Source organism: Myotis daubentonii, chromosome 3 (assembly GCF_963259705.1).
Source record: "Myotis daubentonii chromosome 3, mMyoDau2.1, whole genome shotgun sequence".
Classification (NCBI taxonomy): Eukaryota; Metazoa; Chordata; class Mammalia; order Chiroptera; family Vespertilionidae; genus Myotis; species Myotis daubentonii.
In genome coordinates this window covers 219,588,260-219,850,727 of record NC_081842.1, presented here as the reverse complement: position 1 = coordinate 219,850,727, position 262,468 = coordinate 219,588,260, and the positions used below count along the sequence as shown (strand labels likewise).

At 65.8% G+C, this 262,468-nt stretch overlaps 22 protein-coding genes across 44 annotated transcripts; 8 read left to right on the top strand and 14 right to left on the bottom strand.

The window, feature by feature from the left end:
- Positions 1-3,237: 3,237 nt before the first annotated feature.
- On the bottom strand, positions 3,238-12,593 carry C3H1orf159 (chromosome 3 C1orf159 homolog). Of its 5 annotated transcripts, XM_059691621.1 has the most exons (9): positions 12,341-12,517; positions 8,721-8,959; positions 8,497-8,572; positions 6,260-6,346; positions 5,969-6,034; positions 4,881-5,015; positions 4,655-4,680; positions 4,542-4,572; positions 3,966-4,178 (listed from the first exon to the last, which is right to left on the bottom strand). In XM_059691621.1, the coding sequence occupies exons 2-9, from the start codon at positions 8,790-8,792 to the stop codon at positions 4,081-4,083; spliced, it is 591 nt and encodes a 196-aa protein (XP_059547604.1). In that variant the 5' UTR covers positions 8,793-8,959; positions 12,341-12,517; the 3' UTR covers positions 3,966-4,080. The 5 variants fall into 5 exon arrangements, with proteins under 5 accessions (XP_059547600.1, XP_059547601.1, XP_059547602.1 ...); XM_059691617.1 differs by lacking the exon at positions 4,542-4,572 and having other exon boundaries at positions 3,238-4,178; positions 12,341-12,545; XM_059691618.1 differs by lacking the exons at positions 4,542-4,572; positions 12,341-12,517 and adding an exon at positions 11,969-12,330 and having other exon boundaries at positions 3,238-4,178.
- Positions 12,594-25,382: 12,789 nt separating this feature from the next.
- TTLL10 (tubulin tyrosine ligase like 10) lies at positions 25,383-69,775 on the top strand. Its single transcript, XM_059686262.1, has 16 exons — positions 25,383-25,395; positions 51,888-51,984; positions 57,258-57,352; positions 58,592-59,022; positions 59,570-59,650; positions 59,726-59,861; positions 60,014-60,132; positions 60,265-60,394; positions 61,181-61,252; positions 61,673-61,758; positions 62,112-62,283; positions 63,078-63,249; positions 63,738-63,878; positions 68,491-68,607; positions 68,944-69,037; positions 69,354-69,775. Exons 5-16 carry the CDS (start codon positions 59,590-59,592, stop codon positions 69,773-69,775), a joined length of 1,722 nt encoding a protein of 573 aa, XP_059542245.1. The 5' UTR covers positions 25,383-25,395; positions 51,888-51,984; positions 57,258-57,352; positions 58,592-59,022; positions 59,570-59,589.
- Positions 69,776-75,589: 5,814 nt separating this feature from the next.
- Positions 75,590-78,366, bottom strand: TNFRSF18 (TNF receptor superfamily member 18). The gene is made up of 5 exons (XM_059691616.1): positions 78,154-78,366; positions 77,314-77,433; positions 76,439-76,526; positions 76,122-76,324; positions 75,590-76,051 (listed from the first exon to the last, which is right to left on the bottom strand). The coding sequence occupies exons 1-5, from the start codon at positions 78,308-78,310 to the stop codon at positions 75,930-75,932; spliced, it is 690 nt and encodes a 229-aa protein (XP_059547599.1). The 5' UTR covers positions 78,311-78,366; the 3' UTR covers positions 75,590-75,929.
- Positions 78,367-86,534: 8,168 nt separating this feature from the next.
- On the bottom strand, positions 86,535-90,309 carry TNFRSF4 (TNF receptor superfamily member 4). Its single transcript, XM_059691615.1, has 7 exons — positions 88,743-90,309; positions 88,384-88,506; positions 87,972-88,073; positions 87,688-87,754; positions 87,072-87,268; positions 86,807-86,932; positions 86,535-86,732 (listed from the first exon to the last, which is right to left on the bottom strand). The coding sequence occupies exons 1-7, from the start codon at positions 88,882-88,884 to the stop codon at positions 86,662-86,664; spliced, it is 828 nt and encodes a 275-aa protein (XP_059547598.1). The 5' UTR covers positions 88,885-90,309; the 3' UTR covers positions 86,535-86,661.
- Positions 90,310-91,246: 937 nt separating this feature from the next.
- On the bottom strand, positions 91,247-101,716 carry SDF4 (stromal cell derived factor 4). The gene is made up of 7 exons (XM_059691613.1): positions 101,592-101,716; positions 99,004-99,354; positions 97,405-97,541; positions 96,649-96,762; positions 92,891-93,049; positions 92,420-92,595; positions 91,247-91,712 (listed from the first exon to the last, which is right to left on the bottom strand). Exons 2-7 carry the CDS (start codon positions 99,306-99,308, stop codon positions 91,536-91,538), a joined length of 1,068 nt encoding a protein of 355 aa, XP_059547596.1. The 5' UTR covers positions 99,309-99,354; positions 101,592-101,716; the 3' UTR covers positions 91,247-91,535.
- Positions 101,717-101,881: 165 nt separating this feature from the next.
- Positions 101,882-103,904, top strand: B3GALT6 (beta-1,3-galactosyltransferase 6). Its single transcript, XM_059691614.1, has one exon. The coding sequence runs from the start codon at positions 101,894-101,896 to the stop codon at positions 102,887-102,889; it is 996 nt and encodes a 331-aa protein (XP_059547597.1). The 5' UTR covers positions 101,882-101,893; the 3' UTR covers positions 102,890-103,904.
- A 7,325-nt stretch (positions 103,905-111,229) lies between these two features.
- C1QTNF12 (C1q and TNF related 12) lies at positions 111,230-115,942 on the bottom strand. 2 transcript variants are annotated; one of them, XM_059691610.1, is made up of 8 exons: positions 115,374-115,942; positions 113,166-113,282; positions 112,979-113,090; positions 112,747-112,898; positions 112,299-112,407; positions 111,903-112,002; positions 111,655-111,733; positions 111,230-111,475 (listed from the first exon to the last, which is right to left on the bottom strand). In XM_059691610.1, exons 1-8 carry the CDS (start codon positions 115,539-115,541, stop codon positions 111,377-111,379), a joined length of 936 nt encoding a protein of 311 aa, XP_059547593.1. In that variant the 5' UTR covers positions 115,542-115,942; the 3' UTR covers positions 111,230-111,376. The 2 variants fall into 2 exon arrangements, with proteins under 2 accessions (XP_059547593.1, XP_059547595.1); XM_059691612.1 differs by having other exon boundaries at positions 111,903-111,987; positions 115,374-115,938.
- Positions 115,943-119,090: 3,148 nt separating this feature from the next.
- UBE2J2 (ubiquitin conjugating enzyme E2 J2) lies at positions 119,091-131,563 on the bottom strand. The gene is made up of 7 exons (XM_059691609.1): positions 131,424-131,563; positions 127,588-127,718; positions 124,551-124,591; positions 121,152-121,254; positions 120,932-121,070; positions 120,266-120,346; positions 119,091-119,718 (listed from the first exon to the last, which is right to left on the bottom strand). The coding sequence occupies exons 2-7, from the start codon at positions 127,716-127,718 to the stop codon at positions 119,434-119,436; spliced, it is 780 nt and encodes a 259-aa protein (XP_059547592.1). The 5' UTR covers positions 131,424-131,563; the 3' UTR covers positions 119,091-119,433.
- A 2,968-nt stretch (positions 131,564-134,531) lies between these two features.
- Positions 134,532-140,919, top strand: SCNN1D (sodium channel epithelial 1 subunit delta). 2 transcript variants are annotated; one of them, XM_059691600.1, is made up of 13 exons: positions 134,532-134,669; positions 136,311-136,684; positions 137,521-137,728; positions 137,817-138,007; positions 138,187-138,275; positions 138,356-138,519; positions 138,627-138,725; positions 138,879-138,996; positions 139,282-139,360; positions 139,440-139,497; positions 139,639-139,715; positions 139,828-139,903; positions 140,033-140,919. In XM_059691600.1, the coding sequence occupies exons 1-13, from the start codon at positions 134,652-134,654 to the stop codon at positions 140,345-140,347; spliced, it is 1,866 nt and encodes a 621-aa protein (XP_059547583.1). In that variant the 5' UTR covers positions 134,532-134,651; the 3' UTR covers positions 140,348-140,919. The 2 variants fall into 2 exon arrangements, with proteins under 2 accessions (XP_059547583.1, XP_059547584.1); XM_059691601.1 differs by lacking the exon at positions 136,311-136,684 and having other exon boundaries at positions 134,539-134,669.
- Positions 140,920-141,346: 427 nt separating this feature from the next.
- Positions 141,347-156,812, bottom strand: ACAP3 (ArfGAP with coiled-coil, ankyrin repeat and PH domains 3). 2 transcript variants are annotated; one of them, XM_059691607.1, is made up of 24 exons: positions 156,180-156,812; positions 152,786-152,843; positions 151,842-151,961; positions 151,654-151,707; positions 150,310-150,368; positions 149,433-149,616; positions 148,927-148,971; positions 148,722-148,817; positions 148,562-148,636; positions 148,121-148,132; positions 147,472-147,584; positions 147,334-147,385; positions 147,057-147,157; positions 146,872-146,983; positions 146,209-146,417; positions 146,064-146,133; positions 145,296-145,390; positions 145,020-145,222; positions 144,776-144,880; positions 143,788-143,895; positions 143,479-143,699; positions 143,160-143,269; positions 142,926-143,036; positions 141,347-142,702 (listed from the first exon to the last, which is right to left on the bottom strand). In XM_059691607.1, the coding sequence occupies exons 1-24, from the start codon at positions 156,224-156,226 to the stop codon at positions 142,555-142,557; spliced, it is 2,508 nt and encodes an 835-aa protein (XP_059547590.1). In that variant the 5' UTR covers positions 156,227-156,812; the 3' UTR covers positions 141,347-142,554. The 2 variants fall into 2 exon arrangements, with proteins under 2 accessions (XP_059547590.1, XP_059547591.1); XM_059691608.1 differs by having other exon boundaries at positions 143,788-143,886; positions 156,180-156,810.
- A 158-nt stretch (positions 156,813-156,970) lies between these two features.
- On the top strand, positions 156,971-159,897 carry PUSL1 (pseudouridine synthase like 1). 2 transcript variants are annotated; one of them, XM_059691598.1, is made up of 9 exons: positions 156,971-157,134; positions 157,320-157,377; positions 157,483-157,670; positions 157,853-158,002; positions 158,094-158,264; positions 158,889-158,943; positions 159,021-159,183; positions 159,295-159,417; positions 159,527-159,897. In XM_059691598.1, exons 1-8 carry the CDS (start codon positions 157,058-157,060, stop codon positions 159,414-159,416), a joined length of 984 nt encoding a protein of 327 aa, XP_059547581.1. In that variant the 5' UTR covers positions 156,971-157,057; the 3' UTR covers position 159,417; positions 159,527-159,897. The 2 variants fall into 2 exon arrangements, with proteins under 2 accessions (XP_059547581.1, XP_059547582.1); XM_059691599.1 differs by lacking the exons at positions 158,889-158,943; positions 159,021-159,183 and having other exon boundaries at positions 156,972-157,134.
- Positions 159,892-171,844, bottom strand: INTS11 (integrator complex subunit 11). Its single transcript, XM_059691597.1, has 17 exons — positions 171,687-171,844; positions 168,325-168,422; positions 167,735-167,808; positions 165,129-165,357; positions 163,260-163,358; positions 163,148-163,182; positions 162,805-162,943; positions 162,303-162,367; positions 161,891-162,080; positions 161,557-161,640; positions 161,335-161,424; positions 161,098-161,260; positions 160,885-160,992; positions 160,728-160,789; positions 160,467-160,609; positions 160,252-160,381; positions 159,892-160,131 (listed from the first exon to the last, which is right to left on the bottom strand). Exons 1-17 carry the CDS (start codon positions 171,712-171,714, stop codon positions 160,057-160,059), a joined length of 1,812 nt encoding a protein of 603 aa, XP_059547580.1. The 5' UTR covers positions 171,715-171,844; the 3' UTR covers positions 159,892-160,056.
- Positions 171,845-171,877: 33 nt separating this feature from the next.
- On the top strand, positions 171,878-175,436 carry CPTP (ceramide-1-phosphate transfer protein). 2 transcript variants are annotated; one of them, XM_059691606.1, is made up of 3 exons: positions 171,878-171,974; positions 173,704-173,878; positions 173,962-175,436. In XM_059691606.1, exons 2-3 carry the CDS (start codon positions 173,706-173,708, stop codon positions 174,482-174,484), a joined length of 696 nt encoding a protein of 231 aa, XP_059547589.1. In that variant the 5' UTR covers positions 171,878-171,974; positions 173,704-173,705; the 3' UTR covers positions 174,485-175,436. The 2 variants fall into 2 exon arrangements, with proteins under 2 accessions (XP_059547589.1, XP_059547588.1); XM_059691605.1 differs by lacking the exon at positions 171,878-171,974 and adding an exon at positions 173,395-173,594.
- Positions 175,437-175,577: 141 nt separating this feature from the next.
- Positions 175,578-180,863, top strand: TAS1R3 (taste 1 receptor member 3). Of its 4 annotated transcripts, none has more exons than XM_059691591.1 (6): positions 175,578-177,230; positions 177,313-177,613; positions 177,699-178,013; positions 178,224-178,481; positions 178,608-179,079; positions 179,284-180,863. In XM_059691591.1, exons 1-6 carry the CDS (start codon positions 177,046-177,048, stop codon positions 180,261-180,263), a joined length of 2,511 nt encoding a protein of 836 aa, XP_059547574.1. In that variant the 5' UTR covers positions 175,578-177,045; the 3' UTR covers positions 180,264-180,863. The 4 variants fall into 4 exon arrangements, with proteins under 4 accessions (XP_059547574.1, XP_059547573.1, XP_059547575.1 ...); XM_059691590.1 differs by having other exon boundaries at positions 177,699-178,481; positions 178,608-178,811; positions 178,959-179,079; XM_059691592.1 differs by having other exon boundaries at positions 177,699-178,481; positions 179,646-180,863.
- On the bottom strand, positions 180,825-193,097 carry DVL1 (dishevelled segment polarity protein 1). 3 transcript variants are annotated; one of them, XM_059691596.1, is made up of 16 exons: positions 192,609-193,097; positions 187,371-187,440; positions 187,129-187,250; positions 186,907-187,010; positions 186,552-186,690; positions 185,784-185,877; positions 185,644-185,713; positions 185,412-185,551; positions 185,189-185,265; positions 184,840-184,907; positions 184,547-184,699; positions 183,829-183,960; positions 183,529-183,696; positions 183,251-183,454; positions 182,670-182,708; positions 182,040-182,178 (listed from the first exon to the last, which is right to left on the bottom strand). In XM_059691596.1, exons 1-15 carry the CDS (start codon positions 192,776-192,778, stop codon positions 182,698-182,700), a joined length of 1,722 nt encoding a protein of 573 aa, XP_059547579.1. In that variant the 5' UTR covers positions 192,779-193,097; the 3' UTR covers positions 182,040-182,178; positions 182,670-182,697. The 3 variants fall into 3 exon arrangements, with proteins under 3 accessions (XP_059547577.1, XP_059547578.1, XP_059547579.1); XM_059691594.1 differs by lacking the exon at positions 182,670-182,708 and having other exon boundaries at positions 180,825-182,178; XM_059691595.1 differs by lacking the exon at positions 182,670-182,708 and having other exon boundaries at positions 180,825-182,178; positions 184,622-184,699.
- A 3,240-nt stretch (positions 193,098-196,337) lies between these two features.
- MXRA8 (matrix remodeling associated 8) lies at positions 196,338-200,814 on the bottom strand. Of its 2 annotated transcripts, XM_059691603.1 has the most exons (10): positions 200,678-200,814; positions 199,405-199,425; positions 198,993-199,292; positions 198,769-198,870; positions 198,187-198,657; positions 197,787-197,945; positions 197,578-197,617; positions 197,406-197,482; positions 197,198-197,278; positions 196,338-197,115 (listed from the first exon to the last, which is right to left on the bottom strand). In XM_059691603.1, exons 1-10 carry the CDS (start codon positions 200,724-200,726, stop codon positions 197,090-197,092), a joined length of 1,326 nt encoding a protein of 441 aa, XP_059547586.1. In that variant the 5' UTR covers positions 200,727-200,814; the 3' UTR covers positions 196,338-197,089. The 2 variants fall into 2 exon arrangements, with proteins under 2 accessions (XP_059547586.1, XP_059547587.1); XM_059691604.1 differs by lacking the exon at positions 199,405-199,425 and having other exon boundaries at positions 198,993-199,309; positions 200,674-200,805.
- An 8,688-nt stretch (positions 200,815-209,502) lies between these two features.
- Positions 209,503-211,205, bottom strand: AURKAIP1 (aurora kinase A interacting protein 1). 3 transcript variants are annotated; one of them, XM_059691586.1, is made up of 4 exons: positions 211,014-211,205; positions 210,524-210,609; positions 209,773-210,218; positions 209,503-209,681 (listed from the first exon to the last, which is right to left on the bottom strand). In XM_059691586.1, exons 2-4 carry the CDS (start codon positions 210,573-210,575, stop codon positions 209,580-209,582), a joined length of 600 nt encoding a protein of 199 aa, XP_059547569.1. In that variant the 5' UTR covers positions 210,576-210,609; positions 211,014-211,205; the 3' UTR covers positions 209,503-209,579. The 3 variants fall into 3 exon arrangements, with proteins under 3 accessions (XP_059547569.1, XP_059547571.1, XP_059547570.1); XM_059691588.1 differs by lacking the exon at positions 211,014-211,205 and adding an exon at positions 210,797-210,995; XM_059691587.1 differs by lacking the exon at positions 211,014-211,205 and adding an exon at positions 210,801-210,995.
- A 1,301-nt stretch (positions 211,206-212,506) lies between these two features.
- CCNL2 (cyclin L2) lies at positions 212,507-222,061 on the bottom strand. 5 transcript variants are annotated; one of them, XM_059691571.1, is made up of 11 exons: positions 220,863-221,538; positions 220,494-220,568; positions 220,170-220,279; positions 219,080-219,200; positions 217,336-217,400; positions 214,859-214,958; positions 214,599-214,703; positions 214,365-214,506; positions 213,786-213,897; positions 213,618-213,710; positions 212,507-213,510 (listed from the first exon to the last, which is right to left on the bottom strand). In XM_059691571.1, the coding sequence occupies exons 1-11, from the start codon at positions 221,172-221,174 to the stop codon at positions 213,156-213,158; spliced, it is 1,590 nt and encodes a 529-aa protein (XP_059547554.1). In that variant the 5' UTR covers positions 221,175-221,538; the 3' UTR covers positions 212,507-213,155. The 5 variants fall into 5 exon arrangements, with proteins under 5 accessions (XP_059547554.1, XP_059547555.1, XP_059547556.1 ...); XM_059691572.1 differs by lacking the exon at positions 220,863-221,538 and adding an exon at positions 220,834-220,852; XM_059691573.1 differs by lacking the exons at positions 217,336-217,400; positions 219,080-219,200; positions 220,170-220,279; positions 220,494-220,568; positions 220,863-221,538 and adding exons at positions 215,295-215,593; positions 216,359-217,315.
- Positions 222,062-224,418: 2,357 nt separating this feature from the next.
- Positions 224,419-228,518, bottom strand: MRPL20 (mitochondrial ribosomal protein L20). 2 transcript variants are annotated; one of them, XM_059691561.1, is made up of 4 exons: positions 228,364-228,518; positions 228,163-228,273; positions 226,636-226,713; positions 224,419-224,817 (listed from the first exon to the last, which is right to left on the bottom strand). In XM_059691561.1, exons 1-4 carry the CDS (start codon positions 228,448-228,450, stop codon positions 224,644-224,646), a joined length of 450 nt encoding a protein of 149 aa, XP_059547544.1. In that variant the 5' UTR covers positions 228,451-228,518; the 3' UTR covers positions 224,419-224,643. The 2 variants fall into 2 exon arrangements, with proteins under 2 accessions (XP_059547544.1, XP_059547545.1); XM_059691562.1 differs by lacking the exon at positions 226,636-226,713.
- A 3,541-nt stretch (positions 228,519-232,059) lies between these two features.
- On the bottom strand, positions 232,060-235,021 carry ANKRD65 (ankyrin repeat domain 65). Its single transcript, XM_059691560.1, has 4 exons — positions 234,864-235,021; positions 234,506-234,726; positions 233,798-234,329; positions 232,060-232,885 (listed from the first exon to the last, which is right to left on the bottom strand). The coding sequence occupies exons 1-4, from the start codon at positions 234,903-234,905 to the stop codon at positions 232,451-232,453; spliced, it is 1,230 nt and encodes a 409-aa protein (XP_059547543.1). The 5' UTR covers positions 234,906-235,021; the 3' UTR covers positions 232,060-232,450.
- A 3,153-nt stretch (positions 235,022-238,174) lies between these two features.
- TMEM88B (transmembrane protein 88B) lies at positions 238,175-242,437 on the top strand. The gene is made up of 2 exons (XM_059686145.1): positions 238,175-239,337; positions 240,922-242,437. The coding sequence occupies exons 1-2, from the start codon at positions 239,104-239,106 to the stop codon at positions 241,180-241,182; spliced, it is 495 nt and encodes a 164-aa protein (XP_059542128.1). The 5' UTR covers positions 238,175-239,103; the 3' UTR covers positions 241,183-242,437.
- Positions 242,438-250,587: 8,150 nt separating this feature from the next.
- VWA1 (von Willebrand factor A domain containing 1) lies at positions 250,588-255,892 on the top strand. Its single transcript, XM_059691559.1, has 4 exons — positions 250,588-250,772; positions 251,892-252,449; positions 254,271-254,552; positions 254,661-255,892. The coding sequence occupies exons 1-4, from the start codon at positions 250,700-250,702 to the stop codon at positions 254,987-254,989; spliced, it is 1,242 nt and encodes a 413-aa protein (XP_059547542.1). The 5' UTR covers positions 250,588-250,699; the 3' UTR covers positions 254,990-255,892.
- Positions 255,893-262,468: the final 6,576 nt, after the last annotated feature.

Genomic DNA, 262,468 nt, shown 5'->3' with positions numbered 1-262,468 from the left:
GGCGAGGAGGGGGGGCTCTGAGAGGGGGTGGGGGCCCTGAGAGGGGGTGGGAATTCCGCCAGAGGTGGGGGCTCCCGGCCTGGCCCGTGCGTGCGAGGCCCGGGTTCCCATGGGGACTGATTCCAGGAAGTGCCGGTCCCTCTGCTCCGAGAACCTGAGGCTCCTGGGAGCATCCCAGCTCTGAGGTCATCGGGCTCCTGGGGACAGTCAGTGGCCAGAGGCGAGGGGCGAGGACGGCGAGGAATGTGCTGTGGGCAGGGCCAGGCCTGGGCGCTGTGGCTGCAGGTGTGCCAGCCCGAGGCCCGCGTGTGTCCTGTGGGGACGGGGTGGGCACAGACCGCCTGTCAGCCTGGCTGAGTGACAGGGCGTTCCTGCGTGGGCAGCTGCGTGGGCGTCGGCGAGGGGAGCGCGGCTGCCGGTGTGTGAGGCCTCATGACCCCGTCCTGTCGTCCTGTCGTCCTGTCGGGGCCTGGGCTGCGGGGCCTGAGCCCTCAGGACGCCTGGAAACGCTGGCCCCACGCGTCCTCGCCGGCGAGCAGATGCAGGACGGTGCTTCCTGCCCCTCCCCCGGACCCCCTGACCCGCCCCAGCTCCCTGGCGCTGCCTGGCATGGGGACCCGCATGGAGACCGGCATGGGGACCGGCCAGCAGCTCACCTGGGGCCGGGCCCAGGGCCAGCGACTTGCGAAGCTCTGCCCCCAGGGACACGGACAGGGAGGCTGGGGACACCGCGGCTGCCTTCCTCCGGGACCAGGTGGGAGGCCGGCCTCCTGATTTGGGCAGAAACTGCCCCAGGCCAGTGCCCGCAGGGGCGGCTGGGCTGTGCACCAGGTCCAGCCTCCGCCCCGGCCCTGGCGCTGGGCCCCCAAGGTGGCTCTGCAGGCAGGCCAGGCGGGCTGTGCGGCCGGTCCCCCCTGCACCCGGCCGGTCCCCCCTGCGCCCGGCCGGTCCCCCCTGCACCCGTCCGGTCCCCCCTGCACCCGGCCGGTCCCCCCTGCGCCCAGCAGGTCCCCCCCGCGCCCGGCCGGTCCCCCCTGCGCCCGGCCGGTCCCCCCCCCCCCCCCCCCGCGCCCGGCAGGTCCCTGGGGGCCAGCCCGGCGCCCCTCCCCCGGCTTGCTGTGGCGGCTCTTTCTGGGGCCCACGCCCAGGCCCCTGGCTGGGCCCTCTGCCTTCACACCTCCTCCTCAGGCCCCACCGGGTCATGCCCTGAGCCCCGCCGCCCAGCCCTGCTGTAGGTTGGTGCTCCTGCTGACCTCTGACCTCTGTTGGCTCTCAGGGAGTCTCCTAGTTCTGAGTGGATGAAGGAACGAATGAGCTGCAGCTGTGACTCCGGGGTGCACCCCCAACCATCTCACCTCCTGGGGCGTCGGGGGGGACACAGCCCCTCAGACCCCCACTATGTGGACATGGTGCCCCCCTGCCTGCTCTGGCCTGAGCTGTGACCCAGAAATCGCCCTCACTGTGGCCAATGCGAGGGCCGGGGAGGGACTGTGCAGGCCCCACTGGACCACCTGCCCTGCCAGCCGCCCACCTCCCCGCTGGCGCCCGACCCCCGCTGTCTGGCCTGCGGGCCCAGGGTCAAGGGCTGGCACAGCACGTCCAGCAATCCCACCCCTGCTATCTGGGGGCCAGGGGGCCCAGCAGCAGAGGCCGGTGTGGCTAATGCCCAAGGGGCCAGGGCACCCCGCCCCCCTCCCTGACCCCCCCCCCCCCCCCCGGCCTCACAGGTCAGGGGAAAGGCGTCCCAGTGTGGGGCTGGGGCTGGAGACAAATTCCGAGTTGGCAGACCCGCGAGGTGGGCTGGGGAGGGTGTGGAGGGCTGAGGTGGCCCTGGGTTGTGGGCGGGAAGAGATGGGGGGGGGCACTCAGGGATGAGCGGCTGGGAGGGCCTCCCTCTTCCTGGCCTGGGCTCCAGGGCCTGACTGGCCAGACCTGCTGTCCTTGTTGAACAGGGTGGTTTCGTTTTGCCCCGTTACCAGCCTGGCCTGGTGCCAACATGGGAGCAGAGGGCGAGCTCTGTCCTGATCTGTGCCCCCACCCCACCCCGGGAGGGCGGGCGGGCTCCTCCTCCTCCCTAGGCTCCCCGAGCTGCTGGGAACCCTGCCCTGTCTCCCCACCCGTCCCCCAGCCCAGCCCCTGTGAGGTGGAGAAGCCTCGGGGCTGCTGTGGGGCAGGGGGTGACCCCACCTCCACGCGGCACCCCAGGACGCGGCTATGCCCACCTTCCCTTCCCCACGAGGACTTCTGCTGGGCCCCACCCGCCACTGGTTCGGTCTGGCCAGGCTCCCTCCCTCCCGGCAGTGGGCAGAGCGCAGCTCAGGGACCGGGGGTGGGAGGGGGGTGGGGGGCCTGGCCCTGGGAGGCTGCTGGCCACGGGCAGGGCAGGCGGTTCCTGGGCACCATCCCCAGCACGAAGGATAGAGCCTGGGGAGCCCCCTGCGGCCCCGGGTTGTGCACACCCCTCGCCCTCCCGGCCCAGCCGACGTCGTGTCCCCCCAACCCCCAGAGCCGTAAACCTCAGGCGGGTGTCCCAGGCACAGGTGAGCAGGTGCCCGCCATCCGGGTGACAGTGGACATGGGCTGGGCAGGGCTGTCGGGCCAGCTCTGGGGTGAAGCCCTGGCCCTCCGTGGGTAGCCACCTGCTGCCAACTGACAGTGGCCCCTGCTCCAGCCCCTCCAGCTGGCACTGCCCACTGGTCACGCCTCCGGGCCCATGGGTGTCCTGTGCAGGGCCCCTGCTCCGGCCCCTGCAGCTGGCACTGCCCACTGGTCACGCCTCCGGGCCCCTGGGTGTCCTGTGCAGGGCCCCTGCTCTGGCCCCTCCAGCTGGCACTGCCCACTGGTCACACCTCCTGGGCCCATGGGTGTTCTGTGCAGGGCCCCTGGTCACCAGCCCCTCCAGCTGGCACTGCCCACTGGTCACGCCTCCGGGCCCCTGGTCGCCCCTGGCTCCACGTTGCCCACCAGCAGCTCCTGTCACAGAAAAGCCCTCCGAGCAGCAGCCCCGACGGGTGGGCACTGGGCGTCCTGCCGGCCTGAGGCAGCTGGGAGCAGGCCCCTCGCCCAGAACGCCTGATGGGGGGCTGTGCAGGAACTCGCCCGCCGGCCGGGGCGCAGGCTTTGGGGCCGGGGCCCTGGTCCTTGTGGAGGGCTCTCCCCCACCCCCCCTCTCGGCCCCTCCGTCCCCGCGAGCGGCAGCAGCCGGACGGGCCTCCGCCTGCTCAGGACAGAGGCCTGTGGTAAGGACGGGGCGTTTATTGGTGCAGGTGCTAAGTGGCTCCCTGCTCTCGGCTGCCGGACGGGCATCGCCACGCAGAGGGCTCTGGGGGCTGACCACGAGGCCTCCCCTGGCCCCCGACGTGGGACGGACACCGAAGGGGGAACTGTGGCTGCGGCCGGCGCCACACTCCTTTCTCCGCAGGCCACAAGGCCAGACGCCCAGGCAGCGTCCAGGCGCAGGGGCCTTGGGGGACACATCCCTGGGGCCGGCCCGGAGCCCAGCGCTGGGGCCCGTGTGTCCTGGGGGGTGGAGCCCGAAGGCGTGGGCCCTGGTGTGGGGAGCAGATGTTGCTACAAAATGAGTTTCTGCTTAAAAAGAGACCAAATTCGGCAGGAAACCAGGAAACACCTGCGGCTCCTGGAAGCCAGGGCTCGTGGGCTGGGGGTCGGCCCAGGACGGCCCTGCAGGTGCCGCGGCCTCAGGGCCGGTCCAAGGCCCTGTCCCCGAAGGTGCCTTCGAAGGTGCTGACCCCTGGGCTCCGAGGGCAGAGCGTCCGGCCGGCACGGTAGCAGGGAGCAGCCTGGCGATCTCTCGTCTCTCCTGAGGCCCAGGCCCTCCCAGCGGGCTCCCGGCCAGTCCCGGGCGCCTGCTGTGGTCCGTGGGGCTGAGCGGCTGCGGGCAGGACGCAGCAGCGCAGGAGGCTGGCTGGAGGCCAATCGCGCCGGCCGCTGGGGCTGAGAGCCGAGTCCGGGCGAGTCCAGGCCTCAGGGGCACCGCCTGCCCGGGGCGGCCCCTCCATGGCGGTCGGTCGGGTGGGTGGTCGGTCGGTCGGGCGGGCGGGCGCAGTGACGGCGAGCCTGTCAGACGTTGCTAACCCGGGCCTCCACCAAGGAGGCGGCAGGGGGGCCGGCGTCCCTGTCCGAGGGCCGCTCCCGCCTGACGTAGCGCGGCTTCCGCACTGAAAGGTGGAGACAGGTGGGGTCAGCGGGGCCTGGGGCGGGCGGGTATGAGCAGACCCACTGGCACCCCTGGGGCCGGCAGAGGCCAGGCACGCCCGACCCAGCAGTGACAGCCCCTGGCCTCAGGGGCAGAGCAGGGACTTGGTGAAGGGCCAGCCCAGGGAGGGGGTGACCCCAGGCCCCATGCGGGGTTCCTCCTCCTCCCCACCCCCCCGAGTCCGTGTCTCAGAAACGAAGGGGAAAGGGCACGGAAGCCCTGGCTGATTAGGGGGACCTGGGTGTCCCGGGGCCAGGGGTGGAGGCCACTGAGCCAGTCCCCGGCCTCCCTGCTGTGGCCCCAGAGGCAGCGAGAGCCGACGCACCTGAGGACTGCGGCGGGGAGATCATCGCGGCCTTGAAAGGAGAGGACAGTGAGACTGGGGGTGCCCGCGGAGGGACAGACACGGGGACAGACACGGGCACAGGCGTGACTTACGGCTTCGCTGGGCTGCAGGGCGGGGGCTGTGGGAAGAGCACAGGTGTCACCTGGGGGTCCCTCAGCCTGGGGGGCTGTGGACCCTGCAGAGGTTCCCCCACGCCTGCCAGCAGTGCCCTCACCGGGGCTCAGGCCACATTCCCACCTGCACTCAGGGGGGGCCCCAGGCGAGCCCCACCTTCCCGCCTTCAGCAGCCAACGCGCCATCCTGGGGGCGAGGACGCACCTCTGTTCCTCCCGTAGCAGAGCCGGGGCAGTTTACTGCTGCGCTTGAGGTAGAAGAGCCCGGCCACGGCGAGGATGAGGCCGGAGCTCACCAGGAAGGTCCCCAGGAAGAGCGAGGCTGCCACTCGAGGGCCCCCTGCAGGCAAGGACCCCTCAGCCCTTCCTTCCACGCCCGGGCCCGAGGGGGCACCACGGGCAGGGGGAGGGGCACGGGCTGGGGGAGGGGCACGGGCTGGGGGAGGGGCACGGGCTGGGGGAGGGGCACGGGCTGGGGGAGGGGCACGGGCTGGGGGAGGGGCACGGGCTGGGGGAGGGGGGCATGGGCTGGGGGAGGGGCACAGGCAGGGGGAGGGGCACGGGCTGGGGGAGGGGCACGGGCTGGGGGAGGGGCACGGGCAGGGCCATGACCCCCCAGTGGCGGTGACTCAGACCCTGAGGCAGGAACGAGGAGGCAGGGCCACAGAGGAGCTGGGAGGAGGGTGGGATCCCAGCTAAGGCGGCACCTGCCGCCCCTTGGACAACCTTCGCGCCTGCTGCCGGCCCAGCCTGGGGACAGGCGGGCACCTAAGTGGGCTGCCCGGGGCCGCCAGCCTCGAGGCCAGGGCAGCACACGCCACTTCTGGTCCTGAGATGCTCCGGGCAGCCGCGCCCTCCGTCCAGGGGCCACGCCCTCCTGTCCCGGCCCTGCCTGACTGCAGTGGCCCAGGGGGCATCAGGGAAGGGGGTCCTGTGCCCGCCCGGGGCCCCGGAGCTGAGGCGCTCTTGTCTGGATGCCGTGTCTGCACCCTCCGAGCCCCCCGTCCTAGCAGAGCCGGGGGACAGCGCGGGACCTGGGTGGCCTCCGGCCGCTGAGAACACACATCCGGTCACATGGACAAGGGGCCTGGCGGGCTGGGAGGGAGGCAGAGGGTGGACGCGTGGCTCGAAGGGCTCCCCCCGCCGGGACCGCTCTCCATGCACAGAGCCCAGGGCGGGGGTGGTCGGCCCCAACGCGGACGTGGCCAGCACCGTGGTCGGGTCGGCACTGGGACTGGGTCCGACGATGCCCCTCCCCCCGCCCTGCTCGGGCCTGGGAGCCAGCACACTCACCGGGACTCGGCCGCCCAGGCGTCCCTGTGCTCCTGTTTTCGGGGGACGGTGTGCCCTGGCCAGCCACTGTGGGGGCACACCTGTCAGTGCGGGGTCAGGCACAGTCCACAGGGGTCGCGAGTGTGACCGGGGAGGCAGACAGCTCTCAGCCACAGCTGTCGGACAGGAGGGACGAGGAGAGGGGCCGGGCGAGGGGGCCCCACTGCCCTGGGACAGGCAAGGCCCGGAGCTGAGGCCTCGGGGAGAGGGGGCAGGGGGCGTGGGGGGCGGGGACAGGGACCGGCGACCTACGGCCTCTGCACTCGGAGCTGCTGTGGGTCCCGTTCCTGCACCGCACGCAGCTGGCGCTCCCGTCCGCGTTCCAGCGCCTGAAGCAGCCTGTGCGACAGAGGCAGTGAGGACGGCCCGGCCGGGCGAAACCGTGGCAGCTCGCGCCTGCTGGTGTCTGCCAGCTCATTACCCGTCTGGACGTCAAGGCGGCACCAGAGGCTGGAGCGCCATGTCCCAGAGCCGTGTCACCAAAGCAGGTGGTGCTGTGGCCTCACGCTGGACGGGCCTCCGCCAGCACAGCCCTGACCGCCAGGCCCAGGCCACCCCTCCAGGCCTGGACGGCTGCCCTCCTCTCGGCCAGTGTGGCCTCCGCTGCCCCTGCACCTCCACTGGGTCCCACATACTCCAACCCCCCACACCTGCCAGCCGCCACCAGCAGCCGGCTCTGCTGGCCAGTGGCCGGTGGACAGCCCGTCCTGCCAGCTGCACCCTTCAGGGCAGGGACTGGGTCCTTCACTGTGATTATTTCTTAACATCCTCAGCACTTAGCACGGAGGCTGAGCAAACACATGCCGACCGGCCCCGAGTGCAGTGCTGGCCACGGCCGAGCTGGGGACAGCCACAGGCTAGGCCCCTCTCAATGACCTTCCAGACGTTTCACCCACGGAGGGGTCAGCGAGGGAGGCCTTGCTGCTGTGGCTCCCAGTGAGGGCAGGGCCCCAACGGGCACATGGGCGCAGCCGTGACCAGCGCCAGCCCCCACGCGCCGTGCTGGGCCCGCTTCTGCGACCATGGTGAGCTCCGTGCCTTCCCCTGGCGTTTTGGGGGGAGGGCCGTGGGGAGGCCGCGGTATTCGCTCCAGGGTCGGCTGCAGGAGGCCCGGGAGGGGCCTGGCGCCACCACGACGCCCCCAAGCAGCCCGCTGTGCGGTGGGTGCAGGGCAGCCCCGAGGGAGCCAGGAGCGCGACCACACGCTGAAGGGGTGAGGCCGACTCAGGGGCCAACAGGCCCTCTGATCACACCTGGCCCTGCCTCGCGGGGGAGAGGGCGGCCGGTCCCAGCAGGGCCCGAGGACAGAGGGTTCACCCAGGTCTACAGACACCACGGCGCAGTCGATGGCGAGTCCTCAGCTTTCAAAGTCCAACCTGAGACTCTGCAAAAGGGTCCCGCCACACAGCCTGGAAGACGCTGCCGTGGCATCGCAGCCTCGTGAGCGCACGTGAGCAGCCAGCCAGCGGGGAGCGAGCCGCGACCTCAGGCAGCTGGGGTGACGCAGACGTCGTCTTCGGGAGAACTAACCATTGCGGCTGCGGGTTCCGCCTGCTCACGGCGGAGGTGCACGTGCCTGGAACTAGGCGCCATCGCGATCTTCTCGTCCACCCGCACCTGCCTACAGCTTCCACGCGGGCGTTTCCAGTTCTCTCCCACCCTGACGAGGGGCCACTAAGAACGAGAACTGCCCTGGCCGGAGCCCCGGGAACAGAGCCGGACGCCCTGAAGTCCTGGACGGTCACGCGTGGACAGCCTTCCCGCCTGCTGCCGGGCGAGGCGCTCAGAAAGGCCACAGCCCCCAGCGCCGTCAGGCATTCAGGCAGCGGCCAGGAAACCCATCGACGCGGCTCTGTCCTCCCTCCGTCCGAGGGGCTTGGAGCTCAGTCTCTGGACGTTCTCGGCTGCCTGCTCTCTGGACACAAAACTGGGCTTGCGTTGCTCCATCGGCCTCCTTGTTCTGTCTCCACAGCAGTGCTTCCTACTCCCCCACCCCTGCAGAGGCCTCACCGGGGGAGCCACCCCCCACGCTGCCCCCCACACAGAGACCCCGGGCGCTGACCGAGGCGGCTCCTGTCTGCTCGAGTCTACAGCGACCGTGAGCCCCTGAAGGTACAATGTCAAATGAGGGACGGAGGAAGCCAGACTGTGTCGCCTACAACATGCCTCTTTGACATAAAAATTCTTTTCAGCTCAAGACACTTAAAGACACAGCAGGTGCCCTCCTCTTCCTCTCAGGGCTCCGTGCCGAGCCCATGGCCTCCCTCCCTCGGCCGGGCCTCCCTGGGCGCAGAGCCGGCCTCTCGCCTCCCCACTCCTCCCGCTGCTCAGCACCCGTCTCCCATGGGCCCTGCCCACCAGCCAGGAGGAGGCGGCCAGGCCAGGAGGGAGGCTGGCGTGGGGCCACCCCTCCGATCTCCCCGAGGTCTGCGCGCCCCCTGCCCTCCCGGCCGTGGTGAGAGCCGCACGGGCTCAGGCCGGATGCTCACCTGGGCCACACAGGCTCGCGCCGGGGCAGGTGGTGTTGGCGTCCACCACGTCCACACAGCACCTGGACTGCTGGCCCTGGAAGGGAACGGCCGGTCAGTTGTCAGTTCCCAGACCCCGTAGCCGAGGGCGCGTGAGGGGCCTCGAGGGGGAAGGGCCAGAGCCCCGGGGGCCGCAGGCACCAACCTTACTTCCCGGCACCCAGGCCACAGGGCAGGGCACCTACCACGCTGTCCGAGGACTTGCTGGCAACTTCCGCCAGGAGGCCGGCCAGGAGGACGGCGCGCGGGAGCGCCATGTCCCAGCGCGCAGGGTCTGCAGCAGAGAGGGCCCGGGCTGCCGGCGGGCGCGGGGGACCTGGCCTGGCCCCACAGAACGCGAGCTGCAGGCATCCAACTCCTGGCAGCCTCACGCTCTGCGGTCAGGGTGCTGAGCTGCCCGGAGTCTCACGGCCAGGTCTGGGGCCTGCAAATCAAGGTGCCGGGTGAGGCCCCGGGCGGTCACGGCACAGCCAAACCAGGCCGGCCCCGGCCTCCGGTGCTCCGGGTCCCAGGAGGCTGGGCTCGGACGGCTCCCCCTGCCCCCGCCACAGCCTCCCGCAGGGAGGAGGGCTGGGCAGAAAGGGGTGCGGGGCCGTCCTTGCACAGGAGTTCGGGCCGGGCTTGGCCGCCCATCACCTCGCTGGGTCCTGGTAAAACCGAATCCGTCTTGAGCCTCTCCACCGACCGGACCTGCCGGGTGGGAGGGTGCCTCGGGGGCGTGTCACAGGGACCTTGGTTTCACCCACTTTCTTCACAGCCGAGGGAAGGGCATCACAGGGTGACACAGGTCGGACCCAGGCCCGGGCGCCCCCAGAAAGCCTTCCGGGGGTGGAACACAGAGCAAGACGGACAGGAGGGAGCCACCCACACCAAGCAAAGCTCCGGGCTCGACACCGACCTGTGCCCGGGACTCAGGGCCGAGCGGTCGCCTCCCTCCTGCGGCCGGGCCCACACCAGACCAGCTTTGGCCACTTCCCGCCGGCTTCCGGGGCCACCAGCCCTGGCGGCGCGGCGGCGAGTGTCTCCTCGTGGGAAAGTCCCGCTAGGGACACCGTGCACTTGGCGGAAAAGCGGACGAGGTGCTGGGGCAGCGACTGCAAACACGTGCAAGTGGCCTGCTCTCACCCTCGTGTCCGAGCGGGAAACGGGGGCGTGACGTGGGAAACGGGGGCGTGTCACGGGAAACGGGGGCGTGTCACAGGGAAACGGGGCGTGTCACATGGAAACGGGGGCGTGTCATGGGAAACGGGGGCGTGTCACGGGAAACGGGGGCGTGTCACGGGGAAACGGGGGCGTGTCACGGGGAAACGGGGGCGTGTCACAGGGAAACGGGGCGTGTCACGGGAAACGGGGGCGTGTCACGGGGAAACGGGGGCGTGTCACGGGGAAACGGGGGCGTGTCGCAGGGAAGCGGGGGCGTGTGCAGAAAGCCGATAGAGAACGTGCACACCCTCAGTCACAGGGCAACGCGGAGAAGCGCCCTGCACCCCATCCCACCAGAGGCCGGGCGGCACCATCCGCTCGTCCCCAGGAGGAGTGAGCGGCGACGCAGGAACCTGAGCCGGACGGAGGCAGCGCCATCGGCTCCGTTAAAATGAGGTTTCTCACGGGAACTACGGCGCGGCTGCAGAAACCGTCCCGGCAGGTGGGCGCTCGGGACAGGGATTCGCCGCTGCGGCTCCCGCTCCCGCCCCAGCAGCCACACGCCGGCTGCTCCTCGGCCAGGAGGCCCGAGGCCAGCGCCTGGAGGAGGCCGTGCCCCTCTGACTCCCAGGCGGTCCCCGCCGCGCGCTCAGGCCTCTCCGGTGGGTGAGCCAGGGCAGGGCCTCCCCTCCCAGGCACTGAGCCCCCCCGCACCCCCCCCTCCCAGGGCTCGCCTTAGGGACTCGGGGCGCAAACATTCAGCCCGCCCAGGAGCCCCCGGGACCGCAGGGTGTTTCCTGGCACCACGGCGCACAGTGCCACAGCCGGACGCATGGGTCAGAGCCGGTCGGACCTGCCTGTGCCGGCCACTGGGGGGGAACCACACCTCAAAACCACTGAATAAATGCAAGTCATTTTCTATTTTGGACCCAAGAAGCCACATAGCTGGTAAAAGGACATCTACAAGGTCAAGAGAAACTCGGTGAGAATTTAAGTGGAACTATTGTTCTTCCCAATTCTTTCCTTAGGGAAACTGGCCTCAACTCAGAACCGCCGTCAGGACACGGGCACGAGGAAGGGGAACCGACTGGGACGGTTTTGGTCAGTTGGTCAGGGGCTGGGTCCCGGCCCGACGACCCTGTGCACAGGCTCCCCCACAGGAAGGCTTTCCTGGGCGACCGCCGGGGGCCGGGGGACCCCACCTACACGCCCCGCCTTCCGGACGCTGCGGCTGGAGGGGGCGTGGGGGACGCGCGGCCCAGCGCCCGTTTCTCCCACTGCTGGGCACACACGAAGGCCCGCGGGACGTCACCGTCCGTGTGGGTTCGGCTGGTCGGCTAAGCTGCAAAGGGAGCCAGTGTGAAAAGCCACTCGCAAAGCAACCCTAACACCTGCTTCTCCACCTAAAACCCCGACTTGCAGAGAGAGAACACAGTGCTGGCTGGATGAGGGGGAAGGTGCGGCCCGGGCCGGGGAGCTCAGCTGGTCAGAGCGTCATCCCGCACACCACGGTTGCGGGTTCGATTCCAGGTCAGGGAACATACAAGAGGCAACCCATGAACGCGTAAGTGGAGCAAATGGATGTTTCTCTTTCCGTTCCTCTCTCTCTCTAAAGCCAATCAATAGTGCTTTTAATGTATTTGTTATTGATTTCAGAGAGGAAGAGAGAGATCGATCCCCAGTAGGGGTGGTGCAGGAGGCAGCAGGTGCCCCGATTGAAAATCGAACCCGGACCCTCAGTCCGGCCGATGCTCTATCCGCTGGGCCAAACCGGCCAGGGCAGCACACGGTTTTTTGAAGTTTTGGCCTGTGACTGCGGAGCTCGCGCTGCGCAGCGCTCTGGTGTCCACCCCCAGGGATCTGCGTGCTGACCACCATCAAAGGCACCTGTGCGCGGAGACCACGTGTCCTCAGATGACCCTGAGCGAGGGGCTGTGGGCCGGCCACTGGGGACCACCTGCCGGGCAGCCCTTGGCTCTGCTTTCGGGAGGGACTCGTGGGGGAGGGGGCGGAGGTGGGGTGCGCCCGCCAGGAAAGGGCTTCTGCGCAATCCCGGCTCTGGCTCCTCCTACGGCTTCTGAGCACAGCGAGGCCGGCGGGACCCGCTGGACCCGCGGCGACACCCCAAGGACAGGCCAAGGCTGCCGTCCCGGCGGCGGCGACCCTGAGAACCACGCGGAGCAAAAGCGAATTCGATGGGACGAGGCGGCTACAGGTTCGGTCACAAACGGCTTCGGGCAGAAGCTGCATTTGCCAGACGCTGTTGCCTGAAATGCTGTAAAAACCGTACCCGAACCACCTGGTCTCCATCACGTCGGAGCTAAAGCATCTACTCCGTCCTCAGGCGACGACGCTCGGCTGCGACGGCGAAACCTACGTTTCGGCCAAGCCCGGGCGGTCGGGCGATGAACGCGGAAACCCCAGGGAAGAGGCCGCAGGTCCCGACGGTCCGGCGCAGCGGGCGCCGTGGGAGGCCCGGGGGGCTCGGGACGGGGCCCCAAGTCTGGTTACGGGGGCTCCCTCGGGCCCTTTGTCCGGTCCCCGGCCTCCGCCCGCCCCGAGACTGCCCCGACCTCGGGGCTGCGCCTCCAGGCCGCCCAGGCTCCCGCCCCGCACCTGCCCAACGGGCCCGCCGCCCGCCCACCCCCAGCCTTTCACTCACCCCGGCGCCCCTTGGGTTCCTCTTTCGTACCCCCCGCCCTCCAGGTGGTCGCGCCGAGCACCTTGGAACTTGTAGTCTCACCGCTGCCACAGCCCGGGTGCCAGGGCGCGAGACTACCAGCCCCGAACTACACTTCCCAGCGGTCTTCGCAAGAGCCCACTCTCGCCAGGTGGGTTCCGCTACAGGATTCTCGCGAGGCCGTGTGAGGCGCGCGCGGAGCGACCTGGGAAGTGTAGTCTAGGGCGCCGCGGTCCTAGCCTCCGGGCCCTGTACTGGGCTAGGGAGGGAGGAGGTGGAGGGGAGAACTACACTGCCCAGGATTCCTCGCGCGCTGACGGTCTTTGGCGTTGCTAGGAGACCGGAAAGCCCGGCGGCGGCTGGACAGCAGCGGGCCGCGAAGTGCTGACAGCAGATCTGACCCGGTTTCGGGCGCGGATAGAAGGCTCCCGCCTGCGGCCGAAGCGACGCTGGCGCCGGCCGCCCCTCGTCTCCACTAGAGAAAGTAACAGCACAGGCCCATGTGGCCGATGTGCGGAGGCCGTTGTCTGAGTGGATGGGAGAGCGCGCGGACTAACCCATTTCGCTGCTGAGCGCCTCGGAGACGCTCACTGTCTCCGAGTGGCGCCTGCAAAAACCGAGGCTTCCGAGCCCAGACCCTTCGGACGCTTGGCTGCGAGCCCCGCGCGGGTCCCGGCCAAGCTGGGCAGGGACGTTCACTCCGCGTGGGGCTCCTGATGTGAAGCCCAAGACGGGATTGGGGGTGATGTGGAGCCTCTGTGGGGTCAGGTGAAACAGGATATCGCGGTGCCTGGTCAAACCTCCCTTGGGCATGCAGAGCGCCCCGGGGGAAGGGGGGGTGCCAAGGAGCTTCTGGGAGAAAAGACAGTGAGATTGACCACTGCCCTTCTCGTGTCCGGCCTGGTTATACCTTCCCTGGGGGTGGGGCTGGCCCCCAGAGCAAGCAGGCAGGCAGGGGCACTGCGTGTGCCCGGGGGGGTGTCATCCTAGGAGAGGCGCTGCTCTCTGGGTCCCGGGCGGAGCCAGCTTTCCTCAAGGGCCGCTTGGAGAGCAGTGTCTGGGCCGGCGACTGAACAGAGACCTGTGGCTTGGCCTGGACCAGGGAGGGGCCACCACCGTGCACGACTGTTACACAGGCTCTGCAGGTCTCGCCGCACGTCCACGTCCACGGGACTATGAGCAGTCGGGTGACTGGGTTCCTCTGAGCTAGTGAAGCTGGTTGGACTCGTTCGTCTTCCCGCCCAAGCTCCACCCCATGGACTCCCGGGAGGGAGGGGGCTGGGAGTGCGCCCCAATCAGTCCCAAGACCATGGGTCAAGGTGACAGAACTGGCCCCCTGGGCTGGCTTTGTCCCAACAGGGCACCAAAGTGGGTGAATTTCCACATGTGTGGGCTCACGCTCATCCTCTGAGCCACCGTGGACAAAAGTGACAGCCTCTCCGTGAGTCACATGTGTGCTCATGAAAGGGCTGCCCCTCAGGCCTTGGCAGGCCTTGGTGTTGTCTCCAGATCCGGCTTAGAGTAACACCACGTTTCCACCAGCATCCCTGAGGTCCTGCAGGTGTGCTAGACCATGGGGGCCACAGGACAGCTGGCACCTGCCCACACCCCCTGCCCCAGGCTCCTTGGCTCTGGGATGCCCATCGGCCGAGTCCTGGGGGTTCTCCTCCCCTCTTGCTGCCGTCTCAGGACATCGTCCCCAGCTGGAATGTCCAGTTTTCAGCAGCCACAGAGCACCCGTCTTTCCGCACGAGGGGTTCCCGGAGCACAGGGATGGGGTCAGGAGGGAGAGTGGGTGTGGCTGCTCAGCGGGCGTTCAGCGTCTGCTGGGTTTCTCTCCTTGGCAGCGGGAGGTTGGGGTCCAGGATGCCCCTCAGGCCTCTGGCCTCGGAATGACACCACGCTTCCGTCCACCAGAAACGGGCGTGCGCGACCAGGACGGGCTGGTCTCTGACGGCAGCAGGTTTTCAGAATGATGTGGCCGACGGCGGCGATACACACGCCTGAGAGCGAAGTCACGCCTGGGAAGGTGAAGCTCACGTGAGCAGGAGGAACCTGGGCCGTGGCCTGGGCCGCCTGAGCCCTCGGATCCCGTCTGCGTCCCGGCTCTCGCTGTGCTGGCCGCTAAGGCGCCCCCTGCGCCTGCCAGGCGTCGCAGAACGACTTTCCGGGTCCAGGAGCCGAGCCGCGTCCACCTCCGGGGCCGCTTCCCGAGACCCGGGGACGCAGTGGGCCCGGCCTCCTGTGATTTGTTTCTGAGGCTGTGCTTCCCCCGGAACCTCCCCAGCGCCATCTGCCCAGTCACCACAAAGCGGTCACTCAGGGCTTCTCAGCACGGTCGAGCCCAGGCTCCCTGAAACGCCACCAGAGAAGCCTGGGGGCGGGAGGCTGCTGAGTGCAGGCGGACTGAGTCTGCAGAGGCCGGCCGGCCCGGTTGTGGTGGTCAGGGAGGAGCGGGCTTGGTTAGGCCTGGACGCGGTCCCGGCGGTAGCTCAGGGTTGGTGGACGCAGGAAGGCGTCTTTGTGGGATCGGTTGAAAGCCTGGTGTTTAAGTTTTGGGTTGTTTTTTTTTTTTTTGCCATAAAGCTCCTGAAATGAACAGTAAAGTTCTTTTATCTTTCTGTGCAGGAGTTTCTTTCTTTTTTGTTTTTTTTTTTTGTTAATCGTCACCCAAGGATATTTTCCCCATTGATTTTAGAGAGAGTGGAAGGGAGGGAGGGGAGAGAGAGAGGGAGAAACATTGATGTGAGAGAGGCACATAGATTGGTTGCCTCCTCCCCCTCCCGACAGGGCTGGGGATCAAACTTGCAACCCAGTAGGTGCCTTTGGGAATCCAACCCGGGACCTGGGACTCCTCAGGGCAAGGACAGGTGCTCTAACCACTGATCCACCAGCCAGGGCTGCGCAGGGGGTTCTTGAAGCCGCGCCCACGCCTCTGTCTGAGGCCGTGGGATCCTCGCCTTCTGCGCTGAGCAGGGCCCCTCCCCTCCTACAGGGCTGAGAGGGCTCTTGTTTGTTTCTGCTTTTAATCAGGAACAGACGTTGACTCTCAGATACTTTTTAAAAACATCCACCGAGGGCCCTGGCTGGTGTGGCTCAGTGGAAAGAGCCTCAGCCTGAGGACTAAAGCCCCGGGTCGGGTTCGGGTCCAGGCACAGGCCCGGGCTGGGGGCTCGGTCCCCAGTAGGGAGCCTGCAGGAGCAGCCGATCCGTGATTCTCTCTCATCACTGATGTTTCTATCTTTCATTCCCTCTCCCTTCCTCTTTGAAATGAATAAAAAGATTTTTAAAAGCCTCTCGAGGTGATGCTATGGTTTCTCTTTCTTAGTTCGTGCTTGTGTGGAATTACACTGATTTTCTACTGTTAAGCCAACCTCCCGTTCCTGGGGAGCCCCATCTGGTCGTGATACGGAATCCTGCTCCCGTGTTGCTGCCCACAGTTTGCCAACACCGTCCAAGCTGAGGGTCAATTAGCTCAGAACTTCCTGTCTGTGTGAGAGGGACTCGCCGCAGGGCTGCAGTTCACCGCGGACCCGGGCTTTTCCGTGAGAAGATTCTTAACCGTATACTCAGTTTCTTCTCTTTTAGGAAAAAAAAACCGTTTTATTTATTTATTTATTTATTTATTTATTTATCTTTAAATAAATTTTATTGATGTCAGCGAGGGTCTGGTTCTGTGCTCCTGTAACATGGCTGTTGGAGCAAAGGGGTTGCAGCCCCCGCAGCTTCAGGAAGCGGGGAAGCCACAGCGGCTCAGGGCAGAGCCGGGACCAGCTGCACCCACGGGCCAGGATGGGCCCCAGGAGCCTGAGCCTCGGAAAACAGCCCCCCCCCGCCCCCGGCTCCTGGGGCTCCGTTGCATCACCCCAGGAAGGCGGGGGGTGGGGTGGGGGGGCGGGGGGCGTGCCTGGGCCAGGGCTCCAGGCTCCCTGCTCCTCCATGACCTGTGCTGTTCCCGGCCGCTCGTCTGCTCCTAGTTACTAGAAGGTGCTCGCTGTCCACGCGGCTCCCGCCCGTGGGACGTGGCGTGAGCAGGCTCAGGGCCCTGGCTCCCCTCTGGGCGCAGAGAGCTGGGCTCTGTAACCCGACCCGGAGCCCCCCACCCCCACCCGCCACCTGCCCAGGGAGGAGCAGGTGAAGGTGGCTAGTGCTTCCCACTGGCAGATGCTGGGGGAGGCTCAATTATCAGCGAGTTCATTGCCAGATTCACGGCCCTAATTGCTGTGTTTACCCCACTCCCCACCGTTCTCCCCACCAGGCCGGTTTCCAGGGCAGCACGGCCAGCTCAGGCCTCAGGAGGGCACGCAGGTAGGCTGGAGACGCCGCTGGCTGCCCCCGGCTGGTACCCCGTCCTTGCCTCTAGAGTGGGGGGGATGGGATTGGGGTACTCACCCGGGGCGCCAGCAGGACCCCGGTGCACAGCCGAGAAGCCGGGGGTCACCTGGAGAGCTGGGAGGAGAGGCCTCTAGGCAGCCGCAGGGCTGGTGGGACAGGGCCTGGGGGTGCCTGCCAGGCCGGGCTCCTGGGCCCCAAGTGCACATCGGCCCGGCCAGAACCTCCCAGAACCCACCTTTCCGGGAAGCCAGGCTCCTGCCTGTGGTCCCCGGACAGCGCTGCCTCGTGCTGGGCGGAGTGGCCAGGTCACGGCTGTGTCTGGGGCTCGGCCGGTGCCTGGCTGGGGCCCGGTGACCTCGACCCTCAGTCGGCCCGGCTGGTGTCAGGGACAGAGCGCGGACATGGGACCCCACCATCCCCACAGTCCTGGGAGGATTGGGACCCCATGCTCCCCAAGTTCCCCAGAGGGTTGGGACCCCACGCTCCCCACCCTCCCCACAGAGCTGGGGGTATTGGGACCCCCTCCCCCACAGTTCTGGGGGGGATGGATCAGCCCCTTGTAATTCTCCAGCCGGCCTGCAGGTGGCGCCCCCGCCCAGCGGGCAGCTGACCTGGACCTTGGGTGCTGCCCCCACCCCCCTCCGGCCATTCCGACCTGGGGAGGAAGGTGGGCCTGGACCCTTCCTCGGGGAGGCGCTGAAATGGGGGCCCCTCCCCGTAGAGGAGTGTGGGGTGCTCCTGGGGTTGGCGCAGAGGCAGCCCCTTCCCTGGGAGGAAAAGGGACCCCGCCTTCGACCTGTGCCTCCACCTTCCGGGCACCTGAAAGCCCAAATCACAGCGCCCTGGGGTCCCCCACACCCTCACCAGCACCTCAGAGGGGACGTCAACCAGGTCATCGCACCTCCCGGCCAGGGAGCAGCTGGGCCTGCGGTTCTGGGGTCAGCATCCTCCTGTCTCGGGGACCCTCTGACTCCACGGCGCCCCCAGCCCCAGGACAGTCCCGTCTCTGGTGGGCTTCTGGGTCCACGAGGCTGACCAGCTCCTCTGACCCTGGGGATCCCCACCCCCATGGCCTCGGACTCACCACATCCCCTCTGCTCCACTAGGAGGCGCCAGACGCACCCAGTCATTCACTCAAAACCGCAGTCAGGGTTCCCCAAAGACACAGGACAGATGGGGCTGCTCCCTGGTAGGGGCCTGGTGGGGTCGGCCAGCAAGCCGGCGACCAGCAGGGCCAGTGGGGTCCCTCCTGTCTGAGTCCAAGGACCACGACGAGCGCCCCAGTTTGAGGGCCACCCCACAGGAGGGACCCGCCAGCTTCAGCGTTAATCTCATCCAAAACACCCACAAACGCCGGAATAACGTCTGACCACGTATCGGGCGCCTGGGCCCAGCCAACGGGCACAAAATCAGCCCAGACTCTTGCTGTGGGGACGCGGGGACGTGGGGACGCGGGGACGTGGGGACACGGGGGACACGGGGACACGGGGGACACGGGGACACGGGGACGTGGGGACGCGGGGACGTGGGCCGAGGGGACGTGGGGACGCGGGGACGCGGGGGCCGAGGGGGTGCGGCTGGGGGAGTGAGTTCATGACACAGACGTGAGCGGACAGAGTGAGCACAAACAGGGAGCTCTTCCCATGAAAACCCCAATTCCTGTAGCACAGGGGTTCTCAGCCTTCCTCACGCCGCGACCCTTGAATACAGCTCCTCATGTTGTGGGGACCCCCAACCATAACATTGTTTCCGTGGCTACTTCATCACTGTCACGTTGCTGCTGGGATGAATCATGTCAATATCTGAGATGCAGGATGGTCTTGGGCGACCCCTGTGACGGGTCGTTCGACCCCCAGGGGCCGCGACCCACAGGCTGAGAACCGCTGCCACGTGCGGAATGGGGAGAGGCCGCCCTGTGGGAGACACTGTGGGCCGTCGGCCTCGGCTCCAGGGCCCTGCCTTGTCTCACAAGTTAAACCGTTGAGTAAAAACAGAACGTGCAGCCCTGGCCAGTTTGGCTGCGGATGGGGCGTCGGCCTGTGGACCGAAGGGTCCCGCGTTGGATTCGGCTCAAGGGCACGCGCCTGGGTGGCGGGCCCGCTCCCACCTGGCCCAGGTGTGTGGGGAGGCAACCGATCGCTGTGTCTCTCCCCCTCCCACTCCCTGGAAAATCGACAGGAAATACCCTCCAGTGAGGACGAAATGTGGGGTTTTTCCTCTTTATTCTCTCAACCAGCCCCGCGCCTCCGTCAGCACAAACGAACAAACCCATAGACCAGCCGAGCGGCTCCCAAGACCCAAACCAAACCAAACCGAGGGGCCTTGGCCTGCGGCCACCGTAACCCAGGCACCAGGAGGGCCCCCGCTCCGGGACCCCGTGCGCCCCTCCCCTCTGAAGGGACCCACGTGACAAAAGGGATGGGATGGCACTTTCTTTTTTAAAAAATGTTGTTTTTATTGATTTGAGAGAGAAACACGGAGGCGAGAGAGACCCACACACACACCCGCTGGGGATCGAGCCCGCAGCCTGGGCCTGGGCCCTGACCAGGGATGGAGCCCGAGGCCAGTGCCCGGGCGTGCCCCCCGACCTGGGCCCCGCGGGCCGGGGTGGGAAGGCGCTGCCGGGGTTGGCTCTACGAGGGTCACGGCTGATTTGAGGTTGAACGTGGAGGTTGTGATGTTGGATGTTTCATCCACCTTCCTGCTCTGGAGCTCAGCTTCGCTGACAGTAGACAGACCTTCAGGGGCAGCGTGCGCTCCGGCACGTCACCACCTTCTGACTCCGCGGGAGCCGCTGTGGCAGCTGCCGGGCCTTCCGTCCGAGGGGCCCTGGAGAGGCGAGGCCTGGCCGTGTCTCCATCGCTGGCCCGGGGCGGACGAGTTAACCTGTTCAATACGCGTGTGCATATGGGGCAAAGCTAGATTTTTTTTCTTGGTTTCTTGACATTTACAGGTGTCTTGGGTGGCGAGTTTTTTCTAATTAGACATTAAAGTAGTAAATGGTCAATTTCATATTAAAAAATAAACAAAAGGGTGACAGCCTGTCTCGCCCTGGGGGACGCAGCTCGGCCACAGGAGCTGGGACCCGCCCGCTGCCCTCAGGCTTGACCCCGGGGTCATTTCTCACGCAGCAGCGGCAGCGGATACCGCGTGGGGAGGGCTGGGTGTCCCTGTGCTGGCCTCTGCCCATGCCAGCGTGCCCGAGGGTCAGCCCGGCACGCAGCGGGACCCCAGGTCCAGCGCCCCCCACGCCCCACGGCTGCCCGGGCCCCTGCAGGGCTGCCAGGGGATCCTCTGACTTTAGGCCCATTTAATACTGAATCCAGGCCACCAAGCCCTGCCCTGGGCAAATATGTATTCAGTCACGAAGGGCTCACCGGGACGAAGGCCACGAAAGGCTCGTCCCAGCCCAGGCGTCGAGGAGCGCCCCACGGGGCCGACTGGCCAGGCAGGGGGGCGGCGTGGGGCGAGGAGGGGGCGCTGGAGGACTTCAGGTTTCCTGGGGACTCAGCAAAGACGGCCCACCTGGCAGGAGACGGTGGAGAGGTCCTGTGGGCACCTGCCCCCGTGCAGAGGGCGTGGCGAGCCCGAGCCGGGCGCTGGGCCAGAGGCGGGGATGTGTCCTGCGCGGGTCTCTGTGTGCCGATGGTGCGATAGGAGAGACGGCGACTGCAGGGGAGAGAGCCTGGGCGCCTCCAGCCACAGGGCTGTGGTCTGGAAAGACACCGGGGGCAGCTCGGTGAGGCCCAGACAGGTGGGCGGCCTCGGCCAGGGGGGCAGGCCTCCCAGCCCGCCAACGGCCTCGGGCGCCGTGTGGGTGCCCTGCCCCAGAGCAGTGCAGGGACGGGGTGGGCTGTGTCCCCCTGGGGGCCCTGCAGGCCTCTCCTGGTGGCACCAGCCCCAGGCCTTGCTCACCTTGGAGGGGCCGTGGGCACTGAGAGATGTCCCGTGAGGACCCCAGGCTACGGGCTGTGCTGGGAGGGCCCCGGAGGTGGCCCAGGTGGTCAGTGTGTATCCAGGACTCAGGCCCCAGGTGAGGACACCTCCTGCCCTGCCCTCTGGGCATCTCCTGGGCGGGTGCCGATCCTGAGAGGCGGGGCCGCCCACCCGGTCAAGACTGAATTCCTCTGCCCTTTGGGGGCTGGGCCTGGGGCAAGGTGCTGGGTGGGCGGCATGGAGCCAGGCCCACACTCCTCCGAAGGGCTGGCCCTCCAGGGAGCCGCAAGCCTGGTCCCAGCACCGGGCACCCGCCTGCGAAAGACAGCCCTCCCGTCCGGTGCAAACGTGAAGTGCACGCCACCCGCGAGTCAGCAGGAGCCCTCGCAGCCCCTGGAGCTGCTCCCAGGCCCAGGGGGCTCCCGCCAGGTGTGGTCGGTTCGAGAAGGAGACAGGTGTGTGTGTGTGTGTGTGTGTGTGTGTGTGTGTGTGTGGACAGCGCCCAGGAGGGCCACGGGAGCCGCAGCTCTGAGCAGGGTCCCCTCACCACCTGGGGCAGCCCCACGGGGCCAGGGCCGGTGGGCAGTGAGCTGCCAGCCTCCCTGGGCCCTCCGTGGCGTCAGTGTAGGCAGGGGACACGGGTGTGGTGCTCACCTGCCCGGTGCTGGCTCTCCCACCTCGTCCCTGGAATTCTAACCGGAAACAGGACAGGAGACGAGGCGGCCACCTGGCGCCCGCGGACAGACACCGTCCCGAACGCGGCCACAGGGCCAGTCGGCATCGAGCGCAGCGCCGGCCGGTCCGAGAAGTAATGACGACGGTGGGAACGTACAGCCTCGTCTCCAGTGAAAGGCCTCCTTGGTTTTTAACCAACATTTGTTTACGTTGCATTTGCTGTAGTGACGGGTCGCGGAGACGGAAATAACCCACCAGCTGTCAGCTGTGGCGACGTGAGAGGAGGGTCAGGGCTGGGGTCGTCCTTCTCACCCACCCGACAGTGGGCGACCCGTGGCTGACCTGTGGTGACCTCTGGGTGACCCCTGGGTGACCAGTGGTCTGCCTCCCACCACCAGCTTATGGCCCGGTGGCCCTTCCGAGAGCTGTGCCTCCCTGGCTGCCCGGGGGGCGGCTCTGAGAGCCGACACTGGACATTCGTGCTGCTTGTCGTGTCTGGAGGCGGACAAGGAGGGGGCAGCGTGTTCCCTTCCCGCTCCCACCAGCTGCCCCGCAGCCAGACCAGGCCCTTCCTGTCGTCAGACGGGCTGGGACGTCACAGGTTCCCGCCCGCGGGCTCCCTGCAGCCACACTTCATTTCGGAAGGAAAAGCCCCTGTCAGCTCCTGGCTGACCCGACGCCGCACCGGGCGCTCCCCCCCCCCCCCCCGGGGAGAAAGGACGCGGTCAGCTGTGCATGCAGCTTCCGGGGCTAAAGGAGCTCAGGGCCCTGAGTGTGTGGTGGCATCTCTCATCTCCAGACCCGCTCTGGGGGGACCTCCTGGCCCCCAGGCCTGGGCCCGGGACTTCAGCGGGGCTGGCGCCTGGTGAAGGGCACCGCCTGGCTGGTGTGGGCCTGTGGCTCCCGGGCTCCCTGAACGGCGATGGCCTGGGCCCTGCGTGGGGTTCTCCAGGCACTGCCCTCACGGCCAAGGGCCACTGTGTCCGCAGCAGCCCAGGGCCCAGGGCACACGCTCACACACAGGCATGCCCACAGGTGCACATGCTCACACACAGGCATGCTCACAGGTGCACACGCTCACACACAGGCATGCTCACAGGTGCACACGCTCACACACAGGCATGCTCACAGGTGCACACGCTCACACACAGGCATGCTCACAGGTGCACACGCTCACACACAGGCATGCCCACAGGTGCACACGCTCACACACAGGCATGCACACAGGTGCACACGCTCACACACAGGCATGCCCACAGGTGCACACGCTCACACACAGGCATGCCCACAGGTGCACACGCTCACACACGGGCATGCCCACAGGTGCACACGCTCACACACAGGCATGCCCACAGGTGCACACGCTCACATACAGGCATGCTCACAGGTGCACACGCTCACACACAGGCATGCCCACAGGTGCACACACACACACAGGCATGCCCACAGGTGCACACGCTCACACACAGGCATGCCCACAGGTGCACACGCTCACACACAGGCATGCCCACAGGTGCACACGCTCACACACAGGCATGCTCACAGGTGCACACGCTCACACACAGGCATGCTCACAGGTGCACACACACACACAGGCATGCTCACAGGTGCACACGCTCACACACAGGCATGCTCACAGGTGCACACGCTCACACACAGGCATGCCCACAGGTGCACACACTCACACACAGCACAGGTGCACACACTCACACACAGGCATGCACACGTGCACATGCTCACACACAGGCATGCTCACAGGTGCACACGCTCACACACAGGCATGCCCACAGGTGCACATGCTCACACACAGGCATGCTCACAGGTGCACACTCTCACACACAGGCATGCACACAGGTGCACACGCTCACACACGGGCATGCTCACAGGTGCACATGCTCTCACACAAGCATGCTCACAGATGCACATCCACACGTATGCACACACATGCGCACATGCTCTCACACACTTGCACATGCAGGTACACATCTGCACACAGAGATTTATATGCTCACACACATGCATGTGTGCACACATGTGTGCCCTCCACCACACCTGCCCCTCTGCACTCACCCTGCTCTCACCCCTGTCCACTCTGACTGCTCCCCCATGGCTGTTGACCTTGCTGGGGACACTTCCCTGGGACCCCCACCTTTTTTTCCTGGTCCGCGTGTTGCCCCAGACTACACCCCCCGTCTCCCACTGCCCTTGGCTGTGGCAGCCTCAGTGCCGGTCCCAGCGGCTCCTGGTCCCAGCTCACGAACATGACCCCGGGGGGAGGTGTCTCTGCTCCCCTCCCTCGGGCGGTGGCGGCAGCGTCCCCTGAAAAGGCTGTGGTTAGTGCCGGCAGGAAGCCTGCACCCTGGGGTGCACCCGTCTGGTCTGTGCGGCTCCCCTGTTGCTATCGGTGGGCGCGGCTCCCAGAGCCGGGCGCGCATCTGCATGGACGGGACCTCGCTCTGCCCTGGCTCGTGAGTCTCTGCTTTGGTGTCAGACACTTTCCCGGCCGAGGGCCTCCCTCCCGTGTGACAAGTTTCCGAGGGAACCTGGGGTTGGCCACGCGGGGCAGCGGCTTTCCCGCCATGTGTTCCCGCCCCCTGTTCCTGCACATCACCCCCCCCCCGCGGGGACGGAGCCCGCAAACCGGGCGTGTGCCCCGACGGGAATCGAACCGTGACCTCCGGGTTCACAGGTCGACGCTCAGCCCCTGAGCCCCGCGGGCCGGGCGGGCGTCAGCTCTCTCCCACCGCGTCCCGCTCCCTTTTCTGAATCGCGGTCTGTGTTCCCTCCCCCTGAGCCTCCGTCCTGAGAACAGTGTGAGCGTTCAGGATGTTAGAGCCCCCATCTCGCAGCTGACGGGACCCCTCCCCATGGTCCCAGGGGGACCCGATGCCCCGGGTGCCGGGAAGGGCTGTGTCCAGCGCGTGGGGCCCACCTCCGTGGGTGAGGACGGGAGCAAAGGCTGTGAGCGGAATGTCCCGGAGGCGAGGCCCGGGCCTTGCGGGGGCGCATCCGAGCCCGTTAGCGTCACAGGGAGGGCCTCTCACGCCAGAGCCCTGGCGCGCGGGGGCTGTGGGACCGGAGTGGCCGGCCGGTGTGGCCGGGCTGGGACCCTGCAGAGCTGTGTGTGGAGCTGCAGGCGCCCCTCGGCCCTCAGGGCTCCCTGTGGCCTCGCCGGAGTTCGGCCGTTTCCTCTTTTCTGTGACACCCTGCGGGACGCCGGCCCAAGAGGACCCCTGCGCCCACAGATGTCCCCAGGTTTGTCCCGGGGGGCCTGGGGGAGAGCCTCCGGGCTCAGCTTCTGCAGTCCATGGGGCTCCCTCCACGGCGCTGAGGCCACGTGCGGGGAGAGCCGGCTGGAGCGGCCGGGCGAGCTGCGTGGCTGCCTGGACCCGTGGGTTGACGCCACGTCCCCTGGGGGCCCAGTGCCCTCCCACGAGGATATGGGGGTCTCCCCGGGGGCACCGTGAGGGGCTCAGGCCGTCCTAGAGCCGGAGAAACTCGAGGTCAAAGGGGAACTGGTCTCGGGCTTTGCCTCTCCAGCGCCGTGTGCCGGTCACTCGGGCAGGGGCGCCAGGCTGTCCGTCCGCCGTCGTGGCCACGGGGCCCACAGGAGCTCCGTGTGGCCTCTGCACGTCCAGCGCGGGGTCACGGCCGGAGCCCAGGATGAGGACAGGACTGGGCCGGGATGTGGGCCAGGCACGCAGGGCGTGGGGGCTGGGATGGAGGAGCCAGTGCCCCCCCTCAATGCTGCTGGCTCCCTCCAGCCAGGGGGGCAGCCCGGCCTCGCCCTCCGACCACTTTCCTTTTCTGTTTTTCCTCCTCTTTTCTCTCTTTTCCCCACGGCAGCCTCCCTGTTGTCCTGACGTATTTACTTTGAACGGAAAGCCCTTGGCATTCCTGCGCAGACAGACGCGATACACAAACCTGGTTTTCCCTCGGAGCAGAAGTTAAAAATTATTCAACGCGGAATTCCTGGGCTGAGCTGCGGAGCCGCTGTACCAGGCAAAGGTTTCCACCGCCTGCCCCGCCGGCCAGGCCGCTGACGCCGCCCGGGAGCCTCGTCGCCGCGGCCGCCCGTCCTCCCGGACCAGGTAGGACTGAGGCTGGCAGGGGGCCTCGGGGGGCAGTGTGTCTTGTGGGGTCGGCGGTCACCCCCACCCCCCGATGCTGAAGCATTTCTGCCTGAGCTGCCGTCCAGCTGTGGTCGTCTCTGGGACACCCTGGAGCTGCCGGTGGCATCAGGGACTCGGACGTCCCCGCGGGGAGCCGGGGGCTGGGGCCTCGGCGCACACTGGGGGCTTCTGGAACGGCTGGGACGCTGAGGCTGGCCAAGGGGCCGCGCGGGCAGCCGCCACCCGAGGCCCCACGGCCCCACGGCCCTCGGACATTCAGTTCACGTGTCTGCACGAAAGGCCTGAGGGGCTCCCAGCTCCCGGGGAAGTTGGGGTTCGGCCCTCTGTGCCATTTGTGGGTGTGACTGAGCTTCCGGTAGCAGCAGATGACTGCCAGGAACCCAACTGCCCGTGGGACCTAATTATGACCCGGCCGCTCGCGGACAGAGCACCCTGGGCCCCGCAGGGAGGAGCGGCCGGTCCCTGGTTCACATGTCCCGACGGGGCAAGGTCGGAAGCTCTGGCCAGGAAACCGAATTCGTTCCGTGAAACAAGACGCGTGTGCCCCGTGCACACCTGGGGGAGGGATTCCTGGTCGGCCGGACCAGCCTCCTTCCCGAGCTGGAGCCAGTCCCGCCCAGGCTCTGAGCCCAGGGGCAGGGGCCATGGGGGCGCCAACGAAGCAAGATGGGGCCTAAGACGCGGACGGCTCCACGGGCAGCTGGTCACGTGGCAAAATGGGAGCGTTGTCATGGAGACCTGCCTGACCAGGGAGGTGGGCATGGGTGGGGGTGTGGTCGCATGATGGAAATCCCAGAGGAATGTTGTCAGAGCAGGAAGGGCGGTGATGGGAGACCTCTCCGTGAGACAATAGCCAGCTCACGGCCGCGTCCCGATACCTGTGAGGCCAGGCCTGGGACGGCGGGGACTGCATCCGCTGAATTTTTATTTATCTGAGATTTTTAAATTGATTTTTTAATATTTTATTATTGATTTCAGAGAGGAAGGGAGAGGGAGAGAGAGAGAGAGAGAAACATCCATGATGAGAGAGAATCATGGATCGGCTGCCTCCTGCACGCCCACCACTGGGGATCGAGCCCGCAACCCGGGCCTGTGCCCTGATGGGGAATCGAACCGTGACTGCCTGGTTCATAGGTCAATGCTCAACCACTGAGCCACACAGGCCGAGCTTAAATTGATTTTTTTGAGAGAGGAAGGGAGAGGGAGAGAGAGAGACATCAATGTGAGAGTAAAACATCGATTAGCTGCCTCCTGCACGGCCCCTCCTGGGGATGCAGCCGAAACCCAGGCATGTGCCCTGACAGGGAACAGAACCGGACCTCTCCGTGCACAGGACAAGGCCCAACCCACTGAGCCACACCGGCCAGGGCTGCGCCAACTGAAATTGTAATTTCCTGCTGAGTCGGTTATACCTGCGTGTAGTTCCAGGCAGACATTTGTAGGCGGCTGGACAGACAGCCTCCCACCCACGCGGCCCTGCCCGCCGGGGCCCACGTCCGCCCTGCAGACAGCTCTGTGCTGTTCACCGAGTTCGTGGGACCACATGGTGGGGGCGGCTTCCCAGAGCTCCTGTGTGAGGCGTCACCTATCGGGGTCACCGGAGGCAGCTGCTGGCATTCCCTTCCTCACGCTCCCCGCCGTCCACCCCTGGGTCCCGCGTTTCCAGTCGAGGTTAACTGTCGCTGCTCTGCACGCGTTCACCCGGGCGGCTCGCATGGCACCGCCAGCCGGCACACAGGGGTCTCCCTGCTGGACGATGGCCTCTCCGTCCCTGTGCCCGCTGAGCTTTCTCCTGGCTCGCGACCAAGACACCCTCAGACTCTCCCCGAGGCTCAGAGTGGAACACAGGGGTGTCCGCGGGCCCTGCGGGCGCCCGGGCTCTCCCTGGCCCTGGTGGACCCCCGTGTGCGCAGGCTGGACCCAGGCCGCCCTGGCCTTCGTCCTGAGGACTCCCTCTGCCTCTCCCCTGGGTGGACCTCCCCGGACCCGTCTTGTTTTTGTGGGGGCTTCCTCGTTTGTGTGGGGGGCGAGCTCCCCGGCTTCCTGAGAAAGGGCCGTGGCCGACACATGGTGTTCAAATGCCTCCCTCCTCCTCCCTCAGGGGACAGTGTGGGGGTGCAGATGCCAGCACAGCCACCAGGCTCCCTGAGTCGTGACCCTCGTCCCGCATCTCCCAGAGCCCGATGCTGCGGGTAAATGGGGTGTCCTGACCCCTGACCTCTGGCATGCTCGAATACCATCACCTTCTGAGGCACCGGGTCAGGGCTGCCCTTATGGTCCCTGGGGACACGGTTTAGCCATAACAGGGTGTTGGGTGCAGCTCCCATGGAGGGAAGGGGTCCAGGTGACTCGAGGGGACCAGGCGTCGGTGAGAAGTGACGAGCTCACCTGACAATTCTTGCAAAACCACAGCTGAGCTGCAGGTCCACTTGTACACCATTTTCTTCAATAAACACAGCCGCCCCGGATTCCCCCAGGTGTCACCTCTGGGGGGCGGCCCGCCGCGCCTCCAGCGTAGAATTCCGGGCCTGTCGTGGGGCTCCGGCTCGGGAGTCTCACACTCTGATCTTTATCCTCAATTGGCTGAATCTCGGAGGGAGCTGCCCTGGTGCCTGGGACTCAGACGCAGGGACGCTGCCCCGGAGCAGAGAGCACGGCTTCGCGGGGTGGCCAGCTGCGGTCACTCAGAATGACCTCTTGGAGGAAAGCACCCAGGGTGACCGAGGGGGGGCCCTGCTGGGCAGCCTGGCCTGCTGTCCTCAGTCTCCACTGTGTCCTTCCCCCGAAAGCCCCGTGCGGGCGGTGCTGTCCTGACCGTGTTGTCTGCTCCCGCACTGCGCCTGCGAGGGAGGCTGGGCGTCGGGCCCACGAGGCCTCCCCACCTGCCAGGCCAGGGCCACCCCAGGCCCCAGGGCCGGGCAGGCCCCCTCCCAGGGCTCCAGGAGGCTGGGCGTCTGGTCCCAGGCAGTGGTGGGCGGCCAGCGGGACAACGTCCCGGTTTAATGTTTCACTTCCTCCCGTATGATTAACCCTGGCAGCCCTCCCTCCGGTGCCTGGGACGCGGGTGACCTTTCCCTCTCGCCCACTCGGTCTGTGTCGGGTCAGGGACTTGGGGGACACCCACGGTGTCTGTCTGTCTGTCTGTCCGCTGGCTCGGGTCAGACCTGGGTTCCCAGGTCCTGCTTCCTGGAGCTTCACCCGGTGGCTGGTCTGGGAGGGGACGTGTCCTGGAATGTGGGCCCTCAGTTTTGCTTTCCTGAAAACAAAACAAAAGGTTTGATTCATGGGCACGTCCCTGCTGTGCGTGCGAGGCCAGTGGTCAGGGAGGCGGGAGGTCTCTTCCTGCTAACACAGGCCAGACGGGACTAGCACAGTGGACGTCACCGCCCTGCGAAATCCAGGGCCACCACCCCCTCTTCCAGGGCCCCAGTCCGTCTCTACTCCCACAGGACCCCAGGCCTTTGGTCCCCCAGGAATCCCAGGCCTCCCACCCCGACACAGGACCCCCCAGACATGCCCTTCCCCCCACAGGACCCCATCCCACTGCAAACAGAACAGAGGGCGCCTTCTCCCCAGGAAACCATTCCTCACACTCTGTCAACACCAGTGCCGCCCAGGAGGTCCCCGTTGTCCCCACACACGCCTGCTCACAGGGTGGCCCTCAGGCGAGGAGCCCAGAGCTTCCCACGCCCTCCCAGGTCCTGTGTGGACCCTGCACCATCCTCGGAAGCAGGTGTGTCTCTGCTCAGAAAGTGGGGGTCTTGGCACATGCATGTCGCTGTGGCCCGTGGCCCGGGGGTGAGGGTGCACCCCAAGCCTGGGTGAGGTGCTGCCGTGCCCCCTGAGCGTGGGCAGAATGGGGTGGGAGCCACGGGGGGGGGGTGCGCACATCTGCAGCCTCGTGTCCACACCACCCTCCCCTGCCACCGGGGTGCCCTGGAGAGGCGAAGCTGGGGTGGGGGGCAGCTGAGGGGCAGGCAGAGCTCTGAGAAACCGGGGTGAGGGCTGGGAATGGAGGAGGTGGCCCTGAGGGCTCTGGGCTGAGCAGAGGCCTGGAAAACATGAGGATCTGGGGGCTGAGAGTGGAGACCGGGGGCCCTGGCCGTGGCCCCCGGGGAGGAGGGTCTGGGGTCCGCCCCAGGTGGGTGGGCTGGGCCGGGAGGTGGAGGGCAGCTGGGCCCACTTGCAGGGGAAGCAGTGAGGTCAGAGGTGTCCCTGCAGGAGGCAGCCTGGAGGGGGGCTGCCGGCTGGGCCCGGCTGGCCTGGGCAGCCTGGGGGGGGGGGGGGGGGGGACGGGGGATGGGCACAGAGCAGAGGCCAGAGGCTGGGCGCTCGCTCCCTGGGCAAACACCCTAAAACCCGCCCTCAGGCAGAATCCAAATACAGGACTTTCAGCTCCTCTGCTGGGAGCAGACCTGCCTTTTGCTGCAGGGGGTGGGGGTGGGGTGGGGTGGGGATCTGGCCCCTGGGGGGCCCCTGTGGTACTGAGCCCCCAGGGCAGACAGGAGGGCGCCCGCCCGCCCGGTGGGACCCAGCAGCCTGCCCGCATGGCCGGGTTAATTGGGGCGCAGGTGCAGATATGCTAACAAAGGTGGGGCGCCCGCCGCGTAACCCTTTCTGTGCCGGAGCCCGGGAAGGGGCGGACCGTGGGGGCAGGAGGCTGGAACGGGGCTAGGGGTCCGTGTGCCCGGGGCGCTTGGCCGCAGGCCTCGGTGGGGCAGGCGGGACCGCTGGGTGGGGCCGGACCGGACCGGGACCAGGACCGGACCGGAGGGACGGAGGCCGCCCCTGCGCGCTCCTCCCGGCTCACACCTGGGCCCAGCGCCCGCCCGCCCGCGCACCTGCCCGGCCCCCGGCCCCACCCCTTCCTGGGCTCCGGCTGACAATGCGGCGGGGCTTTGTGGTGGCCTTTGGGGGGGGCTCAGCGGGCAGGGAGGGGTGCGGCGGGGGAGCCCAGCTTTGCCTACGAAACCCGAGCCCCGCCAGGTGCGCGGGAGACAAAGGCGCTGCGCGGTTGGAGGGCGGGGCCTCCGTCCGGCGTGGGGGGGAGGGGGAGGAGAAAGGGGGGGAGGGGGGCCCTCAGGGGGGTCAGGTTCCGCCTGCCCCGCCCCCCCACCCCCCTGCCCACCGTCCCTGGCACCCGGGCTGATGGGGCTGCTCCTGGGGCCACATCCGCCCGGCGGCGCGGTTTCCCCGGAAAAGGCGGCGGCTTCCAATGAGGGCTCGGCCGCCCCCCTCCCCCTGCACATCCCGGCCCCGCTCTGGGCTCCCCGGTGTCCAGGGTCTGGGGCCTCCGGTACCTGCGTGTCCGGGTGCACATGGGCACCCCTGGGGCGGCTGGGGGTGCGCAGAGGGCGGGGCTCCCTGCAGAGAGAGCCCTCCCCCCACCTGGCCCACCTCCGGGCGTGGGGCAGCCTGGGGCCTGGGTTCCTGTCCCTGTGACCCGGGAGCGGGATTCTGGTCCCTGTGACCCGGGATTGGGGTTCCGGTCCCTGTGACCCGGGATTGGGGTTCTGGTTCCTGTGACCCGGGATTGGGGTTCTGGTCCCTGTGACCCGGGATTGGGGTTCTGGTTCCTGTCCCAGGAGCCGACAGCCTTTGGGACAGGCAGCCATGAGCACTTGGGGGATGGGGCTGGGGGTCTCCTGAGGCCCCCCCGACCGCCTGGGGCACACCCCACTGAGGGGGTCAGGGGCAGGACCCCCCATCCCCGCCCTCCCGGCCCTCCGCCAGCCCCTCCCTGTGGCTCTTCCTCCTCACACTCGGGCAGGCTCGCACATGCTCGCACACGCTCGCACACGCTGGTCACACACCCTCACTCACACACGGTCCCACACGCCCCCAGCACAGCCTCGTGCTCACACTGGGGGGGGGGGTGCCCTGAGCTGGCAGCCAGGTGACAGCCTGCAGAGCTCTGCCCCCACCCTGGGTCCCACTCCGGCTGCTGCCCGTCCCAGCTGTGGGCGCTCTGGCCTCCCTGCCTCCCTGCCTCCCGCTTGTCCGGCCCTGGGACGGGGAGCAGCCCGGCCTCCTTCCCTGGGGCTCACGGGGCTGGGGCTGCCCTGACCTGCCGTCCACCTCAGCTCCCTTGGCTGCGAGCCCAGCTCCTTCCTGCCTCCACCTTCTCCAGGAACGGGCGTGGCGCGCTCTCCCCACGGGCGACTCCTGCAGGAAGCCCTCCGTGACTGCTTCCCCAGCTTCCCCCCCACTCTGGACTCACAGGCGGGGAGAGGGAAGGGGGGCGGGGAAGGGGGCTGTGGGCCCCCCAGGTTTGCAGGCGCCCTGGCCCCAGGTGAGTGCGTGGAGGCCCCTCTCCGGAAGACAGCTCCCTCCCCACCTGCCGGGCCAGAGCGTCCTGTCTGGGATGAGGGGAACTTCTCGAAGCCGGGTTTGGACTTGGAGGGTTTAAAGGAAGCATCCTTCCCCCGGGGCTCGGTCCCCCCACTGACCGGAGCTGAGCCGCCGCTTTGAGTGACGGCTGGCGGGTGGCGTTTGAGAGACAAACACGTGCGAGTCCCCAAGGCTGAGTCAGTGGGGCTGCATCTGCGTGGTTTTTAAAAATATATTTTTATTGATTTCAGAGAGGAAGGGAGAGGGAGAGAGAGAAACATCAGTGATGAGAATCATGGATCGGCTGCCCCCTGCACGCCCCACACTGGGGGTCGAGCCCGCAACCCGGGCCTGTGCCCTGACCGGGAATCGAACCCTGACCTCCTGGTTCCTAGGTCGACGCTCAGCCACGGGGCGCGCTGGCCGGGCTGCGTCTGCGTTTTGAAGGGACGAGGAGAACAGTGGCCTAAAGCAGGGCTCCTGGGCCTCTGGACACCTGGTGTTCGAGGGACGGCCCTGCAGGTGGGAAGCCCACGCTGCCCCCCGTCTCACACGTGTCTCTGGCCTTCCATCGGTGCTGCCCGGAATGTGGTGGCCGTCGGGGAGGGGGGCCACGGAGAGGCGCCGGACACCCAGGAGCTGGCTCTGCCGCCCCATCTCCAGGCCCCGGGCATGAGCTGCGTTAGGACCGGAGCTCGGTGTCTGGAGAGGTGCCCTCGTGCCGTCCACCAGACGGGGCAGCCACGCTCAGGGGCGGCTCGGAAGTGTGTGCCCCCCCCCACACACACACACGTACACACACCTGTTCCCTTGTTACAGAAAAGACAAAGGGCAGAGGAAGGGGCAGGAGTGGAGCCAGGTTGGCAGGTGGGGAAACTGAGGCTCAGCGAGGAGGGTCAGGCTGAGCAGGGGGCCTCAGCACTTCCGGGTCCTGCAGTAAACTGCAGCCCATCTGCCGGGTCCCTGGAGCCCGTAGGGGGGTATGTGAGGGCGAGGCCTCCCCCCGCGCCGTGTGCTGCGCGACCTGTGAACTCACCGGCTCACCTCTCGGGCGGGCCCGCAGGTGGGCTGGGGCAGGGACCCCACTTCAGGCAGGTGTGGTCCAGCCAGTGTGGCTCAGTGGTTGAGCGCCAAGCGATGAACCAGGAGGTCACGGTTCGATTCCCCGTCAGGGCACATGCCCGGGTTGCGGGCTCTATCCCTGGTGCAGGAGGCAGCCGATCAATGATTCTCTCCTCATTGATGTTTCTCTCTCCCTCTCCCTTCCTCTCTGAAATCAATAAAAAAATATTTAAAAAAGACAGGGATGCCCTAGCCGGCTTGGCTCAGTGGGTAGAGCGTCGGTCTGTGGACTGAAGGGTCGTGGGTTTGATTCCGGTCAAGGGCATGTACCTTGGTTGCGGGCACATCCCCAGTGGGGGGCATGCAGGAGGCAGCTGATCAATGATTCTCGCTCATCATTGATGTTTCTCTCTCTCTCTCTCCCTTCCTCTCTGAAATCAATTAAAAAAAAAAAGACAGGGGTGTTGCCCAGGACCCCACCCCGGGCACAGAGCGATCTGCGTCCCCCTGCTCCCCAGGGGCGCTGGGTTTGGGGGAGCTTCCAGGGAGGCGACCAGGCGAGCTTGTGGGTGTTCGAGTGAACACGGCGGGTCCCCGTGAGCCAGGTCCAGAGCCACCTTCGTGGGGCAGGTCTGCTCCTCGGCCAGAGGCTCAGGCCCAGCAAGCCCATGGGGTGCCCCCGACACACGTCCCCGCCTCTCACAGCGGCTCAGGGTTCAGACCGGAATGCGCGCGAGCCCCTGGTGGGCATTTGGGTACAGGGGTCCCCTGCCCCCAGCACCTGCTGTCCTGCCCACCCTCCCAGGTGCTCCCAGGGCTGGGCCTGGTTGCCACAGGCGCCTCTGGCCTCCTGGGGCGGCCGCGGCGGGACCGGGAGTGGACAATCCCCGGCAGACTTTTCCCTTGAAAGACCCAAAGCCCGATGTCAGCTGAACGTCAAATGCGGTGTTTTCGGTGGTTCTCCTCGATGATGGGGTGGGAGACGCGCGTCTGTAGGAACCACACTGGGAACTTCACCCTTTCCCAGGCTGGCGGCGGCGAGGACTCTGGCTCCTGTCAGTCACACGATCCCCAGGGTCCACATTGAGGGGCTGCGGCTGTGCACCCAGCGTTTGGGGTACCTGGTTTGTGTTCTCGCATCTCCTCGCGTCTGCAAAGCGCCTGCCTGTGTCTCCTGCGTCTGGTGAGGAGAGGAGGCGGGGGCGGCTGAAACAGGAGGTCCCACCCCGGCCGACCGCAGTGCCCAGCACAGGGCAGGGGCCTGGCTCAGCGGTGCCTCCTGGTTTAGGTGCATTAAATGCGTTTTCGATTTAACCGTGTTTTCAACTCCGATGGGTTTAGGAGGACGTACGGCGAGAGGGTCCTTGACGGTTCCCCCCGTGTGACGTCGCGGGGCCAACGGTGGGCGACTGGGACCGTGGTGGCCTCTGTCATTCTGTCATCGTTTGGACTTTATAGGCTGTTACCTGCCCACAAGCAGCTGCAGGTGACCCCGCCCGCCCTGGCGGACCCTCCTAACTGAGGTCTGCACCCAGGGTCACAGCTCTGGGCTGTCACTCTTTGTGGGGTTTTAAATTTTATTTTTCCGAGAGGAGGGGAGAGGGAGAGAGAGATAGAAACTTCAGTGATGAGAGAGAATCATGGATCAGCTGCCTCCTACACACACTCTACCGGGGACCAAGCCCACAAGCCAGGCCTGTGCCCTGACCGGGAATCGAACCCAGGACCCTTCAGTCTGAGCTGACGCTCTATCCACGGAGCCACGCTGGCCGGCGGGGCGGTCATTCTCGCACAGCATTTGCCTGGCCAGCAGGAAGGCAGCCTGTGCTTTGCTCGGAGAGTTCCGGAGGCACCGCCCTGCTTTGTTCCCTGCGGCTCCAGGCCCCTGAGGAGGCTAGTCTGGCATCCAGCCTCCAGCCCAGGCAGGAGCCCAGGCTCAGCGGTGGCCCAGCAGCCGGCTGCCCCTTGATGGTGCCAGTCCAGGATCAAATGGGGGGAAGTCTCCCAGCCGCTCCCTCGTGCCTGGGGCCCTGGCCCCGCCCAACTCTGGGGCGCTGGGGGTGCTGGGGGTGCTGGCAGAATTGGGGGGTGAGGCCACAGAGGACATAAGGAGCCTCTAGTTTGGGCCGTGAAGGCTCCTGCACCCCAATAGGAGGCAGGGGCCCCGAGGTGCTGCTGGGGTCACCTTCTGAGCTGCAGTCAGCGCAGAGGCCCACCTGGAGGGGGAGGAGCGCAGCCCCAGGCACCTGCTCCCTCTGGCTGGAGAGGACACGCACCCCACGGTCACCCAAGCAGCCCTGGGACTCGCCCTCCGACCGTCCCCACACCCCTCCCTGAAGGCCCCGGGGTTCCAGACTCCAGGGCCAGAGCTGTGCACTGGTTCCCTCGAAGGGACCTGCCCCTCCCAGGACCCACGAATGTCCCCCTCCCTGCCCCCCAACCCCCATCCTCAAAATCCTGCTTCCCAACAGCTCTCCCAGCCCACGGCCCCGGCCCTCCCACACCCTCACCCTCACCCTCACTGCACCCACAGTCTGTGCAGGCCCCTGGCTGCCCCTTGGACAGGTCCCAGGGAGACACTCCCTCCGTGTCGGGGTTGCCCCTGGTCCCCAGGGTGCCCGCCCTCCTCCACTTCCTCAGCTCCCACTCGGGGCTGCAGGAATTGCCCAGCCGGCGCCTCCTCCCAAACTGTGGCCAGGCCCGTGCCATCGCTGGGGCGGACGCCATGTTCCGGCAGAGGGGCCTCCTGGGGGTCTTCGCGCCCTGTGCTAGCCCTGCAGTACCCGGGCCGCCCCATCTCCGCACAGAACCCTCCCCGACCCCAGGACCCTCCAGCCACGGCCCCTCTCTGCCTCCCTCCCCGCCTTCCCCCTCTAGACCCACAGGCTGGCTCCTCCCTGCTCTGCTAGCCTGGTCAAGGTCGCAGTGACCTCCATGTTGCCTCCTGGCCTCCTACTGGCTGGTTTCTGTGTGCGCCTCCCCCCGTCCTGTTCCCCACTCCCCTCTGCCCAGGCCTCTCTGCCCCTCGCAGATGTTGCAGGACGCGGCCTGCCTTCCCCAGGGCGCTCCCTGCCACACCTACTGCCGGCGATGCCAGGTCCCGGGTGGACGCCTGCAGCCAGGAGCAGGCAGGTGCCTGGTCAGCACCGAGCCAGCCCTGCCTGGCCACAGGCCCTGCGCCCGTCCCCTGCCCCTCCAGCCGCAGCCTCAGTCGTAACAGTCTCGTCACCAGGGAAGGAGGTTCAGCACGGCACACCTCTCAGCCTCTTTTCACAAACACCACCCAGATCTTTGTCTCCGACTCTTGTCCCCTCGTTTGGGGACCCGGCCTTGGTGCCCAGCGACGTGACCGGGCACACGCGTCGAGGGGCTCAGGCTCTCTCATCAGCTCTGACTGGGTGACTCTCATGGGGCTGGTCCTCTGGTCAGGCGGTCAGGTTGGAGGCCTTGCTGAGCCACTGGCCCTGCCCCCCAGACTCCTCTCCCCCAGGCCCCTGACCCCCAGGCCCCTGCTCCTATCCCAGCCCTGGCTGAAAGGTCTGGCCAGCAGATCACACATTTTTGCCCAAAGCTTTGACCCCAGGTTTTCTTCCCAAACCCACCCGTCTCAGCGTCCCTCCACACCCCAACCCAGCCCACTCCGCTGGCCTGCGGTGTCATTCCCTCCCGGGCACCCCAGCCCCTGCCCTCTGCCCTCACTGGCTTCTCGCTCCCTTCCCCTCGCTCAGCCCTCTGCTGCCCACTGCAGGTGTCCGGCCTGGACGAGCCTGTCTTCTGACCCAAAAGGCAGGCAGGCCAGCAGCATGGGAGGGGGGAGCCGGGGTCTCTGGACAGGAAGTGTCTGGGGAGACAGCGCAGGTGGGTGGTGCCTGGGCAGGGGTGGGGGTCTGGGGTCCCTTGGGCGCAGGTGCCTGCTGTACAGACTGTGAATGCACTGGATGCCCTGAGTGGTCCCCTTTAAACGCTAACTTGGTGTTCTGTAAATTTCACCTCAATCAAAACATCTCCCTGCAAAATAAGCCCCTAAACTCCTCCCAATCCGGCCCACGGGATCCAGGTGCGGGGTGCCCTCCCTGCGTCCCTCCCCTCCTCCCTCGTGTGGGTCTGAAAAACAAGCGCTCAGGGCAGGCGGGCGGCCCCACAGCACAATTACGCTCCCCGAGTGGAAAAAGGGGGTGGTGATTTCTCAGCCCGTCCCTGGCGGCCCCAGCACCTCAGTGACTCCCGTATTTGAGACCAATTACCCAGCAGCGGCGGGGGGGACAGGCCGGGCCCAGCAGCCTCATTAAAGCGCTGCCTGCTGCCTCCGGGAGCCCGGAGGAGGCTCAGGGAGGGGGAGGGCGGAGGGAGGCCGGTCCAGGGTCCCTCCCTGGCGAGGCCGCCCGCACATGGGGCCGCGGTTCCCTCCCTGCCGTGGCGACAGGTGCCTGGGTTGCATCAGCCCAGTGGCCCCACGGGGTTCCTGCAGCACCTGAGGCCCCGGTGTGCCCGCCCCACACCCCGCTCCCAGCTCCAGGCCCCAGCTGCCTCCCGCAGGTCCCCACAGCGGCCCCTCCTCCTCTACCTGATAAAGGTGGGTTTCTGGAAGGTTCCACCTCCATCCTCTGTAAGTGTGCTCAGACTGGATGGGGGAGGAGGCCCGACGAGAGGCTGCTGGTAGAACAATTTAAAAAAATATATATATAGTTTTTATCGATTTCAGAGAGAGGAAGGGAGAGGGAGAGAGAGATAGAAACATCAGTGATGAGAGAGAATCATTGATCAGCCGACTGCCTTCTGCACACCCCGCACTGGGGGTCCGGGCATGTGCCCTGACCGGGAATTGAACCGAGACCTCCTGGTTCATAGGTGGATGCTCAACCCCTGAGCACGCCAGCCGGGCCAGTTGTAGAACAGTTTCTTAAATGGACCACTGACCCCCTCGAGGTCTCTCCACGTTCCCTGGCCCGAGCCGGGTCTGTGGCCCTCCCTGCGCCCGTGCCCACCCTTCCAGAAGCGGGGAGCCCAGAGCCCCTGCCCTCCCTCCCCTGACCCCGGGCTCCAACGGCACAGGAGCTGCCTCTGTCCCCGTCCAGGCAGGAAAGTCAAGGCCACCGTGTCCTGCTCCACCCAGGACACAGGACCCTCCCAGCTCACAGCAGCTGCTCCCCAAAGGGCACCCAGAAAGTAGGAAGGGCCTTGCCCCCAGCACCCCTAAGCTCCCCTAGCTCCCTGCCCTCCCTCCTGGCGGTCACCATGCAACCTGCACCTTCCTCGACTGGCCCCGGACCCCCCTACAGTCACACTGGAACCCAACGCCGCCCAGTTTCTCCCCCAGAAAAAGAAGCTACACACAGAAACAGCCCCGGGGACCCCAGGACCTGAGGGGGTGTCCCCAGGTGGGACCCAGAGGGACCTCCTCCGTCTCCCCCTGCAACGAGGCTTCCTGACCCCTCACTTCTGCCATCATCGAGGACACTGGGGGGCTCCTGGGGCTGTAGCCTGATGGGGTGGGGGCCCCACGAGGTCAAGGGTTAACCAGGGAGGAGCCTTCCGGAAAGGGGGGCCGTGTGTCCACCTGCCAGGGGAGCCCCAGAAGGTATGGCTGGGACAGGGCAAGGCCAGGGGTAAGGTCAGGTGGAGCCAGACAGTGGCCAGTGTGACCTCTGCCCTCTGCCGCCAGCCCTGGGAGCACCCAGGATGTAGGGCACAGGTGGGGCCAGGTGGGTCCTATTGGGCGTATGGAGGTGGGAGCCCCCGGGCCTGTGCTGGGCTGCCCCTGCCCGAGTCGCCGCTGGGGCTCAGGGAGGGGTCTCAGGCTGCAGACATTGGGTCCCCCCATTCACGACTGTGGCTGTGGCTGTGGCTGGAGAGGGTGGGTCTGGGGTCAGAGGGGAGAGTCCACCAGGTCGTGGGACGTGGAGGAGGGTGCAGGGCTGGGAGGGCGGAGGCGGCGGGGCCCTGGGATCCCTGCCAGCACCTGCCCCACCTGGGGCTCCAGCTTCCACTCAGAGCAGGGAGGGGGGCGAGGGAGGCAGGACGTCCCAGGAGCCACCCGCCCCCCCCGGGCTGTCTGGGGCTGGGGAACATGTTCCTTCCCTGGAAGCCCATCCCCCCAGCCCCCAATCTGAGAATTTCCACTCAAATCAGATGCTGATTTGGGAGGCAAATTGGAGCGGCTGCTGGGCCGTCAGGGGGGGGTCTGTGGGCTCAGGTTTCCTGGGAGCCAGAGTCACCCCGTGGGCGGTGCCCCTGGAGGGAGGCGCCGTGTGCGGACCATTCGCCCAGTGTGGGGGGGGGGGCAGAGATGCCAGAGCCGGGCAGCCCCCACAGGACAGCGTTGGCTCGAGGCCGCGTCTGTTATATCAGAGCAGCCTGGTCAAAGTCACCTCCGGCATCTTCACCCCCATTTCACCTCCACGTGGCAGACTGCAAGGCGGCCTCAGCGGCACCAGCGCTCAGGCTGTGGGTCCCAAACCCCTGACCCTGGTCCCCGCCCCTGGAGCTGCAGCCCTGGTGGGGACGATGCTGCTGGGAGAGGGGCCGGAGGGGGAGGCGGGGGTGGGGGGAGGGGGGGAGGGGGGCAGGAGGCCGTCCCCACAGGCCGAGCGAGATGTACCGAGGGGCCTGAGACACGAGGGGAGGGCGCGCAGGCGACAGCAGCACGTCCAGCCGCGTTTCTCCAGCTGCGCTTCCTGGAACGTGCCCGGAGCCGAGCCTCCCCTGCGGCCGGAATCCACCGGGAGCCGGGGAGCCAGGCCCTTCGGCTGCTGCGGTCTGAGGGCCTAGAGCAGGGACGGCGAACCTGTGACACGCGGGTCAGAGGTGACACGCGAGCTCATTTTTTTGGTTGATTTTTCTTTGTTAAATGGCATTTAAATATATAAAGTAAATATCAAAAATAGAAGTCTTTGTTTTACTGTGGTTGCAAATATCAAAAAATTTCTCTATGTGACACGGCACCAGAGCGAAGTTAGGGTTTTTCAAAATGCTGACACGCCGAGCTCAAAAGGTTCGCCATCCCTGGCCTAGAGCGTAGGACCCTTTTAAGAAAAATAGAACAAAGTAAGAAATGCAAAACTGGGGTGAAGTGTGATTTTTGTTTAGTATCTGAAAAGAACTAAAAACAAATGGCTAATTTTTGAAAGCTGCAGACATCCTGCAATCCAGACAGAAAACAACCCATATTCTTCATTAACTAAAAGCATGTCCCGGCGCCCTGGCTGGTGTGGCTCAGTGGACAGAGGGTCGGCCTGAAGACTGAAGGGGTCCTGGGTTCGATTTCCAGTCAAGTTCACAGGCCTGGGTTGCGGGTTCGATCCTCAGTGGGGGGCGTGCAGGAAGCCGCCGATCCATGATTCTCTCCCATCATTCATGTTTCTCTCTCCCTCTCCCACTTCCTTCCTCTCTGAAATCAATAAAAATATATTTAAAAATAAATAAAATAAAATAAAAGCACGTCCTGACAGGTTGACCGCCCCGCCCCCCGCCAGGGACGGGCAGTGACCGGGCCCCCAGGGCCCATGAGGGTGTTGAGATCCTGGGAGCCAGCTGCGCCCTGTGAAGATGGAAATGCCCTGCACAGGGGATGGGGTGCCCGTGGGGCAGGTGAGGAGCCCCTTATCCGCAGGGAGAGACGCGGTGGTGCAGGCGTGGAGCTCCGCCCACCAGCGACACCCTGGACGTGAGCACACCCAGCACCCAGACAGTGGCTTCTAAATCCACCCGCCCCTGAAGGAGGCAGGGCGTGGAGAAAGGGGTGGGGGGCCTGCAGGGTGCGCCGGGGCATCTCGCGTCCAGAGAGTGTGGCGGGCCCCTGGCTGCACCCTCTGTGTGGGGCAGGGAGACGCCCAGGCTGCCGTCCCAGCATCTGCCGGAGGCCTGCCCGCTGCCTCCCACCCGCCCCACCCCCGGCTTCTCGCTTCTTCCCGAGTCACCGGGACTGGGCCCACCTGAGAGGGCCAGACCCTCGGCCGGGCTGGGCAGGTGTGAGCCCTGCGGCTCGGGAGGGGATCGGACTCCCAGCAGGCAAAGCCTGGAGGCCTGGCGTCCACCTGGAGCGGCTCAGCGACGGCCAACAGGGCTCAGGGCTGGGACTCAGGGCCTGACCCGTCCCCAGGACCTGGGGAGCCCAGCTTTCCCCCACTGCCCACTGCACCCCACCCCGCCTCACCCCTGTGAGGCCCCCGGCTGGGGGCTGAATTCCCGTCTGTCCAGCTGAGCCAGCGGGCAGTTAAAAACAAAGGCCAAACGCCGAGCCAGCCTGGGAGAGGCTGGCAGTCAAGGGGCCAGGGTCACCAGGGCGCAGAGCAGCTCAGCTGAGGCAGAGCGTGGGCAGGGCGTGGCGGGCTCCCCACCCAGGGCTCGAAGCCCACCTTCCCGGCCTCCCAAGCCGAGGTCTGCCCACCTGCTAATGTGCTAAGCGTCCGACCGTCCAGGTAATGACGTCACATAGCAACGCCCGGCTTCCTCTCCCTAGCGACCAGCCTCCTTGCAGTTTCTTCAGCCCAGGAACACGGCTTGCTTTATAGCCAGGTGCAAACATTTTACACTTTAACCAAATGCCTGTGAAGCGTTTTCCCGTGCCTCATCTCATTTGATCCTCACAGAAGTCCTGGAGTAGGCAGATAGGAGACTCGGTGGAATCCTATTTTCTTTGCATTAGCCAGAAAACGGAGATTTAGAAAGCTTAGAAACTTGACCCGACTGAAAAGAAGTAAGAAATGGTGGACCTTGAAAATGACTTCAGGTTTTCTCACTGCGCAGAATATAGTCAGACACGGCTGCAGTTAGATATTTTACCCTTGGTTCTCCCTGCGTGATCTGCAATAGTAATCTGCTTCGTGTTGATAATTACTGCTGTGCTGCTGACAATTACCTGGAAGAGAAGTTGGGGTGCTTCACTGGGCTGGGAAAGTTTCGCTAATCAGAAAGCAGGTGTAACTAAGCAAGTTTGTTCTATGTCTATAAAAGGCTAAGTTGACTCGCACACGTGAGATACATATAAAGCTCGCACTGGCGCCAATCGCACGCGTGTGTTTCCATCTGTCATTGTCGATTGTGAATTTGGTTAACACTTCTATTATAGAGAAAGGGCGAAGAGCGATATTAAAATATTTCTTCTAATTAATTTCCTTTCCATGTGCACGAATTCGTGCACCGGGCCACTAGTCCTATATAACATGTCAGGGACTGGAAGAGGAGAGAAGGGGAGAAATTAATGTTTGAAATAATACTGTGTGAGGATTTCCCAGAACAGCCGAAAGACATCAAAATACACATCAAGAATGGGGCCACCTTGACTTGAGGCTCCATGGGAGAGCGAGATGGAGGGGGCTCAGGCGGGAAAGCCTGCAGGGGTGGTCCTCACTGTGGGTGGAACCCTGGGGGCCCCTGGCTTCCTGTGGGGAGGATGTCTGGTTAGACGCACACCCTCACTTAGGGGGACCCCCAGCTTCCACTCATGTCACAGCCCCTCAGAGCAAGGGTGCACCTCTCACCCCTGGGACAGTAGCTTTTGTGCTCATTCGCTCTGAGGCCATGTGTTCCCTTTGGTTTCAGCCTGACTGGTCCTGGCCATTCCTTGTCTCGACTGGCGTCTGCTTGTCTTGGTGAGCAGGTTGGCCCACCGCGGCTGCCGAGGGCCGGCCCAGTGAGGGCACGTCCTCCCCGGAGCACTCTCTGCCTTCGACTCGCCTGTCTCCACGGGGAACCCATCGCCCGTGGCCACCCAGGAATCCTGGGACCACCCCCCGCCCCCCAGCACAGCAGACCCTGACTGCACTCCGTTCCCACCATCAGCAGGAGTCACCAGCTGGTGCCGCGCCCAGGTGTCTGCTTGGGAACCCCCAGACAAAGGCCACAGGGGGTCTGAGCTGAGACCGCTGGACACCAGGGAGGAATGTTCTGGGTTTCCCCCAGCCTCTAGATGTCGGGGTCCCCAGGGGCCTGTCTACACCCGCCCCCTCCAGCCCAGGATGGAGCCAGGGGGCCTTGGGCTCTGGTGGACACAGTGAACAGCTGCAGACAGGCCAGGCCCAGGAGGCCTGAGGGCTGCCCCCTGGATCTGCCCCCTGGAGGCAGCTGGAGACATCAGCCGGTAGCTGTGTGTGTAGGGGGGTGGGGGTGGGGGGTCTGGTGAGCTCTCAGGAAGAAAGAAATGGACAGCCTGAGGGTAGGAGCCCAGACGCCTCGCAGACGACCTTGTCCAAGAATGACGTGTGCAGGTTTCAGGCATCCGGCTCAGCGTTTTCTGGGTTCAGGTACCAGGTGTGGCCCCCAGGGAGACAGCCCAGGGAGAAACAGGTGCTTCCGGGTCTCAGGGAGACGGGGTCAAGGTCAAGACCAGCTGCAGGAGCATCTGAGGGGCTGGGAGGACCTCGGCATCGCCGATGGGACACTGGGGCCTGGGGGTGTGGTCCAGGCAGGAGAGTGGGGAAGGGGGGCTGGCATTTGTCCAGGAGGCCTGGGAGGGGCCCCCAGTGCTGGTCTAATCTTAAGCCTGCCTAGCCCTGGCAGTATGGCTCAGTGGATAGAGCGTCAGCCCGTGGACTGAGGGTCCCAGGTTCGATTCATATCCTCAGTTGCAGGCTTGATCCCCGGCCCTCGTCCGGGTACATGCAGGAGGCAACCAATCCGTGTGTGTGTCTCTGTCTCTCCCTCTCCCTTCCACTCTCTCTAAAAATGAATGGAAAAATGTCCTCGGGTGCGGATCAACAAAACAAACAAACAAAACACGCACACACGAATCTTACCCGTGTCTGTGGGCCCATCCAAGGCCTCATGGGATGGCCAGGCCTCCAGGCCACTCGGAGGGCGTGGGGTGGGAGTGCGGGTGAGAACCCTCCTGCCCTGAGCCTGGAGCAGCCAGCAGTCCCTGGGCCCTCGGGTCAGTTTGGGGGAGCAGGGCCGGAAGGGGCGGGAAGATAGATCACAAGGCGGTTGCCGCCAAGCCCCCTCTCCGCGCCGCCAGCCTTTCATTACAGCGGGGCCCCCTCCTGCTCAGGTCGCTCACCTGTCAGCACCTGGGCAGGGCAGCACCTGGCCCTGAGGATCAAGGGCAGGAAGGGAGGCTGGCAGGCGTGCCAGCCCCACCCCCACCCCCAGCACCCCCCCTGCACAGCCTCCCTGCAGGTGGGCAGGGGTCTCCGCTGCATTCTGCGACTCGACTCAGAGGGGACGTGGTGGCAGGGGCCCAGACAGACACCCCAGGGAGGCCCCAAGCAGACAGAGCTGGTGCCCCATGGGGGCGCCCCTGTCCAGACTGGAACCTCCAAGTCTGAACCCCGAACGCTAGGGTCTGGCTCGGCTGGGCCTGTGACCAGATCTGCCTCCCGTTTTGCTGAGCGAAGGCTGTGTGCTAGGAAGTGCTGATTGGCCGGCGGCAAACTTAGTGGGACCAGGTCACAGGCCCCTTCCCGACCCGCCCGACTCGAGGGTGAGCGACAGCGTCTGCCACCCCCGTGGACAGCTGCCCCCGTGAGTCCGCATGGGGCTGGGTGGTGGCCCCAGGATCCACCCACACCTGCCCCGGTGTTTGCTCTGCTGAGGCCAGCGGTGAGTCAGAGGAGAGTCAGGAGCCCGGGGCTACAGGAAGACACCGACTAGAAGCAGAGAAACCGGGCGGGCGGGCGTCTCTGAGCCGGGTCCCCTCAGAGCGAGGGCTGGTTGGTAGGCCAGGAGAGGGCCCAGCCCTGAGCCCCAGCCCCAAAGGCTCCAGGGCTGTCCCCCGGCCCCCAGACTGTCCTAGCAGAAGGCGAACCCCCATCGGCCTGGCCTCCGGGTCAGGGCTGGGCCCGGAGGGTGTGGGCCCCGTGGCGGTCGGTGGCCGGCCGCCATGCAGGAAGCAGCCTCAGGCGCAGCACAATGGCCCTTTGTCCCGTCCGCCCCGCCCAGGGAGGCTCAGCCCTGCCAGCTCTCCCACCAGCCACTGTGTCCCCAAGTGTGGAGCTGGCTCCTGTCACCCCGCCCCCCCGTCAGCCTCCTCCTCTCCCCACCCCACCCCCACAGCCTATTTTGCCTGCTGCACCCCCTCCTGCTCTCATGGGAACACTCACACCCACCAGGTCACCAGCCAGAACCTTTGTCTGGCACTGGTTTCTCCCTCAATCCGGCACCCGGTCCAGCTGCCACCCACCAGGCAGGATGACGTGGGCCTGGCGTGCTGTGGGGTGGCCCACGCTGACCATTCAGGACGTGGTGCTCATCATGGCTCTGTCCCCCCCCCCTTCCGCACACCCGTGAGGGGAGGGAGTGCTGCCCCCAGACCTGTGCCGGCAGCGGTCCAGCCACCTTCCGTGCCTGCTGCTGGTGACAGCCCAGGCCTCGCGCTCAGGGGTGACCGCACCGAGGCAGGGCCTGGGAGCTGGCCCTCAGTCGAGCGCAGGCCCCTGAGGGTGCAGGGCCAGCTGGGCTGCCTGTGAGGACCAAGGGCAAAGGGCACGGTCTCAACCGGCCACTGGCTGAAGCCCAGTGATGAGTCCTGCCCGCAGCCCCGGCCCCGGCTCGACCACCTCACCCACAACGGGCAAACATCAGGCTCCACAGACGACTTTGGGTCATTTTTACTTTTCTTGGACTCAGACAAACAGTGCAAGGACTGTGCAGGGGTCACTGCAAGGTCAGGGAGCAGGCGACCAGCCAGACCAGAATCTTCCTCATCAAAGTGACCAGCCAGGGCATTCACACCCAGACCACCCAGCCACGCAAGGCAGAGCCTCAACCCCTCCCACAGTATCTCAACCCTCACCTGCAGCACCTCGTCCTCCACCTGCAGGACCTCCGCCTCCACCTGCAGCACCTCACCCTCCCCCTGCAGCACCTCCGCCTCCACCTGCAGCACCTCAACCTCCACCTGCAGCATCTCCACCTCCACCTGCAGCACCTCCACCTCCACCTGCAGCATCTCCACCTCCACCTGCAGCACCTCCACCTCCACCTGCAGCATCTCCACCTCCACCTGCAGCACCTCAACCTCCACCTGCAGCATCTCCACCTCCACCTGCAGCACCTCCACCTCCACCTGCAGCATCTCCACCTCCACCTGCAGCACCTCAACCTCCACCTGCAGCACCTCCACCTGCAGCACCTCGTCCTCCACCTGCAGCACCTCAACCTCCACCTGCAGCACCTCCACCTCCACCTGCAGCACCTCCACCTCCACCTGCAGCACCTCCACCTCCACCTGCACCACCTCGTCCTCCACCTGCAGCACCTCAACCTCCACCTGCAGCACCTCGACCTCCACCTGCAGCACCTCCACCTCCACCTGCAGCACCTCGTCCTCCACCTGCAGCACCTCGACCTCCACCTGCACCACCTCGACCTCCACCTGCAGCACCTCGACCTCCACCTGCAGTATCTCCACCTCCACCTGCAGCACCTCATCCTCCACCTGCAGCACCTCCACCTCCACCTGCAGCACCTCGACCTCCACCTGCAGCACCTCCACCTCCACCTGCAGCACCTCCACCTCCACCTGCAGCACCTCCACCTCCACCTGCAGCACCTCCACCTCGACCTGCAGCACCTCGACCTGCAGCACCTCCACCTCCACCTGCAGCACCTCCACCTGCAGCACCTCAACCTCCACCTGCAGCACCTCGACCTGCAGCACCTCCACCTCCACCTGCAGCACCTCCACCTGCAGCACCTCCACCTCCACCTGCAGCACCTCGACCTCCACCTGCAGCACCTCCACCTCCACCTGCAGCACCTCCACCTCCACCTGCAGCACCTCCACCTGCAGCACCTCCACCTCCACCTGCAGCACCTCGACCTCCACCTGCAGCACCTCCGCCTCCACCTGCAGCACCTCCGCCTCCACCTGCAGCACCTCATCCTCCACCTGCAGCACCTCGACCTCCACCAGCAGGACCTCAGCCTCCACCTGCAGCACCTTGGCCTCCCCCTGCAGCTCGGGTTGAGGGGCTGGCCTCCACTCAGCCGAAGCTCAGGTGCTCCCTGGCCTCTCGTGCCTCGGCTAAGAACATGCCTCCAAGACCCAGCTTTGGCCAGCGTGGTCGCCTCGTATGGGACAGCGAGTTTGAGAGAAAGGCCCAGAGTGGGCGAGGAGCATGTGGTGGGTCTCTGCGCCCCAGGGCCCGTCAGAGCCCCATCCTGCCTCCTGGCAGCTCCCAGTGCGGCCGCGTTATTAAACCGGCAGAGCACGGCCTGGCCTTCATCTCTGAGCCAGACAGACGGACTGGGACCAGCGCTCTGAGTCTGCAGTGGAGCCTAGAACTGGCGGGGTGTCCTGACCAGGCTGGCAAGAGGACCAGAGTAGTCAGACCCAGCCAGGCGCTGCCGTGGTAACGAGAGAGTCGCAGGGACCCCCGCCTGGTCCCCACCCGCCGGGGGACGGACTGCGGCTCTTCCTCCTTGTGGGTCAGGGTGAAGGGCCACCGCTTTCCACATGACCGTCCCCCCGTCAGTCCCCCCACGTCCCAGCACTCAGGGGCTCTGTGGACACTGGATGTGGCTCCCTCTGGCCACCCCTGGGAGCTTCTGAACTGGCAAGGCCATGCCCATCAGCCCCGACCCCACCCACGTGTCTGAGCCAGGAGGTCCTGACCAGCCGCACCCGGTGCTTGGTGACCGAGTGAACAAGATGGGGGTAGAGGTCAGGGCAGGAGCCTGAGAAGGGTCAGTGCCCAGGAGCCCTCCTCCCGCTCCCACCCAACTGCAAATGCCTCCAGGTTGGGGTTAGTGAGCAATGCCTCGGTTTCCCCAAAGCACGGTGCCCATCAGCCAGGGGTGTCCCAGCCTCACCCCCACATAAACATAGACACCCAGAGAGGGTATCGGGTGGGTGGGTGTCTTGACAAAGTGCTAGGGCCTGGAGGTCAGAGGGCTGGAGGGTCAGAGGTCACTGATGCCTCCAGAAGCTCTTCCCTGGGGCCAGGGGCACCCCCCTCTCTGTGGCACTCCCACCCCAGCACAGCCTTGAGGCCTGAGGACAGGCTGAGCTCAGCGGGGAGTGGGCCAGCCTGGGGACGTCTGGGGGGGGCAGTGGACTCGGGGCCCTGCTCTGAGGGGGGAGAGGGAGGTTTCGTGTCCCCCGGGGCCCTGCGATCCAGGCCCGTGGGCGCTGTGGAGGAGCTGTGCCTTCCTCTGGGTCCCCTGGAGTAGGTACAATCGGGGGGCAGCCCCCCGAGCTGTGTGGCCCTCAGGAGCCCGTGTGCCGGTGACCCCCCACTCTGGCCAGGTCTGTCCCCGGACAGAGAGGCAAGGCCCCACGAAGCCCTGATCGGGGTGAGCAAACCAGAGAGCCAGCAGGCGGGGCCGGGCGGGGGAGGGGGTTCGTTACGGAAAGTGGCCGCCGGGGACTGCTCTGTGCTGCGGCTCATTACGGGCTGCTTGTTGTTTCAATACGGCGCTCCTCCCCACCTGGACGGCCCTCGCCTCCCCATCCTGCAGCCACAGGCTCCAGCCCTCTTCCCGGGGTCCTAAACCGGGGTGTTTCCCGGCCTGCCTCAGCCTCGGCCACAGGCTGGGCCCCCAGCCTGGAGACCTGTGCGCGACACCCCCTAGAAGGGCGACAGCTCTGCACTTGGCTCCTGGGGGGCCGGGGGCCTTGGCGGCTGCCCTGGGAGAGAGAGGGTGCAGGCTGTGACCCCTCTCTGCCCCCTTCCTTGTCCAGCCGGGCTGTGCTCGGCCCGGCCAGGAGCGCCCCGCCTCCCCCCTTGCACGCCCCACTGCAGCGCCTGCAGCAGCTCCCTGCCCTGGTTTTTGTTCAACCTGGGCCGGGCGGGCGGGCGAGGCGGGGGCAGGAATGTGTGCGGGGCCTGCCGCCCGCCCTGCCGCCAGCGCGTCACGTAGCTGCCTCCCGCTGGCCTATGGGAGCCCGGGGGACACACCTGTCGGCGGCCAGCAGCAGAGATTGGTCGGCGGGGAGCAGGCACCTGCATGGGGCGGGGTGAGGCCCTACATGTAAGGCGAGCCCGGGGCCACGCCGTCTCTTCCCGGCCGGCCCTGCCCTTCGCTGCAGAGGGACGGCCGGCACCTCCATTGTTCCCGGCCCCTCACCACCCCGGCCGGGAGCACCCACCTGCCCACCGCCCACCTGCGGGTGGACTCCCCTTCTCCTCCCTGCGGAGCCGCAGCCCGGGAGGCAGGGACCTGGTCTTCCCGCCGCTGCCCTCCGGGTCCCCCTGCAACGAGGCTGGTGGGGCAGCGTGGGCCGAAGCCAAGCCTGTGTCCTGGGCGACAGGTACTTGGGGTTACGGGAGCCAAGGCCTCTCCAGTGTCCACGCCGAGGCCTGCTGGGTCCGGGCCCGAGGACGGAGCTGGACACGCAGCCTCGCCGCCCGGCCGGGGGCTGGGAGTGGCCGCCGCCTTCTCCTCCCAGGGCAGAGCCTGTCGGGGCAGGTCGGCAGGAGGCGGAGGAGCCCGGGGAGGCCGGAGAGCCTCCAGGTGGGCACCGTCCCCTGCTCGGCCGACCCGGCCGGGACGCAGCCGCCGTGGCGAGGTGCCCGTTCGGCTCACAGTCAGGACCGAGGGAGGGTGGTCCCTCTTCTCAGAGGGGAAGGGGAGCCCCCGGGTGGGGCCCGCGGGGTGTCGGGTGCGGAGCCATCTTGGGCCCAGCCGTTTGGGGTCCCTGGGCCGAGTCTGCGGGGCCCGGCGAGCGTGGGCCTGGGTGGCGGGTGTCCTCCCCACCCGGAGGGCCGCCGGGGCCGAGCACCCTGTGGGTCCAGCCTTCCGCCTGACACAGCACTTTCTGGAAAGCTCTTTCCCCAACCAGCCCCTGCTGAGCCGGCCCCAGGGGCCCCGTGTTCCCTGGGAGCGGGTCAGGGAGGACGCGGGCTGGCAGTTGGCTCGGGGGACAGGCTTGGCTCTGCCCGCGGCCACACCGGGACGGTTGGAGCTCGGGGCAGAGCCGGTCTGGCCCGGATCGTGGCCCTTTCTCCCCCGCCTGAGGCAGAGGCGCCCACAAAGGCGGAACCGACTGGGAGAAGGAGCGGGCTGGCCCTCGGCCGACACGGTTCCTCAGGGTCAGGACCAAAGTCTGGTCCACAGAGTCTTAACCGAGATGCACACGGCCCGACAGCACCACGGGCACCGTCCGGGTCAGGCCTGCGTCTCAGAGGCAGGTATGAAGTGCAGGAGGGTCCTGCCCATGGGCCACGGATGGTGTTCTCGGAGGAATCGTGCAGGGCTCATTGTTCTTGCACAAAACCTGTAGGGATACGTCTGTGATGTTTCAGTTCACCCACTGGGAGCATTTCGGCCCTTTTTCGGCTGAGCCTCTGGAAGAATAGGTTGGTTTTGTTTTGCTTTTGCCTAGTCACCCAGGTGAAACGCTTAAAAGTGAAAGCGATCGGCCGGGTGCTGAATTCGCCAAATACGCTTTGCATGTATGAAAAGGCGCAGCCCGCGGAGATCATGGACGCAGCCTGCTGTCCACTGCAGACATGCTGGTGATTTGCAAATCCCTTATTTGCAAAATCAGTTTGTGGGAATGTTGCTGGGGGTGAATGTAGGAGATCCCCGGAGCCAGCCGCCCGAGGAGCCGGTCCGCCGGCCCGTGGGGGAGCGAGGGGCGCCCCGGGAGGGCCGAGAAGCGGCGCCGGGAGGGGAAATGGCGGCTCCTCGCGGACGCACAGGCCCGGCAGGACGCCCCCGCCTCTCCCGCACGCACCGCGGGGTTGGGTTTCAGCGCTTTGTTCTCTGCGGCCTCACCGTTGATTAAGGCCGCAGAGAGTGAGCTTTTCACGCGGGTCGGGTTCCGCCTGCCCAGGGCCCCGCGGGCCACAGGCCGGTGCCCGAGGGGTGTTTGCTGTTTGCTGGGCCAGGACTCCTTCCTCGAGTCTCCCAGGCTGAGCCCGGTGGCCAGGGCGCTGATTAACCAGACCCGCACACAGCGCACAGAGGGTGGCTTGGCTCCCTGCCGGCCACGGGGCCGGGGCGGCGTCTGGGGCACGGGGACCTTCCTTTTCACGTTGCATTTCTGCCAGTCGGCCTCCCACGGCCGCAGTGCCCGCAGGCTGAGCTGGGCTGAGGCCGGTGTCTGGCGACGGTCTTGGCTGTGGGTTCACAGGAGCTGAGCTCAGGAAGAGAGAGGGGCTCATCCTGGAAGTGGCAGGAAGCGTCCCTCTGTCTGTCTGTCCTGCACCCGCCGCCTCCTGAGTGAGGACACAACGGCGGAGGCGCTGGGGGGAGGCAGCAGCGGGCGCCGTCCGGCTGGCAGGGCCGCCGTGGGCCGCGGTTCTCTCCGGCCGCCGGTGCCCCTGAGGAGCCGGCCTGCGTGGCCAAGGGCTCTGGGGACACAAGGTGGAGGCCGGCCTGAGCGCGAGGGCTGGCTGCAAGGAGGCGCCTGGGCACCGGCCGCATCCCTCCCTCTGCCCCACTGCCTCCCCGGGCCTGGCAGGCGGGCGGGCGTGAAGCTGAAACTTAACTCAGCTCGGAAAGCGAAGCCTCGTGAGTTTCACTTGCTCAGGACGCAGGCCCGGCCTTCCTGGAGCGCACCAGTTTGCCGGGGTCTGCGGGACAGACCTGACCAGCCAGGTGTCCGGCCAGGAGGGGCCAGCAAAGGGGCACAGGGCAGCGGCCTCCACCAGGGTCAGGGTCAGGTCCTCAGAAATCTCGGCCGCTCCCGAGGACGGAGTGGGAGAACCAGGTGGACCTGGCTGAGGCCGGGGTGGGCTGGACGCGGGCTTTGCTGTGGTCAGCCCGGCCGGCTGGGGGGAATCGGTACAGGGCCACCTCCCCCCGGCAGCCTCTGTGGGTGGAAGGTGCCGGAAAACTTGAGAAGCCGCTCTGACCGGCTCTCCAGGCCCGGGTACCCCCTGTGCAGGGGGCAGAGAAGGGACAGGAGGGAGGACGGGCAGAGTGCCAGGGTCTCAGCCCAGGCCGGGCCCCAGGAGCGGGACTGGAGCAGGGGCACTGCAGCTACGCCTACTTCCTTGACCCCCACTCTGAGCCCCGTGTCCTGGGGCGACCACTACAGACCGGCTCGTGCCTGGGGATGGACGCCCTGCGTGCCGTGTTTAGGCATTCCTGTCCCATTGGCTCGGGTCCAAACCAAAGTGACCGCCAGGCCTAGGCTGAGCAGAGCTCCCCTCTACCCCCACCCCCTGCAGGGCCAGCACATCTCGCCCTTGGACTCCACAGCCAGCGGTGGCCAGAACCCAGGGCCCGGAGCCGGGGGCAGGCAGACGTCAACCTGTAACCTCATCGGTGAGAACCAGCACTGCCTGCTCAGTGGGGGGCGGGGGGAGGCCCCCGGAGCCACGGCCACCCTCCATCCTCACCCTGGACAAGAGCAGGAGGGGGCTGGGCTACTGGGCAGCGTCTGGGGACAGAGGCCCATTGTCCCGCCCTGGCCGCCCCTCACCTGGGACTCAGGGGCTGAGCCTGCTGTCCGTGTCTTTCCCTGGGACGCCCACCGGGAGGGCACCGCTCTGCCCCTGATGCCGGGGCTGCCAGCCTCCCGTGGGCAGGACACCCGGCCCCTCCTCAAGTGTCCACCTCATGCCCAGAGCAGGCGGCCTGCTGGGCGGGCGGGGAGGTCACCTGAGGCCCTGACCCCAGGGGCTCCCAGCTGCAGCCGCCCAGCCTCCCCCGGGCTGAGCCCCCGCACACAGGGCCTGGGGACCCCCTCCGGAGCCCCATCTCTCCCAGCTCCTCGGGTCAGTGTCCTCAGAGAATGTGGGTCCCCTCAGGCTGCTGAAGGCCCCCCACCGAGTCCCCTCTCCCCGGGCGGCCCCGGACCCACCTGGGGGCGGCCATCGCCATCTTACTGGGCAGGATTGGATGGTGTCAGGTCTCTAATACTGCCTGGTAATGATGACGGCGGGGCCCTGCGCGCAGCGAGGGGCCGTCCCCGAGCCCCCCAACCCTCTCCCCGCACAGCCCCCGCCCCGCCCCCCCCCCCCGCCCGGTGCCCTCCAGGTGAAATTGCTGGCAGCCCCCCCAGGCCCTGGCGGGTCCAAGAGCCCCTCTCAGCCCCACCAGTGGGAGCCTCCGCAGCTGCTCCGAGCCCCTCCCCAGGCAGTCCCGGGGGTAGGACGCTCAGGTGCCCAGGCCCTGCCCCTCCCGCCCCAGCAGGTGAGGGCGAAGCAGAACCCAGGCAAAGGCTCTGAGGGCGGAGGGCAGCGTGGAGGTCGGCCGGCCAGAGCCCAGGTGGGGGCCGCCTGGTAGGCCAGCTGCACCTCCAGCCTCAGCCTCAGCCTCACTCTGGAGAAGACAGGAGCTGCAGGCCCCCCACCGGTCCTCCCGCCGGGGGCCGGCACACTGGGCCTCTGTGGGCATCTTACCGGACAGTGCTGGATTTCTCGGCTCGACTCTAACACTGTCTGGTAACGATGTTCAAAGGTGACCCGCCGCGCTGCCGGGGGCGGCCCCAGGACGTGCTGTCCCGAGTCCCTGGCCCTGAGCCGGGCTGAGACCCAGGGCGGGTGGGGCACAGGGGACAACCTGTCCCAGCCAGGCCCGCGGCGACCTGACCCCCAGGAGAGACCACGACGGCCGGACGCGGGGGCGGAGAAGGGCCCGGCCCCGCCCGCACACCAGCCTCGTCTGGGGCCGTGCCCGGCGCTGTGGTGGCCGCTGGGGCTCGGAGGACTCGCGCGGCATCGGCGGCCGGCCAGTCGCAGCCACTGGGCCCAGAGCTGGTGGCAGGCAGCCTTCCCGTCCACCACGCGGGTCCACGTCCACGTGGCTTCCACACGCGTCCGCGGGAGCGGGCCCCCCCGATCCCCCGCCTGCTGGGTCCGCAGCGGGCACTGGCCTCTCTCAGCTCTGACCCTGTCAGGGCCACGTGCTCCGGGGCCACCTGGGACGCAGGGAGGGCAGGTGCGTCCAGGTGCCCCGCCCCGGCCCACAGGCTGAGGGTGGTGCCCCCCGTGGATTCCTCGATGAGGACGGTCTCCCCGCCCCCCAGTCCTCCACCAGCCCCACAGCGTCACCGGCACGAAAGGGAACCTGGTCTGAAATCGAGGTCAGAAGGCCCTAGGTTTTATCTTTTTTATCGGAAGCCAGGACTGGGGCTCGCAGACCTGCCGACACGCACAGGGGCGGCCCTTCTGGCCCGGAACCCCGCCAGCCCAGGGCCCCAGCTGGTCTCTCCGGGGAGGAGGGTCTGCCCAGGCCTCCTGTTACTCATTAACGAGCCTGGCTCAGGGTCAAGTGCAGGGCAACCAGATGCCCCAGCTGCTCGCTCTCTCTCTCTCTCTCTCTCTCTCTCTCTCACACACACACCGGGGGGCTGCAGGCTGGGGTGGGTTCTGAGGGAGGCCCTCCTCCAAGCAGCGCAGGGGCCGGGGGGCGCGGGAGGCTCCAGCCAGACCTCAGGCCGCGGGCGTGTGGGCTCGGAGGGGCCGCTCTGCAGACTCAGGAGGCCCAGGTCTCGCCCCCAGCTGGACGCCACGGACGGCAGCCGGTGACGGGCGTCTTACCAGACACGGTTAGACCTGGTCCTTCTGTCTAATACTGTCTGGTAATGCCGCCCATCCCCGGCCCGGTCGCCGGAGGGGCCCTCGCCGACGCCGGTGGAAGTCGAGGTCCTCTGTCCATCGGGCCAGGTGGGGCGCGGCTCCGACCAGGTGGGGCGCCTGCCGGGCCCGGGGCCCTCAGGTCCTCCCAGGGCACAGGCCGCACTGGGCGTCGCCAGCCCACGACGCTGGCGGGGGGAGTCCCCTGACCCCGGTGGGCTTTCTGTCACAGCCATCTGTTCCTCCTGGGGCACAGCCTCCCCCACAGCCCAGAGGGCCTCCCACTAGGGTCTTTGTGTCCCCACACGCTGCGGGCCCTGCCACGAGGCCAGAGAGACGGGCGTGTGGTCAGCCCCACCCCTGCAGCCCAGCCTGGAACCCTCCCCAGGGAGGTGGCCTCATCTGTTACCCCCGACACCTGTACCAGGCAGGGGTGCCTCAGGAGGGCAAGACAGAAGCAGCCCAGCCCCCCAACTCCCACCCACGGTGGAGAAGACGACCCTGGCAGGCAGTGCCCCAGAAACCCGCTGCCCTGCCACCCCCTGTAGTGCCAGGTGGCTGGAGGGCACTGGGGGTGAGACCCCACCCTCGGCCCAGAGCAAGAAGCTGGGGAAAGGTAGGGGTCAGGCAGGGGCAGCCACCTTCTCCCTTCCTCAGGTCTCAGGGGCCCCCACCACGTCCCCACCACCTGTCTCTGGGGCCTGGCAGCTGGGGGACATGCTCTCCTGGTGCCCCACAGCCCCCCTCACCTCCACCCCGCCCCAGACTTTGGCTCGCCCCACCCTGCTCCCTCTGCTCGCCAGCCTGTGGCTCATGGAGAGGTCCTGTCTAAAGCTGTCCCCCAGACCAAACTCTGATGCTGACCCCACCCCAGCATCTGCCTGTTCCCCCAAAGCCCCTCCCTTCCCCTGAGAGCTCTCGGCGGGTCCCAGGGCCCAGACCTGCTTCAGCCAAGGCTCTGCCACCGGAGTCGGTGGGAGGAGGGGTCCCCAGGCTCCTCGGGGAGGCCCCTGCCTCTCCCCCTCGTTCCCCGCTCTCCCTGAGTCTCCCTGAACTCGATCTGCATAGCCAAGTGCTAGAGCAGAAAGAGGGGGTGAGGGGACCCCAGAAGGCCTCTCTGAGCAAGTGGCCAAGGGGGGACCAGACAGACTCTGCTGGAGCCAAGCAGAGACCCCCAGGCCAGAGGCTGCCTGGCACCGTGAGGGGACTTCCTGCCCCTCATCCAGGAGGCCTGGCCCTGCCCAGCACAGGCGACGACTCCCCAGGTCGCCCCACGGCTACTGGAGGGCGCTGGTCCGTTCCAGCTCCCTGGCCCCTCCTGCCTCCAGCAAACCTGGGGCCACACCACCCCTGCCGGAGCCCCCAGCTGGGGGTCCCCAGCGCCTGAGACCGGGGGGCCCCAGTGCCCAGTGAAGAGCCTGGCCAGGGCCCCCACCCCTGTGGGCAGAGCCTCCGCAACAGGATGGACCCCAAAGCCGCCCCCCCCCCCCGGCACTGAGAGGCATGTGGGTGCGGCTGCCTCTGCAGGTTCTCAGAGGCCTCCTCAGTGAGCATGAAGCCTGGGACCCCGAATGTGAGGAGGGACTTACGGGGTGCATAAGGCCACACAAAGGGCCTCCCGGGGGCAGGGGGGCCTGCAGACGTGCCTGGTCCCACAGCTGAGGCCAGAGTCACAGCTCAGCGCCCTCAGAAACTCGGGGAAGGTCCCTCCGGCCCCTCCCGGCCTCGGGGGCTCCAGACCCCCCTGGGCTTGGGGCGCATCCCTCCAGCCTCTGCCCCCGTCTGCATGCGGCTTCTCCCCTCTCTGTCTCCTCATCTGCCCGCCTCCCTCTTAGGAGGACGCTGGTCACGGGATTTAAGGTCCCATCTGCCGGTGCCGGGGCTCAACATGGCGGGGCCACCTCGAGCCCTACAGGAAGCAAAGGCGGCCCCGCTGGTGTGACTCAGGGGTTGAGCGCCGACCTATGAACCAGGAGGTCAGGGCACATGCGGGCTCGATCCCCAGTCGGGGGGGGGGGGGGGGGCGTGCAGGAGGCAGCCGATCAAATGACTCTCATCCTTGATGTTTCTCTCCCTCCCTTCCTCTCTAAAATCAATAAAATATGTTTTTAAAAAAGAAAGAAGCAAAGGCACTCAACGCAGCTCCCACGTGACCCACGAAGGCCCTGGGAGGCAGGTCACAGCCCAGGCGCGAGCACCCCCACCTGGGCGCGCTGTCTTACAGGAGCCCCCACTTACTGTTGGATAAAGCGGGGACCCCACGTGCTGGGGCCCCGGTGAGGGAGGTGTAATGTGGCCATAAAGCCGAGGGAGCACCAAACACCTTCTGGGTCCGGTCTGAGGTCCGGGCGTGGATGTGCGGGTCTCGGAAGGCTGAGGAGTGATCCTGGGGACAGAATGGCGGCCCAGCTCCCCGGGCACCTGGCCCCCGCCCCTCCCTCTCCATCTGCTCCCCTCTGCGCCCTGGGTCGAGGTTGCTGGGAGACGGTTGCCAGGTCGCCACTGTTTCCCGGGCAGAGGGATCACACCAGCTGGGAGGGCAGGTGAGAGGGACGGGCGGCCAGAAGCTGGGGCCCTGGCTGGGTGTGAGGGCTGGGCTTGCCTTCCCTCGCCCCCTGCCCGGCCACCACGGACGCTGTCGGTCCTCGGGGGATCCTGCCCAGCAGCAGACAGAGGGAGAGGAGGGCAGGGAAGGGTGCCCCTGCTCTGTGCAGAGCCCATGCCCCCAGGGCCCCGGCATGTGGGGCACCCACCCCAGGTCCGGGCCCAGAAGGGCGTGCCTCCTGGGAGTGTTGGCTCCTTGGGGCAGGCGCCTTCGCCAAGGACCAGGTCCGCCTGCCAGAACCGATGCTCACAAGGGCAGCCTCCAGACGCCCGTGGGGACCCCGGTCCCCGTGGTCAGCCCACCCCCGCCCAGGAGGCGCCAGCCTGGCAGACAATGTGAGCGCCTCCCTCGCACCCCACACCCTCGCGGGGCAGGACACCGACGCCCCCTCATCCCTCGGCCGTTTCCTGCAGGTGCACCCGGGCCTTCCGCTCACGTCGTCTCGGGGCTTCCCGCCGGTCTGCCTACCGGAGCAGGTACCGCGTTCACGTCACCGTCTCTGGTGGAGGTCGGTTTTCCCCGAGCCCCGCCCCCCGTTGTCCCAGTGCGATGTCGGGGGCCACACCCGCGCCCCAGCCTCTCCGGCCGGCGTAAAGCTCGTGTCTGTTTAGATTCTGTCCTTCGGAGACCGAGCGTCAGGCCAGGGCTTTGGGTCGCAGCCGATGCCGCAGCCGCTCCCACCCCCGGCCCGGCCACCCCCCCAGACCCCGCACCCAACGGGCTCACCCACGGCTCTCACTCATCTCTGTTCCTTTAACGACAAGAAGGAGAACTCAGGGCCTGATTCTTTGTGAAAATGATAAGCACGCGGTTAGAAGAGACACACAGAGGCCACCTGCCTCCTGCCCGCCCACGGCCACGGCCACGGCCAGCTCCCCGGGGCTCCGGCTTCTCTGCCCCCCAGGCCTGCACCGCAGAGGTGGTCGTCGGCTGGGCGGGTGGGCAGCCAACCCCTCGCCACCTCAGGTGCCTCTCATAACCTCGACGTCCCCGGCCAGCTGGCTCGCGGGACCCTGGCCTGGTCTGCACTGCCCACCCCCATCGTCCAGCCAGCCCCCCTTGAGCATTAACTGCAGCTGCCCCGCCCCCTTTGCCGGTGGGGAGCTGAGACGCAGACCAGGTCCGGCTGCGGGGCCTTTGCCCAGAGCCTGTCTCAGGACCCCCCGAGGGTCCGCCGGAGCCCAGCCTCTGGGTGCTGGCGTCCCGTCCCCACCACCCTCTCGCGGGACGTGACCTCCTGCTCCCGCGTTCACTCTGTGTCCTCCTTCCTGGCCGTGTCCTGGCCTGTGTGTCCGTGTCTAATTCCCACGCACTCCGTCCGGGACAGCGCCCAGCCCTCCTGGGGACTCCGTCCTGGGGGAGCGAGGCTGGGCCGCGGGCAGAGGGTCCCTCAGCCCCCAGAGCTGCGCACACGCCTGCCCTAAGTGGGATGGGGGCCTTGCCGGCGTTTCTCGGTGACCGTCCTCTTTGGGGGACACCGCGCCCTGGGTCCCGCCTGCTCCGGGCTGTGCCTGCCTTCCCACCGCTTGTGCCTTCAATCCACAGCGTCCCCGCCTCCCAACAGCCCCAAATTGGGAGGGGCCCGTTCCGGAACGGCTGAAACTGCCCTGAGACGTTCCCGAGTTGGTCACGGGCCCCTCCTGGGCAGCAGCACCTGCTGCAGGGCCCCCCTCAGACACAGGGCGCCTCCATCCCGGCCGGGGGGCCCTCCCGACCAGAGGCCTGATGGCCACCCTCCTCCTTGCAGGCGGCATGCAGGCCAGAGAGACAATCTCTACAAGGAAGGCCTCACCAAGGGCAGACAGAATGCAGAGACCACGCTGGCCCTGAGGGGCACCAGGCCCCACAGTCACCATGGAAACAAGAGCCAGTCACATGGGGGATCCCAAGCCCAAGACCCCAGGAAGCGCGCTGTCGCCTACAGGGTGGGCCTGACCCTCGGCCAGCCACGGGGATCAAGGCCACGGGGACCAAGGCCACGGTCGAGGAAGGGGCTGGGGACAGCGCCTTCTCAGCGGTGCCCCCACCTCACCGTCCCCACACCCGCAGCCCACAGCCACGGCCGCTTCAGCCACGGCCGAGGACGCCGGGCACTGCCCCCTTGGACCCGGGTCAGCGCCAAGAGAGGCAAGCAGTCAAGGATCAAAGGTGTCTGGCGGAGCCGCCCCCGGGAGCCAGGTGAATGCAGCCCTGGGAGGGCCCCCCTGGGGCCTGGCACCCCATTCCAGGGACGGGGTTCTAATCGGGGACCACACACAGCCATGCCCTGGGAGGGGCCAGCAGAGCCAGGGTCTGAACAGGCACAGGGAGGGGACACTCGCCCCCAAGAGTCTGGCAGGCACTCTGCCGCCCCAGCCCCTGCCCAGGGAAGGCAGCCCATCACCCCTGCCTGGCAGGAGTCACCCATGACATCATGATGGACATTGTGACCCCTGCCCTCCTGGGCATGTCCCTGTGCCACGTCTGCCCCAGTGCAGCCTCCACCCTCGCCCCTCACCTGCCCCCAGCTCTGCCCTGTTGGTGAGGAGGGACCTGCCACCCCAAGGCTGACCCGAGGGTGGTGACCAGCCCTCTCTCCTAGAAGGCACGATGGGCCCAGGCCACTGGGCAGGCCTGTGCCTGGGAGGAGACGTGCCCGGATGGGCTGGGGGGGCTGCCCAGGAGCTGCCAGACAAGGGCAGGACTGGACCTGGCCAGGTTCTGAGTGGGCACCCCCCATGTGCAGGCTGGGCCCATGAGAGACCAATGGGGAGCAGCCACGTGGACGGGGCCCTGAGTCCGCTGAGCCAGCCGGACCAGGATGCAGGTGGGCCCGGTCGGGGCTGGGAGGGCCGGGGAAGCCTCCGCCGGCCAGAGCCTCTGACCGCCCACCTGTCCACAGACCCTCCGGAGGACACGGGCGCTGCCAAGCCCCGGGCCGCCCTCCTGGAGAGGCACCTGCTGGGCGGGGAGAAGCAGCCACCCAGCACGGGGAGTGGCCCCTTCTTCTACATCGGAGGCACCAACGGGGTGGCCATGTGAGTGGGGCCCCCGGCGGGGCCCAGCCCCACCGCCCCCAGGGCCCAGTCCAGCCTGGGCTCTGCCTCTGAGGTCCCCTGGTCCCCTCCCTGGCAAGCCCATCCCCCCAGGTCCTAAGGCCCCAGCGTCAGGTCTGCCCCGGGCCCCACAGAATCAGCTCCTACTGCAAGAGCAAGGGCTGGCAGCGCATCCAGGACAGCCAGCGCGAGGACTACAAGCTCAAGTGGTGCGAGGTCAAGTGTCGAGACAGCTACCTCCACTTCCGAGAAGGTAGTGGGAGGGGCGGGGCTCGGGGCGTGTAGCCGGCAAGGACCCCCGGGCCAGGCCTGGGAGCGTGGCTGCCCCTCCGGCTGGGGCCCTGCGGCCGTCCCCCGTGTGCTGCCCAGGGCTTTGTCGTGCCAGGTGAGCAGCTGCTGTACCAGCTCCCCAACAACAAACTGCTCACCACCAAGATCGGGCTCCTCAACGCCCTCAGGGAGTACGCCAGGGTCATCAACAGGGTCAACAGGACATCGCCGTGCCCACAGGCCAAGTACGCCGCCCTGGCTCCCCACCATCACTGGGCACCCCGCACCGGCCCCCCATGCACCCACCCATCCTGCCACCCATCCCACCAACCCACCCGTCCTCAGCGGCACACCCGCCCACCTGACATGTCAGTCAATCTCTGGTCCTGACCACCCTCCGTTCTGTCCACCACCTACAGCCATCCACCCACCCACCCTCCCACCACGCACTCACCCATCTGTCTCCACCCAAACACCTGCCACCCAGTACAGCCCCCCAGAGTCCACTCACAGCACCCAGCACAGAGCCACCCACTGGTGCCCCTCGTTTAGTCATCCATCGCCCACCACACCTGTGCCATCCCGTCCCCGAACCCGTCCCCACAGCCCCTCTACCCTCGCTGTCCGCTGCCCCTTCACCCAGCACTGGCCCTGGCCACACACTCATCCACTCACTGCCCAACAACTTACATGTCTGCCCACCCACCCAGCCACTGTCCACCTTCCACCAGGCAGGCAGCCCACCCACCTGGTCACCACGACACCATCTTTACATCCACACATCCAGTTGTCCACCTCCCATGCCAGTCAGCACCTCTCACCTGTCCCTCTCCAGGCATGTCACCCACCGAGCCACCTGTCCGTCCATCCACCTACTTCCATCCCAGACCCACTTACCCAACCACCACCCACCCACCCACTCCAAAGCCTCCACCCATTGCCCGCCTCTCCAGACCCACACCCACCCGTCCATCCTCCACACACTCCTCAGTGGACACTCAGGCCAGGCCCTGTGTCCCCCTGGGGTGCAGATCTGGAAGGGACCCCACACCCGCTCTGGAGGAGCCCCCACGGACCAGCCCAGGACCCCTCGAGTCACAAAGGTAGACACACTCAGCCCAGCTGGGGGTCCATTCTGCCCTGACTTGGAGGATGGCCTGGTGTGAGGTGACAGAGAGCTAAGGGCACCCCAGGCCAGCGGACGATGCTCAGGAATCCATGCTCGCTGCGTTCGGGCACTGTCCTTCCCCGGGGGCACTGACCGCTCTGAACTGGCCACTCACAAGTGCCTGAGCCACGCAGGTAGCAGACGGCCTCGCGGAGGAAGAGTGGGGAGTGGAGAGGGGCGGGGTAGCGGCAGCCTGTGAGGCCAGGTGTGCCAGGATCCAGCCAGGAGCTCCGGCAGGGAACAGAGGGTGCGAAGGCTGCAGAGGGAAAGGGTGGAGACGGGGTGCCTGGAGCCCAGCCCTAACCCTTGCAGGAGGGAGACAGCGCTAGTATGCCCCCACCTCCCTGCTCCCCAGGATTCTGAAAATGGAAGAATTTTTCCCAGAGACCTACCGTCTGGACATCAGGGATGAGAGAGAGACATTCTTCAGCCTCTTTGATGGTGAGAGGCAGCTGGACCGGGCCTGCTGGGGGAGGCGGGTTCCGGGCCGGACCAAGGTTGGGGTGTGATTAGGCAGGACCAGGGCCCGGGTGGTCCCGGTGGGGGCGTGACCCAGGAGGGAAGAGTGGAGCCCGGTGGGCGGGGCCATGGGGGTGGGCGTGGTCAGAACCTTGGTTGGGCGGCGGCGGCGGGGAGGGGCGGGGCCAGGCGCTTGGGCGGGGGCTGAGGGGCGTGGCTAAGGGGAGCCAGGTGCTTGGGCGGGGCTAAGGGGCGGGGTCAGGTGCTTGGGCGGGGCTGAGGGCGGGGCTAGGGGCGGGGCTAAGGGGCGGCGGGGACTCGCGCTCTCTCCGCAGAAACCCAGACGTGGATCTGCAAGCCCACCGCTTCCAACCAGGGCAAAGGCATCTTCCTGCTCAGGAGCCAGCAGGACGTGGCCACGCTGCAGGCCAAGGTCCGGAGCCTGGAGGACGACCCCGTCTACCGCCGGATGCCCTTCCGGACGCCGCAGGCCCGGGTGGCGCAGAGGTGTGGGGCGCCCGCGGGGGTGGCGCTGACCCTGGGTCCGGGCTCGTGGGGGTCCCCGGCCCATCGGGGAGTCCCTGGCCGCGCAAGGCTGCCGGGCCGCCAGCGAGGACCCCGAGTGGCCAGCGGAGCGGGAGGCGTCACATCCAGTCGGGGTGTCCGGGCCGGAGCTGCGCCCCTGGGACAGCGGCTCCTGCCGTGGGGGTGGGGCGGGGCGGGCCGGGTCAGTGTGTCTCCTGCCTGGGCACTGCCCCTCGGTCCTGCAGGAAGCCCGCCGGGGCAGCCACAGCCTCAGGCGGGCAGCCAGAGCTGCCTGTCCCGCCCTCCATCCCGCTGCCTCTGGACAGGGTCCAGACCCCAGGCTCAGGCTGGGCGGCACAGTCTCACCCCAAAGGTCCCTGGAACTCCCCACAGCCCTGTCTCGGCCGCTGTCCGCCACCTCCTCTCCCAGTGGCCGTCCCAGGCGCTTTAGCTCTGCAGGTCCCTCCACCTGGGGTGCCCCTCCCGCCTCTCCAGTCCACTCACCCTTCATGGCCCAATGTCAGCCCTCCCTCCTCCTCCAGGCGGTCCTCCCTGCCCAGGGGCCTGGTCTGCTCCCACCCGCCAGGCTCCTCGTGAGAGCTGCAGCCTGAGCACCCAGACACCCAGGGGGCGGAGATCCAGCGAGCCTCCAAGCTGTACCGACCGACCAGTACCCAGCCAGAGGAGGGAGCCCACAGGCCGCCCCGGGCCAGACGGTGGGGTCCTGAGGAACAGGTCCAGGCTGGCCCTGTGCTCAGCCCGCACCTGCCCCCCAGGTACATCGAGAACCCGCTGCTGCTGGACGGGAAGAAGTTCGACGTGCGCTCCTACCTGCTCATCGCCTGCGCCATGCCCTACATGGTCTTCTTCGGCCACGGCTACGCGCGCCTCACCCTCAGCCTCTACGACCCCGAGTCCCAAGACCTCAGCGGCCACCTGACCAACCAGGTGAGGGTCCTCCCGGCAGCCCTGGGACGAGATCACGGCTCAGAAGCAGAGAGGAGAGGCCAGTGCAGACCTGGCTCAGACCCAGAGCTGGCCCAGCCCCGAGGGAGCCTGGGCGGGCCCTGCCTGCTGTTGGCATCACCTCTCACCCTCGGCCACCGCAGGGCATCTGGCGATGTGACCGAGAGCCCTGCACCCACCCACTGCAGCCTGGCTCCCGCTGGATGAGGTGTGGGGAGGGCAGGAGCCGGGGAGGGGGTCTCCGTGAAGACCTCAAGGAGAGGCCAGAGGTCTCCGTGGAAGGGTTGCAACGGGGAGTCGAGGCTGAGCCCTCCGTGAGGATCGGTGGGGACTTGGGGGCCGAGGAGGTCTCCATGGAAGAAGGTGTTGGGGAGGGTCTCAGCCCCAGGGTTGCCGCAGGATGTCCAGGCGGGCAGGGCCTCTGGGGGCTCCGGGGAGATGGCCTCCAGGCGCCACACCCTTCCCCCCAGTTCATGCAGAAGAAGAGCCCCCTGTACGTGCTCCTGAAGGAGAACACGGTGTGGAGCATGGAGCAGCTCAACCGGCACATCAACGACAAGTTCAGCAAGACCAAGGGCCTCCCCCGAGACTGGGTCTTCACCACCTTCACGGTCCGTGAGCGCCTCACCCCACCCCACGGGGGGAAGGGTCACGACCCCGTAGGGGTGTGAGGGTGGGCAGTGTCCCCTCAGTACTGGAGGGGGCGGGGGTGCGTCTGTACGAGGGAGCGTGTCTCTCCGTGTGCCACTGGGCGGCGGAAGCCGGCCACCGAGGCATCTAGGCTCTCTCTCCCCCTCGCAATAGCTCACGTTCCCACCTCCACATCCTTGCAACTTTCCCTTTAAAAAAGAAAGAAAAGTGGCTGTGACGTGGTATCTCGTGGGTCTGATCTGCGTTTCACTAATGATCATGACGTTGAATCTCTTTTCGTGGGTTTGTTGGCCGCCTGGTGTCTGCTTGAGAAAACTCTCTGTTCCGACCCTCCGTCCTTCCTTGTTCAGCTCTTCATGCTCCGGTTGCTGAACCCGATCAGACAGGTGATCTGCAGCCATGTCCTCCCGTTCTGAGTTCTTTTTTCACTTTCTTAATGACGTCCTTTTCTGAACAAAAGTTTTAGATTTTGAATGAAGTGCAATTGATCCATCTTTGGTCATTCGTGCTTTTGAGGTCATATCTAAGAATCCATTGCCAAGTCCAAGCCTGGAAAGATTTATACATATGTTTTCTTTTACAAGTTTAAAGAAATAAATAAATATTTCAGAGAGGAAGGGGGAGAGAGAGAGAGAGAGAGAGAGAGAGAGAGAGAGAGAGAGAGAGACATCAATGGTGAGAATCTGCAATCCGCTGCCTCCTGCATGCCCCCCCTAGGGATTGAGTTCGAAACCCGGGCATGTGCGCTGACAGGGAATGGAACCGTGACCTCTTGGCTCATAGGTGGATCGTCAACCACGGAGCCACACGGGCCAGGCGAAGGACATACTTGGTATGACTCCGGCCCTTTAAACAAGTATCGGAACTTGTTTTGTGTCCTGGGGGACGTGCCGTGGGCACCTGAGAAGCACGTGGCTGCTCTCGGGCGGAGGCTCTGCAGATGTGTCCGGTCTCGATTTATATTGTTGTCCAAGACTTCTCTGAACCTGTTGATCTTGTCCACCTGCCTGTCCACCCGGGAAGTGGGGTGTTGAGGTCTCCAACGGTTGCTGTTGAATTGTCTGTGTCCCTGCAATGCTACTGGCTTTTACCGTATGTATTCTGAGGCTCCTGATGTGTCATTATAAAATGTACTTTTCCCCTTACTATCCTCAACTTTTCTCTTAAAATCAGCTTGCTGTTAGAATAGTCATTCCAGCTCCTTTTGGCTGCTGTTGGTATGACATCTCTTTTCCCACCTTTTTACTTTCAACCTATCTGTGTCTTTGATCCGAAGTCTCGTGGACAGTGTATCTGAAGGGGCTGTTATGCATTTGGCCAGTCCCTGTCTTTTATTTGGAAAGTGTGACTTACATTCAACACAGTTACTGTGAAGGTAGGGTTCACACCTGCTATTTTGCTCTGTATCTTTTTTGCTTTTCAATTCTTCTGTGTGACACAGATATGTACAGGGTGTCCCAAAAAAAATGTATACACACTTTAACAGCGGATAGCTCAATTTTGAAACCGGAATGTATTCTAATAAACACCACCTTTATAATTACTCAGTGTGTCCGTAAAAAATACTTTTGGGACACCCTATATTTTGTAATGTAGCATTTCTAGAGTAAATTCTTTTGCCATCAACACTAATAAAAGAGAAAAATGGTAATTGGCGTACGGCGATACCCTTTTCATTGGCTAATCAGGTCTATATGCAAATTAACTGCCAACTAAGATTGGCAGTTAACTGCCAACAAGATGGCGGTTAATTTGCATATGTAGGCACAATGCAGGGAGGCGAAAGGGAAAGCAGGAAGAAGCCCCCTGCCACTGACAGTGATCGGAAACCCAGGGGGGAGCTAAGAGCTGGGGGGCAGGGCAAAGGCGGCCCTGGGGCCTTGATCGGAGAATCAGGCGCCTTTGCCGCCCTGGCCAGTGATAGCAGGAAGTAGGGGTGGAGCCAGCGATGGGAGCTGGGCAAGGTCGAAGCTGGCAGTCCCAGGAGCTAGGGGTCCCTTGCCTGGGCCTAAAGCGAAGCCCACGATCGTGGGGCCGCTGCAGCTGTGGGTCCCTGCTGCCTGAGCCGGACGCCTAGGCCAAAGGCGTTAGGCCTGGGCAGGGGCGGAGCCTGCGATTGGAGGGTGATGGGGGTCAACGCCTGAGGGCTCCCAGTATGTGAGAGGGGGCAGGCTGGGCTGAGGGGCAGTCCCCCCGACACACACCCAGTGCACGAATTTCGTGCACCGGGCCCCTAGTATATATATATTTAAATAATTCTTTATTGTTGAAAGTGTTACATATGTCCCCCTTTTCCCCTCATTGACCCCCTCCAGCCCGCCCCCTATATATATATTTTAAATATCTGTATTGATTTCAAAGAGGAAGGGAGAGGGAGAGAGAGATAGAAACGTCAATGATGAGAGAGAATCATTGCTCGGCTGCCTCCTGCACCCCCCACACTGGGGATCGAGCCCGCAACCCAGGCAGGTGCCCTGGATCGGAATCGAACCCGGGACCCTTCAGCCCGCAGGCCGACGCTCTATCCACTGAGCTAAAGTGGCTAGGTCCCTCACACTGGATCACCTCATGGACTCGCTTCGGACAACCCGTATCTACTGCTAAGCCCCTCTGTGGACTGTAAATGTCAGTTGTTAAACTTTTCGCCTCCAGAATTTATACTAGGTTCCCTTTGACACTTTCTGTCTCTTCCTTGATAGTCTCTATTCTCACATGTTCCTAGCATTCTTTCCAAGTGAGGTCTCCCAGGGGGCCCCAGACCGGACACAACCAATAGCTACCGGTCTTGGCCGGCCAGGCCCAGTCTGCTATCTCCTGCGAGGTGCTGGCTTTTGTCGTTTCTGCGCGGAGCTGGGCGGGGGGCAGATCTGACCAGGACCTGACGTGCACAAAGCTCAGTCACCAGAATGCAAGACTTTGCTCCTCAAGTTGCTGCAAGCCTTTCGACAAAGTGCATTCTGACCATTTTTCCAGGTTTGTTTCTTGTTGTTGTTGTTTGGGGGGAGAGGGGGCAGGTGCTGCGTTTATGGAGTGGCCGGCTCTCAGATGTCCTTCCTCTGACATTTTCACTCATGTTCTCGTCTCTTGATCCCACTCCAGCGAGGCGTCTCCCTGCTGTGCCCCTGGAACACTCATCAAGGTCACAGTGACCTTCGCGTTGCCAAACCCAGGGGTCAGATCCCAGCCCTCTGGACAGAGCTGCTCACTCCCTGCGCCTTTCCGTGGCTCGAGGGCCGTGTCCCCTCCGCCTGGCCGCTGTGCTGGCCTCTCGCCTCCCAGCCTCTGCTCCCTGGAGGCCCCGGGCTCAGCAGACGCCCTGCCCTTTGCCTACACCCACTGGTGTTGAGTCTCCGGCTTCAGATCCCGCCTGTAAGCCGGGTCCCGTCTCACCATCTGGCCCTCACCTCTGTCCTGAACCTGAGCCTCCCTCCAGGCCCGTCAGCACTGGGTCTGCAGCTCATGGACACCACCCCCCCGTCCCCCCCCCGCCTCCATGGTCCCCCCGCCCCTGCTCAGTTGATGGGGGCTCCATCCTCCCAGGGATAACCCTTCTCCCCGTTTTTCACAGCTCACGCGTCCTTCACCAGCCACTTGGCCGGGCTCTCCCTCAAAATATATTCAGAACCCATCCCACCACCTCTAGCCCCTCAGTCTCTCTGGGCACAGCAGGGGGAGGGCCCTGCGAGGGCCTGGGCCACAGGTGCCCCTCCTCGGCTCCACCCCCAGCAGCTCTGATCTGAGGGGAAAGTCAAGGTCCTTCCCAGGCCCCCATGGGGTACGGCCGCCATCAGGTCTCCTGCACCCCCCGCCCCGCCCGCCCCCACAGCACCACCTTCCCGTCTTCAGTCCTGGTCACTCTCCTCCAGGAGGCCCCCAGACCACACCTCTTTTTACACCCAGAAAGCCACACACCCCCACCCCGCCCTAGAGGGATTGGCTCAGTGGGTAGAGCGTCGGCCTGCAGACCGAAGGGTCCCGGGTTCGATTCCGGTCAGGTGCACATACCTTGGTTGCAGGCTCCTCCCTGGCCCGGGCCCTGGTCAGGGCTTGTGCAGGAGGCAACCAATCACATCGATGTTTCTCTTTGCCATTCCCACGCTCTCCCACTTTCCCTAAAAATCACTGGAAAATACCCCCAGGCGAGGATTAACCACCACAAAAAGCCACCCCAGAACTCTCATCTCCACTCTCTTAGCCGCATTTTCTCCGTCAGCATTGATTGCTCAACCTACTGTGCCAAGTGTACGATGGTCTACGGGTCACATGTGTTGTCTCTCCCGCCGTGAGGGATCTGTCCAGGGCAGACACTCCTGTGCCCTGCACCCGCCACACGGCCAGAGCTCCACACGTCTGCTGAATGAATAAAACCAGAGTGACTGAGTTTCTGGCTGTAAGAGTGCGAACATGAGGGCAGGCAGGGGTGGCTCTGCAGGTGAGGGCACAGGTGGACTTCGAGGGGAGGCCCCATTAGGACTGCAGGCGAGGGGTGTGGTCATGGCTGTGGGGCCTGGGAGTGTCATCAGTGCCGACAGTGACAGCGGCCGCCCTGCCTGCCCCCCCCCCCCCCCACAGAAGCAGATGCAGCAGATCATGGCCCACTGCTTCCTGGCTGTCAAGTCCAAGCTCGAGTGCAAGCTGGGCTACTTCGACCTCATTGGCTGTGACTTCTTGATCGATGACAACTTCAAGGTGCCGTTGGGGCATCCCAGGGCAGTGGGGCCTGGCAGGCAGGTGCAGGGCGAGGGGCATCTATGCCCAGCCTGACCACCAGACGGGCCCTGGGGTGGACCCTGCAGTCCGACCTCCCCGAGCCCCGCGAGGTGGGGGTGGGGGGTTCCATCAGGTTTCGCTCCCCCTGCAGCGGGGCAGCCTCCAAGGCCAGATCCTTAGAGTCTCAGCCCCTTGGGCAGATACGGGGGGTGAGGCCACCTGCCCCCGGTCACCTGGCTTACCAGGGGCCAGGGCCTCAGGCTCCCGCAGGCCAAGCGGCAGGTGGGGCAGGATGCTGACCCATGTTGTGCCCAGGTGTGGCTGCTAGAGATGAACTCCAACCCCGCCCTGCACACCAACTGCGAGGTCCTGAAGGAGGTGATTCCTCGCGTGGTCATGGAGACCCTGGGTGAGGCCCTGCCCAGGCCCGAAACCCTCCAGCCGCCCACGCCATTGCCTGCCCCATCCCACCTTCTGCCCACGCTCAGATGCCCACACACCCAGCTCTCCCACATCCCAGGCGCCTGCGCGTCCCCGTCCCCAAGGAAACCCTGCCCCCACCCCCCCAACCCCCACTCCCAGGCAGTGCCGCCCACCCCCGCCCCACCGGGGCCCCTCCCCCTCCCCCACCTCCTCCTCTGTCCCCAAAACCTGTACCCCAGCCCCGCAAAGGTGACGCGCGAGAGATCGGGTTCCTGCCCCCCAATGCCCCCCGCTCCCCCCAGACCTGGCGCTGGAGACCTTCCGGAAGAGCCTGTGCGGCCAGCGGATGCGGCCCCTGCTCTCGCAGCGCCGTTTCGTGCTGCTGCACAGCGGGGAGGCGGACGTCTGGCCGCGCCTGGGGAACTGCCGCCACCACCCGCGCCCGCCGGCAGCCAGCGGGGCCGCCTCCCCCGCGCCCCCGCTCCGCGCGGAGAACCGGCCGGGCGCGCGCAGGCCGGGGGCGCCCCACTCCGCGCAGGAGCGCGTCCGGCCCCGCGCCCTCGGCCCCGACAGCGCACGGGACGGGGAGCCCGAGGCCGGGGTCACCGAGCCGCCGCGAGCCGACAGCGGGGACCCCTCGCGGGAGCCCTCCCCGGCGCGGGCGGACGAGGACGGGCCGGAGCGCAAGCCCGAGGACCACCGCGAGGACCACCGCGGCTCCTAGCGGCTCCTAGCGGCTCCTAGCGGCTCCTAGCGGCTCCTAGCGGCTCCTAGCGGCTCCTAGCGGCTCCTAGCGGCTCCTAGCGGCCCGCCGCCCGGAGACCTATAAAGGCTACTTTGTTACAGCCCGGCTCCGAGCGGATCCCGCGCCCTGGGGCTCCCCCAGACCCAGGCCCTTCCCCTGCCCCCCCCCCCTCCTCCACCTCCAGGCTGGGACCTGCCCTCGGGGCGCGCAGGGCGGAGGGATGGGGGTCTGTCCTGCTGGAAGGGGCGGGGCCCCCACATCCCTGCTCTGCGCCTCCCGGGAGGCCACGCCCCTTCCATCACCGCGTCCCTCACTCCCCAGCCGTCTGCTTGGCTGTGGTCCCTGGAAAGGGGGTCCCCTGGATCCCCCAGAAGGCTCCCTCCGCCCCGGGCCCTGCGCTCCCGCCACCAGCCGCCCTGACTTCCAGGAGGTGAGGCCGTGTGCGGGGCCCGGGATCCAGGCAGGACCGCGCCCCGAAGGACGGATGTGGGGGCCAATGGTGGGCCCACCCTCGCCACTGCCTGAGCCTTGGCGTTTCCCAGGGGCCCAGCCCCAAGGTTTCGGGGGCCTCGGGGCCTCTGGGGTGTCCTAGCACCTGACCACGGAGCGTCCAGGGCCAGCCACCCCACACCCAGCCCAGTCCGAACCCCGGGGTCCCGACAGCTGGCCCCAGGCCCGCCCCTGCTTGCAGCCCTCCCCCTGCACACCCTCCCAGCGGGGACCCTCACATGCCTGCCCACCCCTCCGAGTGGGCGCGCTGACAGCACCCCCAAGTCACACACACTCCGGACCGCCCCCCACTGCTGACCTGGAATCCAGCCCACCGCCCGTGGCCTCAGGCATGTGGGAGGGGCTGCGGGCCCCCTTCTGCGCTGGGCATGGGAGCTCTGGCCACAAGCAGGACACCCCTGGCCCCCCACCAGGCTCTGGCTCCAAGCGGCCGTGCGCCCCTGGCCCCCCCACACCCCGGGGGCAGGCAGCTGCATTCCTGGGAGTGCGTCGGCCCTGGCACCACCAGAGGGCGCCGTGCACCGCTGTCTCCGGGGCCCGGAGGGAGCAGCCCCGGAGCCGGAGAGGAAGGAGGAGCTGGGACTCAGAGGTAGTGCCCCCCTCCCAAACCCGGGGCCTCAGAGCTGGGGAGGAGGGGGGGCAGGGCCAGGGTCCAACTGTCACTCACTCACAGCCCGCCCGGCTCTGCACCTGCTGCCCCCATCCTGCCGCCAGGGCTTAGACCAGGGACTGCGAACCTCTGAGCCCGGCGTGCCCGCATTTTGAAAAACCCTAACTTCACTCTGGGGCCATGTCACACGTAGAAATTTTTTGATCTTTGCAACCATAGTAAAACAAAGACGTATATTTTTGAAATTTATTTTATATATTTAAATGCCATTTAACAAAGAAAAATCAACCCAAAAAAATGAGTTCGCGTGTCACCTCTGACACCCTGTCATAGGGTCGCCGTAACTGGCTTAGAGTGTGGGGTGCCCAGGCCAGAGTCTGGCAGCACCCACTTGTCCCTGTGTAACCAGGAGCCCTGAGTCCCCTCCAGCGTGTCTAGGGGTCCCTCCAGGAAGGGCCACGCTGAGGGCCTGCCTGCCCTGCCGCCCAGCCAGCTCTGTGCCCGAGCCTGGGGTGAAGGCCAGCGTCCATCAGATGACCGTGGGTCCCGCCATGTGACCAGATGTGCACGCTGGCAGAGCAGCTTGCCCTAACCCATCAGAGCCCCATCCCTGGGGTCCCCCAAGGCCTGGGCCACCTGCTACTCTTCGTCCCTGGGGTCCCCGAGGGCTTGAATGTCCAGTGAGGCTTCCCAGAGCCTCTGCGGCTTGTTCACCCCAGAGGCGATGCCCACCAGCCCCCCAGCCCCCCAGCCCACACTCGGGACCTGAGGACCAGGGAGAGGTGGGCAGGAGATGGAGCTTCGGGTGCTGTGGGCCGTGGGCACCTGGGCATCTGCAGACAGGAGGTGCCCTCCCAATATGCCAACAGCACGGTGGGCGGCAAGCGCAGCACAGGTGGCCGGGACCTGCAGGGGGGAGTGGCACCCGAGTGCCCAGGACGGGGCTGCCCAGCACTGCACCGCCCAGTGTGTGGCCCAATGGAAACGCTGTCTGTCTACCCCCGCTCCCCTCCCTCACCCTCACACCCCCATGCCCTAGGCACCCCCCACGCTGTCTCTGTCCTCCTCCTCCATCTCCCTGGCCCCTCCAGGGGCCCTGCTGGTGGTTGGGGAACTCAAGCCACGCCTTCCATCTGCAGAACGTTAGTGGGGGTCAAGCTGCCCTCAGCTCCGACCCAGGCACCACCCAGGGACACCACCAACCCTGTAGCTTCCATCTTGAGGGCTGCCCATCGCCCTGGCACCCACTGGACATCCCTCAGCCCCTGGCAGACGGGAACCGGGTCTAGCAGCCTGGGTTTGTTTCCGCCAGAGCCAGGGACCCCGGACTCCACAGCCACCCCCTGCCCTCGGCCCTGGAGTGTGTCTCTGAGAAGCAGGTGCCCCCGCCCTGGCCTGGGTGCCAGTCTCCAGGAGGCACCTCCACCCCTGACGCTTCCTGGGAAGATGAGGTGTGGGGGGGGCGCAGAGGTGTCGGCCTCTCTTCCCCACTCCCCCCCCCTCGCCCCGCCGCAGGCAGAGCCACTTAGAGGGAGCGGTCCACAGCCATGGAAACCACCACAGGGGCCCGGCCGGCGGGGCTCAGGGGTTGAGCATGGACCTAGGAACCAGGAGGTCTCGGTTCGATTCCCAGTCAGGCCACCTGCCGGGTTGCGGGCTCGATCCCCAGTGGGGACAGATAAGGGTCACCTGATCAATGATTCTCCCTCCTCATCAATGTTTCTCTCCCTCTCCCTTCCTCTCACCCTAGAGACGGAGCCCACAGCCCGGGCAATAAAAATAGATATAAAGTGCTCTAGCCGGTTTGGCTCAGCGGATAGAGCGTCAAGGGTCCTGGGTTCGATTCCGGTCAAGGGCATGTACCTTGGTTGTGGGCACATCCCCAGTGGGAGATGTGCAGGAGGCAGCTGATCGATGTTTCTCTCTCATCGATGTTTCTAGCTCTCTGTCCCTCTCCCTTCCTCTGTAAGAATCAATGATGTGAGATATATATGAAGAGAGAAACGGAACTCAGCCCGGTGTGCTCCCCAGGGCTCAGGACACCCGGGTGGGGGTGTGGGCACAGGACTGTTGACCCAGGTTCTGATCAAGGGTCTTGAGCGGCCAGGCCTGACCTTGCGGGCCCCCATCGCAGCCCCTGGGGTCAGCCAGGGGCCTGGGCACGTTAGGGGCACAAACAGAATTCTGGGGACCAGCTGCGGTTCTGGGAAACATTACTCATCTCTGTGAACCGCGATAGCCCGGTTCTGCTGAAAGAAAGCACATTCTGACCCGCTGGGAACTGTACGCCCCCACCCACCCCGACACACACACCCGGGAGCCAGCCTTGGAGGGCGGCCGACCCGCCTAAGACCTTGGGAAGATGAACACGCTTCTCGCCCAAACAATGGCGTCCCACCCGGCCCGCATAGCCTACTTCCCGCCCGTGATTCCTGCTCCCGTGTAATCCTTGTCTTGCCCTGTATAAGCAGCTGGCTTACGGGGGCGACAGAGCAGATGTCTGTGGGGAACCCGTGCTCCCCCTGCCGCCGGGGAGACTGGAATAAACTCTCAATAGGATTCTCTGCTGAACGGACTCAGGGAGCGACAGGCGCCGGGTCCCCTTGGCTGTGCGGCTTCAGACAGCCCCTCGTCCGGTTCTGTCTGGGACTGACCGCTCCCGCCCCCACTGAGGGTTCTGTGCCTGGGCCTCCCACACTGGCCAGTCCCGGCCTCGCGGGAAGCAGGGCCTTCTCCAGCGGGGAGGCAGGTGCGGGGAGGGAGCCGCTGTGGCCGGAAGCACTTCTGAGAACAGTGGCCTCAGGTCTCTCATCTGAGACAGCTCCAGGTGGGGCGGGGCTGTGGTTTCCCGGACACCTGAGGCTGCTCCTGCGGCAGGGTTCCCAGGGGGGCCGCCTCTCCTGGGGTCCCTCCTGGGCTTGGTAGCCCTGGGGGTCAGGCCGGGAGACCAGCTCTGCAGGTGGGCTCACACCCCCGTGGAGGAGGCTGGGCTGAGTGGGAGGGAAGGGAGCCAGCGCCCTGAGCCTCCTGGGCCCCCTGCCCTGGGCACCTTTCTGGCCTCAGCACTTGGAGGGGCTCAGGCCTCCCCTACCCAACGCCTGGCTGCCTCCCAACACCCAGAGCCGGGGGCTCGCCAGCCCCCCAGCCCCAGGCCCTTTTCGCGGCAGAGCCAGGCTGAGCTGGCAAATCATGGCATCCTCAGGGCTTGAAAAATCTGAGCAGGGACATACGCTTTGGGGGGGCAGACGGAGGTGGGGTGACCGCAGGGTAAGGGGCATCTGTGCTGGGGGAGGGGCGCGTGGAGGGAGCCTGAGCTTCCTGGGGCGAGACCCTTCCGGCCCAGGCCCCGAGCCGGCCTCCCTGCCCACATCCTCCCTGCCTCCGAGGCCCTGGAATCCCCCAGGCTCTGCGTGAACCCCCGCAGCCCCCACGCTGACGGCCGGCGGTGTTCCCACGCGCCCTGGACGCCCAGGAGTTTCCGCGCTGAGTCAGCCTGCCGCCCGCCCACCGCGAGCCTGGGGCCCTGGGCGTGGGCGGGCCAAGGTGGTTTCGCGGGAAGATCCTCAGACGACTCCCTTCCCTTCTCGGGTGGGGGGGAAACTGCTTCCCTCGGGGCAGCCCAGCAGGCGCCTGGGAGGGTCCAGTCCGTGGGGATGGAGCAGCCAAGTGACCCAGCGACCCCACCAATCCTGGCCCAGCCCCACGGAGAGCTGGCTGCCCGAGGGGGAGGCCTGGCCAGGAGGCAGGCGCGGGCTGTCCGGCCCGGCTCGCCCAGACTGACCCACCTGTCTCCGTGATGTCCAGCCAGCCCACCTGCGTTTTCTTCATTCGTTAATCCACCTGGACACTCGCCAGGAACCTGGGCTCCAGGGAAGTGCCCGGGGCACGGAGAAGGTGCCCAGGGAATAGTATTCACAAGGTTGTCCCCACCCTCCTTTCTGGGGTGCAAAGGAGCTGTGCTGTGCCGGGCGGGGCAATGCCCGGGGGCGGGGATGGGCCCACACCCAGAGCCCCCCTCTCCTCCACCTACTGCTCCGAGCTGTACCCACCTGGCCTATTGCCCATCGGGACGGGGAGGGGGGCAGGGGTAAGGGCCAATGAGTCAAGAGGGTGCTACTAGTCAGCAGGCAGGCAGGAGGGGAGGGCGGGGCCTGGGCATGTGGGGTGCAGGCAGGTGGCCAGGAATGCCAACACCTGGAAAGCCCTGATCCTGACAGGTCCCCACTGGCCTGCCCGCCACGCCCTGGACCCCTGGACGGTGCCAAGGGGCCCTTATCAGACCTGCCGGGAGGCAGGGAGGGGCCGCTCAGCTCTGCTGGGTGGAACCCCAGAACCAGGCTCTGAGGGAGAGGGGTCCTGTGAGCTGGTGGAGGCCAGCACAGGACGTAGAGAGAGGGCTGGGCCCAAAATAGGCCACTCTGACTACCTGCTGCCCCCAGGAAGCACTGAGGTAGAAACTGACCTCGCCCTAGACTTTGGGCTCAAGAGGCAGGCCAAGGTGGTTTCGCCAAGGCCCCCTCTTCCAGGAAGCCCGCCTTGCCTGCGGTTCCTGCTCCGGAACGGCCTGACCTCTGCCCCCAGCCCTAACTCCACCCCATCTGCCAGGGGCTGTGGGCACCGGTAGGGGAGGCCGCGGGGCCCTGTCCCTTTGTCCCCCCAGCACACGTCCACTCAGGTCCCTGGACAAGTGTTTATTGAGCGCCGCCTGCAGCCAGGTCCGGGGCTGTGTACGGCCTCCAGTCCGAGGAACGAGGGGTCCGCAGCCCCCTCCCAGCAGGGCCGGCAGCCACAGCCCCGTCCGTGTCCCCCACCGTCCACTCCGGCTGCTGCCTCCTCTGCACGACCTGGGGACTCGCCGCCGTCGCCGTCCCCACCCGCTTCCGCCGTCGAGGGGAGCAGGGCCGGGCCGGAGAGGGCCCTCAGCAGGGCACAGAGCCCGGGCTCCCCAGGGTCAGCCGGCGAGTTCCTGGGGGGCCTGGCTCAAGGTCCACGGCCGGAGGGCGGCCGCCTCGCTCACAGGTGCCCCAGCTGGCCCTTGTCCTCCGACAGCTGCTCCCCCCTCTCCTCCTCCGGGAACTGGCAGCTGCAGGCGTCCTCAGGCAGCTGGGGCGGTGCCTCCGGGAGCAGCTGGGTCTCTGCGGAGGGCTGCGGTCAGTGGTCAGCGGGCAGGCCGGGGCCCGCCCCCTGCCCCAGGGCACGACTGACCTGGGGGCCACACGCGCTGCCTCCTCAGCTGCCAGAGGTGCAGGCCGAGCTGGGCCACCACCAGGACCAGGACGCAGGCGGCCACGACCAGGACGGCCGTCAGCGGGCAGCGCGGCTCAGCGGGCGGCGGCAGCACCGGACTGCACACGGCGTTGTGCGTCTTGTTTCCAGGGAACGCGGTGCGAAGCCCAGCCCGGGAGCAGCTGGACACACGGACACAGAGCCCTCGTCAGCCCACAGCCACCCAGGGCCACTGGGCCGGGAGGGACAGGAGCCCCCTGCCCCCAGGACCGCCCGGAAGACCTGCCAGGACTCACTCGGCCCACGGAGTGCAGCGGCCCTCGCGGCTCCCAGAGAAGGTCCCGGCGGCACAGTCGACACACTTAAAGCCGAACGTGAAATTCCCTGGAGACAGACAGATGGACAGGAAGACAGGTGGACAGGCTGCGGGGCTGCCGGGGGGTGTGGACCCCGACACGCATCCCCCAGACAGAGGGCTCCAATGCCCACGGGACCAGGGCCTGGAGAAGCAGGGCCGGTGTGTGCTCGGCTTAGGGCAGGCATCTGTCGGGGAGGCGGTCTTGGGGGGACCGTTGGGGGCTGCGTGGAGGTCCCCCGGGGGGACATGAGGAGGAGTAGAGCAGCGTGAGGTGGGCCAGAAGCAGGGAAAGCAGGGGCCCGGCCAAAGCCAGGCCAGGCAGGCCTTGCGCTTGGTCCAGTGGCCAGAGGGCAGGAGGGCAGGGGAGGGGCTGAGGCTGGCGCCCCAGTTGACCCAGACCCTGCCACTGTCCAACCATCAGTCTGCACCCCCAGCCCCTCCCATCAGGAAAACTGGCCCCAATAGGGTTTGAGCTGTTCCTCCCCAAAAGGGGCTGACCCCAGATGGGGCTCAGGGGCAGGCTGTCCCCACACAGATGGTCAGGGTGGGTGCAGGCCCTGCGTGTGGTCAGAGCCGGGCCTGAGGACCGACAGCCCCTGGACACCCACAAACACCGCCCCCCCCTGTTCCTCGGACCCGCCTCGAGGGGCCCAGGCTGGGCGGGGGAAGGACTCCCCAAAGTGCACTGACTGGGGCTGTGACAGCCACACAGGACGCTGGCGCCACCCCCCGAGGACATGCCCACGCCCCCCATGGGTGAGCTTCCTTATGCCACTCGAGCTCCCACGCTGGGCTGGAGCGGCGCGGACTTACCGTAGGCCTTCGCCCCCTGGCCGGGCGGGCAGGGGTGGTGCTTGCAGGTCGTGCAGTCGGGGTCTGCACAGTGGAACTCGGACTGGATGCACATGCAGCGCCCCTCCGGGCAGGCCTCGGCTGGGCAGGAGACAGGACAGCCCTCTCAGCAGCGGGGCTGAGCCCCCCTCCACAGGGCGCCCCACTTCTCCCGCCCTCCAGGGCCAGGGGGATCAGGACAGGGCAGCCCCCACTCTCCAACACCACCAGGAGGCAGAGGGCACTCGGCTCCCTTGTTCCGTCCAGCTGGGTCCCTCCCTCCTGGACACCCACTCCTCCTAGGAGGCCTGGCTGCCCCCCACCCCCTCCCGCCCTGAAACTGCTCACCCAGCGCGGCCAGGAGCTGTCCCTGCTGGACAAGGGAGTCGCCCCTGCACTGCCCCAGCGGCTGTCCCCCTCCGGGCCCCACCAGCCAAGACCCCTCAGGGGGTGTTTTCCCTTTGATATCTGACCCCAGGCTGGCGCCGGCCACCTGCCCCTGCCCCTGCCCACAGCCCAGAGCCACAGGTCCGAGTCAGGGGGCTGGGCAGACAGGGCGGCCGCGACCCCAAGGGGGACAGGAAGTGTCCTGGGTGGTGACCAAGGACCCAGGGCGCACTCATAGGAACCGGGACCCTCGCCCCGGGCCCAGCCTCAGCCACCGGCAGGAGCGGCGCACTCTTGCTTCCTGGGGATCGCGCTGGGGCCCAGGCTCCCGACCCGGGAAGGTGGCCCAGCGCCCGCCGCGCTTCTGCGCCCGGAGCCGGCAGCCCCCTCCCGGCCCCCCGACCTCCCCGGCCCCTCCCCGCCCCCCCGCCTTACCCGAGGCGCAGGAGCCGCAGCAGCGCGCGTCCCTCCCGGCCCCGTGCAGGCGGCGGCCGGGCCCGCAGCTCGGGTCCCCGGGGGAGCTCTGGCCCAGGCCCAGCGCGCAGAGCAGCGCGACGCCCCACAGGGCGGCCCGCGCGCCCCTCGCGCCCATGGCCCCCAGCGCCGCAGCGAGGCGCGGGCTTTGAGGCGCCGCCCGCCCCCACGGGACACGCCCAGACCCCGCCCCGCCGCCCGCACGTGGATGGAGGAGCCCTGGTGCCCGCGGGACCCTCAGCACCGCGACCCAATCCCCGGGGCGGCCCGCGCGGACCTGGCAGGGGCTGTGCAAACGGAAGGCGCGGCACCCAGTGGCCCCGACGTAGCCGGGACCCTGGTGATGAGGGCGCGGGGTGCAGGCTGTCGCTGGGACGTGCGCCCCGGGGTGGGGGGGGGTGGCGGTAGTGGGCAGGCTGTGTGTGGGTGGGGGCAGATCTGTCCCTGCCCCTCAGTTTGGCTGTGAACCTAAAACTTCTCTGAAAAACAGAGTCTCTATTTTTTTCTTGTTTAGGGAGAGAGTGGGACAGAGAGAACATCGATGTTAGAGAAACACATGGATTGGGCGCCTCCTGCATGATCACCGACCAGGGCCCGGGCGGGAGGAGCCTGCAACCGAGGTACATGCCCTTGACCGGACTCGAACCCGGGACACTTCCGTCTGCAGGCCGATGCTCTAACCACTGGGCAAAACCGGTCGGGGCACAGAGTCTATTTCTAAACTATTTAGTAGAGCCCGGCCAGTGTGGCTCAGTGGCTGAGCATCGACCTATGAACCAGGAGGTCAGGGTTCGATTCCTGGTCAGGGCACATGCCCGGGTTGCGGGCTCGATCCCCAGTGTGGGGCGTGCAGGAGGCAGCCGATCCTTGATTCTCTCTCATCACTGATGTTTCATCTCTCTCTCCCTCACCCTTCCTCTCTGAAATCAATAAAAATATTTTTTAAAAAATAAAATAAACTATTTAGTAGAGCCCGGCCAGTGTGGCTCAGTGGCTGAGCATCGACCTATGAACCAGGAGGTCACGGTTCGATTCCCGGTCAGGGCACAGGTCCCAGTTGTGGGCTTAACCCCGGGGGGGGGGCGTGCAGGAGGCGGCTGATTAATGCTTCTCTCTCATCATTTATGATTCTCTCTCTCCCTCTCCCTCTCTGAAATCAATGAAAGTATTTTTTTTAAAAAAAAAGAGAAAAATTAAAATTAAAAAAAATGTAGTGGAGCCCTCGCTTGTTTGGCTCAATGGCTACAGTGTTGGCCTGTGGACTGAAAGGTCCCCAGTGGGTGGCGTGCAGGAGGCAGCCGATCAGTGATTCTCTCTCATCATTGAAGTTTCTCTCTCTCTCTCCCTCTTACTTCCTCTCTGAAACCAATAAAAATATATATTTTTTAAAAAATATAGTGGAGCCCAGCACCTGACCACTTGGAGTCCATTGATTGAAGCTTGAGGCTCGTATGGGGGTACCTGGGGGGGGTTCCTAAGTGTCTGTGCCCTTTAGCCCAGAACTGCCGTGCAGGCAGCCCCGGCCGGGTGTGGGCAGGGCAGAGGTCTGAAATGTTATCTATGCAAAACCTGTGGCCACCAGGCCAGGAGCGATGAGGTGTGAGCAGGAGGGCGACAGGGAGGGCTCCGGATGTGGGTGGCAGATGGAGCCCTGAGTCATGGAGGGTGGGCAGTGTCCGAGGTGGGCTCAAGAGGGGACCCCCATGCTCAAGACGGACCTGGCCCAGGACTGTTCCCTTGCTGCACCCCTTGGCTCCTGGCTGAACCCCCTCCCACCTCCTGCTTCCTGGGGAGAGGGATGGGCAAGGGCTATACATATATATATTTCTTGATTCCAGAGAGGAAGGGAGAGGGAGAGAGAGAAACATCCATGATGAGAGAGAATCATAGATCGGCTGCCTCCTGCACGCCCCACACTGGGGATCGAGCCTGCAACCCAGGCCTGTGCCCTGGCCGGGAATTGAACCGTGACCTCCTGGTTTCATAGGTCGACGCTCAATCACTGAGCCACTGGGCGAGCACGGGCACGGGCTTTTAAAGCTCTCCTGGGTCCCCTGGAGGGAGTGGGGTGAAGTCCCTGGTCCATGAAGCCTCCAGACCCCAGAGCCCACACCTGCCCTGGACATGGCCACACCCACCAGGCGTCAGCACTGAGCTCAGCACCCAGCAGCCTGGGAACCCGTCTGTGGGTCAGGACGAGCACCCACACACGCTTTCTGGGAGTTAGGAGGAGCCTCCTCCCCTGCTTGGCCAACCAGGCGCTTGGTGGGGTTCCAGCAGCTTGGGTGCCCCCACACCCTGTGGGCTGTAGCTGCAGACACTGCCCGTGGCTTAGAGCCCCAGGGAGCCGGTCACCCCTCCCAACCTCGGGATCCTGTGGGGAGGGCTGGAGAGGAGAGGCCAGGCACTGGTTGAAGCTCGAGGCACCTGAAGCCTGGACCAGAGGCCTGTCTGGTTGCAACTCTGACTGCTGAGCAGTCCAGCCCAGATCTGCTCGGACAAACCAGGCCATCCTGGAGGCTGCGGAGGGCTAGCCTCAGTTTCCCCCAGTGGACTGAAGGGTTCTGGGGCCCCACCTCCTCTGGGAAGCCCGCCTAGATTGCTCAGCCTCATTTCCCAGCCCTTCAACTGAAGCTCAGGCACAGGGAGCAGGTGAAGGCTGCTGGGGATGCTGGGGTGGAGCAGTGGGGTCTCAGGAATGTGCCCCGGGCGCACCCCCAGGCTGGGGTGTGGCTGTGACATGGGCAGAGCCAGGAGACCTTGTTCAAGCCCCTCCAAGCTCAGCATGGGGCAGCGGTTCCTTTTCTGAGGGAAACGATAGGCTCAGCTCTTGTTCCCAAGTCCCAGGATGCATGAGCCCCTCAGAGAGGGGGCTCTCGGGAAGCATGTCAAACTCGAGGCCCGCGGGCCACATGCAGCCCACAACACATACATCTGCGGCCCAGCCAATATAACGGTATGTAAGAAACGTTTTAACAAAAATTTCATAACTTGCCCTGACTAGTTTGGCTCAGTGGATAGAGCATCGGCCCGGGTTCGATTCCGGTCAAGGGCATGTACCTGGGTTGCGGGCACATCCCCAGTGGGGGGTGTGCAGGAGGCAGCTGATCGATGTTTCTCTCTCATCGATGTTTCTAACTCTCTATCCCTCTCCCTTCCTCTCTGTAAAAAATCAATCAACACTAATAAAAGAGAAAAATGGTAATTGGCGTACGAGCTACCCTTTCCATTGGCTAATCAGGGCTATATGCAAATTAACTGCCAACTAAGTTTGGCAGTTAACTGTCAACAATATGGCGGTTAATTTGCATACGTAGGCACAATGCAGGGAGGCGAAAGGGAAAGCAGGAAGAAGCCCCCTGCCACTGACAGTGATCGGAAACCCAGGGGGGAGCTAAGAGCTGGGGGGCAGGGCAAAGGCGGCCCTGCCCCCCAGCCATGATCGGAGAGTCAGGTGCCTTTTCCGCTTTGACCAGTGATAGCAGGAAGTAGGGGTGGAGCCAGCGATGGGAGCTGGGCACGGTCGAAGCTGGCAGTCCCAGGAGCTAGGGGTCCATTGCTTGGGCCTAAAGCGAAGCCCACGATTGTGGGGCCGCTGCAGCTGCGGGTCCCCGCTGCCCGAGCTGGACACCTCAGCCAGAGACATCCTGCAGGGGCAGGGGCGGAGCCCGCGCGATCGCGGTGCCCCCGATGCCACTGCAGGTCCCTGCTGCCCGGGCCGGGCGCCTAGGCCAGAGGCGTCAGGCCTGGGCAAGGGGCCGATCCTGCGATTGGAGGGTGATGGGGGTCAACGCCTGAGGGCTCCCAGTATGTGAGAGGGGGCAGGCTGGGCTGAGGGACACTCCCCCCCACACACACACCCAGTGCACGAATTTCGTGCACCGGGCCCCTAGTAAAATATATTTTTAAAAATTTCATAACTTAGTTTTTACAATATCCTGTTATACATAATCTGTATATATAAAAGCCTAAGCAACCGGCCAACCGGCCGACCATTCGCCCATCCGACCGGTAGCTATGATGCACACTGACCACCAGGGGGCAGACGCTCAACACAGGAGCTGCCAAGCTGCGGTGACTTGGCAGCTGCAGTTCTCGAGGTGACGCACCAGCCTGATTCCAGGGTGAGTCACCCAAGAACCGCCCTCTCGCAATCCAGGACCCCTCGGGGGGTGTCAGAGAGCTGGTTTCGGCCCCATCCCTGCAGGCCAGGCCGAGGGACCCCACCGGTGCACGAATCTGTGCACTGAGCCTCTAGTTATTAAAAACGGACTACAACATCTGCTAATGACTGATGACTATCATTGTGCTGCATTCATTTCCCTTACCCACAGGATCACCGTTTCCCTCCACGAACACCAGCAGCGAATGTTCTAGCAGCCGATGGCCACGCCCGTCCGTCTGGGACTGACGTGTTGGGCGTGCGCAACAGGAAGTATTTCACTTTCTTTTCTTTTTTTCTTTTTTTTATATTTTATTGATTTTTTACAGAGAGGAAGGGGGAGAGATAGAGAGTTAGAAACATCGATGAGAGAGAAACATCGATCAGCCGCCTCCTGCACATCTCCCACTGGGGATGTGCCCGCAACCCAGGTACATGCCCTTGACTGGCATCGAACCTGGGACCCTTCAGTCCGCAGGCCGACGCTCTATCCACTGAGCCAAACCGGTTTTGGCTGTTTCACTTTCAGAGAACAAGAAAAAGAGGCTTATTTGCGTGACGCTTATTAATTTGTGCCGTTATTTAGTGTCTGGTAAGAATGTTCAAGAAAAAATATTAATTTTTATTTAAATGTTCTATTATTTTATGTTAACAATCACTCATTTACTTCAGCCCTTTGTATTCAGCACGTCTCTATCGAAATAAACCTACGTTTCTATGAAAATTAAAGGGTTTTTTTGGGGCCACATACACTTAACCCTTGTTTGTTTGGCCCGTGTTAGCCTTTGAGTGTGACATGCTTGCCCTAGGGCAGCGGTTCCCAACCTGTGGGTGGCGACGCCTTTGGGGGTCGAACGACCCTTTCACAGGGGTCGCCTAAGACCAGGGGTCCTCAGACTACGGCCCGCGGGCCGCACGCGGCCGCCGAAAACATGTATCCAGCCCGCCGGGTGTCTTTGCCGCCGCTGCCTGTCCTGCTTAGCAGCCGACGCGTCCCGGGCCCGCAGTGCGCGTGTGTGGAATGCCTGAGGGGCAGGGAACTGGCCCCGTTTAAAAAGTTTGAGGGCCTCTGCCTAAGACCATCAGAAAGCACATATATAATTACGTACTGTTTTTGTGATGAATCCCTGTGCTTTAATTTTGTTCAATTTGTCACAATGAAATTGGGGGTCACAACATGAGGGACTGTATTAAAGGGTCGCGGCGTGAGGAAGGTTGAGAACCACTGCTCTAGGGTGACTGTGGTCCCAGCTGCCAGAGGCTCAGAGGGGAAGGGGAGGCAGGGGTCCGGGAGCCCTGAGATCTCTGTTCAGCGCTGGTGGGGGTGGGTCTGAGGGCTGGGACGGAACTCCAGGTGAAGGTGCTCCAAGTGGACCTCCTGCCTCTGCTCATTCTATTCACCCGAGGATATTTTTCCATTGATTTTTAGAGAGAGTGGAAGAGAGAGGGAGAGACCAAGAGAAACATCGATGTGATTGGTTGCCTCCTGCACATGCCCTGACCAGGGCCCGGGCCGGGGAGGAGCCACAACCAAGGTGTGTGCCCTTGACCGGAATCGAACCTGGGACCCTTTGGCCTGCAGGCCGACGCTCTATCCCAGCGATGGCGAACCTTCTGAGCTCGGCGTGTCAGCATTTTGAAAAACCCTAACTTAGCTCTGGTGCCGTGTCACATATAGAAATTTTTTGATCTTTGCAACCATAGTAAAACAAAGACTTCTATTTTTGGTATTTATTTTATATATTTAAATGCCATTTAACAAAGAAAAATCAACCAAAACAATGAGTTCGCGTGTCACCTCTGACACGCGTGTCATAGGTTCGCCATCACTGCTCTATCCACTGAGCCCACTGGCCAGGCTGCCCATTCTGAAGGCACGAGGCCAGGTCTGCGTGCGCACGGCCGCCCGGTTCTGGGAAGCACCCGTCTGCTGTGGCCCCAAACCATTCGGTAAATCCCGGCGGAGGGTGCTTGTTGGACCAGGGGCTGGGCTGCGTCCTTCGGTCCTTCTGGAAGCAGGGACGCTTAGAACCTTCTGGAATGGGCTTGTGGGGGAGGGGAGGGGGCAGGGCGAGCTGGGCTGGGCAGAGATGTGCAGGGAAAGAACAGGCCCACTGGAGAGGCGGGCGGGGCCGAGCCATGCCCTCACCTGGGCCCCACGGAAACGCAGGCGGGTTACGTGACTGCACGGGCGGGGAGCGCAGCCTTCAGCGGAGAATGACGCCAGAGCGCGGCAGTGCCCGCAGCTTCCTTCCTGTCGCGGCCGCGGGCCGGCCTCCGGGGCGTGTGGTTTCCCAGGGGCAGCAGCGCACTGCTTATGGCTCATGAGCAGTCATATTTTCTCGCTTCACAGAAGTCGCCGTGTTCGTGGCTGTGAGGGCCCCACGGGGGAGTCTGTCGTCACCAGAAGGGCTGGGGGCAGGGAGAGCGGGGGCCTGGTGGGGACACGCCAGGGGGTGCCCGTGGGCCCCGGGATGGGGGGGCACAGCTCAACACCCCGGCCTGGGACGCCCTGAGAAGGTTGGGGGTTGTCAGCAGAGCCAGGCATGGACCAGGGTGCGTAAAGCAGTGGTTCTCAACCTTCCTGAAGCCGCGACCCTTTAATACAGTTCCTCATGCTGTGGTGACCCCCAATTTCATTGTTACGAATTGAACATAATTAAAGCACAGTGATTAATCACAAAAACGATATGTAATTATGTATGTGTTTTCCGATGGTCTTAGGCGACCCCTGTGAAAGGGTCATTCGACCCCCAAAGGGTCGCGACCCACAGGTTGAGAACTGCTGGCGTAGAGCCATGAGAAGCTAGGAATAGCTGGGCTGGGGCGGGTTTGGGGAGGACCCCCAAGGTCTGGCCCCTCCTTCAGGTCCCACCTGGGGGCCACTGTCCCCCTTTCTCACTATGGGCGCTCAGTGAGCTGCCGGGAAAATGATGGCTCCCTCCCTTTGCAGCCAGAGGTTCCAGGGAGGAGTCAGAGGTTTGAGAAGAGAAAGGACTGAGGCCAGGCCTGGGGGCAACTTCTGGGAGAAAGCTGGCCGGGGTGGGGCGGGCGGCGGGCGTGGGGAAGGGAGGAGGGGGCACTGAGGCTCCGCCAAGGCCACAGCGGGTCCTCCCAGCTGCACGCACCGCGGCCAGGGCCTGTGTGTACCCCGAGGTCCCTGCGGCTCCCTGGCAGGACGCCCAGCAGATGGCAGCCCTGGTCGGGGGGGGGGGACTGGGAGGGAGGGGGCCACGGGGGCCGAGCAGGTGTCCCTGAGCCGGTCTCTGCCAAGTGCACCCCGTGGGCTCCCGGGAGGTCTGGCCTCCACGCCCCCCCAGGTACTGGGGCGTTTCACTTCCGATTCCCTCCCGGCAGCTCCTACGCGTTTCTGATGCCGACGGTCGGCCCCACCTCCCGCCGCGGCTCGTGGTCTCGCTCACCTCAGTGTTTCCACGGCCGGATCCCGGCTTCCTGTCACGTTCTGCCTCCAGTTCAGCGGAGGTGGCGCACACAGGAGGGACGCTGAGGGGGGCGCCTGCACCCCCAGGACGCTGCCCGAGGGGCCACACGGGTGGGCGGTGTAGCCCGTGCCCGCTGCGTGCGCGAGTGCCAGCCGAGTGCTGCCCGCGGTCCCTCTGAACGCCGCACCGTCTCCATCCACCTGCCGCCCGTGGAGGCCTGGGTTCCCCTTGGGGACCTTCCACTCGCTTCCCTCCTGCAGGGCTGGCAGTGTGGCCCCACGAGGACCTGGGTGGCGTGGCCCTGGGGTGGGAGGGGTGCGGGTGCCCACACACTCAGGCCGCAGGCGTGGTCTGCGGGGCCAGGAGGAGGAGAGGGCAGGGGCTCTCGGAGGAGCAGATGCCACCTCTGAGCCCTTTGGGACTCGCCAGGACCCCAGCCCCACCCCTTGCACTGGGGCCGCAGGCCCCTCGCCCTCATTTAGGATCTCGATGTCTGACTGCCAGTCCCCCACAGGTACTGGGCTGGCTCACCAGAGCCCCTCCCACACCCCGGCCTCAGAGGCCGCCAGCCAGGGTGGCCAGGTCCCAGGAATGCCAGTCCCAGCCACAGGCACCCAGACAGAGACCCACATTTGCCAGCAGCGTTTATTGGGGTTACCACCTGGGTGGGGAGTATGCACGGCATACATAGCGGCCCAGGTGCCGGCCCTGGGACCTGGGAGCCACATCCCCCGTGGGAGCCGGGCACAGGGGTGACGGGGGTGAGGTGACAGCGACGGGGTGATGTGTACCCTGGGGGGCGGCCTGCGCCTGGGGGTACCCCACCACCTGGCCTGGGAGGGCGCAGCTGCCCCAGGGACGTGCTCAGAGCTTGGCCAGCGTGGAGTGGGCGTCCGAGTGCTCCTCCTGGATGGGCTTCCGGCAGCTGTGGCCTCCTGGGCAGAGGAGAGGGCGGAAGTGAGGCCTCGGCCTCGGCCTTCAGGCGTCGGCTGGGCCGCGCTGCACTCACCGGGGGGCTTGGGGGCGGCGGGCGGCCTCCAGACGCTGTAGTGCAGGAGCAGGACCAGGGCGGCAGCCACAGGGGCCAGCAGGCCCAGGCCCAGCGCCAGGCCCAGGACAGCAGCCAGCTCGGGGCCTGCGAGGAGCAGCGCTGTAGTGGGGTCCACCGCGGAGGCCAGGGCAGCCCCACCCACCCCCACGTCTCCACCCACCCGCCCTCCCACCCCACACCCCACGGGGCTAGGGCCCTGCTGGGGGAGGCCGGGGGCTCTTACCCCTGGGGGGCTCTGTGGGGGGGCTGGTGGGGGGCTGTGAGGTCAGGGTCCAAGGGGTGGAGGGCTGGGTGGTGGAGGGCTGGGCCGTGGCGCCCCGGGTCGCCCCGGGCCGGCTGGCAGGGGGCGTCCTGTCCTCGCAGACGGCGTCAGAGCTGCTGCTGGCGGCGAGCAGGGTGTGCTTGCCCTCCGCGGTGCAGCTGAGGGCAGAGGTCGTCAGCCCGGCCCGTGCCCCCTCCTCCCGGTGGACCCCACGGGCCGGGGCTGGGCCAGGACTGTGGAGACTGCGTCCCTGCCGCCCCAGCCTGGCCCCACCCTCAGGGTCTCCAGGGCCTGCTCACCCCACATCCCCTCGCTCACTCTGCTTCCCACTGGCTCCTCCCAGCCCTTCACCCCAGCCCCTGCCCCACCATGAAGTCCTAATACAGCTCCCAGCCGTGGCGAGAGGACCTCCCACAGTCCCGGGTCCTGGGCTGGTCTCCCCGCTCCCCCTGCAGCCCAGCAGGGAGGCCCGAGGGCCCGGATGAGGCCGGGCCAGGGCTGAGCAGGGCGATGCCACCACGGGGGATGTGGCTCCCAGGCCCCAGGGGCCCGAGCCGTCCAGCCCCAGGACACTCACTTGGTCCAGGGCTTGCAGGCCTCATTGTTGCCCGGGGAGAAGTGTCTGGGGGGGCACGGGGCGCAGTCTGCAACGAAGACAAAGACGGTGGCGGCCGGGCTGTGCCGCTGGGCTCCCCGCCTCGGCCCTAGAAGCCTTCCTGCCTGCGTCCCACCCACTGGCCCGCCCGCAGCCCCCACCCCGCACCCCACCTTGGCATGGCCTGTGGGGCGGGCACGGGGCGGTCAGCAGTGCGGGGAGTGGGTGCAGCGTGTGGTGGGGACATGCCCGCCCGCCCGGCTCACCGACTCCTCGCTTGAAGCCCCCGTGGGGCTGGGTGCCGGGCCGGCAGCTGCACACGGTGTCTTTCGTGGCGGTGCACGCCCGCCTGGTCTCACTCCCGCTTCCTGGGGGCACGGGGGGGGGGAGGCTGCAGGACCAGCCAAGGCCCACCGCCCCTCCCTCATTCCCTCGGCCCCAGAGGCTGCGTCCGGCCCGGCCACGTGGCGCGAGGCCATGGCTGCCTGGCTCCCTGCCCACCGCGTCCAGCCTCCAGGACTCCCCGTGGCCACGTGGCCGCACACGCCGCCCCCCTCGGTCTCCGCCCCTGGGAGGAGGGAGGTGCCCGGGGACCCCCGGCAGAGCACCCTGCTGCGGTTTGGGGTTTGTGGCTGTGGCTGTGGCTGGGGGGCCCCCGTCTGGGGTTGGGGGGCTCACGCTGGTTGCACTGCGTGCAGGGCTTGCAGGGCTCGTAGTTGGTGGCCTCGTTGTAGTGGCCGGTCTCGCACTCGCTGCACTTGGTGTCCTGGGTGTCGGTGCAGCGGCTCTCCATCCCGAACCCTGTTGGCGTTGGGCTTGCGAGGCCTGGCTGGTCCCAGGTCCCTCACCACCCTGGGCGTCACCCACCCTGTCACCCCGAGTCCACGGTCCCACAACACCCGCAGCCCTTCGCCTCCTGCGTGTCTGCCCCACATCCCCGTCCCTGTCCACCTCCTCCTCAGGCCCCTGCCCTCATCCTCTGCCCCACGTCCTCCAAGTCCCCGTCCCCGTGCCCTGCCCCACGGCCGGCTGCTCACCTGGCGGGCAGTCTTGGCAGCACTTGCTGCCCCGAGGGTAGGTGTTCCCAGGGCAGGTGAGCTTGGCCGCGGCGCCCAGCGCGAGCCCCAGGAGCAGGAGGGCGGTCGGAGGTGCCCGGGGCCGCTGAGCGCCCTCACACATCTCTGCCTCGGCAGCTGGGCAGGAGTGTGCGTGTTTTCCTCGCAGGATGTGGCTATAAAGGCTGGGGGAGGGGCAGGGAGGAGGCGGAGAGGGGACTGAGGACACCCCTCGACTACCTCAGGCTCAGCCCTCCCAGCCCGTGCAGACCTGGCCAGAGGACCCCAGTCTCCCGCCCCCCCAGGGCAGGTCGGTCCCCGCCGTCTGGTCTGCACCCACCTGCACACCAGCCCTCCCAGCATGCCAGGCCTCACCCTCACAGGTGCCCCGAGCACACCAGGAGCCGAGGCACAGCCAGGAGACAGGCCCTGGTCAGGGCCTCCTTCAGCCAGGGCTGCGGGAGGGATCCCGGCTCCAGGGCTGGAGTCCTCGGCCAGCGGGGCGGGCAGTGGCCAGCAGTGTGGCTGCAGCCGCGTCTGGGCCCGGAGGTGTGAGAGGCGGGTGTCCCCAGGTCCACACGGGAGCCCTGACCCCCAGGGTGGCTGTACTTGCAGGTGAGGTCAGAGGAGGCTGTAAGGGTAGGGCCTGGCCCCACACGACCGGCCTTGTTGCAAGAGACCCCAGGAGCCACAGAGGGCCGGCCGGCCACGTGAAGACATGGCAGGTGGCCGCCTGCCCGCCAAGGACGCCACAGGGGACAGCCTGGCTGACACCCGCTGGGGAGCCCCGACGGGGCTGGGGCAGAAGCACCTCATCCAGGCCCCAGCCCTGCTCCCGGGCCGGCCGGCCAGACCCAGCCGTGCCGCCGAGAGGGCCCACCCTCTCCGGGCAGCAGGTGCAGCCTGGGAGCACGTGTGGCTGTGTCCCTGTGTGCGAGGCGTGTCCCTGGCCCCCGTGCTAGAGCGTGTGGCTGCTCCGGGAGCCCTGGTCGAGGGCACGCCCCAGCTCCCCGAACAGAGAAGACGGCCGGCCCAGCCGACTGTCCCGGGGGCCTCAGACAGGGCCTGGGCAGCCCCAGGACAGGTGGGCGCCAGGTGTGTAAAGGTGGAGTGAGCACACACATACACATGCATGCACACGTGCACGCACCACGCACACGTGCGCACACGCACACAGGTCTGGCATCGCTGGGCGCCGGCGGCTGGGGCGGCACGGCTGGTTGTTTTTGTACCTTTTAAGTCGTGCCGTGGCCCAGGCTTACCTACTCGACAGCTAATTTAAGGAGTTTCCCAGAGAGGAGCCTCCCACAGGACGAGGCCCGGAAAGTCCCTCCTGCCGGCGGCTCAGGTAGCAGCAGTTCCCGGCCCACCTGCGGGAAAGTCCCCAGGCCACGCGGCCACGGCGGCTCAGCCCTCCGGAGCCTCTGAGGGAGAAGGTCCCCACCGGAGAGGGCAGCCTGGTGAGTGTGCGTGCGTGTGCGCGTGCCCCATCTCCGGGGACGGTGAAGACGTCTTTTTCTTGCCAAATACAGAAAACCGTGGCCTCCGGGGCGGCACCCTCTCCTTCCCAGGGGCCTGCATGGGGCCCTGCCTGAGGGTCTGTCGCCTGAGGTCCCCACACCTGGCCCACGTGCGGGGGTTTGCTCACGGGTGACCCGTGGGCACTGACAGCGGCCCGTCACTGCGGGCCCAGCCTCCGGCCCGGGGTGCAGCTGATCGGGTGCTCACACCTGCTCCCCCCGACCCACCTGGGCCTGGCCCCCCCTCCCTCCACATGAGCTCCCCCACCACCACCTCCTTCCCTCCACCACGAGCTCCCAGCTCCCGTCAGATCTGAAAACAGCTTCTGCTTTGTCTGTCTGCAAACCCAGGTGTCAACTCGCCCGTTCCTCGGTGGCAGCCCCAGCCCCAAGCTGCTCGGAAGGGGGCCCCGTGGCAAGGGCTGTTCACACGGCTGCTCGGGCGCCCTCTGCTCCGCAGTGGAACCTTCACAGGCCAAGCCACCCAGCTGGCCAGAAAGCTGTGCCCTGAGGCACCACAGCCATGAGGAGGGGCCAGCGGTGGATGGGGTGCTGGGGGCGCCCACATGCCAGGAGTGTGGGGTCGGGGGCCCGCAGTCACAGCCTCAGAGCCTGATCCCCCCACACACACACCAGCCAGAGCACGGGGCACGCTGACCCTAGCGGGGGGAGGGGGGGGTCTGGACAGCTAGTGCCACAGGGTGGACTGCAGACAACAAGCTAGCCCATAGTGGCCCGCAAGGCCCCCACTCCCCTAAAGCAGAGCCCAGGGCTCAGCCTTAGATGTCCCCACAACCTGGACTCCCATTTCCTCCTGGCCCCTCAAGGGCGGTTCCCAGACCTGCCTCCCTCTCCCTGGTATGGCCCCCATCCTGTCATGGTTCCTGCACAAGACACCCCACTCAAACCCAGGGTTCTAACCAACCCCCACCTCAAAGCTCAAGGGAAGCCATCTGGCCACAGATATTCCAAGTTACCGTTTATGCGTTTTTGTCCCCCCCAAAAATGAAGCTGGAAGGAAGAGAGACTACACTTTAAATAACGCATGTGGCTCTGGCCGCAGGTCCGTGACTCTTGGGGACGGAGGGCAGCTCTGGCCGCGCTGATCCCCACGGAACAGGTCACCGCGCCCGGCCGCGCAGCCCCCAGGAACCCGGAGCTGCTTCTGCGGGCGGGTGAGCTGCAGCCTGGGTCAGTGCCCTGGCGGCTCCAGTTCTCGGAAGCGAAGAGCAGCGGGGTGGGCGGCCAGGCCCGCTCAGAACTCCTCGTGCACGCTGCGGGCGTAGTCCACCAGCTTGCTGCCCGTGAAGAACTCGCTGTACTTGAGCACCTCCTCGGGCTCCAGGTGCTGGTTCTGGTTCTCGTCCGCGATGGCGATCATCTGCTTGGCCTCGTTGAGGGCGTTGTACTCGTTCATGGGATCCATGTACTCCTGCAAGGACGCCGCGTCAGCACCAGCCGCACCTGCCCGGCCGCCACCCAGTCCGCACCCGAGGCCCCGGGAGCAGCCAGGCGTGATGGCCACAGCGAGCTCCGCCTTCTCTCCGACACCCTGTGGACTGGGCAGCAGGACGGGTGCGGGAATGTTCTGGAAGACGGACACAGGTCTGGCGATGGCCCAGGCCAGGAGGGTGCGGCCTCTGTGGGCTCGGGGAGAGGGTGGGGAGGGGAGGGGAGGCCCTGCCAGGATGGAGCAGGGGCTTGCTGGTCACATGGACGGGGCCTGAATGGTCACAGGACCCCGAGCTGCCCCAGCATCACAGGGAGCAGAGAATTCTCAAGTAAAATGAAATGACTCATCACAGTGAAGGAGTGCTCACAGCGCGGACACCGCAGGTTCCAGCCACACCGTGCCCGGCCACCGACCCCCGACGGGCAGGCTTCTCAGAGCCAGGACTGGCCACGTCACCCGGGACACCCAGACCCAGGGACGGGCACGGCCGCCTTCTGGGAGTGGACGCTAGCGATGCTGGTTGGGCCCCCGGGAGCCCATGGCCTCCGCTCAGGTCCCACCCAGTGACCAGTGACCAGTGACCAGCCACGGGGAGCCACACCCACGCTGCCTCCTGCTCGGGACCAGCTTGCAGGTGGCTCGCTGGCCACAGGCAGGCCCCCAGCCCCCACGCCCCCCACGCTCACCTCCAGCTCTGCCATGGTCACGATTCCGTCGTGGTTGGCGTCAATCAGCTCCTCAAACTCCTTCCGCCTGTCCCTCACCCAGCTGTCGTCCATGTCCTGGCCACGCTGGTTCTCCACGGTGCCCACAGGCAGGGAGATGAACTCGGACAGCGAGAGCTGCTTGTCGCCGTCCTGGTCTGGGGAACAACGGGGCGCTCAGCCTCCGGTGGGCACAGGAGCCCCGGGGCCACGGGAAGAGCCAACCAAGGGGTGGTGCTGCCGGATTTTCCGTGTGTGACGTTTCCGGCTGAAGCTGAACGGCCGTGCCTCCCGGGGGCGGGGGACCTGGCTGAGGCCACGTGGCGCCCACCAGGCTGCTTTCCTTCAGAGCCCAGCCCGAGACCACCCCGGCCTCCCGGCTCAGACAGCAAGCCCCACCGCGGGGCCTGGCCGCCAGCACGAGGGGCTGTGGCCCGGGCAGGGCCAGCTCACCCAGGTCCCGCACGATCTCCTTGACCATGAAGCGGAGCATGCCGCGGCTGTGCTCGGGGTGCAGGAAGGACAGGAACTCCTCCTCGCCCAGCAGCAGGTCCGGCGGGGGGTTGTCCGCCTGGTACCAGCGGTCCTTGAGGTTCTCCAGGACTTCCTGTGCTGCGAGCGAGAGGCACCCGTGAGCATCCCGGCACAGACCCCGCATGCGTCGCCCCGCACGCTCCCCAGTCCCGAGACGCTGCCTGAGTGCTGAGGCCACAGGCCCTGCCCCTCAGAGAAGAGTTCAGCCCCAAACTCCCCAACACAGATGTCCCCCCCAGATACAGCCCCGAGTCTCGGACACAGACGCCCCCACATGCAGGGGCAGCCCCCCATGGGCACGGGCCTCCACCGATGCTGGGGCAGCCCCCAGCCTGCTGCGAGGCCACGGGACACGCCCTGACGAGGGCACAAAGGACTCTGACCCTTTCCCTCCTTCCCAGGGGCCGGGCGGAGGGCGGGCCCTGAGGGAAAACCCGCTCTGCAGCCCCACCGGGCCCCAGGCCCGCCCCGTCTCTGTGGGACAGCGGGCACCGGGCGAGAGCGAGGATCGCACGGGCGGCCTGTGGGCCGGTGACCATCTGGCTCCAACAGCAGGAAGCGGCCGGCGCAGGGGTCCCCCGCCCCGGCCCCGCCGCTGTCAGCAGGGAGCAGGGTCACTGGCGCTCACTGCCCTCGGAGGGACAGGCCCGAGCCAGAGCAGCTGGCGGTGCCGCCGGCCCCACGGCGGGGAGTGACGCTGGTTTAGGACCAAAGACAAGCAGGTCACACCCAAAGCCAAGGCGGCCAGCACACAGGCTCCCGTGGACGTGGCCACACACACGACGCCTCAACTCGCACAGAAACGCAGGCTTATTTCCACGGAGACAGGCCGCATACAAAGGGCTGAGAGAGACGGGTCATCGTTCACATAAAATAACAGGACCTTTTAATAAAAATTAGTACTTCTTCTTGACCATTAACCTACCAGACACTGCATAACTGCACAAATTAGTAAGCGTCACGCAAATAAGCCTGTTTCTCTTGTTCCCCGAAAGCGAAATAGTTCCTGTTGCGCACACCAAGCAAGTCAGTCCAAGACGGACGACGTGGCCATCGGCTGCTGGAACATTCGCTGCGGGTGTTCGTGGAGGGAACGGTGGGGCTGCGCGTGAGGCGCGGAGGGAAACGAATGCAGCACGATGATAGTCATCAGTCGTTACCGGACGTCGTAGTTCGTTATTAATAATTACGTATAACAGGATATTGTAAAAATTAAGTTACGAAATTTCTATTAACACGTTTCTTACACACGGTTATATTGGCTGGGCCGCAAAAACATTCGTTGTGGGCGCATGCGGCCTGAGGGCCGCGAGTTTGACACACGTGCTCTAAGATGAGATCCCTGGGGCTGGGGCGGCCTGACGCCCAGCGGCAAGGCCCTTGTGTGAGAAGACACACTAGACAGACTGACGGGGCCTCGAGCAGGGACGCCCACATCCAGAGCTGGAAGGTGCCTGGGACTGGCCTGCTCCGAGCGGGAGGGAACGGCCCTGAGAGGCGCCCCCACCCGGCCAGGTGTGACGGCAGCCCCAGGAACCCAGCGGGGACCCACCCCCTCCCCAGGGCCCGCCCCCTTCCCCTCCCCCCCCAATTCCCTCCCGGACCGGAAGGGAAACAAGGGACTCATCGAACAGGCAGGACAGCAGAGAGGAGAGTGAGGGGCAGGCAGGGGGCAGGGTGTGGAGCTCGCACGCACCTCCGCACCTCCGACCCAGCCCGACACCGGCTCCCTCAGCAGGCGGGGCCTGGACAGGCCGCCAGAGCGCTCCCCACCCCTGGGCTCCCCACCCCTGGGCTCCCCACCCCTGGCGGCAGCAGCAGCAGGAGAGGCCCCACAACCCAGGTGCCTTTGGGCAGGGCCTGAGCCGCAGGACACACGAAGGGACACAGCCCACGGGAGAGACGGACAAGCACCGGAGAGGGAGCACAGACGGACCCTGGACCCGGGTGCGGGGCCGGAGCCGGGAGAGTGCGTGGCCGCCGAGGGGCTGAGCAGAAACAACACAGGTGTGAGCGTGAACCCCGCGTCTCTAAGTCTCACCTCAGCAGAGGGAAGCGGGAGGAGGAGGAAGAAACGGAAAGGTGGGGGGGCTTCACCTCGCTTGTTACGAAGATGCGGGCTGGCTCCCAGAACCCCGCCGCGGCCGCGAACAGACGCTTCAGCGGGTCCGCAGGAGACAGAAACGAGGGGGCACCTTCTTACTGACCCCAGGGGCCGGCTCCACCCCCACCCGCACCCCCACCAGACAAACCCATTACAAGGGAAGAAAAACTGCAGACCAGCATCTCTATAAACAGGTGCAAAATCCTCAACAACCATCAGCCACGTGACTCCAACAGGGTATGGAGCAGCGATGGCGAACCTTTTGAGCTCGGCGTGCCAGCATTTTGAAAAACCCTAACTTCACTCTGGTGCCGTGTCACATGTAGAAATTTTTTGATCTTTGCAACCATAGTAAAACAAAGACTTATCTTTTTTATATTTATTTTATATATTTAAATGCCATTTCACAAAGAAAAATCAACCAAAAAAATGAGTTCGCGTGTCACCTGACACGCGTGTCATAGGTTCGCCATCACTGGTCTAGAGAGTCACCCCCGCAGCCAGGTGGGACTTATCCCAGGTGTGCAAGGTGGTGTGGACCTGAAAGTCAGCCCCGGCATGCTCACGGGACACTGGAAGCTCTCCGGCCAGGGGCAGGAGCAAGAAGACAGCCCGTCCACCTCCTCAACACCACCCTGGAGCCCAGCTCACACATCGGGGCAGACAGGGAGACAGAGGCCGGGGTGGGGAGAGGACACAGCTGTCTGTTCACGGCGTCACAATTGCCTGTCAGCACCCAGACCAGCGCACGGCCGCAGCAGGGCCGGGGGAGGCCGACACTCACATCAACTACTTTCCTGGCACCAGAAGGCAAGCCAGGCCGCAGGGCTGATGGCAGAGGGCCTGCCAGGCACAGCAGTGCCCAGGTCCACAGGGGGCAACAGTGGCCCCGGCAGCCTCCTCAAAGCAGAGGATGGAAGAGTAACAGGGACACCACCGAGGCTGTAACACGCTCCACCCACAGCCAGGGCCCACGCCGGCAGGGATAGGGCGGCAGGGACAGGGCGGCAGAGGTGCCTCTGAGGAGCACGCGCGTCCGTCCGGGGAAGACGGCACCGTAGCCCTGGGGCCGTGGCGGGTGACGACCCAGCAGTGAAGAAGGAACAGGGCCGACAGGCACCACACGGCACATTCAAGGGTCCCACAGCCCAACATGAGCTGCGGACACACCTGGGGGGGCGGGGGGCGGCAGCGGCCAGTGAAGGGTGCAAGCTCAGACCCCATCGCAGTGAGACGAGTTCAAAGGGATGGCCCTGACACCTGAGGGGGGCGGGTCTGTCCCCCCTGCTCCCCCCAGCGTCCACGCCCAGGCAGGTGCCCACCTGGTCACTGGGTTCTGACCCCACAGCGTCCCCCCCCGGTTCTGACCCAGTGTCCCCTGCACAGCGTTCCCCCCCCCCGGTTCTGACCCAGTGTCCCCTGCACAGCGTCCCCCCCCCCCCGGTTCTGACCCAGTGTCCCCTGCACCGCGTCCCCCCCCCCGGTTCTGACCCAGTGTCCCCTGCACAGCGTCCCCCCCCCGGTTCTGACCCAGTGTCCCCCCCCCAGGGCGGCGCCCGGGCCCGGCACTCACTCTCCTCGTCGACGTTCAGCTCCTGGTTGCTCTTTATCTTCTCGGCAACTTCCCTCTCGTCGTGGCCTTTGCTCACCAAGAACTTGACCTTGTACTCATCCCAGGACACGCGGCCTGAAACGCAGGTCGTCCTGTTAGAACGTCTAACACCACGCTTTTAAACAGGTGCTCTATTTCTTAAAAACATTCTTACTGATTTCAGAGCGGAAAGGAGGGAGACAGGAACGCCGATGGCCATCAGCAGCAGGCTGCCTCCCGCACGCCCCTACTCGGGTGGACCCTACAGCCCAGGCCTGCGGCCCTGGTTCCGTTTGATGCTCAACCACCGGCCGCGCCGGCCAGGCTGCGTGAGGATCTCAACAGACTCTTAGAAGACCTGTCTACCCCGGCCCGTGTGGCTCAGCGTGTGAGCGTCGGTTGACCTCTGAACTAGGGGGTCATGGTTCGTTCCTGCTCAGGACGCGCCCGGGGTGTGGGTGACCCTCAGTCGGGGTGCATACAGCAGGCCGACTGTTTCTTTCTCACATCGACGTCTCTCTCTCACTCCTTCCCTGTCTCTCAATCGATAAGATCCCGTGCACGCACTGTGAGGCAGATGCACGCAGGCGGCCGGTTCCAACCTCTCCCAGCCCCTCCTGGCCAGCAGAGCCAGCTGGGAAGTGGCCTCTCAGGCAGCACCCCTGGGGCCCTTCCGGCTCTCCCGTCCTCCGCCTGGGCCCCCAGCCCCAGCGGGTCAGGGCTGGGTGAGGGCGGTACCGTCGCCATCAGGGTCCACGGCGTGGAAGTGCGCCCTGCTCTCCTCCACGGCCTCCTGGAAGTGCTCGGCCGTCTTCTCCACGATCCAGCGCTGCATCTCCTTGGCACTGATCCTCCCGTCGCCGTTCACGTCCACCCTGCGGCAGACGGGCCGGGTCAGACCGGGACAGAAGGACAGAGGATGGCGGGGGCTCCACAGGCAGCTGTGAAACCACCCGAACGGGGACACTGCACCCAGTGGGAACGCTGGGGACGGCGGTCGGGGAGGATGCCGGGGACAGCGGGCGGGCGGGGGCAGCGGGCGGGCGGGGACGCGGCGCTGTGTCTGCAGCTCTGCGTCACCCCGGCAGGCTCGGGCCCTGGGCAGGCTCGTGGGCTCCCCACATGCTGCTCGGCGGTGGACTCACACCCAGCTCCACAGACACAGACGCTGCGATGGACCAGAGTCCCGGGCACAGGGCTGGAGGTGAGACGCCAGAGCAGGTGGAGGACAGGTGCCGATGCACCAGCTGGGGACAGGTGTGCGAGGCTGCACGCGCGTGCACACACACACACACACACACACCCAGAGCAGGGTGCACACGCCCCCCCACGGGCAGCCACCCCGGACAGCAGCACCCTCTCCTGCAGGAGACCAGCTCCCTGGAGACAGCACTGCGGCCGAGGCAGGGACAGACGACCTGGAGCGCCTGGTCGCGTGAACTGAGTCAGCCTGTTCTTCACATCCCTGAGGGGGCCGTCGGGCAAGGCTCACCGGGTGGCTGCTGTCCCGTCAGCCCCGGCTCCTGGCGCCTCCTCTCCGGCCCCCCCTCCTCCCGAGCACTGGACCGCGAAGGCCCTGGTCTGGCCGTGGCCCTCTCCCCAGCGTTGCACCGAGTGCCCAATCTTCCCCTCGATGCCCGGCTCCTGCTGCCTCAGCTCCCTCTCCTGCAGGGACTGCAGGCGGCGTCCAACCCCCCTTCAGCTGCTGGGGCCCCATCAGTCTCCCGGTAATGAGCCTTCAGCAGGCCCAGCCCGGCCCCCCTGTGTCCGCAGGCCGGGGCCCCATGCCCTCCATCGTCTCCACCCTTGCCATCCCCCGCGCCTGGTCCCGCTGCTTGTGGAGGACATGGTGTGCGCCAGGCCTCACGCCCTATCACAGGAATTTCCAGGCACACGTGCCCAGCGCCAGCTCGCAAGCCCGCTCGCCGTCAGCTCTGTGCACCCGCAGAAGCTGAAGCCTTCCCCACACCTCCCGGTCGCTGAGGCCTCCTCTAGCTGGACTGCGACCTGCTGTGACCACTCCCATGACCTTTCACCACCACGCACAGGGCGCATGGGGCGCACGGAGCGCACGGGGTGGGCCCTGCTCCAGGCCATCCCACAGCCCTCCCAGCTGTCAGGCCTCTCGCCCCTCCTGGCCCAGCCACCTGCTCAGGCTCACGTCCTCAGCTCGACCCCTGTGACCCTGCAAACTCTCGGAGCTGTCAACCAGGAGCAGTGACGGCGCCTCCTTCCCTCGCCTGGGCAGTCAGGATGGACCAGCAGGGCCGCCGGTGCCCCGCCACCCCCCGCCCCCGGGGTGCCCCACCCCCGAGGGGCCCCGCCCCCGGCACCTACTTGGAGAAGATGACCATCAGCTTCCGCCTGCTCTTCCGAGGCTCCGCGTCCTCCTCGAACCCGTCCGTGTCCTTCCCCAGGAAGACCTCCTGGTGGAAGTCCTTGTTGAGGTGCCCGTCCATCTCCAGCTTCACCCCGTTCAGGTGGTCGGGGGGCAGGATCTCATTGTCCTCCCTGTGGCCGCCTCTGTCCCGGGCTGACGAGTGGTTGGCAGGCCGGGCAGACGTGTCCATCAGAAGGAGGAGGCCCAGGAGCCAGAGGCAGCGAGGAGCCAGGCCACAGCCGGGAGCTGGCCTGGACGCCATGGCCCGGGGTCCGGCCCGCGGGGCGGCCTGCGCGTGAGGCCAGGAGCTGGGGAGAGAGGAGAGGCAGGCGAGGAAGTGAGACCACAGTCCACGGCCACAGGCCCCAGCGAGTGCTGACGGCCCTCAGAGAGGACGCTGCTGGACAGACCCCAGCGAGAGCCGGACTGGAGAGCCGGCCTCCAGGCCACGCAAGGAACGGTGCTCGCTCCCGCCTCCCACTCCGCGCCGTCGCCACCCCTCCCGGCATCGAGCTGACCCCACAGTCGGGGAGCCCCCTCGAGATCCCCACTCAGCCCCTGTGAGCTCTGCGACCCCGGCTAAGCCGCCTGGCCTCCTCGGCCTCCTGTCCCGTGAGAAGGAAGCCCCCCCCAGGCTCTGCGAGGAGGGGCCTGGAGCCAGCAAACACCCAAACCCGCCCGCAGGGCACCAGCCCCTTCCCACCTCCCACCACGATGACCCCTATGGTTCTCTCTCTCACACACACACAAGCACACGAGTGCGCACGGGCACACCCAAGTCGGGGACAGAGCCCCCCGGACCTTCACACGTCACCCAAAGGGAACTCCAGCTCCTCCTGCCCCTTAACCGGCTCCTCTGCCAGTCTGCCCACCTGGCGAACACCTGCTGGTCCCTCCAGGTGCGGTGGGGCCCCGCCTCCTCTGACAGGGTCCCAGGGAGGAGCAGGGGGTGGGGGTGGGGTGGCCCTGGGCACACTCCCCTCAGGCCTGGGTCCTGCCAGCAGCCAAGTCGGGGCACGTGGGGTTCAGGAACCAGGGAGCCCCCCCAGCCTGAGGGCACACGGGGCCGGAAGGCCGGCGGCTGCCCCCTGGCCTGGCCCTGCCACTACTTGCTTCTCGGACGCCTCCTGTCTACCCACCTGCTCCCGACGCACCCTGAGGCCTGAGCCTCTATGTGCACCTTGGACCCGAGTGCCACTGGGGCCTCAGCCGGGTCTCGCTCTGAGTCATTCCTTCGAGGAAGCGAGTCCCCGAGGGCAGCCTGATGTCCCTTCCCAGGTCGGTGGGGCCTGCGCCCTCCCCACCCACCGAGCCCGCCGGCTGCCCGGCTGCCCCGGTGCTCTGGGCGTGACCAGCCTCCAGCCAGTTACTGGAACTCGTGTTTGTCCTCAGGGCACGGGACCCCGTGTCCCCCAGCTTCACGCCCAGCACCCGTTCCGCCGTCCACGCAGAGGGCACCCGTCCCGCCGTCCACGCACAGAGGGCACCCGTTCCGCCGTCCACGCAGAGGGCACCCGTCCCGCCGTCCGCACAGAGGGCACCCGTCCCGCCGTCCACGCACAGAGGGCACCCGCCATGCTGTCCACACGTAGTGGGCACCCGTCCCGCCGTCCGCACAGAGGGCACCCGTCCCGCCGTCCACGCACAGAGGGCACCCGTCATGCTGTCCACACGCAGTGGGCACCCGTCCCACCGTCCACGCACAGAGGGCACCCGCCATGCTGTCCACACGCAGTGGGCACCCGTCCCGCCGTCCGCACAGAGGGCACCCGTCCCGCCGTCCGCGCAGAGGGCACCCGTCCCGCCGTCCACGCACAGAGGGCACCCGTCATGCTGTCCACGCCCAGCGGGCACTCAGCCAGGCCGAGGGGTAAAGGCTGGAGTTCCAGCTACGCCTGCGCCCTGCAAAGTGCACCCTGGACACCCCAGGGCCCGGGACCCAGAGTGTAACCCGAGTGGAGGCCCGACAGCCGGGCAAGCAGCTGGGGCACAGGCGCCAGGCCCCCCAGGGGGCGGCGGTCGGGGGGGGGGCAGGCACCCTCCTTCCCACGGGGGGGCCCCGCCCGGCGCTCCCCGCACCGCCCCCCCGTCCTGGCGGTGACAGCCCCGCCCCCTAACGGGCTGCACTTCGCTCCCGACAAGGTCAACCCGCCGCGACCGTCCCCACGGGCGGCGCCCGGGCATCTACACGGCGCTTCGCACAGAGTCGCCCGGGGACAGCGGCGCAGACGCGGGGAGGCCGGCGAGGCTCCCGCCCTCGGCTCCGGCCTTTCCCGGTGTCCCCCGTCCCCGCCGGAGGCGACAGGCCGCGGCCGCCCGGGGGTCCGTCCCGCGGAGCGTTTCCTGTCGCCCAAACGCCAGCGCTGGTTCCACGGCTGCTCCCGGCTCGGGAGGCGCCGGCGGGCGTCAGGTCTTCACCGAGCCCGACGGCGGGCGTCGCGGCCCCCGAGTCGCGGACGAGGACGGGGAGGTCGCCCCGCGCCGCCCGCGCCCCTCGGCCCGTGTCCCCGACACCCGGCCTCCGCGCCCCGCGCCCCGAACTCACCGCCCGGGAGCCGCCGACGCTGTGACGCCTCCAGCCCGACTCGGCTAGGCCGCGGCCATCTTTCTTCCGGGAAGGGACGGGGCTCCGGGCCGGGGGCGGTACGACCTCGCGCGAGGACGCCGGCGCCGCCATCTTGCCTCCGGGCGGAAGTGGCCGAGCGGCCCTCCCGGAGCGACCAATGAAAAAGCTGCGCGGGGTCACGTGACGGGCCGCCGGCCCACGTGACGGGCGGCCGCCGGGCCCGCAGCCTCGCCGCTGTGGACCGGGGGGCCTCCGCGCGCTCGCCGGCGGCCCGGCAAGCCATGAAGCTGCCGCGGCGCGCGTGGCGGCACCGGACGGCGCTGGGTCTGGGCGGCCTGGCGCTGTGCGGCGTCGCGCTGCTCTACCTGGCGCGCTGCTCGGCCGAGGGCCCCCGCCCACCGCCCGGCCACGGTCCCGGGCCCCCGCCCGCCGGCCCCGCGCGCGACGCCGCCTTCCTGGCCGTGCTCGTGGCCTCCGCGCCGCGGGCGGCCGAGCGGCGCAGCGTGGTCCGTGGCACGTGGCTGGCGGCGGCGCGGCGCGGCGGCCCCGGCGACGTGTGGGCGCGCTTCGCGGTGGGCACGGCCGGCCTGGGAGCCGAGGAGCGGCGCGCCCTGGAGCGCGAGCAGGCGCGGCACGGGGACCTGCTGCTGCTGCCCGCGCTGCGCGACGCCTACGAGAACCTCACCGCCAAGGTGCTGGCCATGTTGTCCTGGCTGGACGAGCACGTGGCCTTCGAGTTCGTGCTCAAGGCCGACGACGACTCGTTCGTGCGGCTGGACGCGATGCTGGCCGAGCTGCGCGCCCGCGACCCCGCGCGCCGCCGCCGCCTTTACTGGGGCTTCTTCTCGGGCCGCGGGCGCGTCAAGCCGGGGGGCCGCTGGCGCGAGGCGGCCTGGCAGCTCTGCGACTACTACCTGCCCTACGCCCTGGGCGGCGGCTACGTGCTCTCCGCCGACCTGGTGCGCTACCTGCGCCTCAGCCGCGACTACCTGCGCGCCTGGCACAGCGAGGACGTGTCCATGGGCGCCTGGCTGGCGCCCGTGGACGTGCAGCGCGAGCACGACCCGCGCTTCGACACCGAGTACAAGTCCCGCGGCTGCAGCAACCAGTACCTGGTGACGCACAAGCAGAGCCTGGAGGACATGCTGGAGAAGCACCAGACGCTGGCGCGCGAGGGCCGCCTGTGCAAGCAGGAGGTGCAGCTGCGCCTCTCCTACGTCTACGACTGGTCCGCGCCGCCCTCTCAGTGCTGCCAGAGGAAGGAGGGCATCCCCTGAGGCCGCCGCTGGCATGGAGGGGCGCCCGGGACCCACACCACCCCGGCCGGAGTCCCGCGGGAGCCCCCGCTGGTCTTCCACCAGGGGAGCTGACAGGTCCGGCTGGCTCTCTGGGATGAGCCCAGCACTCGAGGGGACCTCGTTTGTGTGGTCACTGGTGGGGCTTCCCAGCAGATGCCATGCAGCACGGACAGCTCCTAGACCCCAGGTCCAGTCTGCCCCCGGGGGCGCACACCTCAGTGGCTGTACCTACCGTCTTGCTCAAGAGCCTCTTGTTCTGGGGCTGGCCAGGGCGAGGCGTTGTGTCCAGGTAGAACCGTCCTGCCCCTGGGTTCCGGCCAGCATTTCGCTGGACTGGGAAGATGCCCAGTTTTGGGTGTGAATCGGGAAGAACCTCCCGGGTCTGCAAGGGCTTGGAGACCATCATCCCCCCCCCCCCCGCCCTGGCCTCCTGCTGTCCTGTCCCCCCAAGTCCCACCCAAGGCTGGAGCTGACCCGCACTTGCAGGCGCAGCCCTGCGTGTTCTGGATGGACGACATCCTGTCCTGCGTCCCCCGTCTGCACCGTCCACCTCGGAAGTCCCTGCCCCGAGAGCCGGGACGGCTGTGAACTGACCCCCCGCAGGCCCTGCCAGTTGCGACTGGGCCGCGTGTTGCAACCCAGTGGCGGTTGGAGAACTGCGGTGGGTCCCTCCCTCGTGTCTTCCGTCTGTGGGTGTCACTCGTGTGCAAGTCCCAGGTCGAACCTCGTTTTATGTGAATTAGCTCTGGCCTGTGTCTCCCGGCAGTGAGTGTGGTAAACGCGGCTCAGCGCCTGCCTGTGACGTGTTTATAAATACCGTGCGTGTGTGGAGATGGGAGCGTCAGCTGGGAGTGTGTGGTCTCGGTGTTTTTTTAAGTTATTTGAGAAGCTGTTCCTATCAGAACGTGGAATTCGTGGATTAGTCTGTTTTGACAGCTGGAGCTGTAGACCCGTGGCTGCATGTGTGTTTAAACACGGAAGAATTTGAAAACTGCCCATTTCTCTTTTCCGTTTACACATAAGTCAGTCCTATTGTCTCTTTCCGAAAAGACTCCTTTTAAGGCCTCCCTGTGGCCGGCTGCACGGGGGCAAGTGCTTCTCACTCCCGGGCTGCTGTTGCGCCCGTTCCGGGAACCGGAGCCCCTGGAATGCTGATGAGGTTTCCCGAATCCTGTCTTAAGGACACAGGCGGTCTGGCCGGCGTGCGCTCTTGGAGAAGGCGATGGCGTGCGCCGGGCGGTCGCCTCGCACCCCCCTCCATCCTGGGGACTCCAGGCTGCCCGCTTCCCGGCAGTGGCTGGGATGACTCCTCCAGGAATTCGCCGCGAGAAGAGGCCACGGGCCGCCCGCTCCCATTTCTGCGAGGTGCTTGCACCAACAAAGTCCCCGAGATGGGGACAGATGGGCGCTGCCAGGGTCGGGGAGGGGAGCGGGGGGGGGGACCTCCGAATATCGGCCCGGGTGACGTCCTTCGGCTTTGCACACTCCACCCTCGGGGGGCCTGGGCAAGGGGCGCCCGTCTCCTTGCATCGTTTCTCACAACTGCGTGGGAGTCTACAGTTACCTCAAAGTTAAGCGTTTAACTTTAAAACAGGTATCACATCACCGATTCTAATAAAACGGGAGACAGCGTGTGACGACGGGTGGAGGCGAGGGATGCAGCTGTGACCGCGGCCCTGGCGGCCACCCCTGGAGCCGGGAGCGGCCAGGAGGGTTCTCCCCAGAGTGTCAGGAGTGCGGCCCACTGAGCCCGCGTGTCCTCTTCCGGCCCCTGGAACTGCAGAGGCGGCTCCGTGGCCCATGGCCCTGCAGTCGTGGCTCTTTGCTCAGGTGGAGCCCTAGTCCCTCCAACTCTGGGTGCTGGGGGACTTGCTGGGGCTCAGACCCCGCAGCCCCTGGCCGGGCCCAGCTCCTCCTCTTCCCCGGACTCGGCACAGACCTGCCCAGCCTCTGGGCTGGGAGGATGAGGCCCTGTTGTGGCCACTGCCCAGCCCCTACATTCCTACGTCTGTAGGTCGGGCCCTCGCTCCCCGCTGGCTGGGTCACTGTCCAGGACCTGAAGGGTCCGAGGGGCGGCCAGTGCTCCTCTCGGCCCAGCCGCTGGGCACTCTGTCCACAGTGTGATGACTTTTGCCGTCCGGGGCCCTGGACGCACGTGGTGGACAGGCCTCCAGCAGGGACCCAGGAAACTCAGGTTCAGGCGCGAGAGGGGGGCGGGGGGCCCAGGGGAAAACAGTTCCGAGTCCGTCCGTGTGCTCGCTCTGCCGGCACCTGGTTCCGGGGCCGGGAGGGGCTCGGGTGGTGCCTCCCCCATCAACTGGGCTCACTGACATCTCCCCCCACCCCCACCCCCATGAGTCCAGGGAGCAGGGGAAAGACCTCCCTGTCCTGGCACCATGGCCGCCCCTCTGTCCATTCCCCAGGCCTGGCCTCGGAGCAAAGTCAAACCCAGTGGGTCTCCTTGTCTGAGACCCTGAGGCGCTCCCCTCCTCGGGGTCACCTCCCAGCCCCTGCACGGGGACTCCCCGCAGCCCTGGGAGCTGGAGTAGGTCGCTTTGCCCCGTCACCTGGCCCCTGTGGCCACACCCCCTTTCTTTGGGGCCAGGGTGGGCTCACACCCTTAGCTCTGCTCCCACAGAAAGTGCTCATCACAACCTCACCCTTTCTCCACTGCCCCCCCCCCCCAGCGCCCTCCTCACTCCCAGCCCTCCCTGACCCCACGCCATCTGTGTGGGCCCGGCTGGCTCCCCCAGCCTCAGGCCTTGAGACGCGCAGCGTGCACTGGGCAGGCACCCCAAGCCTGTGGGCGCTCCCGCTCTGCCCCGGCCAAGACGGGCAGGTCAGAGGCCATGGCCATGGCGGGAGCCTCGCAGCCCCACTCCCTGGTGTCCCCTCGACCCACATGCGAAGAGGTGACTCAGCAGCTCCTGTGAGGCAGCGCAGGGCCCCCAGACCTGGGCCGAAGCCTGGGTCCCGGCACCAGCAGGCACCCAGGGCCGGCCAGCCCCACCCGGCTAGCAGGGTCCTGCAGAGAAGGAGGCCAGGGAGGGGCGGGTCTGCCCACGCGGCTCCCGGAGACCCAGCCTTGGCAGCAGCTAAGGGGGGGCGAGAAGGCTTCTGCCCTCCCCTGGACACACTGGGGGTGCACGGGGCCATCTCAGTGAATGTGGGGGCCCCCGGCAGTGGGGAGCGTCACGGGTCTCCACAGAGGGGTCTCCCCTTGAGCCTGGAGATGAGCGCCAACCCGCCTGGGATGGGGCTCTGTAGCTGGTAGTCAGCCAGCCCTGGAACCCTGGGGGGCTGGCAGAGAGAGGAGGGAGCCAGCGAGGGGCAGCTGGTGGCCTAGCCTCCCTGCAGATCACGCCCCCCACCCACACACTGTACCCACGTAATAGGTGGTGCCCCTATGGCTCCGGCCCCAGGTCCCTGTACTTTCCCTGCACAGGGTCCCAGGGCCCTGCTCCCAGCCCGCAGGGTCCACCAGGGGCTCAGTGGCCGTGGCACCGGGTGAGCTGAGGCTGGGGAGCAGCTGGGCCGCAGCGGGTGGCCTGGGAGCCCGGACAGTGGTCAGCTCCCTCCTCCAGGGCACACACCACAGGCAGTGGCCGACCTCATGGCCCAGCAGCAAACAGGAGCCCAGGGAGGCCTGGGTCCAGCTCCACCTCCGCCGACCCAGGGCTGACCACCCTGGGACGGAGGAACAAGAGCCCCAACCCTGGCCCCTCCTTCGTGGTGAGGCTCCCCTCCCCCAGGGCCCTGCTCCCCCTGCCACAGCTGCCCACCTGGTCCTGACGGGGAGCAAGTGAGGGGCAGGTGGCCGGAGCTGGGGGACCCAGAGGAGGGACGGAAGGCGTGAAGCATGTGCTGGGGCCAGGCCTTGGCTGTGGGAGACACTGCTTCACCCTCTGATGCCTGTTCTTGTTCCCGCCGTTCCCACTGCCACCCCCTCCTACGCCCGGTTCTGGCAGAGCAGCCTGGAGGGGCCCCGGGCGCAGGCGGGGGTCCCGCTGCCCTCGTTGCGCCCCAGGTGCGTGTGTGACACGCCGGCTGTTGCAAAACTGATGTTATCGCACCAGAGGAGCCCGTGAGTCACCGCCTGAGAGCGGGGCTGCACCCCAAACTCTCCCGAACAAAAGCCCTTTGTCCCTAAGCCCCCCCTTCCTCGCCAGTCGCCTGTGCACCATCAGACACGCGGGCGAACGTGGGCAGGACCAGCTCCTCATGCCTCAGCCCAGCTCCAAAGGTCGGGCCTCGGAGACCCCGGGCTATGGAGAGCCCTGGCTGCGGGAGAACCCGGGCTGCGGGAGACCCTGGGCTGCGGGAGACCCCGGCTGCAGGAGACCCCGGGCTGCAGGAGACCCCGGTTGCGGGAGACCCCGGGCTATGGAGACCCCTGGCTGCGGGAGACCCCAGGCTGCGGGAGACCCCGGGCTGCGGGAGACCCCTGGCTGCGGGAGACCCCGGGCTATGGAGACCCCAGGCTGCGGGAGACCCCGGGCTGCGGGAGACCCCTGGCTGCGGGAGACCCCGGGCTGCGGGAGACCCCGGCTGCGGGAGACCCCGGGCTGAGGGAGACCCCTGGCTGCGGGAGACCCCTGGCTGCGGGAGACCCCGGCTGCGGGAGACCCCGGGCTGCGGGAGACCCCTGGCTGCGGGAGACCTCGGGCTGTGGGAGACCCCAGGCCTCAGAGACCCCCGGCTGCGGGAGACCCTGGGCTGCGGGAGGCCCCAGACGTCGGAGACCACAGCTCCTGGGTCCGCTCAGGTTGGGGGGCTGGAAATCAGCCTCTCATTGACCCTGGGCAGTGCCCTGAGGCCATGCAGAGCTCGGGGCCCAGAGGGCACACTGGCCCAGCCCGGTGAGTGAGAGCCCTGAGCCACAGCACCCCTGCTCCCGGCCACAGCCCAGACCCCAGTCAGCACTTGGCGCAGGGCCCGAGGCCTCAGGCACCATCATGCCCCTGCTGCCCCTGGGAGCTCCTGCCAGGGCCCCCCTCTTCCCGGGCCCCTCCACCAGGGTTCCCCACTTCGGGGCCCCCCAGTTCTGTGGCTGCCAGCAGGTCACCAGCAGGATGGGCAACTTGGCTGGATCAATGCCAGTGGGTCCCCCTGATGTGAGAACCCCAGCTCAGCTAAGAGCCAGGTCTCAGGGGGAGACAGAGGGGCCGGGACCCACCCACATGTCACACAGGCAGGCAGGACCCTGCAGCTCTGAGCCGAGGCAGCATCACAGCCCCCAGGGACGCGTGGGGTCGGCACGGGGAGCCAGAGACACAGGCCCAGAGAGAGGAGCATGGACACATCCGCCCAGGCACCCCGCCCCCCAAGCCCCTCTGCCCCCAGGCCATGCTCAGTCCTGGGCCCAGGTCACAAGAGTTCAGGCTGGTGTGGGTGTGAGAACCTCCTGGCACAGACAGCCCAAGGGGTCCTTGGAGCAGACTCCCCTCCTCCTGGTCCCAGACCCAACCCGGGAGGGCAAGGTCGGGCCCGACACCCAGCTCTGGCCACAAAGGGCCTGCCTGTCCGGGTACAGGTACCCTAGGGCCAGGCCCCATGGACAGTCTTCTGCAGGCCTCGCCCCGACCTGTGCCAGCCCACAGCCCAAGGGGACCATGGGAGCTGGGGCCGGGCAGCCTGGGACACCCCCCCACCTCCCCGCTCCTGCCACAGCCTGGGGTGGGGCCTGGCGGTTCATCCTCGGCTGCTCCTGGCCCGAGAGGACGTTCCAGCTCCTGAGCCAGACGCCCACAGTCCTGTCTGCACTCAAACCGGACAGCTGCCGAGGTGCTGGGGGCAGGCTCCAAGCCAGTGCAGACCCCCTGCCCCCAGCACCCCAGGGCCACCTCGGGGCGAGGAAGGGCCGATCAGGTGCAACCTGGCTGCAGCCCCAAGACCAGGGTTTGGGGAGCACCTGGCCAAGGGCCTCCCCGAACCCCTGGCAGCAGCCCCTCAGCCCCTGGCAGGCGGCCGGTCAGACGGAGGATCTGGGAAGGGAGCCCTGGGAGGGGTTGACAAGGTCAGCCAGGCTCCTCCCGCCGCTGGGGGGAGAGCAGACGCCGGTCAGGGGTCAACCTGAGGCTGGCTAGCTCTGCCGGCCGCGTGGCTCTGCCACAGCCAGACGCTGGGGCCGCCCCACAGCCCAGTCCACAGCAGAGGCCGGCCAGGGAAAGAGCCCACCCCAGGCTCCCCACCCCGGGGCCCCCCGCACGCCCGCCCCAGGCTCCCCACCCCGGGGCCCCCCGCACGCCCCTGGCTCAGCAGCAGCAGGTCGGACCCCTGCTCGGGCTGCGTGGGCAGGACCCCGGGCCCAGGCCCCCTAGGGGGCTCCAGACCCGCTCCTGGCTCCGGGGAGCTGTCAACACCGCAGTTTGGTTGGGCCTGGAAGACGGTGGGACTTAGATGGATGCTGAGGTGCAGCTCAGGGTGGGGCCTTTGGGGGCTCACCCCTTGTCTGCACTGGGGGACCAGCCTGTGTCTTTCAAGGCTGGTCTGAACCTGGGGCCCAACCCCAAGCCCTGGGCCTCCCAGTTCACACCCCAGGACCTCCCTACGGCAGCAACAACCCCGCCTGGTCCCCCACCCCTCGGCCCTGCACCCCAGCTTTGGGGGCTGGAGACAGCACATTCCAGGGGCGTCCCAACGACGTGGTAATGACCTGCGATTAGGGGCCAGAGACGAGGATGGAGGCGAGACAGAGGCAGGTGGAGTCGGGCGCCAGGACGCCGCTCCCTGACCTGGCCACCTGCCCGCCCGAGCTCCCGGGGCGGCCTGGCCTCGCTGCCTCGTCTCTCGTCTCCTCGTCTCTCGTCTCTTGTCTGTCTGCTGCTCTCTGCAGGCCTGGCCGGGTTCCGTCTGGGTCTCCATCTCTGTCATCACAGCCCCTGCAGCAGGTCTGGATGGGGAGGCGGGACCTGCCCCCGTCCCGGGCGAGGTGGGTCGGGGGCCTGGCTGCCGCTGATGGACGCAGAGAGCGCCCCGGGGCGCCAGGACGCCAAGAGGCCCAGGCGGCTGAGGGTCTGGCTGGTGCTACCCACGGTCCCTCTGCACCCCCATCAGCTGGCAGCCCAGGGCGGCCCCTCTGTAAACAGGCTCGCAGCCCCTGTGATGGGAAGTGGGGGCAGGGACCCACCCCCCGCCTGCCCTGCACGCCCCTCCTCTGCACCCCTCACAGGGACCACAGCCCCACACCCGTCGCAGGCTGTAGGGCATCCCTACTCCGCTGGCCGGCCGGCCGGCGCCTACGGTTGCTATGAAGCGGAGACACCCCCCCTGACTCCCCCAGCCCCTGACGCCACCCTGGGGGGACCAGGGAGAGAGGTGGGGACGGGTCAGTGGCCAAGCCTGGCGCGGCACAGACCAGCGCCCGCCCGGCACCAGGGCTCTATTGCCTCATTACCCAGCCAGGCCAGCAGGATCTGGGGGAGGGGCTGGGTAATGGCCGTCCGACTCCAGCCTCCGAGCCTCCGCCTGTCCCCCTCCCACGCCTGCCCCCTGAGCTGCAGACGGACGGGACCCCCGCCCAGGCCCAGGATGCCCTCTCTGTCTGCTCTGCCCTGGAACCAGGGTCTCCAAGCCTTGCTGCTGTGGAGCTGAGCTCCACCCCCACGGCCACTCCCCGGGGTGTCTCCTGTGGGGTCAGGGGTCAGCCTCATGTCCAGGGGGAGCTGCCTGCCGGGGCCCAGGTGCCAACCAGAGATGGTATCTCCACGGCCCCCCCAGGACCAATTTACATTCTTTGGTCTCGGTTTGCTGGAGCCAAAATGGGGTGGGGGCAGGGCCCTAAATCCACAAGACCCGAGGCCGGGTCGTGGCTGCCCAACCTGGGGTGGTTCTGGCCCCATCTTTGAGGTGGCGGAGTGGGGGGGGGGTGTTGTATCCACCTGGTGTGGCCGCCACCAAGGGGAAGGTGGCAAGAAGCTCTGTGCCCCGCTGGTCTGGGCCAGATAACCTGCACGCAGGTCCACTCGGGGTGCAGTCCTGTGAGTGGCCCACACACTGCTGCTCCCAGACCCACAGCACGTGCACCGGCCGCCATCCTGCTCACCACACTCTGGGACACCTCGTGCCCAAGGCTGGGCCCATCTGCGCCCAGGGCCCTGTGGGTGCCTGCGGGCTGCCTCCAAGGCTGGGCCAGCCCCGGGTGATGAGCAGCGGGGTGGTGTCAGGCAGCAGGCCGGCCTGAGCGGGGACCTGGACGGACACCTGTCTTTGTCCACCGGGTACGATGGACCCCAGCAGGTGCAGAGGCTGCGGGACCACAGACTGCAGGACACTGAGCCAGACCATCCAAAGCAACGCCCCCCTACGCCACCCCCCCATCCCCACGAGGACACAGGCGGCAGAGTGGGCTGGAACTCTTTATTGTGTGACCACACTTTTAACAGAGGGCAGAGCGGATGGGCCACCGGCAGCTCCCATGGCCCCGAGGGTCCTCTCCACGCAGCTCCCCTGGGGCCGGCCGTGTCCTCACGTGCCCAGGAGGAGGCCGGAGAAGCTGGAGCCGCTCTGGACGGTGAGGGGCGCCCCGGAGCCATTGTCCACGAAGACGGAGGCGTACTGTCCAGCCTGCAGACACCCCACAGTGGACGTCACCACCCACAGGGCCTGCTCACCCACGGGGAGTGTGAGGAGCTCCCACCCCGGGCTTGTGGCGTCCCGGGGTCCTGAGTGGCCACATGGCCCGTGTCCATCCACGTGCTGAGGCTCAGAGGCACGGACCCCTCCTGACCGCCCCCCCCCCTCACCTGCAGCTGGAGCAGCCCCTGGACCAGCACCGTGAAGATCCTGCCGCTGCCTTCCAGGCCCGAGATGGCCTCCAGCGACCTGAACATGGGGCCCAGGGTGAGGGCACCGCTGGCCTGGACCCCACCCCAGGGCTCAGTGCCGTCCCGTGTTGGGGGAGCCCCTCCACTCTCCACGGGCAGGACAGTCCACACTCAGGCACCCACCCAGCCTCCTGTGACCCCCGGCATCCAGGGGGGCCCCCACTCACGTGTGACGATGGCACAGGCTCTCGATGCAGATGAGCACCCGCACTGTGTCCCGGGCCCGGGCCTGGCCCTGCAGGCCCCTGCGGTCTGTGGAGACAGCGGCTGCAGCCCTCGGGGAGGACGGAGTGGAGAGGCAGGCTGGGCGCCGGGCAGGGGGGGGGGGGGAGAGGGACGGGGCAGGGGGGGAGAGGGGGGCTTCGGGGCACACCACCCAGGACAGGCCCAGGAGTGGCTGCTGGTTGGGGGCGGGTGGCCGTGGGGCCCTGTCCAAGCCCCCAGTGGGAGCCGGGTTTGGAGCAGGAGGCAGCTCTGCGGTGGGACCCAGGCCTGGGACTGCGATGCCAGGGCCCACCTGGGTGGACCAGCCCCCCCCACACCCGCTGGCCCGCCCCGCTCACCCACGTGCAGGCTGGCCGAGAACTGGAAGATGGCGGTGACCGGGGCTGTGAACCGGCCGGAGGCCAGGCTCAGGCCGGAGCCCCGCAGGAAGGCGCCCGGGGCAGTGGGCTGCAGGGACAGCAGGGGAGCGTCTGGCTGCAGGGCCTGGAGGAGGCGCCTGCCACCCACAGCCCCACCCAGAGCACGCCCAGGTGCCTCAGGTCCCGGGGGCGGAGGGCACCCAGGGAGAGACAACCCTCGCCCGGCCACCTTGGGCCCCACTCACGCCTGGTGCAGGAGGGTGGCCTGGGCACACGGGTCCTAGTCCTGACCAATGGTGGCCACTCCCCCAGGCCCCCCCCTGCGTGGAAGTGGGGGCCGCCCCAGCATCCTGCCCCCAGCAGGGTCCCCAGAGACACCCAGGGCTGGGGGACCCTGGGCACCCCCCCCCCCCCCACGCACACTCACGGCCTGGAAGCCCTGCAGCTCCACCAGCGTCTTCTTGTCCACCTGCACCGGCCCCTTCAGCCGGCAGTGGAAGGCCTCGGCCACCAGCCGCCCGCCCGGCCCCTCAGGCAGCAGCGAGCCCCAAGCCCCCGAGAACCGACGCTCGGTGGCCTCTGTGGGGACAACAGGAGGTCAGCAGGTTGGGGTCACCCCCAGAGTCTGGGGGACCCGCCTGAGCCTCGGAGCACCTCACCTCTCAGCATCTCCTGGAACTCCCGCAGCAGAACCTCCTGTGTGACTTCCGCACCAGCGGGCCCAGGGGGTCCCGGGGGGCCGGGGGGCCCGGGGGGGCCTGAGAGGCCTCGCTGCGGGAGGCAGGAGGCTGTGAGGGTCCCAGCGGGAGCCACAGCCCCCCGCCCCCGGCTCAGACCCAGGCTCACCGACTTCTTGTCCCGGCCCCGGCACCGTTTCTTCAAGGCCCCGTCATCCGGCCGCCGGACAAAGTTCAGCCACGTCCTGTGGGCGTCTGAGAATTCGGGCCCCGAGGCCTCGGGCAGCTGAAGGGCCAAATGGCAGGGCGAGTGTGCGGACCTGGGCCCCACGGGGTCCTCCCTGCCGCCCCAGGGCAGAGCGGGGACCTCAGGCCCAGGCCGCCCCAGGGCAGAGCGGGGACCTCAGGCCCAGGCCGCCGCAGTCCAGAGCAGGGACCTCAGGCCCAGGCCGCCCCAGGGCAGAGCGGGGACCTCAGGCCCAGGCCGCCCCAGGGCAGAGCGGGGACCTCAGGCCCAGGCCGCCCCAGGGCAGAGCGGGGACCTCAGGCCCAGGCCGCCCCAGGGCAGAGCGGGGACCTCAGGTCCAGGCCGCCCCAGTCCAGAGCGGGGACCTCAGGCCCAGGCCGCCGCAGGCAGCACTTGAGACGAGGGAGCAACGAAGGCCATTCCTGGGGACTCGGACCAGGGCTCAGGCAAGGAAGGGCTTGGGGCCTTTGAAAGCCAGGCATGGCGTCCGGACACCTTGGCTCTGGCTCTGAGGGTGACCTGCCCCCTCTGTCCGCCCTGTTCCCAAGCGGAGGGCACGCCGTGCACGCACAGGGCAGCCTCGTGTCCCAACAGGGGCTGGGCCTGGCCGAGGCGGGCGGAGGACAGGAGCCCGTTTGCCAGTGTCTTTCTGAGAGGCCCAGGGCACCCGCTCAGCTGGGGAGGGGACGGGCCCTGCTCCTCAGGCTCGGACCCAGGCCCCGCTGCCGCTGTCGGAGGAAGGGCTGGGAGGGGCAGTGCGAGCGGCCTGAGCCCCGCCCTCTAACCACCTGGCAGCCCAGGCCGGTGGGAGCGGCGGACACCCCTGCCCGCGTCTGAGGAGACCCACGTGCTCGGTGGAGCGTGGCTGGAGGGAAAGCCTCCGTCTCCCGGAAAGTCTGTGCGGACGCAGACAGAGAGCCCAGGAAGGGAGCAGCCGTGGAGCAGACCCTGGCCTGGGGGGGCAACCCCTCCCACACCCCCGGGAGCCGTCCCAGGCAGAGCAAGCCCCAGATCTGGGCCCCAGGGGGTCCGGCCCCAGGTCCCATCGTCCACCGTCAGCCCTCAGCGCCAGACCCAGCCAGCGCCAGGCTCCGGGCGGCACAGCCTCCGCACAGGCTTAGGTGGCCCTGTCCTGGGGGGCTGGGAGGGGCAGGGGGAGAGGGATGCCGCCCACCCCAACCTGGGCCACAACCAGGAAAGAGAGAGAAGCCAAGAACACGCCAATGTCCCCCGATTTCTGCCTGTGTCGCTGGCCACCACTGGCCCTGGCTGCGGCTGTGGTGCCCAGGAGCCTAAAGGGTCCAGGAAGAGCAGGGGTCCGAATGTGGGGAGGGCCAGCCTGGGTCCCGGGCCACCTGGCGAGGAGGCCCCCATGGAGGCCCCGCCCGGGACAGAGGTCCACCTGTCTGTCCCCAGGCCGCCCCGTGCACTGGCTGGGGCGGCAACCACTCTTCCCCGGCTGGCGGGGCCCAGGGACTCAACGGGAAAACGGGGCCTCGGGCTCCATGGGGCGCGTGGGCTGAGAGCAGCCAGGCTGGCGGCCACAGAGGCGCCCTTGGGCGGCAGGAGGCCGGCATCAAAGGCAGCGGGCTGGCGGGGGGCCTGTCCTGGCAACCGCCGCTCCCCGCCCAACCCGCGGCCCGGGGGTCAGCTCCGAGACCCCTCAGAGGTCCTCAGCTGAAGACAGAGAGGCTGGGGCTGAAGCAGGTGCGGGGCTCAGGTCCAAGGGACAGGCTCGGGCAGTCCAGGGCCAGAGGGCATCCCACCCAGAGGCCGGGTGTGGGGTGGGGGTGGGGCAAGGACCCCCAGGTGCTCAGGGTCCAGGCTGGCCTTGGCCTCTCCACCCAGAAAGGTGGGGCAGGTTCCCACCAAGGAGCTTGGGCAGCCCAGGAGCCCCCCCACCTCCTGACCGGGATTACACCCAGAGGCAGCGGGAGGCTGGTTCAGCCCCACTGGGAAGGCGCTCCCCTCCACGCACCCTAAGATCCTGCCCAAAGCCCCACCCCACCGGACGGGAAGGGGCCGGAGAGCCCAGCGGGCAGAGCGCGGGGTGGGGGCCGGCGCCCCGCTAGGCGAAGCCCCCACGCGAGAGGCGCCGCAGGGGTGCGCACGCCCCAGCTCTGCGCGTACCTTGGGGGAGCCGGGCAGCCCCTCGCCGTTGGCCACGGTGGCGTTGCGGGGTTCCGCGCGCGGGCCGGGCTGCCGCGGCCTCTTCTGCTCCCGCCGGGCCCCGACGGCCCCGAGGAGCGCGAGCTGCGGCCAGAGGAGGCCCACGGCCGCGGCCCAGGCCCAGCGCATGGCGGCGGCAGCGGCTCAGCGCTTCGCGCAGGGGCGCCCGGGCGTGCTCATGGGGGCGGCCCGGCGGCTCAGGGCCCCGGCGCAGAGGAGGCGCGGCCGCGGGGGCCGCCTGGCCGCCGGGACATGTCTGTGCGGATGCGCCGGGCGCGGTGGCAGGACGGGCAGGCGGATGGCGCGGACGAGGCGGCCGGACGGCTCCTGTCCCCGCAGGTCGCCCGCGCGGCTTCCCCTCCCGCGCGCAATGCCCTCGCTGCCCGCGCCGCCGCCAAATAAACCCTCCCTCCTCCCCAGCTCGCGGGCTCCAGGGGGAGGGCTCACACGGAGATCCGTCAGCAGGCTCCCAGCCGGCCCTGGGCGTGGACGGGTCGGGCACCCCCCTGACCACGCGCCGGTGGCTCCCGCCTCCCCAGACCCTCCCACGCGCTTTGGAAACAGCCTGCACCCCCTTCCCAGGAGGCGGACTCACCCTGGGAACCGTTAACAAGGATCCGCCCTGCCCCCCACGGAGCTAAGCTGCTGGCCCCGCACAGCCACCCCGTCAGGGCGGGGCGAGGAGCCCAGGGTGGAGACACCCCCCCGCCCCCCCCCCCCCAGCTCACAGCCCTGTAGGCTCCTCCTCCGACCCCTCAGGCAGGCTCTGCGACGTGCTCTGGCCCTGCTGGGTCCTGGTGGTGCCCCAGGGAGAGGCAGGACCTGGGAAGCAGGGCGCTGACCCACCGGCCCTGGCCTTGTGCAGCCTGGATGCCCTATGACCCTATGACCCTGGGTGCTGCTTCTCCAGCAGGGAGGGGCTGGCTGACCTCAAGGTGTGACCAGTGGACCCTCCTCTTGGGGCTCAGAGCCAATCCTTACTGCCCAGGGGTCTGCACTCCCCCTGCTCTCTCCCAGGAGCTGCTTGCCCTCCGAGCCAGGGGAGGCGGGACACTAGTCCCCGGTCAGGCCCGTGGAGGTCAGCACCTGCCAGAATAGCCCCTCGCCTCCACGGCCCTCAGCCCAGGAGAGAGCGATTCCCTCCAGCTGCACTGCGCACCTGGGGGGCGGGGAGGACAAGGGGGGCCTGGGTCCTCCCCTCACTGCCCCAGGAGCAGGCAGGAAGCAGGGGCCAGTTCAGGGTCACAGGCCCTCCCTGGGGCTGTCACTGCACAGTGGCGGCCGGGGGGGATGGAAGCCTGAGCCCGGACCCCACTGGCAGCCGTCCATCAGGTGGTGTAGACCAATGGTCAGAGCCCGGCTGGCCCAAGCCACTGCTGAGTGCCGCCCCGAGGAAGGGGGAGCACACGGGCCCGGGGACAGCAGAGGCCCTCCCGGAGCCTCTTCAACTTCCAGCCGCCTGCCAGGAGCCAGGGAGGCAGCCCAGCACGAGACCCAGCCCGGCCACGCCCACGGTCAGCGCCAGGCCACGCCCACAGTCAGCGCCAGGCCACGCCCACAGTCAGCGCCAGGCCGGGCCGCGCCACTGCCGGGAAGATGTGAAGCTCTGCCCAGGGCACCGTCTCCCTCCTGCTGGGGCCGAGGTGGTCACACCTGGACAACAGCCGGGTCCTTTTTCTTTTTCAAATCTATTGCTTACTGACGTCAGAGGAAGGGGGGGGGATATGGGGAGAAGATCCACGATGAGGGAGCGTCACTGACTGTGCCTCCTGCACGCCCCACACTGGGGATCCAGCCCACAGCCCGGGCCTGCGTCTGACCGGGAATCGACTGAGCCGCACCGGCCGGGTGCAGCGCAGGTTCTGTGACCCCTGAGCGCACCACTGAAGCCTCAGCTCCCTCGTGTCCAGCTCAGACGCCTGGGTATGGAGGAGGGCCCCGGGGCCCCGCCCGGCTGCACCCCAAATGTGGGTGGCACCAGCACGGGGTCAGGAAAGGCGGCCCAGGAGACCCCTCCCCGGAGGCTGGGCACCTGCGTCCCGGGGGCCCGTCCTTCGGAGCCTGCGTGTCAGCGGTGCGACTGGCAATGAACCTGAACTGGACCAGCAGCCCATGCGGGCGGCTCTGCTGCTGGACAGGGAGCCAGGTGGTGGGGGGCCCCGCCCACCGGAGCCCTAGGTCCAGCTCTTGGCTCCAGGCCCTTCACAAGCTGGGAACAGGGAGCCCTCCCTGATCTGTGGGTGTTGGCCAGACCAGCTCAGCAGTGGGGGCGCTGGGCCCTCGAGCTGGGGATTGAGGGTGCCTGTCAGAGTTCAGGTGCCCCTCCCCCATGCGGAGGGTCCTTCCAGCCCCCAGCACTGGCGCCACCTGGAAAAGGGCCAGAGGGAGCTGCCAGGCCTTCCTGCCACCCCCAGGCGACGCTCAGGCCACTGCTGGTGTCCTCGCCCACCCAGCGCCCAGCCCAGCCCCCGGACACCCTGACGCCCGGGGAGGACAGGAGCCCCGGGCACAGCCCCACAGCAGGCCGTCCGCCTGGCCCCGGAGCAGGGGTCACTCCAGCCTCAGACCGAGACCTGGGGGAGTCCGCCCCGGGAGAGACGCGGGAGCACTTCTCCGAGGCCTCGCTCCCCACGAAGACGCTCCCGGCTCCGCGCAGTTTCGGTTCTTCAGGCTTTGCGACGGGCGGGGACACCAGGTCCAAAGAGGAGTCTGAGGACAGGCAGCTGCCCGCCAGCAGGGACTGCACACCAGACCCAGGACCGGAGGCACCACTGACCACTGACCGGGGCACAGGGCCAACCCCCCCGCCGAGGGCCTCGCAGGAAGGAAGGAGTGCTGTCTGCAGGGCAGTCCGCCTCGTGTGTGGAACAGGCACTGACCCCGCCTCGCTCTCGAGCGGCTGTGGATGGAGGGCGGGTCCAGCAGCCTGGCCTTCCCACCTGCGTCCACTGTCGGGACCTGGCCTCTGCTGCAGCCGCAGGGCCATGCCCACAGCCCACCCACAGGCCAGCAGGTGCACTTCCACCCACAGACACAAACAGCAAAACGTTTAGGAACAAAGACATAAGGAAAGAGCTTTTCACGAGAGCGGGTTAAACACACAGCGGCCGACCACAGGGCGATTTAAAATCAACGGTCGAGCAGCCAACGGTGAGAGCGCACGCCCGCGGCTCTGGAGCGGCTCAGTGTCACCGTGGATCCCGGGAACCAGTCAGCACAGGTGCAGACGGAGGAGGTCCAGGCCTGTCAGCCCCAAACGGAGGCAATGCTCGCAGGCTCTGCCCCTTCCTTCCGCGATGCCCGTGCCCGTGCGACCTTCCAGCAGGGCCAGTGCCCAGTGGACCCGCCGTGAAGGTTTGGACCAAGGGTGAGGGAGCTCCCAGGTGCAGAGCCCGCCTGTCGGGGGCCTCAGCCTCCACAGCCTGGGAGAGGCTCCTGGGCCACCCGGACCCCAGGAGTTCAGAGCAAGGGCTCTGGGCACCGGGAGCCGGGAGGCGGCCCCAGAAGCCAGGAGGCAGCTCTGCCCTGGGTTCCCAGCCGCTTCGAGTACAAGGCGACACCTTGTGGTCACAGTGAGAGGCTCTCCGGCTCCGGCCGCAGACCGTCTCTGGGCAGCTGGCCCGGCCCCACCCGGTGGGTCAGAGCCCAGGGACCAAGAATGCAGGCAGAGCACTTCGGAGGCATTGAGTTTTATATTTTAAGTGATCAAATCTATAAAATGAAAAACAGGTTTACTAAAACATGTCCAAAGACAATGCAGGAGATGAGGTACAGAACCACAGAGTGAGGCCCCTCCTCCGCCACCCGAGCTCCACAGCCGAGACCAGGGCGCGTGGGCGGGACTCGTGTCTACGCTCCAATCCAAGCCCCTCACTCTGGTTTTTGTTTTCCTCTTAATGGTTTTTAAAAAGCTAACCCCAGGCGTTGGGCGGGCCCGCCCTGTGCGGATGGTGCGTCCAGCCGGCCAGCGTCAGGCTCGGCCGTCCCTCGCTCGTGATCACCTCTGCGTCCGGCGTGCAGCTCACTCCTGTGCTATGCTTCTCAGCACATACTTGACCGTGTAGGCAAAGGCTGCAAACCCAACTATAACAAACAAGTTCGCCAGGGCGCCGCCCAGGAGTCCGTGGTGCCGGTTGGCCTGCTGGAAGCCCGCGAGGTGGGGCCCGGCCCCCGGCGCGTGCCCGTTGAGGAGCTGCAGCCCGTGCTGGCCGTGGTGCGTGTCCCCGTCGGGAACCACGTCGGGTAAGGGCAGCGCCTGGGGTCTGCTGCTGAGCTCGTCCTGTGCTTTTTGCTTCTGTTTAATCTCCTGAGAGAAGCAGGAGACAAAGGGGTCTGAGCAGACCAGCTCCTGTCGGGCCAGGAGGGCTCTGGCCCCCCGTGGAGACCGAGACGGTGGTGGCTGTGGGTTTAATCCTGGCGCCCACCCAGTTACAGACTTGACAATCACCCAACCTGCTCCTCAGGGCCCAGGACTGAGCCAGGTCCGAGTGACCTGGTCACTGTGGCCTGAGCGAAGGCAGCCCAGCCTTCCGCTCACGGCCACCAGGACCAGGGAGCATTCCCAGCTCTCACGCAGGGCCCTCCCCACTCCTGGCCCCAAGACCCCAGCACCCCACGCTGGTGCTCAGCCGGCCAGCTCCACACCCAGGCCCCGTGCCCCTGGCCGCTCCCCAGCTCTGCCCTCCCATCCCTGCGGTCCCGGCGCCTGAGGGGCAGGCCTGCTGCCCGGAAGCAGTGCTGTGAGCTCCCTCGTGCTCTCGCCTGCAGCTGGGATGTGCAGGAGCACAGTTTTCCTGGAAACAACTGAATCCCGAAGCCAGGGAAGCAAAGCTGACAACCACTGCCATGCTCACCTCCACAACTTCAGGGAACAACTCACAGAAGACTTTGTCCTTTAAATTAAACACTAAACTCTGTGCAGCCAGTTGTCTTTTCTGGAAGAAAGAGAAGGGAAATGTCAACCCACAGGTTAACGTCAATCCTCGAAAATCCCAAAAGCAGGTGATTTAGTCAAGGGCTGCTGCCCCCACGTTGCTGGACACACCCGGCAAGCTGTTCTCCAGTCAGCGCATTTCCAGTCCGAAGGCTAATCCAAACAGAGAAATAAAAACCAGGCAACAGCCCTGGCCGGTGTTGCTCAGTGGATAGAGCATCAACCTCCAGACTGAAGGTCCCGGGTTTGATTCCAGTCAAGGGCACAACCTGCCCGAGTTGCGGGCTCGATCCCCAGTAGGGGGCGTGCAGGAGGCAGCCAATGAATGGTTCTCTCTCACTGATGTTTCTCTCTCTCTCTCCCTCTCCTTCTCTGAAATCAATAAACATATATTTAGAAAACAAAACAAAAAACAGTCAACAAGAGGAGTAGGCGCTGTGACTGCATGCGACACCCTCAGGGTCTGCATGAAGCTCGGCCGAGGACAGGGGACTCCAGGGCCCAGGGTCCAGGGTGCTTGGGGAGCAGGGACATGGGCGGAGCCCCCACCAGGCCCTCGCCCCTCCCCCTACCCCTCCCCCCTCACCGTGAAGTCCGAGGTCTCTATGCTGCCCAGGGTGGGGCCCTTCTCCACCATGAAGCTCAGGAGCCCGGTCAGGATGGTGGAGACGGACCAGGCCGGGTTCCAGGTGTCCGGGTGGAAGTCCGTGATGGACAGACACAGCCTGCAAAACAGGGGCCTTCACCAGAGTGCCCGTCACGGCCGCGGCCTCGCCTCAGCAGCAGGGCAGAGCAGAGCGCCTTACCTCGTATTGCACTTAAATCTTCCATTGGGGGTTATCATATAAATACTAGGAGGTTTAAAGGGGAATTCTCTGGGAAAAATTAGTTTTCCGTGGTAATAGCCACCTGCACGGAAACAGAGAAAGACGGGTCACTGCCTACAGAGCACCTCCTAGTTTTCACTTGCTCCCACCCACCCACCTGCTCCCTCCCACCCACCCACCCTCTCCAGGCCCCACCTGCACCCACCCCACCCACCTGCTCACAGGCCCCCAGCGGTGCCCACCTGCTGACCATCCCGGGAACACAGGCGGCCAGCCCCACGGCTCCCGCATGCCCCTCGCCCCCTGCACCCACCCACAGCGTGTCTGCTGAGGTCACCTCTCCAGGTCCCCTCCCCACCCACCCGTTCCTCCTCCACCAAACTGCACTCTGCAGCGGGCAAGCCCACCCTCCCTCCCACCTTAACAACAGAAGACAAACTCTGACCCCCACACCATCCAATTCCTGCCACCTGCCCCCATCTTGTCCCTGGGAGCATGTCCAGGCTGCCATCTCCCCAGATCACATTCCATCATGGCCCCCCCAAGACCTGACCTCGAGGTCACAGGCCTCCCCACAGCACGGGGTGAGACCACACCTGACCCTGCCTCCTCGAGCCCCCCCCACCCACCTGGCCCCCCTCCTCTCCTCGCCCGAGGTGCAGCGCCCAGCTCTCTGGCGCTCTCCCCTGACCCGCACTCCTGACTCACGTGACACGGGGAGACCGTGACGGCTCTCCCTCCGACTGGAACCTCTGCCTGGACCCTGGACCCCTCTCCAAACCCCAGAAAGGTCCCTGACGGACTTCTGCCCCTTTCCTCAAACAGCAACCCCATCTCTCAGCTGCTCAGACCAAAATCTGGGTCCCCTGCACCCACCACTCCCACTCTGTCAGCAAACCCTGCCAGCCCCCGTCCAGCGGGTCCAGAGCTGGCACTTGGCTGGCCTCACCGCCTCCACCCTCCACGCAGCTCGAGGTCCACCCGTCCATCCCCGAGGCCTCACCCTCACTCTAGGGCAGCCCCCAAGAGCCTGTTGGAAATGCCGAGCCTGGGCCCACCCCGACCGGGATGTGTGCGCGTGTGCACGTGTGCGCGTGTGCACGTTCACTGCGGTTTGAGGAGCGCTGCCTGTCCTCACCCCAGGCACGGTCCCGCCTCCAGGCCTGGCACACACCATCCCCAACAGCCAAGGGCTCTGCCCCAAGGCCAGGCTGGGGTCAGGCCTGCACCGCCCTGTCTGGCTGCAGTGCCCCTGCCGCCTCACGCAACTGTCCTTCCCCCCCACCGAGGGCCATCTGTGGGGCCAGCTCCACAGGCAGACACGCCCGCCACGAGGCCGCGACACGGCACTCACACTCACACCCACTAGGAAGGCCCTGCCCACCTCAGGAAGCGACCTGACGGCCAGGACAGCGCCCTGTGAGTGCAGTGGAGGGCGTGAGGGGCCTGCCAAGAAAACTGACCTCTAAGCACACACACCGGCCCAGCTCCTCCCCCATCGCCCACCCCATCGCCCACGGAGAGACCAGAGCAGCCCAGGGCCCTGAGAACCCCCAGTGAGAGCTGGCCACACCACTGTCCTCAGAGGCCGTGCAGGGAGGGGACAGCCCACTGCAAGGCGCACACGGTAATCCCTGAGCCTCCACACACGCTCCACACCACAGAGGGAGCTCCGGGAGAGCCTGGCTGAGGGGGGCCTGAGAGGGCCTCCGGGGCGGGAAGGGCAAGGCGGGGTGCCAGACGTGGACCTGTGCCAGCAGCTTGCACCCTGCACTCCAGTGTCGAGGGCGACCAAGCCACAATAGGAGGGAGACTGTGGGGGCAGCTTCGACTCCCTTTGCAACTCGGTCAACAGTCCGTGGGCCATGGACTCGCAGACGCCTGCGGCCCCACCCAGGCCTGTCCCCACGCCTCTCCCTCCAGACACACGTCATCCGGCAGAGGGACTCCTCCCACTTTCTTCTTTTTAAAATTGTGAGCGATCTACCCTCGAGATCCTTTGCCTTCCGTGTAAGTTTCAGAGTAAAAACTTGAGAAAAAGCTTGTGTGTGTCTGGGTTTGACGGGAGGGGTGAGGTCTGCAGACCAGCCCGGAGATTCTGTGGCAGCGCCAGCAACGGGCACACAGGTGTCGACCGCAGGGCTGGCTGTGCCCAGAGAGAGCAGGACAGTGGGGCCCGAGACAGGGATGGCGTAGACATGGGAGACGGGGAGCATGGGAGACGGGGAGCACGGTCAGATGCCCAGGAGCCAGAGGAGGAGCAAGGGAAGGACAGTCACCTCCTCAGGGGCCACAAAGGCCCGACTCAGAGCCCAGACAGCTGTCCCTCCCGGACGGACGGACTGAGGCAGCAACTCGGCTGGTCCCATGGAGACCCTACTGAGAGCAGTCAGCAGAGGGCAGCCCTGTGCTGAGCTGAGCTGAGCTGAGGGGGTTGGCAGCTCATTCTAGCCAAGCTCATTAAAAACACACTCGGGTTTAATCAGCATCTTCACACGGCCGGGCACTGCTCCGAAGCCCATCTTTCCAGAGTTCTGGGAACCCCACCTGGCAGGCCATCAGTGAGCCCGCACCGCTGCTGGGCCCTGGGATGTCCCCCATGGCACCCCAGCAACATGCCCACCCCACAGGTCTGCTTCTGGACACGTTTCCTGGGCAAACCCTCCCAGAAGGGGACCCTGGGCCGTAGAGAGCCTCCCTCCCGCTCAGCTGCCCACGCCTGACGCCAGCACGCTCAGACCTTCTCTACAGCACAACTCTTCTCAAGTGGAATCTCATACCAACCCCACACAGTGCTCTAGCCAGGACCTAACGGTGAGAAAGCGAAAGCTCTGCCCACCTGGGCACAGCTGTGCCCTAGTCCCAGGCTGATGCTCCCAGACACGGCTGACAGCTGCAAGGTCTGCGCTGTAAGTGACACCGGCACCCTGATGGCATCAGCAGGAGCCAGGAGAGAGGCAGGCCCTGCTGACCGGGCAGGTCCCAGGGCCTCCCTACCCCTCAGTGCCCTGTCCACACAAGGGGCCACCCCTGAGCCCCAGGACTGGCCAGAGAGAGCGGCCAATACACCTGTCTTCCCCTCGACAACACCCCCTTCAGAAACAGCAAGAGAACCAGGCAAACTGTTCACCTGGCCCTGACCCCACTGACCCTGGAGCCTGGGCACCACCCCACCACGGACAGACGGCCCCTGGGACATGGTCCCCGAGACACGCACAAAACCACACTCTGAGCGAACTCCCAGGACTCGGGGAAACACGAGCACGAGCTCCCAACGAGACCACGTGGAAAGAGGGCCGTTGACAGGGGAAGGGCACTGGCAGCAAGAGCTGCGCAAACCGCACGCCCTCCTCCAGCCCGCGCAGCGGCTCCGCTTACCTTCGTAAGGAGTCATCTCAGGGCCTCGGACCACATAGTGCCTGAGGGAGAGAGAAGATTAGCTGGCTTTGGGGCGCCCAACTCCCCCCATCTGAGCCACTCCAAGGCCAGCGTTCGCAGGGCCACCAAACCAGACACCCGCAGGCAATCCATCAGTGACACTGACAGTCAGGGGCCGACCGGGGAGGCCCTGCGAGGCCCCAGGCTCTGGGGCAGCCGGCCCTTCGTCACCCATCTTCCAGGTTTCCACAGAGCACTTTGCCTCCACAATACAACGTGAGAGTAACCCTCTCTGACCATTAACGTCAACTGACACTTTTAAAAACGTAATTCCCGGCCTCCGTGAGCACCACTGAAGGTCCGTGTCCCTTGGGTGCCCACATCCCCGCAGAAGGCGAGACGGGACAGCCGCTCAGGAGCCGGCTCTGCTCAGGGTCCACGTCCCACAAGAATCAGACTCCACCGCAGGGGAGCTGCCTTGAGCAGAAGCCACGGGACAGCCTGCCGTCACCACCGCCTGCACCTGGAGCCCGGGCTGCGCACACGTCCCCTCCCCACACCCAGGGGAGGCTTCAGCTCACACCAGAGGGGTTTGGACTTAAGACGCTCAGACAGCAGAAAAGCACGAAGGAGAAAGTGGAGGAAGATAAGCAGAAACGCCAGAGCAGACAGACCTGCCTCCAACCACCTCCTCCCACCTCCACACACAGCCTGTTACCACCACCATCAGACACCTGTTAACTCCTGGCTGATATGATCACACACACACACACACACACACTGTGATCCTACATCAGAAGACCAGGAAAAGCCCTCAAAGCTAAACACATGACACGTCCAGGAGTGTGGCCTTAATTCCAGTCGCTGCTCCAGTTCCTGGCCAAGCTGAGCGCAGGGAGAGGAGAGAAGCAAGTGCAGGGAGGCCCGGGCAGCACTGGGTGCAGGGAGGGCCCAGGCAGCACTGGGTGGAGGGAGGCCCGGGCAGCACTGGGTGCAGGGAGAGCCCACAGGACTGGGTGCAGGGAGAGCCCACAGCACTGGGTGCAGGGAGGCCCGGGCAGCACTGGGTGCAGGGAGGGCCCACAGCACTGGGTGCAGGGAGGCCCAGGCAGCACTGGGTGCAGGGAGGGCCCGGGCAGCACTGGGTGGAGGGAGGGCCCGGGCAGCACTGGGTGGAGGGAGAGCCCACAGCACTGGGTGCAGGGAGAGCCCATAGCACTGGGTGGAGGGAGGGCCCGGGCAGCACTGGGTGCAGGGAGGGCCCGGGCAGCACTGGGTGGAGGGAGGGCCCGGGCAGCACTGGGTGCAGGGAGAGCCCGCAGCACTGGGTGCAGGGAGAGCCCGCAGCACTGGGTGCAGGGAGAGCCCGCAGCACTGGGTGCAGGGAGAGCCCACAGCACCAGCTCAGAGGACGGACAGGCTGTGCTGCTGTTGTCTGCCGAGGGGCCGGCCACTGCGATCTTCCCACGCCTGGGGCCTGCAGCCTGGGACTCTGGGGTGCCAGGCAGAGGTGCCCATGAGACCCCCCAGCTGGAAACACTGGGCGCGGGGTCACTAACGGGCTCCCGGGTGGAGAGTGTCCATGAGTCCACAGGGACAGGAAGCTGTGTCTGGTCTCCTATGGACTCTGCCCTGTGCTTTTTCACTGTAATAAACCGTAACAGTGGATCCTCTTAGCAAATGAGTGAATCTGGGGACCCTGACTCGATGGGGGGAGGGGTCCCTGCATCTTGTGCGTCCTGGGGGCCACACTTGCTTTTGGCCATTATCTGGGGGCAGGGAGAGCCCTGCGGGGACACTGCCTCCCCACTCACGCCGAGGCCATCACCCTGAGAACCCACACCCCACCTGCCAGCGCCCCCTCATCTGTAAGCCAAGGAAGGTGGGGCAGATCCCCTGGACACCTGTCCCATCTGGAAATACTTTTTTTTCTTTAATCCTCACCCGAGGATATTTTTCCCACTGATTTTCAGAGAGAGTGAAAGGAAGGGAGGGGGGAAGAGAAAAAGAGAGAAACATGGATGCAAGAGAGAGAGACATATCGACTGGTTGCCTCCTGCATGGGCCAGGGATTGTACCTGCAACCAAGGTAAAGCCCTTGACCAGGAACCGAACCCATAGCCCTTCAGTCCACAGGCAACAGTCTAACCACTGAGCCAAAGTGCCCAGTTGGGCCTTGGCCAGTGTGGCTCAGTGGATAGAGCGTCGGCTTGTGGACTGAAGGGTCCCGGGTTCGACTCCGGTCATGGGCACATGCTCAGGTTGCGGGCTCGATCCCCAGTGGGGGGGTGCAAGAGGCAGCCGATCAATGATTCTCTCTCATCATTGATGTTTCTATCTCTTTCTCCCGCTCCCTTTCTCTGAAATCAGTAACTTTACAAACTGCCCAGTTGGAAATACTTGTTTTTAACTTAGTTAAATCTCTTTCCTCTGGATTTTTTTAAAAAAAATTTAGTTCCTTTTTAAGATTAAAATGTAAAATACTCTCCAAACAAAGAGAAAACGCTTCTTAGTATTTAGCCCTACACCTCATTTCTCAAAATCCCCAGCCACCCTGCTAAGGGCAGCCTTTCGTAGAGGCGTGCAGCCTCCTGACCCACTTTCACACGAGGAAGGATTCCGAGGAAGGCGTGTGCAGAGGCACACAGCCCACGGCACCTGCAGGCCAGTGCAGGGCCCGCCCCTCTGTCCCACTCCCCCGGGCAGAGCAGGCTCCTCCACAGCCCGGAGCAAAGGGCAGAGGGACACAGAGGGGAACTCCCCCAGCAGCTGTGAGCTACACCGGAGCCAACCGTGGGTTCCCAGACGCAGGCCTCTCCCGGAAGGACCCTCTCTAACCCCCGCGGCCGGGGTCAAGGACAGCCCGCTGTGTCCCAGCTGCCGCCACGAGGCGTGTCTGCAGGCCTCCCGGCGTCCACCAGCTCTGCCGATGGGCGCAGGAGCCCCTTTCCGAGCTCCAGGATGGAGTCCCAAGCCCCCCCTCAACGGCGGGAACCTGGGTGCGTCAGGGAGGGTGACTGACCACGCGGGGCCTCACCATTCAAGAATATTGGAAGGGAGGGGCTCGGCGCAGATGTAAGGCACTGGGTCTTTCTTGATCCGAAGGTAGTCCTGTTTCAGTCGCTGGGTGGCTGTGGTTGGAGCTCTCTTATTGCTGTTGCTGCTCATCTGTGGAAAGTAAACACGTGTATTCAGCTGGGACCAGGACACAGCCCACGGTGCCACTGCCCAGAGCCCAGCAGCCATCACTCGTGCACGTCTCACACGGCCCCAGCTCCGAGGCTGCGGCTGTCCCGACTCACCCACCCCAACACCGCAGGCCACACGGTCCCGTTCCACCTGCCCTGCCACAACGCTCACTGAGCAGCCACCGGTGGGTGTCTGCAGCCGGACCGGACCCGGGTCACTGCACACACCACTCAGCTCTGTGCTCCATGACGACACAGCACTCAGGACGCACCCACCAGCCCCTGCAAAACCCCCCTTTGCACCCCCAGCACGGGCAACAGAGGAGCAACGAGCCTCTCTGGTTCTGGAGAGACGGGACCCGTGAAAGACTCAGGTGCGTGTGCTGGGCAGAGCAGAGGCCTGAGGAAGCCCTGTGCCCAGGACGGCCCGGGTCACGGCGTCAGGAGCAGAGACGGTGGCGAACAAGGTGCCAGGGAGGCCAGGCCAGGCCTGCTCCAGAGGGGCTCAGGCCCAAGCGTTCAGGTGCGTCAGGGTGGACGGGGCAGCAGGGACAGACAGGACAGCGTGGGAGAGGCAGGACGTGCAGGGCAGCACCAAAGGCAGTCACTCAAGAGAAGAGATGGCCTGGGGCAGGGAGCCCTGGGACACCACAGCTGTGCCCCAGAGATGGGGAGACAGGGCACCCCACACTCACAGGCACCAGAACAGCTCCAACCCAACTGCTTCATCTACTAGAGTTTCTCATAACGTAAGTGGAAAGGCAGAAAGTCATGCTGCTAAAAATGAAGTGTGAAAGCCGCTGGTCCAGAGTGTGACCGACAGCAGGGGCACAGGGTGTGTGGGGCAGGAAGGAGGGAGCACCGGGCTCGGGTGGCAGAGTGGATGTGGCAGCGGAGGAGGAGCCTGCCCTCCGGCTCACCCCACTCCACCGCCCTCTGCCACCCGGTGTTCCAGCTCATCTGCCACAGCACCGGACAGCGGCGGCCGGGCTCTCTCTCCGCCGGACCTCCCTGTCCCTGCAAACCTGAGGTCACCCACCCCCACCACGCCTGCCCTTCCAGCCTCCGCACATGTGCTCCCCAGGGTCAGCCATGGGCTTGCTCCTTCCCTCCCTCCTGCCTCCGCATCACCTCATCAGAGCTCGAACCCGCCCCAGAGCACCAGCCCCACAGACCACAACCAGCTTGGTGTGCTCGCTCCGCACCCAGGGCCTCCAGCAGGGCGCCCCATCACCCACCCCTGCTGCTGGCTGAGGTCCCTCGCCCTCAGAACCCTGCTTCCCTCCCTTCCCCTTTCCCCCCAACTCACCCTGGCCTCCTGGCTTCTCGTCCCTCAGTTTCAGTCCTGCCTGGACACGAAGTCAGGCTAACTTGGTCACCGCAGTTCTGACCACAGTCCTTGAGGACCCCCCACAGCCAAGCAGATAAGCGCCACGCCACCCCTCCCCTGCCCACCAGCCCCTCTAAAAGCAGCACCAGCCAGCCTCCAGCCCCCAACTCCCGAGCTCCCGAGGCCGCGGAACCGCCTCGGGTCCAAACCCCTTCTGATGAGCACACGGCTGCCCGGGAGCCCCGTCTCCTGGCGGAAACTCACCTTGGCCCTGCCCGGTGCAGCTCGAAAGCCCAGTCCCTCAAAAGCCTCCTGATTTCCTAGCCCAACGCCTCCACTCTCTCCTTCACTGACCGCCCCCGGCCCAGCTCCATACGACACAGGTGCCCGCCAGGCCCCAGCAGACAGCCGTGTGCCAGGCGCAGCCACAGACCAGCCTGGAAGGTGGCGTTGCCCACACAGCGCTGCTCCCAAGCTTCTGCCCGGAGATGCCCAGGGCCAGGTGGCTCACCTGGGCCAGCACCTGGCACCAAGCACAGCCCCCACAGGGTCTGCTCGGTTCCCTTCACGTTCGCCCTGAGGTCACACCGTGTGCACAGAACTACGCACGGTGGCTCCAGTGCGGCCGGGCCTGCACCTGGCGAGGGGCCGCGCTGGACACTCCTGCAGGTTAACAGGCGGCCACCAGGCACAACTGGCCACGCCTGCCCAGCACAGGCTGCCCTCTCCCTGCTGCCTCCACAGCCCTGAGCTTCCAGGTCACGTTTATGACCCAACTGCTCGGCTGGCACAAGGAAGGGCTCCCGTTTGCCGCACACAGAACAGTGCTCTCCGGACCCTCCAGGGGCTGCCGGGAGACGGCTCCCCCTGTCCCCTCCGAACAGGCGCAGCACCTGCCCACACCCTGGCCCGGCTCAGGCTCCCGCACACCAAGTCCCCCAGACCGAGCACGTCAGGTGTGTTACAAGGAAGGAAATCTCTGAAATCAATAAAAATATATTTTAAAGAGAGAGAGAGAGAGAGGGAGAGAAATAGAAACACCAATGACAAGAATCACTGATGGGCTGCCTCCTGCACGCCCCACTCTAGGGAGGGAGCCCGCAAACCAGGCGTGTGCCCCGACCGGGAATCGGATGGTGACCTCCTGGTTCTTAGGTCCACGCTCAACCCGAGCCATGCTGCCTGGGCCTCTTGCTGAGAGAGAGAGAGAGAGACCCAGTATGGGCTGCTCAGGAGCACAACCAAAAGCTGAAGGAAGGCACCCCCTGCAGGACGCGAGTCCCCCGGTCGCACTGGACGGGCTGTCCAGCATCTGTTCACCTGCTCCGCTCCCGCCCGCGTCCACGCAGCTCAGGTGACAGCGTGGCATGAGACCTTGGCCCGACAGCCGGACAGGCACGTGACCTGCGGGCCCCGGACTGGGAGGGAGGTCTCTCCGGTCGCCACCGGGATTGCTTCACGGCTGGCGGGGCGCCCAGGCCACGGAGGCCGCTCCGCCACCACCCGCGGACCTGCCCGCGGACGGCGCGGCCGAGACGCGCAGGTTGTGAACCGCAGGTTCTGGGCACCGAGACCCCACCCGCCTGGCGCCTGCACACGGGACGCTCCCGCTGGGTGACACCCGCGGGTCCCTCTCCGACGCCGGAGGCACCGCCTTTCCCGGCCGGCCGCGCGCTCGGGCACCTGTTGGCGCTCCGCCCGCCGGGCCGCTGGGTGCCGGGCCCCGCGCCGGACGGCGGGGAACGGGCTCTGAATGGGGACCCGCCGGGCGGCCTCCGGCGGAAACGCAACTAGAAGTGGACGCCGGGCCAGCGTCCGGGCCGGCACCGGCCACTCGCCGAAAAGGAAAGCGAACCCGACACAGACGAGGAACTTGTCCGCCGGGACCGAGTCCCGCTCCCGCCCGCACGGCCGCCAGGTGCCCTCGAGGGGCCGGGCCCCGGGACACGCCTTCCGGGGGCCCAGGAGGCCGCGGGGCTCTCGCCGTCAGGGCGGCGGCTGAACGGCCCCCTGTGGCCGCCCCAACGGATCCCGGACACCCCGACCCCAAGCGCTCCGGCGGCTCGTCCCGCGGGGCCCACCGGCGCGCCCCGACCGGGTGCCTTTCTGAAAGGACCCACCGTGCGGCCGGCCAACCAAACGCCAAGTTTCCCGCAGGACCACCCCGGCCGGCAGCCCCGGGCGCCCGCCGTAACCGACCTCGGGTTCCGCGCACGGACGCCACGGGCGGAGCCCCGCGAGCGGCAGGCCGGGCGGGGGTGGGCACCCCGGGGCCCCGCGCCCCTGCCCCCGCGCCCCGGCTCCCGTGGATGGACGCGCGGCCGAGGCCCCGCCGCCGGTCCGCGGCGCACTCACCTCTCCCCGCCGCCGCGCTCAGGCTCGCCGCGGTCGAGGCCGGAGCAGGAGCGGAGAGGGGGCCCGCGCCGGAGAGCCGCACCGCCGGACCGAGCCCACCGCCCCGCCGCAGCGCCGCCGCCGCCGCCTCAGCTTCCAAGATGGCCGCCGGGGGCGGGGCCGTCCCCGCTTCCGGTTCCGGTGCGCGGCTCGCTCGGCGGCCGCTCTAGGCGGCCGGGAGGCCGTGGCCCGCGTCTCGCTGCTGCCACCCTCCCGGCCGGGCGGGGACTCGGCGCGTGCGCACTGCGGCGGCTCCGCCAAGCGGCCCCGACCCCCGGGGCAGGTGCGGTCCGGGCGCCCTCGCCCTCCCGGCCTCCCTCCGCCAGAGCCCCGTCCCGCGGGGCCGTCATCGGGCCAAGGGGTCCCGGACCCCCCTCTCCGTACACTTCTCCCCGGGACTGCGGCCCAGGAGGACGCGCCGTCCGAGAAAGACAGGCCCCGATACAGGGTGACCCCTGAGACCCTGGGACCCGGCTTCCCACCCGCCGCCTTTCCAGGGTCCCCCCGACCCCGCCCGGCCAGTGTGGCTCAGTGGTTGATCGCCGACCCAGGGGCCCAGAGGTCGCTGTTCGATTCCAGGTGAGGACACGGGCCTGGGTTACGCGTGATGTTTCTAATCGATGTCTATCCCTCTCCCTTCCTCTCTCTCTAAAAATCAATAAAAACATATTAAAATCTTCCCCTGACCGGTGTGGCTCAGTGGATAGAGCGTCGGCCTGCGGACTCAAGGGTCCCAGGTTGGATTCCGGTCAAGGGCATGTTCCTTGGTTGCGGGCTCATCCCCAGGAGGGGGTGTGCAGGAGGCAGCTGATGGATGTTTCTCTCTATCCCTCTCCCTTCCTCTCCTTAGAAAATCAATAAAGTATATTTTTAAAAAACACATATTAAAATCTAGGAGGGAAAAAAGGCTCCTCCCAGTCGGCTGGGGCCCAGTTCTTCTGCCCACTGAACAGAGAAGGGCCAGGCGTTGGAGGGCCCTGGCCCATCCGTGCCCCAAACCGGCCCACGGCCCCTGAGAGTCCGTTCCTGGGTGCCCGCGTCTGGCCCCTGCCGGAACCTGTGCCAGGTGGGGTCCGCTGTGGGCACATCTGCCCGGCCCCTGCCCCTGCCCATGGGGAGAGCTGTTCTCATAAAAATACGTCCACTGTTTCCCCGACCGAAGTTTCCACCCAGCCCATGAATAGGGTCATTATGCACCGTGGACAGGCACTGAGGCTCGCTTCCGCTCCCACGGTCCCCTCCCTGGCCCTGGGGGAGGGGAGGCAGAGCCGGGCCACCCCGGTGAGTGGGTCGAGGGGAGGGGAGCCCCAGACGCAGGGCACCCTCGCCACCATGGGGAATGTTCAGAGGGGCAGGAGGGTGGCAGACAGGTGGCAGGGCGAAGGTTGTCTGGACAAAGTGGGGGCTGGGTGGCGAGGCCAGCATACTGCCCACCACACCCCCTCAAGGGGCAGCCAGGAGAGGACCATGTGGGGGGTGGGGTGCCCCCCCACAGGTTGTGCCTGGGAAGATGCTGCATCCTGACTGTGAGGCAGAAGGTAGTCGTCGGCTGGGACAGATCCAGAGGGGCCATCGCTGTGCAGGGCCACATGGCTCTCGGGGCAGGCTGACTGACCACAGGACAATGAATGGCCCAGCCCTGTCCATGGGCAGAGGGTGGGCGGGCGGGCAGCTCCCCTGAATCTGGTGCATCCAGGGCCCCTGAGGCAGGACCTGAGCGGCTGCCGGGACTGTTCGTCATCCCTCAGCCGTGGGAATCAGCTCGCTCACCTCCTCTCCCTGCACCTCTTTCCTTCTGGGGAGGCTGGGGGTTCCCCTCTGCACAGGGAGAGGCACCTCCATGTGGAGAGGAAATGGGCTCCGAGAGGCTGAGTAATTCGGGAAAGATCACAGTGTCACGGTCATGATTCGCACCCACACCCCATGAGTCCAGGGCCAGCCCTGCCCCCAGCACGACTTCCCTCTCCCGGGCGTCACCGGTAGCATCCATCGCCTTCCAAAGCCATGAAGCCGGTGACCCCCCCCCTCCCCAGAGCCAGGGGCCCCAGCACGGCCTGGCAGGCCTCAGCACTGATTTGGGGTGGGGTGCCAGGGACCCAGAGCCTGCCCTGGGGAGGAGGAAGCATAGGGCCTGAGCTGACCCCTCAAACCTGGGCCCAGGCTGCAGTTCTGGTCATCTGGGACGGTGAGGCCTCTGGGTCGTCCTGGGGTTGTGTTGGGTGCCCCAGTGGGAGCACAGATGGTGGGTCCCCCTGGGGGTGGGGCATTGGGTTGTCCTACCTGCAGCACCCCATCTGGCCCCACACGTCCACGCTTGGGCCGAGGATTTCAGCCTCAGAGACGGTGTCATTTGGGCCATGAATGTGGTGTGTGTTGTTAGCATGTGGTGTGTGGTCTTAGCATGTGTGTGGCCGTGACGTAGCATGTCCCCTTCATGGGTAATAGGGCAGGCATGTCAGTGCACATGGTGTGTAGTCTCAGTGTATGGGGTATGGCCTTAGCGCCTGGTGTGGCATCGCAGTGGGTGGTGTGGTCAGTGGTGGCCTCAGTGTCCGATGGGGAGGCTGAGCCGGGTGCCTTGGGACACCAAGCGCCATCTCCACACCCAGGCCCCCCGTGGTCCCGTAAGTAGGGCCCGTCCCCGTGGCTGGCTGGCTGGCCCTGGGGGACACCTGGATTCTGGTTACAGAGGCCCCTGCCCAGCAGCCCTTAGCCACAAACACCTGTGCTCAGACCTGGCCGAGTGAGCCGGGCCGGCCTGGCAGGAGGAGAAAGCAGGGAGTTGAGGGGCCGGGACACCCACGGTCCGCAGAAGCAGGAAGAGCAGGTGTCTCGCCTCGGGGGGATCTGACCTTAAGGACCAAGAGGTCTGCGCAGGGGGTGCAGATCTGGCATCCACGCGGGTCCCACGCCAACGCAGGCCTCTCCCCTCCCGCCAGAAACCTGAACCTCCTCATTCCCAGCTGGGGTCAGGGTCCCAGGCACTCACCCAGGGGAGGGACCCCATCTCTGTCCCCGAAGGCTTCCCCTTCCGTGTCCAGAACAGGCAGGGCTGCCCCCGGCAGCTGGCCCCTCCCCAGCACCTCGCCCCATGCAGCCTGTTATAAATAGGAGGCAGCCCAGCCAGTGTTGGGCCACATCCCTGTCACCTGCAGGAGCTGCCGCGGTCCGGCCACCTACCCCGGGAGAATGGAGGCACCTGCACAGGTACCTGATGTGGGGCCCTCGGGCAGCGTGTCCTGGGGTCTCCCCAGCCTGAAGTGGAGGGGGGTGTCCCACGTGTGACCCTGAACCCACACGCATGGACACGCACACGCACACACACACACACACACACACACAGGGCGAGGGCAGGAGAGCCATGGAGCCCCCACTGACTGTGGGCTTGGTGTGTGTGTGGAGCGTGTTTGTACACATTCGTGTACATGTGTGACCGGGGAGCCCCCTGCTCCTACTGTGTCTGAGGTGTCTCGGAACTCGTGCCCATGTTTGCCCAGTGCATCTGGGGCCCCGTCTCAATCCCCAGAGCTCCCCTCTGCCCCGGGAGCCCCGGGGGGGTGGGGGGTGGGAGTGGGCGGGGCTGCAGGGAGGAGGGAGACAACATGGGTGCTGGAGTCAGAAGCCCCTTCCGGAGTCCTCTGCCTCACCTGCAACCCACGGCTGAGGGCTCAGCGTGATCGTGGGGAGGGAGACACAGGTGTGGGCAGAGCTCTGTGCCGTGTGGCTCCCACCAGCAGGACCCCGGGGTGGCACGTGCTCCTGGTGGCGAGGCAAGTAGGGGGCCCACACACCGAAGGCCACAGGAGGGGGAGGCCCACCCACCCCACCCCAGCTGGCTTGCTGGGACACGCATGTTCTCAGAGCACATGGGAGCAGCCCGCTCGGCATACCTGGCAGCCGTGTGCTGGCTGAGCCCCAGCAGCCGCTTCCCTCGGCTCAGCCCCCTCCCCAGGCAACCCCAGCCGGTTGGTGGAAGGGCCCAGAGCCCAGACGCCTGCACCCAGTCACCGGAGGCCCAATGATTCAGACCCGATGGGGACAGTGCGGAAAGTCCGCTGGAGGCCTGCGCCGTGACTCAGTGTGCCTAGGGCAGCAGGTCTGGCCCGCTCGGGCCCTGCGTCTGTGCACTGGCGTGTGGGTCTGGGGACGCGGACCTCCGGGCAGGACTGGGGCCAGGCAGGCCGTGGCTCTACTCCCTGGGCCTCGGGTCACGACCACTGGCTGGCCCCTGCCCACTTTTCCTGAAGCCCAAGGCCCGGCTGGGTGGACCATGCCCCGCCCTCGGCCCACAACCCTGAGCGGCACTCAGGCCTGACCCTTGGCCCAGACACGGCCGACCTGCCTGGCTCCGTCATCCTAGCGCAACGCGGATGTGGGGAGTTGGGGGAGGCCATCGAGGCCCAGAGTCAAGCCTTCCCAGGTCCCCCCGATATTGGGCTCCTGGCCCACGGACAGGACACAGTCTCTCCTCTGAGCAGATCACCTGGCCTCCTCCTGCCCACAGGCCCTGCCCCACCTGGGGGAAGGCAGGCAGACCCCCGTGCCCTGCTCTCTCTGCCCCCACCGCCCAGCTCGGCTCTGCCCTGATAAGACACGCCTGGGGAGGCGGGGTGGGGCCGTGCCAGGCGTTGTGGGCATGGCTGCGGGTCAGTCCCAGCGTGGACAAGCCTCAGATGGGGCCTCTTTCGAGCTTCAGCAGGGGGGGCCCCTGCCCCTGGTGGCCGAGGGACACATCTGTCCTGGGAGGTCCCAGGGACAGAGACTGGAAGCCCACCTGGCCGGGGTGGAGAGGCCTGGGTGGGGGTCCGGCTGGGTCAGGCCCCGCTGAGGCCCGCTTCTCGGACGCAGGCTGGCGCAGTGGCCCAGGCAGCTGGTGTGGGGCCCAGGACCTGCAAGTGCCCCCAGGCCCCGCCACCGCCCCCCATGGAGGAGGGGCCCCGGGAGCCGCTGGTGGAGCTGCCCGGCTCCTTCAGGGAGCTGTTCACCTTCTTCTGCGCCAACACCACGGTGCACGGCACCATCCGCCTCATCTGCTCCAGCCAGAACCGCCTCAAGACGGCGTCCTGGGGGCTGCTGTTCCTGGGGGCCCTGGGCGCGCTCTACTGGCAGTTCGGGCTCCTCTTCGAGCAGTACTGGCGCTACCCCGTCATCATGACCGTGTCCATGCACTCCGAGGGGAAGCTCTTCCCGTCCGTCACTCTGTGCGACATGAACCCGCACCGGTGAGGCCCGGGGGGTGCGCTGGGGGCCGGGGCCAGGGTTCCTGCATCGCCCTAGGTATGCCTCGGTTATTATTTTTTTAATATTTTTTAAATTTTTTGTTAATCCTCACCCAAGGATATTTTTCTATTGAGTTTTAGAGAAGGAGGGAGAGACAGAGAAATACCGATGTGAGAGAAACACATGGATTGCTTGCCTCCTGCACGTGCCCTGACCAGGGCCTGGGCTGGGGAGGAGCCTGCAACTAAGGTACGTGCCTTTGACCAGAATCGAACCCAGGACCCTTTGCTCTGCAGTCTAACGCTCTATTCACTGAGCCACACTGGCTAGAGCTTAATTTTTTTTTATTGATTTCAGAGAGGAAGGGAGAGGGAGAGAGGGAGAGAAACATCAATGATGAGAGTCATCTATCGGCTGCCTCCTGCACGCCCCATACTGGGGATTCAGCCCACAACCGGGGCGTGTGCCCTGACAGGGAATCGAACCTGGGACCTCTTGGTTCCTGGGTTGACGCTCAACCACTGAGCCACACTGGCCAGGCGGGTGCCTGGGTTGCTGATGACTCCACCTCGCCCACCCTGTGTGCAGCCAGGACCTCTGAGACCTGCCGCAGGGGTGGGTCTTAAAAAGGAGAAGGAAGAAACAGGCGCAGCTTGGTGTGATCCGTGCCACCTGGCAGGCACCTGGGGCCGGGCAGCCAGGGAGCATGAGGGGAGCTGGGAGGGGTCTCTAGTCTGGGCATCCCAACATGGGAAGGGGCTGCTGTCTGGCCCCACCGGCGCCCTGGGACTCATGTGGGGGGCCTGGGGGTGACCGACCCGGCTCGCCCCTCTCTCAGGCCCAGCCCGGTGCGCAGACACCTGCAGGCCCTGGACGCGTTTGCCCAGGAGAACATCTACGCCCTCTATCGGTTCAACCTCAGCACGAGCGGGGCCATCCCCCCCGTGGAGGACCCGGGCCCGGCCCCCGCCTTCCAGCTGGACCGCAGGGTCCGCCTGGAGCGGCTGAGCGGCCCGGGCAGCCAGAACAAAGTGGGCTTCCGGCTGGTGAGTGTCCCTGGCGGGCGCAGGGGTGGGGATAGCAGGGCCGGGGAGAGTCTGTGCTGAGCCGACACCCCCACCCCCCCACCCCCAGTGTAACAGCACCGGCGGCGACTGCTTCTACCGCGCCTACTCGTCGGGCGTGACGGCCGTGCGCGCCTGGTACCGCTTCCACTACGTGGACATCCTGGCTCTGCTGCCCCCGAGCCCCGAGGACAGCCACCAGAGCCACGGCGGCCACTTCGTCTTCTCCTGCCGCTACAACGGCCAGGACTGCCAGGCCCAGTGAGTGGGCGGGGCGGTGGCCGTCCTCCAGGCCCCACCCAGCGGGCAGGGGTGCCACCCGTGGGCCCCGCCAGCGGCAAACAGCTCTGGAGGGAGATAAGGCAGGCCTGGCCCCGTGGGCCCCAGGGGATGGGTGGCGGGGGAAGGCGTGTGCCATCTGAGTGTGGCCCTGGTTCCAGGCACTTCCGGGCATTCCACCACCCCACCTACGGCAGCTGCTATACCGTCAATGGCATGTGGACTGCGCAGCGCCCGGGCATCACCCACGGTGAGTGCCGGCCCGGGGCGGGGGTGGGGGGGCGGCAGGGTGCCCCCCGGCCTGGCCTCACCCCGGCCTCCCTCCCGCAGGGATCAGCCTAATCCTCAGGGCTGAGCAGCAGGACGACCTCCCGCTGCTGTCCACCGAGGCGGGCATCAAGGTCATGGTCCACACGCGGGACCACACGCCCTTCCTGGAGCACCGCGGCTTCAGCATCCGGCCCGGGACGGAGACCACCATCGGCATCCGGGAGGTGTGTGTGTGGGGGGGGGGGGCAGGCAGAGGAGGGCCAGCCTCCGGCGTCCCTGCCCAGCCCTGGGGTCCAAGGGCGGGCGGGTGGAACTGAACCCCTCCCCGCAGGACGAGGTGCACCGGCTCGGGAGCCCCTACAGCCACTGCACGGACAGCGGGGAGGGCGTGGACGTCCGGCTGCTGTACAACACCACCTACACCAGGCAGGTACGTCCGGGCTCGGGGTGGGAAAGGGCCCGGGGAAGGGGGCGGCCGGTAAGAGGGAGGTGAACCGGGCCGCGGCAGGCCCTCGGGGAGGGATGGCTGCTCCCCGCCCCCGCCCCCTCGGGACTCCAGCCCCGGTGCCCTGCTGCCCCCCAGGCCTGCCTGGTCTCCTGCTTCCAGCAACTGATGGTGAACACCTGCTCCTGCGGCTACTACTTCTACCCCCTGCCGGCGGGGGCCGAGTACTGCAGCTCCGCGCGGCACCCGGCCTGGGGTGAGCCCGCCCCGCCCACATCCCTGAAGCCCCGCCCATAGCCCGCCCACAGCCCCATAGCCCGCCCACAGCCCCATAGCCCCGCCCACAGCCCCATAGCCCGCCCACAGCTCCATAGCCCCGCCCACAGCCCCATAGCCCGCCCACAGCCCCATAGCCCCGCCCACGGCCCCATAGCCCCGCCCACAGCCCTGCAGCCCCGCCCCGCTCACCTGCGCTGGGCCGCACACCTCCGCGCACCCCTGGGTCTCCCCTAACGGATTCCCCTGTGACCCCGCCCCCCAGGCCACTGCTTCTACCGCCTCTACAGGAAACTGGAGACCCACCGGCTTCCCTGCTCCTCTCGATGCCCCCGGCCCTGCAGGTGAGCGGGGCGTGCTGGGGTCAGGGGTCACGGCCTGGGCACCACAGAGCGGGTGACGTGACGGGTCTGTCTTTCCTAGGCAGTCTTCCTACAAGCTGTCAGCGGGGAGCTCCAGCTGGCCTTCCACCAAGTCGGGGGTGAGCCCCGGAGGGCGGGTGGGGTGAGGGCTGGACAAGCAGGCTGGACCCGCCTCCGCCCCGGGGGTCCCTGCCCTCCCACCGGCCTGCAGTGCCTCGGGGGCTGGGAGGAGCAGCGGTCACAGGGAGCCTTCTGTGCAGGACTGGATCCTGGCCGTGCTGGGTGAGCGTAGCCCCGGGAGCCCTGGCCGGAGCCCTGGCTGGAGCCCGAGACCCAGGTGGGTGCCCTCCTCCTCCTCCGGAGGTCATGTCCTGGCCCTCCTCCTGCCAACCTCACCCCTCGGTGCCCCGAGGTCCAGGGCCCAGCCCCTCCCATCTCTGCCCCCCCAGGAGCAACGTGGCCAAGGTGAACATCTTCTACCAGGAGCTCAACTACCGCACGGTGGACGAGACGCCCGTCTACTCGGTGAGCCGGCGGGTCCGAGGGTGGGGGAGGGGCGGCAGCCGGCCAGACACGGGGTGCCGAGCGGCATGGCCCCACACAGGAGCGCGGGGGCGGAGGCGCCTGTGCACGCTCACGTCCGTGATGCCACAGGTGCCGCAGCTGCTGTCGGCCATGGGCAGTCTCTGGAGCCTGTGGTTCGGCTCCTCCGTCCTGTCCGTCCTGGAGCTGCTGGAGCTGCTGATCGACGCCGTGGCCCTGGCCGTGCTGCTGGGCTGCCACCGGCTCCGGCGCGTGCTGGGGTCCCGGCCGCGGGCGGCCCACACCAAGCCAGAGACCAACCAGGTGCCCGGTGACTGCGGGCATGACGCCACACGCCCAGGGGCCCAGCCGGCGATGCTTCCCGGGGCGCTGGCCAGAGTCTCAGCGGAAGAGTTAGGTCAAGTGTGGGTCCCCCAAGACTCCTGACACCTGAACCAGCCGGAGCGGAGTCTGATCCTGGGGGCTGTGGCTCAGTGGGCTCTCCTGGCTTCCCAGGGGGGCCTGCCCAGCACCACAGGGGCCCCCTGGCGGCCAAGCAAAGCCTCGGGCCCAGGAAGCAGCAGCATGGAGCCCAAGGGCTGGCTGGCTGGCTGGCTGGCTGGCAGGTACGAGGGCGCCCAGCACATCAGGGCCTCTCACTGGCGCAGCCACCTGCCCCATGGAGGCCTCGCGGTTCTCAAGAAGCCCAGGGCAGGGAGGAGGAGTGTCCCCACCGCTCTGATTCCTATGTTCCAGGCGGGACTGAGCACCTGTGCATGTGTGTGCGCGCGCACACCCATACATGTGTGTGTGCATGCATGCATGTGTTTGCCTTCATGTAAATGTACATGTAGGGGGTGCCTCCACATGGGAGCGTGTCTGTGTTTGAATTACATGTTTGCCTGTGTCAGCATGTCTTCCCACACCTCAGCTCGCGGCAGGTGGGAGGGAGGGCAGGGCCAGGCCGAGGCCTCGGTGAGGCTGGGCTGCTTTGTAATAAAACTGGCAATTCCACCTGGTGCTACAACACGCGAGGCCTCCCCGTCACCTTCCGGGGTGAGCTGACCCCTCGGACTGCACCTCCACACGCCTGGAGCCACACTTCGTGGGCTGGGGGACAGGAAGACTGAGAACGGGGCCACCTTCAGGGCTAGGGCTTGCCCAGGGGACAAGACCCGGCCCAGACCATCCCTGCCAGGTGGCATCCACCCTCACTCCTACCAGGAGCCACAGTCCAGGCCAGAGAAGAGCAGAGGGGCCCGGGATGGGAGCTGGGTGTCAGGAGTCAGTTTTCATCAGAGAAGACCCCCATCAAGCCCCTGGGTTCTGCTTATGGCGACTTTGTGGGGCTCTGGTCCTACCCTACTCAGCCACCCCTCCGCGAAGGCAGGGGACCCAGAGACCCCCCTCCCCGGCTGAGACAGCAGACTGAGGCAGGTGAGCCACTGACGGCAGCGGGTGCAAGCGGCATTTATTACTGAGTGATCTGGAGTGGGCGGTCCCAGCAGCCTGAGGCCCAGGCGAGAGGCACTGACAGGCAGTGGGTGGGGCAGAGCTCAAGCAGGAAGAGAGGAAGGAGTTAATTCTGCTCTTTAGGGTCACAGCCTGCAGGTGAGGGTCTGGGGGGGCCCGGTCAGTGCCCACCTGGCCACCCATGGAGCCTTCTGGGCAGCCTTTGCATAGAGACCAACGGGCTGGCCTTGGCCCAATCCAGGACCCAAGTTGGGGAGAGGCCCAGCGCCACCCCAGGGCTCCAGGAACGGGGACACAGAAGGCAGTGTGGGCCCTGGGGAGTGAGCGGAGGGACCTGGGACCCCTCAGAGGGCCTTGCCCAGGCGGCAAGCTGGCGAGTGGGGGGCAGAGCTGCAGGGGCCTCCCCCCGGCAGACAGAGCTGGGTCAAGGTGTCCTCCCGAGTCCAGAGAAAGAGGCGAGACAAGTGAGAACACGGGCTGCAGAGAGCCCCTCCGCCCACGGGAAGCGTCAGATGCAGGGGGCAAAGTGCCAACGTCCTTTATGCACCTGCTCTGGGCCCAGGACTTTGGAGGAGGCAGGGCCGGTCGGGCTGCCCGGCATGAGGCTCGCGTGGCCAGCCACACGGCCTCGGGACGCCTGCGTCCAGCCAGGGCTGAGACCCCCCCGCCACACACCCCCAGCACCCGAGAAGCCCAGCTGGGACGCTGGGGTCGCTAAGTGAGGTACACGGGTTGATTCCCTGGATGGGCTGCCCCTTCTGCCCTGGCACGGGGCTGATGGCCAGCCACCAGCCTCAGGGGGGCCTGGTGCAGGGGCTCCGGGGGTGTAGGGGGGACCCAACTAGCAGGTCAGTGTCTGGGGCAATAAAGGGGGGCACACGGTGACACAGGCCTCTGGACAGAGGGACACAGGTGCCCTGGCCCCGGGTCAGAGGGACACAAAAGGACATGGGCCCTGGGCACCGGAGCCTTGAGAGTGGTTTGCGACAGGAGCAGCCCAGGCCCCGAGGGAGTCACCTGAGGACACAGGGTCAGCACCTCTGGGGAGACGTGGGGCTTCAGGAGACGCGGGGCTAGGGTCCCTGCCCTGCCCGTCGGAGGAGGACAGAGCAGGCTGCGGGGCCCGGACGCTCCGGAAATGGGCCAGGGGGCCGGTCTCACCGCTCCCAGGCCCGCCCGCCCTAGCTCTCCTCCAGGTGGAGGCTGATGAACTCCTGGATGCACCTGCGGTACTGGAGCTCCGTGGGGCTGCTGCCCGCCAGGGGGCCGGGCTGGCCCGGCGGCGCCTCCGCCTCCCGCATCTCCTCTGCCATGCGCGCCAGACGCAGCCTGAGGGCAGCGCACAGTGAGTGTGACTGGTGCCCCCGGCGCCCCGCCCCCTCCCCCAGGCGGCCAATCCCCTCTAAGACACCAAACCCCGCCTCACTGCGCCCCGCCCCCTCTAAGGCGTCCAAACCCCGCCCCACGGCGCCCCGCCCTCTCCCCAGGCGCCCATCCCCTCTAAGACACCAAGCCCCGCCCCTCTAAGACACCAAGCCCCGCCCTCGCTCACAGGGTGACGATGTCCGCGTTGGCCTCCTGGATGGCGATGCTCAGCGGGTCCTGCTGCTCGTGGTCCAGGGCGTGTTGGTCGGCGCCCCGCTTCAAGAACAGGCAGACCTGGCTGCGGGGCAGAGGAGATGAGCTGGGGTGCACCCAGGCCACACGCCCCCCCTACCCCCCATCCACCCCTACCTCCCACCACCCACCCCCGGCCAGGGGAACAGGACGTGCACCTGCGACTCACCCGGTGCGGCCCAGGAGCGTGGCGTGGTGCAGGGGCGCCCGGCCCCGGCTGTCTCTTTGGTTCACGTCCGCCCCGTTTTGCAGGAGGAATTCGCAGACGATCAAGGAGCCCTAGGGAGCGGGGAAGGCCATGCTCAGCCCAGGGGATGGTTGCTAGGAGGGTCCCGGGCACCCCTGCCGGACCGGGCACCCCCACCAGACCGAGGACCGAGCCCGGTCTCCAACAGGGGCCTGGGTACAAGCCACCAAAGGGGTAGAAGCTTGAAGAGGCCAACAGGTTGGCGCGCACCTGTGTCCGGCGCCAGCCCAGCCCTGCTCACCCCCAGCACGGCCTGCACCAGTGGCGTCTTGCCCTCGTCCTCCGTGTCGGCCCAGTTGACCTCAGCCCCGTGGGCCAGCGCCGCGGCCAGCGCGGGAAGATCACGAGTGCGAGCCGCGCGGTGCGCCAGGAGCCCCGGGTGCAGCTCGCGCACATCCGCCAGCCCCCAGGCCTCCGCCTCTCCATCCGCCTCGCCGCTGGAGTCCTCGGACTCTGCGCCTTCTGCCAGGAGAGGGGTGCGGTCAGGGGCGGTGACTAGGCCCCAAGTGGGCGAGGGGGAGGGGGAGGGCTGGGGAGGCATGGCACCCACCCTCCTCAGCGACACTGTCCACCACGGAGCCCACGCCGAAGGCCAGGACGTCGGAGCTGCCATCGGAGCTCCCCCCTAAGCCACTGTCGCTGCTCAGACCTGCGGGATCCGTGGGCAGAGGGGGTCCTGAGTATCCCTGACTCCTCCCCAGACCCCAACCACCCTCCAGGGGGTGCCCGGGGGGGCAGGGGGCGTCCTGCTAGGATGGGAGGAAAGGGGACAAAACAAGCCACGGGCAGGCCCACGCTCACCCGCCCTCAGGCAGGTCAGCCCGGCAGGATGGGGGCCCGTGTGAGGATGTGGGTGCTCAGCCCTCAGCCCCAGGCTCAGGGATGGTGAGGCAGCGCCCCCTGCTGCCCGCGGTCACCCTGCCAATTCTTGGCCGAGGGCCCTGCCTTCTGCCCACACTGCCCCGAAGCCTCCACGCGTGCCAGGAGGTGCTGACCACCCGTTAGCAGGCAGCCCTCAGGGGAGAACTCGAGGTACGGCAGTTGCCCCCCAACCCCAAGAGGGGTGAGAAAGATGTGTGTCCCGAGTTTTCCAGGCCCCCAGCACACAGGTGCACACAGACACGCACAGAATACACCTGTGTGCTCACCCTGACATACACCTACTCCTGTGTGCACATGCGCACACACACACACACACACATCACTCAGGGGTCATGACCTTCGTCTCCAAGTCGATGCCCTAGTTGCCCCCAGCCCCTCAAGGTACTATCCCAGCCTTAGGCCTGCTTGACCCCGTTCTCCCCACTCCAGACCAGCCTCCCACGACACCACCTCCAAGCCCTGTCCCTCCTAACAATCCCCCAGCAAATGGCCACGTGTCCACCCTCCCGGGGAGCCCTGCCTGGTGTTGCCCTGCGGCCTGGCCAGGGGAGGGTGGGCAGCGGGGGCCGGGGGAGGGCGGGCAGCGGGGCCTGGGGAGGGCGGGCAGCGGGGCCGGGGGAGGGCGGCAGCGGGGCTGGGGTGCTTGTAGCACTTACTGCGTGGACCAGCCGCAGCAGCCCCTGCATCAAAATAGGAGAAGAGGGAGTCCAGCTCATCGGGGCAGAAGAGGGAGTCCCGCCGGAACCTGCGCTCCAGGGCGCCTACGCAGGGGGAGGCCAGGCGGTCACACTGGTCCCGTCTCCTGCCCGCCCGCCCGGGCCTCCCTGGGGTCTGGCCTGGACCCCGCTGCAGCCCTCCCCCAGCCCCACGCCCGTCCAGGTGAGCCGGAAGCCCGCCCACCTGAGGACAGAGCCACCACGGAGGGCAGGACGGGCTCCATCCGGACCTGGCGGCGGGCGGTGGGGGGGCGGGGCGAGCCGTGGTGGCCGGGGCACTTCAGGGCCCGCCAGCGCCGGGGGGCCTCCCGGGCGGGTGTGGGGGCCGGCTTCCGCAGAAACTTCTTCTCCACGTACTTGTCCCTGATCCAAGCCTCCTTGTCCTGCCTGGACCGAGGTGGACATGAGGCCTCGCTCAGGGCTGGGGCTTGCCGCCCCCTCTGCGCTGCTCCCACCTCACCTGGGGCTGCTGGCTGTGGGCTTCCTGCTGCCTGGCCCCTCACACTGGGCCTCGTAGATCTGGTTCACAGTGCTGTTTCCCAGCTCACACATCAGCTGGCGGGAGACAGGGCGTGTGGGCCTCAGCCCCGGCCTGCAGACACCCCCAGCCTGCAGACACCCCCAGACCTCAGCCCCAGACCTCAGCCCCAGGCTGCAGACACCCCCAGCCTGCAGACACCCCCAGGCCTCAGCCCCAGGCCTCAGCCCCAGGCTGCAGGTACCCCCAGGCCTCAGCCCCAGCCCACAGACACCCCCAGACCTTAGCCCCAGCCTGCAGACACCCCCAGGCCTCAGCCCCAGGCTGCAGACACCCCCAGGCCTCAGCCCCAGCCTGCAGACACCCCCAGGCCTCAGACCCAGCCCACAGACACCCCCAGCCTGCAGACACCCCCAGGCCTCAGCCCTGGCTTGCAGACACCCCCAGATCTCAGCACCAGGCTGCAGACACCCCCAGGCCTCAGCCCCAGCCTGCAGACACCCCCAGCCTGCAGACACCCCCAGGCCTCAGCCCTGGCTTGCAGACACTCCCAGGCCTCAGCCCCAGCCCAGAGACACCCCCAGACCTCAGCACCAGGCTGCAGACACCCCCAGGCCTCAGCCCCAGCCTGCAGACACCCCCAGGCCTCAGCCCCAGGCCTCAGCCCCGGCTCACAGACACCGTGGCTTGCAGAACCAGCCCCTGCACCCCACGCCGGCGGCTGGTGGCCTGCGATGGGCCCACACACACCTTCAGCAGCTCAGGCTCCCATGAGTCCAGCGTCAGGGACCGCACCTTGGAGCAGTGGACACCCAGGCTCCTAGACAGTGGGGAGGCAGGGGGGAGTCAGGGGCGGCTCGGCCTGGCACCCCTGCCCGGCCGCCCACGGGCCCACCTGTGGATGCCTGAGCACTCGATGCAGAGCAGCACACCCAGGTTGATGCTGGCCCAGCGGGGGTCCGCCTGGCCGCAGTCGCCGCACTGGCCGTTGCCAGCCACGCCCTGCATGCGCTGCAGCACGCTCTCGCCCTTGGCGCCGCGCTCCCGGGAGTCCGTGGCCGAGTCGATGCTGCTGGTGGAGGGGGACGCCGTGCGGTCCAGCCTCTAGGGACAGGTGAGGGGCCACGCAGCCCCTTCGGAGCTCCAGCCTTGGCTCCCCCAGCGGCCCCACCTCCTCCCCAGCCGGAGGCCCCAGCACTGGCTTGGACCCTGAAGCCAAGCCCATGCACACACGCGTGCAGGCACACTCACGTGCACATGCCCACACACACACACGCACGCGGGCACTGCCCACACACGCACACGCACGCGGGCACTGCCCACACACGCACACGCACGCGGGCACTGCCCACACACGCACACGCACGCGGGCACTGCCCACACACGCACACGCACGCGGGCACTGCCCACACACGCACAGGCACGCGGGCACTGCCCACACACGCACAGGCACGCGGGCACTGCCCACACACGCACACGCACGCGGGCACTGCCCACACACGCACACGCACGCGGGCACTGCCCACACACGCTGGCACGCCGCCCGCAGGGCCCGCACCTCGCTGTAGCAGCTGTCCGGGCTCTCCCGGTAGGCGGAGGCGATGCTGGCTTGCACGGCCTGGACCCAGGCCTGCCGCAGCTTCTCGGAGTCCGCCTGCAGCATGCAGCTCCTGGGGAGCGAGGACGTCAGGCCCGGCAGACAGGCCCCCCCTCCGCCCCCGCCCGCCCGCTGGGCGTACGCACTTGGTGGGTGACACGACCTCGAAGCAGAACCTCCGCTCGATGTCCTCGCACGGCTTCACGGAGCACAGGCGGAGGTCGTCCACCACCACGGTCAGCACGTCCTGCGGGCAGAGCACGGGCCCTCGAGCTCCGCCCTGACCCCCCCCCCATGTGGCTCTGCCCGCCTCACAGGCCGGCCGAGACCCACGTGCTCTCTGTCCCCTGCCCACTCGGGCCGCGATGCCCACGGCTGTCCCCGGCCCACTCCGGACCCAGGCGGGGAGGGGCCTGCACTCACCTTCAGCTTCTTCTGGTAGACCAGCTGGCTGTTCTGGATGGAGAACCAGCGCCTGGGCAGGGGGACAAGCCAGGAGGGGTCAGGCGGGCCGACCTCACGTCCGCCCCAGTGCCCTGCCCCCAAGAAGGACCCCCTCACCGGTTCCATGTCTTGAAGGCGTTGCTGGCCCTCTTGAAGAGGTAGCCCTCCATCACCACCCCGCTAGGCGCGTCCACGTCAAACTCCGCTTTGGGCTCATCGTAGGAGAAGTCCTGGGGGTGGGAGCCGGGCCCCCATGAAGGCCCACCCCGGACCTGAGCACGGCCCTGCCCCAAATCTCCTGGGGGCAGGAGTCACTCATCCCCGCGGGGCTCGAGCCCGGAGCCCAGGCCCTGCCCCCACCCAGCCCCAAAGAACAGCAGGCTGTGCGAGGAGGAAGGAAGCTGCCCCCCACCCCGCGTCCCCATTCACGCTGCCAGCTGGGCCCGCTCCCAGCGACAGAGCTCCATTCACCAGGCCGGGGAGACACTGAGTGTGTCCTGTGTGTGGCGGTGGGAGCAGAGGGCCAGCCACCTGCTGCCCTGGCTGAGTGGGGGCAGGGAGGGACAGCTGCTGCCACTCCCACGGGGGACGCTCCCGCTCAGCCCGTGTCCTCGCTGGTGCCAGCCGCGGGGGTATGGGTGCGTGCAATGCCCACAGGTGCCTGGGAGGTGTCCTTGGTGCTGAAGTGCCTCGGCAAGGGAGGGCAGAGGCCCCACCCACGTGGCCCTCTCCGTCCCCCCCCCTCCCAGGGCGAACGCCCACTCACCTGCAGCAGTGTCTGGGCAGAGCAGAAGGGGGTGGGAGGAGAGAGAGAGAGAATGCCGGTGAGTGCCAGGCCCCCACCTGCCAGGCTCTCAGTGATTCTGAAATGGCAGCTCTGCCTGCAGCCCACTCCGCCCTGGGCAGTGTGGGGGCAGCGGTCTGGCAGGTGACCAAAGAGGCCCCAGTAGGAGCTGGCGCCTGAGGCCCCAGAGGCAACCCCTGGCCTTGAAGGAAGAGGGGCATTCCCTGGCCTCTGCCCACCCCTGCCCTGGCCACCCTCCCCCACTGCTCCATCAGGCTGAGGCCCTAAGGATGGGGATCCCAGCAGAGTGGCAGGCCTGGGGGAAGGGATGGAGCGTGTGTCTGTGCCAGGGGCCTCCCAGGTCAGCGGGACGGGGTGCCCCTCGCACCCCCAATCCCCGGTGCAGGGCGGTGGGGGCCTCACCCGCTGCTGGATGGCAGCGTGCCTGTGCTCCATCTCCCGCTTCTCCACGGCCGAGTCGATCACCAGCTGGTCCAGCTACGGGAAGGGCCATCAGGGAGGGAAGGGACCCCTCTCCCTGAGACCCTGGCAGGGTCCCTCCCCTCCCCCGCCCCAGGCTCACCTCGGCTGCCAGCTTCTTCATGTAGGGGTCCAGCTGGTGCAGCAGGCTGTAGCCCTGCTGGAAGAAGCTGTACTGGGCGTGCATGAAGGACAGCATCTGCAGGTGGGAGGCGCAGGTGAGGCCCCCCCAACCCCACCCGGCACACCTGCTGCCCAGGCCCGAGCTCCAGGGCAGCGCCCCCGCCCACCCCGCGCCAGGCACTCACAGAGTCCAAGATCTCAAACTTCTTCTTGGCCTGGAGGACATTGATCTGCGGGGGAGGGGTGGACCGGGAAAGGGTGTCGGGTCCGAGGCAGCCCACGGCCTGCACCTTGCCACCGAGTCCACGCGTGCTGCTTGTGGTTCCCTGAGACCCCCAGCTCGTCTTCATATCCCTGCCCTTGGCCAACCCCATCCTCCCACGGTCCGGGACCCTTCCCAGGCCAGGATGGTGGGTCCCTCCCACGGGCTAAGTCCGGAACTCCCACCCCTGCTCCGCCCTCAGCAAGGTCTCCCCGGCCGCCACCTGCAGCCGCAGCCGCGGGCTCGTCCCAGCCCTGCCCACCGCTGGGGCTGCCCCCCACCTGGTCCCTTCCCAAGACCTGACATCAGCTTTCTGGAGCCAGAGGCACCTCTCCTGACGTCAGCTCCGTCCGTCCTTCCGTCCGTCCGTCTGCAGGACCACCTCCCACCCCACGCCAGGACCCGACCCCTCCGTGCCCAGCGGCTGACCTGGAGCACGTAGTCGAGCGCCAGGTGGCGGAAGCACTTGCGGGTGAGGGTCAGGGCACCGGTGGCCTCCTCCACCTCGTGGGGCCGGTGCCTGGGGGCCTGGGCGTTCCTCACCAGGGACAGCTCCAGGTCCTCCCGCACTTTGTCAAACTGCTTCTTGGTCTCCTTGAACTTCCGCACGTCCCTGGGGGGGGGGGGGGGGCAGGTCGGGGGCTCCCAGGAGGGGCGGACATGGGGTCTCCCCCTTCCTGAAATGCCCTCCCCGTGCTCCCCGCCCCACTCTGTGCTCCTGGGCAGGGCCTCCCCTCCTTGCCTCCCTGCCTGCCCCGCCCTGCAGCCATCGAACTGGGTGCCCCCTCATCGCCCTCCCTGCCTCCCCCTTCTCCCCCCTCCTCTCCTCCTCGAGGCCCCCTTCCCTGACCCAGGGCCCACCCCTGCCCTTCACCACCTCAATCCTAAGGTCAGTGCAACCTGGGGTGACCCCAGCTTCAACCAGACTCCAGGCTCAGGCCCCCAACTTCAATGTGACATCACTTGGGGGCCCCATAGGCACCCCAACTGCACCCCAACTGCACACACAGGTGCTGAGCCCAGACCCCCACCAACCCTCACCTCCTCCCACCACCACCCTGACTCCTCCCACAGTCATGCCCTCACCCCTTGCCCGAGGCCCTCACCTTACCCTCCAGTCCTGACCCCTCCAAGCCTTTCTTTGCCCACCCTGAGCCCCCACCCAGAGCCTGAGGCCTGGGGCCAAGGCCCCTCCCAGACAGACCCCGGGACCCCCCAGATCCAGCACAGAAATCACCATGGGCCCCTCCCGGGCTCAGAGAGGCTAGGCCCCCCCCTTGGGGTCCGGGGGCCTCGAGCCACTCACTCTTTGATGAAGTTGTGGAGCTGTTGCCGCACGGATCTCTGGGCCTGGTCAAACAGGATCTGGGGGGGTCACGGGACGGGGGGTGTTAGTGGTCTGTCCCCACATGACCCCAGGGGCCAGGCCCCCATCCCTCTCAGGTGAGAACAGGGAAAGTCCCGCCCAGCCCAGCCTGGGCCCCAGCCCATCGTCCCCACGGAGCCGGCCTCACAGGGTCAGGGGAGCGGGGGCGGCCCCAGGCCTGGGTCGGCGCCCAGAGGCGACAGCTGTGACCACCTGCCCACATCCCCTCCTGGCTTTCGGCCAGACCAGAGGCCAGAGCTGTCCCAGAGGGGCCCCTCCTCTGCCCCACCCACAGGGCACCCTCCTCTGACACCCCCACCTCCGACCCTGAGACCCCCCCTCGGGGAGGACCAGCCCTGAGGTAGGAAGGATGGGGTCTGAGCCTGAGCTCCCAAGGACTGGCCTGGGGGCGGGGGCGGGTGGTGTGGGGAGCTGGGGGCTCTCGAGCACTTAGGGCAGAGATGGCGAACCTGTGACACGGTGTCAGAGGTGACACGCGAACTCATTTTTTTTGGTTGATATTTCTTTGTTAAATGGCATTTAAATATATAAAATAAGTATCAAAAATATAAATCTTTGTTTTACTATGGTTGCAAATATCAAAAAATGTCTCTATGTGACACGGCCCCAGAGTGAAGTTAGGGTTTTTCAAAATGCTGGCACGTCGAGCTCAGAAGGTTCGCCGTCACTGACTTAGGGGATCCAGAATCAGGCCTGTCCACGCGGGGGCCTGTCTGCAAGCAGACAGACAGACAGACAGACAGGGCAGGACGTGCTGTCCTGAGCTGGTTTATTTCTGAACTTCCCCTGGGGGGCGGGGCCCTTGTTTAGTCTGGGGCTCCGGTTGCCAGGCCACTGTCCAGCCACCCATGTGTGCCTCCGGCCTGTTCCGTGAGGCCGTGCTGGTGGCCCCGAGGGCTGGAGGTCATCCAGACCCGACCGGGAGCAGTGAGGCCAGAGTCACCAGGGGCCGGGGGGGCAGCCTGGGAGGTGCTTTCGCTGCACGCACGGCTGGAGAGCTGCCTGGTGAGGGCCCTGGGTGACCCTCCACAGCGTCTCCCACCCTGAGAGCCCGCTGCCCACAGACCTGGGCTGTGTGGCCCCCCCCACCCCACCCCCGTCTGACCCTCACCTGGGACACGAGAGCCTCGCGGCGTCTCCCACCCACAGACGGAGGAGCGCGGCGAGGGCTCTCCCAGAGCTGGCCCCGCCCGCCGGCAGCCTAGCCCCTCGGACAGGCCCTGGCACGGGCCCTCATACCCCCCCCGCCCCCCGCAGGCTCACCAGCTGGTAGTTGACCATCTCCTGCAGGCTGTCTCCAAACCGCTGCAGACACTCCTGGGGGGCAGGGGGGACCCTCACTCAGATGGCACAGCCATGCCGCCCGCACAGATGCCCACGCGCTCCCAGGGCCTGGGGCCCCTCCAGGGGCTGCCTGCCCCTCACAGAGGTCAGAGGTCAGGGGGCCTCACCGAGATGACGGTGTCTCCCTGGCATTGCTGAGACAGGTCGCGCACCCCACTCACGAAGAGCCTGTTGGTGGTGACGTAGGCCTTGCCGGCCTCGATCATGCCACTGCACAGCTTGACCAGCTGCGGACAGGATGGGGGGCAGCGGAATGCAGCTCAGGGCCCGGCAGTGCCCAGAACACAGCTGCCCAAGGCTGGGGGGACCCCCGCTGCCCGCACTCCATCCTCAGCCCACTGGGCGCTGGGTCAGCCTAGTGCCACCCGGGCCCGGGCTCCAGAGCGGGAGGTCGGAGCAAGATGGGAAGCCGGAGCAGAGAACCCAGGGCGGGTGGGCACGTGGGCCTGGCCAAGGGTCAGCGGGAGCAGCCACCGAGGGGGCTCAGGAGTGTGCCCCTCCCTGCTCCCCCTAGTCCCCCGGGGCCCCCAACCTGGTCACTTAGAGCCACAGCCTCCCAGCGGCTGTCTCTGGCCCTGAAGATTCACTAGAGCAGTGGTTCTCAACCTTCCTGAAGCCGAGACCCTTTAACACAGCTCCTCATGCTGTGGTGACCCCGATGTCATTGTTACAGACTGAACATAATGAAAGCACAGCGATTAATCACAAAAACAATATGTAATTACATATGTGTTTTCCGATGGTCTTAGGCGACCCCTGTGAAAGGGTCGTTCGACCGCCAAAGGGGTCGCGACCCACAGGTTGAGAACCGCTGCACTAAGGGGACCGCACCAGGGCCCACCCCCACCTGACGGGAGACCCAGAGGCGCACACGTGTGTGCAGCGTGTGCACCGGGGACGGGCATGGCAGGTACAGCTGTGGTGAGGGGACACAGCCACGTCTCGTGCACGCACACGGGCCGCACGCCCCGCACGCACACGTGCGTGCACACACACCAGTGGCCGGGCTGGGGGCGGGGGCGGCACTGGAGCCCCCGCCCCCAGCCCTCACCTTGTCCAGTTTGGCCTCGATCTCGACCACATCTGTCTCCACCTCGTCGATAGTCGCCCTGCAATGGGAAGAGGTCGGCCAGGGGTCAGCCTGCAGCCAGCTGCCCTGACCCCGTGTCAGGCAGGCTGGACCTTCACCTCCCCATGCCCCTCCCCGCAGGGCTGCTGCCCAGGGCTGCTTGCTCCTGTCGGCTGCCCCGCGGCCCCACGGCCCTCAGACAGGCCAGGAAACGGAAGCTGGGAGAGGCCGCCGCCTGGCAGGAGGAGGCAGGACAGGGACCCAGATCCCGCTGACTCCAGGGGGGCCCAGAGCCACACAACCCCAGGCAGAAAGAGGCCCTGTCCCATGTGACCCCCCTCTGGGGTCGGGCTGCTGCGGCCCCGGGTAGAGAGGTCAGACGCGTCTGAGGACAGAGGAGGGGCCGGAACCCCAGTGCAGGTGCACACGCAGGGCGGGGCTGGGGCAGCCAGCCACCCCTGCCCAGCCCAGACTCCAGCTGGGCTCCCCCAGCCTGGGGGCCCCTGCAGCTCGCTGGTCTCAGCCAGAACCTCTCTCTGGCTCCCTCAGACGCCCCAACCTCCGAACAAGAAAGAATGGTACCATCTGCCAGGAGAGGGGTGGGTCAGGTCCCGTCCCCCCCCCGCCCCGCCCCCCGCCCCGCCCCCCCCAGGGCCGCCTGACAATGAGCCCTCTCGGGAGGGGCGAGGGGAGGGGAGAGTTAACACATGACATCACCGAGGAGCCAAGGACAGGAGAATCCCCGGAAGGCAGAGGCAGATGGATCAGGCACGTGACCGCCCCCCCAATGCTCCGGGAACAGGAAATAGGGAGATCGGGCCAGTATCCTGGTGCCCCCCACCCCCTCAGCTGGCGAGCTGGGCCCATCTGGCCTCCTGGGGTGAGGGACAAGGGAATGGGGCTCAGGCCAGGGCGGGGTCAGGCAGAGGGGAGGCGGCAGGGGGAGGGGCGTGCTCCAGGATTTCCCAGGTTTGCTGGGGGCAGGACCTGGTCCCTCAGGTGGGGTACGGCTCAGAATGACCTCCAGGAGGAGCTGGGGGGGGCGGGGCAGGGACCTCGTAAGGTGCCCACCTGCCACCTGGCAGGACACGGCTCCTCTCTGAGCAGCCCGTCCCTTCCCGGGGGGCTCAGGGGAAGACATCCCGGAGCAGAGGGGTCGGAGGGGGTGACTACTGTCCCGGCCCCGGCCCCCCAGGTGCCCGCAGCCCCCCCAGGACTGCCCGCCCCAACGGCCCGAGTGTGGCCTGAGGTGTGTGGCCCAGGAACCCTGACCTCTGCTGTGGCCTCTCGCGTCCCCTCACAGTCCCTCCTGAGGCAGGGAAGGCCCACCCACCCCAGGAGGATGCTGCAGGGGGAGCCCCAGCACCCCAAGGGCCCTGGCAGCTGCACAGAGAGCTGCCACCCGGGGCCTGGGCACCTGGTCCCTGAGCGCAGCAAGGGAGGCGCTGCACCCGGAGCCTGGGCCAGCCCGGCTCCCCAGCCCTTAGGACCTCTCCTGCCCTCCTTCCAAAACGTCCTCAGCAGCTTGGAGGATGGGGAGGAGGGAGAGGCGGGTGGTTCCCCCACCAAAGCCATGACTCAGTGCCTGACGCCCCACCCAAGGGAGGGGGCACCAAGTACAAGGGGTGGGCGGAGGCCGGGCCTGTCTGGGTGAGTCTGGTCCCCCGAACCACGTGCATGAGGCTGTGGGGCTCCCCCAGGCCAAGAGCACACAGGCCGGCCCCCCTCCCAGGGCTGGGGTCACATGGCCCCACATCACTGACCACATCCTCCTGGCCGGCCGACCCTGACTGCCTCCTCCAGGCCCACCTCCAGGAAGCCCAGGTGACATCCTCAGCCGCAGCTGAGCAGATGGGGGGCCTCAGGGCGGCCTCACGCCCCCACTCATCTCAGCCCAGCCCGAAACCAGAGTGAGGCTTCTGTGGCCCAGGGTCCCAGGGAACCCACTGAGCCCCCACCAGGCCGGGCCGGGCACTTCCACGGGCAGCCCCTCCCTGCCGGGAAGCACAGCGACGCCACCGCACCCACTGCGGGAGCCACAGGCAGAACAGGCTGGTGTGGGAGGCCAGGCCCAGAGGTGACTGGGTGCTGGGGCCCGGGCCTGACCCGGCAGGTGGGCCAGGACTCCTCCACGCAGGCGGCTCCGCGGGCGGGGCCAGGACCCAGCCAGCTGAGGCCCCGTGCACCTCCCTCCACCGCTGGTCCCGGAGGGCAGGGGGCAGAGGTGGGGCAGAATCACGTGTGCATGGTGCATGGACCCCTTGCTCACACCCCTCCCTCCGCCCAGGGCTTGGGACCAGGCCCCTCATCCCAGCCTCCCTGGGGAGGCGGATGTGCAAGAGGCTGCTGCTGGGGGCTGCACGCCCACACGGGCCCCTTGTTGGCACCCCCCGGGACCCGGCACGCACACTACACGTGACCAGGCGCTCTGTGCACAGGGGCACAGTAGACAGCTCCTGGACCACCCCAGGTGCCTGTGTGCGGTGGCACAGTGCACACGCGGACACACGTGCAGACGCGTGTCCCGGGGCTGGGACTCACATGAACAAACTAACATGCGTGTTTAGGGGCAACACTCGCAGCAGCATGAAAAACACACAGCACACGCCCACGTCCACGCCAAGAAGCCACAGGTGACACGCGTGCCCGCGCCCAGGGCTGGTGTGCACACATGGGCCCAGCAGGCCAGCGCAGGGGTTCGGCTCACCCCCACGTTCACAACCCGGCCCTGGCGCCCCAAGGCAGAGGGCAGACGCGTGTGCACCTGGCACATGGGGTGCGTGTGCTGCACACGGGTGCGCACGCCTGCTCTCCCAGGAAGCACGGAAGACACGCACCCTGGACGGGCCACAGCCCAGAGCCTCGGACCCAGGCTGCTCAGCCCCGCCCCCGCCCCCACCCGGCCCTGAGGTCACCCCTGTCAAGCAGCCCCGGCCCCACGTGGCTCCGGCTGACTGTCCCCCACGCGCAGCGCTGGGCACGGGGACCCGGACAGAAGGCAGGACAGGCGGGCCCCGCTCACCCCGACAACCCGGCCGGAGCGGGGCCGCAGGGCCAGGGAGGTCCCGACCCCGTGCGGGTGGCCGGCACGACGGCGCCCGCACAAAGCCGGGTGGACACTCCGTGGGGAGGCGGCCCCGCCCCACGCGCGCCCCTCGGTGCGAGGTGACCCGCAAAGGGGCATCTTTTGTTCCGTCTGCTCGTCCCGGGCGCTGCGGGCTTTGTCCGAGGCGGGTCCTGCCGCTCCCGTCCCCGGCTCGCGCGCCGGACACAAAGGGGGCGCCGCCGCCACCCGCCCGCGCCCCTCCCCCGGCCGCCCCGCTGTCCCGAGGGGGCGGCCCCCCGGCGGCCACCCAGGGCGCGCCCGCGGGCGCACCTGAAGCGCGGCGAGTCCTTGATGCACTCCTCGAACTCCACCGTCATGGCTGCGGCGCGGCGCTCACTGGCTCCAGGACCGCGGCGCCCCGAGCGGCATCCTCGGCGGCCCGGCCCGCTCGTCCGCCCGCCCGCGCCGCGCTCCGCGCCCGCCCGCCCCGGAATGAGGCCGCCGCGCCGCCGCCCCGCCCCGCCTGTCACCGCCGGGGAGCGTCGCCAAAGTCCGCAGCGCGCGGGCGCCGCCCGCTGTCACCGCCGGGGAGCGTCGCCAAACGCCCTGCCCTCCCTACGGCCGCGGGCGCGCGCGGCTCCGCCTGCCCCGACGATCCACACCCTTGTCCCGGGCCGCTCCCGGTCGGGAGGGAAGCGGGCTTAACAGCAGCGGGGCGTCCGAGCCGACGCCGGACCGCCAGGCGCGGGCACGCCCTCTCCAGCCATCCGGCGGTTGAGCAATTAGGGGCGTTTGCAAAACCCGCTGGGCGGGACCTCGGCGGAAGCACACGCCCCGCGAGGGTGGGCAGCGAGCAGTGGGTGGGCAGCGAGCAGTGGGTGGGCAGCGGACAGCGGGCGGGCAGGTGGGCGTCGAGGTGCGCGCAAGCGGGGGCGTGCAGGTCGGCGCGCGGTTCGAGAGAGAGGCATCCGAGGCAGCAGCCCGAAGCGGGCCCCCGCGCCCCGCAGCGAGCGGTACTTTGCACCCGCTCCCTAACTGGGGCCCCGCCCTCGGCGGTCTTGGGGCGGGCGTGTCCGGCTGCGAGGCGGGGCAAACCCAAAGCGCAGGCGCGGAGCCCCCGGGGCGTGGCCGGACTCGGTGCGCACGCGCGCGGGCCCACGTGCGGTCTCCGCTCCACCGGGTTCCTCTGGGTCCGGTCCCGCCGGGCCATGGGCTCGGGCCCGGCCGCAGGTTCGGCGCGGGCGCGCTACCTCGTGTTCTTCCAGTACCTGGGCACCGACTTCAAGTATGTCCCCGACCTCGCGTGCCCGCAGCCCACGGGGAAGCGCGGGAGCTGGTCCCGAGGGCAGCGGGCGCGAGGAGAGGGCGGGAGCTTAGGGTCTGCACTTCCGGCCTCGGCCGCTCCCGGCCGTGGTGGCCGCAGAGGGCGGGGCCGGCTCCTCCCGCTGACCTGCCCGCCTCTGCCCACAGCGGGAGCGCGGCGGTCAGGGGCGCCCAGCGGGCCGTCGGGGTCCAGAACTACCTGGAGGTGAGCGGGCTGTGGCCTGCGGGGGGGGCGACCGGTGCCGGAGGGGGCGGGTCTCGGGGTCTTCGCCCCGCGCTGCCCGCCCAGCCCCGGCGGCTGTCCCCGCAGGAGGCCGCCGAGAAGCTGAAGTCGGTCGTGCCGGTCAAGTTCATCATCTCCAGCCGCACGGATGCTGGGGTCCACGCCCTGAGCAACGCCGCGCACCTGGACGTGCAGCGCCGCTCGGGCCAGCCGCCCTTCGCCCCCGAGGTCCTGACCGAGGCCCTCAACACCCACCTGAGGCACCCCGCCATCCGGTGAGCACCCCGCCATCCGGTGAGCACCCCCTGCCCTGACCTTCGCATCCACCGCGGGTAGAGGCGGGGTCAGGGAGGACTTTGTGTCTGGACAGACTCCCTCGGGGTATTGGGGAGATACCAAGGGGACACGTGTGTGTGTGTGTGTGGGGGGGGTGTCATTTCCCGTGTTCCTCCCACAGGGTCCTGCGGGCCTTCCGTGTGCCCAGTGACTTCCATGCCCGCTACGCTGCCACATCCCGGACCTACCTGTACCGCCTGGTCACCGGCTGCCCCCGGCATGACCAGCTGTCCGTGTTTGAGCGAAACCGATGCTGGGCCGTGCGTGCAGAGTGAGTGGGGGTGTGGGGGGGGGGGGACGGGGGGCCCCTCCCACACCTGGCCTGGCCACTTCCTCCTGGCCACTCACCTGGCTTCCCGTAGCCGCCTGGACGTGGCTGCCATGCGGGAGGCTGCCCAGCACCTCCTGGGGACACACGACTTCAGCGCCTTCCAGTCGGCCGGCAGCCCCTCTGCCAGCTCCGTGCGCACACTGCGTCGGGCCTCCGTGTCCCTGGACCCCGCCGGTCCCTTGGTCCTGCCCCAGGAGAGCAGGTGAGGAGAGCAGCCTGGGGGCCACGGGGGCTGCATGAGGCCCAGCGCCTTCCCCGAGGGCAGTGCAGAGGCAGGATGTGTGGCACCCGCTGGGGGCGTGCTGGGCCGTTGGTGCCTCCCCCCAGGCCGGGGACCAGGCCGGGGACCAGGCCGAGGCTGCTTTCCCTGAGGGCTCCCGGCCCTGCTGAGCTCACTGCTCAGGGCGGGTCCTGGCAGCTGCTGACAAGGTCCTGCTGGGCGAGCACCAGGCATTGGTTCCGGCCCAGCCTGACGGTTGGTTCCACTGCCCCCAGCACTGTCCCACGGTCACATGGCAGCTGCTGACTTCTAGAACCTTCCTAGTGGGGGCCAGCTCTGGAGGGAGGAGGGACTTCTGCACGGTCAGCCTTAGACTCACGTCAGCGCTGATGCCAGGACCTTAGCGTCTCCCGAGGCCCTGCTGCCCCTCCCTCTCACCAGGGATAGTTGTCTGGTTTTACAGCTCCCTTAGGAGGCCCCTGGGGCGGAAGAGAGGGTGGGTACGCCTCTGGGCCCTCTGCCCTGCCCAGCCCACTTCCCTTCTCTGGGGCGGAACTAGGCCGGGCTGCCCTGTGGCCCCGACGTCACAGGTGCCTGTGTCCCCAGGAGGTTGCAGTTCTGGAGCTTGGAGTTTGAGAGCCAGTCCTTCCTGTACAGACAGGTGGGCTGTGTGCTGGGGCCCCTCCGGGGGGAGGTGGGAACGCGGGCCCAGGTGGCCGGCTCAGCCTTGGGTTGCAGGTGCGGAGGATGACAGCGATCTTGGTGGCCGTGGGGCTGGGGGCTGTGACCCCGACTCAGGTGAAGATGATTCTCCAGAGCCGGGACCCGCTGGGCAGGCACCAGACACGGGTGGCCCCCGCCCATGGCTTGTTCCTGAAGTCGGTGCTGTTCGGGGGCCTCGGTAAGCGGTGCCTGGGAGGGCCCCTGCTTGTACCCACTGACGGGCCCCACTCCAGGCTGGGTCCTTGTGGGAGGCGGAGCCCGTGCTGTCACAGCCCTCATCTCATCCTAGCAGCTGGGAGTCCAGACTGTGCCCAGCAGGAGAGCCAAGGACGAGGGGGCAGGGAGGTTCCGGGTTCGCCAGAAGACTTCAGGCTGGAGACCAGCGGCCCGCAGGCAGGCGGCCTGGAGTGAGGTGCCCATGCCCCTTAGGGCCCAGCCCCCTCAGCCCACACACCCCCGAGTCCCCAGTGGGGGAGGGAGGCTGAGGGGGGCTCCCAAGCTGACCTAGGATCTGTCCACAGGTCCTGCCTCCAGCAGTCCCAAAGCTTCTGGCCTCGAGGTTTGCAGGCTCCATAACACGGAAGCCACAGGTGGCCCCCAGGTGCTGAGCCAAGGCCAGAGTACCCGTGGCTGGCTCAGCCTGGCCACTGGACCCTGCCTAGCTCTGCATGCCATGCGCCCTGTGCTGCCAAGCACTCGGCTGCCTGGGGCCACAGCCGGCCTCCTGCTCCCCAAGCCCCCAGCACCCTGGGTGCCCATCTGCCCCGGTGGGCAGCCCTGTGCGTAAGTGCAGGAGACAGGTGTGAGCACCAAGACGGAACACAAGCAGCCTTCGGGTCTGTTACTGGGATAATATCCCGGCGCAGACATAGGAATAAAACGTGAAGAGGTCTTCAGAGTAATTTATTTCTTCCACCCAAAAGGCCACTCAGGCAGACACGTGGCACTGGTGTTGCCCCCATGAGGCTGTGGCCTGCTGGGGGCTGCACGTCCACAGAGGGGAGCCCAGGGCCCCTAGCTGGGCGAGGGAAGGGCGGGCAGCCTGCAGCGGTCAGCTGCCTCCGCTGGGGGCGGGGGGCAGGCCCTTCTTGAGCAGAGATGTGAGGTAGCTCCCCAGCTCTTCGTCCTACAAGGGGACACAGGAGTCGTCGTCCCGTCCTCCCCACCTAGGCAGCCCAGGCTGAAGGGGTGACCCCGCCTGTCCTGACCCACTGCCCAGTGCCAGCTTCCTGGGTCCTGCACGTACCTGGTAGGTCCAGGAGACGAGCAGCACCTTGGTGCCTGGGTCCTCGGAGTGGGCAGCAGCCTGGATGAGGATGGACTCCACGGTCACCGAGCCGTCGGGGAGGTGCTGCACACAGTGGTCCTTGAGGAGGCTGCGTGGAGACACGGTCAGGCCCCGCCTCCTGCCTGAGAGCCGCTGCCCGCCCCACCCCACCCCCGGGGCCAGGCGGCGCCCACCTCTTCAGGTGGCTGTAGACACGCGCAGCCGTCTCCTGCTCCTTGCGCGAGTCGTGCAGGTGCACGCGGCAGGTGAAGCGCAGCTGGTGCTCGGCCAGGCCCAGCTCCTTGAGGGCCTGCTCAGAGGACACCAGCCGGAAGTTCTGCGGGGCAGGGCGACGTCAGAGCACGCCAGGCCCGCGCCCGCCCCCACCGCGCACTCCCGCTGTCCAAGATCAGGGTGCCCGCAGGAGCCCCTAACCGCCCCCGCCGCGCACTCACGCTGTCCTTCATGATGAGGGTGCCGTGCAGGAGCCGCGGCTTCTTGGCATCGGGGAGAAGCCCTTGAGAGAAAAGCAGGGATCAGAGCCGCCAGGGCCACCGCCTGCCTGGCTCCGCCCCCTCAGACTCCGCCCGGGGGCACGCCTGCCCCACCTACCCTGTGCCATTTCCCGCTTTAGCAGCCCCAGCGAGATGCCCACGGGGATGCTGGGGCTGGTGGGCAGGGTCACGGTCTCGCCATTGGCCGGCATGTAGCAGCTGACTCCTGGGCCAGGGGCAGAGAGCACATCAGGTCGGGCTGACCCCGTGGGGCGACCCTGCCTGCACCCCGCCCCCCCCCCGTCCCCCCTCCCCCGCATCAGCTGCCTACGGAACTCCTGCTCGATCTTCTGCTTCAGGAACTCCATCTTCTTGGCCTCGCCGTGCACCAGCAGCACGCTCTCGGGCTCCGCCTGGCCCACCAGCTGCATGATGCCCTTGGCGTCCGCGTGGGCGCTGAAGGACATGTACTCCACCTGCATCCGGATCTCCAGCTGCAGCGGCACAGGGCACCGCCGTCAGCACCCACCCAGGAGGGGCCCGGGAGCTGGGGCAGGGTGGCACTCACCACTTGCCGCCCCTCCATCTCCAGCTTGCGCTGCCCGCTGAGGATCTTGTGGCCCACGGTGCCCTGCACGCAGTAGCCGGGCATGATGACCTGCAGGCAGAAGGGCAGAGCTGCTAGCCGCCCGCACGGCCTCCATCTCCAGCTCAGGCCTGAGCACCACGGCCCCTGCTCCCCACCTCTGCCCAACCCCCGGCCCTCCAAGGAGCCATCCCAGACCCTCACCATGTTCTTCTCATTGCTGGCCCACTTCCGGAAGATCTGCAGGGACTGCCCGGCGTGCAGCATCCCTGGTGTGGCGAACACGACCTAGGGGTGACCATGGGCAGTCAGGGCGGCCCACGCCACACCTGACCGAGAGCCAGGCTCTGAGCACGCCTGGTCCTCCCCCACCATCAGGGCCTCCTGCTCCACCCACACTCCCTCCCGCCCGACGCCCGTCTCCTCCAGCACCACGTGCCCCACTCCGTGGGGAGTGGGGGGTCCTCACAGGCAGGGACCCCTGGCAGGCCCCAGACGAGGAGGAACGCGCTCCCACCCCTCCAGGCCCGGGCCTCACCATCGGGCCCGGGTTGTCGGCAAAGGCTCGGTCGAAGGCCTTGATGTGCTTGAACTCGAACATGTTGCGCTGGACGAAGGTCTTGCGGATCTTCTGGTTGGTCCAGGTGATGCACAGCTTGTAGTAGTGGGTGGCCTTCTCCGTCAGGCCCGTGGAGAAGTAGATGGGAGCCTTCAGGCTCATGCGCTCCCTGTGGGCAGTGGGGGCCGCCATGGAGGAGCCGCCAGGGCCAGACCCGCACGTCCTCCCCAAGCCCCCGGCCTACGGAGCATCGGGGCTGACGGGTGCGGAGACCTCAGTGCAGGACGAAGGTCCCACGTGCTGTTCTGGGCCCCCAGGCTCAGGTTGGCCCCACAGCCCCACTCGACCGCCCCTCGGACCAGGGCTCCCAGAAGCTGCCCGCTGCACCCACCAGAAGGTCTCCAGCAAGATGCAGAGCTCCTGAGCGCGGCCCAGCGCGAACACGGGGATCAGCACCTGCAGTGGGGCGAGGCCGGCGTGGGTGGGTCCCTGGCCACCTGCTCACCCAGGTGGCGCTCATGTGCACGGGCCCAGCAGCAGTCAGGTGGCTGGGCAGCTGCTCCCTGTGGCCACCTTCCTGGGCAGCTGTTTGAGTCCGGCCCTGCTGGCAGCGCCTATGCCGGAGGCCACGCTCACGGAGAGCTGGAGGCCCCCTGCCTCCTGCCCTCCCACCCCTGCCCCCAGCCACTCTCTACCCCAAGGGGCCCTGGTGGACACTCTGGCCAGCCCCGTGGTGGGACTGAATGAGGGGAACCAGTACCCCAGGGGATCAAAGGGCGTGTCTCTTCCCAGCAGTAGGCCCCTCCCGCCCAGAGCCAGCACGGTCCGGCCCGCCGGCCCCCGCCCCCGCCCCCCGCGGCCCCCACCTTCCCGCCGCCCCCCGCGGCCCCCACCTTCCCGCCGCGCTCCACCGCCTCGTGGACCTTCTTTAGGAAGTCCCGCTCCCGGCAGCGCTTGGAGTCCCGGATGGTCGTGGCGTACGTGGACTCCGTGATGAGCAGGTTGGGGCGGCATTTGTCAATCCAGGCGGCTCTGGAAGAGTGGGCGTGGCCTGAGGAGGACAGTCCACACGGCCTCCAGCTGGGGGCATCGCGCCAAGGCCTCCGGGACCGATGGGCAGCCTCCTCGGCACAGGCCCAGCAGCGGTCAGGGCAGCCCTCATGGAGACGGGGGACACTCTGCCTCGCTCGGGGGACATGGGGGGGGGGGCACTGGAGGAAACCACCGCCTACTCACCCCAGGTGCCGGTCCGGGGTCATGTTGTAGTCGCCCTGCAGGGGAGCAGCTCTCAGGAGGGGCCTCCTCTCCCCGCCCAGCAGCCCGCCTGTGCCCCAAGGGCGCCACTGACCGTGTAGACCACCGACTCCGAGCCCACTTTGATCTGGAACATGGCTGCCCCCAGCACGTGGCCGGCGTAGTAGGCCTTGATCTGCAGCTCCTCGTCCACCTGGGAGCGGAGGGCCGGGTCAGGGCTGTGGGGGGGGTGGGGGACCGCAGAGGGGCTGGGAGGCAGCCGCACAAGCAGATGGCGCCATTCTGCGCCTGTCATCAGCTCCTGTCCCTCACTGAAGGGGCCAGTCCTCAACCAGAAGCAACTCAACCCAGGAGACGAGACGACGGGTGGGAACAAGAGCCACAGCAGCTGGGGCCCTGCCGTTCCCAGACGCAGGCTTCCCGAGGGAGGACTGTGACCAGCACATCCCCCGAGAGAAGACAGGACAAGTGTTGGCAAAGCCCAGCGGCGTGGCTCAGGGGTTGAGCATCGACCTATGGACCAGGAGGTCACGGTTTGATTCCGGGTCAGGGCACAGGCCGGGGTTGCAGGCTCGATCCCCAGTATGGGGTGTGCAGGAGGCAGCTGATCAATGATCATCTCATCATTGATGTTTCTATCTCTCCCTCTCCCTCTCCCTTCCTCTCTGAAATCAATATAAAAAATGTTTTCTTAATCAATCCAGCCCTGGCTGGTGTGGCTCAGTTGGTTGGAGCATCATCCCAGACACCAAAAGGTTGCAGGTTTGGTCCCCAGTTAGGGTGCACATGGGAGGCAACCAATGATGTCTCTCACCATCAATGTTTCTCTCTCTCTCTCTCTCTCCCTCCCTCCCTCTCAAAAAACAAAACAATAAAAACATATCCTTGGGTGAGGACTAAAAAGGAAAAAGAAAAGAAAAACCCAAAAAAGGCAATGAAAAAAAAAAGGCAGAACAGAGCAGGAAGCTACAGGAAGCGAATGGTGACAGCACAGCCACCCCAGCTGCCTTCTGAAACGTGGGGTCTAAGCTCGTCTAAAGGACGGCATCAGACTGGGTCTTAGGAACCCTGACCACACGCTACTTAAAAGAGCCACATTGGAAATACGATGAAGAGAGAGGGAAAGCGAAAAGACGGAAAGAGACGTTCTATGCAAACATTAACCCAAGGTGGGAGGTGGGGATGGTGTCAGCCATTTCCCAGGAAACAGACTCTAAGATGAAAAGCATTAAAGACAGAGGCCCGCGGCACGAACTCGTGCACCATGGGGTCCCTCGGCTGGCCCGCGGGATCGGGCTGAAACCGGCTCTGCGACATCCGCCGAGGGGCCCTGGATTGTGAGAGGGTGCAGGCCAGGCTGAGGGACCCCAGGGTGCAGGATCGGGGCCGGGGAGGGACCGTGGGAGGCCCCAGGGTGGGTCCAGCCTGTCTCACTCAGTCCCGATAGGCTCGACCCCAGCAGCAAGCTAATGTACCAGTCAGACATCTGCCCCCTGGTGGTCAGTGCACATCATAGCAAGCAGCTGAGCAACCTTAGCATATCATTAGCACATTACGCTTTGATTGGTTGAACGGACAACCGGACACTTAGCATATTAGGCTTTTATTATATAGGATAAGCATACACACTTCACATTGACAGAGGTTCAAACAGGATAAAATGACCCAAAATGTCTAGGCACCTAACACTAAGCAAAACCCAGACTCTAAGGAAACAGACAAACCCAACGTCTCTGACAAATGCTGCCACTGACGCCCTCGCCTGCTGCCAGCCCTCCCTCCGTCTGACCCTGATGCGTGCACAGCAGTGACTGAGATGGAGCCCAAACCCCGCAGCCCAGCTCCGTCCAGTCCCTGCCTCCCCGGCCACCACACCAGAGCTCCGCCCTGCTGACGCAGGAGTGCCCACCAGCCGCCCTCTCGCCTGCTGCCCCCTGGTGGCCCCCAGGCCTGACACACTGACCTGGACCGTCTGGTGGAGGCGCACGGCCACCACCTTCTTCATGCAGTCCTTGATCATCTGGGAGGTGAAGAAGTTGGCCTCGCCCTTCTTGTCCACGGCGATCTTGCGGTAGTCCTCCAGCAGGATGGGGCAGATGGCCTGGGTGGGGTGGGTCATGTAGATGGGCCCGTCGTAGCCCACCATCTCGCTGAAGTAGGGCAGCGCCCCGCAGTGGTCCAGGTGGAAGTGGCTGGGGGTGCAGCAGGGTCAGCGACCACTGCACCCACCCCTCACAGCCCCTCCTTGCCAGCGCCACTCGGATCACCCCACCCGCCCATCCGTCCTCCATCCACTCACTCACCGAGGGCTCCCTGTGCGCCAGGCACGTCCTAAGCCAGTGATGGCGAACTATGACACGCGGGTCAGAGGTGACACGCGAACTCATTGTTTTGGTTGATTTTTCTTTGTTAAATGGCATTTAAATATATAAAATAAATATCAGAAATATACGTCTTTGTTTTACTATGGTTGCAAAGATCAAAAAATTTCTATATGTGACACGGCACCAGAGTGAAGTTAGGGTTTTTCAAAATGCGGACACGCCGAGCTCAGAGGTTCGCCATCCCTGGTCTAAGTGCTGGGGATGGGGAACGAGCAAACAGACAGAAACTGCTGTCTCCCTGGACCTTACGGTCTAAACATCTACTCAGCAATGAGCACACAAACAGTGAAGGTGTGTGTCCGACAGCGGCACGTTCTTGAAGAAACAGAGAGCAGCTGAAAGGACAGTGCAGCAGGAGCCACCCCTCACCGGGCCCGTGCACCGAGGCGGAAGGAGCGGGAGAGCCAGGACGAGGCCTGGAAAGGCACCGGGGCAGAGGGAACAGCAGTGCCGTGCTGTCCACAGCTGAAGCAGATGCGGGGTGCGAGTCCTCGACTTGGAAGTGACACGATCACAGGAGCCTCAAGCAGCTGAGGATGGGGCACAACACAGGGCACCTCTGGCTGCAGTTGGGGGGTGGGGAGGGGGACCAGCAGGAGGCTGATGTGAAGGTCAGGGTTCTGAGGGGCTGGATCCCTGGAAGGTTTGTGACTGTCTGGGTGGAGCATGAGGGTTCAGCCAGGCGGTGGGACGGGAGGTCAGGGCAGGACGAATGAGGTCGTATGGAAAGGCCTTCAAGGATGGGGGGGGGGGGGGGGCCAGTCACTGCTGTAGATGGGCCAGTCGCAGCCCACCATCTGGAGGCTGGACGCGGCGTCATCTTCCTGGGGCGCCTGGGCTCTCACCCACAACACTTGGGGGGCATAGCACTGTGTGTCCCCCTCCCCCCGGAAAGCTGACGGCAGCACACCAAGCAGCAGCCATGAACACCTACGACCACACACACACACAGGGACACCACCTCCAGGGCCAGCATCCAGAGGGAGAACCAGGCCTGGGGTGAGCCACAAAGGAACCGGGACAGAGCCCGCCCAGCGACACCCCACAGCCTGCAGCCTCCGCAGGCCAAGCAAGAAAGGCTCAAGCCAGCCCAGCCCAGCCCTGTCCCCCAGCCCTGACCCCCAGCCCTGTCCCCCCAGACCTGTCCCCCAGCCCTGTCCCCCCAGCCCTGTCACCACAGTCCTGTCCCCCAGCCCTGTCCCCCAGCCCTGTCCCCTCAGCCCTGTCCCCTCAGCCCTGTCCCTCAGCCCTGTCCCCCAGCCCTGTCCCCCAGCCCTGTCCCTCAGCCCTGTCCCCCCAGCCCTGTCCCCCAGCCCTGTCCCCCAGCCCTATCCCTCAGCCCTGTCCCCCAGCCCTGTCCCCCAGCTACGTCCCTCAGCCCTGACCTCCAGCCCTGTCCCCCCAGCCCTGTCACCACAGCCCTGTCCCCCCAGCCCTGTCCCCCAGCCCTGTCCCCTCAGCCCTGTCCCTCAGCCCTGTCCCTCAGCCCTGTCCCCCCAGCCCTGTCCCCCAGCTACGTCCCTCAGCCCTGTCCCCCAGCCCTGTCCCCCAGCCCTATCCCTCAGCCCTATCCCTCAGCCCTGTCCCCCCAGCCCTGTCACCACAGCCCTGTCCCCCCAGCCCTGTCCCCCAGCCCTGTCCCCTCAGCCCTGTCCCTCAGCCCTGTCCCTCAGCCCTGTCCCCCCAGCCCTGTCCCCCAGCTACGTCCCTCAGCCCTGTCCCCCAGCCCTGTCCCCCAGCCCTATCCCCCAGCCCTGTCCCCCAGCCCTGTCCCCCAGCCCTGTCCCCTCAGCCCTGTCCCCCAGTCCTGTCCCCCCAGCCCTGTCACCACAGCCCTGTCCCTCAGCCCTGTCCCCCCAGCCCTGTCCCCCAGCCCTGTCCCCCAGCCCTATCCCTCAGCCCTGTCCCCCCAGCCCTGTCCCCCAGCCCTATCCCTCAGCCCTATCCCTCAGCCCTGTCCCTCAGCCCTATCCCTCAGCCCTGTCCGCCAGCCCTGTCCCCCCAGGCCTGTCACCACAGCCCTGTCCCCCCAGCCCTGTTCCTCAGCCCTATCCCTCAGCCCTATCCCCCAGCCCTGTCCCCCAGCCCTGTCCCCCCAGCCCTGTCCCCCAGCCCTGTCCCCCAGCCCTGTCCCTCAGCCCTGTCCCCCCAGCCCTGTCCCCCCAGTCCTGTGGCAGGCGCCCACCTGATTATCACACAGTCCAGGAAGTCGGTCAGCCGGCCGTTGCGGGTGATGTAGGAGAAGTCTGGGAAGCGCCTCTGAGAAATTAAGAGAAAGCGTCAGAACCCTTTCCGGCTCGGCCTGCGGCGGCTGCAGGCTGGGGGTGTCGCGGGGCGGCGGCTGCAGGCTGGGGGTGTCGCGGGGCGGCGGCTGCAGGCTGGGGGTGTCGCGGGGCAGCCAGTGCTCCAGGGAGCAGGACACCAACACCCGGATCTGAATCCGGCGGCGGCACCAGGACCACCGCCTGCCCACAGCCTCTGAGCACAGGGGTCAAGTGCCGGAGCCAGCAACCGAGCCCAGCCCACCACACACAGCCCTTCTCTGGACTGACCCACCCCTGCAGGACACCCCCTCTGTCATGTGATGGTGGGGGCTGCCCAGGAAGGCAGTGGCCCCAGACCCACCTGCCTCCTGCACTGCCACTTGCCAAGACTGTCCCCCTCCCATGGGCTGGAGCCTGAAACCCCAGGTCCCCCAGGTCCGCGACCAGGGCCAGGCCGGGGGCAGGACCTCCCAGCCCACGGGCGCCCCGGCCGCCCGCCCACCGGACTCACGTCATCGTTGTAGCCCATGTGCATCCCGCAGTCCAGCATGACGTTCTTGCCCCCGATGGAGACCAGGATGCAGCTCCGGCCCACGTCCTGGCCAGCGCCTGCAGAGACAGGGCCAGGGAGGTGCTGCCAAACCCTCCCCTCCCCCACCGCCCTGCCCCGCCCCGAAGGCCAAGGCCCAGTGCCTGTCCCAGGCCCGGGCACGCTGGACCCCTGGCCTGCAGCGCCCTCCGGCTGGGAAACGACCTCATGACGGCGGCGTGGGCAAACGTGAGGCGAGAACACGCCACACCCACAGCAGACAGGAAGGAGAAGGCGCAGGGAGGGCACAGAGCACCAAGTCCTCCAAGTGCGCTCTGGCCTGAGGACCCCCACCCCACTCCCTCCAGCCTCAGGCCCAGCCTCTGCTGCCCAGGCTGGGGTGGAAGGAGGCTGCAGCCACCTGCTGTGACCCCAACCCCCACCCCGATTGAAGGCCAAGGGCGGAGGAACGGGCACTGGGCTGGCACGCCCGCTGGGGGCCTCCCCTCCTCCTGAAGCCTGGGCTGAGACCCTCCCCCAGGTCGGTCTCCTCCCGGTGGTGCCACCTCAGAGGCTCCCAGGCGGCTCTGGCCACAGGGAAGCACGGCCCCAACTGTCCAGCAACAACGCCCTGCCGTGACCAGACCTGAACCTGAGTCCCATCCACCTCCTGCTGCCCAGCCTTGCCCGCTGCTCCAGCCGCCACAGGGCACATCCGGGCCGCCTCCTAGCGCCCTCTGTGGCCTCGGGGCCGGAAGGAACGGGACACCACCCTGTACGGCCTGATCACAGCAAATGACCAGCGTCCTGCCGGCCACCGACCCTCTGCTGGCACCACACACACAAAGGTGACAGGACCATGGCCAGAGTAGGAGGGCACTGGTCCTGGAGACGCTTATCCCCATGGCAACAGCAGGGATGCCAGCCAAGAGCTCTGTGAAGCCTCAGGCAGCCGAGCCACAGGTGGCGGCCGGGAGGTCTCTTACAGGCTCCTGTCTCCACCAGGACGCCGCCCGAGAGCAGTGGTCGCTGTCTGCGCCCTGCCGTGCCCGCTCAGAGGCCTCCAGACATGTGTGGGTGGGGAGGGGCCACCCGTCTGGTGGGATCCACCTCTGCCCCTGACGCATGGCTCCTCAGCACGGGCCAGGGACGGCCTTCGGACCCCAGAGCCCAGCTCCTAGGCCAGTGATGGCGAACCTATGACACGCGTGTCAGAGGTGACACGTGAACTCATTTTTTTGGTTGACTTTTCTTTGTTAAATGGCATTTAAATATGTAAAATAAATATCAAAAATATAAGTCTTTGTTTTACTCTGGTTGCAAATATCAAAAAATGTCTATATGTGACACGGCACCAGAGTGAAGTTAGGGTTTTTCAAAATGCTGGCACGCCGAGCTCAAAAGGTACGCCATCACTGTCCTGGGCCCTGGCGGCCGGCCCCCAACGACCACCTCAGGGAGCATAACTGGGCAGGAGATGTGGGGAACAGAGTCTGGGCACACATGGGGGCAGGACCCAAGAGAAAAGAAAGGAGACGCCTGTCTGCAGGGAGCTCAGGGTCCGGGCAAGGAGACGGACAGTGAGCACATAGACGAGACACGCCGAGCCCAGCAGGTGGAGGTGAGTGCCAGGGGGGTAAGGTGGGCAGGGAAGGGGCCACAGAAACTTCCAGAACCATGACAGGCTCAGGACCTCCCAGCAGGGTGGGACGGCGGGGGGAGGCAGGTGTGCAAAGGCCCTGTGGCCCAGGTGATTTCGGAGACTGTGCCTGGCCCAGGTTGACCAGGGAGCCCACGAACAAGGCAGAAAGTGGCGAAGGGAGACCGTGGAGAAGTCGTTTTGGTGACGAGGCTACGTGACCGTGGGGGCCCACCCAGGTGCAGACTGGGGTCAGGGAAGCAAGGAAAAGGGAGGAGGGAGGAGAGTGCTTGTCGACAAAACGGGGGCCGGAGGGAGGGCTCCGCCCAGTCCCCTGGAGATGAGCTGGGGGCAGGGGCAGGTGTGGGGCCAATGGCCGGAGGGGGCCCTGCGCCAGCAGCTACAAGAGGCCGTGGGTGTGACGTGCCCATGGTGGACTGAGGTGTGTGCACCCCCCACACCCCCCACGAGGGCGGGGGCAGGGGCGTTGGCTGTGCCATGCGGCGGTCACAGCTCAGCGTCCCAACTGGGGGTGGGAGGGCTCTTCCGAGGGAGCAAGGACGTGCAGGTACGTGGGACACCCTCCGGGGGTGGGACACCATCCGGGGAGCTGCTCCCGACATGCAGCCCAGTGGAGGAGGCAGGGGCGGGGACAGGGCCCCTGGTGCGAGCAGGGGAGATGCCGGGAGAATCTGGGAGGGTGGCCGGCAGACGACGGTCCCACTTGTTGCTGGAACCCTGGACTCTGCGTGACCTTTCCTCCCTCGCACTGTCTGGACAGTTCAGGCTTTTCAAAGTGCACATGCAGCCCTGGCCGGTGTTGCTCATGGGTCAGAGCACCGGCCCAAGCACCGAAGGGTCAGGGTCGGATTCCTGATCAAGGGCAGGTACCTGGGTTTCAGGTTCATCCCGGCCCCGGCAGGGGGACCTGCGGGAGGCAGCCCGTAGCAACCAGCCAATGTGCGTGTCTCTCTCCCCCTCCCTCTCCCCTCCTTTCCACGCTAAAAAGCAACGGAAAAAACACACCCTCAAGTGAGGAGTAATCAAGTAAACGTGCACATGCATGTCTTTTTCAAGAAGCAATGCTATTGCCATGGCCGGTGTGGCTCAGTGGATAGAGCGTGGGTCTGCAGACTGAAGGGTCCCGGGTTCGATGCCGGTCAAGGACACAGGCCCGGGTTGGGGGCTCGATCCCCAGTGGCGGGCGTGCAGGAGGCAGCCGATCAGTGAGTCTCTCTCATCACTGATGTTTCTCTCTCTCCCTCTCCCTTCCTCCCTGACATCAATAAAAATATATTTAAAAGAAGAGCAAGAAAAGAAGCAAAGCTATTTTTTTTAACGTCACGAGGTCAAGTGAACCAGGGGCTGGACTGAGGGTGGACCCCCAGGCTGGGGAGGTGGGACCTGCAGGCGAGCGGGCGCGAGGCAGGCGGAGCCGGTGGGCAGGTGGCGGGGCGGGGGGCGGGTGCAGCGGCGCCGCGAGCGGCCGTCCCCGCGCGGAGGGAGGGATGTGCGCCCAGCGCGGCCCTCGGCGGCCTCGTCCTCATTTCGCTGGTAGGACCTGGGGGCGCAGCAAAGCAGCGGAACCGGACGCGGCCCCAAGGCCGTCCCCGAGCGGCCACAGCTGCGGTCCGGGAGGGCGGCCCCCGCGCCCGGCCCCCCGACCACCGCCCGCCCCGGCGGCCCGCCCGGCGCCCTCACTCACCCAGGGGCGTGACCCTGATCTCGGGCATCCTGCCCGGCGCTCCCGGGCCTGTCGCCTCCGCGCTCGCCGGACAGGACCCCGGTCGCCGGGACCCGAAGCGCAACACGAGAGCGCGGCTTGCGGTGACGCACTGCGCAGGCGCACCCCCGCCTCCACGGCGCCCACTTCCGGTGCGCCCGCCGGAAGTGCGGGCCGCGCATCCTGATTGGGCGGCGGGAGACCCATCCGGAGCGGCCCGGCGCGGGGGCGGGTCCGGCGGCGGCGGCGGCGGCAGCCTGGACATCGCAGGTGAGCTCGGGCGGGTAGGCGCGGAGGGGTGCGGGTGGGAGCGGGCGCGGCGGGCGCGGGTGGGCGCTGGGAGCCGAGCCGGCGGGCTGGGCATCGCTGCGAGGCGGGCGCGGGACCCCGGGCGCGGGAGGGGGCGGCCGAGGAGCCGGCTCCCTGCCAGCCCGGACCCGGGACCCCGCACCCCGGGACCCTGCCCCATCCCTGGGCCTCAGCGGGAGCAGGGCCTGCCCAGGAACGGCCCCCACCCCGCCCGAGCCCGGCGCCACCCGGTGCCCCTTTCCCGGGCGAGACTTGCAGGACTTCCTGGACCGGACTTCGCTCCCACCCTCCGGGCCTGGATGCAGGGGCGGGTGTTGCCTTCTCCTGGGAGACCGGAGACCGCGGTCAGCCGTAGGATTCGGGGCTCGGTCGCCCTCCCGCTGAGCTCGGGCCGAGGGTGCCCCTGGGGGAGCCCTGGCCGCGTCCTGCACCACCTTCCAGAGCTGGCCGGATGCCCCGCTCAGCTGCACTGCCCTTCCTGGTTCCAGGCTCTGAAAGGCTCCTGGCAGCTCCTGTGGGCTGCTGGCCTGGGCTCTGGCCAGGAAGGTGGCCCTGAGACCATCTGCTCAGTGGGCAGACAACTGAGGCCCTGGGGGTGGGGTGCTGGGGGTCTCCAGAGGGACATGTATCTTCCTGGGCCTGGCCTGGCTGCCCCCACACCTGAGACGGGTGAGCTCACCTCTGAGGGCTCCACCTCATGCCAGGCATTCAGCCCAACCCTTGGGGCCTGCGGGGCCTCAGCACCCACTGAGTCCAGTCAGCCTGGCTGGTGGACAGGGCAGGGCGTGCTGACCCTTTTTGCCCAGAGGTGAAGGACCCAGGCAGGATGGTGAGTGCCCTGCCCACAGAGTGGGAGGCAGCGCCTGCACAGGCGCCCAGATGTCCGGTTCCTGGCTGCACAGCTTGGGTGGCCTCCCTCCCTTGCCCGGTCCCCGCAGGGCACCCAGCACCAAAGGCAGGGGAACCCCCAGGCCCATGGGCGAGAGCTTGTCCCGGACTTGAGGTGAGAGGCCGCTGAGAGCCACACTTCAGTGCCGGCCCTGGGTGCACGGGAGGCAGGTGCGAGGTGCTCAGTGGCACCCACTGGATGTGTGGGTGCTTGGATGTTTGTGGAGCGACTGTATGAACGCCATCAGAATCCAGGGCAGGAAAGGACTGGTATCTGCCCCTCTGTCCAGCACACGCTGACCTGCAGCCTCGGTGCTGGCTTTCAGCGGGGGGGGGGGGGGGGGGGCAGCTGTGTGGGGGAGAAGGGCCAGGCTGCCCAGCCCCCTCCTGGCCACCGCACCTCACTTCCCTGTCCTTTTACTCATCCCCTCATTACCCTGCCGGGATTTCCCGTCTTTGTTGTTGCCTCACCCACCCGCACTAGAATGCTGCCCTGACTAGGCTGGGCGGTTTGTCTCTGTCACTGACACCCGAGTGCCCAGAGACTGCCTGGCTCTGGGTGGGGACTCGGCACGTATTTCTCCACGTAGTGAGAGCAGACATTCTCGTGAGAGAGAGACGAACAACACCCAAATGAGCAGGGAAACCCGGCGGGAGATACCTGTCTGAGGGACAGGGAGAGGCCGTGCTGAGGTCTGTGGGCCCCTGTTCAGGGTCAGGTGGGTGTCAGAGAGTGAGGCGGGCTCTTGGGGAGCAGTGGGACCCCAGCTGTTTCTCTCCTGCTCCTGCCCCGCCCCCAAAGGAATGAGCCAAGTCCAGGGAGACAACCCCAGCCCCACCTCTGAGCAGGTGAAAATGGACGACTTGGAGTCGGACTTCAACCTGAAGGTCGTCCTGGTCAGTTTCAAGCAGTGTCTCAACGAGAAGGAGGAGGTGCTGCTGGAGCACTACCTCGCCGGCTGGCGGGGGCTGGTCAGGTGCGTGGGGGCCGGTGCCCGGTGGGGCTTCCCCGGCCTCGCCCCTGGGGCGGGGCCCAGCGTCTGCCTCCCCTCCCTCGCAGGTTCCTGAACAGCCTGGGCGCCATCTTCTCCTTCATCTCCAAGGACGTGGTGACGAAGCTGCAGGTGATGGAGCGCCTGTGCAGCGGGCCCCAGCGGGACCACTACAGCAGCCTGCAGTCCATGGTGGCCTACGAGGTGGGCAACCAGATGGTGGACCTGGAGCGCCGCTCCCGCCACCCGGACTCGGGCTGCCGCACGGTGCTTCGGCTGCACCGGGCGCTGCGCTGGCTGCAGCTCTTCCTGGAGGGCCTGCGCACCAGCCCCGAGGACGCGCGCACCGCCGCGCTCTGCACCGACTCCTACAACGCCTCGCTGGCCGCCTACCACCCCTGGATCGTCCGCCGGGCCGTCACCGTGGCCTTCTGCACGCTGCCCACGCGCAAGGTCTTCCTGGAGGCCATGAACGTGGGGTCCACGGAGCAGGCCGTGGCCATGCTGGGCGAGGCCCTGCCCTTCATCGAGCACGTGTACGACATCTCGCAGAAGCTCTACGCCGAGCACGCCCTGCTGGACCTGCCCTAGGAGCCAGCGGCCCGGCTCCCCTGCCCCGGAGCCAGGCTGGGCAGCCAGGGCCCCTCAGTCCCACCGTGGAGCTTTCTGGGGGCGCCCGGAGCAGAAACGCCGCTGTTCCCCCGCCCGCGGAGCTTGGGGGGAGCCATGGGCCTGGCGCGGCCCCCGTGGGCTGCAGACGGAGAAGGCGGGCACCGGCCGGCCGGGTGGGTGGGTGAAGGGCAGAAGGAGGGAAGGTGGGGCAGGATCGGAGTTCACGCCAAAGCCCAAGAGGCTGCCCTCGCCTGTGAGTCCAGTCTGCGCAGCCGGAGAGTCCCAGGTCCCCAGAGAGCAGACTCCTCACCCGCCGACGATCAGCGAGAGTGTGCTGCTCCTGCCCTTCGGGTCCTGGTGTCGGTGGCAGGTGGGCTGCCTGTGGCCCCTCTAACCAGGCTGGCTGTCCCTGGGGCAGGGAGGGAGCCTGGGCAGCATTAGCACTGCGTCTCGTTCCCTGCCCCCCATCTCCGTAGCCGGGGCCCATACACCCCCCGCAAGGCAGCGGGAGCACAGGCTGCCCTGCCTCCAGCTCTGCACGGCTGCAGCCTCCTGCGACCACACTGCTCCCCCAGGCAGCTGCTTGTGAGTCTGCACAGCTCAGCCCGGGAGCCCCCGCCTGCTGGGCCCGCCGGCCTCCCTGGCTCCCAGCACTGCTGCATCCCCTCTCCCTGCCCCGTGCTGCCCGTCCCCATGGAGCCCAGAGACCCAGGATGCACAACAGAGCGGGGCCTGGACCTCTTGCCTGACGGGCTGGCAGATGGGCTCACCCAGCCTGGCCTGCCCACTGGCTCTTCACTGTAACCTCAGGACCCTGGTGCCACAGCTTTGCCGTGCAGCGCTCGCACACGAGTGTGAGCACGAGTATGAGCTCGCGGGGACCCTTGAACACTGCAATACGGGTGATAAATAAATTACAGTTACAGAAGCATGTTCTGCACTCCGGGATGGGGGTGTGGCGTGTGCCCCGCATCTGCTTACCAGGGAGAGGGGGCGGCTGAGCCCACAGCCCGGACTGCGGGGGCCAGGCAGCCACAGGGAGAGTCAGCCCCGCCCACCATGGTCGCACCTCTACCGAGATCACAGAACTATCGTTTTATTGGTGAGAAGACAGAGCACCTGAGGGGTGAGCTGGGCGGGCAGGGCCTGGGCCGGCCCAGGGGGGTGGGGCTGCTCTGCCACCCAGTGTCGGGAGGGCCCCCTTGATCACTGCGCCCCAATATCAGGGCCCCAATGCAGTGCCGGCTCTGCTGCTGCTCCCACACCAAGCAGAGCCGAGCCCAGGTGGTGCCAGCACAGGCCAATGACTGTGGGACTGGCTGGGAGAATGGCCCGGGGGCCACAGGGGCCAGGGCGCAGGCTGCACATGTGTGTGCAGGTGCACGCACGCGTGTATTGCCGTGTGTAGCATGCAGGTGCAGTGGTCTGTGCGTGTGTAGCATGGAGGTGCAGGTCCAGCGTGGTGTGTGTGTGTGTGTGTGTGTGTGTGTGTGTGTGTGTGTGTGTAGCACGGGTGTGCATGTAAAATGCACTGCATGCGTGTAGCATGGGCGTGCAGGTCCAGCGCACTGTGTGTGTGTGGGGGGCACCTGTGGGTGTCATGTGCGTGTCCTGCGTGTGCCGACCAGTGTGGGCCCTCCCCACAGGCCAGTGGAGGCACTTCCTGTAAACGTCTGCCAGGCCCAGCCAGGGCTGAAATGCCTGGAGCCCCTCCCCCAGCTCCTCTGGGTGCACCTCCCCTCCCAGCACGGGGTCAGCGGGGCCTGGGTGCGGGGGAGACGGCGTTGCCACCACCCTCTGCACACCTGGTGCGGCCTCAGCCGCTGCGGCCCATTTGGTTACAGCTTTTCTCCCTCCTTTGCATGCAACCCCCTGAGGGCCCAGATGAGCGCCCTGTCCCCAGAGGGAGGCACCTGCTCTGTCAGGTACCCAGAGCCGGGCAGGGCACAGCCATCCACAGGCCTCCCAAAGCTTCCAGGCCACCGGCCCTGGTGGCGGAACCTCCCAGACCCCGCAGTTCCCAGGCAGGCTGAGAGGCACGGCCCCACCCCAGCCACAGGTGGGCGGGCAGGGCCCCCCGGCCCCCCCTCAGGCTGCCCCTGGGATGCAGATGGAGCCCTTCCCGACTGCGGATGGCCCTCCCCAGGGTGGGAGAGACCAGTGTTCTGTGCCTACTCCCGAGGCAGGGGCCGCTCCAAGCCCCTCCCACAGGCAGCTGGAGAGCCCAGGACCCGCAGGCAGAGAAATCCTGGGTGTCCCTCCTCCCCTCCAGGAGTGGGTGGGGTGAGGGGCTTGGGCACCAGCAGGTAATGAGGTCACGGGCAGTAGCTGCTCAGAGCCTGCCTGCCCAGGTCACTGTCGGCCAGAGGGCCTGGGCGCGTTAGGATAACAGACCCTGACGTGTGCAAACCTCAGGCCCAGGGGCCCCCGGGGCTTGGCAGGTGAGGAGGGTTTTGCTAAACAAATCCTCCGCCCCTCCCAGCCTGGCTCACCCTATCTGGGCCCACCCGCTGGCCGTCCCCATCAGAAGCCGCACCGCCATGTCCGGCCTGGCTCTGCTGGGCCTCTCGGTTCTGCTGGGCCTCGGGGCAGGGGCCCCGCTGTGTCTGTCCCGGCAGCTCAGGATGCAGGGGGACTACGTGCTGGGGGGGCTCTTCCCCCTGGGCGCCGCCGAGGACACGGGTCTGGGCCCCAGGACCCAGCCCAACACCACCGTGTGCACCAGGTAGGGAGTGGGGCGAGGGGGGCAGGCGGGGCGCTCCCCGGAGGGATGAGGTGTCGTCCCCTGCAGCCCTGTGTGGCCCCAGGTTCTCGTCGCTCGGCCTGCTCTGGGCACTGGCCATGAAGATGGCCGTGGAGGAGATCAACCGGGGGGCGGCCCTGCTGCCCGGCCTGCGCCTGGGCCATGACATCTTTGACACCTGCTCGGAGCCCGTGGTGGCCATGCAGCCCAGCCTGGCGTTCATGGCCGAGGCGGGCAGCTGCGAGATCGCTGCCTACTGTGACTACTCGCGGTACCAGCCCCGCGTGCTGGCCGTCGTCGGGCCCCACTCCACGGAGCTCGCCCTCGTCACCGGCAAGTTCTTCGGCTTCTTCCTCATGCCCCAGGTGCGCCCCTGTCTGTCTCCCCCACACACCCCCCCCGGAAGCCCCCGCCCCCCTCAGGACACGCGTCCCCTCCTGGCTGCTGCAGGTCAGCTATGGGGCCAGCGCGGACCAGCTGAGCAACCGGAAGGCCTTCCCCTCCTTCTTCCGCACGGTGCCCAGCGACCGCGTCCAGGTGACCGCCGTGGTGGAGCTGCTGCACGCGCTCCAGTGGAACTGGGTGGCGGCCGTGGGCAGCGACGACGAGTACGGCCGGCAGGGCCTGAGCCTCTTCTCCAGCCTGGCCAACGCCCGGGGCATCTGCATCGCCCACGAGGGCCTGGTGCCGGCGGCGGGCGCCCACGGCCTGCAGCTGGGCGCCGTGCAGGGGCTGCTGCACCAAGTGAGCCAGAGCCGCGTGCAGGTGGTGGTGCTGTTCTCCTCCGCCCGGGCCGCCCGCGCCCTCTTCAGCTTCAGCATCCGCCTTGGGCTCGCGCCCAAGGTGTGGGTGGCCAGCGAGGCCTGGCTGACCTCGGCCCAGGTCCTGTCCCTGCCCGGCCTGGCCCAGGTGGGCACCGTGCTGGGCTTCCTGCAGCGGGGCGCCCCGCTGCCCGATTTCCCGTCCTACGTGCAGGCCCGCCTGGCCCTGGCCGCCGACCCTGCCTTCTGCGCCTCGCCGGACGCAGGGCAGCCGGACCTGGAGGGACACATGGCCGGGCCCCGCTGCCCGCAGTGTGACCGCATCTCGCTGGAGGATGTGTCTGCCGGCCTCCGGCACCACCGGGCCTTCGCGGCCTACGCGGCCGTGTACAGCGTGGCCCAGGCCCTGCACAACACGCTGCTCTGCGATGCCTTGGGCTGCCCCCCGCGGGCGCCTGTGCAGCCCTGGCAGGTGAGGACGTGGGAGCTGGGCCGACCCCGCTTGTGCCCAAGGAGAAGGGGCGGCGAGGGGGGAGGCCGCCCGGGTGCCGGCAGCTGCCCCCCCCGTTCCCCACCCACCGCCCCACACCCCTGCTAGCTCCTGGAGAACATGTACAACATGAGCTTCCGGGTGCGCGGCCTGCCGCTGCGGTTCGACGCCAACGGGAATGTGGACACGGGCTACGACCTGAAGCTCTGGGTGTGGCGGGACCCGGAGCCCGAGCTGCGCACAGTGGGCGGCTTCGACGGCCGCCTGCAGCTGCAGCTGCCCCAGATGCGCTGGCACACGCCAGGGAACGCGGTGAGTGCCCGGCCGTGTCCCCACCGCAGAGCCGCTCTGCAGCAAGGCCTGCCCCACCTGGGAGGAGCCGGGGGCGGGGGGGGTCGTCCCCAGGCTCTGGGGGTGCACCCAGCCCAGCGAGACCTGAGTCCGAGGACCCTGCTCCAGAGGCCCGTGTCCCAGTGCTCGAGGCAGTGCCAGGAGGGCCAGGTCCGCCGGGTGAAGGGGTTCCACTCCTGCTGCTACGACTGCGTGGACTGCAAGGCCGGCAGCTACCAGCGCAGCCCAGGTCAGCCCCTCCCCGGCCAGCCCCTGCCCCCCGGTCTGTGTGGCTGAGGCAGGTGTGGGGAGGGTCCCACCGGGTGAGGAACGCGTGGCCCAGCGGGTCCTGGCGTGTCCTGGCTCAGAGGCTGACACCCAGGCCGGAGCCCGAGGCAGAGGCCAGCCAGGGGAGCCGTGCCCCAGCCGTGCCCTCTCCCCTCCCGGCCCACAGACGACCTCTTCTGCACCCCGTGCGCCCAGGACCAGTGGTCCCCCGACAGGAGCCTGCGCTGCTTCCCCCGCAGGCCCAGGTGCCTGGCCTGGGGCGAGCTGACCGTGCTGCTGCTGCTCGCGCTGCTGGGCCTGGCGCTGGGCCTGGTGCTGGCGGCCCTGGGGCTGTTCGTCCGGCACCGGGACAGCCCCCTGGTGCGGGCCTCGGGCGGGCCGCGGGCCTGCTTTGGCCTGGCCTGCCTGGGCCTGGTCTGCCTCAGCGTCCTCCTGCTGCCCGGCTGGCCCAGTCCCGCCGGCTGCCTGGCCCAGCAGCCGCTGCTGCACCTCCCACTCACGGGCTGCCTGAGCACCCTCTTCCTGCAGGCGGCCGAGATCTTTGTGGAGGCGGAGCTGCCGCCCAGCTGGGCAGACTGGCTGCGCGGGCACCTGCAGGGGCCGCGGGCCTGGCTGGCGGTGCTGCTGGCCGTGCTGGTGGAGGCGGCGCTGTGCACCTGGTACCTGGCGGCCTTCCCGCCGGAGGTGGCGATGGACTGGCAGGTGCTGCCCACGGAGGTGCTGGTGCACTGCCGGGTGCGCTCCTGGGTGGGATTCGGCCTGGTGCACGCCGCCCACGGCGCGCTGGCCTCACTCTGCTTCCTGGGCACCTTCCTGGTGCACCGCCAGCCAGGCCGCCACGACGGTGCCCGCAGCCTCGCCTTCGCCATGCTGGCCTACTTCATCACCTGGGTCTCCTTTGTGCCCCTCTTCGCCAACGTGCACGTGGCCTACCAGCCCGCCGTACAGATGGGCACCAGCCTCCTCTGCGTCCTGGGCATCCTGGCCACCTTCCACCTGCCCAAGTGCTACCTGCTGCTGCGGCTGCCGGCGGGCAACCCCCCCGAGTTCTTCCTGGGAGGGGGTCCTGGCAGTGCCAGTGGGCTGGGTGGCAGCAGGGGTGGAGCCCATGACCCAGCGACCTCACCCCAGTGCACCCAGACCTAGTTCCTGCAGAGCAACCTGCAGGCCCACCTCGAGGTCCTGACCCCAGGCTGCCTGCTGCCCGTGACCCAGTGACCCCTGGGCCTGCGCTGGGCCCTGTGAGATCTCACCAGAGTCGGGCTGTCCTGTCCTGCTGGGAAGACGCCAATAGAGGGCTCCTCAGGCCCAACCCACACTGGGGGCTCCGGGAAGCCCACAGCTGGGCCACCTGCAGGTCAAGCTGGGCATGACTCCCCAGCTGGGCCTGGCCTAGCCACCCCCCCAGCACCCCTCCAACCAGAGGCCACTTGGGGCGGGGCACCAGCTTCCTTCCCTCTCCCTGTCTTGGCCGGAGCGGGTAGAGTGGGGTCAGCCCACCGCCAGCACCGCGGACAGAGCCTGGCGCGCGGGGGGGGGGGGATTCAGGACCAAGGCCAGCGCCCGCCGCCAGGACCCCTGGAGCCAGAAGCCAGCACCACGGACAGAAGACGCCCTGCCAGGACCTTGCCGACCGGCTAGACCAGCCCCACACCCCAACCTACCAGGGGAGCTGGCAGGAGAGAAGAGACACAGGCCACGCGCCAGTCCCATAAAATTAAATGCTTTTTAGTGTTTAAAATAGCATTTACACAGAAGCAGCTCTATTAACTATCCAGACGACCTCTGACTCGATACAGTATCTACACCGCAGACGCGATACAGTATCCACATTGCAGACACGTGCAGGCCAGTTCACTGGGAGGAAGCGTGTGTGGGGGAGGGGAGGGAGGGGTCACCTGAGGTCAGCAGGGAGGGCGGGCTGGCCCCTCTCCCCAGACCTGTCCCTGCAGCAGCTGAGCATCCGTGGGCCACAGTCCACTCCTCCCGCGCTGAGATGTGCCCCTGCCGTCTCCCCCTCACTGCCCCCCCGACTGTCAGACACTCCCTGTGTCTCTGCGTTCACTCTGAGACCTGGCGGTGGGGGGACACACAGCTCTGCTCCAGCTGGTGCGGGGCTGACCTGGCCACCACCTCCCACGGGACTCAGGCCAAGAAATAAATAAATAAATTACAACCGACCCAGGCAGCCAGGGAGGTCTGGGGGCTCCCATCCACCCCCAACATGGCCCCCCCCCAGTCTGAGCAAGAGGCGTAGGGCCTGCACACTGGGTGACCATAGCGACCAGGCCCAGCAGCCACCTCTCAGCTTGGCCTGGGGACCTGTATGCAGTGCTGTGGGCATACGGGGGTCCCTGAGGCCTATGCCACCGGGCAGGTCAGATCCGCCCGAGCACAGAGGCCCCCAGGTCCGCATGGACACAGCTGCTCAGACCAGGGACAGACGGGCTGCTGAGGCCAAATAAGGGGGCTCGGGCCACGCGCCCCCAGCCCTCCAGCCTGCCCCCACTCTGTCCAGCCCAGACCCCACAGCACGGCCCCTGGTGCACGTGGAAAGCTGCCTCACCCCTGACGGCCACAGCTAAGGCGAGGCCACACAAGCTCCTGGGGGGGCAGCAGGACCCCCGTGCCCCCACCGCACGGCCGCTCGGAGGAAGGCACCCTGTCCTCGGTCACATGATGTCGACGAAGAACTCGCAGGGGTTCCCCATGGCCTTCTGGAAGGACTGGCGGCTGCCTGTCAGCTCTGGGGGGACAGCGGCCAGCTCCCGGACGGGGGGTCCCCCAGGCGGCCCGCCCACCACCGAGTACGCCTTTGTCAGGGGGTGCAACGGGGGGAGCCCCGGGGCCGTGGTGGAGGCCTGGCTGTGCGGGCTGCTCCCACGGCTGAGCTGGCTGGCGGGACGCTCCCACCAGCCGCCGCCCCCTGCCCTGCTGGGGGCCGTGTGGTCGGACTCGCTGCCACTGCCCCCGGCTCGGGGCCTCTGGTGCTCCTGCTCGCGGCCCAGGGCCCGCCGGCTGCTCCCGCCCGCGCTCCGCGTGGACCCGCTGCTTTTGCTTCCTGGGATGGAGAAAGGGAAGGAATGGCTTGTCAGTGCCAGGCCGGCCTCTCCCAGAACTGACCACTGCCCGGCACCCAGGCAGGGCCTGGCGGTCCCGAGCGGGGAGGGAGAGGGGCAGCCATGCAGACACCAGGGCAGGAGCAAACCCGCCCAGAGACGCAGGCGCAGCTGCAGCAGGCGGGGGGTGGGGGGGAGGGCAGGCGGGCAGGGACACTGGGGCCAGCTTGGTGCCCCCACACCTCACTCCAAAGCCTGCACCGAGGGCCTGGTCTTGCCCCTGAGAAACCGAGGCACCCGTGAGACCCCGTGTGCCGGCTCCCATTGGCCAACCTGGGCCCCCCACCCTGAGACCCACCTTCCATCGGACCCTGGGGCCCTGGCTAACGGCTCGGCTCAGCCCTGTCCCGGGTTCTCACAAATGCCGGGAACCCGAGGGTGCCGGCCGGCGAGGGACACGCCAAGAGGGGGGCCGGGCAGGGCCCTGGCTTACCGGCCCCGAGGGTCCGTCCGCTAGTCCTTCAGTCTAAGGCTTGCTCAGCACAAAGCAAGGGATAGCACGAGTTACACACCAGGCCCGGCCCGGCCCCCACGCCGCCTGCTCTCCTACCCGGCATGCCCGCCACGGCCTCCCCTCCGGCACCGGCCTCTCCTGCCTGGGTCAGGCATGCCCACCGGCCTCACTGGCCTCCACGCAGCCTCAGGCCAGTTTTCCTCATGGAACGTCCCCAACCCACGTCCTCAGCTCCCCACATGCCGTGTGGGGACATGGTGATCGGTGACGGGCTGCCTCTGGCTCCCAGCTGTCTGTCCTCCACTATGTCCTGGGGCCCCTCTGCACTCCCCCAGCCCAGGCCACCACCCGCCCTTCCCTCACCATCTCCTGGTTTCCTGCCTCTGCCCCACCCCCCCCAGAGCCTCCAGGTTCCTCCTCCCCACCTCCCTCCACCACTCATCCCTTACAAAGGGAGCCCACCCGAACTCCAAGCACAGAGCAGGCGGGCACGCAGGGCAGAGGGGCGGGCATGCAGGCAGCAGGCAGCAGGGAGCGGGCACCAGCGGGCAGGCTCTCACCTTCACTCTGCTGACTCCCAGCACTGCCACTGCCGTAGCTGAAGCCAGGGTCCTGGTACGCGGGCGGGAAGCAGGGCGGAGGCCCTGGGTACTGATAGGGGTAGCCCTGCCCCAGGGGCCAGGGCGCCGGGTGGGGCAGCGGGGCCAATGTGTCCTGATCCGAGGCCCCGCTGGAGCCGCTGTTGAGGTTCAGGGCCTCGAGATCTGGCAAGAGGGAGGGCGAGTGAGGGTGGTGTGGGCAGGCCCCCCGGGGGCCTCGGGCCCGCAGCCCCACTCACTGCTGCACAGGTCCCCGAAGACGTAGTAGCACTGCTCGGAGAAGGTGACCTTGTTCACGGTGTGCCGCAGGAAGCCGCGCTTCAGCATGCTGCTGGCGTACTTGCGCGCCTCGCGCCGCTCCTTGAAGCCCTCCACGTGCGTGTACAGCCAGTCCACCACGTCCGCGCCTGGGAGGCTCGCGTCAGGCAGGGGTCCCGCCGGGCACGTGCGGGCATGCATGTTCGTGTGTGTGTGCACATATGTGTGTGTGCAATGTGTGCACCCCGCCTGCACCGCCCCGGCATCCAGGGACCACTCACCGATGACGGCGTTGGCGATGGTGATCTTGAGCCACATGCGGTCGCGGATCTCCAGCCCCGAGTCGGGCAGCTGCATGGCCCGGACCACGGCGCCCATGTTGCTCTTCACCGTCAGCGGCGCCTCCTCCAGCTCTGCAAGGCACGCCCCTCCTCAGTGGACGGGCCGCCGCCCACGGTGCCCACCGCACCCCCTCCGAGGCCGGTGCCGGGGAGACCCCCAGGCGAGGGGGGGGCAGTCTCCTCCTCCTGTAGGTGCTTCCATAGGATCTGGGCACGAACCAGGGCGAGGCCGCCCCCACCATGGCCACAGCCGCGCGGACATCAGCCCCCCCCCTTCCTCAGGCGGTCAGTCGTGTTAGAGGCAGAAAGCAGATGGGGCTCCACGCAGGCACGCACACACGTGTGCACACATGCACGCACAGGCACACTCCCACGCACACACGTGCACACACCCGGGCACGCAGTGGCCTGCCCTGCCACAGAAGACCCTGGGCAGGGACGCAGGCTGGCTCGGCCCCTCGGGCACCTCCACCCCCACCGCACAGGACGTGCACGGGAGGAGCATGGGCCGGCGGCCACCTGTCGGCCCTGCCTCCGACCGCAGGGGCCGCAGCAGCAGGACGCCGAGGCCGGCAGGGCCCTCGGGTGGGACCGCGCCAGGTGGCACCTCGGCCCGGTCCTGGCGCCTCAGTTCCCTGAGCTAAGAGCTGCCACTTACGTGGGGCGCCGGGCACAGAGCTGGTTAGTGAGGAGGAGCTGGTGCGAGTGACGGCGCTGGAGCAAGGGCTCGTACCGTAGCGGGGCAGGGCTCCGGTCAGCGCCGCCGTGTGGGATAGCCAGGCGGCCGGGTCGATGGGCCGAACGGGGTCAGCTGGGGGCCGCCGCACGGCAACGGACAGAAAGACGGACAGATGGGGAGGACGTGGGGCACAGGGCAGAGGAGAGAGGCGCTCAGGCCGGGCTGGGCGCCCACCCCCACCCCACCCCCACCCGCCAGCCGTGGCCACTCACCCCTGGGGACGGTGAAATAGCTCCGGGGGGTCGGGTCCCAGCACTTGGCCACCGTGAGGCTGACGGGCCTGCGGGGCGGGGCGGCCGGTCATGTGTGCGAGGCCCCGTGTGACCGTCAGGCCTGCCCCCCCGCCGTGCCCCCCCGCCGTGCCCCCCCCCGCCGTGTCCCCCCCGCCGTGTCCCCCCCCGCCGTGTCCCCCCCCGCCGTGTCCCCCCCGCCGTGTCCCCCCCCCGCCGTGTCCCCCCCGCCGTGTCCCCCCGCCGTGTCCCCCCCCCGCCGTGTCCCCCCCGCTGTGTCCCCCCCCCGCCGTGTCCCCCCGCTGTGTCCCCCGCCGTGTCCCCGCCTCACCCCGTCTGGGACACAATCTCCCGCAGCACGCGCACGGCATCGTCGTTGCTCATGTTCTCAAAGTTGACATCATTCACCTGGGGACGGGGGACGGGGGACAGGGGTTCAGGGGACGGGGGACAGGGGTTCAGGGGTTCAGGGGACAGGGGTTCAGGGGTTCAGGGCGGTGGGTGGGGGTGCCGACCTCCTGGCCCCCCAGCCGGTCCCGGTGCCGGTGCCCCACCTGCAGCAGCATGTCCCCGGGCTCGATGCGGCCGTCGGCAGCCACCGCCCCGCCCTTCATGATGGAGCCGATGTAGATGCCACCGTCCCCCCGGTCGTTGCTCTGGCCCACAATGCTGATGCCCAGGAAGTGGTGCCTCTCTGGGGGGCGGGGGGCGGGGGGCAGTCAGCAGCCCAGCCCAGGGCCCCCACAGCCCCGGACCCCCCGCCGCCCAGGGCACCGGGCGCCTCACCCATGTTGAGCGTGACGGTGATGATGTTCAGGGACATGGTGGAGTCGGTGATGCTGCTGAAGGACGAGGCCTGCGGGGCGGGCGCAGGTGAGGGCGGTGCCGGCAGCACGGACCCCTCCCCCCTCCCGCCTGCTACCCACGCGGTCCGCCTGCCGCAGGCGCTGCTTCCGCCGCCGCCGCTTGTGCTTCCGGATGAGTCGGGATGAGGTGCTCTGCTCGGTGGAGCTGCTCAGCCTGGGGTTGCAGATGTCGGGGCGTGGGGGTCAGGGGGCACGAAGGTCAGAGTGCAGAGGTCAGGGGCCAGAGGGGGCTGCAGGGGGGGAGACGCTGCCTACAAACAGGCATCCCACCCCCTCCACGTCGTCGAGGGGAGGGGACCGAGGTGGCAGGTGAGGCAGGTGGTGTCTGTCAGAATCAGCTCCTGGCTGCATACACCCCGCCCTGCACGTGTGACACACGCAAACCCACACCCACGGGATCACTGCTTCCAGGTGAACATGGAGACACAGGCAAACACCAGGTAAGCCTTCACAGCCTCCACAATGGACACACTCATGTGTGTACCCAGTGCACATGGACACACACCTGTGTGCGCACATGTATACAACATGCATGTACACTCATGCACACACACGCACGACCCCACACACCCATGTGCACATACACACATGTATGCAATATGCACACATGCCTGTGAAACGCCCATGCCTGTGTGCATACACATGATACATACACACCCCACACACCCATGTGCACACATGTGCCCATTTGCGCGCACACCCACAACACACACCGTGCACTCGCACGGCCACAACACCCATGCACGCGTACATGCCCACACACATGCCCACACGCGCCTGCACATGCACACACACGCCTACACACATGTCAAAACACAGCGCGCGCACCGGCTTGTGTTATCATCCTCATCGGAGTCGATGAAGCTGCTGGACTCGAGCTCACTGCTCAGCAGGGTGGAGGTGCTGTCGGGGGGCAAGCCCAGGTCCCGCCGCCGGTCCCCCCTCGGGTGCCCGTTGGCCCGGGTGGCTGCGGAGACAGAAGGGAAGTGAGCCAACGACGGGGCTCCCGGGAGGTCACGGCGGCCCCTGCTGACCTCCGAGCAGGGCCGCGTGACTAAGGGGCTGCTGGAGGAGGGGTCAGATCCTCGAGACGTCGGGCCTGGGACCACTCCCCAGAGACCCCGCCGGCCGGGGCAGGAACTGGCGGGCAGCAGGGACCTGGGTGGGGGGTGCGGCCTGTTACCCTCCTCCCGGTTCCGGCGTCGGGCTCGCTCGCGCCGGTGGCTGACCATGGACTCAGTGCCAGTCTCGTTGTCCATCCCGTCACGGCTGCTGGCCACGTTCGGGCTGTGCCAACAAGAGCGTTGGGCAACGGGGGCCCTTCGAGGCCCTTGCCTCCCCCCTGCCTCCACCCACCTGCTCAGCTGCCCACCCCCCGGCAGGCAGGGGCCCCCAGGGTTCTTACTGGAAAGAGGGGGGCCGGGAGTCCCCGATGCCCCCCATCCGCTCCAGCGGCGGGGGCAGGTCGGTGTGGCCATCAGTGGCCTGGGAGCCCGAGTCCGAGTGCACGCCCTCCGCCAGGACCAGCTGCGAGGACAGCGGGGCTCAGAGGTGCCTGGGGCTCCGCGACCAGCCTCACACAGCCCCATCCCCGCCCCAGCCCCGCCCCACCCCGGCCGGTGCTCCTGCCACGGCCCCCAGGCTCACCCAGGAGACAACGCGGCCATTGAAGCAGGGCAGCCTGGCATTGTCCGCGGAGATCTCCTCCTTCACCACCCTGCGGGCAGACGCTCCGTGAGGCCCACACAGGGCCCTCCCCAGTGTGCTCCGGAGAAGCCCCCCCACCCCCCCACCTCCCCACCTCCCCACCCCCCCAACCCCGACCAGGGCGCCCAGCCGTCAGTCTGTGCAGATGTCCCGCCCACCACAGTCTCTTCCTGGGGCTCTTGTCATCCTTCTGAGGGCCCCTTCCAGGGCCCAGCGCCAGGGGCCAGACCTCCGGCCCTCAGCACTGGGCGTCACCACCTGCAGCACCTGCACCTCGCGTCCACCTTGCTCTGTGAGCACCATGGGGAAGAGCTGCGAGGGAGGGGCTCTGCCTGGTTTCTCCTCCGCACCCCTCCCCCCGAGCCCAGCACAGGGCCTGGGTCACAGCAGCCTCAGCCAGGACCCCACGGACACAGGCGGGTCGAGAAGGCACAGTACACGCGCCCCCACACGCACGCGCTCTCCGAGGGCAGGCCACCTGCCCCCCCAGGGAGACAAGCAGACCCCACCGGCTGCACCTGCCCAACTACAGACCTGAGAGGCCAGCTGGGCCCACCGACAGGCCAGCCTCGGAGGTCAGCGAGCCCCTCCCTGACCGCTGCAGTGGCCACACCCACTGCACAGCAAGCAGCCAGGCCTATTTCTTTCTTTCATTATTATTTTTAAATATTTTTATTGCTTTCAGAGAGGAAAGGAGAAGGAGAAACATCAAGGGAGAAACATCAAGGATGCGAGAGAGCCCTAACCGGTTTGGCTCAGTGGACGGAGCATCGACCTGCGGACTCAAGGGTCCCAGGTTCGATTCCGGTCAAGGGCATGTACCTTGGTTGCGGGCACATCCCCAGTGGGGGGTGTGCAGGAGGCAGCTGATGGCTGTTTCTCTCTCATCGATGTTTCTAACTCTCTATCCCTCTCCCTTCCTCTCTGTGAAAAATCAATAAAATATATTTTAAAAAAAAAAAGGATGCGAGAGAATTATGGATCGGCTGCCTCCTGCATGCCCCCCACTAGGGACCCAGCCTGCAACCTGACCAGGAATTGAACCGTGACCTCCTGGTTCATAGGTCGACACTCAACCACTGAGCCACGCCAGCCGGGCACCAGACCTATTTCTTAATGTTGCCCCTGGTCAGGTGGCTTGAGGGTGGGGGAGGGCAGGAGGCAGAGGCCAGGGCAACACTAACTGGGAAGGAGGCCCATGACCCCTGGGTTCAGAAACAGGTGTGTGTGGGGGTCAAGGGCCAGGTTCAGAGAGGTGAGGGGGACAGCAGCCAGCACAGCTGGCGAGGGGCCCTGGGCAGGACAGGCATGGGCTGTGGCCCAGACACACCCCACACTGCGGCCCCTGGAGGCCGGGGAACAGGCCAGGCGGGTGGGGGCCTGCAGCCGGAGGCCCAGACGCCCGCCCCTGGAGCCCAGCCCTGCCCAGCACAGCAGCATTCCCAAGCCGAGACCTGAGCCCAGGGGAGAACAGGCCTCGGGCACCGGGAGGAAGCAGGCTCCCTCAGCGAGTCCTGGGCAGCGCAGGTGGCAGGAGCCCCCGAGCTGGCACCCCACACTCCCGACCAGGGAGCAAGGCTTCACACACAGGGAGGGGGCCCTGGACCCTGGGGCAGAGGAGATGGAGGAGACAGGGCCGACCTGGGGGGAGGGGGCACCCGCAGGGTCCTGCGGCCACCCCGACGCCTTCCAGGGCCACCCCCACAGGCGCCAACAAGCTGGGCACCTCAACCTGCAGAAAAGGTCTTGCTCAGGCCCCCACCCCCCAGGAAGAGAGGCCCCACGTCTGCTGCCCCCACTCAGGCGCCACAGCCTGCAGACCTGAGCGGCCAGGGAGGCCGTGACCTGGCCCAGACCCGGGGTGGTCAGCACAGGAAGACCTGGGGCATGGGGGCTCTGCCAGCTGCAGCTGACTGACCAGGGACGGGGGAGAGGAGGGGTGGGGGCCAGAGCACGGTCTCTGAGACCCGGTCCCCACACAGCCAGGTGGCCCCTCCAGAGGCCTCCCTGCCTCACCAAGCTCCCCCCTTTCTGATTCACCCACAGGGAGGCACCCTCCTTCCCTCAGAGGCCCAGGAGCACCCACCTGCTCCCACTGCCCCCCTGGCCAGGACCTCTCCATGACCCACCATCAAGGGCTGCCTGGGGCCTCAGGGCCCCCACTCAGCACAGAGGCCCTCCCAGCTCCCGGAGGCCCTGCTCCCCGACCCCATCCTACACCCCACCCCCGTCCTACACGCGTGACAGAGCATCCTGCCGTCCCCCTGACTCCACAGGCCCAGCCCCTTGGCCAGGACGGAGGGAGGAGGACAGAGATGGAGGAGGAGACGCCGGAGCCCCCAGGACAAAGGGCACAGGCGCTCCTCTCCTCGGGGAGGCCCCACTGCTGGCTGGGAGCCCGGGGGGGCGGCTGGGAAAACACCTCCTGACAACCCTGAGGTCCCCCCCTGGGCCGGCCTCGCCGGGCGGACAGCGGGCCTCCCGGGCGGACAGCGGACCTCCCGGGCGGACAGCGGACCTCGCCGGGCGGACAGCGGGCCTCGCCGGGCGGACAGCAGACCTCCGCAGCATCTCCACTGAGGCCGCCCCGGCACCCCAGGTGGCTTCTTGCCCTTGACCTCAGACTTGCTGGTGAGATCCCAGTGAACCTGCAACTGGTGGCTGCCCGGCCCCACCCGCCACCCCTGCAGACCCACCCTGGGAGCCGAACGTGGCCAAGGGCCCAGGAGGACCCGAGGGGCCAGCCCCTCCCCATGGGGCAGCTCTCAGTGCGTCCCCAGGGGCACGGGGTCCCCCATCCTCTCTTCCCGCCACAGAGCAGGAAGTTGGCAGAGAGCTTCCCTCACTAGGTGGCCCACGTGGCCAGGACAGACACTCAGGGAACTCAGGCCCAGCCCACAGCGGGGGTGGGGGGTGGGGGTGGAGCAGGAGGCCCAGGCTCACCAGCCCCCCAAGTGAGGCCCCCTGTCATGGACCTGCCCGCCCTCCCCACACCTCCAGTTAGGTCCGCTAGGCATCCAGGTCTCATTCACACTAAAGTGTAACAGATTACCCCTCCCATTTAGCCCCCGAATAAATGGCTATAGGACAGGCAGGTCTTGGGGCTCTGCAGACAGATCTCGGGGGCAGGGGAGAAAGGAGGCAGCTGATGGGGGTCTTCGGTGACCCGGCCACCAGCCAGCGATCCGGGGAGGAAATAAGCGAGCCCGTGCTGTCTGCCCACTGTGCCTTCCAGCGTCACCCAAATCCATTCCCCTCCTGAGCCCCCTCGAGCTCAGAGCTGCCCCTGCCTCCCAGCCGGGTCCTGCTCCCTCCACCAACCCAGCCATTTCCAGGCCTGTAGAACTCCAGTGCTGCTCCAAGACCCCACAGTCTGCCCACCCTCCTCCCCAGCCAGGGACCCACGTGTCCTGCAAATCCCCCCTCAGGCCGGCCTCTGCCGGGCGTGCATGTGGGGTGGGGGGCTCTGCAGCTCGTGGGTGGCCCCCATGGCTCTGGGACACAACAGCAGGCCCCCAGGACATGGCCCAGAGCCCGGTCCGAGGGCGGTAAACTGGGGCCTGGGCACATGCCTGGCCACACCACAGGCTCTGTGCTGGCTTCAGTTCCTGACAGAGAGCATGTGTGGCTTTGTTGATCTTCGTTAAAGTAGTAAACCAGGTTACCCCCGGCCGGCGTGGCTCAGTGGTTGAGCATCAACCTATGAACCAGGAAGTCAAGGTTCCATTCCTGGTCAGGGCACATGCCGGGGCTGTGGGCTCAAACTCTCCCATCGTTAATGTTTCTATCGCTCTCTGCCTCTCCCTTCCTCTCTGAAATCAATAAAAATATTGTATTTTAAAAACAAGTAAGTAATAATAGACTAAGTTAAAAGCAAAAGTGCCCGTTCACAGAGCGGACGGTCACAGCCACGGCAGCCCAGACCCGAGGGGCAGCGACCGTGAGGTGCCCAGCGAGGGCAGCGAGGGGCACAGGATGCCCCACCTGCAGAACCTGGCCAATGTGGCTCCGGAGCTGAGCCAGCAGGAAGGCCAGCCACACAGGCCCGGGGCGTCCTGCCTCCAAGGCTGCCAGGGACACGCCCACCCCTCTGCCATCCGTTGGTTGGGGGGGGGGGGGGGGCGGTGGGAAGGGCAAGAGCGTCCAGTTGCCCAAACATCCCTCAGTCCTCCAGAGCTGCAGAGCAGCCCCGGCCCAGCCCGACCTGGCCTGGGCGGCCCAGGGCCCGGGCCCAGCACAGAATCCAGGAAGTGGCCTCAATGTCAAAGTCCCCAGACACGGCCCCACACAAGGACATGGGCCGCCTGCGGGCCGCCGGGCACACCTGCTCAGCCCACGGCTCGGCCCCCCTCCCCCGCACGGCCGAGCCGGGGACTCGGGTTACTGGTGGCTGAGCCGGGTCAGGCCTGGAGCCCGCAGCCCGCCTCCTGCTCCCGGCCCCAGAGGCCTGGCCAGGGGAGCGGGAAGTCCTCTCTCTCCACAGACGGCCACCGCCAGGACCAGGAGCTGGACGCTGACCAGGAGCTGGACGCTGTGTGGCTCCGCGGGGACAGAGTCCCAATGGCAAGCAACCCCAGGGCGGGGGTGGGTGGAGTGACCCTTGACCTCTGCCCTGACCTCGGGAACGGAGGAGGGGGCCAGGGGTAGGCTGTCCTGAGCCTCCAGAAACTTGGACAGGCCCCAGCGACAGACAGATCCGTCCCCGTGCCAGGTCACCTGGCTTCCCCGGCGCTAACCAGGGGGCCCACTGCCCCCACCTCCGCCCCTTCCCCAGCGACGCTCGGCAGATGCTCCTGGGACCCCGGCTCCATAGGTCACAAGCTCCCCGGGACCTGCCCGCCCACAGCGGGGCCAGCGGGCCCCGAGTCTGAAGGTCCCACGATGGGACTGCGGGGTCGCCCTGGGCCACAGACGTGGACCCGCAGGTCACACACTCGGGCGCACAGACCAGGCCCCAGGCGGGCGGGGAAGCCGGGGTGCGCGCGGCCCACCGCCCCGAGTTCTCCGGCTCCTGGGCTGGCAGTCAGGGCCCCGTGCCTCCCGCGCACGCGGACAGGTGGACACACACCATACCGGGCGGAGGGCCGGCCCGGCTCAGTCCCCGGCCGCCCCCCTCCCCGGCCCGGCCCGCGCGCAGACAGGTGCCGACCCGCCCGCACGGCCCGCGCGGCCACTGACCCGAAGTCCTGGTCCATGGACTTGAAGAAGAATTTGTAGGCGTGCACCGGCCGGTTGCTGAGCACGTTCTTGAAGTCGGCCAGCGTGACGCGCTCGGGCGCCACGGGCAGCTTGACCAGGTACGGCGTCTCCTCCTCGTCCATGTGGTAGATGATCTTGGTCTCCGCCATGGCGCGGCGGCGGCCGCTCGGCGGTCAGGCCCGGCCCGGGGATCCGACGCGGGCGCCTCCCCGCCGCCGGCCTGCGCCCCGCCCGCCCGCCGCTCCCGGCCTGGCCGCCCCGGCCCCGCCCGCCCCGCCGCCCCCGGCTCCGCGCGCGCCTCGCCTGCTGCCCAGCGGCCGGCGGCCGCCCATCCGCCCCGGCCCGAGACGCACTGGGAGCGCACCAGGCCCGGCCGCGTCCGTGCGCCCCGCCGCCCCCTCGGGCCGCGCAGTTCCAGGGACCGCCCGGCGGGGCTACGCGCGGCCCGCGGGGGGCGCCCGAGAGCGCGGCGGGGCTGACGTCACGGGCGCGCGCGGGAGGCGGGGCTGCGCACGCGCGGGAGGCGGGGCGCGCGCGGGAGGCGGGGCCGCGTGTGCGCGCCCGCGCAGCCTCGGCCGCGCTCTCCCCGGCCCACCCCCGGCCCCCAGCCGGGCGCACGGGGCGCCCACGACACACTCTGGGCCCGAGCTGTCGCGCGTGGACAGACAGGGGCGCGCCCGGGGCAGGAGGTGGGTGGGGGCGCCCCACACGACGCGCCCCGAGCTGTCGGAAGGGACCCCCCCCCCCCCGCGAGCGTCGTTGAACGGGACTCCGGCCCTCGGGAGAGCTCCCTGCTCTGTGGGGCTGAGGCCCGAGGCTGCGGGGCCTCCAAGGAGGCTGAGGACTGTCGCCGCTGGGACACCGGTAGCCTGGCGCCCCGCGCCACCCCCTTCCAGCTCCGACATAGCTCCCCTGCCCGTGCCCACGGGGACTGAGAAACACGAGCCAAGTGAATGTGGGGAGGACTCGGGCGTCCACGTGATGCCAGGGTGACAGCGGGGGGCGGGGGGCGGGGTCACCACGCAGCTCTAGGGCGCACGTGTGCAGCGGTGCCCAGGCAGCAGGTGAAGGGTTCCCCCCGCCCCCCGGCCGCTGTCAGTCAAACCAGCGTGATGCCCTCCCTCGAGGGAGACCCTGAGCCGCTGCCCCCGGGAGGAGGCACTGGAGGGAGCCCCACTGGCGAGAAGAACAAGAGTGGGGATGGGGGGCTGGAGCCTGGAAATCACTCATCTGCCGGGTCCTGACCCTCGGGCCCTGGGCCAGTGCAGGAGACCCCACCAGGCCACTGCTGACCGGAGGTGCCCAGGCTGGGGACCACGCCAGGTCAGCCTGGACCAGGGGCCCTGACCTCCAGTCCCCTTGGCTCCGTGAGGGTGGTGCCCACTCGGCAAAGCCGGCCTTCTCCCCTCGGGTCTCGGTTTCCTCGGTGGAAACCTGAGGAGCCAGCAGGATGGCCTTGGAGGGAGGGCCCGTCACAGCTCTCTCAGCTGGCGTCCAGGAAGGAGGGAGACAGGGCCTCGCCTGAGAGCTCATGGGGTCCGGCTTCCTCTACACCAGACCCACAGACGGGGTGGCCTGATCCCCCGGCTGCACTCCAGCCCCCAAGGCTATGTCCCGCCTGACAGTCCAGGTCATAAGAGAGACGCTTCTAGCCCAGCCCAGCCAATGCCACGGTGGTCAGGCTCAGGCCCTGCAGGGGTGAGTGCGTGGCCAGGGCCTAAGCCCTTCCAGGCGGGGCCTTGCTCAGTAGAAGTGGTGGCCACTGTGGGGCCAGGGGTCAGCGGACTGGGAGGGAGGCATGTTCTCAAACCACGGGTCCCGGCCAGCCTCCCTCCCTGCCTGGGCCACTGTGGGTCCCTGTGTGTGTGTGTGTGGGGGGGGGCGGCAGCTATTTGAGTCATTACCTGGGCATTTTACCACGTGACAACCCTGCTCACACCAGAATCTGGTCTCGGTGAGGACCAGAGTTTAGGATTCCCACCCAAGTTCCCACCTTGCTCTTCCTGGGCACCTTTTAACATCACCACCAGCCCGGCCAGCCTGGCTCAGCGGTTGAGCATCCACCTAAGAACCAGGAGGTCACGGTTTGATTCCCGGACAGGGCACGTGCCTGGGTTACGGGCTCGATTCCCAGTGTGGGATGTGCAGGAGGCAGCGGATCCATGATTCTCTCTCATCATTGATGTTTCCCTCTCTTCCTCTCTGAAATCAATAAAAATATATTTAAAAATAAAATAACCAGCCCTAACCGGTTTGGCTCAGTGGATAGAGCGGCGGCCTGAGGACTGAAAGGTCCCAGGTTCGGTTCCGGTCAAGGGCATGTACCATGGTTGCGGGCACATCCCCAGTGGGGAGTGTGCAGGAGGCAGCTGATCGATGTTTCTCATCGATGTTTCTAATTCTCTATCCCTCTCTCTTCCTCTTTGTAAAAAATCAATAAAATATATTTTTTAAAAAATTTAAAAATAAAATAACCAAACTAAAGCCTCTGAGAAATCAATGACCTCCAAGCAACCACCTTACAAGGAACAGGTGCTTCTACCTGCGCTGCCTCCTGCAGGCTGCGGCCTGGGGCGGAGGGCTGCCTCGGCCGCTGCCCCCGATTCTGGGATCTGCAAAGTAATACGTCTTTCGACTTTACTTCCTTTGTGTGAGTTTATTGACACGGCGTCTTCATGCAAACAGCCCAGAGCCTTCCCTTCCCCGCCTGGGAGCTCGGACGTCCACCTGTGTGGGTGGCTGCTGCCTCCTCGTTCAGCAGGTCACACCCCAGCCGGGACATCTCCCACACAAGCAGGCTTCCCGCTCCCTGCTGTCCTGACCGGGCTTTGGAGGATGGGGTCAGGGTTGGGGACACACAGGGCGCCTTCCTACCGCAGCCCCTCCCCCAGGGGTGTCACACCTGCACCTGCTGCAGGTACCCTGCCACCTCCACCTGTCACCCCCACCTGTCCCCTCACACCTCTAGTCCCACCTGCTTCTCAGAGGACTGAGCTACCACCACCCCTTCTGTCCTCACATCCACCAGCACGCTCCCCGCCCCCCACCTTCATATAAACCCTCGGAGCCTGGCCGGCGTGGCTCAGTCATTGAGCATCGACCTATGACCCAGGAGGTCAGGCTTCATTTCCCAGTCAGGGCACATGCCCGGGTCGCGGGCTCCATCCCCAGTGTGGGGCGTGCAGGAGGCAGTCGATCCATGATTCTCTCCCATCATTGATGTTTCTGTATCTCCCTCTCTCCCTCTCCCTTCCTCTCTGAAATCAATAAAAAAAATATTTTTATAAAAACACACAAAACAGCCCTGGCCGATTTGGCTCAGTGAATAGAGCCTCGGCCTGCGGACTGAAGGGTCCCAGGTTCGATTCTGGCCAAGGGCTCATGCCCGGGTTGCAGGCTTGATCACCAGTGGGGGGCGTGCAGGAGGCAACCGATCAATGATTTTCTCTCATCGGTTTGATGTTTCTTATCTCCCTCTCCCTCTTTCTTCCTCTCTGGAATCAGTGAAGAAATATATTTAAAACACACACACACATTGTCCCAACCGGGCGTAAGGGCTGAAAAATCCCAAGGTCCCTCTTCCCAGGACACCCCACCCAGACCTTCCACTCATGGGTGATGATGGGGGGCTTCAGATGAAGGAAGGGACTTGGGGTTCCAAGGCCCAGGCTGCCCCTGGGAGGAGGAGGGGGCAGCAGAGGCCGTGTCTACAAGTCAGAAAGGTCTTTATTGTGATGTGGCCATTCCCCAGGAGGAGCCGGCGGTGTGTCCTGAGTGGCTGCAGGGGCCACTCTAGCACCATCTTCACTCTCCTCCGTCCTCGGACAAAACAGAAGCCAAATGATGCCCCAGCCCCAGACTCCAGCCCGGGGAGGGGCCCAAAGTCACCCGGAGCCCAGGGACCGTCAAGGCAGCTTATTGCAGAGGCTGGAGCGGGGTGGGAAGCGGGGGTGGGGCCCGGGCAGCCCCGGGCGGCTGGCGGCCGCAGCGAGGGGCATTAGTCCGGGCAGGGTGCGCTGTCCTCAGTCCCCGAGCCAGCGCGGGGCAGCCTGGAGCCAGAGGGCAGCTCCGCCCAGGAAGGCGTGAGGAAGGGGCAGTGCCAGCCTCAGGCTGACCCGGCTCCCGGCTGCGCCCCCTGCAGAGGCCTGGCGAGGCCGAGGGTGAACGTGGGTGGGCTCGGCGGGCCGGAGCGGGCGGGCCGGCAGTGGGCGCTGCAGGGGGCTGCTGGGGGCAGGGGTGCAGCCGCAGAGCAGGCGGGGCCGGAGAAGCCCACGGTGGCTCGTGAGGGTGAGGCGGCTCCAGGGGAGGGCTCAGGACAGGGCAGCGGGACCAGCCGCTGGGGCGGGACGGGTGCGGCTGGGGCGGGACGGGTGCGGCAGGAGCGGCCGGTGAGCCAGGAGACGCGCTCCCGGACGGACAGCCGGCGGGGGCGGGGCTGCCGGCCAGCAGGAGCCCCACCCTCACTTGCAGTACTCCTTCCTGAACTCTGCAAGACAAGGGCACGGGGTGGGCGGCCGCCCCGGGTTCGGGAGCCCTGCGGGGCAGAGGTCTCCCTCCCGGCCACGCACCTTTGTCCAAGTCGATGTGCTTGGCGGGCGGGGGGCAGTGCGCCAGCGCCGCCCTCTCCTTCAGGATGTTGTTCTTGTAATCTGGGGGGGCGGGGAGAGAGCGGTGAGCCCTGGAGGTGCCTCCCCCCCGCCGCACCCCCGGCGTGTGCGTGTGTGTGCGCGTGCACATGTGTGGGTGAGTGCGCGTGCCCGTGCGGCGGCGCCTCACCTAGCTGGATGTCCTCACTCCTGTAAAAAGCCTGCTCCCCTGTGGCCACAGGAAACTCCGCCAAGTTCACGTCCTTCCTGGGGGGGAGGGGGCAGGAGGGGGGGGAGGTTAGGACCGCGGGAGGCTCCGGCCCGGGCCCGGCCAACCCGGACAGCGGGCGGGGGGCACTCACCCCTTGGACTTCGCCGGCTTCTGGTCCGAGTAGTCGTAACCTGGGGAGGGAGACTCGTGTGGGGACAGTCTGCCCGCCCCCAGCTCCCCCAGCCCCGAACCCCCCACCCAGTACCCAGGCTCACGGGGCGCCCCTGGTCCTCCGCTCAGCCAGGCACCGCCGGCCCCCTCTGCCCCAGAGGCCCCCAGCCCCGCCGCCCCCGCGCTCACCCCCGCGCCGGCGCTGCCGCGTGGCCAGCACCACGGTGATGAGCAGCAGGAGGAAAAGCAGCAGCGTGGCCAGCACGTAGCCCAGCTGCTGGAAGAAGTGCGCGCGGCCCTCGGGCACGATCACGTTGATGACACTGCGGTCGCGCGCCAGCGTGGGGTCTGCGAGAGCCGCGTGGGGCGGGTCAGGGGCGGGGCTGACAGTCGGGGCGTCCTGACCCCAGCCGCCCGCGCTGCGCCCGGTGGCCCTGGGAAGGGACAGGCGGACACCGCCCGTGGGGCCTCCCTCGCTGACCCCCGTCCCTCCCGTGGGGCGGGGATGGGCCGGGCGGGCTCCCACCAGCCGGACCTGGCCGTTCCCAGCCCTTAGATGTTCCCCGGGAGCCCGGGGCGGCCTCGGCACCTGGGGCGGGGGCGCTGCCGTGGCTGGAGCCGTTGCCCGGCGAGCCCCGCGGGGGCGGCGGGGCGGCGGGCGCGGTGACCGTCAGGTGGAAGATGCGGCGCTCGTGGAGGCCGCAGTAGTGGTGGTGCAGGTGGCAGGAGTAGGTGCCCTCGTCCGCCGGCTCCAGCGGGTCGATACGCAGCGAGAAGTCCCCGCGCGCGAAGGCGTCCGCCTCCACCGACACGCGGTCGCGCAGGACCGGCGGCCCGTAGGCGCGGCGTTCGCCCGACGCGTAGAGGTCGAGCAGGCGGTCGGCGCGGTCGTGCGGGACCCCGGGCAGCTGCAGGTCCCAGTGCGCCACCTGCTGCGCCTCCTCCAGGTGCCGGTCGGTCCACACGTGCGCGCGGTTCACGCAGGTCAGGAGCGCGGGCGCGCCGCGCGCCACCACCAGCACCTCCTTCTCGCCGTCCCAGTGCGCGCCGGCGGCCCGGGCTGTGGGCGCAGATCGCTCAGTGGGGGCGGGGGGAGGAGGAGAGACGCGGGGGGTGGGGGGCGCTAGTGCTGCGGGCGGGGAGGGGCGTCCCGCGGGGCCAGCGCACTCACGGTTGTCGGTGACCTCCAGGCGGATGGCCAGGTTCTCGTAGAGGTGGCAGTAATGGTGGTGCAGGCTGCAGGTGTACAGCCCCTCGTCCGTCTCCTCCACCGCTGCGCACCGGGCGGAGAGCAGCCGTGAACTCCCGCCCGCGCCCCCCGCCGTGAATCCCCGGGGCGCCCCGCACCCCCCGCCCGCGCCCCCCGCCGTGATCTCCCGCGGCTGGAGCGCGTACCGCGGATGAGCAGCGAGAAGTTGCCGTCGTGGAAGGCTGAAGGCGACAGCAGGAGGCGGCCGCGGTCGCGCGGCTCGTACACGCGCTGCTCGCCCGCCGAGTACATGTCCACGAGGCGGCGCGCGGGGCCGGCCGGGCCGCTCAGGTCCCAGTGGACCACGCGCTGCCGGTCGTGCAGCCGGTCCTGCGTCCACACCATGCGCGGGCTCTGGCAGCGCAGCACGGCCCGGGCGCCCGCCGCCCCGCTCACCGCCGCCTCCGACACCACCGAGCTGCCCGCTGCGGCGGCCCCCGACGGCCCTGGGAGAAGGGGGTCACTGAGGCCGGTGGGACGCAGGGGCAGGGACGGGGTGGGGCTGGCCAGGCGCGGGGACAGGAGGGGACCGTCGCGGGGCCGGGGCTGGCCACTCACCTGAGCACAGGACGGCGGCGCCTGGAGGCACAAGAAGAACCAGTCAGTGGGGAGGGGTGACCTCGGCCTTTACATCCCAGGCACAGCCGGGAGGGGCACTGGCCCTCGTCCCCCCACCTTTCTTAATATATAGTTTTTATTGGTTTCAGAGAGGAAGGGAGAGGGAGGGAGAGAAACATCAATGATGAGAGAGAATCATGGATCAACTGCCTCCTCCTCGCCCCACACTGGGGACTGAGCCCACAACCTGGGCATGTGCCCTGACCAGGAATCGAACCCTGACCTCCTGGTTCATAGGTCGATGCTCAACCACTGAGCCCCGCCGGCCGGGCCCCTTGTCCCTTCTGTAGGCCCCACTGAGGTGGGTGCTAACACCCGGTTTATGGGTGGGGATAAAGCCGGAGGAGCCAGGAGGACACAGGTGAGGTCTCTCCAGCCCCCATGGCACAGGCACCTCTCCCACAGCCCCCCTTAATCCTCCCAGCCAATGCAGGGGCACCATGCCCTTCGGGGTGCGTGGTGGGTGGTGGATTCGGCTTAGACCCCACTGGCTGGCCCTGGAATGCAGGCTTGTCAGCAAGGCCCCCCCCAGGTGACGGAGGCTGCCAGCACGGCCCCCGGAGCCTGGGCACCAGGGAGGCTGGCGTCTGGGGAGGCAGGCGTTGCACCTGCCAGGGCCGGGCACAGGACCTCACCTGGGAGCCACCCCCACCCCCAGAGCTCGGGGCTGGAGCCTCTGGTCCTGAAGGGCAGGGTCTGAAGCACCAAAAGGCTGGATGTGAGGAGCGACCCCACATCGGCCACCTCACAGCCAGGCTCCTGCTCCGCGCTGCGGCTGGGCGCCAGGACGGAGGAATGTGCCGGGTCAGCAGGCCAGCTCGGGCGGGCTTGGGGGGTGGGGTGCAGGGAGCCAAGGAACAGACCCTGCAAGCCCCACAGTCCCCCGCGGGCTCCCCTCCCGCCCACAGGGAGCACAGGCTGGGGGCCCCCTGCCTGAGGGACCCCGGCGGCTGCCTCAGCCCCGCTCCCGCCCCCCCAGCCCTCCTTGGCCTCTGGCTCCAGGTTCCGCGTGAGGAGGGCGTTTGAAGGCTCACACCCTCCCGGGTCCCGGGTCCCGGGGCCTCATCATCCCTGAGGTCCCCCCTGACTGTCCCCTTCCCACCCGGCAGCCCCCGCGCTGGGCTCGAGCTCAGGCAGGCGGCTTTGCCTAAAACCACACTCCCTGGGACGCACGGGTGGCTGGCGCCTCCTGAGCCCCACACCCCGCACTCACTCTGCAGAAGCAGAAGTTTCCAGACTAAGACTCGGGCCCGCAGCTCCATGGTGCCGCCGCCAGCCTGGCTTTGTCTCCCTCCCTCCAGCTCTAACTCTCCAGAAAAACAGCCGGCCCCCTCCCCCTCGGCCCGCCATGACATCACGGAGCTCTGGGCTGGTCGCGGGCTGCAGACCGCCCCCTCGCTCTGCCCAGCCCCCTGGCCTCCCCCGCCCTGGCCGGCCCGTGGGGAGGGGGCCCTGTGGCCACTGTGCTCCAGACCCTGAGGGCGTCAGGCAGAGGGGGGCCCCTCTCTGGCCCGGGTCCTGGGGAGGGGCAGCAGCCCAGCCCTTGGAGGACGGGAGGGCTGAGGGTGAGGTCCCGATGATGCCTGTGGGCGGCTGTGACATGTGGGGCCCTTCTGGGGTTGCTGTGGGCTGGGGTTCCGCAGTGAGCACCCCCTCACCCCACCTCTGCAGGGGGACACTGCCCAGGGCATTCCCCCTTGTGGGCAGCCTGGCCCCTGCCCGGGGTGGAGGCATCCGGGCAGGGACCCCCAGGGATCCAGGCTGCCAAACCGCCGGCTCTTCCGTTAGCCTGTGATGACCCCACATTTCTTCATCTAGGAACCGGGGATCAGAACGGCCCAGCCCTGGGGGGAAGCCTGGGGCGGGGCCTGGGCACAGCATGAGGCCCTGGTGGTTTCCAGGCATCGTCACCCTCCACAGGAGCCGTGGAGTAAGGGGGGGACCCTGAGCACTGGGGGGGCCAGTGCGGAAGCAACGCCCACCTCTCTGGCCTGCCCCCGCAACATCTGCCCACCATCCAGGGCAGAATCGGGGTCCCTGAACTCAAACCTGGGTTACACAGCTCCTAGGAGCACCCCCACCCGGAGGAGAGGGGAGGGAGAGGGCACGGGAGCCCCCCCCCCCCAGAAGGCACTAATTTGAAACTGGGAAAACCTACGGAGTCACATAAACGAATGGGAAATAACAGAGCAGCGCCGTGTACCAAGCCCGCTCCTTCTAGTTAAGCAAACCTCAGAGGAGAAAACCAGCCGGAGCCACCAGAACCCACAGTGCATTCCTCCGCGGCCGTGCGGCTGGGGTCGGTCCCCAGCTGTCCCTGGCGGGCTGGGGTCTCGGCGTGAACCCTGCCCTGGTCCCCACGTCCTCAGACAAGTCAGGCGCCCAGCCCAGCTCCGGGCGGCGGAGGCCAGCGCCGCTGCAGAGGGGACAGGGTGACAGGAGGGAGCCCCCAACCCACACCCACAGCCCTAACGGAGGTTCCTCAGCGGGTCCAGGCCCTGGGGGGCGGGGCCCGTTTTCCAAACTTGAATGGAACAGGCTCCGCTCACCCCCAGCTCCTCCCGGGGCCTTTCATTCTGGAAAAACAAGCCGGCCTCCGCCCTGGGCCTCGAGGCCTGGCCTCCCTTGTTTTTCTAACTGGTTTATATTAGTGCTGGTGGCTGCCCCCCCCCCCCCCGCCTGCGCCCCCGTGTCTGTTTCTCCATCTCTGTCCTCCGTCCCGCCTCTTGGCCGCCCTCTCTCCTGCGTGGAGGGAAGACGCCCAAGCAGCTGGAGAGAGGCAGGATGGCCTGGGCCGGCCACTCGGTCCGAGGGGACCCAGTTACACCCTAAACTCCTGCAGAGCCTCCCCTCCCAGCAGGTCCCGGGCCCCGGGCCCCCTGTCCTGAGGCTCCCTGGGGTCCTCCTGCTGCAGACCCAAATGCAGGAAGACGTCTGCGGGGGGCGCCCCTGAGTGCACCCTGACCCCCTCGCCACAGCGGGCAAATTGGACAGAAGCAGCCAGGACTGCAACCCCTCCTCCTGCCCCATCCTGTTCTCTCCGCTGAGGCCAGCTGAGCCAAGAGGAGCAGCAAAGGGCTGCACGCCCCACCCCCACCCGCCCGTCCTCGGTAGGAAATGGCACAGATGTGAGCAGAGCGCAGCAGGACCAGGCCACTGCCCCTCCCACAGCCGGCTGAGCCTCCACTCCTTCTCCAGCGCCCGGACTGCTGGCCAGGCCTCAGCTGACCGCTCCACCGGGGACAGAGCAGACCAGGGCGAGGACGCTGGCAGCATCCCCACAGTCCCGCCTGGAGCTCAGGCCGAGCCCCCCCAGCCCCCGCACCCCCACCCGAGCCCTGCAGCCACCTCCCTTCCCTGGGGGGCGGGGCTGAGCAGGGGTGTCAGCGGCAGCCGGGGTGAGAACCAGACTCTGGCTCCCGCTCCGGGACTGGGACATTCCAGGCAGCCTGGCTCATCGGGAGGAAAACCACAGGCGCTCAGAGAGGCACCAGACACTCTCCCACGTGGTCACACCTGCTGTGCGCTGAGCACCTACTGTGCGCCAGCAGGGGAGGCAGCGAGCGGAGGCCAGGCTCCGGCTGCTGGAGCCGTTAGGAAGGGCAGACCTGCCCCTGGTCAGTGAGATCATTCCATGGGCAGTGAGGAGTGCTGTCCGGGGGCCGCAGTGGCCTCTGGGGGGCGACACCCACAGTAAAGGCCCAGGGAACCCCTCCCAGGGGAGGGAGGGGGAGCCGTGCTGTGGTCTGGCTTCCTCGCCAAGGCCACTCAGGGGAGCCGGGCCTGGAGGGACTGAGGGGCCGGGATGTGGGCTGTGACGCAGGAAATGCCAAGGTGGTCGGTGCGGCTTATGTGGAGCCTGGGGACTCGGGACCAGAAGGGAAACGCCGCCCAAGGGCCAGGCAGCGGGCAGCTCCCACCACAGCGTCCACCCTCCCACGGCGCCCGCACCGTGAGCGTGGGCAGGAGTGGTGACTGCAGTGGGTAGCGCTTCGCACCCACATGGCCAAGTGCTAGGACCTCACCCTGTGGGGGGGCCACGAGGCAAAGCCCGGAGGCAGCCCCAGCCCCTGCCAACCAGAGCCTGGACCTCAGCCTGAGGAGAGCCCACCAGCCGCCACCTGGACCAGCGGGAAGACCTGTGCATGCGGGGAGGACGCAGTGGCCGCGGCCTCACCGCCGACCCGTGACCCCGCGAGGACCAGCTGGCAGGCCGGGGCGCTGTGTGGTGCCGGGGTGCTGCGTGCCGCTGCTCAGTTCTGGGGATCCCCAGACGCAGCCACAAGACACACGCGACTGCCTCCGAGCGAAGCCAGGGGGGCACCGACCGGAGGGCAAGCGTCCCCGCTGCACGGAGGGGCGATTGGAGCCCCGTCAGGACGGCCGCCCGGTGAGCTGGGGGCGGACGAGGGGCCAGGCGGGTGGTGCTTTCCTGGAAGCGCGATCGTGCCGTCCACACGAGGGTGAGGTGGAGGGCGGTGGGGCTGTCCACACGAGGGTGAGGTGGAGGGCGGTGGGGCTGTCCACACGAGGGTGAGGTGGAGGGCGGGGGAGCAGGGCTGAGCCTACTACGGTCAGGCCTGCAGGCGCCGGGGCCTGGGGCGCAGGCTTGGCCTCTGTGCTCCAATCTGCCCATCAGGCCAGACGTGGTCCTTTGCTGTCCCTCCCCACCCGTCGGCTTCTACACCTGCTGGTACCAGACTGCACCTGGGTGCCTCTGCCTGTGGGGAGATGTCCGCCCACATTCCTGGGGCCGGGAGGGCAGCCGCCTCCAGACCAACGCCCCGTGCACACGCGGGATGTACATCCTGGCTTTCCTTTTTATAAAGAAGAATGTATTGATTTTAGAGAGAGAGGGAGGGTGGGAGGGAGACACTGAGAGCTGCATCGCTGGTTGATGCTTGAAGGTGCCCTCACCGGGGATGGAACGGACACCTTGGCGCCTACGAACCGCGTGACCCACCGGTCGGGCTGTCCCGGTGGCTAAGCCATGGCTCCCGACGCCTGACCTGGGAGGTTTGCCTTTCGATGTGCCGGCCAGCGTGGCCTCGGTGACGGATCTGCTTCATGCAAGTGTGGCCCCGACAGGAGAGGGTCGGCTCGCACAGGCCCCGCCTCGGCCATCATGTGAGCTCACGTTTGGCGCCTCGTAGAAACGGTCACCACGTGTGCACCTGGGCCCGTGCACACAGGTAATCCTCGCCGACACCTGAGGAGGTGCAGAGGCGGGAGCACCCAGGTCTTGGTTTATTTAGGGAAATGGCTTAGTTAGGCCGCGGGGGAGGGGCCTGCAGAACCGGCGAGTCAACAGGGAAGCCAGTGCTGACATAATGAGTGACAGCTGTCAAAGGGGCACAGGAGCCACCGGGCAGCTCAGGGCCGGGAGCCAGCGAAGCAGTGACCACGGGCGTCCAGGCCGACAGAAGTGACCGCGTGACTAGAGGGCCGTCCTCTGTGCGGGGGACGCCAGGGCCCAGCGGCTCAGCACAGCAGGGCGCGGGGCCGGCCACCTTTGACCCTGCAGGTCAGGAACTCGTGCAGGGCTGACCGCACAGCGTGCCCGCTCCACGAGGGAAGGGCTGCTGGACCCAGGCAGCTTTGCCCAGCCAGCTGGGTCCTCTGCCCGTGGGCCCTCCCCCCCCACACCACCTCCTCATGGTTCCTCCCAGCCGGGGAGCCGCCAGCCCGAAGGCCTGAGCCTGGCCGCATCGGACCACCTCCCACTGGGAGGGGCAGACCCAGCTGATGGAGCAGCAGCGAGGCCGCAGGCCCAGGGGCTCAGGGCAGCGAGGGGGGCTGTGCCCTCTTCACAGGTGACACCACGGGAGGCGAGAGAAGAGGAGCCGTGAAATGCAAACAGCTCAGAGCACCGTCTCAGGCTTATGTCCTTTGTAAAATGTACTAATTATTTTAAAATTTTTTATTGATTTCAGAGAGGAAGGGAGGAGACAGAAACATCAATGATGAGAAAGAACCATGGATCCGCTGCCTCCTGCACGTCCCACACTGGGGATGGAGCCTGAAACCCGGGACCCTTCAGTCCGCAGGCTGACGCTCTATCCACCGAGCCAAATCGGCCAGGGCCACTTCTTTTTTAAAAATGTTTTTATTGATTTCAGAGAGGAAGGGAGAGAAACATCAATGATGAGAGAATATCATGGATAGGCTGCCTCCTGCACGCCCCCTACTGGGGATCGAGCCTGAAACCCGGGCATGTGCCCTGACTGGGAATCGAACCCAGGACCCTTCAGTCTGCAGGCCGACGCTCTATCCACTGAGCACACCGGCCAGGGCAGGTCACCTTGTCTTTTATAGCGTCATAACGGCTGGGAGAGATACATCGTAGTTTTCATTTCTCGGACTGATTTGAGAAAAACCTGGGTTTGTTTTCCACTTGTTTATAATTCACTGGCTGGGTTTTGAGTGCGCCCTGCCCAGGGACTGAACTGCAACCTTGGTGCCTCAGGCCGATGTCCTAACCACAGAGCCCCCCACACAGGTTACATCATGGTAGTAAATCCAAAGTATGAAACCAGACTGAACTGTCCAAGGTCTCACGTTGATTAAAAGTATTATCTGAGCCCTGGCTGGTGTGGCTCAGTGGATAGAGCGTCGGCCTGCAGACTGAAGGGTCCCAGGTTTGATTCCTGGACAGGGCACATGCCCGGGTTGTGGGCTTGAGCCCCAGTAGGGGGCGTGCAGGAGGCAACCGATCAATGATTCTCATCATTGATGTGTCTAGCTCTCCCCCCGCTCTGAAATCAATAAAAAAATATTCCTTAAAAAATGTATCATCTGAGCTTTTCTAATATAAATATGAACATCCACACTTCCCGGCCCGACGTAAACACTGCAGTCTCGCTGCGTGAGGTGGTCTCGCAATATTGGCACTCTGCATGGATTTACATCTCTCCTCAGCCAGCGGTCACCCCAGCTCTCTTTCCTTCCTTCCTTCTGTAGATTCTGCAAGAAAATAACTCTCTTTTTTTTTTTTAAATATATCTTATTGATTTTTTACAGAGAGGAAGGGAGAGAGATAGAGAGTTAGAAACATCGATCAGCTGCCTCCTGCACATCTCCTACTGGGGATGTGCCCGCAACCCAGGTACATGCCCTTGACCGGAATCGAACCTGGGACCTTTCAGTCCGCAGGCCGACGCTCTATCCACTGAGCCAAACCGGTTTCGGCAAGAAAACAGCTCTTAAAGGGTGGACACTCCTCAGGCATCAGAAGGTCAGTGCTGCCCGGCCTGTGTGAGTCAGTGGGTGAGCGGCCCAGGCACAAGAGGTCACTGGTTGCAGGCTCGATCCCAGCAGGGGGCGTTCAGGAGGCAGCCAATCGCTCATTGATGCTTCTATGGCTCTCCCTCTCCCTTCCTCTCTAAGATCAATAAAAACATTTTTAAAAAGTTCAACTTCCTTTCCTCTCTGAACTCTCACGCCCTCAGCTCACGCCCACAGCAGCTCCGTCCACTGGACAGGCTCTAATCACACTCATCACGTGGTTTCCAGGGAGACAGGCTGGAGCCACACTCACAAGCTCAGGAAGCTTCCCAGCCACACAACTGGGGGATCGAATCCAACTGTCGGGGAGCATGGGCTGGCCTCTGGGCGCCCAGCAGGCGGCTGGGGTCACCCTCTGGCCCGCACCCAGGTCTGGACCTCTCGGCTCAGTCCTGCAGGACGCTCCCTCCGCTCCCCACCCTGGGTCCTTCCCTGGGGAGCCCAGAGCGGAGCAGGATGGCCAGGAGCAGTTTCTCTTCCCAGCCTCATTCTCAGCCCAGGGGGGGGCCCCGCAGCGATGCCTGCTGTGTCTGCCCCTGAGCAGCTGAGCTGGGAAGAGCTCCCTGCCCCCTCACCCGGCCCAGGGTTCTCCCATGGGGCCTGAGCCTGCCCGGCTCCTACCTTGGCCCTCCACGTGGGTGGGAATGCCCAGGGCATGGAGGAGCCCCCGAGGCAGGGTCCCCACAAGTGCATCCCACCACCCCAGCAGCTGTGCCTCGGGGACCTCCCCCGCTGGAACCTTAGCCCCAGGCACCTGCCAGGGGAGACCGAGGCAAGGGGTGGGCCACAGCCAGGACCAGGCAGGCAGCCTGCAGGCCCCCACTACCACCCCTCTGCACCCCCCGCTCAGAGGGTGCCTGGGGTCAGAACGGGGAGACAACAGGGAGAAGGGGCTGCACTCCCCACAGCTGGGGGGCAGGGTGGAGGCTGCACAGGGAAGAGGGAGGGGCAGCCTCCTTCGGCCTGGGAAGGGCTGTCGAGATAAAAATAAAACCCCAGTTTCTGCCTCCTGTGTTTGTGGCTGGGGCCCCACAGGCATCCAAGCCACAGGCAGCATGAGCGGCGCACACGCCACCCAGGACGGGCAGCAAGAGGGGCTGCCAGGCCAGGCCTGCGGGGGGAGGGGCTGGGCAGGCCCTGGAGCTGTGCTGACAGATTGGTGACACTGGACCAGGGTCTGGACTGCGCTGCCACTGAAGCTTGGGGCTAATTTTCAGCCGGGGGGAGGGAGGGAGGGGTGCTGCCCTGTGCACAGCAGGGCATTCAGCATAGCCTGGCCTCCACCCACTGTACCTCCACTGTCACAACCGAGATGTGCCCAGATGCCCTGGAGGCCACGGGAAGCCTGCTCTGCTGGCCCCGCCCAGGATGGAGGAGGCTGGCCCAGGGGGCCCTGTGGTGCCCCACCAGCCCCCAGGTGCACAGCTGGCCAGCCGCACCCCCAGGGCTCCCCGCCTGGCCCAGCTCCAGAGAGAGGCTTTGTCTCCGCTGCTCTGACCACCGAGCACGGTCCTCCTCCCGCCAGCCGGGCAGCTGCCGTGGCTGAGGCACACTTGGCACCAGGAAGGCAGGGTCCATTCCTCCCCGGGGCGGCGTCACCACCCAGGCCCTGGCCCAGGGGCCTCACACCACCACCCACCACCACCCACCGTGGGGGTAGCCGAGACCCAGAGGATGTCGGTGACCCTAGCAGCAGGGTGCTGACTGCTGCCCCCTGGCGGCCACCAGCAGAAGCAGGCCTGTGCCCTCTGAGGCCCTAGGTCCCCCCCAGGTCATGGCCACCGCACACTGGTGAGCGCAGGCCCTGAAGGCCCACGTCCCCTGATGGGTCCCGCGGCCAGCAGCCTGCATGCCCGCCCAGCTCACATGGGGCGGGGGCCCGCCCGGCTCCCTGAAGCAACGGGGTTACCGCACAGCCTGGTCTGGTCCGTCCCAGGAGAGCTGCTGGGAAACCGCACTCAAGCCCCCCAAGACCTGCCTCCTCCCAGGAAGCTCAAACCCAGGCCCCGCACACATTTCAGGGCCAGTGCCTGCCTGGCGGGGGTGGGGCAGCACAGGAAGGTGCTGGTCTCCTCTCCTTGGACTTGGTCCCCCGTCTGAGGGTGGGAACCAGCCTCCCCAAAACAGCCCAGCCCCCAAGCCCATGCAGAAGCCCAGGCCCTCCAGGCCCCCACTTTTGGGGATAACGCACTCCCTCCCCACCCAGAAGGAACCCGAGTCCCGGGGCCGCTGGCTCACACGAGGGCTCCTCCAGCCCCCCGACACCTCCTCACCACCCGCAACCCCGAACCTGACACCCCACTCAGGCCCAGGAAGTGGCGGAGGCCCCAACCCCAGCTGAGCAGGGTGGCTCAGGGGGCCCGTCGAGACCCAGGTCTTCGGAGCCTGCGGAGCATGGCCCATCCTCTCTGGGGGCACCGGGGCCTCTCCTGACTCCCTCCCTGTCTCCCCAGGGAGGCCCTCCCCGAGCTCCCCTCTTACACCTCGGCCTGGGCACGCCTGCCATCTGTGTGACCAACGAGAGGCTGCCCGCCCAGGGGGACACAGTGCCTTGCGGGCAGAGCTGGGCCTCTGGTCACAGCGATTCCCCCGGCCTTTGTTCCTAAGGAGCGAGGCTGTCATTCCCACAGGCCTGGCACCAGGACAGGGGCCTGGCACCAGGACAGGGGCCGCCCACCTGCCCCCAGGGGCCTTGGGGCCTCAGAGCCCCGCACCAGCCTCAACCCCAAGGCAGCTCACACCAGGAGGAGGGGGTCCAGGCAGCAGGAGCAGCGGAGCTCGTCAACGTTTATTACAAGAGGACAGCAGCAGCGCCGGGCCCGGGCGCCTGCTCACTTGCCCCTGAGGTAGATCTTGGGGGTCTGCCAGCCGGGAGGGGCTTCCTTCAGGCCCGCCTTCAGCCAGATGCGCTTCAGGTCTTTCTCGAACCTCACCTGCGAGGGCAGAGCAAGGGACCGCGGCCGGTGTGTGGCCACGCACTCGGCCACGCTGCCCCCGCTCCAGGCCCCCGGGACCCACGCGTACCTGCTTCCGTTTCAGGCGTCCTTCCCGGACCTTCCGCCGCAGAAACCGGGTCCTCTTGACCAGCTTGCGGTACTTGTGATGGTTCATCTTCCGCCGGCGGATCTTCAGCACGTTTTTGCACTGAATCTGGGGTGCATCCTGCACCTCCCCACGCCCCTGCTCAGCTCCTCCCCCGACCTGGCCAGGCGGACACTCGTAGGCCTGGGCCGGCGCCACAGTCCCTGGGACCCCAGCCTCCAGTCTGGGCAGGAGGTAGTGGGCGGTCAGCCAGCTCTCCAGGGGACTGATGGACATCTTCCTGGGGACCAGCATCTCCTCGAGCTCCAGTTGGACCCCCTTGCCCGGGAGGACGGCAACCCTACTCGGGCCTGCTGGTTGCGTGCTGTAGCGGGGCCTGCAGGCATGGCTGCCCGGCGCCCCTGAGACGCGCCAGGGCCCGCGGAGGCCTGCAGGAAACACGACGCCAGTCACCACCCATCGGTCTGCACTAGCCTGCGCTCAGCCGGCCGGACCTGCCAGGACTTGGGAGCAGAAGCGCCATCACAGCCTGGGATGGCCTTAGTCCTGGTCGGAGCCCCCGCTGATGCTCCGGGGGAGAGGCGGGGGGAGGGAGAGGCGGGCAGACTTCCCCTTTGTGATGCTGGGGTGTTTGCAGGGCAGTTGGCGTGGCCAGGCCCTGGCCTCCGGATGGGGAGGCACATGCTCCTAACCCGGCTGCGTCCTGCCCGTCTGGCCCCTCGGGAGCGCTTACCTGCCCGGGGCGCGACCCGCAGCAGCTGAGACGTCAGACGCACCAGGAACATGGTCTGCGGGTGGCGGCCCAGGTGCTCAGCGGAGCTGGAACACAGGTGCGCGCTGAGGTCAAGGGGGCGCCGGCGGCGCGCGCAGCCCGGGGCTGGCGGGACTGGGGCTGCGGTCCTGCTCGCCCCGGCACCCCGCCACCTCCTCGCCCACAACCCCCGGGAGGACCCCGCTCCTTCCCGCAAGCGACCCGCCTCCCACCACGCGGCTCGGGGCCAGTCACCGACCCTCCCTGGGTCTCAGCTTCACCGCAGGCGCCGACCACGCGGGACGGAGCCGAAGGCGGGGAGCGGCGCACCACGGCCGCGGGTGGGCCCTGGCCCCGGGAGGGTGGCCCACGCCGGCGGCTCTCTCGGCAGCCCCTGGTGCACCGCGCCGCGGCCGCCTGCCCGCCTGCCCGCCCGCCCTCTCCACGCCGGATACAGGGGACCAACACTGACCATTCCGCCGCGGTGCGCAGGCACTTCCGGTCCGGTCTTCAGCCCGGGTGCCGCCGCCCGGCGGTTCCTACGTCTAGCGCCCCCTGGCGCGCTTACAGAGCCCGACTCCGCGTCGGCTCAGGCCCCAGCGGGCCCAGAAAGCCACGGTTTCCGGCCAGAGGAGCCGCCATGCCACGCCCCCAGCCCTGCGGATCCATTGAGAAGAAAACTACATCTCCCAGAATCCAAGGGGATGCCCTCTGCGCCTGCGCGGCCGAACTCGCGCCCAGCGGGACTCATTCGCCGAGGCAGGCGGAAGGGAGGTTCCGGAACTGCGACAGGCCTGTCATCCCGGCGACGGAAGCGGAGTGCGCGGGGCGACCAAAGCGACTGCGGTACTGCACCCGCTGGGGCTGGAGGCTGGGTACGCAGTCCCCGCAGGCCCAGCTTCCCCCTTCCCCTCCTCCTCCCCCTGGACGGGGCGTGAAGGGGTCAGACCGCGGCGCCGGCGACGGATCCCGCAGCTCGGGCCCCGGGGGCGCCCCGCCCCAGCCCCTTGGCGTGGCTGCCTCCTCTCCCCGCCAGCGCGGAGGCCCGCGCCTTGCAGAGGTGGAGTTCCTTTCCTTTTTAAAAGCGAACTCCCAAACTGTGCCTGTGGAAAGAGAAATCAGAAACTTCAGTTTTTGTCCAAAACCCAAGAGGACTGGGTTTGGCTGAGCCGGTTGCTTCTCACGGTGGGGGCTCCCAGCGCCCCGCGACCCCTTCTCGCTCAGGCCCGGGCTGGAAGGACCGGCAGGGGTGCCCGGGAGAAGGGTGCGGTGCCCGTTGGTGGCTCCACCAGCGAGTCCAGCCATCTCAGGCCCCAACCTCATTAAGCAATGAGTGCTGCATCCACCCGAGGGGGGGCGGCCGAAACCAGGCCCCAGGCCCGGCTCTCCACTGAGGCCACGGGATGGCGCCGTGCCCTCCCGTCCCGAGGGGCTGCCCGAGCAGGAAGGTCTGAAGGTGTAGCCACCTCGCTGCAGCGTCCGGACTTCTAGGATCTGGTCCTAAAGAGCTCCACCTGGAACCGAGGCGCTGACCCTGTCGCTTCCGCATCTCCTTGGCCCCATGGCACCAGTGCCCTCCCACCTGATAGGGGCGCTGGTCTGGGGAGAGCCCAAACTGGGCACATGACAGGCCCAACAGCCCTCGAGCCTCGCCCACCGACTGGGAAACAGCAAGGTCCATCCTGCTCCCCTGGGCCACTGCCTGTCCACCTGCCTGCCACCCACCGGGGGACACGGCCAGGGGTGATGCTCCAAATGGTCAGACCACGCGGCTGGCTGTTTTGGACTCCTCCACCTTCCCTTGCCCACAGGGGTCCCCAGCCTCTGACGGAGCAGCCACAGGAGCCTGATAGAAAAGAGCTTCAATGAGATCAGAGGCGGCAGCACAGACACCACGAGATCGGGCGCTGCGGGCTGGGCGCAGCAACAAGCAGGACAGACTACGAATCCTCTAACGTCCAAATATCCTGAGTAGAGAGAATTGTGTTTATTCAGCCACAGAAAATGCATATATAGGAAACCTCTATTTAGGAGCTGGTGGCCTGCACTCAGCATCGCAGATAAAAATATACGACTTTCAACACAGATCTAAATACCTTCACATTTTAAAAATCAATTCTCTACACAAGTTTTAGGCTGACAGAATTCAAGTTCTGAGTTCTCATATATAGCTTTAACTTGTATTAAACACATGTTTATTTACAACGTGGGTAGAGAATAGGGGCTATTAAGGCCATTTTCTCATTGTGAAATACTGTAAAATATGTACATAAGTACAACCTAATATAGGCAAAGGTCCTAAAAGTCATTTTGTTGGTTTCACGTAATTGAGTGTCGGTATGGGAGCGAAGACAGCCTGTCATTAGCACCGATCCACACCGCCGGCATGTGCGCCATCTCCTCTGCAGCCTGTGCCGCAGGGCTGCGGCCGAGACGGGCCCTGCACCAGGACCGGTGGGCACCTCACCCAGGCCAACCTGAAGGGCACAGTGCCATCCTCTCGGTTCCATCTCCAAATTCATCACCAGGTCCAGAATCAGCCACCATTTACAAGGAGAGTTGAGCCACAGTCAGCCACGCCGAGGGTGGAAGGGCAGCTCTCGGGCCCCAGGCCTCACCTCCGATGCCTGCTGTGTCCGGGGTGGTCCCGCTCGTAGCGGTGGCCTGTTCGCTCGTAAGACCTTGAACGCTCCCGTCGCTGATCTCTGTAGTAATGACTTTTCTTCTTGTACTTTCCAGAATTATCTGCCCGCTCCCGTGAGCGGCTTCGCGAGCGGGAAGAGCTCCGGCTCCGAGACTTGTGTGGCTTCTGGGCGGGGTACTTGCAGTCCTTGGACTTGCGATAGCTCCTCACCTTGGAGCCTTTGTAGGGAGCGCCTCGGTGCGCTTGTCTCGGGGGCGAGTCACTCCGGCTCCGCGAACGGCTTTGGGACTTGGACCCCCCAGTAGTCGAGCCGCTATCGCTTTTCCTGTGAAGAACAGCAGCACCAAGCAATGACCAAGTACCCCGAACACCTCACCTCCGCACCCTGGGAAGAACACCCACCCGCCAGATGCAGGCCCCTCAGACACACACCTCCTCTTAGGAGAAGCGGATCGCGATGGGGACCTCGAGTAGCTCTGCTCACGGCTCCCGCTCCGACTCTGACTGCCGCGCCCCTTCGGCAACCTGGGAATAGGGAGCAGCAGTTATAGACCTGCGCTCCGCCAACCCCCACGGCCACTGGGGCACCCAGGTGCTCACCCGTTCACCGGGCTGTCCGCCTTGGCTTTCCTCACACCCTCTGGTTTCCTCTTGGTGGTCTTCACGGAGAGTGGGGACGCCTTGTTCCCTTTCCCTTCTGTGGGAGATTCCGCTAGAACCAAGTACAAGAAGTTAAGACCTGACGTTCAGAAAACCATTGTTACAAAACAGGTTAGCAGAGCAATGTGACGCCACCTCGATGGAACGCATGGAGACACACGCGAACGGTAACTTCCTGCTCCCAGCCCGGGACCCAGGACCTGAACGTGCACTGGAGAGGCAGAAGGGCTGCCTGTCGGGCGCAGCTCCCCACGGGGACTGGGAAAGCTGACGTGCTAACGCTGGGGCCTGACGACATAGTGCAGGGCTCCCGATCTCTACACCTGGGTCGGCTGGGTAAACAAAAACGTGTTGGACAGCCGTCCGCAGCCCTTGCGATGACAGTAAACCGAGGAGAGCCAATCCCTTGAGGAGTCCTGTCTCATCTCCACGGTCACCAAGTGCCCGTGGCAGACCGGTGCCTGAGGGGCTCAGACACGTCTGCAGGAAGGAGGGTCGCCCTGTAGGAAGCAGACTCACCGGGCTTCGGGGCAGGCGAGAACCCTGAGGTGCTGTCCAGGGCAGGGGTGCTGCCGGGCAGCAGGCCCCTGGCTTGCGCCTTTGCCTCGTCCATGGCGTGCTTCCTCTTTTCCACCTCACTTTCCAGGTGTGTCAGGTCAACCTGGAAGAGCCAAGATCCATCCGTTCAGAAACAGGTGCTCCTAGTCACACACAAACATGTATGTTACACGAAAAAAACACACACAGAACCACCTTTTTCCGAGCGTAAAGCTGCAGGGTCTTTAAGCAGATTTCTTGAATCTCTTCTTCAGTTGCTCCAAACAAAAGAAACCAATGGGGACGATTGGGCAGAGGAATCTGAAAACAAATGCTACCGGTTAGGTTATGCCTGTCCTCACGCCAACAAGGTGCTCAGCGCAGTCCAGCCACCCTGCTGGTCACCACGAGCACAACCTGACCCGACAGCTCAGTGTTCTGGAGGCCGGAGAAAGGGCCGGGGGCGCAGCACTGACCTCCAGAGTCCGGGCTGCCAGGTAAATGCAGGCACAGGCGATGCTCTCGGGCTGGAACCTCACAAACACGTCTGTGCGAAGGCTGTCGTTCATGTAATTCCTGAAACCAAGTGTAGGAAGAACTGCAACACCCGGCAACCCAGGACACCCACCGGCCTTATCTAGGGAGGTCACTGCTCCTCTAAGGAGCCTGCTGCTAGGACCCGAGACACAGTCCTGTGGCTTGAGTTCAGGGAAAAAACGTTCTAACTGCTTTCTCTGAACACAGGACAGTTAGATGGGGAAATTGTTGGCAAAAAATTTTTTAAGCTGGCTGAATGTCAATCGGTGTTGCTATGAAAGAGAACCAACTTTAACTTTACTTTTCCCTCTCAACTTTGGCCTGCTCTCATGCAAAGCACAATGCCTCAGAGAGAAAACAGGGGTGAGAAAGTACTTGGTTAAAGCAATCTAAGCGCCCAGAATCCGTAGTGCAGAGAAACATGCAAACTCAATGGACTGCCGAGCACGGAGCCACCAGGCTTCTCCGAGACCAGCCGTCCTCTTGCGTTCCTCTTCCTTCAAGAGGTGTCCACAGCCTGGCCCTCCTCCTTCCACGAGGGAGTCCGCTCGGAAAGGGAGCGTGGCCCTGGGAGCATGGGAACAGCATGCCAGGAGGGCTCAGTGCCCGAGGGCAGTCCTCTTCTCAGGCTTATCCAAGAACCATTTCCAAACTGTCCCATTTCAACAAGGAGTCTTAAAGTGAATATTCATAAAATCAGACAAGAGCATCAAAATACTACAGTTTCACCATAATCAGTACATTTAAAAACTTTATCATAGAAAACAGAGAAATACAAAAATAACTTGCATTTTTAAAAGGTAACATTTTAAAATTGGCTACATTTAACATTTTCTTACATATGTATTTTCTAAGATTTAACAGAGCAAAATCTGACCTCATATGAAACTTTATAATATTGCACACACAAGGATTAATTCCATGAGAAAACAGTTGAACAGTCATACAGTCACTCCTCCCAACATACCCCAATAGGACAAGCCTGAGTCAAGCTGCACCCACAGGCGAGCCAAATCCTGCTGTGATTTGCCTGATCTTCCCCCCAGCCCCCGGCCCCACCCCCACCCCCACCCCCACCCGGGTATCGTTGCTCCCAAGCCCTGGAGAAGGCGACAGACAAATCCACTCCAAGGTTTCTCAAGCTCTGCACGTGCCGACGGGCAGCACCAGGAGGTGACCGAGAACAAGGGTGAGGGCACCGAGACCCGGGAACAGAGCATTGCAAATGAACAGTTCAAACATTTTATACACATAACCATCGGGAAGTGTTCTGGTCTTAATAAAACATTTTCAATACTCAAATAGTGATGATAATATTAACCTATTAACTTTTAAGTCCTAAAAACAAAACAAATCCCTCAAACATATACTTAAGCTGATTGCTACATTTGAAATGTTACAATATAAAGTGCCCGTGGGGTCATCTAAAGATGCATTACCTTTACGCAGCTGCTGAAAAGGGCAGCCCTAGAACCTGCAGAAATGATGCCATAATCCCATACTCAAGTCCCAGTTCCCATCAGCCAATTCTTACCGCTTTCCATAGATTTTTCTCAAAGACAGGTATTGCATCTTTAGGGCACAGGTAGGTACAGCAATTTTAAAGGGACAAAATTCAAGTCAAGACAGTTATCAAGTCTAATCAATACAATTACCAAAGCACGACAGAGGGTTAACAAGAAGCGCAACCATCAGAACCACAGCAGCGTCGGCCAGCGCTAGACTATCGTGAGCATACCACCATCTAGGCCAGCCTTCGGCGGAGCCTGCCCGGGAGTGGCTGAGGACGGCCGCTGTCCCTGCACCGAAGCGCTTGGGCAGCAGCGGAGAGGTCTTAGTCACTTACCCTCAGAGGCTCCCCTTTGATTGAAAGAGTACAGAAAAGAAAAGTCAAAACAGGTTCTCTTGGACACAGCACAGCACCAGACAATTCAGGCAGCAAAATATGACCCTTATAGACTTAACTCCGTGGGAAAAACGCACAGAACTCCCAGCACTACCCTGTGACTTCAGGCTTCATTTCTAACATATGCATTAAAACCAGTCCCCCGATTGTATACCAACTTCACACCCCTTCTCCCACAGGACTCTTTAGTGGAGACAGCTGGGAGCAACTGCACAGGAGATCAGGACTAAGACTCCGCCCGCACCCCTGGCAAAGATCGCGATCTCCAGCCCCCACAGGAAGCCTGCCGACTGCGCTCGGGGGTCAGGGGCAGGTGTGGGCCACCTTACCGTTACACCAGTGCCTGATATTTGGGAGGCTGGTTGGAATTTACATGGCAGGAACACTGGGCACTCAGACAACTCCAGCCCACAGCCACGTCATGGGACCGACTACCCACTGCCCAAGTGCCTTAAATCCACATATGCCTGCCGGCCCCCTGGTCTCATAAAACAAGGAAAATCAACTCACCATGAGGTCTGGACCAGGTGTTGGTTACGCTCACACTCCAACACCTGAAGGTACATAACGATTATCTGGAAGATACGGGTCAGGCAGTTATAACCAAGAACCTTGGAATCCAGATCTCAGATCTTGAGGGCGCCCATGCAGCAAGGAAGTCTCATGCTAGATCCCAGGGTGGCTCCTGGTCACGCCCCGTGGACAGCTCAGCTGGAGGGCTTTTTGCTGACATCTCCCTGCCTCTGCACCAGGCAGCAAGAAAGCATAAAGCCCAACCTGCACCCACAGGGCAGGCCTTGCTTTTCACACGTGACACCAGCCTGCCCTCAACAGCTCTGTGCCCCATCACCAACTTACACAAAACACGGTGAGAAAATACTTCCAGCAAATGGAGAAAAGCTCGTACATCTGTGGCAATTGACTGAGATTTTGAATGAATGCCAGAAAGTCAAGTAAAAAAGAGTATGGGAAAGCCCACCAATAAAAAGGGGTGAAAAGATGCAAACAGCAGTATTTTTTAAACAAGCTTTGGGCCCTGGCTGCTGTGGCTCAGTGGATAGAGCGGCGGCCTGCAGAATGAAGGTCCCGGGTTCAATTCATGTCAAGGGCACAGGCCCGGGTTGCAGGCTCAATCCCCAGTAGGGGGCGTGCAGGAGGCAGCTGATCAATGATTCTCATCATTGATATTTCTATCTCTCCTCTCTCCCTTAATCTCTGAAAGCAATAAAAACATATTTTTAAAATAGGTTAACTTTTAAAAATAAATAAATAAAACAAGCTTTGGGCCCTGGCTGGGTAGCTCAGTTGGTTAGAGCATTGTCCCAATACCCAAAGGCAGGGGTTTCAGGGCACCCACAAACAGCAACCAAGGAATGCGTAAGTAAGTGGAGCAACAGGTCCACTCTCTCCCCCTCTCCCTCTAAAATCAATGTCAAAATAAACAACAAAACAAAGAAGGAACCAGAATATCCTACAGTAGCCACGCTCCTCAGCTAACACTCCCCGCAAAACGGCTGCTATAAGAGGAGACGAAGCCATGACTAAAGCAACTTCAGAAAATTAGCTGTTGAGACCTGGCCAGGCGGCTCAGTGGTGGGAGGTTGTCCTCCATACCAAAAGGCTGCAGGTTCCTGATCGCCAGCTGGGGCACATACGGGAGGCAAGCAGTCAATATTTCTCTCTCTCTCTCTCTCACTAAAATCTTTTTTTTGTTAAATATATATTTTATCGATTTTTCACAGAGAGGAAGGGAGAGGGCTAGAGAGCCAGAATCATCGATGAGAGAGAAACATCGATCAGCTGCCTCCTGCAGTCCCCACTGGGGATGTGCCTGCAACCAAGGTACACGCCCCTGACCGGAATCGAACCCGGGACGTCTCGGTCCGCAGGCCGATGCTCTGTCCCCTTAGCCAAACTGGTCAGGGCAAAATCTTTTTTTTTTTTTTTTTTTTTTTTGCAAAAACGTATCAAGTGAGGACTAAAAAGCAATTGTTGAAAAAGAAAAAGGTGAACGGACAGGTGCCATTTTTACAACTTCATCACTATTCCTGGAAGACCAAACACAAAAGGCCACTCCCAAAGCTCTGAGAAACACCTACTGAGGTGAGCAGGTAACACGAGAGGCTGACGGTAAGGAGCACTTTCAGATGACGGACAGAACGGAGAGCCCAGCAGGGACACATCCACTCGTCCCCGAGTTCCGGTCTCGGGGGGAAAGGAGCAGTGACCCCGCGGCCCCGGGGCCCAGACCCACCTTGTGCGGGTGCTTCACGTGGACGCAGAAGCCCAGCTCCTTGAGGACCCGTCTCTCTGCCTTTATGATCTGGTTCTTCAGGTTAACATACTCTTGATCCAGCAGGAGCGGCGCCGGTTTCCTACAGGCACCGCACAGCGGGGAGTGTGTCAAACAAAGCGAGGCTTTCAAATCCTTTGCCCCCCCCCCCCCCCCCCCCGCAGTGAGAATCTACTATCAACACCCAGAACAGACGCGGCAAGTTCACGACCTTCGACCTGGTCATCCTACAGCTCCAGCGCTAACCCCCTCAGCAGCCTCCCGTCCCCACAGCGCGGCCAGCGGCTCAGGCCTCCCGCACCAGGGCCCATGCTCTCCGGCTGCAGGGACAGGGGCTGTGATGAGGATGAACAGCCAAAGGAAGCACCACCTTGATTACTGTTGCTGTTTAAATACATTTTATCGATTGCAGAGAGAGGAAGGGAGACAGAGCGGCAGACACATCGGTGACGAGGACTGGCTGCCGCCTGCACGCTCCCTACTGGGGTGGAGCCCACAGCCCAGGCAAGTGCCCGATGGGGATGGAGCCGTGACCTCCTGATCCACAGGCCCAGGCTCACCCACTGAGCCACAGGCTGAAGCACAACCTTTAGAAGCCGGGCTGGTTCCCTAAGGACTTCCATCAGCTTCAGGAAACCGGGAACCCCACCCAGCAACCTGGAGGCCCAGTGCCCTCCGCACCTGCTCCCTAAACACATCCGGCAGCTGTGGGGACCCCAGGGCACGGGACGCCTTCTGGCCACGCGTCTAAAAACCGCACACCCTGGCCCTAGCCAGCTTGGCTGAGTGGATAGAGCATCGGCCTGCAGACCAAGGGTCCCGGGTTCGATCCCCGTCAAGGGCGGGACCTCAGGTGCATCCCTGGCCCAGGGCATGCGGGAGGCAACCATCAATGTGTCTCTCGCTCGCTCGCTCTCTTCCCCTCTTTAAAGACCAAGGGGAGCCACCCTCGGGTGGGGACCAACAGCAAACACCCCCGCCCTGGGTTCTGCTTCAGGAACGTGTCCCTTACAACCGCGAGGCGGCGGCGGGCAGGGCAGGTGCGACTCACTTCTTCTCCCGCAGCTGCCGGAGGCGGTGGAAGACGTTCATGACATCCCGGATCCGCCGCGGGGCCTCCTCGATCTTGGAGGCCAGGTGCACGCAGGCCATCGACACGTGCTGAACGGCAACAGCAGGTGTTTGCTCCAGAGCCCGGCCTCCAGCGGCTCCAGGGCGGGGAGAGCCCCGAGCGGGCGCCCCAGGAAGAGGCCCCGCGGTCGGGGCGAGGGGCTTCCCGACCCCCCAGGGCGGCGCTGCCCGGTTCCCAGGAGCCACCCGGCGGGACCCAGCCTGGTCCCCCCACACGGTTCAGGGGGGCCGGGCGAACGCCTACCTCCATGGAATGCTTCACAAAGGACTTGGTGTAGAAGAAGCGCTGGAACAGCACCTGCCCCGTCGCCATGGCCACCTGGAAGACACAACGGGTGCCGTCGCCTGAAACGCGCACGATCCCAGATCCGCAGGGCCCGGGCGGAGCAGAAAAACACACGTTCAACACGTCCACGGGCCCGCGCGTCGGCTGCCTCGCCTCCCTCAGCGCCTGCCCCGAGCCGGTGGCGGTGGCGCTGGGCCCGGCCCGCAGCGGCGACAGGACCAGGGTCGGGGGTGGGCACGGGCCCGGCCCCTCCGCCAACAAAGGCCCGGCCGCCTCCCCGCGCCGGCGCGGCGGTTACCTCGGGCCAGGCTCGCGGCGGCGCCTCACCTGCGGCAGGCGGAGCAGGATGCCGGCCGCCTGGATGAGCTCGCAGCCCACGACGCGGAGGTCCGTCTCCGTGCCGGTGTCGAGCCCACTCGACATGGATGGCGTGAAGCGGAGCTTGTCGTCGGGCAGGAGACAATTCTCCAAGGTGATGAGCACCCCGGAGTACAGCCGGTCCCCGATCAGCACGCCCTGCGACCCGGGGCCTGGGCCCGCCGAGCCCGGGGTCCCGGCCGCCGCTGCTGCAGGGGCCGCTGGACCCTGGGCCCCGGCCACGGCCGTCGCAGCCGCTGTCGCCGCCGCCGCCGCCGCCATTTTGTGCCGCCGACTCTTCTTCGGGCCTCTGCCCGGCAGGGCGGCTCCTCGCGACGTTTACGTCCGCGACCGCCCAGCCCTGCCGCGTGTCATTGGCTGGGCCTTCGGGCGGCCCGGCGACCCTTTGCCACTATTGGCTAGGAGACCTGGCCGTCAGCGTCGTGCCCGAAGCCGGAACCCGGCGCGGGCGGAGGGTGGGGGCCTGCTCCTTACCCAGGGGGCCCCGCGGTGCCCGGAAGAGGCTGCGGTCTGGGCCTTAACCCGGAAGCACTCGCTGCAGGTTCCGCCCTGGGCCTTCCCGGCGGAACTGCCTCTTCCTCACCAACTCGGGAGGTCGGGAGCCCGCGCTGCAGCCCGAAGGCTTCTTGGGGGCCCGGTTGTTCCCGAAGGGGTTTGCGGGCACCGGAAGGTATTGGATGAGGGCCCTGGCCGCGGTCGGTGTGGCTCGGCGGGACGACACCACCAGGGCACGCGCCGGGGTCCGCGGCTGCTCTTCCGCTGTGGGCTGCGATCCCGAGCCCGGGGGGTGTTTGAGGGTGTCAACATTTAGGTCAGAAAGGTTGACCTAGACCGCGCGCGGGAGGGGCTCTCGCACCCCTATCGCCGGGAGGACCCAGCCCCACGGTGGTGACGGGCCCCTGCCCTTAACTTCCTCTTCCGCTCTCGACTGTACTGCGCCCATTTTCCTCCGGACGGAAACCTCCACTTGGCCGGCCTTGACGACGCATTTCGGGTTGCAATCTCCCACTCCCCTCCTCACGTCCGGTATATTTGGGGCTCATCCGGGACCCAGAGAAAACCCTTGTCCCCGTAGCTCCAGGTCGGGTGAGCGGGCAGGTGCGGCGCCCAGAGGGCCAGCGAAGCTCCGTTTTCCTCCTCGGCTCGGAGCTAAAGGGAAGGTTCTCCCGACCCGACTTCCGGCCTTTGTGTTGTGAAGCTTTCTGGGTTTTGTTCTTAGAGGGCTCTTGTGTTCTGTTTGCCTGAGTTAACACGTGGCGGCTGGCGTTGTCACTACTCTCCAGTTCTCGGTGAGCCCAGGGTTTGGGGTGCAAATAATAGGTCACCAGAGTTCTTGCCCTCAGAATGGAGCCAAAGACAACAGAACAGAATTGACTTCACGGGGAAGAGGGTGTAGCTGGAAACACTGAACTCCATGTTTCTCCAAAGCCCATGGCACCCCAAGGAAAGGCATCGTAGGCAGGGGCTGTGGTAAAGGCCTGGACTTCATCCTACCAGCAGTGGAAGCTCTGCGGACTGAAGGGTACCGGGTTTGATTCTGGCCAAGGGCATGTACCTGGGTTGCGGGCACATCCCCAGTAGGGGGTGTGCAGGAGCCAGCTGATTGAGGTTTCTCTCTCATCGATGTTTCTAACTCTCTGTCCCTCTCCCTTTGTAAGAAATCAATAAAATATATATATTTTAAATTATATTTATACTAGAGGCCTGGTGCAAAAAAATCCATGCATGGGGGGAGGGTGTCTCTCAGCCCGGCTTGCCCGCTCTCACAGTCCGGGAGCTGTTGGGGGGATGTCCTACTGACGGCTTAGGCCCGCTCCCCATGGGATAAAGGCAGCTCCTCCACAGCAGTGCTTTGTGCTCACACCACACCAAATCCCATCACCCCACTGCTGCTGCTGCCACTACTGGCTGCAGCAGCTGCAAGACCTGAGCCCCGCCCTCACAGCGGCTGGGCCTCACAGCCGCTGTGGCTTTGTCTGGATGGACTTCCAGATGGACGCCCAGAAGACATCTGCCCTAATTAGCATATTGTGCTTTTATTAGTATAGATTAAAAAAAGGTAAATATCAAAAAAAAGGCCCTAGCCGGTTTGGCTCAGTGGTTAGAGCATCAGCCTGCGGACTCAAGGGTCCCAGGTTCGATTCCGGTCAAGGGCATGTACCTTGGTTGCGGGCACATCCCCAGTAGGGGGTGTGCAGGAGGCAGCTGATTGATGTTTCCCATCGATGTTTCTAACTCTCTATCCCTCTCCCTTCCTCTCTGTAAAAAATCAAAATATATTTAAAAAAAAAGAGTGCCGAAACCAGTTTGGATCAGCAGATAGAGCATCGGCCTGTGGACTGAAAGGTCCCAGGTTCAATTCTGGTCAAGGGCATGTGCCTGGGTTGCAGGCACATCCCCAGTAGATGTGCAGGAGGCGTCTGATCGATGTTTCTAACTCTCTATCTCTCTCCCTTCCTCTCTGTAAAAAATCAATAAAATTTATTAAAAAAAAAAAAAAGTGAAGACAGCCCTGCCATTTTAGTTCAGTGGTTAGAGCATCAGCCCATAGACCAAAGGGTCAAGGGTTTGATTCTCAGTTGCAGGTTCAATCCCTGCCTCTGTCGGAGCGAGGAGCCAACCGATCCATGGAAAATATATGTCACTTCTTGGATGAGGATTTAAAAAAAAAGTGGGGGGAAAATGCAGGAGTGACCAGCAAGCAGTGAATGCTGCTTTGGGCCGGCAGAGCCCTGGAGGGGAGTGAGGGAAGGGGAGTGCATGGTCCTCTGGGGTCCAGGGCTGACAGTATCATTGGATAGGGTTCCAGACGATGGCTTCGATGAGAGCATTGGGGTCAATGCAAACAGGCCAGAGGTGGAGACCAGAGTGGGCTGAGGCAGAACATGCCCCAGAAGTGGAGTGGTCTCAGTACAGAGCGGCTGAGGCTGAGCCTGGAGCCAGCTCCCCAGAAGGCGAAGGCCTGGCCCTGAGCAGGCGGGAGCACACCCTACATCTCCCATAGGATGGTGTACGGGATGATGGGGGAGCGGGCCAGGGCTGGCACAGCTGCTGTGAAGTATCAGTGGGGTGAGCACGCTGAGAACTTATTCCTGGGCTTGCCTCTGGACTCAAGTGGCGTATTTGGGGGAGAGGTCTTCCCAGGTGATCACCCATCCTTGGGGGCTAAGGTGAGTGGGGCCAGAAGAGCCCCCTTGCCTGCTGCCCCTCCTGGCCTGGGGAACAAGGGAGACAGCAGGAAACAGGCTGGCACAGGGTCCGTGCTGGGAAGGCAGGAAGGAAGGATAGAGGGCGAAGGCAAGCATAGGTAGTCAGCGGGCTGGGGCCTGTGTGCTGGATGGGCACCAGGGTCAGACTTCAGAGTCCTGGTGCAAACACCTCACTTTCAGGAGAGGATCCAAGGTTCCCAGAGGCAGGCAGATGCTTAACTGACCCCTCACCCTGGCAGCCTCTCCCACCACATGGAGGGAGAGCACAGAGGTGCCTGCTTGATGCCAGAGGACACAGTCAAAACGCTGACCAGCACACAAGCTTTATTGACACAATCTACAAGCGGCCGCTGGTCTGTCCCAAGGAGGACAGACAGGCCTTTCCTTGACTGAAATGTCAGGTAACACAACTGCAGTCAAACCTAACACGTTCCTGGCCGAGGATTCTCGCCCGTTTTCACGACGGTCATGGGGAACGCTTTTCCTACGACGCCGCTGCAGAGGCTGCTGCAGAAGGCCCCTCAGTGGTACTGTACCACTCTGGAAAATATGCCTTCAGGCTCCTTCCCGTCACCTAAGGCGGCGGCAAATCCTTCCTCTCGCCTCCTTTTGGCCAAAGCAGCCAAGGATTTAAAAGTCTTTGGTTCGTAGATGGCCAGATCGGCCAGCATTTTCCTGTTGAGCTCCACCTGGCACTGTGAAGAGAAGCAGAGCCGGTTTCAGCATCAGAAATGCGTTTCTCTGCAGCAGAAGAGCGTGTGCTGAGCTCCTAGTCCCAGCGAGTGAGCTGGATCCACTCCTAGGAGCGTGTCCTGCTCGGCTGCAGGGCAGGCTCTGCCTTCAAAGGACACTGTGTTTGGGGAGGCGAGAGAGGGGGAGGAGGAGAGGGAGGGGGAGAGGGAAATTCCTCCAAGCAGGACACTGGAGGACGAATGTGGACAAGGAAGGGAGAGCTTCCCTGCAGGAGGTGATGGAGAGGAGGCTGGCATCCAGTCCTGACGCCAGAAAACCAAGGATCCTGTTTAGGGTCAGTGATCATCACCCAGACAGGCGACGACTGTGGGCCTGGGGTCAGCCCTGACGTCAGTTCAGAAGAGGAAATGACAACTCCCATTTACAAACGATGAAATGACACAAAGAGAGGAAGCAGGGGCCCACACTGGCATTCCCAATTCCCACCGGACAGCCAAACCAAGTCGCCGGTCAAGTCAACCTGCAGGCGACTTCAGAAAACTGAGCCCCGGCTGGTGTGGCTTAGTTGGCTGGGCATCGTCCTGTGCCGTGCACCGAAAGGTTGCCAGTCTGATTCCTGGTCCCTTCACAGCCCTAAGTGGTGGGCTGGATCCCCAGTAGGGGGCAGGCAGAGGGCTGCCAATCAATGGTCCACTTTCACATGTAGGCCTCTCTCTCCCTCTCCCTCTCTGTCTTTCTCACAAATCAATAAGCGGGGGTGGGGGGAGGGGGCGAGTGTGGTTCCATGCACCAAAAGGTTGCCAGTTTGATTCCTGGTCAGGGCATGTGCCTGGGTGGTGGGCTCAATCCTCAGTAGGGGACGTGCAGAAGGCTGCCAATCAATGATTCTCATCATTGATGTTTCTATCTATCTCTCCCTCTCCCTTCCTCTCTGAAATCAATACTATTTTTTTTTAATAGAAAAAATACCCTCAGGTGAGGATTAACCAAAGTAAAGTAATAAAAAGCTTTAAAAAAAGTACCAAAGACAGAAACTGGTACAAGATAGAAGCACAACACCCAACCCCTCAGAAAATAGCATAAACACCAAACAGAACAATTACCAAGGTTTTGTGACACTTTACCCCCTTCAAGACACTTTCCCTCCAGACAGTACTAGTGGCCTGCGGGATCAGGCTGAAACCGGCTCTCCGACATCCCCCCCCCCCCCGCCAGGGTTCCCAAATTATGAGGTGACACAGGCCAGGCCGAGGGGCCCCCCGGTACACGACGGGAGCCAGGGAGGGACAGGGGAGGACGGCCAGCCAGGGCGTGTCCAGCCCGCCTCGCCCAGTCCCAATTAGCTGGACGCCAGCAGCAAGCTAACCCACCGGTTGGAGCGTCTGCCCCCTGGAGGTCAGTGCTCGTCATAGCAAGCGGTTGAACAGCCTTAGCATATCATTAGCATGTTACACTTTGGTGACTGGACGACTGGACACTTAGCATATTAAGCTTTTATTATACAGGATGAGTTTCAACTCTCTCTGCTGCCTCATCAGAGCAAAACACTGCGAAATTAAACTTTAAAGTTAAAGCCAAGTGTTTCTGCCCTTTTTCCTGGATGGAGAAATAGGTATTTGTGTCTGGCCTATTTCCAATTCTACCACCAGCAGGACGAGGGCAAAGCTAACATGGGGAGTCCCTGAACCGACAGGACTCCACCCAGATAACGAACCAGCGTTCAGGTGCTAATACTGCGCTGCCGGGCTGTGGGGTCACGCCAGCTGGACCGGTTTCCGCAGACATTCCCCATCGCAACAGGACCACGTCCTCAACCATACCTTAATTAAATTGCCAACGAACGCTGGGTAATGCAGGCCGTGCTCCTGGGAGGCAGCTGTGATTCGATTAATCCAGAGCTGAAATAAGAAAACATTGAGATGCTTAAGAACCAACTGTAGCCCTAGTTGGTGTGGCTCAGTGGATAGAGCGTTGGCCTGCAGACTGAAGGGCCCCGGGTTTGATTCCAGTGAAGGGCAAGTACCTAGGTCGCAGATGTTTCTGTCTCCCTGCACCCCCCCCCCCTGAAAATCAACGGAAAAACATCCGAGGGTGAGAATTAACAACAAAAAATAACTAATTGTACGTTGCGCCGCACCTCCCAGCAGAGGTTCTGCACGAACTGCTGCTGTAACAGTGCACGGGGGGCAGTGTCCCCGTTCAGGCACACAGGCTGCAGCACCACCAGCAGCGATCTAAGCTGGTGCTCTTCCCCCAACGCCAGCTTCTGTCTCAGCCAGCAGGGAAGGGGTGCAGCGGGGTTGATTCAAACCCACGCTCAGGCACCGAGAACACAGCTGAATGAAGCTAGCAGTCCGGGCTCAGAGTATGGGCGCGACCCAGGGAGAACAGGTGGAGGGCAGAGCAGGGCCGCAGGGAAGGAGGGCCGGGCTGGCAAGGAGCTGCAGGGTGCCCCAGGGCAGGTGGTGGAAGCTGGGGGGGGGGGGGGGGGGGAGCCAGTGAGGAAACGCTCCTGAGTGGATCTGTGCCGTCAAACGGAAGGGGAGGCTCTCTCAGGCCACCCCTTTACTCCAGGGGTCCTCAAACCACGGCCCGCGGGCCACACGCAAATACAAAGGTTGTATTTGTTCCCGTTTTGTTTTTTTACTTCAAAATAAGATATGTGCCGTGTGCAGAGGAATTTGCTCATAGTTTTTTTTAAAACTATAGTCCGGCCCTCCAACGGTCTGAGGGACAGTGAGCTGGCCCCTGTTTAAAAAGTGTGAGGCCCCCTGCTTTAGCCGGTGTGAAGGCGCGGGCCCTTTCTTCCCAGCTCAGTGGTGCCCAAGTCTGTGCAGCAGAACTGCCCCGGGCTTGTTAGGACGGACGGACGGCCGGACGGGCCACCTCCAGTGCTGCTGCTGCAGGTGCACGCGGCGCCTGAGGCCCGACGCTTCCACCAAGTTCCCACCGGACGCTGCCGCTGTACGGGAGGGAGGGCGGGGGCGGAGGGAGCAGGGGCCGGGCCACAGGGACCCCGTCGGCTGGGTTCGCCTTCCTAACGAGTGGGGTGGGACGGGAAGGCCCGCGGGCTTCAGGTGGAGGGGAGCTGAGAAGCGGACACAGGGGGCGGGTTGGGCGGAGCGGGGACCCTGGCCACCGGGTCCCGCGGGGTTTGGGGTGAGAGGCGTGAGAACGAGAGAAACAACGGCCTGGAGAACGGTGCTGAGGTTTCCGCCTCAGCGGCAGGGGGACGGGGTCTGGCCGCAGCCGCCGTCGGTCCCGCGGGAGGGGAGGGCGGGGGCCAGGCCCTCTGCCCGCGGGGACACGGCGCCCGAGCCGCGATGGACGCCGGGCCCCCGGCTCACCGTCCTCAGGATGCCCCTCTTCCGTCTCCGGGCTTTCGTGCATTTCACAAACGCTCTGATCACTGCCCGGACGGCCAGCCGGTAGCAGCGGTTCTTCCTCCCCCGGAAGTGCTGGGTCAAAAAAACGGGAGAGGAGGGTTACCGGCGGGGTCCGCGGGCTCCCGGGCGCGCTGGGGCGCGGGGCGGGCGCGGCCAACTCACCCGCGCGTGCTTCAGCACCTCCTGCACCCGCCAGTAGCGGTCGGTGACGCGGCTCCGCAGCCAGAGCTGCGTGGTGAGGAAGACCATGGTGCCCAGCAGGCGTCCCCGCTGAAAGACGCCCGCGCCGCGCTGCCGAGTGCTTCCGGGTCAGCGGCCCGCCGGACACTTCCGGGGCACCGTGCATGCTCCCCGGCCCTACCGCCGCCCCGCATTCGTGCGCATGCTCGGTGCGGCGGGCCCCCGGTGCGCGCGCAGCCTCCTGGGGTCTCCCTCCCCTTCCTCCCCCGCGACTGGGTGTGGGCGTGGACTCCCGCGGTGGGGGCCGTGGAGAAGCAAGAGTCTACCAGCGGTTCTCAACCTGTGGGTCGCGACCCCTTTGGCGGTGGAATGACCCTTTCTCAGGGGTCGCCTAAGACCATCCTGCATATCAGATATTTACATGAGGATTCATAACAGGAGCAACATGACAGTTATGAAGTAGCAACGAAGATAATTTTATGGTTGGGTCACAACATGAGGAACTATATTTAAAGGGCCAGAAGGTTGAGAACCACTATATTAGACCATCCGCCACGAGCGGGGCTGCCGTGTGCCCTGCGGAGGTTGAAGGGCCGGTGCAGGCCCAGGAGCCCCGGCCACGGGCGGGAATCTGCAGGGCACCAAGGCCACGTGTTGTTTGGTTTCGTCCCATGAATACCCAGAACGGGTGGGTCCAGGGACATCCACCCACGGGGACGGGGCGTGCACAGGGAGTGGCAGCCAGGGACAGGGTTTCCTTTGGAGTGATGACACGTTCTGCCACTGGGTAGTGGGGGTGGGTGCATAAACTGTGAAAGTCCTAAATGCCACAACATTGGACCCTTTGAAATGCTTAAACTGGTAAACTTTGCGTTCTGAGTATTTTACCAGAAAAAATAGGGGGCAAAAGAGTAAGTGCAATCTAATCTAACAAAAGAGAAACATGCAAATTGACTGCACCTCCAATATGCCCCAAGCCATGCCCACCAGCCAATCAGAGCGGCCATATGCAAATTAACCCAACCAAGATGGTGACAGGTAGCCATGGAGCTGGAGCAAGGAGGAGGCTTGGTTGCCCCGGTGATGGAGGAAGCCAAGCTTCCCGCCTGCCCTGGCCTGCTGTGGACTCAGCTCAAGGCAACAAAGTTTCAATTATAGAAGACAAATAAATCCCAGATACCTGCTTCCACCCAGCCTCCACTGGGAGCTTGGATAGCTGGGGGTTGAGGCCAGCCTGCAAACAGCCATCAGCTCCTCACCCAGGCTGGCCACAACCTCATGGAGTGAGGGACCCCTCTGGGGGGCTTGGCCAGCCTGCAAATGGCCCTCAGCCCCTCACCCAGGCTGGCCAGGCGCCCCAGTGGGGACCCCAACCCTGAAGGGGCTGTGGCCAGTGTGCAAACAGCCATCAGCCCTTCACCCAGGCTGGCCAGGTACCCTAGTGGGACCCCCACCCTGATCTGGGACACCCTTCAGGGCAAAACAGCTGGCCCCCACCCATGCACCAGGCCTGTAATAATCCTACATAATAAAAGGGTAATATGCAAATTGACCCTAACAGCAGAACGACTGGAAATGACTGATCACTATGACACACATTGACCACCAGGAGGCAGATGCTCGATGCAGGAGCTGCCCCCTGGTGGTCAGTGCACTCCCACAGGGGGAGCTCTGCTCTGCCACAAGCCAGGCTGACGGCTGCCAGTACAGCGGTGATGGTGAGAGCCTCTCCTGCCTCTTCAGCAGCGCTAAGGATGTCCGACTGCAGCTTAGGCCTGCTCCCCGCTGGCAAGTAGACATCCCCTGAGGGCTCCCGGGCTGCCAGAGGGATGTCTGACTGCCAGCTTAGGCCTGATCTCCTGGGGAGCGGACCTAAGCCAGCAGGTGGTTATCCCCCGAGGGGTCCCAGACTGCGAGAGGGCACAGGCCAGGCTGAAGGACTGCCCCCAAATGCACAAATTTTTGTGCACTGGGTCTCTAGTTTCTTTATAATGTTTTCATTGGATGTAATTTTAAATTCTAGGAAAGTTGCAACACTACCTGAAGGAATTCTATAATACATTCTCCCCAAATGCACCAACTGCTTACATTTTGCTCCATTTCTTTCCTTTTTAAAAAATATTTTTTTATCGATTTCAGAGAGGAAGGGAGACGGGGAGAGAGAGAGAGAGAAACATCAATGATGAAAATCATTGATTAGTTGAACCTGAAATCTGGGCATGTGCCCTAATTGGGAATTGAACTGGCGACTTCTTGGTTCCTGGATTGAAGCTCAACTGCTTTGAATAAAGGCAATGACTTTTATTAGAGTACAGGGGTGGACAGTCGGAGACAGCTGTCTGTTTCAACTGTTTGGGGTGGGGGGTGGGGTTTCATTTATGGAGATGGCTGAGTGGCAACAGGGAGAGATTTTTATTACTTACACTAGAGGCCCAGTGCATGAAATTCATGCACGGGGGTAGGGGGGCTGTGTCCCTCAGTCCAGTTTGCACCCTCTCCAATTTGGGACCCCTTGAGGGATGTCCAACTGACCGTTTAGGCCCGATCCCAGCAAACAGGCAGTCGGACTTCCCTCTTACAATCCAGGACTGCTGGCTCCCAACCACTCCCCTGCCTGCTTGCTTGATTGCCCCTAACCGCTTCTGCCTGCCAGCCTGATTACCCCCTAACTACTCCCCTACCAGCCTGATGGACGCCCAACTGTTCCCCTGCTGGCCCGATTGCCTCCAACTGCCCTCCCTTGCAGGCCTGGTCCCCCCCAACTGCCCTCCCTTGCAGGCCTGGTCGCCCCCAACTGCCCTCCCTTGCAGGCTTGGTCCCCCCCAACTGCCCTCCCTTGCAGGCCTGGTCGCCCCCAACTGCCCTCCCTTGCAGGCTTGGTCCCCCCCAACTGCCCTCACTTGCAGGCCTGGTCCCCCCCAACTGCCCTCCCCTGGAGTCCTGGGTCCCCCCAACTGTCCTCCCCTACAGGCCTGGTTGCCCCCAACTGCCCTCCTCTGCCGGCCCGGTCACCCCTAACTGCCCTCCCCTGCTGGCCATCTTGTGGCGGCTATCTTTGACCACATGGGGGCAGCCATTTTGTGTTGTAGTGATGGTCAATTTGCACATTACTCTTTTATTAGATAGGATGTCCTGAGTGGAGGGGACATGCCAGGGCCCATTGCACCACAGGGAGACCAGTATCAGTGAGGAGGCAGGAGTGGGGAAGGGGGGCTTCAGGCTAGAGCCTTTACTGGGGCTCCAGCAGGAAAGGCAACACAGGGGAGGGAAACCTCTTGGGACTGGCTTGTTGGATCATCCCTGGGGGCCTTGCTGCATAGGGGCCACCTCTAGCTGTCTGGTGCCTGGCCCAGGTGACCTGGGGTGGGGAATATTAGTGGGTGTGTGGGCTCTGGATCGCAGGGGAGCTGTAAACCACTGTGGCCAGGGGTTCAGCCCTGACATGAATGGATGCAAATCCACAAATGCCAAATCAAAGATAGCACAGTAAGAGCACCCCCAGAGACAGAGAGAGCTGAGGGTGACACCCCCACCGTGGGCAGACAAAGGGCAGGCCATCAGGCTGTGGTCAAATCTATGGCCATGAGTCAGTGTCTCTACCAGAGAACGTGGAGAAGGCTGGGACTGCGGAGGCGATGCGCCCCCGGGAGTCAGTGGGGCAGTCCCAGGTCAGGCCAGAGCCACTGTCTGCTTCTGTTCCAGGAACTGCTGTCTGTCCTCCCCTCCACCCAGGCAGGTCTCAGCTCAGAAGAGGGGGTCCTGGCACACTCCCACGGCTGTGGGAGCCAGGAGCCTCCCATCCTGGGCTGTACGGCTCAGGCCCCCCGAGCTGTGTGCCCCTGGCAGTCATTCTTGTTTTTTTAATCTACTTTTATTGATTTCAGAGAGGAGAGGAGAGGGAGAGGGATAGAAATATCAGTGATGAGAGAGAATCACTGATCGGCTGCCTCCTGCACACCCCACACTGGGGATCAAGCCCCCAAGCCCGGGCATGTGCCCTGACCGGGAATCGAACCGGGTCCTCCTGGTTCTTGGTCGATGCTGAACCACTGAGCCACACCAGCCGGACCTAGCAGTCATTCTGCTCTCTGCAAAGGAGAGGTGGTGCCTGGGACACGCCCTCCTCGGCGACTTGGTCCTGGGTCACCTCGCCCCACTGCGTTCTCAGGGCAGGGCTGGCCCCTCGGCTCAGCAAAAGCTCCGCGGCGGGGCCGTGGCCACGCTCCACAGCGAGGTGCAGGGGTGTTGCGTGGAGCCAGCCAGCAGCGTTGACCTGTGCGCCCCTGTCCAGGAGATGGCTGGCGACTTCCACATGGCCGCTCCGAGCTGCGTGGTGCAGGGGTGTGAGGCCCAGTGCGTCTCGAGCATCCACCTCCGCTCCCCGGGCTGCCAGCAGCTGGACGGCAGGCAGGAGCCCGCCAGCGGCAGCCCGGTGGAGTGCAGAGCGTCCGTGCCTGTCCCTGAGGCTGGGATCCGCCCCGTGGTCAAGCAGTGTCTCCATATCCTGGAAGAGGAGGGAGGACAAGGCAGGGGCCGCCCTGCCATTTGCCTGGCCCCACCTCACCTGGCCCGGGTCGCCTCACGGCCTCTTTCCTGGCCCTGCTTCCCAGCTGGTAAGTGTGCCAGCCCCTGTAGGTGCCCGGAGGGCTCTGCTTGGGGACTAACACGTGTCCCCCTCACTGTCCTTAGATACCATTCGCCACCTGGCCCAGCGCCATGGGTCCGTGGGTGAACAGTGACCTATGAACCAGGAGGTCAGGGTTCAATGCCTGGGTTGAGGGCTCGATCCCCAGTGGGGGGCGTGCAGGAGGCAGGCCATCAGTGATTCTCTCTCATCATTGATGTTTCTATCTCTCCCTCCCTTCTTCTCTGAAATCAATAAAATATATACATATACTTTTTTTTTAAATCCTCACCCGAGGATATGTTGCCATTAATTTTTAGAGAGAGTGGAAGACAGGGGGAAAGACAGAAACATCGATGCATCGATTGGTTGCCTCCTGCACGAGCCCTGACCAGGGACCAGGCCCGGGGGGGAGCCTGCAACCAAGGTACCTGCTCTTGATCGGAATCGAACCCAGGACCCTATGGTCCACAGGCCCACGCTCTATCCACTGAGCCACACCGGCCGGGGCCATAAAAACGTGTTTAGAATAAAGTTGGGGCGCCCGGCCAGGGTCCTCCCCAGTCCTCCCTGAGGTGGTCACAAACCAGAAGCAAACTCCAGGCTGCACTCAGACCCCAGACCCTCCGGGCTCCTCCCCCATCCTCGGCCCTGAAGCCTCCCCCTGCCCCAGGCGTCCACTCCCTCCGCGACCCCCCGCACCCGGGGCGCATGGAACAGCCAGCCCCTGGGGCGAAGGCCGCTTCCCCACACCGCCCGGCCCTGTCCATCGCGGGTGAGGCCGGCACGTACCTGCCCGCGGCCCAAACCCGCAGCGATGCTCAGCGCGGTGGCCCCCGCGCCGTCCCGGGCGTCCACGTGCGCGCCCGCCGCCAGGAGCAGGCGCAGCGCCTCCGCCCGCCGGGCCGCGGCCGCCACGAGCAGGGCGCCGTCCAGGCCCGCGCCGCGCGAGGCCAGCAGCTCCAGCACCGGCAGCCGCCCGCCCGCAGCCGCCCACTGCGCCGCCGTCCAGCCGCGCGCGTCCGCCGCCTCGGCGCCCGGGCCCGGCGCGCCCAGCAGGAACCCGGCCAGCAGCGTGCGGCCCCGCGCGGCCGCCTCGTGCAGCGGCGTGAGCCCGGCCCCCGAACGCGCCGCCGCCGGGGCCCCGCGCCGCAGCAGCAGCTCCGCCACCCGCGAGCGCCCGCGCCAGGCGGCCTCGTGCAGCGGCGTGCGCCCCGCAAGGTCGGCGGCCCCCACCTGCGCCCCGCGCTGCAGCAGGAGCCGCACCAGGGGCGCGTGGCCGCGCAGCACCGCCAGATGCAGCGGGGTCCTCCCCGCGCTGTCCCTGTGGGCGTGGGGGCTGCGTGGGCGAGCGTGGGGCGGCCGGGGAGCAAGACCCCGTCCTGCCCAGCCCGGTGGGGGGGCCCTGCCCTCCCACCCAGGTCAGGGAAGGGACCCACGAGGGAACCCCCTACATCCTGGCCAGATGCCCGCACCCCTCCCTGCGCTCCGGGGGCTCACCTCTCCTCCACGCTGGCCCCCTGCCGCAGCAGCTGGGTTGCGAGGCCTAAGTGACCCCTCCACGCAGCCTGCAGCAGGCGCCCCCGGGCCTGCGGGACACCGGGCCCCTCTGCCCCTGTTCCCAGGGCCTCCTCTGAGCCCAGCTCTATCCACCTGAGTTCCTGCTCAGCTCTTGCCTCTGGGAGGTCCTGCTGCCCAGGCTCTGAGCGCCCAGGACTCACCTGGGAAGGAAAGGAATCCTGTGTGGACGCTGGAGGCTGAGCCAGTCCCAGCCCACCTGTCCCCAGGCCAGCGTGCCCCCCCCCCTTATCTTCTCCCCGGGGAACCAGGCCACCAGCTAGGCTTGGCTCTCAGTTACCCCCGGAGGGAGCTTGTCCAGGGACTCGGGGGGCCTCTCCATGCGGGTCCTGGCCCAGCCACAGCGTGGGGAGTGGGCCCCTCAAGAAACTCCTCCTGAAGGTGTGAAGGTGGGGTGTGGGCTCTGGAGGGCTGGAGGCTAGAGCTGCAGTTGCTGTGGGGGGGGGGGGGAAGAGGGGGGAGCTGCCTCCTGCTGCCTCTGGGCCCGGTGAAGGGCCACTCTCCACACTGTTTATCCAGAAACTTAAGGAGAGGTCCTGCCTGGTGGCCACAGCCCCCCCCCCAAAACCCTCCTCCACTGCCAACTGCCGGTGCCCCCCCACCCCCCCGCCCCGACCCAGACAAAGGCCAGGCAAGCAGGAGCATGCCCGTGGACTGAGCTCCTCCAAGGAGCACAGCCTCTGATGTGCCAGGACTTGCCTCCCCCCCCCCCCCCCCCCCCCGCAGGTACCCACATGCCTTCCCCTGGGCCCCTCCCTCAGGCCCTGCCCCTCACCCCCTCCTGTGCTGCTGAGCAAGACCACCCACCTCTGGGCTGGAGCTTTGCCTCCTGCCTGATTCCAGGAGGTGGACAGGACAAAGTGGGACCCTTCAAAGCCAGGCGACCTGGGTGAGGGCATCTGGGGTAGGAATCGCCTGGAGATGTGGAGGCAGGCAGGTCAGTGGAGGCTGTGACGGCAGACTGCTGGGCAGGAGAGGGAGGGAGCCAGGCTATGGGAGCATTTAAAAAAAAAAAAAAAATATATATATATATATATATATATATATATATACACACATTTTTAAACTATATTTTTATTGCTTTCAGAGAGGAAAGGAGAGAGAGAGAAACATCAATTATGAGAGAGAGTCATGGATCGGCTGCCTCCTGCACGCCCCACACTGGGGACTGAGCCCTGAACCTGGGCATGTGCCCTGACCAGAAATCGAACCGTGACCTCCTGGTTCAGAGGTCGACACTCAATCACTGAGCCACATGGGCCGGGCAAGGGAGCATTTTTATGACAGGGGACTAGAAGCATCTGGAACTGGTGCTGCAGGAAGGGGCCTGAGTGAGGCCAGCAGGATGGGTCCCTTTGATTCTGGTGCCCTAGGGCAGAGCGGGCCGGTGGGGGCTGGCCCTGCCTTCCCATCCAGGGAAGGCCACCTATGCAAGGTCCTGACGGAGAAGGAAGTGCTCCAGCTGCCTCTGTGACTGTCCACCAGGAGGCAGCACAGCTTTGGGGCTGTTGCTCCCACCCCGGCCCCCACCCTCAGGCTCCCAGGGCTGAGGTGTCATGTGGGCCCTGTCCTGCCCCCCAACCCCCAAGAGGAGCAACAGAGTCTTGCCCCTCCCCCACCTCCCTAGAGAGCAGCCCTTGCAGGTACCGGGTCCCCAGGGTGGGTCTCCAGCCACACGGCCCCTCCCCCATGATCCCTAGTCACTCTGCTCAGATGTCACCTCCCCAGAGGGGCCCGCCAGCCTCACCCCGGATCTGACCCTGTTTTATTTTCTTCTGAGCACTTATCACTCCATGAAAGAATCTTTTATTTTAAACTAGAGGCCCGGTGCATGAAATTCGTGCACAGGTAGGGTCCCTAGGCCTGGCCAGCGATCAGGGAGAGGGATAGAGAGTTAGAAACATCGATGAAAGAGAAACATCGATCAGCTGCCTCCTGCACACCCCCTACTGGGGATGTGCCCACAACCAAGGTACATGCCCTTGACTGAAATCAAACCTAGGACCCTTGAGTCCGCAGGCCGACGCTCTATCCACTCAGCCAAACCAGTTAGGGCAAAAAAAAAAAAAGTATTTTTTAAAAAAAGAACGGGCCAGCCCTGACTGGTTTGGCTCAGTGGATAGAGCGTCGGCCTGCGGACTGAGGGGTCTGGGGTTCGGTTCCGGTCAGGGGCATGCACCTTGGTTGCGGGCACATCCCCAGTGTGTGCGTGGGGGGGGGGGGTATTTTTAAAAAAGAAAGAATGAGCCAGATCATGGGCCACACCAGGGGGAGGGAGCGGAGAGAGTGCGCCCTGTTGTTGAGGGTCCATTACTTGCTGCCTGGGGCCCAGCGGGCCGTCCCATACCCGGTTGGAGCCGGGGGAGCCTGGGAGTGCCTCCTGGCAGCCTCCCCATGCTCCGCCACGGCCTCTGTGGGTTCATGCAAGGCCGGCCAGGGCCATTTGCAGCATTTCTAACCCCACAGTCACTGTCTGACGAAATGGGTAGTTACTGTAAGACCCTGAGTGTGTGAGCCGTGCTTGTGCCTGGGGGCAGGGCGTGGCATGAGCTTCTGGGGAGCTGCTGTTGTCCTGACGGGGCCTGTGGCAGGCAGCCCGCTTCCTCGACGGTGCCCCCACGGTCGGCCACCTCCCCACCCTAAGGCGTCTGAAGGGAGATGGGGAGCCTGGAGGCCTGGCACAGGAAAGCAGAAAAGTTGGCAGGACAAGGTGGCTGCGGAGGCGGGAAAGGGGATGTCGGCGCCCGATGCCTGTGGCCTCCGGTTCAGCTCAGACAGCCTGCTCACTGGCTTAGGTGTCTGCTGGTTATGCGCGGGGACCCTGGGGTTCTGGGAGGCGGTGGGAGTATGTTGCTGGGGTCCAACCCCAGCAGGTCCAGGGGTCCCCAAAGGTGTGGACGGAGTCGGCGAAGAAGGAATTAAACAGAGGCAGCGTTCAGTTGATCAGCAGCCTAGCCAGGATCTCCAGCCAAGTTCTGGTTCGGTTCTCTCACTAGGTTCTCCAGCCAGGTTCTCCAGGTACTCCAGCCAGGTTCTGTCTAGGTTCTCTAGCCAAGTTCTGTAGCCAGGTCCTGTCCAGGATCTTTTGCCATGTTCTCTCCAGCGAAGTTCTTCTGTCTCTAGGTTCTATGTAGGTTCTGTCTAGGTTCTGTGTCTAGGTTCTGTGTCTAGGTTCTGTGTCTAGGTTCTGTGTCTAGGTTCTGTGTCCTGTTGTCTTGTTACATCTGTATTTATACCAGTTGATTCCAATCCTATCAATCTCTATTCCAAAGGTTAGGGCCTTTCTTATCTCCATTCCAGGGAGTAAAGATTATGTAGCTTAAGCATGATTGTTCGTAGTTAAAGTGATTAATTACCCGCCTGGCACTTAGTTAAGGGGTTTTATTCCCTCCCTAACTTCAGGGGAAAGTCCCTACCTGGGGAAACAACCTTTCTCAGAGAAGTGACCTTGGTTAAAACACATAGTGCCAAGAAGGTGAGCAAACATATTAAGAACAGTATGCATATACGCCAGGTCCCTTGAAACAGCAAGGATGGACCGGCTCCCGGCAGTATGTTAGTGATGTTTGGGGACATTCACTGGGGATTTGGGGGAGGGCAGGGGGTGCTTCTTCTCCACTTGAAATGACGGAATCCAGCCCTAGCAGGTTTGGCTCCTTGGATAGAGCATCGGCCTGCGGACCGACGGGGCCTGGGTTTGATTCTGGTCAAAGGCAGGTGCCTCGGTGTGTGCAGGAGGCAACCAATCAATGTGTTTCTCTCGCAGCGATATTTCTCTCTGTCTTTCCCTCTCTCTTCCACTCTCCCTAAAAGTCGATGGAAAAATATCCTCGGGTCAGGATTAAAAAAAAATAAAGAAAGGACGGAATCTGTGATCCCAGTTTCCTGGAGGGACTGGACTCCGGCAGGAGGACACGTGCCGTGGTGGCTGCTGTCACCGTGAGCCTCTGTGTTCAAGGTCCCACGCGTCCTCTCACGGGACTAGGGTGCAGGCACCCAGCGTCTTCCATGTTTATTGAGGCTGAGAGGGGCCAGGTTGGGAATGAAGGGACCAGCAGGAGCCAGGGCCGAGAAGTGAGGTACCTGGAGACCGCCCCCCCCCCCCATGGGGCAGTTATCATAGCCAAGACCTATGAAATGACGTCATTGGGGGAGGGGCTGCAGGGGAGGGCGGGACCAGAAGGGAGGAGGGCCCCAGTGCCAGGCCACAGGGTCAGCTGTGCAAGTCCTGAGCAGAGCACAGCACACAGGAGCTGGCCACAGAGGCGGGCCAGGGCCGGAGCTGCAGGCGCCTGGCAGAGAGAGGCCCAGCCTGGCGGTGGGGAAACTGAGGCAGTGGTGCGGCCCTGGAGACGGCTGGTCAGGGCTGGACCTTCCTGGCCCAAGGTTCTGCCTCAGTTGGGTCTCTGGTTGCCGAGGTCTGAGAAGGGGTCGGACCTGAGGACCCAGGGCTGACCCCGGGGTCTCAGTTGCTGTCTGACCACTGCTGGGAGCCCACCAGGCCCGCTGCCTGTGAGAGCATGAGTGAGCAGGAGAGGGAGACGGAGGAGGATGAGGGAGGGGGCCCTTCAGACATGGCACCCATGCTGCCCCGAAGGCGCCCGGACCACAGGGCTGGACCACCCGCCCTGGGGCTGCCCGGCCAGATGCTGGCTGGGCTCCTGCTCCACCTGCTGCTGCCTGGGACCCTGTTCCTGCTGGTGCTGATGCCGGCCGCCGCCATCATCTACCTGGGATTCCTGTGCCACTCCAGGGTGAGCCGGGCCCTCTGGGGGAGGAGGGGAGGCGCTGGCTGGGACTCCCGGGAGTGGGGTCCGGTGGAAGCTCAGGGCACTGGGCCTGAGGGTGAATCGTCCCCCTTGTCGCCAGAGACATGTGTGCCCCTCCCCGGAGAGCCCTTCTCCTGCCAGCCCCTCCCCGACTGGCCACAGCAGAAGGGCCTTTGTTCCCACTATGGGGACAGCTCTCTCCCTCCCCTGAGGCCCCCAGCCTTGTACCAGGGGCCACCAGGGCCTGGGCAGCTGGGCAGGGTGGGAGGAGGAGAGGGCTCCAGGAAGAGAAGATGATGTCCGATTTCACCAGTCCACAGCCCCTCCCCCGCCACACACACAGCCCCTGGCAGAACCCTCCTGCCCTGGGCTGGATTCCCCATGTGCAGTGGGCTGTGGCTTGGTCCAGGGCAGGGAGGGTGTAGGCAGATGGGCCCCTGTGCCCCCTTTCTATAGGCCTAAGGCAAGGGAGGGCGACCGGACGGGGGTCGCTAAAGAGAAGGTGGCACCAGCTGTGACACCCACAGGCTGGGGCTCCTGGTCAGGTGCCAGCAGAGAGAAGGGTCATGGGGAGCAGCGTGTGGGGGCTGGGGAAGCGGGGGTCGGGCAACAGCGGGAGGGGGGGAATTCTTTGAGCCTCCGCCCAAGAGATCGCTACTCGGGCCGTTTACTGCGTGGACTCTGGTGAATGGGTTCTTTTTTTTTTTTTTTTTTTTTAAATATATTTTATTGATTTTTCACAGAGAGGAAGGGAGAGAGAGATAGTTAGAAACATCGATGAGAGAGAAACATCGATCAGCTGCCTCCTGCACATCTCCCACAGGGGATGTGCCCGCAACCCAGGTACATGCCCTTGACCGGAATCGAACCTGGGACCCCTCAGTCCGCAGGCCGATGCTCTATCCACTGAGCCAAACCGGTCTCGGCTGGTGAATGGGTTCTTGATCTCTGTTCCTTGATGGAGAAATGACAGGTCCTCAGCACAGACTCCACTAGGCCTCGGTCCCCGCCCCTCGCCCCGCCCCGCCCCTGGCAGTATGCTCCCCAGGCCCCGCCCCGTCCCATCCTGTCCCGTCCACCTGCTGCCTGGCCCCGCCCAGTCAACCCAGGACCCGCCCACCCACCCAGACCAGCCCCTCCCCCTGCTGCCTGGCCCCGCCCCTCTCCATCCTGGCCCCGCCCCGCCCCGTCCACCTGCTGCCTGGCCCCGCCCATCCCCATCCAGGCCCCGCCCCGCCCCGTCCACCTGCGGCCTGGCCCCGCCCAGTCAACCCAGGGCCCGCCCATCCACCCAGACCCGCCCCTCCCCCTGCTGCCTGGCCCCGCCCCACCCCATCCTGGCCCCGCCCCGTCCCGTCCACCTGCTGCCTGGCCCCGCCCATCCCCATCCAGGCCCCGCCCCGCCCCGTCCACCTGCGGCCTGGCCCCGCCCAGTCAACCCAGGGCCCGCCCATCCACCCAGACCCGCCCCTCCCCTTGCTGCCTGGCCCCGCCCCTCCCCGCCCCATACAGGCCCCGCCCAGCCCCCATCCGGGCCCCGCCCCTCCTGACCTCCCGCCCCGCCCCCAGGTCCACCCGGCGCCCAGCCCCACGTGCCGCGCGCTGCTCACGGACCGCGGCTCCGCGACGCTCATCGTGCTGGGCTTCCTCTCGCTGCCTCTGCTGCTGGTGCTCGCCTCGGCCGCCCGCGCCCGCTTGGCCCGGCGCCTCCGCCCGCTGCTGCCGCCCCCCATTTGGACCCGCGGACCGGGCCGCCATCCAGGCTCCAGCGACGGGGAACGGGAGGAACGCCACCCCGAAGGGGAGGAGCAGCTCTGCGCCTGGGTGTGACCCCAGAGGCCCTCCAAAGGACCCGAGACCTCCAAATCCCGGGAGGCCCCCGAACCTCCACATCCTTCGTGACCTCCATCAGTTGGCCCCAGGCCGGCGAGCGCGTGGTCTGCGCCCAGATCCGGCTGGGAAATTGCGGGCATTGCCTGCCTCGGGCTCCGGCGCGGTGCTCCGAGCGGCCGCGAGATGGCACTCGACTCCCCGGGACTGGGGTCAGCTCTCCCCACCCACCGCCGCCGGCACCCTCGCTGGCACCCCTGCCGCAGAGGCTGTGCCCCCTCGAGGAGGCGGGGTGGCTCTCAGAGAGGGGCGCGTGGCCGGGCTCGAGAAAGGCGGCCTCCTGGCTTCTGCTACTGGCTGCCCTGGCCGGGCCCTGTGGCCCCGTGACTGGTCAGCCAGGGCCTCCCGCCAGTTTCAGAGGAGGTGGGACCCCCACGGTCCACCAGAGCAGAGCGCGTGCTTCCAGGAGTCAGCGATGGCCAAGCCCTGCCAGGGCCTGCAAGGCCCAGCCTGTGCCCAGGTTAGAGCTCAAACTGAGACCAGGGTTAGAGCTCGGCCAGTGCCCAGGGTTAGCATCTTTTATTATTATTATTTTACACTTTGTCCTTTATTTGGAATGGTTTCTTTAATACATGACCCTGACCCTTGGCCATGGCCCTTGATACAAACTAGGGTACACATTCTTTTTTTGAAAAATTGAAATATGAAAAGTGAGACAGCCCTTATGATTCGTCAGAGCAGGCTCACTGAAGTGGTAGTTTTCTGGCAATAAATGTGTCCTTGAAGTTCTTTCCCTTTGATCCCTAGAACCACCTTCATTTCCTCCTTTCCTGAAACTCTTTTGTTCAGTCCCTCCTGGAACGCCTGGAGGAACAGCAGCACTCTGCCCATGACTCCAGGGTGGGCGTTCAGATGGGCACCCACCCAGTGAGGGCGCAGCCTGTTCTCTCTGGGTGACGTTAAGATCTCCAGGGTCTGCTGCATTCTGTCCTATGCTTTGAGCTTGTTCCCAGTTGCGGCTCTGTTCTTGATGACCTATCCGGCGTACACGTGTTTCCCGTGCCTGGGGATCAGATATTTCCTAGTTCTGGAGAATTCTCAGCCGGTATCCCACGAGCTCTGCCTGTCACTCCCTGTACATGTTCTCCTTGGGGAAAGCTTCTCCTCTGACCTCGATGTCAATTCATCTCGCTTGTATTTTTTTTCAAATATCTTTTTATTATTGATTTCAGAGAGGAAGGGAGAGGGAGAGAGAGATAGAAACATCAATGATGAGAGAGAGTCGCCAATCGGCTGCCTCCTGCACGCCCCCCCTCCCCCCCACTGGGGATTGAGCCCACAACCCGGGCATGTGTCCTTAACCAGAATTGAACCTGGGACCCTTCAGTTCGCAGGCTGACACTCTATCCACTGAGCCACACCAGTTAGGGTTCTCTTGTACTTTAAAAAAATATATTTTTTATTGATTTCAGAGAGAAAGGGAGAGGGAGAGAGAGAAACAGAAACATCAGTGATGAGAGAGAATCATGGATCGGCCGCCTCCTGCACGCCCCACGCTGGGGATGGAGCCCACAACCCAGGCGTGTGCCCTGACCGGGGAATCAAACCGTGACCTCCTGGTTCACGGGTCGACGCTCAGCCCCTGAGCCGCGCCGGCCGGGCTCTCTTGTATTTTCCATCTCGGTGTCTCTCTGTTGCCTCTGGGCAATTCCTCCAGCGCCCGCTTCCCGCTCAGACGCACTGGCTGTGTCTAATCTGCTGATACACTCGCCCGTTTGATTCTAAATGACTATCCCTAAAACTTGCCCTTGCTTCCTTTTGAAGTCTGATCGTTTCTGATGGTCCCTTGGCGGCACGCTCGACGCCTGGGTTCCAGCTTCGGTCTGTTGCGGGGCCAGCTGGGCCGGTCAGGGTCCCGGTGGGTGGCCCCTGCGCAGTGCCACTCCGGCTCTCCGGCTGCAGGGTGGCTCTCCCGCCCTGTGTCCAGAGAACATGCTGCTTCCCCACTTGTTTTCCTGCGTCGTCCTGGGCCTGCTCCCTTTTCTCCTGTTTATCCACTTGCAGTGTTTAATTCTGGAGGGACCTCGGGGTATTTACTTCCTTGTAAGCCCAGCAGTGTATTAAAAATGTGAACTTGTTGTCACCCGTCCAGGGTCTGGTGGTAGCCGAAAGGCCTTTTAAAGGATGGAGCGCACCACACTGCCAGCTGGACTCTGCCTGTGACCAGCAGGGTCAGGCCCCAGAGACCGGGGCTCGCGGTTCAGGCTGTGACCGCAGTCAGGGCTCAGTCCGTGGCCTTGAGCGGAGCCCGCTGAGGCTGGCCCAGGTCCAGCAGGGGTCCCCCGGGGGGGTTCCAATTGTCTGTGCGCAGCTCTGATGCGGTTCCCAGTCAGACAGGAGCCTGGCCGGCCGCCCGGCTGCCAGAACTTCCCCTGGTCCAAGGCCGCCTTCCTTCCCCTCCTGCCCGGGCCGGGCTGGCGCTGGCCAGGCGGCTAGGAGGAAGACTCTCCTGAGGGTAGGCCTGGCCCTGGAGTCACCAAACAACAGCTGGGCCTGGGGGGCGGGGAGCTCAGCTGCCTGAGCCTGGGCTTCCTACGATGGGTCCCAGTGTCCCGGGCCAGCCCTGAGCCCCAGGGAAGTCTTGCCTCAGCCCCAGTTCTGCCCCACCCGCTCACAAAAGACACCCGTGAGGGGCTGTGAGCGTTCACACGGTCTCGGGCTCTGCTTTTTTTTAAAAAAATACATACTTCTTTGCTTTTTTAGAGAGAGTGGAAGGGAGGGGGTAGAGAGATAGAAACACGGTAAGAGAGAAATATCACTGATCGGCTGCCTCCTGCACGCCCCCCACAGGGGATCGAGTCCACAGCCTGGGCATGTGCCCTGACTGGGAATCCATCCGGGGCCTCTTGGCTCCCGGCTCGATGCTCAACCACTGAGCCACGCCGGCCGGGCTAGGGGTCTGCTTTTAGAGGGCCAGCTGTCAGGGACATTGGGACACTGGGTGCTGGGGGCCGAGGGCTGGCCCACCAGAGGGAACCAGAAACAGGCCCCGGGCCTGGGGAAGGCTGAGGAGACCATGGTCTCTTCTTTATCTGCCACCATTTAGGTTCCTGGTAAGGGGCTGGGGGGGCAGGGGGGGAGGAGGGGGGCTGGGCTAAGGGGAGGGAAGGTCCTGCCTCCAGCACCAGGCTCCCCCTCCTCAAGGCCCGTCATTCAGACATCCTATCCTGCCCTTCAATCCCTCTGCCCAGGCAGGACCAACCCCATCTGAAGCCCAGAGAGCTCTGCCTCTAACCCTTTGCCCAGCACGGTGCCCATGACAGAAGCCCCTCTTTCAGGGTCTCAGCCCCCCAGGCCGAGCCCCCAGCCTCTGCTCCCCCGCCCCCCGCCCCCCGCCCCACGAAAGCTACTTCAGCCCAGCCGGTGTGGCTGAGTGGTTGAGTGTTGACTTATGAAGCAGGAGGTCACAGTTTGATGCCTGGTCAGGGCACCTGCCCCGGTTGTGGGCTTGGTGCGGAGGAGGGGGCCTTGCAGAAAGCAGCCGAACGATGATTCTCTCTTATTGTCGATGTTTCTCTCTTCCTCTTTGAAATAAATAAAAACACACTTAAAAGCAAAAAACAAAAACCCTTCATCTCCACCCAATGCCCCTCAACCCATCCAGGGGCCCAGACTCCACGGGAAGCAAGTGCTCTGCTACTGGATGGGGCGGGGGAGGCCCCTCTGGGACATGCAAGCTCTTTCCCCACCCAGGTGCCCAGGCCCCTGCCCTGGCTGTGGGCGCCTCCACACACCTGTGTGTGCGTGTGCACGCATCTGTGCATTGTGTGTGTGTGTGTGCACGCATCTGTGCATTGTGTGCGTGTGTGCACGCATCTGTGCATTGTGTGTGTGTGTGCGTATGTGCATTGTGTGTGTGTGTGTGTGCGTGCATCTGTGCATTGTGTGCGTGTGTGCACGCATCTGTGCATTGTGTGTGTGTGTGTGCGTGTGTGCACGCATCTGTGCATTGTGTGTGTGTGTGTGTGTGTGTGTGTGCATGTTCTGGCTTGTGCCCGTGCAAATCTATCCCCTCCGCCTCCCCTCACACCCTGAGCTGGGGGATGGGAGCTGTTGTCTCGACCCCACAGGGTGGAGACTGTGCAAGATTCCCTGACCTGCCCAAGGTCATGTATTCACGCACAAAGCATTTCCGGGGACCGAGGCGTCGGCAGGCACACCCTCAGACAGCTGAGGCGCGGCCAGGAGGGGTCCGGGACGGGCCAGTTCCGTCCCTCCAGCTTGCATCCAGGTATGAGCCCTACCCTCACCCAGGCATGTGGGCCAGGCAGGGGTGCTGTGCAGGAAGTGAGCTGGGGTGGGTGGGCTGGGTAGAGTGGGGAGGGACACACTGCCTTCTACCCCCAGGGTGCCTCTGGCTGCTCTAATAATGAAATAGACATGAGAAACAGGAGCAATAGAAAATACCCAGATTCGAGACACGCGTGTGCATGAGAAGCCTGCATACGTGCGAGTCAGACCCCACATGCACGAGAGGATCAGAGGCAGAAACGAACTTGGGCATATAAGGCATGCTGAGCCGGCCGGCTTGGCTCAGCGGTTGAGCGTTGACCTCTGAACCAGGAGGTCAGGGCACAGGCCCGGGTTGTGGGCTTGGTCCCCAGTGTGGGGCGTGCAGGAAGCAGCAGATCCATGAATCTCTCATCGTGGATGTCACTATCTCGCTCTCCCTCTCCCTTCCTCTCTGAATTCAATAAAAACATATTAAAAACACACACGCTTCCTGAGTTAGGGACAAGATAGTGCTGGGCGTCGGGGCCTGGCAGGACGAGAAGAGCGGGTGCTGGGTCAACAGAGACTTGCTCTGCCTCCAGATGGGCAGAGGCTACGCTGACCACGGCTCACTCTGGGCGAGGCCCAGGCTCAGCTCCCCGGGCAGTGAAGGGAGGGGCCCAGGTTCCTCTTGAGCCTGAGGCTGCAGGTGCCTTTAGCTCAACACAGTCTGCATGCCGCGGAGGCGCATCGTGGGGTGCATCGGTCGGGACGCCCTCAGTAGTCACAGGCAGAGTCTGGCGCTGGCTCTGAGGTCTAAGGCCCTGCCCGCTGGGCCCCACTCCCACCTCTGGGGAGTCCCTCCCTGCTCTCTCCTTCCCCAGGCAAGCCTGTCTGGACCCTGCCTGGGGCAGGGGCAGGGGCAGGGTGTGGGGTCACCTCCCTATAATAGAAGGTTCCAGCAGAGGGAACCAAAGCGGGGTTGCGGGGGGTGGGGCACCCTGCACAGGCTGAGAACCCAGGAGCCTCTGAATGCCTGCCTTCCTCTCTGCGCTCACCCCTGCCCAGGAGGCCCTACGTCTGGCAGCGGCTCCCCAGGCGTCTCCTTGGAGGCCTCCCATCAGCCCCACCCTCCCCTGGGCCCTGGCCTGCCCCCTGAAGGCCCTGCACCCCTTGCCCTCCATTTCTGCCCCCCAGCCCTCTCCTTCCTGCTCTCACACACCTGCCTGCCCCAACCCCAGGGCCTTAGCACTTCCCGTAGCTCCCGCCTCCGGGCCTGACACGGCCGCCCTCCCCAGTGGGAATTTTTGCAGGCACGCCACTGCTTGTCCCACTTCCAACCCGGAGGTGCTGGGAGGACAGGGACAGTGCCCAGTCCTTGCGTGAACCTGTTTGTAGGCGGCGGGAACGGTGCCAGGAGTTAGGCCTGTGGAGTCAGGCCGGACCTGGTACTTGAGTTCTGGCTCCGAAAGACTTCAGAACCAAGACTCAAACTGTGAGAGAACATTTATTTGGGAAATCAAAGAGGTAAAAGAAGTAATTTTTAGAAAAAAATGGGCTTAGGAAACAACTTACAGAGGTAAAGGAGTCGTGAGGAGGGGAAAGGTAATGTGCCTGAGGGAAGGGGAGAGAAAGGGAAGGGCAGGGGTGGGGTCCTCTGTCCTAAGGACTTGGGGGGGGGGACGTTAGGGGAGGCCCCCGGGGAAGATCTCAGCAGAACACTCAGCAGCTTTCCAGGGGTGGCCTTTCGGGGTCCGGTCTCCACGGACTGCTGGGCGGGCCCCGGGGCCGGGGCCATCACCAGTGTGGCAGGTCCTGGGCTTGGCCATGGGCTTGCTTGTCTGATGCTGCTTTTCTGGGCCTGGAGCTGAAATGCAACTGAGGCCTCTAGGGAGGAAAGGTCAGGGGGTCCAGCGGCAGGACACAAGGCCAGTGTGTGCTGGGGGGGCGGGGGGAGAGGTCACCTGGGGGCGAGGATGTGCACACCTGTCCGTGGCTGTCTGCCCCGGTGGCCTCTCAACCTGGCCCCACGTCCTCGCTCCGTCCAGTCTGCAACTGCCGACCACGTCCCCACGCAGAGCCTGCCCGTGGCCTGGCTCCGCACCGAGGATGGGTGAACGCAGATGGGGTGCCCACCCCATGCTCTGGCTGCCCACCCCGCCAGGCAGGGGGCCGGAGGTGGGGTCAGTCTAGGGCAGCGATGGCGAACCTTTTGAGCTCGGCGTGTCAGCATTTTGAAAAACCCTAACTTCACTCTGGTGCCGTGTCACCTGTAGAAATTTTTTTATATTTGCAACCATGGTAAAACAAAGACTTCTATTTTTGGCATTTACTTTATATATTTAAATGCCATTGAACAAAGAAAAATCAACCCAAAAAATGAGTTCGCGTGTCACCTCTGACACGCGTGTCATAGGTTCGCCATCACTGATCTAGGGCCACAGGGAGCAGGGCTGGGCTCCTGGGGAGTGAGAGGCTGGGACCTGAGACCCCAGGGAGGTCCTCAGGCCCTGGCCTGTCCCCGACCACGGACAGGCAGGTGGAGTCTAGAAGAATGTGTGGGTGGGCAGCTGGGTGGGCTTGGGAGGGGCCTCTGGGCCCGGCTGCTCTCAGCGGCTGCTCCCTGGGTCCCACTCACTGGTGTGGGGTGAGGTCAGGGGGCCTTGGCTGGCCCCACACCCCAGATCCAGGCCCAGGGCAGCCACCCCCCCCCTTTGCTGTCTCTGTCCCCACCTCGTATGTGTGGGTAGATACAGCGACCGTGATAAACAGCTCAAGGGGGGCCCCTTACAGGGTGGGGTGGCGCCCAGGCCCATCTGCCCAGCAGAGCGCCCTAGGCGGGGTCAGGGGTGAGGTCAGAGGCCCCGGGAGCTGCCCTTTTCCCTGGGGTCAACATGACCACAGCACGCTGGGCACAAAAGGCCCTTCTTCTCCCCAGAGGCCTGGACTGTGCGGAGGAGGGAGGCTGTCCGACCGACTGGGAGGGGGCAGGGCGGGCGGCGCCGGCAGAGCAGTGGCCCTGGGTTCCCGGAACCCTGTCCACCTGCCTGTGGGCAGACGGGGTGGGCCAGCTCTGGGAAGTGATGCATGGAGCTCCCGCTGGGCCAAGGCCATGACATCAGGACTGAGCAGGGCTGGGCTCCGGGCAGGGGAGGCCTGGGGGCCAGGGCCTGCTGGTCTCAGAGCCTCTGATCTTCTCTGCCCCTCCGGCCCCAGGCCGCCCGCCTCAGAGAGGAGCCTTCCGGGCCATTCTATTTGTGCTTCCTCCGGCGTCTGCCCTAACCCTGACCACCGACACCCCTGGCTGACCCCTCGCTCCCTGGAGACTCTGTCTGGCCCTGTCTCCCCAGGGCAGGGGTGGGGGCTGCAGGACACAGAAGTGAGACTCGGGGCCAGGGAGCAGGGCCGAGGGGGAGGCCGGGGAGTCTCGGGGCTCAGGCGTGAGCAGACGTGACCCCGGCCAAGCTGAGGAGGAGCTCTGGGCCGGGGGCTGGGTAGCGGCCCTGGCGGAGGGCACCTGAGGCCGGGGCTCCTGGCCCCTCTTCCTCTGAGGCAGAGGCTGGAGGAAGGAGGGCAGCTGCTTCCTCAAGGGCTTGAGCCACAGCCAAGAAGACCCGCTCAGACTTTCCAGGAGGGACGGAAACTTCCCCGTCAGCCCTCAGGGCAGGCAGGCCTGGCTGCGGCGGCAGGTCCACCCGCCGGCAGGAGTGGGGGACCAGTGGGGAAGCCACTGCCTGGCCACAGGGGGCCCCCATTACAGCCCAGCTCCCTGTGCCCAGCAGGTGGGTGCCCAGGGAAACGGAGGATGAACCAAGAAGGGCCTGTATGTGTCTGCATGGGGTGCCCCCCCGCCCCGGGGCCCCGGGCCCCAGGCCTCCAGCTGTGGCTGCTGCCTGGCCCTGGTCTCCGCTCCCGGTCCCATCTCCACAGCCACCTGGTGAGCCTCCCCTGCCGGAGAGCTGGGGGCCGAGCTGGGCTCCTCCGGGCAGCAGCACAGCCTGGACTTCGGGGACCCCAGCCCCTAGCTCCCCTCCGGGGGCCCAGGCGGAAGCACCCGGCAGCCTCCGGTCCCCGCCGAGGCCTGAGGTCCGTGGAGCTGAGCCAGCGCGGCCACTGCCAAGATTCCCCGGGAGGGGTGGGTGGGGGCGGCGGGGACACAGCTCTCTTTCTGCTCCTGCCCTGGCCGCTCCTCTGGCTCAGGCTTGGCTGAAGCGCTTCCTTTTTTAGGCAAAGTGGTGCTCAGCCTGTCTGCGGCCTTCTCACCTGCCAGAGGGAGGAAGGAAACCATTGAGTCCCATCCGTCTTCCTCACAGAGCAGCCCCGGGAGGTGGGGAGGGAGGGGACATCCTGGAAGAGTTGCCCTGGGGGACCTGTGCCCCTGCCCCACGGAGGGAGAGGGAACCCTCACAGGAAGGCGTCTGAGGAGTGAGGGGTCGGGGCTCTCCGGCCCAGGGGGCACTGCCCCACCCCAGCTAAGGAGAGGGGGCAACAGGGGGGTGCTGGGGGTCTGTCCTTGGGCGTGGAGTCTGACCTCAGCCCAGGCCCTAGGCCCCCCATCGGGCAGGGTGCGTGGGGACAGCAATAGGCCGCATGGTCACCCTGGACAGGGCCTGAACAGCCACCCCCAGCTCCCAGACCTCTTCCTCCAAGAAGCCAGGGGGGTGGGGCTTTGGTGTCCCCCAAGAAGCCCACGTGCTATGTCCAATGCCCTGTGTCCTTTGTAAGTTCAGCGCTTGCAATCCCTGTGGGTCGGTCCTTGGAGACACGTGTCCCAGCCCCCAGACACCTCCCCCTGCCCCAGCCCTGTAAACCAGTGGGGGCCAGGGCTGGGGGGCGGGTGGCGGGGACCTTGTTGGGGCACGTTGTTCTTGGTGTCACCCCCACCCCCACCGCCCTGGATCCTCTTGGGCCGGCTCCAGGGACTCCCAGCACCGCGGAGATCTGGGCAGTGGGCCTGGGATGACCCAACTTGGGGGGCCCCCCGTCTGCTCCTGGCTGGGAGCAGGGGGCAGGGCGGACCCCCTGGTCTCCCGGCCGTAAAGGAAGGCCGCGGTGTCTGTGCGCGAACATGCCCACGAGTGCGCGGCCCGGTCCCTCCGTGCGCGCGCCTCCCGCCGAGTGCGCGCATCGGGGCGGGGCCTTTGGGGGCGGGTCCCGGTCCGGCCAGTGCGGGGACGCGCGGTGCCGCCCAGGAGCGAGCCAGCGAGGGGCTGGCGGAGTCCGAGCGCCCGGTCCGCTGCGCGGGATGCTGCCCTGGACGGCGCTCAGCCTGGCCCTGAGCCTGGCGCTGGCGTGGGCGCGGAGCGGCGCGGAACGCGGTGAGTGCGGGGCGCGGGCCCGGACTCGGGCGCCCCCTCGATCCCCCGCGGCCCCACGCGGCCCGCGCTCTCCTCCCGCGGCCGCGGGGCGGGGGCGGCCAGCAGGGCACCCCACCCACCTGCGGCGGACGGACCCAGACGCCCCAGGAGACTCGACCGAGCGCGGGGACGTGGAGGCCGCCATCTGCCCGGTCGGCATCTCCACCGGATCGTGGGGCCTGGACGAGAGGGGGAGGTGTCTGTCCAGGAGGCTGCCCCGGCCTCAGTTTCCCTCTCCTTGGAATGACCCTCCGTAGAGGGATGACAAGCAGGTTGGAGTCGCCCCACCGAATTAGGGAAACCTGAGGCCCCAGGGCCCAAACCAGAACCAAGACACCCCAGTCCCCGTCTGCCCATGGCCCAGGGGTGGAGGGGCCCATGTGCCCCCCCCACCCCCCACCCCACCCCCGCTCCAGGGGTGAGGGGAGGAAGGGGCGGCCGGGAGGCGCTGGTGGGACCTCAGGCTGCTGCAGCAGGTAACTCGCTTCCGGGGTCCAGATGGAGCAGGGGCTGGGGGCCCGGGGAGGGGTGACATCATCTGTAAGTGGGGTTAGAACTGCAGCCCGGCCATCTGGGCTGTGGGCGGGCCTGCGATCAGTGCTGTCTCCCCATCTCGCCCCTCCTCCCCAGCCTGCCTCTTCTGAGCTGCTTTGCAAACCCCCCCCCCCCCACCCCCGCCATGTCCCACCTGCTGCCTTACCTGGAGGCTGAGCTGTGAGGCTGAAGGCAAGCCTGAGGGAGCAGCCCCTGACCCCCCGGCCCGTCCACTCGCCCCTCTGAGCTGGGCCAGGACCCATGGCTCCTGCCTGTTTGCAGTTAGCCGTGGGGGCTTGGAGGGGCCGGCTTTGTTTTACAGACGAGATAGGAGCCCAGAGAGTGCCCCAGGGACATGGCCAGGGTGCAGAGCGGGACCCCTGAGACTTGGACCCCTCTGCCCCTGGGGATGCCACCCCAGGACCTTTGGGGAAGGACTGAGCAGGCTCTCAGGACCTCCTGGGGTGAAGCTCCGGCTGGGGGAGCTGCCGTGGGTGTGGGGCTGCCTGGAGTCCCCACCCGGGCTGAACCCCCCCTCTCCCCTAGGGCCCCGGGCAGCAGCCGCCCAGGGGGACCTGCTCTTTCTGCTGGACAGCTCAGCCAGCGTGACTCATTATGAGTTCTCCCGGGTCCGGGAGTTCCTGGGGCAGCTGGCAGCCCCACTGCCCCTGGGCCCCGGGGCCGTTCGTGCCAGCCTGGTGCACGTCAGCAGCCGGCCCCACTCCGAGTTCCCCTTCGGCCAGCACAGCTCCGGGGCCGCCGTCCAGGACGCCATCCTCGCCGCTGCCCAGCTCATGGGCAACACCAACACGGGCCTGGCGCTGGCGTACGCCAAGGAGCAGCTGTTTGCCGAGGCTGCGGGGGCCCGGCCGGGGGTGCCCAAGGTGCTGGTGTGGGTGACCGACGGCGGCTCCAGCGACCCCGTGGGGCCCCCCATGCAGGAGCTGAAGGACCTGGGCGTCACCGTCTTCATCGTCAGCACCGGCCGGGGCAACCGCCTGGAGCTGTCGGCCGCTGCCTCGGCCCCCGCGGAGAAGCACCTGCACTTCGTCGACGTGGACGACCTGCCCATCATCGCCCGGGAGCTGAGGGGCTCCATCCTCGGTAGGTGGGCGGGCAGAGGCGGGGCTGGGGGTGGCCAGAGCCCAGCCAGAGAGCTGGGGTGGGATTTTAAAATACGTACATTTTTTTTTTTTTATTGATTTCAGAGAGGAAGGGAGAGGGAGGGAGAGGGAGAGAGAAACATCAATGTTGAGAGAGAATCATTGATCCATGGATCGGCTGCCTCCTGCATGCTCCCCACTGGGGACTGAGCCTACCACCCGGGCATGTGTCCTGACCAGGAATCAAACCGTGACCTCCTGGTTCCTAGGTTGGCAACCGACCACTGAGCCCCGCTATCTGGGCCGGGGTGAGATTTAAGAGGAATCTGTCTGCCTGGAGCAGGGGCCAGGGCTGCAGGGCAGGTGTCCCCAGGGGTTCATGGGGGAGGTGCCCCCTACCTGGGCCGTGGAGGGATGAGGGCAGGCCTGTGTGAACATCTCCACGTGGGGCTCTCTGAGGGGCCCAGCCCCTTGGAGGAGGCCCCGGGGAGTGGGGGGCCCGGTGTGGACCCAGGGGCTGCGCTGGTGGGGTGTGGCTGAGTGGAGAGGAAGAGAAAGGGGCTGCCAAGCCTGAGGACTGTGCGGGGGGCCGCAGGTACTCCTGTACCTGAGCCAGGGCCCACCATGTCTGGAGCTGGGAGCCAGGTCAGGAGGGGCCGGGACCGCCTCCTCTGGGCTCTGCTTGACCCCAGTGCCTGCCGGGGTGAGGACAGCTGGAGGGTTTTCAGCAGGTTCTCGTTAGCAGCTCCTTCTCCTGGACCCCTGATCCCGCCAAACCGCAGAGGGGGCGGGGCTGGAAATGAAGGGCCTGGTCGCTGGCTCGGCCTCCTCCGTAGCCACTGAAAAATGCCACTAACCCAGGGTTCTGCCCAAGTCTCCGCCTGTGGGTTAATCATCCACCCGAAACCAGAAGAGGTTGGCCTGTGGGTTGCAGGGGGACTGGGTGCCTCTGAGACTTTCCTTCCGGGGACACCTGGCCCCTGGTTGCCCCAGGTCAACCACTCCGCTGGCTGAGCCTGGAGGCTGCAGGGCAGCCAGGAGTGTGGGCTGGGGGCTCCTGGGATGGGAGTGGGATGGCGGGGGGGTGAGTGCCAGGCTGGCAGTGAGGCCCCAGCATCAGAGGAGGAAGCCACAGGATCAGGATCGTGACAGGCTGAACCCTGCCCAGACACGAATCCCCACACCCGCCAGCTCGGCCCAGATGGCTCAGGAGGAACGCTCCGTCCTCCATCGGGGATCCCACTCTGGGGTGACATTCCTCTGGGGGCCTGAGGCAAGCAGCCTGCCCCCCTGTCCGGCTGCTCTTGTTGTCACATCCTCAGCACCCCTCGGGGCATCCCCTGGTGGCCCCCCATTTCCTGGCTGCACCATGGGCCCCTTTGCCTTGACTACCCAGAACTAAACTGACCCCAGGCCCTGGGTCTCTCTGGCTGGGGGGCGGGGGGGGGGGCGGGGGGGCGGGGCTCTCTGTTCTCAGACACCACCTGGGGCCCTGTCACCTTTCAGGGACCCTTGTCCAGGCCTAGATTGCTTCCCAGTGGGCTGGGGCCGGGGCAGGGAAGCTCCTGATGGGGCCAGAAGTGGGGGGCTGCATTCCTGTCTCCCCCCAGCCCTGTCCCGGGTTTGCATATTCTTCGCATCTGCTGGGCGTGGTGAGCCTGGCCTGGCTCCCCAGCATTCCTGTTCCTCGCGTCTCCCTGGTGGGGGGCCCCCACCCCGGCCTCTGTCTCCTGGTCTTCCCGGAGTGGGCAGTTCAGGCCCCGCGCCTGGGGGAGGGAGCAGGTGGCCTGGCGTCCCTGACCCCCGCACCCCACCCCCCCAGACGCCATGCAGCCGCGGCAGCAGCTCCGTGCCTCTGAGGTCACGTCCAGTGGCTTCCGCCTGGCCTGGCCGCCCCTGCTGACCGCCGACTCGGGCTATTACGTGTTGGAACTGGCACCCAGCGCAGAGCCGGCCGCCGCGCGACGCCAGCAGCTGCCGGGCAACGCCACCGGCTGGACCTGGGCCGGCCTGGACCCGGACACGGACTACCACGTGGCGCTGCTGCCCGAGTCCAACCTGCACCCCGTGGGGCCGCAGCACCTGCGCGTGCGCACGCTGCCGGGTGAGGCGGGGGCGCGCGGCCCGGGGCGGGGGGCGCGGGGCGCGGGGGTCGGAGCGGGCGGCGGGGGGCGGGGGCGCGGCCCCCCACTGACGCGCGCTTCCCCCGCAGAGGAGGCCGGGCCGGAGCGCATCGTCATCTCGCACGTGCGGCCGAGCAGCCTGCGCGTGAGCTGGGCCCCGGCCGGCGCGCTCCGCTACCACGTGCAGGTCGGGCCGCTGGGGGGCGGCGCGGCGCAGCGCGTGGAGGTGCCCGCGGGCCGCAACGGCACCGCCCTGCAGGGCCTGGCGCCGGGCACCGCCTACCTGGTCACCGTGACGGCGGCCTTCCGCTCGGGCCGCGAGCGGGCGCTGTCCGCCAAGGCCTGCACCCCCGACAGCGAGCGCAGCCGCGCCCCGCGCCCCCCGCCGCCGCCGGGGCCCGGGGGCCGGGGGCCGTGACCCGGACGCCCGCGCAGCCCAGGGCCCCTTCTCCCGACCCCGGTGCGGGAGGCGCCCACCGCCGGACCCAGGGTCTCGTTCCGGGGGCTTGGGGGTGCGGACTCGGCCTTTGCGCGCGGCGATCCCGCGTGACCGACCCCCAGTCCTCGTTCCGCGGCCGGAGCCCGACTCCAGGGCCAGACCCTCGGCTGCAGCTCTGGCGCTGGCTGGAGCGACCCTTCCCTTCCCGCCCGGCGCGGGGCCCTCGGCCGTGTCCTTGGGGCTGGAGTCAGCGGGGAGATGGAGGGGGAGTCTGGGCGCGGGGTGAGACCATCAGACCCGGGACAGGCCCGGCCCAGGACCAAGGGCGGTGGGCCGGGTGGGCCTCCCACTGTGTGAAGGGCCAGTGGTCCAGCTGGCCACTCAGGTCCGGGATGTGGCTAGAAGGTGGAGGGGGGCGGGGTCCGGCCAGGTCCCCACAAGCTTCCAGGAGGAGACAGGACCCGCCAAGGGCGGGGAAGAGTGTTTGGAGGTGCGGTCAGAGGTCAGCGGCTGGAGGGTGGACAGGTGCCCTTCGCCAGGCCACCCAGCTGCAGGGCAGTGCCTGCCCCCCCTCTGGGCCCAGCACAGGGAGGCCGGAGCTGGCATTCAGGACCCTGGAGACAGCACTGGCAGGGAGTCTCCTCTTGCTTCTGATGGGGTCCTCCAGGCTGGGGGGTCAGCCAGGTCCCCCCGGGAAGCACCCCAGCGATTCTCTGCCTCTTCGGACAGCGCCCTCCTCTGTCATTACTCACCCTCGGGGGCCCCAGGCCAGTCCCAAGGGCAGGCAGCGCTGCTGTCCCGGCCACCAGGCCCCTCATCCTCTGCCTCTTCCCCACTAACATCCCACACCTTCAAGTACAGATTAAACCGGATGTAACCCGAGTCCCGCAGTCTCTCTCCTTGGATACTTCACTCTTCGCCGCACCCAGCCCCTCGGGGGTCCTGGTGGACGGGGCCCTCGGTGACCCCTCTGCACCCCTGTTCAGAGAGCCCCAGCCCGTCCTGTGGGCGCGGATTCCGCGGTTGGGAGGGGAGCACCTGCTGGAATGCCAGGGATTGGCTCTCCAGGGGCTTCCACCCACCCCGGCCTTCTGCCCTCTCCTGGGGCAGCCGTGCCCTTCCTGGCTTCTTGTTCCAACCAAGCTCTGCAGGGTCGAGAGGTGGTCTCCGGGTCTGGCCAGTGTTTTCAGGTTGGCGGTGTGCATGTGCCTGTGTGTGTGTGCGTGCGCGTGTGTGTGCATGTGCATGTGTGTGCATGTGCCTGTGCATGTGCCTGTGTGTGTGTGTGTGCGTGCGCGTGTGTGTGCATGTGCATGTGTGTGCATGTGCCTGTGTGTGTGCCTGTGCCTGTGTGTGCCTATGCGTGTGTGTGCGTGCCTGTGTGTGCCTATGTGTGTGCATGTGCCTGTGTGTGCGTGCGCGTGTGTGTGCGTATGTGCCTGTGTGTGCATGTGCATGTGTGTGCGTGTGCCTGTGTGTGTGTGCATGTGCGAGCCTTCACTCTCCATGCATCACATGCCCCTGCCCAGGCATGGAGACCCCACCAACCACTCATCAGTGTGCCTGTTGGGGGGCAGCCCAGGGTTGCCCTATGTGATGATGGCAGGAGAGACAATGGCCCCCGCCCCTCCCTCCAGCCCTGGCTGTGTGAGCCGATTGGGAAGGGGGGCTGAGGGGGTGGGTCCAAGGCCCTGGGGACAGAGGGCCATGCCTGGCCAGGCCAGACTTGGTCCGGGGCCCTGTGTCAGGTGGGTGTTGGGTTTCTCCTCCGTGTTGCCCAGCCCCTTAAATCTGGCCCGGGGAGCCCCGTGGACCGTGGCTGTGTGCCCTGCGGTTTCTGCGTCCACTCTGCCTAGTGGTCAGCAGGCAGCCGGGCATCAGAGCTCCTGTGACCTCCGCAGCTGCCCTGTTCTGAGCCTGGTGGGTGTGAGCGGCAGGGGCCCAGGGCCCCAAGCAGCCAGGGGGACCCTACCCAAGCCGGGGCCTGCGCCTTAGGCCCCATCTGCCCCTGAGGGTCAGAATTCCCCGCCCCCCCCCCCCCCCCCGTGCAAGTTCGAGTCCCCCATGCTGATCCGCCCAGGCGCTCATGGGTCCAAGACCACTGGCCACCGAGAGTCCCCTTCCGCACGGAGCCCCTGCCCGCCGGCTGGGCCTTGGGGAAGGGCGTGGTCACCCACTCGAGACAAGCTGAGTGGTGAGCTCCTTCCCCCGAAACAAGCCTGCGACCCCCAGGGAGGGCAGAGGCTGAAGACACGGCCACACCCCCCGGAAGGGGCCCGGGTTCCCCTCACCGCTGCTGGATGCTGAGGCCCAGGGAGGGAGCCCCGCTCCCATCTCCCTGCCAAAGGCGGCCTCTCCTGGGCCCTTCTCTCGGAAGCACCGCCCTTTCTGTGCATCGTCCCAGGCGGTTCTTACAGGTCGCTGAGTCGGGGCCACAGCTGGGAGCAATCTGGAGGCAACAGCTGACACGCAGGCCCGGACCCCTCCGTCCCCCGGGGCCCATGCCTGCCAGGACTGACACCCTCCACGCACGTCAGGCAGCTATGAGCGTCCGGCACGTCCGTGGAGGCTGTGACGCTCACGGCAGGCAGGCGTCTGCGGGGCCCGCGTGGGCCGGGTTGCGAGGGCCCTGCCACTGGGAGGGGACCCCAAGGGGAGGCTCCTTTGGCGCATGGGGCACCCGCATGAGTGCTGTTCGCACAGCTGTGCCCCTTCTGCGGCCGTCCCCAATTGGATAGCGATCGGGGCGCTCCCAGGGGCTGCACGTCCGTTCGTCCTCCATGGGGTCTTCCCCGCTGCCCAGGGCTCGCCGAGTGGCTGGGGAATGGCTCTCCCGCTTGTGAACTCTTTTAAAAAATTAAAACAAAACCAAAAACAGAGTAGAAACATCAATGATGAGAATCATTGCCCTGCTGCCTCCTGCACGCCCCCTACTGGGGATCAAGCCCAACAAACCCAGGCATGGGCTCTTGACGGGAATTGAACCTGGGACCCTTCAGTCGGCAGGAGAGCGCTCTAACCATTGAGCAACCAGCAGGGCCAGCTCATCAGCTCTTGGACAAAAGCCGTCTGTGAGGAGACCAGAAAGCATTTGGGGTCTGGGGCCCCCGGCCTCGGCCAGTGAGGTGTCCACCAGTGGGAGGTGCAGCCAGCGCAGGACTCCCTCCAGCGGGAGCCATTTCCACGGCGGCAGCCCCAGGCCAGGTGCGAGTCCGCAGCCTCCTGCTGGGGAGAGGGGACAGTTCAGGAAAACCGACTGCACAGCTGTGTGCCCGCTGCTTTTTTCTCTGGGCTGAAAAAGTGTGTCCCCACATCCATGAAAACAAACAAGACGCCAGCGGAAGTCGTACCTGCTCCTAGAAGTGAGGGTGCTGAGGTGGGGGCTTGGGGAGACGCTGTCCCGGGCAGGGGGGCTCCTGACCCCATTCTCTGGAAGGGCTGAGATTGTCTGGGCAGGGGTAGGGTTCCCCGGGGCGACCCCGTCACAGTGGGTTCGATCCCCACTGTGTTCTCATTAAAACACCTGCCGCTGCCCTCCCCAGTGGGGCTCAGTGGTTGGCATCGACCTATGAACCAGGAGGTCACTGTTCAATGCCTGGTCAGGGCCCATGCGTGTGGGGCGTGCAGGAGGCAGCCGATCCATGGTTCTCTCTCATCGTCGATGTTTCTATTCTCTCTCTCCCTCTCCCTTCCTCTCTGAAGTCAATAAAAATATATTTGAAAAACAAAGCAAAACACAGGGACTCCTGGGAGTTCCTTCTAATGTTCCCAGGAGTTCCTTCTAATGTTCCCGTAAATAGAAGCATAAATAGAATCAGGCAAGTTTTTGCCTTTATAACTGCTCTGTGGCCTTATGGCTTTAACAAACCCAACGAAAACTCCCTCTGTTCCACATCCACCCTTTATGTCTAGAGATAAACCTATTCATTTCCTTTAAAAGAATATTTTTATTGATTTTAGAGAAGAAGGGAGAGGAGAGGAGGGAGAGAGAGGAGAGGAGAGAGAGAGAGAAACATCAAAGATGAGAATCATGGATCGGCTGCCTCCTGCACACCCCCTACTGGGGATCGAGCCCACAACCCAGGCCTGTGTCCTGACAGGGCATCTAACTGTGGCCTCCTGGCTCACAGGTCAGCGCCCAACCACTGAGCCACGCTGGCGGGCAAATCTATTCCCTTTCAAGGTAGAGTTGACACGTCCATCCTCCTAAATCCACGTTTGAGGAATCATCTCTCAGCTGATTTTGGGCGGGGGCCCTCCATCGGTGCATGAAACCAGATCCAAGGTTGGCGTTCCTCGCCTGGTCAAGCCCTGCTCACGCTCCTCAGGCCACTCAGACTTGGGCCCCTCCCATTTCTGCGTCAGTAAAGCCCGGTGCGGCCCCGGCTGGTGCGGCTCGGTTGGTTGAGCACCGTGTTCTGCACCAAAAGGCCGCCGGTTCCATTCCAGGCCAGGGCACATGCCCGGGTTGGGGCTCGTTCCCCAGTACGGGAGGCAGCCGACTGATATCTCTCCCTCCCTCCTTTCCTCTTCCTCCCTCGCTTTCTAAAATCAATAAAAACACATTAAAAAATATATTTTTATTGATTTCAGAGAGAAAAGGAGAGATAGAAACATCCATGATGAGAGAGAACCATTAATCGGCTGCTTCCTGCACACCCCATACTGGGGATCGAACCCGCAACTCAGGAATGTGCCCTAGACCGGAATCGAACCCGGGACCCTTTGGTCCGCAGGCCGATGCTCTATGCACTGGGCCAAACTGGCCAGGACAAAACATATTTTTTAAAAGGTGTGGAATTAGCCCTAACCGGTTTGGCTCAGTGGATGGAGCGCTGGCCTGCGGACTGAAGGGTCCCAGGTTCGATTCCGGTCAAGGGCATGTACCTGGGTTGCGGGCACATCCCCAGTAGGAAGCCTGCTGGAGGCAGCTGATCGATGTTTCTCTCTCGATGTTTCTAACTCTCTGTCCCTCTCCCTTCCTCTCTGTAAAAATCAATAAAATATATTTTAAAAAAATAAAAAGGTGTGGAATTAGCGGATCAATGAAGACCTGTTTTCTCCTCATGCCCATTAGGTGAGGGACTCCGCGTTTAAGGAGACAGACTTCTGCACAGGGGCTGCCCTGGGGGACACCAGGCAGAGGGGTGTCTGCAGCCCTGGAGCTGGGAAGTCCTGGGCGGGAGTGCAGGGGCCTGGAGCTGGAGTGGAAGGCCGCAGGTCTGGTGTGCTGTGCAGACCCCGGAGGTCTGGCCAGGTTCGGGACACAGAAACCATGCCTGGGCTCCCAAGGCAGCGGGGCCCCCTCTCTGGGCTCAAAGTCAGGCCTGAGGCCAAGCTGTCCACCTGCCTCTTTTTTTTAAAAAAAAAAATATGTTTTTGATGATTTCAGAGAGGAAGGGAGGAGAGAGAGAGAGACACATCAATGATGAGAATCATTGATTGGCTGCCTCCTGCGGGCCCCACACTAGGGATCCAGCCCACAACCCAGGCAGGTGCCCCGACCGACTGGGAATCGAACCGTGACCTCCTAGTTCAAAGGTCGACGCTCAACCACTGAGCCAGGCCGGCTGGGCTGAGACTGGCCTCTTAAATGTAGAGCTACCTTCTCCGTTATCCCTTATTCTATAAAGTACACAGGCTTGCCAAACGCAGGCCTGCGAACGGAGCTGGAGAGGGGCCCGGGGCCAGGCCTGTGTGGGCAAGAGCGTGGGCCTTTTACCCACTTTCCTCCTTGTCCGGCCAAGCCCTGCGCTCGCTGGGGGAGGTGTGTTTTGTGGCTGGTCCACGGAAACCTCGAGGATGGCCACTAGGGGGCACCGGGCTAGAAAACTCATTTGGGTTTTTTCTTCCGTGGAGGGGGGAGATCACAGAACTGTCCTCGAATTCCCCCCCACACACACACCTTTTTGTTAAATTCAGGCTGACAGCTGTTTTCCGTCCAGTGGGGAAACTGACTGCACCTCAACCAGTTCCGTAAGGAAAGGACCAAGGGACAACTTGGACCTTGGCCCAAAGGCGAACTTTGCTACCTTGGGACACTGTGGGTCCTAGAGCAACGCTGGCCTGTCTGTGCCCACCCTTCTCTCCCTCTGTCCCAGGGGGGTCCTGCCTGCCCCTCTGGACGTCCCCAGGGAGAAATCCTCACCCGTCTGTGACCGGGAGCCGGGACTCTAGGCTCTCCTGCAGCGAGGGTGGCCTCTGGCGCTGCTCTGCCCCTGCCTGCTTCTCTGGTGGGAGCTCTCTGTCCCCGCCCTGGTGAGCCGCTTCAGAGCGACACAGAGGGTCACCCAGCCACGGACACTGCTTCCCTGAGACCGTGAGAGGGCCCAGAGGGCCTTTCTCCAGTCCGGCCCTTCACCCGGGGAGACGGGCCTGGGACCGACCCGCTCCTGCCCTTTTATCCCCTTTTATCGCGGCATTGAGTACATGCCCCAGGGCCTGCCCGCCATTGCAGGCCCCATCCCCTCTGCCCCAGCTGGCGCTGTGCCGGGGCCAGGAGGCCACGGGCTGTGGGATCAATGCCTGCCTGCTGCAGTGGGAGGGGCTGCTAGGCCCTGGGAGCTGCCAACATAAGAAACATTCGAACCTGTGAAGAGTTTTTGTGAGTTTATTTGAGCCAAACTGTCAATTGCCCGGAAGCAGAATCTCAAAGAATTAAGATAATGCTCCAGAGAATGGTGGTTTTCCATCTATTTTTATACATTACAATGCGTTACGTAAGTGAGTTACATGAAATCCATTGGTGATAGGTTAGGGGGGCAGGAGAAAGCAAAGCTGGGAAACGCCTGGAATTGGATAAAAAGTAGCCGGAACCAGTTGGGCTCAGTGGGTAGAGCGTCGGCCTGCAGACTGAAGGGTCCCAGGTTCGATTCCGGTCAAGGGCATGTACCTTGGTTGCGGGCACATCCCTAGTAGGAGATGTGCAGGAGGCAGCTGATCGATGTTTCTCTCTATCTCTCTCCCTTCCTCTCTGTAAAAAATCAATAAAATATATTTTTTAAAAAAAGTAAAATGATAGACACATGCTTCTTTTATACAGATGGGTACAGGGTAGTTAACAGTCAGCAATTAACACGATAACAATAACAAGGAGGAAATTTGCCACCCCGGGCCATTTGTTGTGTTATCTTAGATGCAAAAAGACAATAGGTTTAGTAAAGAGAGAAGTTGATCTTTGTTAAGGAAGATACTGGCCTAGGACATGACTACCCACTACAAACTGCTTTTAGTTTAAAAGTTTTAATACCAGACCATCCTCTGTGGTGACTTTAGGTCTGTGAGTTTGCAAGGCCTCTATGCAGGCCTCCCCTGAGTTAGTCAGGTCAGCACGTGGCCCCTTTTCCTCCTGTGTCAGGCTCCCCTTCTCCAACCCCAAACTCCCTGGGTGGGGTTTTCCCCCACAGGTCAGCGGTCTCCCACAGGTTCTCTCTCTCTGTCTCTCTTTTTATTTTATTT

What these genes read in the sequence shown, in the direction of transcription:
- C3H1orf159 (XM_059691617.1), bottom strand. Translation starts at nt 8,792, where the DNA reads ATGGCGCTCCCGCGCGCCGTCCTCCTGGCCGGCCTCCTGGCGGAAGTT. An exon ending in CGCGAGCCTGTGTGGCCCAG is followed by an intron (nt 6,347 to 8,496) that starts GTGAGCATCCGG and finishes TCTGTCGCACAG; the next exon opens with GCTGCTTCAGGCGCTGGAAC. An exon ending in CTGCTACGGGAGGAACAGAG is followed by an intron (nt 4,681 to 4,880) that starts GTGCGTCCTCGC and finishes CTCTTCCCACAG; the next exon opens with CCCCCGCCCTGCAGCCCAGC.
- TTLL10 (XM_059686262.1), top strand. Translation starts at nt 59,590, where the DNA reads ATGGGGAGCAGCCACGTGGACGGGGCCCTGAGTCCGCTGAGCCAGCCG. An exon ending in CAGGCCCGGGTGGCGCAGAG is followed by an intron (nt 62,284 to 63,077) that starts GTGTGGGGCGCC and finishes CCTGCCCCCCAG; the next exon opens with GTACATCGAGAACCCGCTGC. An exon ending in GGGTCTTCACCACCTTCACG is followed by an intron (nt 63,879 to 68,490) that starts GTCCGTGAGCGC and finishes CCCCCCCCACAG; the next exon opens with AAGCAGATGCAGCAGATCAT.
- TNFRSF18 (XM_059691616.1), bottom strand. Translation starts at nt 78,310, where the DNA reads ATGGGCGCGAGGGGCGCGCGGGCCGCCCTGTGGGGCGTCGCGCTGCTC. An exon ending in CCAGGGGGCGAAGGCCTACG is followed by an intron (nt 76,527 to 77,313) that starts GTAAGTCCGCGC and finishes GTCTGTCTCCAG; the next exon opens with GGAATTTCACGTTCGGCTTT. An exon ending in GCAGCGCGTGTGGCCCCCAG is followed by an intron (nt 76,052 to 76,121) that starts GTCAGTCGTGCC and finishes AGCCCTCCGCAG; the next exon opens with AGACCCAGCTGCTCCCGGAG.
- TNFRSF4 (XM_059691615.1), bottom strand. Translation starts at nt 88,884, where the DNA reads ATGTGTGAGGGCGCTCAGCGGCCCCGGGCACCTCCGACCGCCCTCCTG. An exon ending in CTGCACGCAGTGCAACCAGC is followed by an intron (nt 88,074 to 88,383) that starts GTGAGCCCCCCA and finishes CCGTGCCCCCAG; the next exon opens with GAAGCGGGAGTGAGACCAGG. An exon ending in GCCTGCAAGCCCTGGACCAA is followed by an intron (nt 87,269 to 87,687) that starts GTGAGTGTCCTG and finishes CTCTGCCCTCAG; the next exon opens with CTGCACCGCGGAGGGCAAGC.
- SDF4 (XM_059691613.1), bottom strand. Translation starts at nt 99,308, where the DNA reads ATGGCGTCCAGGCCAGCTCCCGGCTGTGGCCTGGCTCCTCGCTGCCTC. An exon ending in GCTGAACGTCGACGAGGAGA is followed by an intron (nt 93,050 to 96,648) that starts GTGAGTGCCGGG and finishes TCTCGCTCGCAG; the next exon opens with CACAGGAAGTCCTGGAGAAC. An exon ending in TGACCATGGCAGAGCTGGAG is followed by an intron (nt 91,713 to 92,419) that starts GTGAGCGTGGGG and finishes GCGTCCTTGCAG; the next exon opens with GAGTACATGGATCCCATGAA.
- B3GALT6 (XM_059691614.1), top strand. Translation starts at nt 101,894, where the DNA reads ATGAAGCTGCCGCGGCGCGCGTGGCGGCACCGGACGGCGCTGGGTCTG.
- C1QTNF12 (XM_059691610.1), bottom strand. Translation starts at nt 115,541, where the DNA reads ATGCGCTGGGCCTGGGCCGCGGCCGTGGGCCTCCTCTGGCCGCAGCTC. An exon ending in CTCGGCCAGCCTGCACGTGG is followed by an intron (nt 112,003 to 112,298) that starts GTGAGCGGGGCG and finishes CGAGGGCTGCAG; the next exon opens with CCGCTGTCTCCACAGACCGC. An exon ending in AGCCTGTGCCATCGTCACAC is followed by an intron (nt 111,734 to 111,902) that starts GTGAGTGGGGGC and finishes CCCCATGTTCAG; the next exon opens with GTCGCTGGAGGCCATCTCGG.
- UBE2J2 (XM_059691609.1), bottom strand. Translation starts at nt 127,718, where the DNA reads ATGAGCAGCAACAGCAATAAGAGAGCTCCAACCACAGCCACCCAGCGA. An exon ending in CCTTCCAATATTCTTGAATG is followed by an intron (nt 124,592 to 127,587) that starts GTGAGGCCCCGC and finishes TCTCTCCCTCAG; the next exon opens with GCACTATGTGGTCCGAGGCC. An exon ending in AGATTTAAGTGCAATACGAG is followed by an intron (nt 121,071 to 121,151) that starts GTAAGGCGCTCT and finishes CCTGTTTTGCAG; the next exon opens with GCTGTGTCTGTCCATCACGG.
- SCNN1D (XM_059691600.1), top strand. An exon ending in GCGCCCGGGCATCACCCACG is followed by an intron (nt 138,276 to 138,355) that starts GTGAGTGCCGGC and finishes TCCCTCCCGCAG; the next exon opens with GGATCAGCCTAATCCTCAGG. An exon ending in GGCTGGAGCCCGAGACCCAG is followed by an intron (nt 139,716 to 139,827) that starts GTGGGTGCCCTC and finishes CTGCCCCCCCAG; the next exon opens with GAGCAACGTGGCCAAGGTGA.
- ACAP3 (XM_059691607.1), bottom strand. Translation starts at nt 156,226, where the DNA reads ATGACGGTGGAGTTCGAGGAGTGCATCAAGGACTCGCCGCGCTTCAG. An exon ending in GAGGTCGTGTCACCCACCAA is followed by an intron (nt 146,984 to 147,056) that starts GTGCGTACGCCC and finishes CTCGCTCCCCAG; the next exon opens with GAGCTGCATGCTGCAGGCGG. An exon ending in ACGCTCCTGGGCCGCACCGG is followed by an intron (nt 143,037 to 143,159) that starts GTGAGTCGCAGG and finishes TCTGCCCCGCAG; the next exon opens with CCAGGTCTGCCTGTTCTTGA.
- PUSL1 (XM_059691598.1), top strand. Translation starts at nt 157,058, where the DNA reads ATGGGCTCGGGCCCGGCCGCAGGTTCGGCGCGGGCGCGCTACCTCGTG. An exon ending in GGGTCCAGAACTACCTGGAG is followed by an intron (nt 157,378 to 157,482) that starts GTGAGCGGGCTG and finishes CTGTCCCCGCAG; the next exon opens with GAGGCCGCCGAGAAGCTGAA. An exon ending in CTGAGGCACCCCGCCATCCG is followed by an intron (nt 157,671 to 157,852) that starts GTGAGCACCCCG and finishes TTCCTCCCACAG; the next exon opens with GGTCCTGCGGGCCTTCCGTG.
- INTS11 (XM_059691597.1), bottom strand. Translation starts at nt 171,714, where the DNA reads ATGCCCGAGATCAGGGTCACGCCCCTGG. An exon ending in GATCAGGGTCACGCCCCTGG is followed by an intron (nt 168,423 to 171,686) that starts GTGAGTGAGGGC and finishes CTGTCTCTGCAG; the next exon opens with GCGCTGGCCAGGACGTGGGC. An exon ending in ATCTTGCTGGAGACCTTCTG is followed by an intron (nt 162,081 to 162,302) that starts GTGGGTGCAGCG and finishes CACTGCCCACAG; the next exon opens with GGAGCGCATGAGCCTGAAGG.
- CPTP (XM_059691606.1), top strand. Translation starts at nt 173,706, where the DNA reads ATGAGCCAAGTCCAGGGAGACAACCCCAGCCCCACCTCTGAGCAGGTG. An exon ending in GGCTGGCGGGGGCTGGTCAG is followed by an intron (nt 173,879 to 173,961) that starts GTGCGTGGGGGC and finishes CCTCCCTCGCAG; the next exon opens with GTTCCTGAACAGCCTGGGCG.
- TAS1R3 (XM_059691589.1), top strand. Translation starts at nt 177,046, where the DNA reads ATGTCCGGCCTGGCTCTGCTGGGCCTCTCGGTTCTGCTGGGCCTCGGG. An exon ending in AACACCACCGTGTGCACCAG is followed by an intron (nt 177,231 to 177,312) that starts GTAGGGAGTGGG and finishes GTGTGGCCCCAG; the next exon opens with GTTCTCGTCGCTCGGCCTGC. An exon ending in GCTTCTTCCTCATGCCCCAG is followed by an intron (nt 177,614 to 177,698) that starts GTGCGCCCCTGT and finishes TGGCTGCTGCAG; the next exon opens with GTCAGCTATGGGGCCAGCGC.
- DVL1 (XM_059691594.1), bottom strand. Translation starts at nt 192,778, where the DNA reads ATGGCGGAGACCAAGATCATCTACCACATGGACGAGGAGGAGACGCCG. An exon ending in TCCCGGCCCCCCTCTTTCCA is followed by an intron (nt 187,011 to 187,128) that starts GTAAGAACCCTG and finishes TTGTTGGCACAG; the next exon opens with CCCGAACGTGGCCAGCAGCC. An exon ending in CCGGGGACATGCTGCTGCAG is followed by an intron (nt 185,266 to 185,411) that starts GTGGGGCACCGG and finishes CCCCGTCCCCAG; the next exon opens with GTGAATGATGTCAACTTTGA.
- MXRA8 (XM_059691603.1), bottom strand. Translation starts at nt 200,726, where the DNA reads ATGGAGCTGCGGGCCCGAGTCTTAGTCTGGAAACTTCTGCTTCTGCAG. An exon ending in AAGCCGGCGAAGTCCAAGGG is followed by an intron (nt 197,483 to 197,577) that starts GTGAGTGCCCCC and finishes CCTCCCCCCCAG; the next exon opens with GAAGGACGTGAACTTGGCGG. An exon ending in GCACATCGACTTGGACAAAG is followed by an intron (nt 197,116 to 197,197) that starts GTGCGTGGCCGG and finishes CTTGTCTTGCAG; the next exon opens with AGTTCAGGAAGGAGTACTGC.
- AURKAIP1 (XM_059691586.1), bottom strand. Translation starts at nt 210,575, where the DNA reads ATGTTCCTGGTGCGTCTGACGTCTCAGCTGCTGCGGGTCGCGCCCCGG. An exon ending in GCGGGTCGCGCCCCGGGCAG is followed by an intron (nt 210,219 to 210,523) that starts GTAAGCGCTCCC and finishes TGTTTCCTGCAG; the next exon opens with GCCTCCGCGGGCCCTGGCGC. An exon ending in GACGCCTGAAACGGAAGCAG is followed by an intron (nt 209,682 to 209,772) that starts GTACGCGTGGGT and finishes CTGCCCTCGCAG; the next exon opens with GTGAGGTTCGAGAAAGACCT.
- CCNL2 (XM_059691571.1), bottom strand. Translation starts at nt 221,174, where the DNA reads ATGGCGGCGGCGGCGGCGGCGACAGCGGCTGCGACGGCCGTGGCCGGG. An exon ending in AGCTTTACGCTCGGAAAAAG is followed by an intron (nt 214,507 to 214,598) that starts GTGGTTCTGTGT and finishes TGGCTCTTCCAG; the next exon opens with GTTGACCTGACACACCTGGA. An exon ending in TCCGCTTCTCCTAAGAGGAG is followed by an intron (nt 213,511 to 213,617) that starts GTGTGTGTCTGA and finishes TGTTCTTCACAG; the next exon opens with GAAAAGCGATAGCGGCTCGA.
- MRPL20 (XM_059691561.1), bottom strand. Translation starts at nt 228,450, where the DNA reads ATGGTCTTCCTCACCACGCAGCTCTGGCTGCGGAGCCGCGTCACCGAC. An exon ending in AGGTGCTGAAGCACGCGCGG is followed by an intron (nt 228,274 to 228,363) that starts GTGAGTTGGCCG and finishes TTTTTGACCCAG; the next exon opens with CACTTCCGGGGGAGGAAGAA. An exon ending in AGAGGGGCATCCTGAGGACG is followed by an intron (nt 226,714 to 228,162) that starts GTGAGCCGGGGG and finishes TTCTTATTTCAG; the next exon opens with CTCTGGATTAATCGAATCAC.
- ANKRD65 (XM_059691560.1), bottom strand. Translation starts at nt 234,905, where the DNA reads ATGGAGAGGCCCCCCGAGTCCCTGGACAAGCTCCCTCCGGGG. An exon ending in TGGACAAGCTCCCTCCGGGG is followed by an intron (nt 234,727 to 234,863) that starts GTAACTGAGAGC and finishes TTTCCTTCCCAG; the next exon opens with GTGAGTCCTGGGCGCTCAGA. An exon ending in CGGGTTTGGGCCGCGGGCAG is followed by an intron (nt 232,886 to 233,797) that starts GTACGTGCCGGC and finishes CTCCTCTTCCAG; the next exon opens with GATATGGAGACACTGCTTGA.
- TMEM88B (XM_059686145.1), top strand. Translation starts at nt 239,104, where the DNA reads ATGAGTGAGCAGGAGAGGGAGACGGAGGAGGATGAGGGAGGGGGCCCT. An exon ending in GATTCCTGTGCCACTCCAGG is followed by an intron (nt 239,338 to 240,921) that starts GTGAGCCGGGCC and finishes CCCCGCCCCCAG; the next exon opens with GTCCACCCGGCGCCCAGCCC.
- VWA1 (XM_059691559.1), top strand. Translation starts at nt 250,700, where the DNA reads ATGCTGCCCTGGACGGCGCTCAGCCTGGCCCTGAGCCTGGCGCTGGCG. An exon ending in GCGGAGCGGCGCGGAACGCG is followed by an intron (nt 250,773 to 251,891) that starts GTGAGTGCGGGG and finishes CCTCTCCCCTAG; the next exon opens with GGCCCCGGGCAGCAGCCGCC. An exon ending in GCTGAGGGGCTCCATCCTCG is followed by an intron (nt 252,450 to 254,270) that starts GTAGGTGGGCGG and finishes CCACCCCCCCAG; the next exon opens with ACGCCATGCAGCCGCGGCAG.